This window comes from Anguilla anguilla, chromosome 9 (genome assembly GCF_013347855.1).
Source record: "Anguilla anguilla isolate fAngAng1 chromosome 9, fAngAng1.pri, whole genome shotgun sequence".
NCBI lineage: Eukaryota > Metazoa > Chordata > Actinopteri > Anguilliformes > Anguillidae > Anguilla > Anguilla anguilla.
Genome location: NC_049209.1, coordinates 29,236,622 through 29,458,991, shown reverse-complemented (window position 1 = coordinate 29,458,991; position 222,370 = coordinate 29,236,622). Strand labels below are relative to the sequence as shown.

General features: G+C 40.2%; 10 protein-coding genes across 25 annotated transcripts; 6 read left to right on the top strand and 4 right to left on the bottom strand.

Moving 5' to 3' along the window:
• Nucleotides 1-1,552: 1,552 nt before the first annotated feature.
• Nucleotides 1,553-2,909, top strand: LOC118236401 (protein ANTAGONIST OF LIKE HETEROCHROMATIN PROTEIN 1-like). Its single transcript, XM_035434755.1, has 2 exons — nucleotides 1,553-1,701; nucleotides 1,795-2,909. Exons 1-2 carry the CDS (start codon nucleotides 1,657-1,659, stop codon nucleotides 2,677-2,679), a joined length of 930 nt encoding a protein of 309 aa, XP_035290646.1. The 5' UTR covers nucleotides 1,553-1,656; the 3' UTR covers nucleotides 2,680-2,909.
• A 3,595-nt stretch (nucleotides 2,910-6,504) lies between these two features.
• On the bottom strand, nucleotides 6,505-92,420 carry LOC118235712 (zinc finger and BTB domain-containing protein 20-like). 8 transcript variants are annotated; one of them, XM_035433365.1, is made up of 6 exons: nucleotides 55,285-55,387; nucleotides 49,178-49,301; nucleotides 48,844-48,921; nucleotides 44,281-44,439; nucleotides 34,144-35,694; nucleotides 9,436-28,276 (listed from the first exon to the last, which is right to left on the bottom strand). In XM_035433365.1, exons 5-6 carry the CDS (start codon nucleotides 35,672-35,674, stop codon nucleotides 27,735-27,737), a joined length of 2,073 nt encoding a protein of 690 aa, XP_035289256.1. In that variant the 5' UTR covers nucleotides 35,675-35,694; nucleotides 44,281-44,439; nucleotides 48,844-48,921; nucleotides 49,178-49,301; nucleotides 55,285-55,387; the 3' UTR covers nucleotides 9,436-27,734. The 8 variants fall into 8 exon arrangements, with proteins under 8 accessions (XP_035289259.1, XP_035289258.1, XP_035289256.1 ...); XM_035433366.1 differs by lacking the exon at nucleotides 48,844-48,921 and adding an exon at nucleotides 44,595-44,681; XM_035433368.1 differs by lacking the exons at nucleotides 9,436-28,276; nucleotides 44,281-44,439; nucleotides 48,844-48,921; nucleotides 55,285-55,387 and adding exons at nucleotides 6,505-7,195; nucleotides 7,570-7,623; nucleotides 91,796-92,420.
• Nucleotides 92,421-99,127: 6,707 nt separating this feature from the next.
• Nucleotides 99,128-105,476, bottom strand: bud13 (BUD13 homolog). The gene is made up of 11 exons (XM_035431673.1): nucleotides 105,292-105,476; nucleotides 105,036-105,129; nucleotides 104,398-104,482; nucleotides 104,244-104,292; nucleotides 103,325-103,599; nucleotides 102,689-102,939; nucleotides 102,274-102,382; nucleotides 101,493-101,631; nucleotides 100,987-101,177; nucleotides 100,520-100,601; nucleotides 99,128-100,213 (listed from the first exon to the last, which is right to left on the bottom strand). The coding sequence occupies exons 1-11, from the start codon at nucleotides 105,459-105,461 to the stop codon at nucleotides 100,120-100,122; spliced, it is 1,539 nt and encodes a 512-aa protein (XP_035287564.1). The 5' UTR covers nucleotides 105,462-105,476; the 3' UTR covers nucleotides 99,128-100,119.
• Nucleotides 105,477-113,390: 7,914 nt separating this feature from the next.
• On the top strand, nucleotides 113,391-132,826 carry LOC118234948 (myotonin-protein kinase-like). Of its 2 annotated transcripts, XM_035431837.1 has the most exons (15): nucleotides 113,392-114,560; nucleotides 121,605-121,696; nucleotides 123,439-123,522; nucleotides 123,874-123,969; nucleotides 124,572-124,720; nucleotides 125,224-125,317; nucleotides 125,652-125,849; nucleotides 126,497-126,745; nucleotides 127,170-127,249; nucleotides 127,955-128,051; nucleotides 128,132-128,280; nucleotides 128,664-128,761; nucleotides 130,027-130,088; nucleotides 130,746-130,820; nucleotides 131,083-132,826. In XM_035431837.1, exons 1-15 carry the CDS (start codon nucleotides 114,401-114,403, stop codon nucleotides 131,182-131,184), a joined length of 1,785 nt encoding a protein of 594 aa, XP_035287728.1. In that variant the 5' UTR covers nucleotides 113,392-114,400; the 3' UTR covers nucleotides 131,185-132,826. The 2 variants fall into 2 exon arrangements, with proteins under 2 accessions (XP_035287729.1, XP_035287728.1); XM_035431838.1 differs by lacking the exon at nucleotides 130,027-130,088 and having other exon boundaries at nucleotides 113,391-114,560.
• Nucleotides 132,827-133,867: 1,041 nt separating this feature from the next.
• Nucleotides 133,868-139,608, top strand: LOC118235192 (sphingolipid delta(4)-desaturase/C4-monooxygenase DES2-like). 3 transcript variants are annotated; one of them, XM_035432330.1, is made up of 3 exons: nucleotides 133,868-134,132; nucleotides 136,784-137,422; nucleotides 139,211-139,608. In XM_035432330.1, the coding sequence occupies exons 1-3, from the start codon at nucleotides 134,073-134,075 to the stop codon at nucleotides 139,349-139,351; spliced, it is 840 nt and encodes a 279-aa protein (XP_035288221.1). In that variant the 5' UTR covers nucleotides 133,868-134,072; the 3' UTR covers nucleotides 139,352-139,608. The 3 variants fall into 3 exon arrangements, with proteins under 3 accessions (XP_035288221.1, XP_035288219.1, XP_035288220.1); XM_035432328.1 differs by having other exon boundaries at nucleotides 133,871-134,132; nucleotides 136,680-137,422; XM_035432329.1 differs by lacking the exon at nucleotides 133,868-134,132 and adding an exon at nucleotides 134,812-134,845 and having other exon boundaries at nucleotides 136,680-137,422.
• Nucleotides 139,609-139,617: 9 nt separating this feature from the next.
• Nucleotides 139,618-143,804, bottom strand: zgc:171929 (uncharacterized protein LOC100124596 homolog). Its single transcript, XM_035433731.1, has 4 exons — nucleotides 143,705-143,804; nucleotides 142,596-142,742; nucleotides 141,346-141,561; nucleotides 139,618-141,157 (listed from the first exon to the last, which is right to left on the bottom strand). Exons 1-4 carry the CDS (start codon nucleotides 143,802-143,804, stop codon nucleotides 140,814-140,816), a joined length of 807 nt encoding a protein of 268 aa, XP_035289622.1. The 3' UTR covers nucleotides 139,618-140,813.
• An 8,826-nt stretch (nucleotides 143,805-152,630) lies between these two features.
• LOC118236138 (vasodilator-stimulated phosphoprotein-like) lies at nucleotides 152,631-173,964 on the top strand. 4 transcript variants are annotated; one of them, XM_035434233.1, is made up of 14 exons: nucleotides 152,631-152,761; nucleotides 153,412-153,467; nucleotides 163,542-163,713; nucleotides 165,294-165,474; nucleotides 167,235-167,298; nucleotides 167,601-167,907; nucleotides 168,889-169,016; nucleotides 169,481-169,529; nucleotides 169,919-169,952; nucleotides 170,221-170,263; nucleotides 170,553-170,630; nucleotides 171,795-171,864; nucleotides 172,143-172,200; nucleotides 172,480-173,964. In XM_035434233.1, the coding sequence occupies exons 2-14, from the start codon at nucleotides 153,463-153,465 to the stop codon at nucleotides 172,512-172,514; spliced, it is 1,224 nt and encodes a 407-aa protein (XP_035290124.1). In that variant the 5' UTR covers nucleotides 152,631-152,761; nucleotides 153,412-153,462; the 3' UTR covers nucleotides 172,515-173,964. The 4 variants fall into 4 exon arrangements, with proteins under 4 accessions (XP_035290124.1, XP_035290128.1, XP_035290125.1 ...); XM_035434234.1 differs by lacking the exon at nucleotides 152,631-152,761 and adding an exon at nucleotides 152,994-153,292; XM_035434236.1 differs by lacking the exon at nucleotides 152,631-152,761 and adding an exon at nucleotides 153,004-153,142.
• A 1,526-nt stretch (nucleotides 173,965-175,490) lies between these two features.
• LOC118236468 (RAC-beta serine/threonine-protein kinase-like) lies at nucleotides 175,491-190,560 on the top strand. 2 transcript variants are annotated; one of them, XM_035434896.1, is made up of 15 exons: nucleotides 175,491-175,901; nucleotides 178,085-179,047; nucleotides 179,432-179,621; nucleotides 180,054-180,182; nucleotides 181,492-181,603; nucleotides 182,570-182,720; nucleotides 184,374-184,505; nucleotides 184,921-184,986; nucleotides 185,530-185,598; nucleotides 185,888-186,010; nucleotides 186,374-186,502; nucleotides 187,021-187,235; nucleotides 187,626-187,713; nucleotides 189,228-189,330; nucleotides 189,774-190,560. In XM_035434896.1, the coding sequence occupies exons 3-15, from the start codon at nucleotides 179,576-179,578 to the stop codon at nucleotides 189,851-189,853; spliced, it is 1,443 nt and encodes a 480-aa protein (XP_035290787.1). In that variant the 5' UTR covers nucleotides 175,491-175,901; nucleotides 178,085-179,047; nucleotides 179,432-179,575; the 3' UTR covers nucleotides 189,854-190,560. The 2 variants fall into 2 exon arrangements, with proteins under 2 accessions (XP_035290787.1, XP_035290786.1); XM_035434895.1 differs by lacking the exon at nucleotides 178,085-179,047.
• Nucleotides 190,561-194,489: 3,929 nt separating this feature from the next.
• On the bottom strand, nucleotides 194,490-200,753 carry si:ch211-266i6.3 (cytoskeleton-associated protein 2). Of its 2 annotated transcripts, none has more exons than XM_035431587.1 (7): nucleotides 200,542-200,753; nucleotides 198,917-199,029; nucleotides 197,919-198,802; nucleotides 197,377-197,743; nucleotides 196,908-196,968; nucleotides 196,417-196,690; nucleotides 194,490-195,747 (listed from the first exon to the last, which is right to left on the bottom strand). In XM_035431587.1, the coding sequence occupies exons 1-7, from the start codon at nucleotides 200,570-200,572 to the stop codon at nucleotides 195,465-195,467; spliced, it is 2,013 nt and encodes a 670-aa protein (XP_035287478.1). In that variant the 5' UTR covers nucleotides 200,573-200,753; the 3' UTR covers nucleotides 194,490-195,464. The 2 variants fall into 2 exon arrangements, with proteins under 2 accessions (XP_035287478.1, XP_035287479.1); XM_035431588.1 differs by lacking the exon at nucleotides 200,542-200,753 and adding an exon at nucleotides 199,834-200,029.
• Nucleotides 200,754-202,762: 2,009 nt separating this feature from the next.
• LOC118236608 (NHL repeat-containing protein 3-like) lies at nucleotides 202,763-210,254 on the top strand. The gene is made up of 7 exons (XM_035435104.1): nucleotides 202,763-202,956; nucleotides 203,297-203,452; nucleotides 205,819-205,969; nucleotides 206,684-206,884; nucleotides 207,210-207,301; nucleotides 207,902-208,014; nucleotides 208,695-210,254. Exons 1-7 carry the CDS (start codon nucleotides 202,873-202,875, stop codon nucleotides 208,939-208,941), a joined length of 1,044 nt encoding a protein of 347 aa, XP_035290995.1. The 5' UTR covers nucleotides 202,763-202,872; the 3' UTR covers nucleotides 208,942-210,254.
• Nucleotides 210,255-222,370: the final 12,116 nt, after the last annotated feature.

The window sequence follows — 222,370 nt, the reverse complement described above, 5'->3', positions numbered from 1 at the left end:
TATTAACTTTACAAAATTTACTCATTCATGTTTTGGACTGTAGCTATTGCCACAATAAAGACCTCATAATTTAGTTAAGAGACTGCTGCATATTTTGATAGCACTTATTTCTTTTCATGTCTGTAAGTGAATTAAAGTATGTTACCTTGATCATGTCCCACTTTCCCAAGCAGCTGTCCTAGCAGTAGATGCTGTAAATAGACTGACCACTATTTACTCTAATGCAAAATAATCAGTTTACAACAATATATATGAGGGCTGCCTGTATATCCCGCCCACTAAATGGGATTAGCAAAAAACTGGCACTTTTCACTCCAGTTTCCAGTTCACCCTGTGATGTGGTCATTATTTAATGCATGGCACACAGTAAAAAAAATTTAGAAGAAGCTTATTTGAATGTCAAAAACTAAGAATATGCTTTTCTTCAGTGGCTGCGTCACTGTAGCCGTAGCAAATAAAGGAGTTTGTGAACAATTAACTGTGAACGCGTGAGGAACTATGACACAGCCATATGCTGAAGAAAACAAGAAGAAATCCTAGGAAATCAAGGCATGTGTTTGAACTATTACACATTAAAATTTTCAGTGTTAAATTAACACTTAGTGTACATGTGCTCCCTATTGGACACCCAGTACTCTGTTAAGAGTTTAACACTGGAGATTTTACTGTGCGGGTGTAAGGATTTAGAATTATTGGTAGGGAGGAAAACACATTTATCTAACTATTATCTTTAAAAACCTGTAAAGTGCATGTTTGTGTGAGCGTGGGTTCACGTATTGACTGGGGTGTTCTTCTTGTAACTAATACAGTTGGATATAATTGTACATAATATATTCATATTTAGAAGATTATACAGTCAATTCTGTGAAATCAAGTTCCCAGCAACTGTTGCTGGTGTTTTAGTGTAGCCTGGGCATGCATTCCATGCACTGTCAGTTCACTACTGACTTGTTTGCATACATGAGTACTGCTAAAAATTGTTACCAAACAAAAGGGGGTATACATTTACTCTATAGGCCCATATCTTTAACATTATGCAGTCATTTCTGTGGAATCAGATTCCCAGCTGCTGGTGTTTGTGTGTCCTCGGCAGGAGAGGAGAGCCAGTCCCTGAGGGGAAAAGACAGCAGCAGCTCGCCTCTATGAAGAGATCATCAGGGTATGCTTTATTCCTTCTTAACACTGAGTTTGATTTATGTTTTCTTTGGAATAGAGTATCTAACTACATGTACATTCAATAGTCATGTTTCCACCCAAAGTACCCCGAACTTTTAGTCCCAGGAACTACTTTTCAAGGAACTAAAAGGTTCCTTCAGCCCATTGTTGCCTGCGTTTCCACCGTGGTCTAAAGACCCGTGAAGATTAGGCAAATTAGTCCGCTGACGTATTACGTATGCGCGCGACTATCCAACAACGATGCTATATAAAGCGACGGACAGGCACCATTATTTGTGCGACACTGCAACAACAGTAAGCATGGAGGTGATTCAAGTTGTGCTGCTGTTGATCGTGATTTACTGCTTTGCAAATGAGGTCATTGAGTCAATGCTGGAAAAAAGTCGAGCAGTAGTAGCAAAGCGGATTCAAAACGCCGGAAATGCTAGCCTTAAAGCAAGTAAACGGATTTTACGAGCTATTGCGGAGATTGATTGTGAGATGACTGAGACAGACTTGCGCTGCTGCGCACAAAGAACAAGAATGGTAAGAAGTGAATATATCAAGTAAATCACAATTGTGAATAATGTTATTGTAGACTACATCGACTTATTTTTGGCACCTTTGTGTGTGTTTCAGATATGCGAGTACAACAGAATGCGTCATGTTTTGCCATCCATTTGGGTACACAATAGAGCAACGGAGTGGTGGGAAACCGTGGTTCCAACTTTCACCGAAGCCCAGTGGATAAAGAATTTCCGGATGTCTAAGGACACATTTCTGTACCTCTGCCGTCGATTGCAACCAGAACTGGGGAGACGTGACACAGACTACCGCTATTGTGTACCCATTCAAAAAAGAATTGCCATTGCACTGTGGAAACTTGCGAGCAACTCAGAGTACAGGAGCATCTCTCATTTATTTGGAGTCAGCATTACTACGGTGTGTCACTGTGTACACGATTTCTGCTCCTCTGTTGAGAAGGTACTCATGGCAGAAGTTATTCAGTGCCCAAACAGTGAAAAGTTAAAGGAAATGGCGACATATTTTGAGCGCAGATGGGGGTTGCCACAGTGTGTCGGTGCAATTGATGGATCACACATCCCCATTCTTGGACCAGAGGAATACCACACAGAGTATTTCAGCCGCAAGGGCTGGAATTTGATCATCCTGCAGGCTGTTGTGGATGGAAGGGGTCTCTTTTGGAATGTTTTTATCGGAGCGGCAGGGAGCCTGCATGATGCCAGAGTGCTGCACTTGTCAGGGTTGTGGGGTCTAGTGGATATGGGTTTGCTACTCCCTGATGAAACAAAGAACATTTGTGGACATGATGTGGGGTACTATGTCCTTGGTGACGCAGCCTATCCTTTGAAAAGCTGGCTGATGAAACCTTTCACAGACAATGGACGACTGACACCCCAGCAACTTGTATACAACCACAAAACAAGCAGAGCCAGGGTGGTGGTTGAGAACCGCTTTCGGCAGACTGAAGTGCAGATGGAGGTGCTTGCTAAAATGAAATGACTGCAACATACACAAGGTCAAATCCATGGTGATAGCATGTTGTGTTCTGCATAACCTCTGTGAAATGAATGGTGATGAGTACAGAGAAGAATGGGGTGCCACTGCATTAAACCAGCCTGACGGGGCTCTGCCATCCACTGTACAGGCCGAGGGGCTAGACGCACGTACAGGTATAATTAAGTTTCTGAACACATTGTACTAAAGTGTCAGATTACCGGTTACAGAGCTGAAGATGCGTCACTTATTTTACGAAAGCATTTTCAATAAATATTTCAGCAGTAAGCAAAACAGTGTGCAGGATTTCTTCTAATTGTTTTCAGATTTACAAGAACAGCCACTATACACACAATTGGTTCCACAACTATTTATTTATCTGCAAAAATATGTGTGCAAAATACAAATGTGCAAGGCAAGAACATGCAAAATACACAGGTATAACAAAAACTAGGGGGGGGGGGGGGGGGGCAGTCTTTAGTCCAGTGTAGCAGTGTAGCTGTTTCTTTGGCTCAGCGACTGGGCAAGCTGGCCAAGAACAGACAGAAACCCGTCCTGAAAATCTCTCCAGAGCAGTCTGGTTTCTTCCGCCTCAGACTGGAGGAACGCCAGCTCTTGCCTCCTCATCTCTCTTTCCTTGGCCTGGTGCTCAAATAGCAGCTGCGTATACTGGTCCCGCTGCTCCTGTCCTCGCTGCAGGACGGCCCGGTTAGCGTTGTCCATGTCCCTCAGCGCGTCAAGTAAGTCTGCATCCCTTTTCCTCTTTCCTAAATTAATATAACACAGAAACACACCACAATAAATAAATACACAAGCACAGTTTGAAGTAGAAGAACATATGTTCGTAGCCAGCAATGGCATATTGTGAATTTTTTTGTAGCGTGCAGCATAATCTTTATTTTTAGCACTTTTCAAAACAAATGTTACAAAGTGCTTCACAAGGCAATAAAAACAGAACAGATTAAATAAAAGTACAGACAGTAAGAATAACTATTAAGATAGAACAGCAGTTCTATCTTACAAGGTAGATCAAGAACCAATAATAGAATATTACCGAGATGAAACAAGGTGATAAAATCAAAGAAAAAAAAATAAAAACAATATAATAAAATCCAGTAAAAACTGATAAATATTAAGACTTTAGCTTGCAGGCAAAATGCTCTATACCTCGGCGTTTGTTCGCTTCAGCAGGAGACATGGGACGAGGGCTGCTGGTGGTCGCAGGGGTAAACACACTACTCTCTGCAGCCAGCAGTTCAGTGTGCCCGCCCATTTCATCTGAAAAACACGTTGAAAAAAAAATCAACATTAGGTTTTGTATCACTGCAACGACATTAGGACGATATCATTTTGTACGATTGATTTAGTCAACCCTTGCCGTACAAACACCACGATTCTACACCATTAGCGGTTGGCGTTAGCATGTAGCTAACGTTAGCTTTTGGCTAGGGTAACAATAGTATGACATCAGTTAGCATTATAGCATTTAATATGCATCATCTGGGCCGTATGTGATTTACCTTCAGCCGACTGGTCATCCGTTTCCGTGTCTTCCACCATGGCTTCCAACAACACATAGCTTAATCATTTTGGATCCATTTCGGTAACAAGAAAGCCCAACAAATTAAAGGGGGTTGTCCTGTGTATCCAGAATATGTACCTCAAAAATATAAAAGCCAGAGAGACAATCAATTGGATTATAATTCAATTGCTAACACAATTAGGCATGTAATTTACAAATCCAGACATGCAATCTTGACAGTTTTGGGGATCAGTGTGATCAGTGGCCTCACAGCAAACCTAAAATTTTGAAAAAAGGTATTGTCCATTTACGTACAATCTGGGCAGAGCCGAGACCAAAAGAATTGAAACTGTAGTGAAAATCTGTTCATTTAAACAAATTTGTAACAGACCTAATTAACGTGGAAACACAAACCAAAACACCATGCACAGAGGACTATTTAAACATACAACCCAAACAAGCAATTACTGTAAATGTCCAAGAGAACAATAATGAACACTCAGTGGACTAACAAACTCAAACAAAAATCAATTTATAGTGCCAAATGAAGAAGCATATTACAGAAAAGAAGCTACTTTGCAGCTAAGTGATGAAATGGACATTGACACCAGTGAAAATAATTAAATTCACTCATCCCAATCAGAGTTAAGTACCCCTGACACCGATATTAGTAAAGAAACATTGAATTGTATTCTTACAGATAAAGCTATGTCGGACAAGCAAGGATTAATTAAGAATATGTTTCTTTTCTGAATCCAGCGGTTCCAACAGTCAATGTCCTTAATAAAATGTTCAGCACTCTGAATACTGAACCAAGTGATATTGCATGCGAGAACCCCTCACTTAACCTACATGTAAAATATATTTTATTAGATTTAATTTAATAATTACGTTTAAAATTAGAATTATCAATTAAATCGCCAAATTCTTTGATAGGTCAGTCTACAGAAAACTGGTGGAACCAACAAGTCAAAACAAGCTGTATATCAGGTTTTCAGATTAAATAAGTGAATTCAATAAGAAGCAGTCAATTATATTAATGAACATACAATCTTTATTGAATGCAGGCACACTACTTCTAAATTACACAACAGAAGACATACAGCAAAACATTAAACAACTAATCTAGAAATACCAGGAGAGTGAGAGAGTGAGAGAGAGAGAGAGAGAGAGACCAATCGGCCAGACCTTGCCAAAGTATCACCCACTTCCAGTATAAGCGCCACAAGGAAACCAGCTAAAAACACACAACCTAGGAACCACCACCAAAATAAAAAGAGGAAAACTCTTATTCTTCCAGGCTCTGAAACCAAACGCAACACAACAACCTTTTTCTTGTGGCAATCTTGAGTACCTTACCCAGCATGGCTTGAGGATGTTTTGCCCTGATTGGGTGATGCTGAGTTAAGGTGTAGGATAGAAGGGAAGGGGGGTCAGACTAATTTATGACAAGGACTGGCCTACCTAAAGATTGCATTCAAACTTAAAGAGGACATGGGATAGGGAAATGTTAGGCATGTAGGGTCTCCGACCCCCGATATGGTGTCCTGCGTCGTCTGGTTTGTCTCTTCGGAGGGGGTGAGACCCATAGATTGTCTGCCTAGATTAGGGTATCAGTGGATTTTATATTGCCCCGATCACATTTGCTTTGATGCTTGTGACAGGGAGGCCAGGCCACATTCTTATTCACTGATTCCCTCTCTAAGGCCAAAATCTAAACACTACATATCCTACAGCTACGTTAAACAATTTCAGTTGCACAGTTTCTCCCACCGCTAACTTTACCTTAACAATGGCTAAGTGGCCATGTGGCCTCTGATTTATTTTCAGTACCTTACCTGGCATGGATCTGTAAATGGATGCAGAGTGTATCCTGTTTGCATAGGAGTGAGATCAGAGAGAGAGATGGACAAGGTTAACTGATTTATTGGGGGAAGAACATTTTTTGACACAGTCGAACTCAGCAATTTCAAGATTCTGGGGAAGGTTGGTAAAGGGGGGGTGGGGGGTGGGGGGTGGGGTGGGGGGTGGGGGGTGGGTGGATGAGAATGATGTCAAGAAAGTACTTGGCTGGTGTCTTCATTTTCACACTCCTTGGAGGACTTCATCACAACCATCTTTGGTCTGTGGCATGGTTCTGCCGATTGACTACTTGGGGATAATGCAAATGGGAAACAATCCAAAATATTTTATGTATGGTGGGTTGAAGGTAAATGTCACCTGCTAGCTAAAAGAAAACTAGTATTCTTTATTATATATATATATATATATATATATATATATATATATATATATACATAATACCAGTTTTCCTTAATGCAATTCTTAAACAGAATTAAAACCATTGAAGCACACTTTAAGCAAAAAAATTAGACACTAGCATGCACATGTCTGCTTGTGATGAAAAAAGAATAAATCTTGCTCATAAATTAGTTAAAATTAAGGGGAAATATTAAATCTCAGATTCTGGATTTTTAATTTTTATAAGACCCCTGCTAGAAGTATTGAAATTCTCATGCTTTATACTTCATATCCAACAGTATGGTTAGAGCTGTGTTTTTTGTACAATACAACACAACTTATTTGTTTATGTATTTCATTCATAATCAGAGAGACTGTAGACTCTTTTTTTTGTCCTGTTGCAACTCAACAATTCCTTGTCCTTCCTCAACAGACACTCTTTCCCACACTTTAAACTTGCTATTCTTTCAACTGAATTAATATCCTATTCTACTACTCTGCAGACAATCTATAATGACTCATTCCTGCCCCAAGTGGGATGAAGGGAGATTTTCCTGCTGGTTGAACGTCTTGGTCCTCGGCTGTAACAACATCTGTGAAGCAGAAGGTTCTGAAGAATGGGCTGTAGGTAGCGGAGACTGGATGAGCTGGCACTTCCAATGGCATGGCTACAAAGACTCAGTCATAGACTGCAGAAGAACTTCTGGAAGTCTTTGCTTGTACCCTCTGTGTAAAGCTCATAGCTGTCCTTCAGCTCTTCTGGGGATAGGTTGATTACAATGGGGATCAGGAGCAAGTGATGCATCCTCAAGATTTACACTTAATGTAACTAATGTTCTTATGAATGTTATGAATATATTATGTGAGCAACATTCCTAGATCTGTGACCCTCTGTGTCATTGTAAAAGATGGAGCTTTTAGAACAATAACCTGTGTATGTATTAGATTTAAACATGTCGGCAAGGTCTAGAATTAGTAGTGTATGTGATGTACAGTAAAGAAATGGGTATTCATTGTGATCCACAGCTGTCTGGTTGGTCATACATCAAGATAAAAAGAAAATAAGTTTGTGTTTATGGGGTGAAGTCAGATGTGAAGTTTCGGCCACACCACTTTTAGATATGTGATCCCACCTCTGGATGTAATAGTAGACATGCATCTGCCTGGGTATAGACATTGTGATGAAGCTGCAAAAAAGGGAAAAAATGCTGAAACAAACTGCAAGATCATTTGAGTATAAATCATAGGAATTATATTAAAATTGCAATCCTTAATTTTTTCATATTAAAAAAATGCTATATGCGATACCTTTTCATGCAGGCATACTTGTACCCATGTTGATTCAATGTGCTTGCCTTCTGAAATTTATCCTCTATATGCTATTTTCCACTGGTGGTGTCAGGTGTGACAATCCTGCCAAGTATTCAAATATGATGACACATGCTCAGACACTTGCATGCTGAATGCAACAGAGCAAGCATCTAAAATCTGAAAAACATTTTTTTTTTTAAATTATGTTTGATACATTGTTCAATATTACCGTGTCAGCCAACATTGTTGGTTGCCTCTAGACAATCTTCTTAGTCTAAAATGCTATACCACCAGTTTATCACTGAAGAAAAATAAGCACTTGATGTGCTCTTAGTTAATAGCTTCATTTCAAATAGATCTCTGGCATTTGGAGTTCAAAAATGAAATTTTGTGACGAGATGCTGCCAAATTCACCAAAACTGAAAAATTAAGGATAGCCACTTAAATGTTACGCTATACATTCATCACACCACATTTAAAGTACTTTGTCCAGTTCCTAATATCACACTACAAGGTAACACACAATGCTATAATTTATACTGTAATGCTGTTGAATATTTACAAAGTGGGTAGACTAGGTCTGGGTGTCACTTATAAGGTTACTTACAAGCCAATTTTGAGGGTTGTAATATACACAAAACCAAAAACTACTTTCACTGAAAATGTAATTTAAAATTTTTTTTCATTTAAATTAAAATAATAATGATTAAAGTTGACATCAAGGTGGGTTCTATTAACAGAACAGGGGGAGCTAGGTGTAATTCCGTTCAAGGTAAATCTCACACTAGTTCTAGGAAGTATTTTCACAAATAATGAACGAATGCATGAACAGAGTAACTTACCATGGTTTATAGTAAAAAGAAAGAGCCCGGCGAGTTGATGAAGACCAGGGTTGACAGTTACTCAACACATGATAGTCTAAACGACAGCTCATTTAGGCTGAATGACCTTTTCTTGTCACCTAGCATTCCTATGAACTGATGTAGCAAATAGTGGTGCCCACCTTTTCACCTTTTTGGTTCTAATGGAAATCAGACATATTTACACTTACCTGCATTACACTGTGATCACGCTCCTCACTTAGCAGGGTATCCAAGGCGCATTGAGAAGAATAGATGCTACCTGAGGAGTATTAAATGCCTTTTTCTACAAAACTAATGTGTATGTGTACCCTAACATTCTTACTGTTGGATCAGCTGTCCTGTGTATGAAAGGTGGGGGTGGGATGTGGTGGTGATGTTAAGGGCATTGAAGAAATGATAATCTTTGGTGAATATCCGACTTGTGGAACCAGCATATCTTGACAATTGCATAGTGTTGGTGGATATGCGCTCTACTGAGCCAGTTCAGACTGTTCTTATATATTAACTCCCCATGTTTTCATGATTGGGGATTTGAACCTTTAAATAGTTGGCCATTTCTAGACTGGGCCACTCAATACCTAAATCATTATATCTACCCTACTGAAGTTATAACACCATAATACTTAAGGATTGAATTGTAGAAACCATGACTAATGGGTGTTATTACAGCAGTGGCATAAAAGTATTCAAAATTACCCTGAACCCCCTCCATCCAGGTTTTAACATAAACAGTCTTTTCCCATTTCTGAAGCACAGGTAGAGTGATTATAAAGTAGGTACAGAATTTGTAAATGCAGTGCAAAATAAACACACACAGTCATTCAATAAAGTACAGGAAAGTACTAGAGTTTTTATTCCTTCATATTCAAACTTCACAAACAGCGTGAACTTGTACAATACCTCAGAAAGTGAAAATTACAAAAAAAAAAAAAAAAGTGCTGGTAACATTTACAAAAAATCCTCCTTACTTAGCAACAATCAGTTTATTCTTCCACACAGGGTTTTTTTTTAGTCTTTTGTATTAAGGCTTAATACTTCTGTATAAAGTATATGCAAGATAAGTCTTCACAGTATTTTTTTTTTTTTGAAAAAGTCACAATAATATGTAACATAATGAAGCATTACAGCTACTTTCTTTATAATAACAAATACACATCACTGGTAAATATACGTGAAATACAGGGCAAACTGTAAATGGCAAGTAAGAATACTGTCAACTAAAATAAATTGTCTTCTAACAGGTTATTATGGGAAACATCATACCAATGTTATAACTAAGCCTGGAGGGAATAAAAATACTATGAAAGAAAACTTGGGAGATCGCCTCAAAAACTTTGGCACATCCCTTTAATTATTTTCCAAAAAATAAAGATTTATTTTTTATTTTTTACATAATATGCATGGCAGTATAGTAAACCAGGCATAATGTTGCACAACGCCAAGTACACAGTAAAGTGAAAACATGCTGTGTAGTAAGGTGCTAAATTAGATATCACACAGCCAATCTTTCAGATCAGCATGAATAAGGTGCATTTCATACACAAAGCATGTATATCTCTATGTCATTTTCCTCTTATTTATTTCCTCAAGGAAAATATTAAAAACTTAACAAAAATAACCAAAACAGACTGGCCAATAGTCTCGAGGCGACCTCATACATCATCCATAGATAATGATTTTCAATAAAAAATAAATACAAATTTAAATACTTTTTTTGTTTTCTGTGCATTAGAACTGTTCAATCAGGTTACGAATAAACAATAGTTGACTTAAAAGATTACCTTTTTCATTTTTTATGTGTTTTTTATGGACCATGTCTGCAAGTGATTGCAAAGACAAAGGGAATGGTATCAAACCGTAAAGCAACACGGAACAAAGCAGAGATATTTTCAGGGGATTTTATAAGACGCACTGATAAACAGATGAGTGCTCTAGCCCTGGGACTTACCAATTTTACACTCATGCATACCGTTAAAGTGACGTAACGTGCTTGCTTAAATACTCTACACCACAAAAGCATTTGGTTTTAGTGCAAACACAATTGGCTGGCTTCAGCTTTTCAACAATAACAAGCTCACCGAGAAAAATTACAAGGCACATACTTATGCTTCCTCTAACACATGACAGATTTAAACTGCAACACGGTCTTTCAACAACACCACAAAGCTGAGATAAAGTGATAGATACTATTGCTACTTAATTTTTTATGATTAATTATAATGAAGATAGCAATATCTATATGATTTCCTCTGTCACTCCCTCAAGCTATTTCTATACAGGTAACTATGTCCAATATATTTGTGTGGAGTGGAATTCTTTGGAAGGCTGGACTAATGTCCAAGCCAGAGAGGTGAAGAGGACTTTGCCCACAATGCCAATGTAATTATCTTCTCTTTTTTTTTTTTGGTTTTTACTCTCCATCTGTTTGTTGACTGAGTGCACAAAGAGTGTTTGGGTACAGTTCTATCTGTCAAAAACATCCCCCAGAGGAAACATTCAAAGACTCTTGTGCCCAAGACTCAGACACTGTTGATGGTTTACTTGGAATGTGCCTATTATCAAATATTTTCAAATGCATCCCAGAGGTAATATGCTTTAAATCTGTACCTTTGCTATTCAATACTTATCTATGAAAAAAATCCTTTTCAAATATCACCTTTTACACAGCATTACCTTAGTGCACAGACAGCTTTCTTCATTGTTTTTCTTGGTCGTGTTTGTTTAATTAAGTATATTGCTATTTATCCAAGAAAGAAACAAACCGACTTAGTGCAAATCTCTTTTCAGGTTGAATAAGTGGGAGTGGGCTATGCAATTAACTATAAAAGGTCACTTCAGGGTCAACCATGTTCTGGTAAAAAAAGAATGCAAAATTAATAAACTAAGTGGTTACTAATTGTTTAATTGCATTGGAGTGGTATCCCTTTGGGAGTTTTAATAATCATTTTGTTGTCATTTGAAAACTCAAAACTGTCTATTCAACAGGGAAATTTGGAAATAGCTTTGTATTGTCTTTTTATGTTGGATTTACCCCCAAAATGCACACTTTGGTTTCAAATGACCCTAACAACCAGATAGCCCACCATTTGCCAGTACACGCATAACAGCCAAAATGATTAAAATATTAAGTTGAAAATGATGAATCACGTGAAAAGCTATGTTCAAATCTATTGTTTTCTTCAATTAACTGTCTTTTAAAAATAAGATAAGTGAGACGACAAAGTGAGCTATTTCTAAACACCATCTCTTTGAGTGAGGGCGAACCTGTCAACCCTCAGGTAATGGGTGTAAAAAGGCTGAATTCCGTGCTGCTTATTCATGTATATCCTGCAGGTCGTAAATATTGGAAACACACTCACAGTCCAGTGTCTTTGACAAGTCAGAGTATAAAACGCCCTTGTATATTTAAAAAATCTCCTTGTTACGCATCTTACAACAGCAGTCATTACATTACAAATGTGTTTTTGTTTCATAACAACGATAAAAAGACAAACCAACTTAGAGCACACATGAAGAATACCAGCTGATAAAACATTACTGCAGCATATCCTGAAGGGCACAAATCTGAACAGCTCAATTTCAAACGGTCATACCTTTTGTTATTCAGTATATTTAAACCCAAAATGAAATTATGAGAAGTATTCCAATTATATTCAGACAAAAAGGAACTGTAAAAAAAAAAATCCATAGCTTTTTAAATATGTAACTAAAAGGGAATCTTTTCATAAAAATATTTAAGGTGCTAAATATCAAATGTAGATTTAAAATGACAATTCAGAAAGCAGAATCTTCATGACTATTGCGTTGTGTTAAGGGCAAAAATAGATGTGGCTAGTAAAAAAGGTATTGATTTGTCAGTTAAGCTATAGAAATCGAAATGTCTGGCAGCCAACCTGGGTGCTCACGTATCTCATGACTCTCATTCATTGGAAGCGGCAGCAATTTACGAGTGGGGGATTTTGGTAACAGTCAACATATTATATTTACCAATAAATGGCATAAGAACAATTTTAGTGCAAAAAAAAAAAATGCAACAACAATCTAAATGTAACTCTACTTCATCATAACGCCAACAATTATTTCCTTGTAAATCTAATTATAAAGTGGTTAAATTCTGCCTACAATATATGGAAAATCCCTAATCATTATTTTTTTATTTAAGGTGTACGAAAAGGAAAACAAATTCTACAGTAAACATGTTCTACCATATAAGCAGGGAATTTGGTCCTTATAATAGCAAGGTTGACACAACTACACCAAAAAGTATGTACATGTTCTAATGGTGAACTTTCTTTAGTCTGCAACATTGAAGCAGTGGAAGATTTCAGGGAAAAATAACCATGTTAATAACAAGGCAGTCAGGCACCATATTTTTGTATAGAGTGACTGGTAAATATTGTATCATGGATGCAGTTTCAGCACAATCTGGCATAATCCAAGTTTGCATTCTACACTTGGATTGGTCCAATTCAGTGAGTTCTCAGGTTTATGTTACTGTTTATTCACACCAACAATAGTTACACATCACCAACACCTGCATGACTTAATGAAATCAAATGAAGTTGTTTTAGGGAGTCTACCCAGGGAACATTTATAACATTTGTAATATGAGTTTTGAAGAAACATTCAGGAAAATGTAACAGTACACTGAAATGCAGTGTTTAATTATTGAGCGAGAAATATATTTAAGCTATCATTGTCTTAACGTGCTATTGTCCATTAACAAAGCATATTTTAATAAAATGTGCAGGACAATTAATGTGTATAGCAGGAGTATAAATGCTGAAGAGATGACATATTTAGTTGAAAAATCGAAATATGACCTTTAAAAAGAATAGGAAATATTGATGCTACATTTAAAAACATATCATAAAATGCCTATAGTCCTGTATTACAGTTGCTCAAATTCCTTTGTATTTCTGTTTAACACAAAACAAAAGATATTCTGGTCTACAACAGGTATTATAAGCATAGCTGTTAAGCCTGTGCTTATGAATATTTTCACATAGGATGTAGAAGTGTTCATTTTTTGTCCATCTAAAATACAAACATTCATGATACAAATTCAGGTACCTCTCCAATGATTTTACATATTGTACTTATTTCATTACAATTTAAATAACCAAATATAAAACACAGTATTTCTGTCTCATAATTCAAAACACATAATTTCTGTCACACATCTTTCATTTTATGATTCATAAACACTCACATAATATTTAAATATTTCAACGCTAAATTATCTCCTCCATTGTTTTGTCTGGTAATATAAACTTAAAATCTAACTACACGTAAGCATTACATCACTGCACTGGGGTTAAATATCTACATGGTCAGGCAACTGACTTCCAGATTTTTCGCTTATGTGGAAATTTTAAAAGCTTTCTTTGTTCCAGAATACAGACATGTATACACAGTGTAGCTATATAATAGGAAGTATTCTTTATGAAACAAGAAACTACATTAAGATTATAAGAATATAACCGATCATAAGAATGCTTGCATCTTTCAGAGTGTTTTTGTTTGTTTTAGTATGGCCTTGGAGACGTAAACATTTGTGAAACTAGATCTCGTTTTCCCAGCTAACCTTGTGGCCTAGTACAGCCAAAGCCACTCCTCTTCTAATCAAAGAATTGTATAATGTTCCAATAGCACAAATGAAGAATTATGTATTTGACAACACTGTTACAATGTTTTATTTCAATTTGAAATCCAAAGTGGAGCTGAAAAATAAGTTAATTTTCAGACCAGAATTAAATTAAAACTTCAAACCTCTGTCTAAAATTAATGCGATTATTTGTTAGCACCTCACTCTTAACAATGCAACAGAATCATAATGATACCAGTCAGTATGTAAGCAGACCAGTTATTGCTGGGATAAAAGTCTTTCTGGTAATTGTCACCATCTGACTAAAGATTTGTGTGTGTGTGTGTGTGTGTATGTGTGTGTGTGTGTGTGTGCGCACGCCTTGTACAATCAAGTGTAAAAAAAAGAAGTGCTTTTAAAGCAATTAAATCTCAATATTTTAGAGGAAACATCTTTAAAAAAACAAGGAATGTTTCCAAGGCATTACAGAAAACTGTTTCCTGTGTTATCTGTGCTGGTGTAGTGTATCTTCTACTTGCAAAAAAAAAAGTTAAAAAAAAAAAAAAAATCAGAAGTTAACTAGAAAAGCCAGAATAGACATGCCATATCAGACATACAGCTGTCATGTTAATAAATTATATACATTTAGTCATTTTTTTATTTTCCCATTTAACTGTGTTTGCAAATTATCAAGCTAAATTGAATTCATAGCCCATGATAGCTAGCCTCTTATACATGTCTTCATCTAGCCAGTAGTAGTCGCTTATGATCTTGAAATAGGTGGGATATAATTCTGACATTTTAAATCGATAACTTAGCAGACGATGTGGAATATATGATCCACACCACTCAGTAGCTAATTCCATGTTTCTTAATAGCCTCCCATATTGCAGCATTTGTTTATTTCATGTCACAAAGAATATTTCAATTAAAACTAAATGTAATAAAATATATGGTAACTATGAAGGCAGTACTTCTACTCAACTAGGAAATCATTTTGGATTTGGAAATCACACAAGCTTTTAGGTTTAGAAAGAAACTCCACTCAGAAAATCTGGGCATTTTCACAAACACTTAAAACAAATGTTAGGAGAGATTCATTTCTATTTACATATAATCAATATACCCCATTTTCTAGTTTAATATAAAGATTTTATGTCCTGATATAAGGAAAAGGCAAACTACCACAGGAGATGACGATAAACCAAGCCATGATAACATCACTCTGCAGAGCACATAAAAAGGCTCCATTTTTACCATTTCGGTCACACATGTATATAACATCTTGGAGCATATGTGTAACTGCAAATAGGCATCTGGTGCAAACATGACAGTCATGCTAATAATAGCCTAATAAAAACAGACTGTCTATGTTTATCGCTCTGTTTGAGTCTATTTATGCTGCAGCGTGAAGAATGAAGGCTTGACTAGGCAATCTAACCAAACTACGGCTGAAAATCTGTAGTGTTTGAACCTTTTTGGTACTATAACAAATCGATTTTGAACTGGGGGAAATGCGATCATACACCAGGTGGATTTTCAGCCACTGGAAAGGGCATGCCTGCAGTACTATGAGCTACACCATAAGTGAAGATGAACTTGACATTAGATATTTGACACACTTAGAAAACAAAATAAATTAAAATGTTGAGCCCAATGTTGAGCCCAATGCGGTTTCTGCGGTTTCTATTTTCTATTAAGAACCACTAAGTTACTGTTGTTAACTTGAACAGTGTAGAGGAGAGTAGCTTACAAATACTTTTTAATAAATTGTGATGAGTGCTGATATCTACTGTGCAATAATTGTATTGTAAAAAATTAACTACACTATTTATCTCATTCCAGCTAATTAGTATATAGTACATCTTTAAAATCTCTAACCTTGACATAATTCGGAACTTGCTCCATTTTCCATCAATTTGCCAAATAACCAATGCTAGGAGGAAAAATATTTATTTGTTTAATTTGTGATAAGGTTATTCTTTAAATCACAAGTTTGTGCAGAATTTTCTTATATGTCAAGCTTATTTGAACTCATTGATAATTGTACTCTTCCTTCTCTGTATATTGATAATCGGCAAAGATTCCGCAGCATAAATGCTCAGCAAACCACGGATTTTACGAAGTGTTTTGTAGCCATTGTAGTATCTTGATGTGCTCACCCCAGGTATTAAACACAGTAAATAAGAGATCTTCCTCTGAACAGAAGTATTTGCTTTGTAACATGATATAAAGAAAGAATCACTGAGGCGTTCTGTTATAGCTTGTTAACAAGCAAGCTACAGGTTTTGGGTTTGTTGTGTCAACACCTGGCTGTCAGTTCTTTTAGCCTTCAATAATTCATTTTATTTTATTTTTTTTCCATTACTTTATGGGGTTTGAAATTTGAAAAAAGCAAAAGAGTATTCACAGGTCAGGGTCTATCAATGGCATATGTATTGTTCAGAATAATATTTGTGCATGATCCATATGCAATATTTCAAAATTGAATCCTACAAAAAGCAAGGCAATGTGGCTGTTATAATAGTAATAGCAACTATTTTCTTAATTCCTTTGGGTTCAATTTTATTTCATTAAAACTCAAACATAACATCTAAAATTGAATGCTGACAAGAAATAAGACTATTTGGATCTTGATTTAATTTCTTAATGAGCACATGTACAACAGGCACCTGGTTTCAGTACCTTTAGCTCTTTCTCTTTTTACGAACTATGTGAAACACAAATGTAGGTATGATGGCCTAATGTGTGTGTGTGTGTGTGTGTGTGTGTGTGCGTGAGTGTATTTGTGTATGTGTGTGAGAACCAGTATAAATACCACAGGAGAAATAATAAAATAAAAAAACACTTAAGTATTTTGCAAAATCAACTGTCAAAACCAATGGCCCATAACATGTCTTTCTTGTTTTTTTTCTTCAGAATTATAGGTTTTAATTTTGTTCTAATCTATCAAAGTTGCTTCAAAACATTTTTTAAGACGATAGGATATTTTCAGTCAATAGAAAATATTTAGAAGATGACACAATAGAATTAAAATCTATATAAAAATATAACAAAATATAGCCCTGTAAAATCCAATTTCTCTCTCTATGGATCTTTTGATAGCGTACCTGTTTCCAATAGAGTGAATTTATTCACAGTTTCACAAATAACAAAGCTTGTGTGACTTGCCTAAAAAGGAAATGGCCTTTCACACATACAAATTGAATATAGAGAAGTCATGGGCTTAGCGTTTTTACCATCAACAGACTTTTACATTGTTTAGGAAAATGTGTTTCAAGGGCACTTTCACACATATTTAATTTGAGTGATTCAGAAATGCACTTTAGTTGGTTTGGAGCTATATGTGAAACCTCTGATACTGACATCATCAGACCAGAGTGTGAATAAAAATTATAACAATGAGTTATATAAAGATGGATAGCCTACTTAAAGCTGAACTTGATGCATTTGTAATTTCTGTTCAGTGAAAATTGTGTACAGTATGAAAACCAGTTTTGTTCAAATGGGAATTGGTGTTTTGCACAGAACTATAAATTTAACTATAAACTTCTTAATGCTCAAAAGTAAAATCCCTTTGACATTCTATTGGAAGCATACAAAATAGAAAAAAATGACAAAAGAAGCAGATTTCTGTCTCATGGGGACACTTTTTGCTGTTGGAACGACTAAATATCTTGTGTGAAAGATCAACATTTTTTCTCCAAGAACAAGATGTGCCCAAAGAAAAAGACAAAATACATTTTTTTCCCAAAAAAGGAGCCAAAATCAGTCAAAAAATATTTATGAAGTATACACAGATATCCTAGTTTTAGGGGGGAAGGCTCTGCAATTGATTTAACAGAATAGTAAAATGACATTGGACAATAGGCACAAGCACTATTTGCAAATAAAACATCTGAAAATTGTAGATACTGAGAAATGCATTTTCATACGTATAAACTAACAATTTGACAGTATTACATGACACAAAATAATGTCACCATGTAAATACATTATTGGGTATAAATATTTTCAAAAGGCAATATGCGTATCTCTTATTCCCTCTAGCACATCTATAGCACAATATGTCAGACATATGGAACAATGACATTGGGGACAAGGATCCAGAAATTATTGCTATGAATACGAAACTGTTTTTCTCTCCCCACACACAAGAAGCTTCATACGCACACACGCCACACACAAACACTGTAATTCCACACAAAGTGCACAATGTGTTAGCAGTTATCATTACAGTTTAGTTCTTAAATAGCATACTGTACAAGTACCACAGCCAGTTTGACAATACTATGCAGACAGGCAAATGCTTTTGCAGGCTGTGTTGTGAATCAATGTTTCAAATGTGTTTACTTGTGTCTTAGATGTTAGGCACTCACAGAAAGGACTCATCTTTAAGGTTTAAACATATTGCAAAGCAAATGTCAATTTATAAGACATTAATACCAGTCAAACAGTGTTGCTGAATAGCTGGGCATAGTTGAAGGTGTACTGTCACTAAATGTCTATTGAAAAAGAAATATTATAAACATACTGAGAGTACAGTACAGTTGTAGATAATTATGCAGGAACTGAAGTGAATTCACATAAAGAGGAAATGAAAAAAAATGACCATCTTAAAAAAACATGCAGCAGGGTATAATACAACTACTGTTTCTGGCACCTAGTATCACAACTCCTGAAGAATCATATACCTATTTATTTATTTATTTATTTATTTATTTAACAAATAGACAAGGTATTGCAGGAAAAGTGATACAAAGTACTGTTCTTTGTACATGATAGTTGTGTGTATTTGTGTGTGTGTGTGTGTGTGTGTGTGTATGATGTATGAAGGACTAGGTAAAAGCAAAACATAAAAGGAAATAAAGACTCTTAATTTAAATTGATAAAATGTGTACTATAGTTTATGTAAATATTTTTTGCTCAGTGTTTCACGAATACCAATTTATTATTGCTGTTTTTTATTTTCTTGTTTGTAGCAAGATGGTACTTTTGAGTGTAATAAGTGTTCATTTTTGACTGCAGGCCGGCAAGGCATCCACAGCTGTCGTAAATATTATTTTTTATAAGTTTTCCAAAATTTTACATTTTGAAAAGTAGCAAGGGTGTTATTGGGCCATCTTTATAGTGTGTGGCTTCCAAAACTGAAACTAAAAATACAAATGCAGATTGGCATATCAAAAAGCAACACGGTCAAACCATTTGTTGCAGCGTTGTCCTGTTTTTTCCTCTGGATGATAATTCATGAATAGGTAGCTGTCTATTCCACTATAAGCAAAGGGAATATCTATTTTTAAAGGCTAAAAATAGTTGGCTAGTTGGCTGGTTAGTAACATATGATGTTTCAATTGTCCAACAGAAGTCAGCTGTGTAATATTCCAGGCACAGCAGTGGAACAGGTGTTACACCAATAGCAGTTATTAATGCTTCTTTGTACTGAAGTGTTGTTATGATCCATGAATTTTGTCCTTACAGTGTTTGAGCACAAAACTGCTCTTGTCTCCTGTGTCTATTACGAATCTTGCAGACTTTAGTGACTAGAAGATTTACTGCTGCTATGCAGGCAACATTACAAAATACTTACATAGACCTGGAGTTTTAAATGAAATTTAAATATAGTTAAAACCTTTATGCAGTTGGATAGGGCATATTGGGAAAACTTATTTCGTTGTCCTGTAGAAAACTACTGCATTGCTATGAAGATGGTCTTTTATAATGTACAAATAGGCACTTCAAGGCACACTACTTGTCCTAAATTTGAATCACTTTCTCTCACTTTTGTTAAAGAGAGATGGATAAAAAGCTCTAGTATCATTGCCTGTAAAAATGGTCTTGCAAAACACCTGTATACATAGAAAGGACATTTACTGGATTAATTGTGAATTTATGTATTACTAAAGCAAAGCATAATGTTGAGTAGCAATAATGAATAATATGGTACTGTTCCATGTGTAGTTGTAAAAATGAAAATGATCACATTAGACTGTTTGAAAAGGATAATATATACCAGCATGATTAAAAGAAAATACAAGTCACATGTTAGAAAGAAAACGTAATTTGGAAAATTAGCAAAAATATATTCCCCCAAACATGACAATGCATTAATCACTACTAACCTATTATATCAGTTGTTTAAAAAGTCTGGGTGAGTGAAATCTTAATCGGTATATAATGGTTGTCTTGAGGCATAAGTAGTTACCTAATTTTCCCAAACTGCATGCAGTGTGTGTGTGTGTGTGTGTGTGTGCACGCAAGACTGTGTTCTCAGCAAAACAATAAATTCAGCACAAAGATCTGTTCTTGCTGGTGCTGTGGCCATTGTGCTCTAGTGCACTGTTCTGTTCATAGATACATTTAATGCAAAAAAACTTTTACTACTAAACTCAAGAGCATTTGCAGGGCACAGACCTTTATTTGTTTTGACCATATTTTTAACTTTGCACACTGTGCACGTGTTTTATATTTAATTTCCAGTTTTGCCAAAAATTCAAGTCTATTCAGTAACTTTTGACAATTACCTTCAAAGCAAAATCTACTACTGGAGCACTGCAGTGACTTTCTCAATGGCTGTTCTCCCCTTCTCACTAATGGCATGCAGAGAATGATAGCAATGAAATGTAAATGAAAACTGTGAAAGTAAAGATAAATAATAATAATGATTCAGATGCACTGCACAAATTGAGCATAATGTAATAATGTACCTATATTTTCTGTAATATCATCTGTAAATATTAACATGCATGAGAAGGTACTGTAAGGTTGGTTAAAGTATTGAGTTTCACAAGCTGAAGTAATACTATGAAAATTTACTGTAAATACGAAGAAAGTAATATATCACAGTCTAATAATGAACTTACTATAAAACATTGCTAAAAGAAATGTTTCCAAATGCAAACACAATGGTATCTCTGATAAAATACATTATGGAAACTGCAAGATGTTAGAATAGTATTGTAATGCAGACAAGCTAACAGAACAGAGTATGAATTGGATTATGTAAAGTACAGTATTTTGGCATTAATCTTAATTGCCTCAATGTTAAAAAATAAGAAACTGATTTAGTTATTTCCAGTAAATGCAATACTGGTCTGGGGAAACTATACATGCCTTACAGCTGCTAAGGCAGTTGTTTTTGCACATAACAGTTTGTGTTAAAATTCATAATAAAATTTAATAAAATTATTTAACCTATGACCTATGACACTAATGGTAATAACTCTAATGGTAACACGATTTATGTCAAATTTAATCAATAATTTTACTTTTCATTCATAAGGCTAAAGGAAAAACATCAAAACATTCATTTAAATGGAAATTGGTCTGGTGGGGAAAATGTTCAGCAGAGACTTATGAGGAATTGGGTGGAGGGGGATGCTTAGTAATAACATTTTATTTATGACCCCCTGGCAAGTTCATAGCTATATCAGTGATTTAACTCAGCAACGACGATAGGCAACAGTAAAAAAAAAAAACTACCCTAAATGCTATTTTACTTCTTTAGCCAAGAATGAATGATAACTATCATAAAATATCCTTCTATGATTTTATTATTCCTACATTTTAAAAAAATGGTATAATGCCATTCTGCAAGGCTTCATACAAACTGGCTTGTTAACAATTCTTTGTGTGCAACACTGCCAAAAATGTACAAAGACTCCTTTTATAAATTCACTACAATTGATACCAACACATCATGTGTTTTGTAAATAATTATTGATTAAAGATTATTCTGAAAAATAAGATATTATGTGCTATCTATACACAGCAAGATTTTCAGTGTTAAATAAACTCTGATTATACTCTGATAGAATACACTTAAACACATTTGGACTCTAAACACAGTTAGTGTTGAATTAACACTGCACATATATCAGTATCAATGGTATACAGCAGGTTCAAGGAAGAAATGAAGGCAGCTCCTAATGCACATTAATGTTTATATTTTGATCAGTCATATTAATTTGGAAAGCATATCTGCCAAGTTTTAAGGGAAATGGCAAGCATTAAATTAAAGCTTTTGTTTATCAAATGATGCTTAATTTAAAAAAAAAATGAAAATTACAATTTTTTTAATAACAATTTCTATCATTCAAAAACTATAACCATTAACCAGGATTAATGTCTTTTATATTGAGGCACTGGCTGCATGTTCTGTTTCAGAGAAAACCACACATTTATGCTTCTGACGTAAATAACTACAGTATTTACACACAATATAATTTGTGATTGCATTAATTTGCCAACAGTTTTGTCAATCTCTCTTAATTTTTAAGACTTTCTACCAGCAGTAACAAACTGACAGAGAAGGAAGGGGCAATTATCTTTAACCTTTTTACATAAGATATTTTTATCTGATTATTATGGCCTATGTTTTTCTTTTTGTTCCTTGCAATGCTCTATTGAGCATTTTATCTACAAATAAATGAATGTTACTACACAGGCACAATTATTTAAATTCTGAACAGCACAGGGTAAATAAACTACTTATAACACGTTTATGTCTAGTCTCTTGTATAAGTTGTTGGGCTTTTTGGCCCAGAGCACTGAGCAGCAGACACCTTAATACATTAAAACCATAGTCAAAAATCTGATCACTTGACACAATGCATGATAGCGTACTTTAAAGACCAGGGGCTGGATCCATACTGTATGAATAACCATATTTCCAAATAAGATGTATTAAATCACACGTTATAACCAGTAAATATGAAATGGTTTTCCAAGTGCCTGTTGCCGAAGTATAGTTATAATCTGCCAGGTTTTTCTCATTAACACACTTCACATCAATTGTCATTTCATATTACTGTTTGAATAAGACACAGGGCCTTTATGCAAGAACCAACAATGAGCAGAGAAAATGTGTTATAAGTTTTGAGTTACACATTACGAAATTAACTAATTGTAGCGTGCTTATGAACATAAGGACATAATAATACGTGATGATAACAGGCCAATCATCCAATCTCAGCTTGCCATTACTTAAAAACTAGACGGTATCCAGCACTGCATTAAACCCAGACTTGAACAACCCAAAGGTCTCTACCTCTACTACATGACAAGTCAAGATGTTCATTTAAGTAGCTTGTTCAAGCAACCAAAGTGTAGAAACTGGATATCAGTACAATGTAGTCTTCTTTTTCTCACACAACTTCAGCAATTGTAAAAAGGCTCTATAATAACATATTTTAAGTAGGTTAAAACTAAATATCCCCCTCCCTCCAACAAGAGGAAAAAATAAAAAATGGATATTACAGTTGAACTTAACATAAAACATTTCATTTTAGATTACTGCTCAATATTGACTCATTAATTGATTACATTAGTACTATATCTTCTTGGGCACTGATGTGAACGATTTTGAAGAAACAATTGGTTTTGATGGAATGTGGGAGGTGTACAGCATTGAGAAATGCCACCATCATATTAATGTGCTGGGAATGATTTGACTCTACCAGTACGGTTCTAGCAATCCTTATTTTGGCATCAGTAATGCATTGCAAAACCCTCTCAGCACTTGACTACGGGGATACAGAGCTGGATATTCTGCTACCGACATCGGATAGTTAAATAAAATTTTGTATTTGGATATATACAAACCAGCCCCAGGAGTCCTACTGACGACAATTATTAAAATGGCAACCAGCTCAATTACTGAAGAATTTAGTCAAACTGGAAACCCTGAATCACAAACATTGTTCAACATTGGAGAATCGGTCTGATTGTTTTCTGACTGATATGTCTAATATAAAGCCCCTAACATGTGCAATACAAAGGCCGGAGATGTGGATTTTCAAGTCCTCTAAACTGGCTAGAACACAGAGCCTCAAAATTGTAGTTTTGGACAAAGTTGTGGACATTTTCCCCTTTTCCATTTGAAGTATTTAACAGTACTCAGAAAAATAGACCAAAATACTGCCTTAACTGACAGCACCATCCAGTCAGCATTGATAACTCACAGCTCATACAGTAGCTTTCTTTAAAGGACAGCTCTTTTTTTTTGTTTGTTTTTTTCTTGGACCCATTTTTCCAAACTATTTCCAACATACTGACTGGAATTGATAATACTTTTGTCACATCTTTTTTTGTGGAGCTTTTGTCACCCCAAGGACCACTCCACTCAATGCAGTCCAATGGGGCTATGCCAACAAGCCTTGAAATGTGTTTTTAATGTGGTAATAATGCTCATTTTCAATTTTTACATTGTAGAAACATTTCCTCACTTGTACTGTGGCAGACTGTATTCATGCGCACGGGCGAAGTGTTGGTAGAGTTGTTCATTACATTTGCCTACCGCATTGTTGAACATGGCTGAATTTCTATTGTTATGTCTGTGTGGCCCTATTGGACTGCATTGCAAAGCAGAGTGGGTTCACAGGGTGACTGAAAACAAGAAAGACATGACAAAATGATTATCATTACCGACCTGCATGGTGGGAGAATCATAAAAATGGGTCCAAGTCGAAAACAAACGGCTATCCTTTTTAGTAGCCATAGGAATTCAGAATTACTCTGAATAACTAAAAAAATAAAAAAGCAACCATTTTTCAAATGTGAGCCATTCTCTTATTATTTCAAAAGGAACACTCACTTATAGGTTTTCAGATGAATTGGAATAAAATGGCTATTAAAAATATTTTCTAAAGGAGAAGGCGATGAAGACTACGTACTATACTGTAGAAACTGCTGTATTCATTCAGTACCTGCATTGTGTATTGCAAAGGAAGCCCAACAGTTCAGGTGTCACAACTTGACTTGGGACAAGTACAAATGGATCATGTCAAAAACACACAGATTTTTCAGATATCTAAGTATGCAAAAAATGAAAGAAAGACATGTACCAGAAGAAAAGCCTACCATAAACCATTAAAATCAGCAGCTATGCCCAAGCACACTACAAGGATTTTTTTTGCTTTTCTTTTCATTTGTTTGGTATGAATGCTTCTATATGAAAAACAACATTTGTCCTACTTTGTGCACTGAAATAACTGCCGTTTGAAGGACATGACTTTAAAAAAAAAAAAAGAATGACAGTGGAAAGAACCTCACACAATGGTTCGGATTTAAATAAATGCTTGCACAAACACTGCACAAGTCAATACATATATAGCAAGATATGATAAAAGCTAAGAAACATTGAATTACATTATAAAAAACAAAACTAGTCTAACACAAAGTGAACTCTAAACCTTAATAGATAAAAAAAAAAAAAACATTCTCTAAAACTATAATAACTCTGGTAACAGTAGTGCACTTATTGGTTTAAGCAGTGCAACATATATGCAAGAAAACAATGCAGTCCTCTTCTCAAGCTTTAAGGAAAGACATTTCCTTTATAAAGATAACCATATAATAAATTGTCTTAAGTATTATGTGCAAAATAGCACTATTTTAGTGTTCAACCTTGGCCTTCATTCAGTCTAATAGCAATGTGCAATATAGTTTGTCCTAATCTTTGAATAATCAAATGAAGTTTTAGCTACCTTTACATTGCTAATGCAACATATTTGTGATTTCTGTAACTTATGTATTCATGATGTTGCACGCAATACTGGGAAATAGAACTCGGTTCTTCATTTACACACACCATAATATACACAGACATACACAAACACTCACATACAAATGCACTTGCACGCATATACAGCGACTGTGGTTCACATATGTTTGCAGATGAAGAAACAAGTTGTACTTTCCTGTATTGTCCACAATCACATGTACACAGAAGTTGTATACATACATATATATGTACACATACATATATGTACACACAATGGCGAGACTGAACATGGGCCTTAGTCTACTACTAATATATTACAGAAGTGATGGGGAGTCAGGTTTCATGAACCCCTAATCGGCGGAGCTATAAGCTGCCAATCACTGATTTCCTTGAACAAATCTATTGTTTATTCTCTCTGCAGCAAACAATTCGTTCAAACCAGTGAATCACTGACAGCAAAATGGTTGCATGAAATCTCACTGTGCCCATCACTATTTTAGACTGTATCCAATGAGGGAACACCCCACTGAACGTGGTCTATTGGGTTTTGCTATATGCTACAACCGATGTCCACTACACATAAAAAAGCAAAATCTTCAGATTGCAGTTGTGTTTATCAGAACAGTTGTTTCATAGTCCCAATAATGTGCAACAAGCCAATAATATGAGACACAGAAATATAATATGTTACCTATTCAGAAATGTATCATGCACACCGGATATCTATTTTAAATTGTGGAATCAGGAATGTACAATATCCATCTGAAAGTTTGTGGTATATTGACAGCTGTGGTAATAAGTGATCTGGTAAACTTATTCTGTGGTTTAGTTTGCCTCATGAATCTCATAATGCCTGTAACTCCTAAATAGAAAAAGTCCTATTTAATCCACAAGATGGGGCTAATATATCAAAGTAGTGCATTTTTGCTGCTCAAACAGCTGAGTCATGGTCTGTCTAAAAGGAAATACATAGGAACAAGGCCATAAGAGGTTGTGACAATTGAAAATGAACACTATAATTATGTTCAAATTAAATCCACAACTGTGATATTCATTATTGGTAAGCCTTTTCAATAATTATAAAAAAGATTATTTAAAAAGGTGGAGAGAAACAGCAGCTGATAACAGTCTGAAGCAATGTGAAAAGGAGCAGCAATCAAATTAGAGGGCAGGCTATGCAGCACGTACAATTCTAATGCTGCCAAAATTGGAAACTTTAAAGGCAAAAACTAAAAGGATCGGTTATTTCAAAAGGAGTCTTCTACACTGTTTAAGCTCACATTTTCTAAGTGGAAGAGGTCAAATTGCCTTAACAGTCTCCTAAGATAATAGTGGCAGTGTACGCAAATTTGAAAAAAAAAAACCCTTTACTATTTTACTTTGTTGCTCAAATACTGCTGGAAACACAAATGCCTATTTCATAAGCTTTACCCACTTGTAGGAAGTCATAATCGCTATTTTGAAATTTTATGAACAACAACAGCTGCATTGTAATCACGATAATAAACAATTATCTAAAGTTTCACATGAATAACTCTCATCTTCCTATCCAATATAAAAAGGCAAACTTGTGACCATCATTACTCTTTTAGAATGAAACAAAAGCTCAAAGATACTTTATCCTTTTTGAAAGAGGCCATTACACCACAGTAATCTTGGACTCTTACATTGTCCAAAACGGTACATATGGGAAAAATCTACATTTTATAAATGTATATATGTTGTGTGCGTATGCTTGTGTGTATGTTTTTTTCTTTTCTTTTCTAGAGACAGTAGGCCTTTTGGTAGTGTTCAACATATAAATCAGTATTTGAGGAAAGCATACATTTAGAGGCCTGTAGTGAAGATCCAGCCAGTGGACCATTGTCTAACTACATAGCCTTAAGGCCACCATCATATTTTTCTTTAAGAATACCAAAAGAGAATACCATCCTGTATGGGAAACTTAATGTGCCAGTGTCTATACTCATTACTCTTCATGCCCCCAAAAAAGAAAAAAAAATTTTTAGTGCCATTTTTCTTTTCTTTTTGTTGTACTTATCCATCCGAGACATGCATACGCATGTGGTCGTTGAAGTGCTGAATTTGGTCGAACTTGGCCGGGCAGACAGAACACACGTAGGTGGTCCCCTCCTGGCAGCCTGCTTCAGTGGCCACGCCCACTCCCATGCCAATTCCAGCCCCGCCCCCTGCTCCGGCTCCACTGCTCGCAGGCATCGCCAGGGCAACCGTTCCTACTCCAGGTTCAGGAACAGCCATGGGCACTGGGATGGACACCGGGCCTCCTGACCCTCCACCAGTGACAACTGTAACCCCAGTGCCACTTGAACTGTGCAGGGCCATGTGTCTCTCCAGCAGGGTCTTGTGGGAAAACTTCTTCTTGCAGACGTAGCACTCGTAAGACTTCTCCCCGCGGTGCAGGCGCATGTGGACGTTTAGCGAGCTCTTCTGGGTGAAACGCTTGTTGCAGATGCTGCACTGGTACGCACGTACCCCTGTGTGTGTCACCATGTGTTTTATAAGGTAATCCTTCAGGGAAAAAGAACGCCAGCAGATGCTGCACTGGTGTGGTTTCTCACCTAAACATGCACAGAAGTCAAACATATTAGCAGAACAGAGACACGTTAACAGTGGACACATGTCCTCAACAACAGGGTTACAAAACCCTTGTCCTGATGGACGCACAGGGTTTCCAACTCATTTGAAGCCATGAGTGGTTTCATTTCAAATCATGAGTTATTAAACTGGCTCAATCTAAATGTGTGCGGTAAAATCTACAGACACTCCATTCACTGTTGAATGGAACTCCCAATGCTGGTCACTTTCTTCATTCAAAGACTGATTGGTGAACTTGCAAGAGCTTGACTCACGAGGACTGGAGTTTCCCTGATGCAGAGTATTCAAGTTCCAGCATGCATATGCACTCCTCACAATTATTCTTCCATATTGCCATTGCCATTTGTAGTTATAAGCTCTCGAGGTGTGAAATAACTTGACTGCATTGACCTATACATTAAAGGATATACCAGCCATTTCCATTATCAGATCATTTCAGGTTCACTCTGAAATACTATCAGTTGCATATGCTGTAATCTGTGGAGGAAAATATGGCAACTACACTAGGCTGACCAGACTTTTCCCGGACATTCTTCTTTTTGGGACCAAAAATATCCATCCAGGCACCATTTATAAATTCCTAAAAATGTCTGGCTCGTTCCATAGATCCTATGTAAACAAATAGCCTAGTATTATGTTCATAATGCCCACCTGCCACTGTCCTTTGTTTAAAATCCAATATACAGACACACACATACACACACACACACGTACACACATACACACACACACAAGTGCATATACATGGCACAATAATGAGAGTTCTCCAGTGTATTATGTAAAACCCTCCACATCGCATCAGGGCTGCATCACCATGTTGTGGTTTATTTTGAGTTTCATAAATGAATCATATAAAAGCTGTGATGAACTGATGTGTTAAACATAAACAGTGCAAAAATGGCAAGTAAAATCTCATGCCACACTTTTTCAAGTTTATGGTTTAAAGTAACAAGTATTACAAGTAACCTCAAGAAACTTTAATGCAGATTTAATGGCATAGTTATGTCTGCAGAGGTAGTATGCGTGTACATTGCCTGATTGTTACTATCTAGGAGGATATTAGGAGGTGTTTAGGAGAAGGTAACTGTAGCATTCATGTCATTTTCTAAAATACATTTTAGTTGCTTCAGCTAGTTTTCCAAATGTGCAGCACTGCTAGGCTCGTAGATAGCAGCGTTTTGGTTCAAACTCATTTTATTATGAAATGGCTTGTGGTTAATATATTGTTCTTTCTGCAATATGTTGTCATTTGTTCAATGTAAATCTAATATCAGCAGTTTGCAATAAGAGATCAGCTTTCAGACAAGAAGGGATAGAAAAACGATGCACTCTTCCTGTATCAAGAACAAGGCCATCCTACAGTAAGGGAATTCCTGCTAGGTTCATCATTGTATAGTTAAGCTGGCAGTATACTCAGTAAGAAGAAAGAACTTCAGGATTGAGAACCACCGGCGAACATGTCCACGAACACCGTTTTCGGTATACTCAGTGAGAACACCGCACCATTTAATGTCACTCCATGCCACTGGGGCGTGAATAATTACAAATGATTATGAGGCCACTATTAACCGGGGCTGGAATCTCGCAGACCTCCGTCTCGCAGCTACGCCATGGATGTATAAAGAGAAGGGCTACGCGAGATCACAACACAAAACAAAAAGTTTAAAGTGTTTAAAGTGGCTTTAGTTTATCTAGCTATGCAAAAGAAGAAAAAAAGGCGAAGGAGATGGTACGTCCGCCCTCTAAATCAGAGTAGGATGGAGAATGTAGAGTTTTGTTTGTACATTCGGCAAATGCGGAGGTTAGACAAGGGGGTCCACTTCTCTTATTTCTACATGCGGGAACTCAGAAATCCCATCTCTACAGAAGAGAGATTGGCGTTGACTCTCCATACATTAGCATGTGAAGTCTGCCCTCTGAACACTCAACCGTGACGTAACCAACCATGCGATATTTGAACCAATAGCTGAGAGGGGGAGGTCGGAGAACAAGAAAGACATTTTCTAAAAGTTCTCTCTGGAGACCGTCACACACTGCACCGTGAGAACACACAACACCGTGTCTTTTTGTTCTTCAGTTGTTCTCATTGTCTTTTCGCTCAAAAAGTTATACTTCTTACAAAGTATACTGCCTACTTTATGGTAGTTAAGCTAATTTTGTTTGTGATAGCATTTAGTTGTGGGACATATCCCTTGTTAAATTACACTGTATGAAACAGTAGGCATCTGACATTACAAAACAATAACTTATCCTAAGCCCTTATCCTATTCTTATCCTAAGAAACTTACATCAGTGGAGATCATCTGTGTTAGTCTCAAAGATACAAATGTATGATATCACCACAAAGGCACAGAAATGTCATTTATAATCAATATGTGTGAAGTTAACCAAGCAAACCAAAAATTAGTATTCTTAAGAATATACTAATATGTCACTATACACAACCTACACAGTGACACCTCCAATTATCAAAAAAGAAATACAGAAAGAATTAAAGAGGATGGATAAAGAGAATCGGGGAGCCATGGTTTAGTCTGAAAAGGCAGGTATTCAGTCTGCCTCAAAAGATGGGCAGCGTTTTAACAATTTTTACAGCAGGGGAATGCTCAGTCCACCATCAGGGGGCAAGAACAGTGGCCAGGCACCCAGAGGTAGCAGAATAGATAAATCAGGCTGGTGTGTAGGGTCCGATGATCTTTCAAAGATATAATGGAGCAGTTCCTTTAGATGCCCAATTGGCTAACACCACTTGATGCTAACATACATTACCTCTCTGCTTAACATCGCAATGCCAGACAGTGGCCACTGTCCAGAAGTAAGTGGAGGGGAAACCAGCTAGCTAACCATTTAATCAGCGCTGACAAGCTAGAACGGACAATCAGCTTCAGGTTGTTCATTGATGGCTAGTCCAGCTCCCAATAAAGCAGCTCCTACTCAGGTGCAGTTTCAGTTAAATTGAAAATAACACTTGAGTGCTCGCCAGTGAAAAAGAGATAAAATGGGGCAGGGTGAAGTCGGTGCTAGTTAAAAAATACAATTCACTCCATTAGTGCGAGAGCGGCTGCAACTCAATGTCCAAAGCACACTGTGAACAGGTAAATTTGAATGGGCAAGATGCATGATCTAAGCGACTTTGACCACGGTATGATTGTGGGTGCCAGACGTGGTGGTTCCAGCATCTCAGAAACAGCCTCCCTACTGTCTATTGTCTCGCTACTGTCTCTAGAGTTGACATCGTGCGATGAACAAAAAATCATCCAGTGCCTGAAAACACCTTGTTAATGAGAGGTCAGAGGAGAATGGGCATACTTGTTCAAGCTAAGAAAAAGGCCACAGGTGCTCAAATAACAGCTGTCTACAACAGTAGTGTGCAGAAGAGCATCTCTGAACGCACAACACGTTGACCTTTGACATGGATGAGCTGCAGCAGCAGGAGACCACACCGGGTTCCACACATGTCTGCTAAGAACAGGAAGATGAGGCTAAAGTAGCCAAGCGATCACCAAAACTGGACACAACTGAAGACTGGAAAATCGACGCCTGGTCTGACAAATTTTGATTCCTACTGCGACATCAAATCAAATCAATTTTATTTGTAGAGTGCTTTTGACAGAAAACTGTCACAAAGACACTTTACAGAGTGGCAGTAAAGAGCAAAAACTAACCAAGCAAGAGCAAAAACAAGATATGACATGCAGATGTTACGGTCAGAATTTGACGTAAAAAACCTGAAACCATGGATCCATCCTGCCTCGTGTTATAACATATATAATTCAATTATAACACAAAACATAACATAAAAAACATAACATATTTCACCTTGATTGTTAATAATGAATATGTCGCTGGATTTCCAACTTCGGCCTATTGTAAATGTATGGCCAAAAATGCACTGTTGCCACACAAACATTTTAAACACAAATTAACTATTTCATTCAAATCATTATATAATTTGGCAGCTATCACATAGCAATGCCACTCTTTTGTAAATATGTTCAATATTAAAGACAATCCCTTTGCATTCCTGGTGCATTTAAACCAGTCTTGCCAGTGTGCATTAATTTTCTCCCTCATTTTCCATTTCTGTGTCCTTGTTTTTGAGAAGCTGAGAGTGTAGACTGGTGCATATTTAGTGGCTCAGTGCCATTACACACAATATTGACAATAACTGCGGTATTGTGTGTATGTAAACATGGTCATTTTACGCACATCAAATAAATAACTGCCCAGCTCTCACTAGAACAAGCATTCCCTTTAAATTGCCATGCCATAATACAATGTATATGTATAACAGCCTCTGTATAATAAATTATCATTACATTTCATGACACCTGAACAATCTAGCTGTGGCATACCGCTGACCATCTACCTCAGGTTTACGTTCTAAACATTTTTTCAATCAAAACACTATATTTGAAGTTTATTACAACTATTAAATAATATGATTTTCTATGAAACTAGCAGAAAGACATCAATTAAGCTCTTCCTAAAGTAGGCTGAAGTACTTTAACTGGCGAAGATTAGTTTAAGAACATCAAGAAAGACTTTTCTAATAACACCCAAAACCAAAATGACTATGGGTATGAAAAGGGGTATCTATAATAATTCAACATTTTCTAAAAGAAAAAGAATACGTCAAAATGCAGTAAGAGATTCAATAAAAATAAGAGTGTAAGGAGCTATTCCAGGGAACTCTGAGCTTGAAGAAGTTCTAGGAAAAGAATGTCTCTTTCAGATCTTGGAATGACTCAAGGCCATGCTCATCAAAGAAATCATTCATGGCCTGAAAATTCTTACCAGGGCAAAAACATGTTTGGAATTCGTTAATAAATGACTGTTGCGCCAGATGGGCAAAATATTATGAATATCATTGACTTGAAGATTGCCTGTTTCCAAATTTCTAATTATATAGTCATGCCAGAAGATTGTGTACTTCATTTTATACCAGAGAAAGGGATGCCTTGAATCCTTTTTATCAAGTTTCTAGGGCAAGCCAACAGACCAAAAAACTTTGATGTAAGGAATCTCAAATGAAATTCGATTTTCCATTAGGCAATATTAGGAAAGCAGTATCACAGAGAAATGAAAACTTACAAACAGAAAAACTGCAGATTGTACTCAAAACTTTCTACCAGGTTGAGATCCATATAGTGAAATCCTTGATATTCTCAATAGTGAATGAAGAAGTATCTTATAACTAGAACACTATCAGCTAGCTAATGCTAGCTAGCTTGTATTTACTGTTGCAAATTTAAGCAAACTGACACTAAATATGTTTAGCATATAATTTTTCTCCCTTGAATAAACTTTTATCCATCTAGATCTAAAAATGATTTCTGTATGACACAGCTAACTGCTGCTCAGACAGCTTGCTGCCTAGGAATCGTGAAAATTTTACACCTGGCTTCCGCTAGCAACACAATTTTGGTTAACACGTCAAAAAATGTATATTGGACCTATACTTTTATTATCAAAGTATAATTACACAGTTCAAAATGAAACTCAAATAAATGCTTAAAATAAAACTTTTGAATGGGATACAAATAGTTTGACTACAAATAGTTTTGTTTCAAAAAAATATGGTGGTAATGGTATGATATAGAGCATATATGTCCTCAAAACGAGCCTTGGTTTTCTTTTCTCCCAATTAATTAACTGAACAATTAGCGCTACTGATTGTCCGGACAGCCTTCACAACTGACTCCCAAGTAAAGGGAGGGTGGAAAACCAGCAGTTCTCAGCCCTCGAGGGCCGTGATTTGAGTAATGAGTGTACAGAGTGTGGTGCTTTGCAACACTGTATATGTAGCTGGAGACGCATTTTTACTCACCAGTGTGCACGAACATGTGTTTCACGTAGTTCTGTTTGGCAGTAAAGGTTTTGCTGCACAGCGTGCACTCGTAGGGCTTCTTCTCACCCGGTCCCATGCCCCCGGTGGTCTGCTGCTGGGCCGAAGGCTGCTGGGCTGACAGCTGGTTGGTGAAGGAAGGCATGCTGGGAGGTGGAACGGCCAAAAACTGCGGTTGCTGGGTCCCCATAGACTGCGGTAGACTGAACAGGAAGGGCTTGTTGCTGCTAGCGGATTGTGTGGCAAAGAGGGTGGGCAAGTAGGTGTTTCCAGCAGTGCCCATGACCTGTGTGTTGCTGGTCAGAGTGAGGGGCATCCTCAGGTTGCTGGTGAGTGCATCTGGCTGACGCAGGTAGAGATGGGCACTGGATATTGAAGGCGATACAATGTGGTTTGCTGGGGGTTGTGACATGCTAAGATCATCTGTACTCTGGGATGTGGCTCTGTCCTCAGCATCGGTCATCTGTTCAGGAGAGGAATCATTGACTTCTATCTGTAACGGGGGTTCATCGCCCTGCATCCCCTCTCCACTCCCTTCCCGCCCGAATCCCACCAGGTACTGGTGCTCTACAGAGTCAGGCTCAGTACCGATGGACGAGCTCACGCCCGAGTCGAAGCTCTCTCCCTTGGGCTCACTCTCCGTACCCTCAGCCTGATCCGTGTCCTCTGCGCATTCCTCAAACTCGCTGCGCTCCTGGTTGTAGCAGCCGTAGTCGTAGTCTTCCGCTTCCTGCTTTATCTGCATCCCGCCCGTCTGAATGCGCACGGGCCGGGGCTGTTTTCGGCAATGAGTCGTCTCTTGGGCGCCGAGAAAGTGCTCCAACTCCTGCGTCCGTTCGTGAATGCGAGTGATCCACGTGGGGTCTTGCTGGTCTTTTTGTACAGAGAGGGCCGAGTCGAAGCCGCCCACGATTGCGCCTCCGTAGTAGGAGCGTTCCCTGGTGCCGTTCTGCAGCGAGAGATTGGAGCAGGAATAAAGCGATGTGTACACGCGCTCCAAGCTCTGCTGCGAGGACGGCTGCATGTAGCCAGACTCTGCATCGCTGCTGGGGCCGGAGGTCCCCGACTCCGGGGTACCTCGAGGCGTGTCCTGCCCAGAGTCCCCAGGAATAAAAGGCAAGCCTCCGGCCCCGCCCAGTCCCACGTTCTGTGAGACGATTCGAGTGCATTCGTCGATCACGGTCTTGATCTGCAGGATGCTGGCGGCTGTGAGGATCTGCAGAGCTTCGGACTGGGACACCCGCAGCACTCCGCTGTACATGAAGTCGATCAGCTTCTGAATGGACTGCACCGAGACCACTGAGGGGATCTCAATGTCACTGTAGCCCAGGAGCAGCTTGTCCTGGAAGAAGGGGCTCCCGGCAGCCAGCACGCAGCGGTGGGCTCGAAGCATGCTTCCATGGATCCGAACAGTCACGTCACAGAAGTGCCCGCGGTTGCGCTGCTCATTGAGGGTCTCAAGTACAGAATTGCTGAAGTTGTGGAGATTGATGTTGTGAATGCGCTCGGTCATCCCCTTGCAACTGATGTAACCTGCCACAAAGACCAAAAAGAAAAAAAGGAGACATTCATTCATTGGAAAAACTGTATTGAGAAGTACATTTCACCAAATTACCTGGGAATGGCAGATCAATTTAACTTCAGAACTTTGCATGTGACTGTATTAAAACCCTACAGCTAATTAAATAATGAAGACACTCTACATTCAAGGAGTTGAAATTAAATTTTCTGAATCTTATAAAACAGTACTATACATTCTAGTACTTATTTCTTTACTACAATAACTGGAATAAGGTTATGTAAGTTCAGTTACAATTGCACACTTTAAATAATAATCTCGAAGATTTTCATTAAAATAAATGTCTATTAAGTCACTATCTATCGCCGAATTAGGTAACACAATGGTGATTGAGCTTATTATTATATTCATTTATATTATTATTATTATAATAATTTATGATTAAAGAACTGGGTGTCTGTGGCGACATTCCCGGGAAACAATCACAAGTGGCGCATAGTTAGTAACGCGTTTTCCATCACCCATCAGTGGTTGGTCCGCCAGAGAGGGTAGGCGGAGCTAACGCAACTGGCTCGCTCTTCAACTCACTTGTGAGCCGCGTACTGTTTTTTCCGGTGTCTGCTAGCATTACAATAACAGAGAAAGGGAGGGGGGGCGGGGGGTTAAGAAACCCTAAAAAGTTTTTGTATAACATGAGAGGTCATATTATTTGTTGATGTAGATTTCGTATTACATCTGATGACAAAGTAACGTTACTAAATTACATAGCTATTTGCACAGCTAACGTTAGCTACCGGACCACGTCAAGAAAGGCAATATTAGTTTAGACAACGTTGCGCACAGTATCTCTCATATCAGGTAACGTTGCGTTAGCTAGCTAGCTAATGTAATTAACACAATATAATGTCAGCTAACGCTACCGACCGGTACCAACCTCGCAAACCGTAAAACCAAGGCCAGTTCAGATCAATGATTCGCAATGAGACTGGATGCAATTTGCAAAATTCCAAGATGTCTGATTGTAAATGTTCTAAAACTGCACGGCGATTTGACAAGGTGGGTCTTTTGAGACCCCAGGCAAGGGCTTCAGACGCTCTGCAACTAACCAGTTCACACCGCTGCAATTTTCTCTGAAACATTCTAAAACTGTTTCGTCTCGTTGTGAATCATTGATCTTAACTGGCCTTAACGTTACCGCTATTTACATTGCCATCAAGTTCATCAATATATTATAATGATCGGAATAAAGCCGGGGTATAGGTGGAGCAGATACACTGCCGAGCCGGGTCTGATTTCTGTGTAAAGATGTCAAGCCGGAGAAAACTAAATAAAAGAATATGGCAGTATGGATTAGCATTGTTATTATTTTATTACGCTTCCTCGTATGTTCCTTCAGCCTTGATGCCCTTTTTTGATGAAATATCCTTCGTTTTTGTTTCATTCTTCTTGTTCTGATTGCTAATTTAACACCCAGCTCAGCTTTATCCTCGAACAGTTTAGTTAGCAAAACCAGAAACACCAGGGGTAACATTTTGCAAGGCAGTTGTTTCAAAAATATTACACAACAATCATTCACGAAAAAGACTGTTTATTGCGCACGAGATACATAACTGCACGAGACACAGTGAATCCCGCAAATTCTGTAAAGATGTTCATGCCTGGCAAAAGGTGGATAAAGAACGTCTGTAGAAACTGATCATCACTAATTCTACCCCAGGTCTGCTACAGCATTTTAACCTGGCTCGGCAGTGTAAAGACAGCTTAAGTTAGCCTAATGTTAGACAATGAATGAGTATGTACATAACGTTACTTTTATAACAACCATTTTTTATTCAGTAAATAGTAAGTGTTATAGTTGGCGTGGCCCAGGTGCCAACTGACTGACATCACACAGGCGACACTGGTTGGATCCGGTTGGATCTATGGGAAGTGAGGTCCAAAAACACACCTGCAATTACTGTTTCTTGCCATTGGTACCGCCAAAGAGAACGAAACAGAAATCTTTGAGATTGTAACTTTAATGTGTAACAGTACTGTAACATACATTGGTATTTGTGGGTCTCAAAATATCATATTTGGCAGAACTAAAACTTTGGAGCTGCTAAGCTAACACTGGCCAGCTAAATAAATATAGTACCCACTTTGAAGATTTATCCTTGTTTAAGTTGCCTTACCCCAAAAGTCAGTAGGTCATTGCCCGAAAATATAATAGCATGTAGTGGCATATTTTTATGAGTTCTTTTTCAGAACATACAATACTGGTTGTACTGTACATTTTTCCTTGCCCCTGTATATTATTATCAATTCAAACCAAAAAGCTATCAATGTATGAGATGATTTGTGCTTGAGCCCCATCTTCCAGCTGTTGTGTGGATTCACTTCTAGGTAGTGGTGGGTTTTGGTATTTCTTCTGCTTAGTAGGGAGATGTAACATGCTCTCTGTTTGATAGATTAGTGCACGCTGGTGCACGCACAAACACTTGTACCTAAAACAGATCCATTCAGCTCCAAACCAAAAATAATTACATTGCATATTCATTAATATATTTAATCTAAATATGTGAGTTGTCCTGACTGAAATGATCACAAGGAGAACACTACTTTGATTTAAAATACTTGGTAGAGCAGAGTGATACATAAGAAGCCGCTGCCAGCCTGCCAAGATTAGAATAAAATGCAGTTCTATTTTTCTTTGACTTGCATGCATGCAAATTTTACAACTGAAAATGACAAGAAGTGCTCTCAGCAAAAAAGTCTTTTACAGCTAAATTAACATAGACGTATTTGCTTTATAACTTTTTCATATCTTATTTATTTTTATCGCATTGGTGCATCAGTTATTTAAACAATTGAACTTTACTTAATTAGGGACAGGCATATGTTCTGAAAAGACGAGGACTGCTGGAGTGCTATACAATACCAAAATCAATTACTGGAAAATAAATGCAAGTGAATTATCAGCTGTAATTTCATTATTTATTTGCAGCTTCAGCAGCCTGTTTATGGGGAATAATACTGGCTTTGAGAATCCTTGCCCCGCTGTTCGCATTTCAGCAGCAGTTGAGACGCCGCAATTGTGGAATTGTAGAGTCACACTATTGGTGTCATCAAGTTAAGTCCCACTCGATTCTAGGGTATTATTTGTCAGAATCTGAATCAAAATGATGGCAGCGTGAATAGGGACTATAATAGAATGTCATATTCACATAGTTTTTAATTCAATAAAGCATCTTGAACACTATTTGAATTGAGTGGGGTTTTTTTCTCATGAATTATTATTCTGGGATGTGGCAAAGGCACCACAGTAAGTAGGCTACAGCCTATGTTTTCCTGAAAATGATGACTTCTATGTAGGCCATCAGCTGCATGTACTTACTACTATGGGGCCAGAATGTGTGTACACGCCCCCGCAGACACACACACAAAACTGCAACTAACTCATTTATGCAGTAATACTACTTAGCTCTCATAATTAACTGTATTGCAACATTCAACACACTCTTATTGAGATCTGCAGATAATTCCAGAATAAATTTAATAACTGTGCAACTCTGACTATTTCTAGACCAGATAAAGGCTTTATGCAATAAACACAGAGGAATGGTACCTTACCTAAGCACTTGAAAGGTGGATATTTTGGTTTTACAAAACTGCATATCTGACTGTGTCCCTTTTTCAAAGTCAAGATAATTGCTGAACAAAACTAGTTTCCTTGTCCTAGTGATTGGACCATGGAGACATTTCTCTATTTATACACCATAAACATTTTCAGTTTGGACTATTTCCCATAGATGAGGGAAAACACAAACCCACTTGCTAGTTCTGTTTTAATGGGACAACTTTTCCAAATTAATGCACAAGCTCATTATAAACAACTAATAAAGGCTGTTAAAATCAACAACACCATGCTACAAGTGTTAATAAAGGCTGCTACTTATTAGTGAGCTACCTACAAGCAATACAAGAGTAAAATGAGTGTCATTGGCAGTCACGTTAGGTGTGCTATTACTGGTCTGTGCAAAATTAACAGGTGTAAAACTTTATGGTCACGTTCTTCCTTAAATCTATACAATGGAAAGACTGTATATTGATCTTAAATTGGATTCGTATATTGGAAACAACAAAATGTAAAATAACACTGAATATACAAGTAAGCATGATAGGCTCTATGGTGATCATGAGGTCCCATTTGAAATATGGGCTTGGCAGATAGCTAACATTCTGCAGTTGCCATGTAGCATGTAGAATCAAGGAGCCTCACAGTTCAAAGTTAGGAGGTTAAATTGGTTGGTCATGATTCAGTTTATATATCTGACTAAATGTGTGTTACATTCGATTTACAGGAAAAATAAGACTGAAGATCTTGAATAGATTTATGCCCCAGATTTACAGCCTATGGACAGACGAAGGCAATATGGTAGAAACCACACCTAGTCACTTCAGAGCAGTGCAAAAGAAGGGGGGGAGGACGTTACTTCAGAGCAGATGGGACTGAATAACTTGCTTGTGACCGTGCATGACTTCCTCAGATTATGCATGATTTTGATTAGCTGGGTGGCTTTAGGCGAGTAGCAGAAAACGTGAATGCACTGTAAAAAAAAATTAAAAATTCACGTGGCAGATTTGTTTGAACAGATCATTTTGGTGAATGGCGGCTGAAATAGCCGAACAGATTAAACACGCCATCAGCTGCAGTCCCACAAATGCCTGCAGTGTGCTCCCCAGTGTAGCATCGCACCAATGCTGTATTTACAGAGTTGCCGAGGTTGTGAGTGTGAAAATAGAAACTATTGGAGAAACTGGCTTCCCTGTAAGGTCTACATTTGGGGACAGCTATTCATGGACAGCAGTGAAGTAAAAAGAAGTCTTGAAAACAACATGGCAGAGAAACCAGGAGAGAGGCAAAGGCGGCACAGAACCGACATTTCCTTCTGCCACTCTCGGAAATATCCAGAATTATATATTCATTCATGGAGGGGAGGGTAACAGTAACACACATTTCGTGGAAATGAATGGCTAGATATACTTTTCATTAGATTATTTGGTGTTTGTCTGTTAATGCTATTCTTAGGCAAACAATACATTGTGAATTTGTTTCAGTCTGAGTGAAGCCTTTGGTACTGAATTCTGTGGAACTGTAACAAATATTATGACTTCAATTCAGTAGAAAAACACTGCTACCCTGTCACTTTAAGAAACCTTAAAAGGCCATATACCATATGGAAGAAACCGTAGATAGGAGACAAATAGCTTTGCAATATGTTGGTGGGTGGGACTTCGGATTGACATATTGTTACATAATGACCTCAAACTATGCATGCAGATGGCTGGAGCTTAAATGATTACATTTAATTTGATACACGTCTTTGTCCTATTTTGGGCTGGGATTATTTGAATAGTTTTTTTCCCATTGTTCTTTTGTTGTTGTTGCCTTTGTTTTTCATTTATTCTTTTATTTCCATCCTTATTTGCTTGCATTATATCCTACAGCTTGAATGCACAAGGCCTTAACTTTTATTTAAAATTTTAAGGTTAAAATTCCTGGAGTACCTTAGAAGTAAAAATGTACACATCGCTTTCTTTCAAAATGTACATATCGCTTTCACATCTTTGACAATATAATGTTCAGAGATTCTAGAATAAATATTTATTATTTCATTTTCAAGTGCACTTAATAAGTCTAAAGATGTCCTTATCATTGTAAAAAAATTAATTTTGGTTGGTTTGGTTTGGTTGGATGAGACTTAGTGGGAATGTTCTGTTGTTACTGCCATAATAAATTCAACTAAGCTTTTTCTCTCATCCATTTACGCCCCCAACTCCTTGGACTGCACATTTTTCAATCAAGGCAAATTATCACTTTTGGGTTTAACTGATTGTGCAGTAATTGTAGGAGGAGACTGTTGTTGACCCTCTAATGGATTTTAGTAACCTGTTGCCTACTAGATGTTGTGCCCCCTCTAGCTATATTAAGTCTTTTTTAACATTTTTTCATTAAACATTTCACATTCTTCTCCTCCAGCCAAATTTGTTATTCTAGGATAGACTATTTTTCCATTGTAAAACACAATCTTTAATTAACAATACATTAATTCATCTTTTATTGTAAAAACATACAGTAATAAAAAATAAAAATCTGGGAGGGTGTCAATTGGGCGCCATGAAATGATTTCTAGTGGGTAATTTTTGATTTATGGGGGACGTATCAATGGTGTAATGGCAAGCCCTAGATCAAACATTGATATACAGTCAGGTCCATAAATATGTTGACATTGACAAAGTTATTGTTATTTTAGCTGTCTACCACAGCATATTGGAGGTGAAATTAAATAATGAATATGAGCTCAACGACCTTCAGCTTTAATTTGAAGGCATTTACATCCAAATCGGGTGAAAGGTGTAGGAATTACAGCACTTTTTATATGTGGTCCCCCCCTTTTTTAAGGGACCAAAGTTAATTGGACAATTGGCTGCTCAGCTGTTCCATGACCAGGTATGTGTTATTCCCTAATTATTTAATTTACAAGTAAGCAGATAAAAGGTCTAGAATTGATTTCAAGTGTGTCATTTTCATTTGGAATCTGTTGCTGTTAACTCTCCATATGAAGTCCAAAGAGCCGTCATTGTCAGTGAAGCAAGCCATCATTAGGCTGAAAAAAAAAACCATCAGAGAGGTAGCAAAAACATTAGGTGTTGCCAAATCAACTATTTGGTACATTCTTAAAAAGAAAGAACGCACTGGTGAGCTCAGGAACACCAAAAGGCTCGGAAGCCCACAGAAAACAACTGTGGTGGATGACAGAAGAATATTTTCCCTGGTGAAGAAAAACCCCTTCACAACAGTTGGCCAGATCAAGAACACCCTCCAGGAGGTACACGTATCTGTATCAAAGTCAACAATCAAGGGAAGACTTCACCAGAGTAAATACAGAGGGTTTACCACAAGATGTAAACCATTGGTAAGCCTCAAAAACAGGGAGACCAGATTAGAGTTTGCCAAAAAACATCTTATAAAGCCTGTACAGTTCTGGAACAGCATCCTATGGACAGATGAGACAAAGGTCAACTTGTACCAGAATGATGGGAAGAGAAGAGTATGGAGAAGGGAAGGAACTGCACATTATCCAAAGCATACCAACTCATCTGTGAAGCATGGTGGAGGTAGTGTTATGGCGTGGGCATGCATGGCTGCCACTGGAACTGGTTGCCTTGTATTTATTGATGATGTGACTGCTGACAAAAGCAGCAGGATGAATTCTGAAGTGTATAGGGCTATATTATCTGCTCAGATTCAGTAAAATGCTTCAAAACTCATTGGACGGTGCTTCACAGTGCAGATGGACAATGACCCGAAGCATACTGCGAAAGCAACCAAAGACTTTTTTAAGGCAAAGAAGTGGAATGTTCTGCAATGGCCAAGTCAATCACCTGACCTGAATCCAACTGAGCATGCATTTCACTTGCTGAAGGCAAAACTGAAGGCAAAACGCCCCAAGAACAAGCAGGAACTGAAGATAGCTGCAGTAGAGGCCTGGCAGAGCATCACCAGGGAAGAAACCCAGCGTCTGGTGATGAGTATGGGTTCAAGACTTCAGGCAGTCATTGACTGCAAAGGATTTGCAACCAAGTATTAAAAATGACAATTTAATTTATGATTATGTTATTTTGTCCAATTACTTTTGAGCCCCTAAAATAGGGGGAGGGGGCTTTGTATAAAAATTTTGTTATTCCTACATTGTTCATACAATATTTTTGACAAAACCCTTAAATTAAAGCTGAAAGTCTATACTTAAATCGCATCTTGATTGTTTCATTTCAAATCCATTGTGCTGGCGTACAGAGTCAACATGATGAAAATTGTGTCACAGTCCAAATACTTATGGACCTGACTGTAACTCCAGAGTCATTGCTTGTGTTGTGAGATTTGGTATCAGAAAACTGTAATATAAAATGTAATCTCTTTGTTCCTCGAAAAGAATGAGCATTGTTTAAGATGCAAGGCAAAACAGGCAAGCAACTCTGAATCAGTTCACTGCAAATATCAAATATCTAGGGCATAAGCAGTTGGTTTCATGTACAGTTTGTTGAGAGCTTTGCAGAGAGGGATATTCTGTTTGGTGTTTCCTCTGTTTTAGCAGTTACCTGTACGTGGTAAAAGTTTATAAAGCAGTTTTGACTGCAGCACTGCTTGTTTGAAAGATTACCATCCAAATATTTATTTATCAATCCACAGGCCATGGATTGGGGGCCTAACAATGACATTAAACTAAAATTTTTGCTGAACTGTATCCACTACTTCCTGGTTAAAATATGAATGGCTTCTAAACAGAACAATGGTGAGTATAGTTCATATTAATGCTTTATTTATTATTCATATTTTAGGTTTTAGCACATTTTTAGCACATACATTTTTAAGATCAAGATTGTAACAAGGTTAAAAGTAGTTATTTTAACCTTGTAAGACTTTGCAGTAAGTATAGCTGATGTTTTTGAAGCACAGCGATTTTCACTACACGGTTGCAGCAGTAAGCCTCTACACAGAACCACAGCAATGTATATTTATACAGAAATATGAAGTCAGGTGGCAATGGCATACTTACGGTCAGGTAAGGTATGGGTTTGTAAGGCTGGTGATACAGTTCTGGGAAAGCTAATAGGTGATGGTGGTAATGGACCAGCTTTGTCTGAAAAAATTGGCCATGGTGAAAAATCTCCTTCTTCTCTGTAGATACCAAATGTCTTTCATCAGCTGGTTTCCTCTGGAACATAAAAGCATGTGACTGATTACAACAAAGCCTTTATTATGTAGTTTATGGGTGTCTCAAAACAGGTTCAAACTAATTACTGCCAACAATTCTGCACAATGATAAAAAAGTGTGATTACATTCAGATACAATAATCTTAGAAGAGACACCTTTAATTATACCAGACGTATTGTTGACTGTACTTGTGCAAGCAGTCGCATTCCTGTGGCGTTATTGGCTGTTCGTGTTGTATTTCTCTGTATGCAAGAGACATAAAATTGTAGGTTGAGGAAAACGGATGTAACAGGATGTGGTAGATGACACACATGCTTGCTTGTCACCTTGTTATTCTCAGGTCATGAATTATCAAGATTATCTTTCTGTGTTACACAGAACACTGAACTTCAATTTGGTTGAATTGTATGTGCCCTTAATCAGTACTAGAATGTTAGAAATAGATTTAATTTAATTGTGTCTACACATATTTTTTGTTTCAGGGAATGGAGCTGAGGTGGTATGGACTGGTAGGAATAATAGTCTGGATCTTTTTGGCTAAAGACTATTCCAAGGATGGTCTATTTTTGCTTTACCGTCTGCTCTTCTATCTGGCCACAAATTTGTTTGGCAATATGTTATTAGAGACTAAATGAGGAGTTGGATGGAGAGGGAGGGTTGAGATGATTTTCAGTGTTTTGGTTTTTATCTTTTGCATTCAGTAAGGCATATATGTATTTGTCCTGCCTCAACAATTATTTAAAGTATATACTTTATGTACCAAATATGAGGATGAATTTTGAAAAGTAAGCCAATGAAGAGATTGAACAGTAAGAGATTTGGGCATACCTAAAACCCATCCTGGATATGGTTAATGCCCAGTTTCCTGATGTGCACAATCTGTATTTCATGGTGGAGTTGAAGGTACACTAAAGAGGATAGGTGATACCTTGGTCTGCCAGTGGAGACATATCCCTGATGCAGAATCATTTTTAGGGAATTGAAGGAATCAGGAACAGTGGTGAAACTGTTCTACCAAGTTGTCAGCAAAACTCATGGCATTATCAGGCACGGGTACATAAGTTGTTTCTGCCAATCAGGTGAAGGTATGTGGGATTATCCATGTTATGGGCTTCAAGAAGTCACCCTTGAAACAGTTGAGGCAGTTTCCCTGAATGACCTGGATCCTGCAGCTCCTAATCAACCAGAAGTCATTCGATCTCATCACAGTCAATGGTGCATTGTGAAATGCAATGAATATCCATACCCTGGCATAATACTGGTGGTTCAGAGAACAACATCAAGGTAAAGTATATGCACAGATGTTAAAATGTTCTTTGCCTAATGCCAGAACCAATTCAAGTGAACAAAAGATTAGTTCAGATCAACCAAAAGATCTGGAGGCACCTAGAAAACTACTTACAAATTGTGAATAAGAAAAACCAGAGAGATTGTTGACATTATACCAACTCTGAGCTGTAACTTTGTATCTTTTGTCAGGTGGTATCCCATGTGGCATGGAATTGGTATGCCCATTGGATTTGGGCATTTGTATCAACATACCTGTCAGAATGATGAGTTTTTAGTAATTGGTTGTTCTTAAATATTCAGTGGCCATGTTTTTATCAGTCAAATCTGATAAATTAGTTCTTAATGTTGGATGTATTCAGTGTTTGATTTGCATGTGTTTGTTGTTGACTGTGTTGTGCTATGAAGAACACATTTTCATGATGGACTCCCTGTTCTGTCCCAACTTTTGATGCAGATTATTTCTTTTTGAAATAAAAAGAACACTCAGACTACATTTTTAACTCAACATGTGTTACAAGTCTGTGATTAATGTGGTCACAGGATTTTAATAGGATAAGGATTAAGAGTCCGCTCCTAATATTTTAGTGCTTAATGTTTAATTCACTGTCACATCTTTATCTTCTTAATCCTTTTTTCATGACACTGAGACTCTGTATTTCAAATAGCAGAAGAAAGCATACATTTAAAATTCATTCAGGGGAATAAAATAATAAAATGAGGATGTATGAAATAATATTGTGTGATCTCATTGGAGTTGTACTTTGTCATTGGTGTTACGGGATGAATTTTGAGTCCCAGCATTACAAATGTCAACCTTTTTATTTTTATTTTTATTGGTGTTTAATGCACTAAATAGTTTTTGCTCAAAAGTAAACATTTTAAGGATCTAATTATTCAATTTTTATGTCTCGGTCTCAATTATTGTTAATTTTACAGTTAATAACATAATGGTACTAACAGAAAAGTGCCTCACAACTGAACATTATACATTCGTAATTAACAAACAATTCCATCATAACCTATCAATCATAATGACATTAACTTTTTTCCATTTGTATTCTTTGTGCAAACTACATTCTTGATAGACTGAATTGTCATGTAAAGTATTCATGACACCTCTGACGGAAAAGGTCACTCATGCATTTTGAAATTGAATACCTTAAAATATAAAAAAACTCCTCATTTATGAGGATTACTACTGCAAAAATTGTAATTCTTATTTGGTAGAAGCTTTTTTTTTTGAAAGAGAATTCAAATTCGGAACATTTCCTAAATCAGAAAGCAGTGCTGCTGATTTACAAGAATTCCTAGGTGATTCTTTTCTGACTTTTCTGTCACAAAGGAATGAAGATTCTTTCTGTAGCAGTGCCAACACTGATATTCCCACTACAAAAATACCAGGACAAACATTTTTCTCAGAGGCACATGAGACCAGAACATCATAGAAATATTTTGATTGTACAATAATTCATTTAAATATGGAATATTATTGGTGCAGTTCAACTCTCGTTTTAACGCAAAGTTATATAACTATGAATGCTAGCTAGTTAATTTAGGGGGAATGTTACGTAAAATTGGTCTAAATACAATTTAAACCAGTTTAAACTAGTTTTAGGACAAATTGAAAATTATATCAGAAATGTGATAATGAACTTGATCGTATGGACTAAAAAATAAAACTTCTATTCAAACTGTTATATCACAAAGAGAAATTCTATTGAAATAGAAAATAATCAAAATGAGCGGGATGGGACATAGACCTGGAGAAGTTTCGCCAGATACATGAGGGCAAAACTGTGAAACACTTTGAAAGTGAAGAAAAGGGTCTTTTAGTTGATAGGGAGCCAATGAGGACAGGTATGATGTGTTCATGGGAATTGTTATGAGTGGCAATACAGAAAGCAGTGTCTTGGACTAGTTGAAGTTTGTTGGGAAGTTTGGTAGGAATGCCAGAGGGAACAGCACTAGTGTTCCAACCTGGAGGTGACATGGGGGTCGATGATGATTTCAGTTTGAGTGGGACAGTGCAATCAGAAGAATCTCAGTTTTATTACTATTCAGTAATAAGAGATCTGCCTGGTGACATGTGGGTCAGTTGGGGGGAAGAAAAGAAAGAGTTGAGTGCCAACAGCATACCATGATATGACTACCTAAGAGCAGAGATGACAGGGCCTTGAGATCTAGTGTAGAGAGAGAAGAAAAGCGGACCAAGAATAGACCTTCGGGAGGCCCATGTGGAGATACTGCGAGATGTTAAAAAGGCACCACCCCAGGCAACTTGGAAGGAACAACTTGTTAGAGAGATTGTATACCAAACCAGGGCCATGCCACGGATCCCCACCGCAGCAAGGGAAGACAGGAGAATCTGATGTTGAAGACTGATCAACATTGTTGAAGACCAGAGAGAGGTCAAGGAGTATGAGGACAGAGGAGAGGGAGGCTGCTCTAGCAGAGTGAAATGCCTCGCTGATTGAAAGGAGCACTGTCTCTGAGTGGTTAGGTCCGAACCTCGATTGATGTCAGTCCAGCAAGTTATTATCTGAGAGGAAAGTAGAGAGTTGGTAAGAGACAGCTCATTGAAGAGCTTTAACCAATGAGAGAAGAGCAACAGGGCTGTAGTTAATGACCGCAAAGGGGTCAAGAATAGGTTTCTTCAATAGGGGGGTGACATGAGCTAACTTGAAGGAGGAGGGAAAACATCCAGTAGATAAAGAGGAGTTCACCAGGGAGATGATGAATGGGATGGTGTAAGGACATTCATTCACCAGGCCAAAAGCAGAAAAAAGCCCCAACTCAGTTTAAAAGTTACCCAATCGCTAGTATAAAACTCCACAAAAGATCCCCAATGGAGGAGAGTGGATATTCGCCTCCAAGGGAAAAGTCGATGTCACAGCAACAGCAGCCAGAAGGCAGAAGAAAATGCATATCATAAATCATAAATTCTGCTTTTACAGGACTTAATCTTCACCTTGCAACAATTTAACTCACGCTAACTAGCCTAGTCTGCTTATGTGAAAACATCTCGTAACCTAGATTTACACCCCTCTAGACATCTAACTTTTGTCTAGATTCTGGTTTCTGCTTACTGGGGAACTAGATTACTTTAGAACTCACTGCATGCAGATGTGACCCTGTTTATGAGCGCCTTCTTGACTTTCGGGTTTGAATCACCACCTCCTCCAGTACACCCACCTTCAATGGAAACCATAGGGAAATTACCCCCTCTGAATCTGACTTTCACAGCTTTCACACAGCTTAAAGCACTATTCAAACTCAGGCCCTGCTGGTCCTCAATGTCTTCACTAAAGACACTGAGGACCACCAGTATTGATTGTACATTTATCCTGAATAAAATATGGGCATCCCTCTTCCAGGAAGAATATCTAATACACTCCTGAGTTAAGCAATACAAGAGCTATAGGATGAGAGGACCTCTTGCCACACTCACCATTCCAAGAGCATGGAAGCTTTTCTCCACACTGCATTTCCTTGCTTCTGGCTCATTCCAGTTTACAGTCACGTCTGCAGATGGATTCTCACAGTCTGCATTTTCCAGTGTGATGTCTCTTGATCTGAAATCAAAATAATCAAGTTTTTCAATATTGGTAGAAATAATGAAAGGAGTATGTTGTTGCTTTTGCATATTTTCTTTTTGTAAATTCCAAGATAATTTACTTTCATATGAATATTTATGTAATTTTTGCATGTTATAAGTGCCATTTCATGTGACAAAATCAAATGATGTACCTGGAATGAATATTTCCAATAGGGAAGGAATATTTTGTTCATGAAATCAAATAAATCTAAATCGCATCGACAAAATTCAATTTTGTATGTAACAATATTTTAATTAATTTTATATATTTTATTTAACACACAAAGTTCATTTGGCCCATTTTGTGGTTAGAAGAAGGGAACAACACCCTGGATGGACAGTTGATGGGTAAAACAGAATGTAGGCTATGCCACAAATTCAACAATAGAAACTTCCCACACGTCATGTAATTAGTAGTATTAGTGAAAGCAAAGGCAATATCTTTTCTCTACCATTGACAGATTACTTAATCCAGCTCTGGTATTTTATTTTGGTGGTGATTTTGTTCTGCGTGTAAGGAGTCTACAGCATTTTTTCAAGAATAAATTTCAACAATAAAATATAATACAACACTGTAGCAACACAGGTACTGTAGAAACAACACTGTCCAGAGTTAGTCATGTGAAACTGCTATGAATTATTTTAAACAGCTTTGTCAGAATTTATACCACTCACAATGAAATGCAGTGACTTTCAAGAGGTTAGCACTATTCTCTAATGTAGACATTTCACATACTGGCTCTTGTGTTACATTAATGCACCAAAGCTAGAACATTGCCAGGATTTTTCTTATTGTGGAATAGTATCCTTTTATTGTACATAAGGAAGACTATGGGGTTCTAGTGCCTTCATGGGCATGGAAAGTACTAATCCAAATTTACCGTGTGCTAATATGTGCTAGATGAATGTAAAATGTCCCTTTGACTAATTATAAATAGCAACATTTTTTCTGTATGATTACATATTTAGGTGTGTGTACCAAAGCATATGTTATAATGTTTTTTGCATTATGTCATTTGTTCCTATACTAACATTTCTCATGGAGCTCTGGTGAAAAAATCTAATTTTTAATCTAATTACTTTATAATAGACAAAAAGCATTTTCAGAGAGGTTTTGGATATGTTTTTGGACCCCTAGACATCCACCTCCCTATACTAATGAAACGACAGTAACTCCCAATTGAAAAGGATGCAAAAGTAAGTCTTGTGACTCAAAACTGTTGATTTGTAGAGAAATATATTATTTTACGATTTACAGAAATGCACAGTTTAGCCTTTTGTATAGATCTGGAGACACTAAGGGACACCAAGGTACACAGCTTACATTTTGCTTTATAGTCCTTTAGTAGTTCTGTGTATCACCCTCAGAATTAGCACACTCGTGGTCAATAAGTTAATGATCCAGGAAATGTATAATTTTAGTTTGGCCTATTTTAAGTTGGTGACTCTCAGTATTTCACTGAAAACTAAAGGAGAACTTGCAGTTATTGCATTATTGGCTGGATTTATTTTTGTATTTGTGGCACTTCATGTATGCCTAAATTATGAAAATAATCTAAACCAAATGGGACAAGGGTGTTGCTTCATTTAAGCCATTTTACGAGTCCCTGTGATGCATATGGACAAGTCTTCGGCCACACTGAAACATTCTAATTAAAGCCATTTATCTAAGCAGTAAGTGTTTACTCATTGGGGGAAAAACACTACATAACATTGAAGTAAACACAAAGAAATGCAACTAGAATTAAAAGTAACAAAGACTTCTTGTGTTTTTTTAAACAATCAGTATTTTGTGTGGCCTCCTTTGACTGCAAATATGAAGTGATTTTCTTTGGTAGACTGCCGTGTCATTTTTCGTTGTGTCAAGTAGTTTTCAAGCCAGTCTAATCCTGTGAGACATCCACTCCAAGTAGGTCTTAATCATGTTTGCAAAGTGTTTGGGTCGTTTTCATGCTGATAGTTGAAGTTATTGCCAATCAGTCATTTTCCAGAAGGTACAGCATTATGAATCAAGATCTGTTTATATTTCTCAGCATTCATAATTACATTGACTTTGACCAAATACCCTACACCATTGGCTTGAATACATCCCCAGACCATGACAAATCTTCTTCTGACATACCGGTGTCTTTGTATACCAAAAATGTAAAATTTGGATTCATCCCTCAATAAGGCTTTCTACCACTGGTTGTCGCCGCATGCTTTATAGTCTATCGCTTGCTGCATCCTCTTATGCTCATTTCCTCTTTAGACAAGAATGGTTTCTTAACATGGCCAACAAGACCATTTTTTGTGAGACTTCTTCCCACGGCTGAAGCATGTACTTCGGTGCCAGATGACTCTGCCAGATGCTGAGTAAGCACTTCAGTGGATTTCATTCTCTCCCTCAAGGAAGTGGCCTTTAAGTACTGTTCATGAGATGCAGACAGCTTAATTGGGCCTTCCACTGCGACTTCGGTCTTAAACTTGCCCAATTTCTTCAAACTTCTCCATGACAGCTTGAACACCACATCATGAAAATCTGAGATCTGCAGATGTAGCAATGTTGAAGCAATGTTATCATTTTGTGTCTGTCAAACTGTGTTAGCTTAGCTATTTAAAAACCACCCCTTAAGGCACCCCAGGTATTTTATGGTTTTGTTAAATTCTACCACCACCTAATCAGGTTCAGTTAATCAAGACCTCATTCAGCTGATTCAGGTGTGCTGCTGGTAGAATTTAAGTACATGAAATTGCTATGCTGCCTTGAGGAGAGATTTGGTTTGAGACCCAAACCTGTGTTCTTGCGTTCTGTGATCTAGCCATCTCACAAGCTAAAATTTTGTAAAACAAGAAATTATTTTCTTTTTATTGAATCAATGTTTATTTGTTTTATCTTTTCTTGAGAATATGCTATCAAGAGAGATATAGCGGAAGGACCGAGCTGTTGTTGTTAAGCACGGAAAGTCTCCATTCTAAAAGGTAAAAACCCATTGAAAAATAAGCAACCAAATGGAGAATCTTCATGCATATTACAGCACAGATTGAGCAAGAAAACATATTCTGAGTGAAGATGTTGTTTTAATTGTGTTACAATCTAGAGGGAAAAACAAAATTACATTGTTTCTAAAAGGTCATGCTGTGAACATGAGTTTAGTGTGATTTCATCAGCTTCTGCTCAGGCCAGTAGAGCCCATTTGCCTATGATGAAACCATACCCCTCCAGTTTGTGTTTATGCCAAGTGCTACGAAAAAAAATTCTGGATCGCCTGCAAGGTGCCCTGAGCCTCTGGTAACCATGGAGACCAGGCAAGTCATCAAGGGAAAGAAAAGCAGATTTACATTTTAGCAGTTCAGAACCAAAATGATTTAACTGCACGAACTAACCAAAAATACTTAAAATCATACATCGTACTATACTTAAATGCTTTTCAATGTTAAATGATTATTTTTCCAAGTTTCACACTTTCCAGGTTATCCACAAAAATCTCAAAAGACTACTGTGAATTTAGGCACAGAATCTGAAGCACTTAGCCAATTTAAGAGCATATACAACTCAGTCAAAAATTCTGTACTGCCCTTTTGGCGACAATGGCAGTACAAATGTGCTTGGGAGCTAGTGAAATTGCTAATGTTGCCCATCTCAAACCAAATATTTTGTCTCCACCCAGTTTTGTAGTTTCATGGTCTGCAATGAAGGCATTTGCATCTACATGGGTCAGGTGGTACAATACATTTTCAATTTGCATACATTTACGAGGTACTCTTTTCCAAAATTTACACAGATTATATTCTTAAATTGAAACCATGTATACAGCAGAAGCAATTCAAGTACCTTTCTCAAGGGCATAATGGCAGTGCCTCCACTGGGAAATGAACCTGCAACCTTGGAGCTGCAAGTCCAGTTCCTTAACCAGTATGCTACATATGATACATTGCCACCCAAACAAGTGCATATATGAAAGGATTTTTAATTAAATTGTCCCATTTTAAAATCTCAATAAGAGAAATGACACTTTTGAAATATATGTTTTATACCCAGTGACTAAACCAATGTAAATTTGGTTCTTGTTTTGTGTTTCGGTGTTCTTCACCATCTCTATTTGCTTTTTTCCCCTTTAGTTTCTTACAGTAAGACAAAGATGAAAAATTATTACAAATCAGTTGAAAACAGTATCAATATATTGCATGAAAAACGTTTCTTTTCTTTTTTTTACAGAAACTTGATTTATGTTCTCAATGTCTTCATTATAGTAGAGTTACATAAAGCACATTTTTATCACAAAAAATGAATGACACTTTCATTGTTAAATTTGATCTAGCAGAGGTAAATGGCAACCAGTAACCATACTGCTTATATTGTTTGGAATTGAGAATATATAATGAGAATTTCTGGCATAAATTTATTTCTGTTTTGCTTTTAAATCGCAGGAATGTCCTGGGCATATTTGGTACACGCTAACAGTTTCACAGGTGCTACTATGTAAACAGAACACAAGAGTTAACAGATCACAGCACCAGCAAATATAGTGGGTGGTGTATAAAGCAGGATTTGGAACTAATTTTTTGAAAACTTGCACGAAACAATTTAATGGCATTTACATAAATAGTTCAAGATGAAATCAACCGGAAATGTATTGGCTTTGTGATTTTCAAGCACTTTCAAAGATTAATTTTTTCAAAAGTCCCAGTCCCCTTCTCTGCAATGCCCTGAAGTTTTACTGTTGTTTTTGTTTTTGGTGAAAAAAACGAGTGCACACACCCAGTAACTTCAGGAGGTGTTGACTGATGCCAGTCAGATTTGAAATAAGGAGAAAGCCACACACTCTTTTTGCACCGATATACCGTTTATCTGCCGACATTTCTGCACGCAGAGCCTTTGCCACGTTCGTCTGTTGTTTCTGGTAACAGAACCAGAGCTTTTTATGGTAGGAGCATGACACTGTTCAGGTACAAAGACTGAAAGAACAAATGACGTTTTGAACAAACTGATCATTTCTACAAATACTGCTATAAAATGTTTTGATAGACAGTTGTGCTTGACCATCATAAGGAATGTTTTTGGTGGTCTTTACAATCCCCTCTGGTTTTAAACAATTCCTCAAATAAAAATGCTTTATCTTAGGTGGCGTTTCAGTGTAAAAATGGACGGAATGGCATCTGCCGCAGTCACTGTGAAAGAGTTGATTTCTCTAGTAAGCTCCTCAGAAGGTGCAAGTAGAGTCAACACGTTTTACCTTTAACATGGGTTACCTTTATAAGATTATGTTGAAAATCCAGATCCTGAACATGTTGCACTTGCTAATTATTCATTCATCATATAAAAGTATGTTGTTGAGCCTCTTCACATTGATAGCTGACTATATTTATTTGAACCGGAATCCCCAGACGAAGAGATAAATTAAATTTGTGTGCACACAAAATAGTCTGAGACGTGAGGTCCTTTTTGAGGCTCATGGGGTGTTACTGACACTTCATCCCTAATTTTGCCTGCATTGCAGTGCTCCTCCAATGCAGCAAAGATGCTTGGACTGAGGAGTGAGAGATGGCATTTTCCATCTGGCCTTGGATGACATTCACCAGCATCCCCCAGCATAGGCAATACCATGCCATTTTCTATTTTACATGTTAACAATTCATACACAATTCATGTTACCATTTTGCCATAGACCGCATGAGTTTCAGGAGTGCACACCTGATTCATGGCTGAGAACTTGAAAATGACAACAACCACAAAACCTACATCTGAATCAAAACAGGAAGCATTTGAAGAAATTGCCTTACCAACAGTTAAACATGGGGTGCATCTATTATGCTTTGAGGCTATGTGGCAGCCAGTGGCACAGGAAATATTACGTCAGTGGCAGAACAGATTCAACTAAATAGAAACAAAGTCGAGAAACTCATGTCCCAGAGATAGTGAAGAAATTGAATCTGAAACGAGGTTGGATATTTCAACAAGACAATGATCCAAAACATACCTCAAAATCAACCACTTAAAAGAATGAAGGTTTTGGAATGGCCTTCACAGACCTGTTGCATCCCAGATGATGTCAGCCAGACAGAGGAGCCAGCACAAGCAACTGATGATGACAAGCGGTTTTATTTCATGTGAACATGGGAGCAACATCACTACACTGACTCAGTGAATAAACATTCCTTTATACATTTAATGTGGTTCATGTAACCGTTTGATAAGGAGGTTACGCCATAGATAAAACTGCTGGGAATGATGACTAAGCATATGTTCATACCTAGAACATATGTATTAGTTATACAAGCTCTGGCCTTCTTATCTATATGTTACACATTTCAAAAGCATAAACATTCAACACTGTAGCAAAACACACTCAAAAAACTTACTGTATAACTAATTGCATACTTACTATTACTAGTCAGTCCATATTCATGTGTGTACTGCACATATAAAATACAAAATAATATTTATGTTATAACCTAAGAAATGGAGGAATATCAGCAAGCAACAGGAAGGTATTTAATGATCTAGTCCCTTCCCAGTTTTTATATTTAAACTTATATATTGTGAGCATTTGGTTTGTTTAAAATAATTTTAATTTGAACAGAGAGAAACAAACATTAGTAAGTTAAAAGTTTTTCAGAATAAAACCTATTTCTACTGGTAACAGTAGAACTACCCTTTAGAATTTTATTAGTGTACTATATATTAATAATGCCGCAGGTACTAGTGGCATGTGTTGAATTATGATTAAGAAGTTCAACTTTTTATTTGAAATCATACAGTATGGCACATGTACTGTAACATGTGCCTGGTTGAAATGGTGAACCATTACAGTACCTCTGCTTCCTGTTGATTAGACTGGACATAGTAAACCCTGGACCACACTAGAGTGAAAGGTTCTCTCTCTCTCTCTCTCTCTCTCACACACACACACACACACGCACAAATGACATTAAAGCAAAGAAAGTCATAAGTCAAGGATCTTGTGTCAACATTTACTAGAATGTTACTATATAATTTAACTTAGTTCATTCTAGTTTTATATTACTCCTAGGATAGCACACCCTGAAGATCCAGTATTTTCTTTTAAGTTAACTATCTAGGAACAAAGCAACAACCCCAGTATGTATTTATCTGATTAAAGATTGACAATATTCTAAAAAATTATGGCAGCTACTGTAATAGGAAACCAAATTGGCAAGGAGGTATTTTGTTGTCTGTTCATACCTGTATCATACCTCTCCAAATCAACAACCTCTCTTGCATGGGTCCAAATACAGGTCTGTTGTTAGCAAAACAGCTTGCTTAAAGTAAATGAAACCATTTATAAAACCACAAAAGCTGTAGTACTCGAAATACAAATATACACCTTTGTGTCTTTAAGCCATGGCAGATTACAACATTAGGCCATATCAAAAACAAACACAAGTGGAGTTCACAATGTTGATGTACCAACAGTCTAAAAATCTGAAAACAAAACAACACTCCAATTATGGTAACTGACCAGCCAGAATCAACCCCTGGTGTCAAACATACCATGAAAACAAATTCTCATTGGTATTAACCTCTGGTTGCCATATTGACATACTGCGAAGATCTAGTGTTCACAGAGATATTGTGCCAGATTTATCTGGAGGGTTTGTCTGAATTGCATATGCCCAAACAGCCTAAGCATGCATTTGACCGAATCCATCTGAGAGTCTTTCACCCTGGTGCAGTGTGTTTTCGAGAAAACACACATGCATGGCCAGTTGGCCACACATTTAACCTTTTTGACCTTTTGCAAAAAATGAAATATCGCTTGAAATAAAAGGATGTTTGTGCTCAGGATCACCTGTATAGTCCATCTGGTGTACAGACCTCTATCCATGTAAATAAATAATTTGGCTATTTCTATTTTACCGCTCCCGACAATGTTATCCCTTTAAAATTAAAAGCCTACTGCTATATCCAAGTCCTGGCTGAATGATGATATGTGTAGCATTAAGATGGAATGTAAAACAGCTAAACATAATGGAAAGTGTTCATGAGAATACAAAGATATTTTAATAACTTTCAACAATGTTGTCAAAGATGCAAGAGTGAAGAACTTTTCCAAACTTAAACCTGAGTTCTATTCAACACAAATTATTGTCTTATAAACCTCTCCAATGGTAATACTGAGTCATATCCTGTGGATTGTAAAGTTTCAGTCATTATTTAGCAATAAGATTTATAACATCAGAGTTTAGCTTTCTGCATGGAGTACTATAATCATAAGAATACTTCTGTGTTAAATGCTTTTGAGCTCAAATCATCTGATGATCTCGTAGAGTCAGTTTCTTACATGAAAACTTTGACATATCTCTTCCTATTAGTTTGCTAATGAAAGTGATGAAACTTGCCCAGACCTTCAAGCATTCATAGAGTGTCTATAGTCACAGGTCTGTTCCGCATTATAATCTGCAGTGGTTCAGCCTAGTCCTCAGAATACAAAGATTTTGGTCCAACGAATTTAATTAACTACAGACCCATTTCAAAACTTCAATTTCTTTCCAAAATTTTTGTCAGGTTTTTGTTCTTCACATAATGCAGATTTGGTCCATTGATCATACAATTTTAATTGAAAGACTTCTCCAGTTAATTACTGGTCCCAGGTGTATGACTAAGCAAAATAATCTAATTTTGGCTCTCCTCCAGGAACTTCTTTGTTATTTTATACCTGGAACTGAGATTTCAGTAGGGTACAAGAAAGTTAGTCCAGCGCAACTACTATATCTAAATATATCTATGATTAGGCCATTCCTGTCTGTGATTGATACTGAGGTCATAGATGCTTTTCATTCTTCTCAGCTTGATAATTGCAATTATCTGTACACATGTATGAGCCAAAATGCATTATATTGTCTGTAGTCAGATAAAAATTTGGTTGCTAGTAACACACTGGCCTCCAGTTTTAAAAAATTAATAAAATTGTACCAATTACTTTTAAGGCCAGGCTTGGTCAGTTCCCAGAATACACTGCCCATCTCTTGAAGGCATACATCCAACCATGCTCCCTTAGAACCTTAACAAAAGAACCTTTTGTTTGTCCCAGCCACAGAAAACAAAACAGGATCCAATTTTATCTTCCAGATTTCATCAGGGTCTCTGACTCTGTATCTTCTTTCAAAAAACACATTTTAAACTTGCTTTCAAATATATCTAACCATTTTGGTTCTCACCATATCATATGTAGTTATATTAATTTTAGCTGCATAATAATAATAATAGCAGGAAGCAGCAATTCCCTGGTCTAAACATAAAAAACCAGTCATTGGAACTGACTGCATAATCTTAATATAAACATCAAACTTAGAAATAATGTATAACAATTCTATCAGAAAGCAAGAGCCATTGCATATCTTTGCTCAATGATATCATTGCTTAGATCTAATTATTTCCTGACATCATACTATAGCTGAGATCAACTCACAACATTTGGATCAAGGTTTAACACTGTTCATCGCAGGGCAAGCTCTTTAGATACCAGAATACGTAGCTAAAGTATGTTGACAACCATGTGTGGAAGAGTCACATCTACCAATGATTCTATTTCAAATGAATTAAAATGTTTTAAAGACTCTGTGGAGCAAACAGCCAATAACGAATAAATCTATGCAATAATATTGCAGACTGGGACACTCGAAACTCATTTCTCATTAAAGAGGCTGATCCTGAAAAGGTCAACAAGATAACAAGCCACATAACCAATTCTAAGGCCAAAGATATCTATAATATGAATTCAGCACTTGAGAAGGAAAATGAACAGTAGTCCAGCTATGAAATTGCCCATCTGGTTAATGTATCATTTAAAACAGGACCCTTCCTAGAGACCTGGAAAATAATGATTATCATTCCTATTTTTAAATCAGGCGAGACATGACACCCAATTATGGACCCAATGCCATTCTCCCAGTTATCTCTAATAATTTGACTGAATTTTCCCACCATTTATTACATGCTTAGTTAAAAAAGCATGTACTTTTGAAATATTTTCAACAGGGATATATGCACTCACATCTAATACAATCACATTTTAATACTGTGTGTTCCAAATGCTGGTGTTGTGTGTTTATACATGTAATTAATCAATACATTGCCAGCTTTGTAAATACACAAATGCTTCTATAAGCAGTCACCAGCCGATACTGCTACATCCTTTCATTTAAAGATTAACTCTTTGTTGTGATCATTCTTGGCATTCGTTCCATTACTTCTCCTTGTAGTAAACCAAACAAATGTCACAATGACCCACCAATAGGGTAATTGTACACTCAATTATCAGTCATGTTTAAACAGATAATTGAAAGTGAACAGTGACACCTAGAGGTTAGTTAGGAAAATGGCAAGCATTGTTGGGCTGCATGGCCTGGTCTCCTCATTATGTTATGTTTTAACGATCCAAATATGTTATGTCCCTCCAAGTCACACGGTTGTGCAAAACCACCGACATTGTAAGTCAATGACAATTACAAAATAGCTATAAAAATAGAGGATGAAAATTTGCAAAACCATATAATCAAAACCGCTTCAGACTTATCAGTGGTGATGATAGAAATAATGCCTTGTGGATTATTGAGTAATTTGATGCAACTGCTCCAAGAACAGTATCGCTATTCAAAACAGTCAGACACTTTTAATATCATCATCTGCTGGTCATTACATGGTGAAAATGATTTCTGAACAAGCTTTTTGTATATTTTGTAATTGTGACTCACCAAAATGATGGATCTATTAAATAGATACCAATAAATCTCTGACTTGCAGTAATAATATTAATAACACATGCTTCATGGTGCGGTATCCTTTTTTTGCATTTAATTTGGTTTTATATGTTTCATAGCCATATTGATAAAAATATTTTATTTGCACAATAAAATTTGTCAAATTTAGTCACTGAAAAAAACTGAAACTGATAATGAGAATTAATGTTACCTATATTTTAACTGTACTTACATACTTTATCAAGCCAAGTAATCCAAAAGCAACAAATATAGTATATATAGTGTTGGGTTTGGCTGCGTGTTTGTGGGTCTTTATATATTATCAATCATCAGAAATCACTTTTATCTATAAATTTATTTACATGCATTCCCAACAAGGTTATTATCGTAAAATGACACTAAGATGAAAAGTGGCAAGTAATGAAATCTAAGAGGTGAAAGAACATCATAAACTAAAATAAAAAAGTGAAAATGAAAAAAGTAAACTAAGCTAAAACTATGAGACCTGCTCTTAAAATTAAATAAAGTAAAACTGAAATTGAAATGAAAAGCTTGTGAAACATTTGAGGTTATTCAGATAGGCTAGTTAATGTAGTTAAAATCAATAGCAGGTTTAATATTAATGTTATTATATAAAATAATTTTATTAATAAACACTTATTAACATGAGGTCTGTAACTACTTAAAATGACTTCTAAATATGAACATCTGCGTATGCCTGTATGAATGTTTCCGAACACGCACAGATTTTGATCTTACCAATCAGGTTAGAAAAAAGAAGATGAATGCTAAAATGTTCGTAAGCATCGTTAAAGATCAAACTGGGTCATATGCATGTTTCGTGAATGAGGCCCATTCTAAACTACAAGCTGCTCTTGCAAACATCAAAACCAAGCCCTACAGTTTCAATAAACGTTTATTACTATTTCCATGTAGTAACACCCAATTAATCCAAACATTTACAAGTGTTACAATTTCAAACTTGAAACACCTTCACAAAGGATAGGCATTATAATCATCACATACTGAGTCCAATGCCTCAGATTTTCTCTTGGGCACGAATGCTTTCATCGGTGTCAATCAGGGACATTCTCATGCTTTATGGTTTCAGCAACTGTGAGGTTGTTCGCAACGTCAAGCGTTCCAGGAGTTTGGCAATAGTCACATGATTTTTTTTTTTTTTTTTTTGGACCATTTCTGAAACAAAATCACGTGACTGCCATTTCTGTAGCACGAGGCTTTGGTTCATTACTTGAAACATTCCTGCTCGAAAAGGTCAAAGCTGTTTGTTCAAAGCTGTTACATCCATTTTGAATCTAACATTACTAGTTATCAAACAGTATTTGTCTCTCAGCTCAGAACAACTTCTTACGCACGGTATGGTATTTTCACACATTCCATATAGCATTTCCACTTGGTACAAGCCGCATATTCAACAATAAAGCCAAATTTTTATTCAGATAACAAAAATCATGGACAAGAAACCAATGAGGTGGCAGCACAGTAATGTCTTTGAAAAATGTAACATTCATATTTTGAAAGGTTAATCTCCTCTGTTCAATGAGTTGGTTAAAGGAAACTGAAGCATCAGCAAAATCAGCACATAGTAAATGTTGAACAACCTCCAAAATGCAAAACCTCTTTGGACAAAGTGTTTTCTTTGCAAAAAAAAAAAAACCAACAACTGTGCACACTAGCACTAGCACACTGCCTAATTATCCAATATCAGAGTATTTTAATGTTTTAATATGACTGTAGAATCATGGACCAAACAAAGTCAACACTGTTCCTAAAATGATACCAGTACCCATTATTTTCCTTATTTATCTGTGCTCGTCTCACTCTCTTTCAGTCTCCATTATTTATCTTCATCTTTGTGTATAATTTTATTTATATAATTTTTTTTTATGTACTTTTCGACATTTGAAAAGTTCCTGAAGACAGGTGTGAGCTGGCTACAAACACTTAACAGAGCATCAGGTGATTGCTGCATATGTAAATAAATAAAAAAGCAGAGATCACAGGGCCCAAGCACCTATAGACCATGATCATATACATTCAGTGGCCAGTTTATTAGGGATACCTAGCTAGTACTAGATATGACCTCCTTTTGCCTCCACAACAACCTGAATTTTTCACAGTATGGATTCTACAAGGTGCTGGGAACTTTCCTTAGGGATTGTGGTCCACTGCTGTCTGATAGCATCACACAGTTCCTGCAGTTTTTTTTCAACCTCCCATTCCATTCCTCCCAAAAGTACTCTATCAGATTGAGATCTGGGTACTGTGCAGGCTATTGAAGTAAACTGAAATCAGTGTCATGTTCCTGGAACCAGGTTGAGATGGTGTGTGCTTTGTGGTGCATCATCTTGCTGGAAGTATGCATTTAAAATAGAGTAGACTGCCAAACAATGTTTAGGTATGCTGTGGAGTTCAAATGATGCTCAATTGATATTAAGGGGCCTAATGCATGCCATAAAAACTCCTTACACCATTACACCACCAACAACAGCACCTTTGACATATGGCAGGATGGATCTATGTATTCATGCTGCTTATGCCAAATTCAGGTGCTACCATCTGCATGTTGCAGCATAAATCAGATTTCAGACCGCATAACATTTTCCAATCCTAAACTGTCCTGTTTTGGTAAGCCCACTGCAGCCCTATCTCCCTATTCTTCGCTGACTAGAGTGGATCCCAGCATGGTCTTCTGCTACTGTTGACAAATCACTTCAAGGTTTGATGTGTTGTGCATTCAGAGTTGCCCTTCTGCACATCACTGCAAGTCTGCCATTTCTCCTCAGACCTCTTTCATGAACAAGGTGTTTTCACCTACAGAAATGTTGGTCAATGGACGTTTTTATTGCGCCATTCTCTGTAAACTCTAGTGACCGAGTGTCTGAAGATCCTAAGAGGACAGCTGTTTCTGAGATGCCGGAACTGCCACATCTAGCACAAACAATCACACCAAAATCAAAGCTGATTTGTTCACGTCTTGCCCATTTTAATGTTTGGTCAAACAACTACTAAATCTCTTCATGGTGTCTGCTTTATATATTTAGTTTCAGCCACAGGAAGAGTAGGCTATTTGCGTTTACGAGCAGGTATAAATTGACCACATTAACCATAAATGATAAAGAGGAGCATACAATAAATACACCGCATATCTATACAATAAACTTGCATCATTTGCATACAGTATTTATCCGCATGGGATTAACATGGATTTGTTTACAGTTGCCATTTTTTTTTTTTTTACAGAGGGGTCATTCCTTTGTAATTGCGATTTACACCAGTCATTTTTACAAGGCAAAGTATTCTTTTTGCATATTTTCATATAAGACAGGGCAAAAATGCATGAGAAGTTATTTAGCCAAGGCTGTAGTACTTGGTCTCAAGACCATATTTTATGGTATTAGTCTTGCTGGGAGTAATTTTTCTTGGTCTTGGAATTGGTCTTGATGGTGAAAATTTGTTTGTGGATAAATCACAGGAGACAAGAGCCAGGTGCTTGTGAAAGGACTACAGTGTATGCTATGATTGCTTATGTTTTCTGGACCAACAGCTTTGTTCACTTGCACCATTTTCATGAACCTATTAATTAACATTCCCTACCTGTAACAAGATATTGCATTTCCTCAGTTAACAACAAGGCATCTGATGCCATGTCATCACTTTATGCATTAAAGTTAGCCTATGTTTGTCAAATCTGTTGTAGAAGTTGTTAAGAGTCTCAGAAGACTGACTGCAATATTGCTTAGGCTAAAGGGCATGGTCATTCTGCTTTGTTGGTAGACATTTCCCTCTCTAAGAATTTCTCATTCCCCCCCTTGAAACAAATTTTCATCCTTCTCTTTGTATATCCTCTTCGCCTCTTTAATTTGTTTATTCAGTCTGACCTGGATCAGTTTTGACTCAACTTTGTATCCTGATTGGAATGCTTTCTTTTTCTTATTTAAAGTTATTTTGAGCTGCTTAGTAATCCAGGGCATGTTGTTTGAGAACACCTGTCTTTGATGGAAAACAGTTTAATCACAGAAATGTATACAGGCAGTCACTTCAAAACAATCTTTTAGAGTGTCACAAACATCATCATCCCAATGTAGACAACTCGCTTCCTCTATAGTTTTGTTAAATTGGATGGAATTGTGTGGATTGTATTGTCATCTGCTGTGCTTAGCGGTGTTTTTTTAATGGATTTATATCCATTTTTGATGTTATAATAGCACAAATCAGTTTTACTCCCTTTGGTAGCTTGCATGATATACTGATGGTATGATGTTAGATATGTGTAGAGTATACAACTATTCATATCACCTAAAACTAGCAATTGTGATTAACGAGATTTTGATGCCAGGTATTGCACACATGACAAAATGATATCCATTGCATTATTTTTTTGCTGGCTGAAGGTGGAACATAAACATAAACAACTATCGAAACTCATGTGGTAGATATGTAGGTCTGAATGACAAGGTGAGTAGCCCAACATCTGCACAACAATGCATCTCTCAAATGACAACAGTCCTACTCCATGTTTACTGACATATACGAGCACTCCGTCTCCATGTTTTCTTTTTTTTCCTGTAACTTCTCTCTTCCTAGTCATTAAGGATCAACCCTCCAAAAGTTCAGAGTCTTCGATGGTTTAATCCATACACGTTCCCATAAAGGAAATAATGCCAGCATCCCTGCACCCATTGTTTTTCAAAATTGGCATGAAATGCATCCAATTTATTGTGTAGCAATCTAACATTGGTGAAAGGGCTCATCCAATATTTATTGTCATTGCCTCTCACTCTGCCAAGAGCTTGGGGGTGGTCCTGGATGACCAACTGGACCTCAAGGAGCACATAAGGGCAACATCACGGTCCTGCAGATTCCTTCTGTACAACATCAGAAGGATTCGACCATACCTGATGACGCACTCCACCCAGCTGCTCGTCCAGGCTACGGTGACCTCTCGCCTTGATTAACTCTCTCCTTGCAAGCCTGCCAGCTTGTGCCATACAGCCACTACAGATGATTCAGAATGCCGCTGCCCGACTCATCTACAACCTTCCCAAATTCTCCCACGTCACTCCTCTGCTGCGATCACTCCACTGGCTACCGGTTGCTGCCAGGATCCGGTTCAAAGCCCTGACCCTTGCCTACACTGCAGCCAACAGGACAGCCCCCATCTACTTGCAGGACATGATTCGATCCTATGTCCCTGCTCGACCACTCCGCTCTGCGGAAGCAGGACGCCTTGTAACCCCTCCCACCCGACCAAAGGGATCACAGAGCTTCTCCACCCTAGCTCCCCAGTGGTGGAACAAACTCCCTGTCGCTCTCCGAACCTCCCCCTCACTACCCATCTTCCGCCGTGGCCTGAAGACTCATCTCTTCAGACTATACCTAGACTAACCACCACCACGCTGTATATAAATCCCCCCCCCCCTTTTTCATGACACTTGTTGCATGTTGGCCCATCCCAGCACTTTTTGGTAAATTGTATTTGTCCTAATACTGTAGCTTATTCTTCTGCCTAGTTGGCTTTGCAGAGGTTAGGTCTGAATAGTGTTCACTGTGTGAACTAAACTGTGTTCTTGGCTAGAAATAGCTGTACAAAATAAGTATTGTATCTTACTGAACCTGTGTTTAGTAGTTGTCTATGACCATGAAATGCACTTTTTGTACCTCGCTTTGGATAAAAGCGTCTGCCAAATAAATGCAATGTAATGTAATGTAATGTAATTGAACATGAGGGAGGGACATTTCCCTTGTTAACTGAAGTATTTTTGAAAAACTGCAACAAGCTTTTTACACAGCATGTTTTATGTGGAATTCCCAGTCATAACAATATCCACTGGTCTTCCAAAGACTTTCTGAAGAGTTTTCTGAGCACTGGAATAAGGATACCACATCCTCTTGGAAAACTGCTAATAATAATTATCCAAAAATGTGTGGCATCCATATTTTGTGCCAAACTGTTCTTAAACTTTTTACACTACAATGGATAGAACTTTGAAGGAGATTAGTTTATTTACACATAATATGCTATCTAAATTACAAGCAAAATAGACTTAAATGACAAGAAAAATAAGCTTTTCATAGGCATAGTTTTTCACCTAACTCTAAATTTTGCACTTCTTTCTCCAGTAGTGTTGATATCAAAGAATCGTGTGTAGCAAACGTTGTCAGTCCAGAGGTCAAGATAATATGCAAGGTGATATGCAATGTGAATTTCCAGTCTTCTGGGCTTTTGCCCAACTTCATCCCTTCATTTCCCATTAAAAATTGGAGACTCTACTTCAAATATAATCATACTTATGTACAAATATATAAATGAATAAATAATAATAATAATAATAATGATAATAATAACAACATGTAACTACCATTGAGCACACCATACAATACCCTCTTTGTTTTTCCCTTTTGACATCTTCCTGTTGACCACTAGGGGCCTCATGGCACTGGCTCAGTGAAGGCCCATCTACACTGCAGGCATAAGGAATGTGGCATGGCTTTGTGCATATTACGTCCAACAGGGAAATGCACCCAGTGTAATGCAGTGAAAGAGATACTCTACAAGCAAACTCTACTCTGCAAGCAAAGAAAACTTGGCGCAAAGCTGGTCCAGACTTGCCATGCCACAGTTCTGTAGTTCACCCCTGCTCTATATTTCAGCTTGATGTGCAGCACAAAGAAGTGTTTGCATAAGTTTGCTCTATTGTGCTGGATGATCTATGTTATGACCTTGTGCAAATTGAATAATTATATTGTTTTGGGTGCATCCCTTGCTTTTGCTCTTGTGCCAGTAGAGAAGAGAAGGGATTTTAATAAGCAGCTGATGAACAGTATAAAAAAACACATTTAAAAAAAGCAGTAGTGTATCAGAGGAGGGGGTGGGGTGGATTTGAACATTCAAAACAGAAATTCTGATCAAATGACGTGGCCTAGACATTAAGGGGAGGAGAGCCAACACGGTTCGCGAGATGGAAATACAGGAAGTTTAAATGGAAATAAATTATTTTTGACAGCCTTTTTGATTTCATCGATGTATAGGGAGCCCTTCTTCACAACAAGGGCTTTTGGAATACATGAGAAAATGGTCAAAGAAGTAACACAGCTGATTCTGGTAGCTGATGAAAATGCACCAATTTTGTGAATTAAGTTTACCACTAGCTGTAAATGCACTTGCCCTTCAAAGTTCGAGTCGTTACCAGGGCGATTTATCCCTTAAAAGACTTAACTGTTTAAGATGACTACACTGCTTACTAAATCATAATTATTTGACATAACTACACAGAATGCTACTGTGTGTGAGACCCCCTCATTCTGCATGTCCATGTCCATGTCCTGAGATGTTTTGAGAGTGCAGACTGCAGAACACAGTAGCTTTATTCCTGTTCATTTTAAGACCATCATACAATTGAAACAATGGATGTTTTTTTAGGTAGAAAGAATACTTATTTTCCCTGGCCCTGAAGAGGCACTTAATTGATGTGATTCTTGTTGACCTAATCATTTAACAAGGCCACAAAATAGTCTGTATGCTTAGCCAGGGGAAGCGGATTTTTTTTTTAAAATGCACCTTAATAGCCTACACCGTTTGCTGTAAATAAAAATAAAAAATAACTAAATGGCATTACTAACTTTTTCAACTACGAATATTTGTATGGAAACTCATTCCCACAAAAATAGTATCGCATATATTTTAGGGTTTGGATAAGCTGAATATTATCCTTAGAAGCGAGCTGCTATATTATTGCATGCATAATAATTAAAACGTGTTCAAATTTGAATAAAAACTGTTCAATCACTACATCTGGGTTTATCCTACATCTAATATGTAAACAAATGGGTTGAACTGTACCTCAAAGTCTATCGGATAATATTCTTACTTTCTAGTCACACACATTTCTGGATTTTTTTTATAGATCATGATACATGCATTTGTCAATAATATTGTGAATAATCTCTCTCCATAGAAACTTGTCATTTTGAACAAAATGTTCTATTTTGTTTTGAGTGTACTGGCGCCTATACAGTCAGAGGTATTCAGAAGACTACTTAGTTGATCCGTGTTACAATATACCCAGTTACAAATATTTCAAATACCGCTATTCATGGTCTGGACTTGGAATGTCACAAAGAGAGAAAGGAAAATTATAAATGTTAATTTTTTTGCCACAACAAGAGATTTATGGTCTACTCATACTTTAGAGCCTTATTTGAGTTTCACTATCCATTTCATTCTAAACTAGACGCTGCACTTATTGAAACTGGTTTATTTATAAAAATCACTGACTCAGAATTCCAGCCATTTTAGAATTTTTTGACTGTTATTGTTTTGCAGAAATGCACTTGAGTGCTGTTTAAATTTTGAAAGAGGTGTGGTATTTATTAAAATATGTTTGAAAAAGTACTTTGGCCTGGGTGATCTTTCCGTTATCATTTCACTTGTATTTTACATGTATTACTTAAATGTTATAATTTATAAGCAGTGTTTGTTAGAAAAGCAACACGAAAAAAAAATCCACAATGTTCCACATTGTGAAAAAAATGATCCACATTGTGAATCGAACTGACATTCTTTTTTTTTCATCTGAAAATACAGGCCAAAAAAAAAAAAAACAATATTGAGGATTAGCAACAAATAGAAACACAAAACCAGAACCGAATGTACACTGGTTTAATCACTGGTAATGAAATAAACCTCCCAAAAGTGTCATTCCTCTTTTACTAAAATTTTAAAACGGGTCAATTTGACCCCAACCAAACACAAGGGTTAAGTGCATCCCTATTGTATTTTTTTTTTTCACTTTATTCTGACAGGAGGTAAGCAGAGAGGGTAACAGATAATAGCCCAAAAATGCCAGGGCAGGTCAATCAAGCCCCCAGCCACATGATGGGATTCAAACGTGTTAGCAGTTTTTACACAACTCATATATTTCAATGTTGATTGGGTTTTAAATTAGCTCTTTTGTAATATAGTACAAACATTACCTTCTGCCTCATTTGTTTTTTCGGTAATACATGAAAACAAGACAAACTAGAAAGAGCTGTTAGGACAGCGAGAAAGACAATTGGCATAGATCAAATTACTGTGTCTCAGCTATAACAAAATCTAAAGCGCAAGGCAGTAAGCAAATTACTGGAAGTATTATCCAAACTACAAACCAACTATGCAAAAAGGTAGTTGGGGGTAGTAATAGACTCTTACAGCACAAAATACACACAACGAAAATATGGGAACTAGGTCATTCCTGCAGCTATAAGGTTCTGCAGTGACAATCGAATGTGTTGTTGTGTTGATGTGGTATTTTCACATTTTGTATCGTACAATGTGATTTATAAAAGGCAGGGAAACAGCAACCAAATACATACCCCAGTACCTCAAAATGGGATAATAAAGTTTCACCTGACTTGACCTTCAAGTGCTGTGGAGTTTCAAACAAAAACTGAACCACCTAACCTCAACACAGCATTTTTTTTTCAAGTGTATTAAATGAGTGGCACTTATTAAAATCTGATCTACGATTAGCTCTGCCAGCGACAGTTAATGTCAGCTGAACAACAAAAACCATCTTGGATCAGTACATATGAACAGTGTCCACTCAGCACCATCTATTAAAAAGGAGAATGTCCTCCTTTGGTCCTCCGCTCACCAAGCTACAGTCAATAGGTGATATCATTCTTAGATACTAACATTATTAGATAATAGGATACAAGCATTGAAACAATGAGGAATAAAATAGCAACAGAATGTTCTCCTTTTCAAACGAGGGCACTAAAACACAAATGTTTTTCAATCATTGTTCAGGTTTTTAGTGGAGACACTTCATGATAAATTTATATTTCAAATAACATTCAGGAGCCTATTAAAACTGACCACACAATATTAATCTAAAATAAAAAATATAACAGTAACCACACAGAACTTGAGCACACAGGAATGGAGCAGAAGAAGCAAACACGGTTAAAGGTTCAATATCCAGGCAAGAATCCTTCAGCACCACAGGCGAGCATTCTGGGCTGCACATATAAAAACACTTGTGCCTTGCCTGGTTTGGTGAAACAAAATCACAATTTTACGTGCCACCCACAATCCCCCTCTCCTCCTCAGCTAAGCAGTGTCAAAGCAATCTCAGTGCCATAAATTCAGCTGCTGGTTGAACTGAGGTGATCCTGAACCACAAATCGCAGACGCAGACTGCCGATTCCAGACTCCAACAACCCGGACCGACATTCAAACAGTAATTCCATTTTATCTGTGACACAGTGGCTGAACGGCAGCGCCTACCTGCTATGAATGCTAATCAGCCCAGGAGACGCTCTCGCCTCGCCCTTCTTCCCCTTTCTGTCTCTTTCCCCAGTCAAAAGCAGTTGGTTCCTTCCAAATTTAGTACGGCTGTGTAGTACCCCTTTCACACCCTTTTTATTAATTTTTTGTTTGTCTGCTTAATGTTTCCTTTATGAAAAACATATGGAAAAACTGCCACAGAGTGTCTCAGTGCACTGTCATTGATCTTCTTTATTCTCTCGCACTCTCTGCTGTCTGTTTCTGTGGTTCTCTTTTCAGTGTGCTGTCAATATGTCCCTAGAGGTAGAGGTCAGTTTGCCTGCTTGAAAGCAGACACAATGTTCTAGAGTCGGTGCCATTACCTACCGTTAGAACACGGACCATGGAAAAAAAAATAATAATAATGAGAGTGCGACACCAACAATAGTAAGATGGGCCAAAATTGTTTAAGTGTGTATTTTTATAAGCTATCAAGTTATCTGATAAATTTTGGCAATCCTAACCTGCATTTGAAAAATAATTACAATAATTTACAGTATAGAAGTTACTCCAACACAATCTTCACAAAATGACCTTGTTCATGCACCATACATGTGCCAGAGTCTTTATTTCAAATAAGTAAGCCCTGCTTCAAATGGACATGTACACCATTTCAAGACCCTTCATTTTAAGTTGTGTTCAGTAATTTTGGACATTGATGAAACTATTTATATAACTTGTCCACATAAAAAAGCAATTTAAAGATTTAAATTTTGATCAACCAAAGCAATATCAATGACAGAGTAAATTAAGGGTTCCATGCTGCTAAGTTAAAAATTAATATTAATATAAACTGATGCAGTAGGCTGAATAGTAAACATATACCATGACACATATTAATCTCTGAATGACAGCACATTGCCCCATTAATGCAAAGGCAGCCTGTGATTCGGTGACACTGACAATAAGAGCAATGATGTATGAGTCATACCTGACCATTTTCAACATCGTCCTCCTTCTCTTTTACTTACGGAAAAAATAATTTTCAGTCATATGGACAACACAATGAGCCTCATTTAATCCCATAAATATGTGCTTATTGAGGCACACAAATGCGTATTAATAGCTTTTTGGCATACCACACTATTGCACAACATAGCGAAATGCAGCATAGTTTAGTTTGATACCACATTATGTTCCACAAATCTTTTTTTTTATTGTTTCATTAAAAGGTAAAACCGTTTCCAAATGATTGTAATTATCAAGCAAAAATGACATTAGCAGGGGCTTAAGAACCACAACCTGTAAATGTGCCAAAGGTGCATTGGAGCTGGTCCAAAAATGAAATGAACTCGCAGCTGACTGACTGCCACTATTTATTTTTTTTCCATGTGACTGGCTTTGTGAATCGATGCCACTGAAAACATAATCCAAGTTCTGAGAATTCTCACTGTAAACATAAAAAAGTGCTTTTCTCAAATGGAGCTGGAGCCTAAAGTTGACATGCTGGAATGTAGCTTGACGTCGTTAAAATATAAAAAATATAGTTCACAATAGGCCTCAATATGCCAATTATTTCAATTAAAATGTTAAATAAGTAAATTTTCCATAATAATAAAAGTAATAATAATAATAATAATAATAATAATTCATGTATTGTAAGCAGCATTTTTAGCATATTAGAATTGCTAAAAAGCTAGTTTGGCTAACATTGCCTTTCAATGACATGAACTACGTCGTTTAATACAGTACCATTTCTGCCAACCAAATTAAGATGCACCATTTGATTCAAACTTCTTAACCAACAATTAAAAATTTGGCAACTACAACACCACTGTCCAATCCTTGGACAATTTTAACACCAGTTGAACTAGTAATTGTTATGTATAATGTAATTTATGATTTACCATTTCATATCGGCAAGTCAATCAGGCCCATAGAAAACTATGGACACAATTGGCAATTGGCTATATCAGACATTAGCCATGTCAGCACTAAGCTTGTAAGTTCTCTTGGTTTACAGAGCACAAACAACCATTAAACTAAGGCTTGCATACAGACATAATTTCAAGGTCTTACTGGAGATGTCACATCTGCTTTCAGACAGCATGAATGAACCCAAGCAGGTAAGGCTTTTCTTCCAAACCTACAAATAGCTAGCCAGCTAGCTGGCAAGCTGTGTCAATTGTTACGGGAGATAAATTAATGAAACCAGGACTCCCAGACTTCACCCCATCGTTTTTTGAGCATACAAGGAATAATCAGAGTAAGAGACCGCAAACAAAACTAGACACTAAATTGTGATATTCAGTATCTTTGCCATGACAGTGAGATACAGTAGACAACATACAGTAATTATCTAGCAACTTGTACGTATTCTGTTTTCTTATGAGTATATGCTAGCTTTCTGAATAAGACACATAGATGTAGATGTCTAGCTACAGGAGGCAAGGCTAGTCAAGTTGTTGGCCCACTGACATAACTGCAGTGAGAAAGGGTCTTAATTCCATTCCTGTGGTCATGTTTGTTGGTGTATTATGCCAATAAACTATTATAGTAATTACAGCAATTGACCTGATTAGCCATTTGAAAGCCTACTTTTCCAAATTTCAAATTAAGAGTAGTTCTGAACCACTGAAACATGTTTAGTGCCACCGCTTTCATTATGTTCATAAACAATTAAAATGGCCTATATAGCTTTGTAATGTTATAGGGCTCATTAGCTAGCTCTATATCCAGGGCCCCCTAGCGTTATGGGCAGTACCATCTGCAGACTTTGGACTCATCACAAATATACAATGTATTAAAAACATTTCCGATAAGCATGACATACGATTACACTCAGAGCCTTCAATAAACTTGTCCCAAGCCAAAACAGCCACCTTTTCCTGTCGGCACTCAGGGCAATAAAACAAAAGGAGCTCCTCAACCCCATTCACTTATTACACCACTAACAACATTGTAAACATATTTTTAATACTTAATAGAGTTATTCATATCTTTTATTCACTCATATCTTTGCATGAAAAAGATTCATATATCCTTTCAGCTTTCAGGACAGCGCCTGTGATTGCCGAACAAATCATTCAGAAAACAGTTTTAAATGTTCACTTAAGGTACTTACATTGCATTCACTTCCGATATATCCAATGCTGCATCTTTATGGTTCTTTTGTCCACATAAATGTTTTTGTAATCCAAAATGGCTTATATCGTATTCAAGCCATAGCTGTTTTCCAGCCCTGATGCCATTTTGAACTCAATCCGATGCATCTCCGCTGAGAACATGGCAGAGAAGCAAAGTGGTCTCCTTACAAGTCAAATGAGCAGGAGGACAAATTAGACAGGACTCTTAGCTTTAAAACGAAGCTTGGGAGGGGTTTGTAGGTTTAGGGCTTGTTATCTAATCAGCCAGCTCAGGAGGATGCCAAGTTTGTTTGCAGCTGAGGCCATTTAAATTGCCTGATTAAAAGTCCCAGTCATCCTTTTGAACGCAAGCTCCTTTTGTCTTGTAAAATACAGGCTCTGAACGATTATAGTTTAAAAAAAAGAAAAGGTTTTTCACTCGAGCCAAGTTATTGAAGAACCCGACAAAAAGTTAATTTTCAAGGTCAACCCTTTGACCCTTGTAGAATTTGAGGGCTTTTAGTTATATGCACGAGATGAACAGTGCACCATAATTTTGCCACTAGCTAATGTGAATTTCATGAAATAAACAACTAAGATAATAATTATAAGGCTATTTATATACCATGAATACTTCCTCACATATTTCATAAGCTTTGACACATCAACCTTGATGTATACATGAGCCCTTCGGGTACAGCCATCATCCATGTCTCTGCCACAAAGTTATAAGTCTTATGTAAGTCGTGCAAACCAGGCAAGATCTGTCTTTTTACGTGCTTGGGAATATAGGGCTAGCTACATTTTTAAGGCATGCTTAGCTAGAAACATATTTTGATTAAAACGATTTACTTGACTTTCCTCAGGCAACTTTCGAAAGCCTACAATTGAAAGGAGAAAATGCAAACATTAAAATAAAAACTGTGAACATCCATAGATAGTTATCTACAACCTAGCTAGCTAGAACAAGCTACTGAGCTACAGATGAAGCCCTGATCTTACATTTTGCCCCCAAATGTATTTTGGGTTGACAGAAATGTTTATTCCCAGAAGTAATGGATAAATTATATAAATACACACAATCTAGTGAGTTCAGTATGTAAATATTATCTATTTCGTAAGGGTCTGTACTAGCATCTAGCTAGGACCATAACTTCATTTGAAACAATATTTGATGTAAAAACAGACATTACAGTACACTCATGCTGTTGTAATCTCCTAATGTAATTGTAACATCAGATGGTCACCCAACACAACAAATAATAGGTATGAATAACTGCTGAAAAATACCACTTGCCAGCTGAAATTAACTGACATATTTTAATGGCCATAGGAACCCATGCTACCAGAAAAAATTTCTGGCTCATCCAAAATCAAAAATGAACCCATGTCCTAACCTTTCTTCAAGCTGCTTAACGCAACTGTAAACGTACAGTTTTCCTAACCCTAACCCTAGCTGAATCCTAATTTGAGCCCTAGAACCTCATTGATGCCATAGGTACCTTTGGAAACATCTGATTACTCATTTAAAATTGATGATAAATTAAGTAAATAGTTGTATAGTGACAATCCTGTTTTTTAAAATGTAAATGTAGCACCTTAAAAAATAAATTATTTTAAAAAGTAGGTTGTAACGCAAAGCTTAGCATTATGATATATATAATGTGCAAAATTATATATAATTTGTGCAACAACAAAAATTTGAAACAAATATCACTGCCTTTTCAATTCTTCCCACAGAGTTGAATCGTAATGTATTCTGAGAGGAATTAGATCTACTAATACAAACCTTAATTTAAGAGTTTGTCTGTATAACCACTAGATGGAGCAATTGTGCTGAACCTTGAAACAATTTATGTAATTGGCTATGTATAAAATACATCAAGTAGCGGGGCTTTGTACCTATTAACACAACATCTGGTGAACGTTGGCGTGCTTGATTCTGACAGTTACCTGCCGGACTGCCACACTACTTCTCACTTCTGTTTGTTCCTCATTTTAAGTGGTTTTCATCTACCATATATGAATCTACTTAATTGTATTTCATTTGTATAGAGCAGTCTATAAGTAATTCTAAATTATGTCATGTTACTCATTTTAAAACAGTTGAGCATTGGCTAATGTTATTCAAATATCAGTTTTAAACATTCCTTCTAACCTTTCTTGGGCCACTTTTTAAATTTGTACTTGTTATTGCCCTTCGCAGGTGCAAGGAGACTTCTCAGTTCCTCGATAACTGACTCGAAATCAATTAAATTTCAGGGGAACACTGACTGAAACATCTAGTTTTTTTAATCTAACCACACATCTGTCAAGAAACATTCTCTGCAACTGCATTAATGATGGACTGAAAAAAATAAAATAAAAAAACAAATTTGAGCAATTCATTCTTTACTGCTGAAAGGCACATCTCGTCTGGGATCACCTTCCGAGATTGCTAGGATGACCTTGTTTAGGACACTTAAGTTGTGGTACATCAATTCCTAGATCAAGTTTACTTGCACGTATCTCAACTTCACTCTACTTTACATGGCCATCAACAAGATGCAGAAAACTTGCATTCAACAAAGCTAGCTATCTACAACCTTCACAGCATTGTTGGATCAGTTGTGAGGCTGCATGCTTCAGGTCACCACCAACAACATGTCATTCAGTTTTATATCTAGTAGCTAGTTATTGTTTGTACCATTAACAAATGAAATGTGTGAAATTAAGGTGCTTGTAACATAAGTGATTTAATTGGGTAAAGCTGTTCTTACTCACATGGAGTAAATGGGTCCATTCGATTTCATCACTCACTTGTGCCTTCTTGGTAGAGTTTGTGGTTTAGGACCAATGAAGTTGTACCAAAATTTAATCGAAAATCAAAAAATACGCACATCCCAATTAACTGAGGCGCTGAGCAATAAGGTATATGATAAATACAAGTCAAGTTAGCAAAAATTGTGAGCTTCAACACACATTTTAAATGTGCAAAACAGACAACATTTACATCCCTTACCTACGCTTAAATCAAACAGAGCCAACTCAGCTCATGTTTTCACAGGAATACTGAGGCCATACTTGGCCTTTAAAAAGAAAAGGGGAAATTCTAATTTCCTCTGAAATAATTATAAGCTAGCTCCATCATGCTAGGTAATAAAGGGGGTACTTTTGAAAACTATCTGACCATTATTATGTCAGATTGCATTTTGCTTTCTACATGACAGGGCACATATAGGAGTTCAGCAAAGTGGGCTGGCACATGGACATCAGCTACAGAATGTGACTATAGAATGTGATATGATCCCTGGAGGCGACATAAGTGGCCATATCAAATCTCACACTGGTCATCTGGGGCCACGGTTGGAAACCTGCTGCAGACCTTAGCCCCACTAAACATATGCCTAATGCAACAGTACAACCAAATGCATGATTTAGCAGCCCAGGGAAAGGTTTATTGGGTTTATCTTTGGACCACCAGATCGTTTGTATGCAAGGCTAATAAAGCATAATATATAGGTAAATGTGGCCTCACGTTAGGGTTAAGTTCTCAAAGGTGGCATAACTTCAGCTATATACTTTGCTAATTAACCCAACGGAGTGTGATTGCTTACAAATTACATTATCATTAAATGAGACTCGTACTGAAGGCAGCAAAATAAAACTGGGTCATTATCTCATGGTGCGTAATAGTAGTAAATAATGCACACATTAAACAGTGGTGGGGAAATTGTATAGAGCTTTTCCTCATCAAGTACTGAACCTGAACCACTGGTAGTAAAAAAAGGTCTAAAGAATGAATGATCCACAACCATATTTGAGGGTAGGTGTGAGGTCCTTTTTTCATGTATGCATCCATTACATTACATTACATTTATTTGGCCGACGCTTTAACCAAAGTGACGTACAATAAATGCATCACTCTTTCGAGGCAAATCATGTCAATGGTGTATATGGCCAAAAAATGAAATTATTGACCATAACACCTAGTTCCAGTGATACTTCCATTGGTGTTCAGATCCTTAAATTTGGTGCTTGTTCTCAGTTAGGGCTTTCATCGTGCTTCCCTTTCTTCCAAAGAGCCATCTGGTATGGAGGAAGCACTTTATGGTGGATTCTGAAACCTGGTGATCCCAAGATGCAACTAAACTCTATAGTTTTTGAACTGTAATACTGTTATTCTTTGCCTCTTTCACCATCTTCCTCACTGTGCAAGAAGAGAACATGCAATTGTGTTGTCCTCCTGGCACCTATGCAACTGTTGAGGTTTGAAACATTTTCATTCTTTCTCTAACAATGCTTAGCGGCGTGTTTCATCCTTAATGTGCTCTTTGTGTACGCCTTACCTGACAACCATGTCTCTTTTGATCTGACAGTTCTTTTGCTTATCCCATGGTGATCGATGACAAAGGCATTTTTCATGTGTGTAACCTCATACTTTACACCCCACAGAAGGTGATGGAAGGTCACAATACAGCTTCTTTAGTCCGAAATTTACTTGAATAAGTAGGCATATTTATTTTTATTGCATATTTAACTTTGATTTTATTTATACAAATATTTTGGGGTGCCAATGAATTGCTATACAGTATGTTTTTGAAAAAAAATAGTCTTATACTCAATGTAACAAGAATAATTTTACCAGAATAAAGTAAAAAAGTATATGATTTCCCTATTTCTTTGAGCATAAAATATAGACCTTTGGTGCCAATAATTCTAGACCTGACTGTATATAATATAGTCCCTATATATAATATGTCCCATTTACAATCAATAAGTGCAGCAAGTTTAAAGTTTGCCAGACAAACTAACAATTATTACTGTATACAAAATGAATACCAGTATATAACCAATATTGCTGTATACAGCTAGTCCTAAAACATTATTATACCAAAAGCAAATTGAAAAAGAAGGAAAGTGAACAGAAACCAGAAATATTATAAAAATTCTATTATCAAGCATCTCACTATAAGCAGTACAAGCAGTTGTTTAGGGCCCCAAGGCCACCAGGGGGCCCCTGTGAGTAAGGTTTTAAAAATGTATACATTTTTTTTATCTATTTTCAAATACAATTTAATAAATAAATAATAATGTGTATTCAAATAGTAACAGAATTAGGGCTGCAACAAATATTCCATAAATTCAAAATATTCAAAAATAAAAATTGTTTGAAAGAGAGAAGAACATTCAAATGGCCCTATTTCCCTTTGACATCATAGTGTAAACAGTTGTATTGTAGGATCGATATGGGGTAATGGTGAGAGAAATGACAGCTGTCAGATTAAGAGAAAGTGTCACCTTTAAGGGAGCATAAGAGTGCTTTTTATTATTATTATTTTCTCCCGTTCGTCAGACCACAAGAAGACTGACGGCTCGTCAACATCATGGGTTAATTGCAGTGTGCCTTAAACTTTTAGCTGCTTATTAACATTGGTTCACAAAGCACCATACTAACCCAGGATATGCTGCGTATTAAACTTAGGAAGGTCTTGATCGCAGCATGCAACTGGAGTGCTGATCCCCAGAAGGTCTCCTGCCAGTCTTGAAGTTCACAGTTTTATGTTTATGCCATTGTGTGAGTTGAATTCAGAGTCATTTAAAGGTGTCTGCACCAGTTCTGTTTTTAGGCGCAGCAAAAGCAGGCAATGGAAATGTTTTGATATTTGATGTGGGATTTTTTTTTTTTTTTTTTTTTAATTCCTGAAACATTTGCGATTGTAGTGATTACCATTACTGTACTACCCATACTGTACAAATAAGAGAATTCCTCAGATTCCTTTCAAATCTATCCACTGGGCAAGGGAGAAGGATCTCTTAAGGTTGACCTTGCCATCAAGCCCCGCTCCTCCTGCAGCCTGCAGTCAGATGCCTCTCATTATTTGACCACTCTGTCACCTATCCAAATTACGCGTCACCCAGAGTGGATCCTACCAAAGAGAAGTGTCGTGATTTGTGACAGCTGTAACGGGCAGATGCTTTTGACCAAGGCAAAAAACTCAGAATGGTCGAGAGAGTGTATAAAGCATCTGAAGTATGGAAGTTCTTCACAGAAGTTTGAAGCAGTAATGTACAATGTAAATCGTGCAAATGAAATTAGCCTGGTACAACAGTACAACGTGTGTGAAACAGCATTTAAAGAGATAGCATCGCACTACTATTGCCAGTGGAAAGAACTCAGCAAGATGAGCTGATTAACATGAATGGTGTGAAAAAATAATATATCAGACCTAGCTAGTGTTAGTTTCATATCTGTCAGCAATGTTAAAAGCCACATGCTAACATCAAATATTGTTTCTGTGGTTTATGTTCTATTGCTCACAATGTATGTATTTGTGAAATGTACAACACATTTTTAAAGTGTTAATGAGAGACTAATCTTTACTGCATTGCTTAAAGAAATCTTTGGAGCCAGATTCCCAGTTTAGTTATTGTCAGCAAGTAATTTTGTATTACTTTTAGCAGGGCGTTTTATAAATCAAGCAGGATATCACTTAAGGTTCCAAAATGGTCAGAAATGGCCCTGAGCAGACATTTAGTCATCTCTATAGCAGAACCATTCCTAAGATTTCAGCAACGAATATGCAACAACTAGTGCTGAGCAACTGCCACTTTCCCATTTTGATAAAATGCAAAAGATACAGAATAAGTTTGAATAGGTGTCATTTACTATTCAAACTTTATATATTTCCATAACATAAAAACCCTAATTTAAGTCGAACTATGGCTTAGACCTAGAAAAAAGGAAATCAAATAAAATGTTATCCCTAAAAAGTAGTGTAAAATAATTTTAATCCAGGATGTTTTCATGAATGGGATGGGGGATGCTGTAGATATTTGATAGTGGATTAACTAGTCTCTCATAGTCTCTCTATCAATATGTTATTTCACAATTGGTTTATTACATTGTAAAATAATAATAATAATAATTCAATCAATCAATCATCCTTTATCTATATAGCACATTACATACACCTTAGGGCAACACAAAGTGCTTCATAAAGAATTCAAAGAACAAATACATTTTAAAAATGTATTTTTTTTTAATTGCAATTCCGTGAGGCCAAGGGAAATTCTGGGAGACTCTCACATAAACCTGAATGTTTGGCAATATATATAACTGAAGAGTACAACTCTTGGCACAAAGTCATCATTTACTTTCACACTTTCTTCTTCAACAGCACTCATTTTCCTAATTGAATGACTTCTCTCCTAATCTTAAATTACATTCCTTCCAAGTTATTCTATGGAAAAGAAGCTTTTTAGTCATTGAATTGCTTTGATTTACATACATCCCAGATATTGACAAATGTTGTGACAGCTGTCCTGTTCACCTGTTGGGATTGATTTAAATGGTCCAGTCAGTTTGCTAATGTTGGAATTCATTTATTTTAATGCATCTTTGCATCCAGTTACAGTACCAGTGGTGGTTGGAGAGCCAAATGTAGACAGGGCAGAAATTTCCCTATAAAATGATCATAAGTCTCAACCTGTTTTCATAAGTTTTTTTGCCAATGATCTCAATAAGCAATTAGCAGGTGAACACACAGATTACTTTTTCACATCATGTTATGGAGATTAAGCAATATATTGAATTTAGAAACATCAGTATTAATCACCAAGTACAGTTAATGAAAAATGATACACCACTCTGTTAACAACAGCATTAGCTTTCAGCAAAACCTGCGATAAAGGCTCTCTCACAAAACCTATGCCTGGTTTATATTACAAAATCTGTGCACTGCAGATCTCTGCCATGAATACTCCCTGAGTGTGAGCTTAGAGAGCAAAGAGCACATGTATCCACAATCTAAATAATGTTTATAAAATATTTCCTTATTGGTGCAGTGCAGTGTAATATGAAACATGCATACAGTTTTTATGCCACACCCTGACAAAGGCATAAGCTGCAATGTGTAGGTTGTTTTTCAATGCTCATTTTGCTTCCTAAAAAAGGTTTTTATATTATACTCGCACAACTGCCTGGACTTATGATTTTTATACCATGTCATTTTTTTTGTGGATCTGTAAAATTATTTTTTTGGTCTTAGATGATTTCCCCAGTCCATGAGCACCTGTGATTGTTTACTGGATTACCTGAAGCACTTCTCGTATTCTCTTTCTTGAATGAATAGTTTTACCCTCAGAAGCACTGCAGCCTTCTACTGTTGCAGACTGGCCCATGTATATTCTTTCCATCCCCACAGCTTGCTCATTTTGTTCCATCTGTTGTTCTATTGATGTTAATATCCTTTCCTGGGATATACCATCCTGTGTCTTACTGACTTTTTGTTTTGTATGCCACTTAATGGCATGACATCTTCTCTTTTCATCATCTACGATTTGTTTTGTTATGCTATTTTGTTTGTTTCCAAATTTCTCTCCTTGCTGTTGGTGTTGTATTCTTATGTTCGGTTGTGATGCTGTACCTTTGTTGACCAATTCTTCTATTTCCTGATATGATCCTCATTCATTCCAGTAGTGGTACAAATGATAAATACAGATAACCATTGAACAGCTCACTTTAAAATGTCATGTTTATTTTAATTAACAATATACAGAATACAATACAAGTCACACATGGCTTCACGGGTGTATCTGATATATCAGTGTGTTCAATTGCCTCCTTAGTACAGGTATAAGAGAGCTTTCAGCATCTAGCTTTGATTTTAGGCTTTTGATTGCCCTTGGAGTCTGCTACTGGCATGTAGGCTTACCAAAATCAGCCATTTTGAACATCATTAAGAAGAAAGTAAAAAAGCAATCGCAGAAGGCCTGGTAGGCCAAGGAAGATCTCTAAAGTTGTTGAACAAATAATTCTCTCCATAATGAAAAAAACACCCTAACAACAATCCAACAGATCAGAAACACTCTTCAGGAGGCAGGCGTGGATGTGTCAATAACTACTGTCAGCAGAGACAAATCTACCGAGGCTACACTGCAAGATGCGAACCACTAGTTAGCCGCAAATACAGGACAGCCAGGTCACAGTTTGCTAAGAAGTACCTAAGAGTTCTGGAAGAAATGTCTTGTGGACAGAGGAGACCAAGATTCACTTGTATCATAGTGATGGCAAGAGAAAAGTGTGGAGGCCAAAAAAATTGCCCAGGATCCAAAGCACTCCTCCTGTGAAACATGGTTTCATTGCCTTCATTGATGATGTTACTGCTGATCGCAGCAGCAGAATGAATTCTGAAGAGTACAGAAGCATCTTATCTGCTCAAGTTCAACCAAATGCTTCCAAACTCATTGGACAGTGCTTCATCCTACATTAAGACAATGATCCCAAACATACAGCTAAAGCAATAAAGGAATATTACAAAGTTAAAACCTGAAAATTCTTGACTAGCCATTTTCCCAATCCAAATACAACTGAGCATGCGTTTCAAATGCTGAAGAGGAAACTTAAGGCAATTAGACCCCGAAACAAGCAGGAGCTCAAGATGGCTACAGCACAGACCTGGAAGTGCATCACCAGAGATGATACTCAGCATCTGCTGACTGGTTCACAGAGTTTAAGCAGTCATTGCATGCAAAGGATATGCAACAAAGTACTAAACATGACTACTTTCATTTACATAACAGTAATATGTCCCAAACATTATAGTGCCCTGAAATGGTGGGACATGTAAAAAACGTGCTGTAAGTTCTACAAGGTGAAACCAAAGTGTAATATACCAAACATACCTTTAAATGAAAAACGGAATGTGCACTTTATCCACATGAGAACTGCTTCACTACAAATCTGCAAAATGTGGAGTACATAGCCAAACCAGGAAAAAGTATACATATGTATATATCTTTGTCCCAAACGTTATGGTGCTTACTGTATAACAAGTGGTAAAGAACAGAATCACCTCCTACATTCTCTACAATTAATCACCACATTCAATACAATCAATGCATTAAAAGTTGCTAGATGACCTGGTTCAATGTATAATGACCTTTCAGACATATTCCTCCAGTATGTTAACAACAACAGCACTCAAGAAACACTCTGTAGGCTTCAATTCAATATACACTACAGTACCATACGCTACAGTACCACACAAACTTCTTGACAACCAACGGTGTTGCCTTATATTGCTGTCTATTTTGCCAATGGCCATCCTTTTAGCTAACAGTTTGCAAATTACATACTAAATGCTGCTGACAAACCTGTCATAGCAAATGGACAGTTTTTTCTCTTTTTTTAATAAACCTGGTGTTCTATGTCGGTAGTATTTTAAGATGACCTCTTATTCTGCAGTAGCCCTTAGTTAATACTACAGTTAATCTCATTCTTCAGTAACTACATAAATGTGTTCACATCTATGCATGATGCCCCGAATAGTAAAAAATGATACTGTGGCTCATGGCTCAGAAGACATACATACACATACACAAAAACAAATTGCAACAAAACATTTTTTTCAATAAAAAAGGCATGTTATTCCCAGACACTTACATTCTGTATACATCTGTGGAAAATGTCATTTCTAAACAGGTTTTTTTTTTTTGTTGTTGTTGCTTGAAAACAGAAGACTCGATAGTCTATACAGTTGGGAATCATACAGACCATCACCTGTTCAGTGCAACTTTAGAACCAGAACCTTTAACTTTGCTTAAATTGCACATATCTACGTCATTTACTGCAATTTATGCAGTGTTAATGTATGATTTTTATTCTGCTTAAATAACTAAATATTGGTTAAGGTAAGAGGATAGGTTGCATGATGTTCAAACAGGATGATACTGACTTAGGCATTGACAGTATACACATCTAACTGATATCCTGATGTTCACAGTGCCAGTATAATAATATATGCTAACAAGCATGTGAGATTAGGGGTTTGAATCTCTTGTATGATTAATTTCAGAAGGAATTGAATCGATAGATGTCATATGCATTCTCTAAATACACCCAGTGAAAGCCACAATTGCTGCATATATAATTTGTAACTTGATAACCTGAAATCTGCAGTTGTCAGAGATTAGATATAGCCACCTTTTTATAAACTTAGATGACCATCAAAATCCCACATCATCCCCACATTTTAACAGAGCTACAGAATTTTCAGCGTTATGTTTAGAAAAGGGCTCACTTTCAATGTAATTTCACATAATCTCATACCAATATTAAATTACCCATACATTTGTGCATCCACAGTACAGACATCATTGCCCACGATGAAGGTATAAATGCATTAAGCCCAAATATCAGTATTTTGGACTGTAAAAAGTGCCAGAAATAACAGTGGCACAGGATGCTATTTTCATCCTTTTTATTTTTATAGTGCCTGCACTGCGTGGGTGTAACAGGGACTGGATCAGTCCTTTGGGAGTGTGGATTGGCTCAAATTCTGGATATAGTACTATTGTAATGTCTGAACACCAAATTCAAAGGTGCAATGATGAAACAACACTTGGCTGTCACATATTGTAATATTTGCAGATATAAAGGTAAGCATAAATAAAGGAATATTGGTAAGTATAAAAATTCAAACAGAGCACGCAGACCAAGTGGAATTACTTGTGAAACAGTTTTTGTGTCATTGGCAAATTAATTCCACATATTTCAGGATTCCATAATTCAGCCACATGACTGTAGTTCTACGGTTCTAATATTTGTACAAAACCAAGAGCTTAAAAAATGGAGTCCAGAATCCAGATACAAGATTTGGGTTTTTAAGATGTTCCTCAGCTGTCCTGTCAGGCTGATAAGCTTATGGTACTATGAGTCTGATTAGGTAGAATACCGTTCTTCTCTTCTTTTAGATATGGTGCAATAGCAGTGCACACTGGCCTCTACATGTGCCATACTTAACATTGCACGGTAATTATCTCATTTATAACCCATCTCCTTTTCTGTTCTCCTCCATGGAGCTTGTTCCACTTCTGCCACCGAGTTCACAGACAGCTCCAGCCTCAACCCTTTCCTGGTTCAAGTCCAGATGACACAAACTGAAAGCCAAGATGTATCATCTCGCTCTTTCTGACCTGCATATTAATATACACTCCTTTACCGTCTGATTTAATATCTCAGGGTTTAATCTGCCCATACACTGATTAACAGCTCCAACACATTTTCCATTACCTCCCCGTTATAATTTAGCCTAACATTAACTACTGACACAAGGTCGGTCAAGAAGGGGTGCCCCCATCCCAACCCCCCACGTAGTCAGGTTCCTCCTGAGGTTTATTCCCACCCAGGAGTTTTATCTCATTTTTTCTTCCAACTGGGGATTTTTGCAACCCGCTGCGATTTCAGGTCAGACTTTTACTATTTTTCTACAAAGAATCTTTATAATAACGCCTCTGTAAAAATCTCAATACAAAAAAAAATGTAACCAGCCATCATCAAGCTGTGGTCTAGCTATGGTCTAGCCATTTGGTCTGTATATTGTCTGGCTGGTATATGGTTTATACAGCGCATAGGGTGTAGATATGGTCTTTATTGGAATTTCAATATGTTCCGATATCAACTGTGTAACTGATAAGTTGCGAAAATATAAGGGTACATATGATCTCAAATGATGACATTTTGTACAGACACAACCACTGCAACCAAAGTGTTATCTTCAACTATGGTACTACCATGTACTGTAGTACGGTACTCACACATATTAAATTTTCAGTATTGAACTATTATTATTCAATTGTAACATGGTTGTCAACACCCAACTCCACAGACTCATCCCTGACACTCTATCCTCTAGCAAGTTTGCTGCCTTGAGAAAAGGGGGCCACCTATTCATTCTCTCCAGTCGTGCTCCAAGGGCACGCATGAGTATGGTGTGGTCATAGGCAGCTTGTCCAGAAAAATTCTGCATCTTTGGCACCACATTTGAAGAATTTTGATAGTGGTTTTGTCAAAAACTCCCATTTTTTAAATAGTATGATCAAGAAGACACCCCTTTCATCTGCTTACGGAGGAAGAATTTTTAACAAATACTCAAGATTTGGGACACAAACACTTCAGAAAAACCCTATTGATGCCGCCCTTCAAAGTATTTATAATTTCCAAAATTAATACACTACTGCACAGAAATATCTTACGGAACAGAATTACGCTTGTATTTTATATAAGCAAAGAAGGATTATAATGACAGCACTACGTTAATTGCAAAATTTTGCACATCTTTTGATATGATGTTCTATAATTATATTTAAACAGAAAAATTCAGTGTGGCATCAATGGTTCTTTTTGAAGTGTTTATCAGATAATGCAAACAACCACATTTGCTAAATGCAATATAGTATTATTAAGAAATGATGTCCACTGAAAAATGTATTTCTCCCATTTTTGCGGGTACTGGTGCATCTTTTTCTGAAGGGGTATCAAGTGGGCAACAGGGGAATCATTTTAAGTTCTCCCATTGAGTAAAACCGCTGAGGCTTCCATCATGCAGTATGTTCATTTGACAGATGGCACACTCTACTTGCTGGTAAATTGTCTGTATTTTCAAAACACGATCTGGAGTAATCACAAGGATGTCACTTCTTGAGAAGAACTGCAATGGTCCAGCTGGATGGAGAAAGCTCACTTTCATTTGGGATGTGTCACTGTTAACTTCTGGGGCACAACTAACCACCATACCCTGCAGTAATAAATCCCCTGATGCACTTGGGGATGCACATCTGAAGTGAAAGAGAACTTTTCCCATCCAGCTGGATAATCAATGACCCTTCTCATGTCCAAGAAGACTTCTTGTGATATTTTGCAGATCCTGTAACCATACAATAATGACATAGAATTCTGGGGTTTTAGCAAGCACTTTGGAATCTACTAACGCAGTCCAAGAAACATTTCGAAGGAATCCTGAAGTAGGTGGAAACCTAGAAAATGATGTGCAGTAGAAATGTAGCACACACTATTGAGCATAATTCAAAGGATGTTGCTTTGATGTTATACAATACTTCTATGAGAGCACACTTAAAGAGTATTGTGTGCACTTCTGGGCTCGACACCACAAGAACGATCTAGAAACTTGAATATGTACTAGGAAGGGCAATGAAATTGACGGTGGTATGAACTGTAAAAGATACTGATCAATCCAGGCTTAGAAAATGGAGACTTGGGGGCATTTGTTTGAGGTTTTTAAATGAATAGGGACTGAAACTGTGAACTACCAAAGATTTTTCAGGGTATGCTCTCTCAGTAGATCAAGGCTGCATTGTCGTGAATAAAATACAGGACCGTTGTAAATAGATAAAATAAATAACCCTTTACAAAAAGAGTCGTCGACGTATGGATCAGTATACCAGGACATGTAGTTCAGGCACAGGTTTAACGCAGTGATGGACACTCTCTAGTTTCTAGATGAATGGCCCGCTCTTATTGTTATTCAAAATTATTACACGTGAGAAACATATTTTTCAGTTTATATTTGTAATGAATACAAATGTCGCTACATTTGAAACATATTTTGTTGTTTGCACAATCTGATACAGCCTATCTCATATAAAATGAGCTGTAGCCAAAAAAATAGAGATCCCACTCTGGATTTTTCTGTAATTATTCAACAAAATTCAGTAGAACAAAATAAAAAAAACATGAACAAAATCAAAAATGATATACTTTTCAAAATGAACACATTACTGTATAATATAACTTACAGAGGTGATGTCATCCTCATATTTTAAAACACCCTATAAGGATACCAAAATGTTGTTGCTACAATGTATTGTCCAAAGATTAGAGGTTCTGAAACATATAGGGCCAGAAATTCCCTAAAATGGTCACATTAAAAAATGGACACATCTCAATAAAGTATTTGTGACCAAAATCTAAAATATGCATTGAAAATCTCTCCTATTTGGAAATAACAAATAAAAGAAAATGTCAAACGGAATGTCCCAAATATGAAAAATAATTACGAACAGTAATTATAGAAATGGCAATCCATTTGCATTCATAAAGCATTCCTGTTAATTTGGGAATGTTTAGTCTGTGGTATCCTACTAAAGCTAAAAAAGGATGCATCATGCAGCTGCTAAATAGGTGCATTATTTACACATTTAATGTAATTCTTAATACAAAATTCTTAACCTTCTAAATGGCAGCTCAACCAAGCGATTGATATTCTTCTAATGTGAGATTATCACATTAAAATGTATTTATCTATTTAGTTTTTTATTTGTGCAAATACAAATAATGAATAAATAAACTAAATTTGGATATGAAGTGAGGTCAACCACTTGGTTGATCAGCCAGTTAAAGAGTTACAGAAATGTACAAAAAATATTACCAAACTTGTAGGTAGTCTGAATGTCTTTATGTCTTAGAATATCCTAATTTGTCCACATTAGCATGCACACGCATCACACATTATAAAGCTAAAATGGACAACATTGGATAAAAATATAGGTCCTAAAAGCCATGACATGGTTGTTGAATGTTTCATAATATACACCATAAAAGGCTTGTTTGTAAAGTTGCGATTTTTCATCAGTATTTCTTTTTATGATTTTAATTTTTATAATCTGGTCTCATGCAGTACGTTTTCCCACCTACCAAACTGATTAATGACAGGCTGTATTAGTTCGTCTACATTGGTAATTATATCCGTTCCAGATCAGTCTAAGAAAATAATATTCTTTTCGCCAATTAAAAAAGATCTTGGAATCTGATTTTAATTCAGCCAATCGTTTCTCAGGGCAAAAACTGAGAATCAGAGGAACGCGGCTCCTGCAAAATGTCCACTACTGGCTGACAGATTTCCATGGCATTATTCCCAAGTGTATGGGAGGAAACCCCTTTAATTTTAAAAAGCTGAAAATCGACTCACTTTAGTTTTGGGGTCGTATGTAAAACAAAGTGTTAAAAATATCCACCTCTGAAATCTGAAAAATCTTACGATGTTGAGTTGACAGTGCATTGAATTCTGAAACCGGTGTTTCTCTTTAACCCCTTTTCGACATCCATGTGGAAGCCTTAACCGGCCTTTCTTATCAAATCTGTGGGAAGTGAAATGTTACTTCTCAAGGCGCGTTCTTAATGTGCATTAAAATGTCCGCTAATGTATCGCCCGCCCAATCATATGTAACAACCTATTAACCGTTCCAGGTAAAATGTTGAACAAAATTATAACCGTAACAGGTAGGCTAATCTTTGATGCCCCCTATAAAGCCTATCTGAAATGTTTCGGATATGTTTTTGTCTTGAAATATCATAACGTACTAAAATATTGGAATCAATTAATTATTTTCTTACCGTCTACAGGTGCCTTAATCTGCAATCGGAACTAGTAATAATAAATGAACGAATTCCGTTAAATGCGCCCACAAGCAAAACAACAGATCATTCCGTTCCGTGTGTGTGTGTGTGTGTGTGTGTGTGTGTTTGCGTGTGCGTGCGCGCGCGCTCGCGTGGGTGTACGTGTGTATTTATTTTTTTCTTTTCTTTTAATTTTTCTTCAACATCATAAAAAACAATGCTTATTATCAGTCAATCGTAGGCTAAATAGTGATCCCGGGATATATATATATATATATATATATATATATAGGCTACACACACTCATTGGAAAAACTCCATACACGGTCAGACCCCTGTGTGTATCATAAAAGTAGCCAAAAGTAAATCCTTTAAAATAGTTTTTGTTTTGTTTTCATAGTCTTGATTTGGCGTCTTTAAAAAAAACATTGTCCATGTGTTTATGATGCCTGTAGCTAAGGTTATATATAATATACTATAGACCCCTCTATCATGTAAAAAGTGATATTCTCGCAGTGCGCATGTAGGACGCTGCTTTTTGGAAGGCTAGCCTACTTCAATTACGCGAAATGCACATTTATAATCTGGAGGGGGAAAAAACAATTCAGAACGCAAGCAGGTAGACTATGTGAGTTACATAGGCTACATATTAGGCTACCATAATCGACCAATTTCAACACATCGAACAGCAACAATTTTATGTCCGCCTTGATGCGTAATAAATCATAATAAATCTTTTTAATCATGCGGATCTGAATCTCTTCCATATTTCGCGCCCTAAAAACGTTGGTTGTATTATTTTCCCTTGACCCATGTAACTGACCAGGCTTAATAGTTACATAAAATAGACTACCTCGACTCAACAATAGGCTGTACACAACATTTAATGTGAGGATTTGTGAAACACTTGCTCTGTGATGAAAAGAGATTCATTTCGTTAAATGTACCATATCTGCGTAGCCTACAGAGGGACCTTTACTTTCATTGCCGAACCTAAATTTAGGCAAGGTTTATTTGTTGAAGTGCTGAACTTCATATGTCAATAAAAACTGAAAGCCAAATGGCCTTTACTGTTAGACATAGGTATTAGCCGGTATTACTGGCATTTAACGATACGAATGTCGTCGTTTCGCAATTAAGTAGGCCTGTCTTTATGCAATGTACACCCCTTTCCTCGGATGAAATCAAATGACGTTATTTTCACTTTAAAACAAGGGCTATGGTGGTGAAAAATAACTAGTAACATTTTAACGTGAGCTAATATGCTTTAGGGCGTATGAATAACGTACACATTATGTACATGATGTATACTAGCAGGATTTAAGTATTGACTAAATGTTGGAAAGTTCATTCAGTCTTCTCTGAAATTGCTAACTGTAGCCTAAGTAAAATCGAGTTACAACTTCGGAGGTAATATCAGGGTAATAAACAGTTAGCAAGCGATATTACAAGTCATCGTATTCAATTGGATTTCTTCATAAACCGATATATTAATTTTGCTGAGGAAAAACGGAAGAAACACTGTGCCCTCAGTTAACCGCTTTAGGGGTAAAATTCTTTTTGACGTTTTTTTTTTTTTTTTTTTTTTGAGCCAGCCATGACTTCCTAGGGCTGGTCTACTTCTGCACTTAGCTAACAAATAATGGTCTAAATTACTACAGCATCAATAATTTAAAATAAAATTATGCGCAGAAGACTTTGACTATTTTTTCGTAGATGTAAAATAATAAAAAGAAAACATGTACCTATGTCATTTATGAGGCAAAGACACCATCCAGAAATGTGGATTCAGGTGCACGGCTTTTTATAAGATTTTGCTCACACTTTGCGGCTGAGAAGGTCAAATTCAGCACATTAGTCACATTGTTACATATAAGTTACAATACACTGCCTCAATTTAACGTAAAAAAGCACGAAGCCGAAATAATTAGGTTTCAGGAAAGGGTCTTTCTAGATTTTTACACAAGAATAGCCTACTGTTGAGCTCCCGCTACTGATCTCTACTTTTAACAAATTATAAGAGTTTCGGAAAAGTTTTTCCTTTTCTTTTTTGTGTTTCTGAGTGTGTGTGAGAGAGAGCGTGTGTGTCGGGTGGGGGGGGGAGGTGGTGATAACAGGCATTTCTGTTCTTATAAATAACATAGACGCTTCACCAATACCCGCCCCCTCCCCTTCCTTTAATAATTTCTTACCTTCTGTTCTGTTATCCTTCTCGTGCCCTCGTGGCAACTGCGATTCACAGCCTCTCCACTTTTTCCACCGGCAAGATTTTGCGTTTTTCAATATTTTCCCTTACTTTGTTTCATTTCTCACTTCCATCTTCTTTCATCTCATCAATAAACACACGCTGCAGCCAACCTTCGTACAGGACTTCAACCAGCTACTCCATGCCCGCCCATATTTCACTATTCGCTGAAGATTTTCAACAGTCACGCCTTTTCTCCGACGATTGGAACATAAAGCGGTCTGTCTAAACCTGTAGGTTGGGAAATACGCCGTTGAACATAACCGTTACCCAATCGTAACAGCGAGCTCTCACTGTGCATTAACCTGAAACAGCTTCCATTGAGGCTCCGAAGTAGAAAGCGTTCCCCAAGCAAAGTTGGTTGAGAAAATGAAACCAACATGGAGAACGGAGTGCTACAGTTTCCAAACCGATTTCTCAGCATAACCCGTGTTAACTTCAGCAGGCGGAATTTTGTAAGCGCTCGGCACGGAAATATATTGAAACAAAATATTTTCTTTACCAGGCTTTACGTCCAAATCTGCTCGGCTTGTAGGCTATGATTAAACAATTACATTTGAAACAAAACATTGATATATCGGCGAACCGCCACAACGTATGTGGGTCCGATCTCTCGCCTAAGCAGTTCATTGTTAATTAAACATGTCGATCATTTATTGTCCCTCTGCATTGGGTAGGCTCGTTGTCAGTAAATCTACGAGGATGCAATTCAGTTTTATATTGGGTAACGTCGCTGCCTGTCATTTGTAATACCAGCACGTTAGATTGCCATTCGAGTCTTTTACTTTCTACGCATTTCTATTTTCTCATTTATTTATTTTTTAAGACAACGACCCGAACTGACCTCAAACAAATAAAAAAAAAATACTGACAGTTCATTTTACCAATCAGAATGGGAAAAGTGAAGCGGGAGCGCTGTATTCTCCAATAAGTTTGTAGACCTCCGTGAATGACACAGAATTTAAACAATTGGGGATATGTTTTTGTTTTTACCCCACCTCTGTCTAGACAGTGACAGGTGTGTGTGCATGTCTGAAGTCTAGACTGAAATAATCAGCCTTAAAGCTGTAGCGAATGTTACCTCAAGGCGACTTGTACGCACATTTCTTGAAGCATAATAAATTGGAAAACCGGATTATTACGTTTAAAACCTTTATGTCGTGCCCCATTGCTTCTTTGCCTCGGTAATTGTCAAATTTGCAGTCATGTATTTTATTCAGTGACGACTTACAAACCAGACAATATATAGTCAGTGCGATTAGCCTCATAACGTTCCCTTAAACTACTATTGACTACGTCAATTCCACAATTCATTTTTAATGAATTATTAGAATCTTTGCATCCCTGATCACTAGTCACAGTTGTGTATTTTTTTGAAGTGTTGCGCAATCAGAATGCGACCACGTACGAATTATAACGTTGTAGTATAAAAATGGCCTAAATTTTTTACTGCATTTTGTCATTATGTTACGGCTAGTTTGAACATATTGTTCTTGACTACAACGAAATATGAGTGTTTTGAAATTCATGAATATTTTGTCTACCTTTTTGCAGTGCAAATACTATAATTTTTTACTACATTTATGCAGATATTATTTTATACTTATTTGCAAATTTGAGTTTGTTCATTTCCAGTCAGACAATGAAAATTATAAATAAGCGTAAATAGGCTATGTACAGTGTCTTCAATTTATTCACAACTTTAATTAAAAATTGATAAAAATACTGTTTAAACCCAAAAAGGTGCAGAGCTTGTTCTAAACAATCAAATGTGAAAAATATTCACGATACAACTGTTGGCTGAATACTCCATTCTGATTGGCTGGGGTGTTGGCTTTAGTTTTCCGTATACGCCTGGCTATGAAATGGGGCAATAGCATGTTTAATCACAGTTCCAAATGAATGTGCATCAGAGGTCTTTTAATCAGCTATCTTAATGCTTTGAAGAGTTGCTTTTTTGGAATATTTTTCCAAAATTCAAAGTCCAGAACTCCATTGCTTTTAATTACCAGTAGTGATTGTTATATCAGCATTGAAATGTTCAATTCAGAAGATTCTAATCACATTTGTGATCTTACACCTTGAAGGGTTAAATCAACAGTGTGGAAATTTGTAAGAGCTAGCTAGTGAACTGTTACAGTATCATACTTGCAACACTGTTAATGAGCTCCAAATCACATCTCATGTAAGGTGTGCACTGCACACCCGATTATTATTATTATTATTATTATTATTATTATTGTTAATAATAATAGGTTGGTCGGTCCAATCTGCTGAGTGAATTGCTTATTAAATCCAGAGATGCCTCCAATTGGCTTGTTTATGAGTCCTTGGTTGTGTTGCCAAAGGTATCCTGTAAAATCTTAGGTTTCCTTCCTTCGACTGCATGTTTTGGCACCCAACAGTATGGCAGTATGATGGGATTAAGAGGTTTGTTTAATTTAGGAGCAGCTAGCTATCTATAAATCTCATCGGCTGTTTGGAGGAATGACCTTTTTTCTAAAGTTTGTTTTGCCTATATGTGCATGTTGTTGTCATTATGTTGTTTCTAAAACGGCCTTTTGAACTCAAATGGGATGCGTTTTGTTCTGTATCTTTGAGTGTGCCTATTGGCAACCCTACCATGACCACATCTATAACTTAATCTCTGTTTTGACTAGAATTCAATAGTTAGCTAGCTAGCTATATGTGATAACAAACATGCAATGAGACTATTTTGCCCTAAAACCAAACTGAGCTTAGTATTAGGTAATGTGAGTGGCAGTGAACCTAGCATAAAGCAAGCTTGCTACCTACCAAACCCCGCTGAGAGGGACTAGAAAGGCATGTTCATTCCTAAAAGGTAGAGGGTTTTGGATATTTGCTGGAGTACTTAATACATTTCCATTGCAAAAGATGTGCATATTTTGAAACACACTTTGATTACAATTATGTTTTTTGTTGGTAAGCCATTGTATAAGCGGGATAATGATATCCAGGCTGGGCATTGTGCAGTTTGAATGCCCTTCGTGGAGTGAAATTTACTACCACTGTGTCGAGCATTCATTCTGCATAATACACAGCCCCTCGGTCATTATCCCTTACTAATGATACAATGGAATCAACCAAAAATAACACTTCCCCATCTCTCACTCTGGCATTGTGCATATGAAGGTCCTAGCGTGGAGTCCACAGTATGGTGGCCGGGAACAGACAAGCTGGTGGAAGAACTTGTCAAGCATTGTGAGACATGCCACAATTCACATTATTCTCCACCCAAGGCCCCAGTAGACCACAAAAAGATGGTCCAGGATACACATTCATTTTGTCGGCCCTCTTTCAAAGAAAAGTTTTCTTGATTGTGGTAGATTCCCATTCAAAATGACTTGAGGTATCCACTACTCACTCCATGTCCTCCACTGCTGTAGTCAGACATCTGTTTGCAAAGTATGGACAGCCTGACATCATCTGATAATGGCAGCTTTCACTTTTGTTGAGTTCCAGACGTTTGCGCAATGTAATGGAATTAGACATGTGACAACAGCACCATATCATCACTCATCCAATGACCAGGTCAGTTGCAGATATTATCCAGAATCACATGGGCAAGCACGACTTGTCAGGTTCATACAACAAAAAAAGTCTGCCTTCATCCGGATTTTGGGGCCAACATGCAGCAGAAACAGGAAGAGTCTGCTACAAGTACTAATGGTGTACCATAGAGTTCCTCTCGTCAGACACAGGTTAAATGTGAAGTTTTGCAGGAGGCTCTAAATGGGTACCAGCTGTAACTGAAGAGGTCATCGGCCCCCTGTCATACAGAGCGCAGATGCCAGATGGTCAAGTACACCAGCACCACATCAGCCAACTGCACTGTCGCATCTCAGCCAGCACTGATGAGAGACAACCTCCATTTCCTGACCCAATTACCCAGTAGCCCACCTGCGAGTGTTACATTGTCTCATCAGCCTGTTTCAGCAGAAGGCCCGACTGCTCAATGTGCCTGAGGCAATTGCATCAACTGAGAACACTTCACCAGCCACTCCCATGGCACAACCCAGTTCAGTGCAAGTCAGGTCAAGATGTCTCCACAATTATGTCAACTAGGCAGATTTGGTGTGATGGGTTACCATTGTGTCAACAACCAGGTTGTTCTGGACCTGGGTCAGCACTATAAGCAGTGCAGCATCTTGGAGTCCACCACAGGGGAGGATCACCACAGTCAGTGTGTTAATCAGCATCACATCCATCCATTATCAATACCCACTTATCATGAGCAGGGTCGTGGGGGGTGCTGGAGCCTATCATAGCATGCATTGGGCAAGAGGCAGGAATACACCCGGGACAGGCCGCCAATCTATCACAGGGCACACACACCATTCACTCACCATTCACTCGCACACTCATACGTTCTTGCTGTGAGGCGACAGTGCTACCCACTGCACCACCGTGCTGCCCACCAGCATCACATGAAAGTGATTATCCTCCCAAAATGCTGCCCCTGAAGAGCAATCATAAAACCTGCCACGCCTTGCATTCAGGGTGACTCCAGAATCCAAACCTATCATAACAGTTTCCGTTAATGTTTTTCAGTTTCATACTGATTTGCTCGAGTATCTTGACTAAAATCAGGAGAGATTCCCCACTGCAGCTGAACCTTACCTACAGAACATTTGTCGTGGTTCTTTTTGTTTAAATAAAATCTATTTGTATATCGCTTTTTTATGAAAAACAGGTCACTAAGATGCTTTACAGAGTGCCAGAAAAGAGCAAAAACAAAGCGGGAAATGGACAAAAACCAGGTCTGAACCCCAAAATAGAAAGCACAGAGGGGAGAGAAACCTTCAAACAGAGGTGAGAAAAAAACTTGATGAGAAGAAATCTCAGGAGGAACCCGGCTATAGAATGGGAGCCCGTCCTCCACTGGCTGGCCTGGTGTAAAGCAGTGGTAGAATGGATGTAACAGAAATGTGCAGCAAATAAAATGGTTTGAGCTGGTTACAGTTGAGGTTATAAATTAACTGAAGTAGTAGAAGTCCACATTCTATAGTTCAGTATTGTGGCGTTTAGAGGGGCAGGATGATACATCTGAATCTCCAGCCTGTGTCACAGCATGGGCATGAAGCAGAGGAGAAGCAGGGCTGCAGCAGTCCACGACCAAGGAGTGAGGGACAGGGCTGGAATGATCTCGTGAACTTGGAGTGAAGAAACAGGTTGGAGCGGTCTGTGAGCTCAGGGCGAGGGAGGGGCAGGAGCCCCAGGGAAAAATGTTAAAAAATTTGTTGAATGTTTGTTTTGCGAACAATATGTAAGGATTTATTGCTCAAGTCTGGTGTCACCATTAAAATATAGAACTTACATTCAGCTACCTTGCACATTCTGTCTGCATTCCCTCTGTGCCACACCCTAGCCAGTGCCACAATATTTAAAAGTAAGAATTAACATAAAAAGGCCCATGCAGTCGTACACATTTTCTATGTCTTTCAGCAAAAGGATTTTACTGGTTGGTAGATCACAATGTGCCTGAAATCCAAAGTCTTGCTAGCAAGCTTACCAGCTTGTGTCCTGGGTGGAATGCTCAATGCATTCTGATTAATCGGTTCTGGTCAGGCAACTTCAAGGCTCAGCTGGCTTCCCCCATCCCTCCCCATAGATGCCATAGCCTCATACTCACTAACGCATTGATGTGCTCATGTAAGCAGGTGCGTGCACTGATGTAGAAACATACAGACCAAATAGAAATGAAAAAAAAAGAAAATCTAATATCTTCTGTAGGGCCCAGAAAAAAGTGTGAAAAAATTAATAATTTAAAAGTACTGTCCAAAATAGTATTTGTAATAGTAATATAATTTTTCCAAGGTAAATTCACAGATTTGAATGAACTTCAATAGATAAGTGTGATTTTTAGCACCAGAGGCTTATGAGCTTAATGGAAAATGCCAATCCCTGGTCCCTGCTTGGACTTCACCATAAATTGTATAAAATATATATTTTTAAAATGGACCAAGTCATAGTGACGTCACCCACTGATGCCCCATAGGCTTGGTGAAAAGCATTTTGAAGCCCGGGAAGTGCAACTTGTTCATGCTACCATGGAGCACAAATTGGAGCCAGTGACTGCAGTAGGGAAAAGGGGGACCCTTATATGGGAATGAAGTCAGGTCATCCACTAAGCGCGTGAGATACAGTGACTCAGCAGTGACTCAAACTGTCCCTGATTCGTTCACAAATGTATTACAATCTTGCCCAAATAACACAATAACTCAACAAATCGGCTTATGGGGAGACATTAGACCAAGAAAAAACAGTTATTGTGACTACATTTTCTTCTGGGAAAAAATGATTGACCTCGTATTTTGACTGTATTGTTACCATTGACTTACAGTGAAACAAGTAGCTGAAACACCTATACTGGAGCCAACCACAGTGGCACTAGTGAGCAACATCTCTGAACAAGATCAGGAAGTGTTTCAAAAACACAGCCCGGTTTTGGCCACTTGGACTTCACTGAATCCTCTACAATTGAGAGAAAACGTCAATGTACAATAATGGGTAAGGAGTTGGTCTTGTAGCCTGAAGTTCATAGGTTCGATTCCCATGTAGGACACTGCTGTTGTACCCTTGAGCAAGGTACTTAATCTGCAATGCTTCAGTATATATCCAGCCGTGTAAATGGATGGACTGTAAATGCTATGTAAAAAGGTTTTGTGAGTCACTGGATAAGAGGGTCTGCTAAATGCCTGTAATGTAAAGAAAACAGTAGAATTCATGCATATGGTCCCATGGTCTCACACCGCCCTCTACTGTTAAGGACTAAGCCTAGCAAGTGTTTTCTTGGTACATGCATAATAAATGCATTGCAAAATAAGTATTTCATAATGGGGGGGGGGGGGGCATGCATTGACACAAATGTGACTACGTGTAAGTGGACGTCACACCAACTAAAAGTCAACTGGATGTCATCTATCATTATTTTTTGTGCCTGTTCTGTTGAAAGCTGTGCAAAATAAATTTCTACCCTGTGTATTGGGTTAACTAAGGCTATGCTCACATTAGACTGGAGTGGCCCAAACCCGTTTTCGTGTACATGCGACACAGATCCGATTTTTTCAGAGCTGTGTGAACACAAATTTTATTTTTTCATAACAGATTTGCACCACTTCCATATGTGATCCTAGAAGCGTCATCCGATCTCCACAGCAAATAATATTGGGCTGTGTTAAAAACAGCTTACTTGCCAACTACTGAGTATGAAAGTACTAAATAATAGGAAAGAAAGCAGTTTTGTACATGGCCTTGATCAATGCTTACACCGCTATTTAATTTGTTTCCACAATGGACTGTCTCACATATATTACATTTTGTTAATGTGTGTGACGGTTCTTTTATGGCAGAGTTCTGTTCACACTTAGATATCGGTCACTTAAAAGCCTGAATGTGAACAGTTAATGCAAAGACTAGATCTGAACAAAAAAAATTGATATTGAGCATTAAGGCCTGTAATGTGAACTTAGCCTAACTGCTCTATAAGGGTACAACTGATTAGCAATTGTATAACTGGTCCAGTGATTGAAACAACCCAATTCCTTCAATGACCACAAGTAGATTTGGATGGTAATGCAATTTTAAATAATCTTGGATCAGGTATCCTACATAAACTAGTGTCCCTACTCATGGGGCTAAGGACTGGACTTGATTTACACATTGAACAAAATCCTTAGCTGTCCTCAAATAACTCAGCTGATGCTTGGAAAAATAAAGAATATCACACTTCCATCACATACTTACACAAAGCATTTACTGTACTTACAAATAACAAAATAAACATTAGACTTTGCAGTTTATAAATTGTTGTGGTGAATGTGCTGATTTGCTTCAGATAAACCCTGAAACAAATACCCCTTGCTCTCCAGATCATCATCTATGGAACAAAAAACCACAAGTGACCACAAGAGGCATCAAAAAGATGAACAGTATCTACAACACAGCTAGAATTTCCACCATTTGGTCGGTTTTCCTGACATGAATTCATCAACAATGTCAAATCAGAAAACCTAAAAAAATAATAATATAGTAGTCAGTTTTTTTGATGTCTGGAAAAGCTGACAGTGCGTCTGTCCCAAAGAAATGTCCTTCGGCTTCAAACTATGAAAGGAACCAGGAATCAAATGACTTTCTGCTTGTGTTTTCAAGTGGGCTGTTGGTTCTCTACACAGGTTCTGGATGTACAGTGTTTGAGGCAGCTGGCGGTCCGGTCCGGTCAGGTCCGATCTGGTTCTGCTGGACTGGCATCTACATGTCCTCCACACTCCACTTGTAGGCCGTCTCCTGAATTGCCTTCTTATCCGCGATACGGCTGTACCTCCGCTGCTCAAACCCATTTGACCTGTGGCACAAACAGGAAGTCACAGTCTCGTTTCTTGTTTCAGGGCAGGACTGCTGACCTAGGATCAGTTTAGCTTTTCACCTCATAGTGGATATGCCTAAATGGTTCCTTGTGGGAATTATGAGGAAGTAAACAAAGTATCCACCAATCAAAGTGACTGTTCTCTTACTTGTAACCAACATATTATATGATTGGTTGAGCTCCACTTTTTTCTATAAGGTGGCATTGTAGCTGTCTTATCCCAAATTTCATTATCTATGCCATAATACAGGAAATGCATGCAATGAGTTAAGCTGAGTAACATACCTGTCCACTCCATCCCATCGATACCCAGGCATAAGGTTAAACCTGTTAGGGGGTGGAGGCGGGCCCTTGTAGCGAGGTCGTTCTGTATCAGTGGCAAATGAAACAAAACACAACGATGCATTATCATTTATGATGCTCTTACCAACAGCCACTTTCAAGAAGGTTGTGCAAAGACCAGAAGAGACACTGTTCATTGAATAAGTGATTTACACACACCTAAAACATTGCATTACATGCCATTCACTTAAAAGACAACAGGAATTACATCACTTCAAATGATCTTCTGCAGATAGATAAAAGAGTCGCTTCCGTCATATGAAAATACAGGTCACACTAATTAGGTTAAGACAGAGCCAATGAAATCGTGATCTTTTATTCGAGTTCCTCTTAAAGGGCACAGTGCAAGTCCATTCTTAATTGTTAAGACTGGCTTCGGGCCAGGGCTCTGTTTGCATTGAGAGGCTGACCTTTGACCCCCTTGCGCTGGGAGTCCTTCTCCTTCTTCTTGCGCAGCAGGCCGGCCATGGGGTCCCCATCCCTCTCCTGCTCCCTCAGCATGCGGTCCAGGTCTTCATCGTCGGCGTGCCTGGCCAGCGGCTTCTCCGCTTCCCGCAGCGCGTCCACCGCGTTCTGCTGCTGCATCTGGCCCTGCGCCAGCCTGCGGGCATTCCGCAACTTCAGCGCATTTACGTTACATTACCTCGCCCATCGTGTCATTTCTTTACCCCAAGGACATGAAAGTGGGTAATGGTAGCCAAGGCTGAGGTGAATGAGATAGTGAGCGTGAGATTTCATAAAAATCTAAAATAGGTGTAGCTACTGTATGGAATCAGTCACTCACTGGTGTGCGCGCGTGTGTGTGTGTGCGCGCGTGTGTGTAAGAGAGAGAGAGCACATATGTCTCTGTTCCTGCTAACAGTATTGTTACATTTTGACAGGCGAGCACAGGACAGGAATGGAGTGGAGTGCTCACCCTCTCCCCCACTGGGCATATTTTTCGTCCCTCTCCGCCTTCTCCCCGGCCTTCCTGCGCTGCTCCTCCCGTTCCAGGTCGATGTCCCGCCTCTTCCCCGACTTATCCCTGAACACTGTCTCTGCATTCCGGGACGCCTCTGAAAGGGAAATGTGACAAATGGATTAGAACATTAAAATAATTGGGGGTAATGGGGTACAGGGGGTCCCCAGGGTCCTAGCATAATACCCAACCAGCCTTTCTCAGCCCAGCCACCGAGCTATCACCCAGTTTAACTGGCTTAATAATCTTTCACTCTTTAGCATGTTAAGATCCTGAGGTGATCCTCAGGTGTCATGGGAGGTGTTATTTATTTAATAATATTTATTCAGCACAAGTTATACTACAGTAACCCCAGTATGGAAATTTACTTGTCATCTTGGCCATGACATAAAATGCAAGCATTACCAAAAGAGAGCAATACAAAAGGGAAAAATGTAATCCATTATAAACGTTTGACTGGATCATTGTGAACTGATTTGATAATGCCTTTTGAGGAAAATAATTTTTTAAAATTCTAAAAACCTGTATAACCTGTATGTTTAGCACCTTTCATATAATACAAGCCAAAGTCTTTTTTAGCCATAACTTAAAGTATTATATGACTTCTGAACAGTGCTAAACACTGGTTATCAGTTTGTCCCCCCCCCCCCCCCCCCAATTTACAAAAGGAGTAAGTCCAAATGTTATTAATGAGACAATAGGGGATGAAACTCAGCCCTGGAAAATGGGGCTGCTGTACCTTCCAGGGGTTGATTGTTCTTCTCTCTCCTGCGGTTCTCCTCCTGCTCCTTCCTCAAGACGTCCAGACTGACCAGGCCTGCCGCCCCTCCGGAGAGCATCCGAGGAGTCTGGGGGGGCGCACAAGCCCATTTCAAATTTACCGTCAGCTTCCGCTCATCAAAAGGGTTTGTGTGCGTCACCAATGGAAACCTGGACTACAGTCACAACTCATAGCTATAACCCATGGAAACCTTTGCCAAAATGTTTTCACTATTAAGCCTGTGTAGGAATTGAAAACAATTACCAATGATTTTTTTCAATTAACTAATTGAAATGCAGTGAATTTCCTGAATTGACTGAACTGAAATGAAACAGAGCACAACTGTGCTGGACAGCACTAGAAACGCAAGCTGTTGCTATGGGGACGTGCTAACCGTTTGCGAGGTCCTACGCGGTGGGGAGAGGTCCGAGTCTGAGCCACGCCCACGCTTCTGGGGTCGTCTCCTGGGGGGGGACAGGTCAGAATCAGAGCCCCCGCCCCGCTGAGAGCGCTTCCGTGGAGGCGAGAGGTCGGAATCCGGGGAGCGACGAGCAGAGTTTCGCGGGGGTGACAGGTCCAAGTCTGAACTGTTCCCAAAGCGACTCGATCCCACTGCATTTTGTTTCCTCCTGGAAGGGGAGGAGTCTACACAACGGAAACAATGTATTATCCAATCTGGTGCCTTATAATGTTCTTCAATTTTCTGTTTCGTTTTCATGTACATACAAAAAGTATATATATCATTTTTTGTCATTCTGGTTAAAATACAATTAATTTTATTTTTTCATTTTTAGTGTCAAGGTTTCATAACTTACCAACTAATAAGACTGGTCCAAAACCCCACAGTGACTAAACCACAATGTCATTTAATATTTTGTACCACAATACATTTTAGGGTATTTTCCCCTTCCCTGGTTATAAGACTTTTTAGATGCTGCTAAAAACAGAAAAGAAATTCTAAAACTTTGAGAAAAACTTTGGTGTTGGTTGTCTTTTTTTCAACTGAAAGCCAGGTATTCAGAATAAACACCTTTGCTTCCTTTTTTCGGCACCATGGAGCTTGCGTGGGCTCTTCGGGGAGGAGAGGGGGAGGAGGAATCATGGCGCTCTCTTTTTGGGCCCGCTTTTTGCCTCTGGGGTGAGAGGCTGGGCGGCCTTTTTCTTGCAGGCGAAAGCTCGGGTGAGTCGTGACGTTGCCTCCGTGGTGGAGAGACGTCTGGCGATTGCCTTCCCGGAGGCGAAACGTCTGAAGAGTCATCCCTCTGTCGCCATGACGACTGTTCCATTTGAGAGTCATTTCCTGAGCTGGGACACAAGATGCATTAAATGTCTGCCTTACACACTTAATGACCAAATGTAACACTGAAACACATAACAAAGCTTTTTTTTGTTATATAAACATATTTGTCTTAACATTTACATTTCTCCAGGGTATTAGCACACTAGCTTCATGCAGGGCACTTCACAGAATACCAAACTATAACTATAAAGATGTCCGTACAATGTACAGTTAAAACATTTCAAGTTCTTAAAGAAGGCACCTGCTATAGGACCAAAATACTCACTTTGATTACAAATTTCTGAAAAACTATTTTTAACACAAATCTCAAATATCCATCAAATATGCTCCCCTCATACGAAGTTTCCTTGGGACACATTTCAGAAAATTCTGAGAAGCAATTAAGGGAATTTTGCATCCAAATTCACATAGAATGCAAGTTGACCACATGTAAACAGGAACTAGGCTATACCCAGGAAGAATGAACAAAAAATATTTAAAATTCTGTATTTTCGGCCTTGTGGCTGTATTTCCATCAAAAAAACTTTTATTGTAACCCAATTAGTTAATTCAAAATCAGATATATACTACGTACAAACTACTGGATAAAAAACAGAATGCCAAGGTCCAGGTATAATGACATGGTCCAGTTAAAGGCTAAATTAACTACCTTATTGTTGAATGGGAACCTTGAAGTTCTTGAGAATCACCATCTGTGGCTGAAAAAGGGGGTGGGGGTTCATAATTAAATGACTACCAGTGTCGGAACATTACGGTGTCAACGCGAGAGCTCAAACAGTTAGGCATGCAGCGTCTTTTCTGACCTCCTAGGCGTTTCCATTTCTGGCTGTTCCTGAATTCTTCCAGTCTCTTGACCTCCTCTGGGCGCTCATCTATCACCTCAGCCACCTGTACGGGAAGCAACCGAATTCCTGACGGTCACTGCTGCTGAACTATCAATGAACATATCGATCTGTATCCTACCTGCGCAATGGCAAAGTTCACGTAAGAGCTATTTGCTGGCAACCGCTGCAATACAGAAGCAGTAGGCTCGCGTGAAGCTTACAATAGCTTCCAATTCTACTGACGGCTAACCAAATGACAAAAAATACGATTTCAGACAATAGCTCGGGAATTAAATGTAATGCATGCTAATCAGTTGGTACCTGAACAAAGCAGCGCAATAGGTAAGTTGATAAATTGGTTAACTCCCTTACTGCACAGCTAACAATGTTGGCTACCTAGCGGGGTAGCTTGTACTAGCCGCATGCACAGCAAGTCAATTAGATTAATTGACTTCGCTAAAGCGAATTAACCTCAATGTTATATAAAGAAATGAAACCGCACGTTAATCCGTATATAAACTAAATGCACCAAATATCCAGGGTTCAAATAGCGGTAGCTGGCTGTTACGACAATTCTAGCTAGTAAACATGGAGGTAAACTCGAATGAAAGGTCTACCACGGGGGCCTCTTCATCCTCCTCCTCTTGGTTCTCTTTCTCTTCTGCGTTTATTAAATGCTCCCAATGCACGTCGTCATCCACTATTTTCATCCTGTGTCAAAAACATAATTTGAAAAGACAAAGTGGTGAACATGCACTGCCAGTACAGTAGACGAAGTCAAGGTAACGTTAGCTGCAGACTGTGCTAACTCTAGATTTTCATTGTATCCAACGCTAGTTATTTTCTACTAAGAAAGCCATATGTTCTACACACCCCTTCCGGATAGGTTTGATTCGGTTCTTTTTAGTTTTCTTCTCTTTTTTGGCATCCCCATCTCCAGATAAATAACGTTTAAGGTATTCCGCTTTTGAGAGCGTCGATGCTTTCCCACTGTTACTGAAGGTAGCCATTTTTCTGCGTCCAGCGTCAAAGCACTCAGACATTAGCGTCAGACGCACATTACGGAACTCACAGTGGGACAAAAATAAGTGGAATGACTGGCACAACCACAAAACTACAATGGGTGCACCCAGGGCCCTAGATGAAGCGCATAGGACCCAGAGACTGAAGAAAAATACAGGATAGGACCCCGTTACTCAAATGACGTTCATTGTGATTTTTTTCATGTTATTTGTTCCCTGACTTATAATGTACATCTTCTTTTTTCGTTTTTTTCTCTTAATTTTGTTTCTTTTTCTTCATAACTTTAATTTACATTTCTTTCTTCATAATTTTTTAATGGAGCGTAGGCCTATCTAGGCACTGTAGAGGGTTGGAGGGGCCAGGCATTGAATCAACAGAAGCAGGGCTTGACATTAACACCCACCACCTGGGTAGATTTGGTAGTATCGTGTAACTCATAAAGTTATGCTGGATTCGGTCGGTAATGTCAACTCATAAAGTCGGGAAAATATCACGTAACCAAGTCGTATAAACTAGGGGTGCCTTTCAACCGCTTTTTCCCCCCCTCGCCTTCTTTCCTGGCATGGAAGGCCAAATTAATTCATGCAATTCACAATAACTACTCCAATGACAACAGATGAAAAATATCACAGATTCTTTACACATACTGTTTAAAAAAAATGGTGATGTTTAATAAGTTTTTGTCAAAATGTATTATTTTTTATTTTTGCGATTTAACAATATAACGATTAAAGTAAAACTATTTTTAATCATTTTGAATGCAGCTCTTCCTTCAAATTTATAATTAATAAAATGGCATGACAGTGTATAACGTATTGTTTAATTTGAACCACTTTTTCTTTCTGTACAGAAAGGTGTCTGATTACACAAAAATAAATTCATAAAAACATGATAATATGATGTAGCAATGTGCTCACATTTCAGAAAAACAATTGTGGTTTACTTAAACAATTTGCAGAGTAAACTTCTCTGTTGAATGAATCAGGTTGACATGGGACCCAAGCTTCCACGCACACTGAAAGAAATATCTCTAAATATAGCCATAAATACCATATATCATTTATAATTATATATTAGAAAGGGGCTCCTCAGTAAAACTGATATAACATTGTAAATTGCAGATTTATGAAGGTGAACAATAGTCAATGTACATGTTCAGTGTCATTTTAACAACATGAAGCATGGAAACATCAGGGTTACATTTAGATATGTGCCAGTTGATATTTAGGAATTTAATGATGAGCTTCTCAGAGTTTGTTAAAGTACACAATTTTGTACAGTATTGCTGTGAATCTATACTGTGCTCTTCTACCTCCTTACCAGAATCCTATGGCAACAATGTTGTCGTTATCACCACACTATTTTCAAGCTTTTATTAAGATTTTATGACAAATTGTCACATAGGAGTACTTAATATATGTGTTCAGTCAGATGCACACACACTGAAAAGAAGATGATTTGGTTTTGAAAAGAAAAAAAAAACCCTAGAAAACTTTTCTGTGTCTGGATGGTTCCTGTGGTCCTATGTGTTCTTCTTCGGGCCCCCACCCAAATATTCAAAAGTAGCACCCCCCCCCCCCTTCCCGCCATTTCACTGATATTAACTGAATCCTCATTGACTTGGGGAGGTTTTAGCCATATTGCTTTTGCTTGTCCATTCTTTATGGATCGTGTGATGGAGGGAAGGAATGAAGGAAAGGTGGAGTTTTCTGGTGCAGCCGGGGTGTCCTGTCCGAGGCTCAGCTCCTGAGGCAAGGGGGCATCTCCTCTGGGCTTTGGGACACAGTGGGCAGGGTCAGACGAGAGCAAGACAGTTCTGCTGTGGCTAGAGGGTTGGACTGGCGCCTCTGGGCTCCTCCCTTATTTGGACCTCTGCAAGGGGAGAGGGAGTAAAGGGCCAAAAAACAAACAAACATGAAATGAAGTGGTGCCAGAGAATATGAACAAACATTTTGAGGTAGTGTTTGATCTCTGGATGGAATACCTCATACTGTATATCAGTAACTTAAAAGGTGGACAACTACTATGATGATGTATTTCATTCATATATTGCCATTCATTTAGCCTTAATTTAACTAGGAAATCAGATTTTGAAACTGAAAATAAATACATTTTGGTCATCAATAATTCAGTGTAAATAATAATTGAAATATGTATTGCAAATGAAGCGTGGGATTCTTCAAAATAGATGCTCCTCCCTCTCCCCTTGCCTGTCAATGAGGTGGGAGGGGCTTGTGTACAGCTCCTGTAAGATGTCCTCCTCCTCATCCTGGGAGGCTGTGTCTTCTGGGCAGAAATGTTCTCCATTCTCCGGAGGACTGAGGTATGTGGGCTCCACCACAATAGAGGGGAGTGTCTCTTTTGGGTCCCCACTGGACAGAACCCCCTCTGGCCCCAGGGGCACCTCAGCTGAGCCTGGAAATATCTGATGCATTGAATGGGATTATAGGGAATGGATTTCAGCATACAGTAGAATGGGACTGTCAGTTAACTCAGAGAAACCTGAGGTCATCTGTCAATGGCACACTGCACCACCCTCCTCCCCTGTCACTTTTTCAAAAAGACCAACAACAGGCTACAGTCTCCAATTTCACATACCTCGGCAGCATCATTTCCAATGATTGCACCCAAGAGGAGAAAATAAATAATCGCCTCAAGCAAGCCTCTGCATCATTTGGAAGACTCTGAAAGAGGGTCATCCAGAAAAACCATCTCAATCTTAACAACAAATCCTAGTTTACCAGGCAGTCTGTTTCTACTCTGTGCGGGTGTGAAACACGGACCAGATTTAACCGTCACGTGAAAGCTCTGGAGGCCTTTAACATCAGATTCCTCCAAAAGATCCTCTCAAAAACTTGGCAAGACAAAATCACACATCCAGAACTCCTCAGCAGAATTGAATCCACTCTACATCAAGACCAGCTCAGATGGCTGGGACGTGTGATTTGCATGCCTGATGCTTGCCTTCCCTGCAGGGTTCTCTATGGCCAGTTACGCCGAGGTCAGCGTTCAGCTTGTGGACAAAAAGGTTTAAAGATCAAACCAAGACCATACTGAAGTTATGCAAACTCAGTCCTACAGATGTGGATAATTTTTCTGCCTGTCGTTTGCTGTGGCAGTCTCACTGCATTGAAGGGAGTGCATAGATGGGGAAAAAGTAGACACAGCATTGAAACAGCATAAAATGAGGCCTGCTTGCCAAATTACACTGTCCCCTCCAACCAGATATTCACATTCCCTGAATGCAATCGTACCATTGCATTCGAGGTGGGAATATACAGTCATCAAAAGACCCAAAAATGAAAGAGAAGATGGTCATCATTGGGATATGAAGGACAACCATAAAAGCAAGCATTTGGAGTCTCGAAATGTGGCAGCCCTATAAATTCCATTTGTGAGGGAGTACTGACACACAGCCTGCTGGGTAGTGAAGTTTTGTACCTGGAAGGCCTGCTGGTCTGATACCTCCTGGCAGGGGGTCTCCTCCGCTAAGTCCTTAGTGGTGATCACATCCATCTTACTGCAGAGACACGGACACAAGCGTTTGTACAGAGGATACAACAGACACACTGACAGTCTGGTCAATACAAACACACTTGCATTTAGGTTAGTGCAGATACACTTACAAACAGGCTGGTATCCGATACAAAGAAACACAGACAAGTAACAGATTACAATACATTCACTGACAGCATAGAATAGACACACTCACAGACAGGTGAAAATACGCACACTTGAGGGTTTTTTCCACCAGGGTGCATGCTTTAATATTTCCCATTTGGCAAAAGTCAGTTTGACACAGTGAAGGAAAAAATATCCTAGGATTGCTTTGCCTGTCCCCATAAAGCATGCATCTCTCAGACCACTATCAATGCCAGCTGTGGGCCCGCAAGCAGTTTGCGAACCAGAGCACTACAGACTGCACTCAACTGCATCGCCTCAAATGTCCACTAGCAGACTGCTGTGGTGACAGTTTACTAAATGCTGGTGGACTGATGGTTGTCTGATGGCAGGGCCACTAGTGGGAAGCTAGTGGGAATGTGTGCTGGCTAGGCACTTGCCTACACACCACAACGTAGCACAAATTAGGTCTGAAACTCAGTATATTTGATTTGTTAACTGTCTTTTGATGTGGTGTGTGTCGCCTTTGTCTCAGATACATATATTCTAACTTTTTTCGGCAGTCTCATATTGGCTGCTCTCATTGATGTGAACTGGGCTTTGAGGGCTGAAACTTAATAATGTTCAGTGTGTAGTTTACGTGGGATGCAGCCCAGTAAAGAGCCGGTAATCCACACGTATTATCCTCAACTACTGCTGCTTCACAAAGTCTTTAGTGCCTCTTTCCTTCATCCTCTGACATGGAGAACATGAACAAAGAGAACAAGAACAGTATAAACATTAAGCATGTCCGTGTGTGCTTGTATGTGCATGTTTGCAAATGTGTGTGTTCATGAGTGTGAGTGCGCGTGCTTTTTATTTTACTGTGAGGTGACGTGATATCTCTTAAACTAGGATGAGCTGGTGCGGGGGGTGGGGGGGGGGGAGTAGCTGTCCTATCCTGTAATCCCAACAGTAAGACGTTAACAAGGTAACAGGTTCACATGCAGGATGACAGGGCTGGATTCAGTCCAGGGCACAAATGAAATCATCAGCATGAGTCAACAGAGGGAGCCAAGGGTTAGTATTTCACACTGCTCTGGAGATACAGAATATATGTTAAATAAATAAATATATAAATTCATTACCATACTCAAAATATAAAATTAATAATGGCAAGCTATTGACCTCAGCATCACATCCAGACAGATGAAACAAGTCTGATTCGGACCCCAGCCAGAAAACATACAGCGCCCACTAGTTGAGCAATAGCCCAGTATTCACAATGGCTGCACAGAAGCCTAATATGCGTAGTAGCCCATGCACACTAGCCCAGTATGTGTACTAGCACACTATCTGTGCAGTAGCCCAGTATGCACAATAGCACACAAGCTGTGAACTAGCCCAGTATGTGCACTAGCCCACTAGCTGTGCCATTGTCCATAGGCTGCGCACTAGCCCAGTTTGCAGACTAGCCCACTAGCTGCACACTAGCATATTATGTGCACAACAGTCAGCCCACCGGCATTTGGAAATCAGCACCACAGCGATCCACTAGAGGACAATTGAGGTGAAGCAATCGAGATTTGCATCAGCTGTTAAAAGAATGCAAAATTGTTGGTGAACGGTCCTGATGCTAGCGAACCACCGCAGTGGCAATTTGCAAAACACTCCCAAACAGACAGCTGGCACTGATCACTGTCCATTAGGTGTTGATTTAACACTGAATATTCTGCTGTGTAGTTCCACTCTGAAAAACCACAAGACATGACACACGACTACAAAACAAATCACAAGTCAGAGCACTCAAGCCCTCATTGTAGTTGCAGATTTGCTTCTGGACACTAATTAATACTAATGATGGGTTAGCATGGGGTAATCAATGTGACATCTGAGATATGTTTTTTCTTTCAGACATCAAGTGAAAGTCCTGTAAAATCACTAGACCCTTTCCATTTTATGATTATTGACATGTATTTTGCAGTGCAATATTGAGTTTTATGCTATGTAGTGTTTTGTGCAGCTAACTCTTGGCCAGGAATCTCTTGAAAAACATTTGTATCTATTTTTACCCCCAGTCACACAGTCATGGTCTTGCGTACACCTGAGTTTCTCCTGGTGCAGAGAGTGCCCTCAAGAATCGAACACGCCCTGCTTTGGACTCACCTCCGAGTTGCAAGGCTAGCATCTCTACCAGCCTCAGGAGTCATCCGAGCGGGGTGAACAGGGGTAATGCTAGTATCTAAATGTCTCCCTGCTGGTCTTGCAGAGGGGCAGCTCATCTCCAAGGGCAATGGTATCAAACAGCCAGATTGCTATGACGAGGAGACCTAACTGTCTCCCTGAAACCAATGCCGGACTTTCCACTAAAAACTACAATCTCTTCCTCCCTGCTCTTAATCTTTGTGTCAGGGTCTCTTTCTCTCTGTATTCCTCTTCTTTTCTTAACACTGCTATTTCTTTCTCTCTTTCTACATCTCCCTCTCTTCCCTTCTATTTTGTTCTCTCCTCCTCCCCTCTCTGACTACCTCCACTTCACTCTCTCTACCCCCCTGCTTTTCAGCTCGGCTTTGGCACCATAACAGGATTAAGGTTTCCCTCAATTACAGCATCAGGGCAGGGGATTCATGTAGCTGGGAAAGTCCCTCTGTTAGCACGAACACCGGCTGTCACTGCCCTGGGTACAGATGAGGAAACGAGTGCGTGAAGGTGTGTGAGACCAGCAATTACTCACAAATACCAGTGTTAGAAACTGATGTTTATATGTCAGCTGCTTTCTGCTAAATATATTTTTTTATCTTTACATATTATAGAATAAAATGTAATTTTCCAGTTATCTGTATGTTCCAGTATGTCTGTAAATGATTCATAATTTATAAACTTATAATCTGTTGGCAAGTCACTTCAGATAAGATTGTTACAATATCCTCCCAAGACCTTGCGATTAATTTTTGTCCCCTGTAGGGGACATGAGCGTCTGAACTTAATCTCAAGAACCTCTAATTTTAAAATGCTGAAACCTACAGGGCATTCAGTAAAAGCAAAATGATTATTTAAAAAATATATACTCACCACAACTTTCATCATCGATGCCACTTCTATTATATCAAAAGGAAATACTTAGCCTTTTTTCTGCCAGGTCACAGGTGGGTATATTACGATTACTTTGCTTAATTTTCACGACATTCATTACATTTGGGCATAAGATCCCATACACCATGTTACTAATGCAAATATTCTTAATGTTGCTAATTCCAAAGGTGTTGCTCTCTCAGTTACACCTCTATAAATAATCATCCGGTGTTACAAAACGGCTCCTGGAGGGCAATGCAAACAATTCCAAAGGTTACCACTAGGTGGCAACAAAAGAGTAGGCTTCACATTTCAACAAGGAGCTACAGAAGCAGGAAAGACTCCGAAAAGAGACTAATTCTGCTCGTTCCTATCAGATAGACTGACACACAATTACTTCAACACAGCAGTCAGTTACAATGCAACAGTACAACAATGCATGTCAATGATGGTAAATGTGTGAAACCTTGTGTACAACCTTGAGATTTTTTCTTTCTGGGCCACTGAAAAGCCAGCACGCTTGCTTTGATTGAAAAGTGTGAAATCATGTGACTTGGTAATGTGCACTTGAGATTGGTCCTTTTAAATCACCTGATGTGCAAGACCTGAGGTATATGTGTACTACATACCAAAGTGTGGAGCACAGGGAGTTCAAAGAGCATGTGGCTGTGTTCCACACTGTACAACAGCACAGTCTTCACCACTGTTTAAAAACGCACAGTGGCGTACCAGCAGCGATGATGTCACACACAAAGCACTGTTGCCTGGGACCAGAACCGAGGTGGACAGAGAAAGAGCTAGCTGGCCGAGACATTGAGCACCTCATGCCGGGTCATTCAGCTGCGCTGGTCAGGTGTGCGGTGGTTTAATCCACACTGGCCTCACTGTTCAGGCACTGGCTTGGTTCTCCTGTCTCCAGTGTTGCTTGGCAGTGGTTGGAGAATTTGATCTTCCAATCCCAGCATCACTGCTCTACTGACCCTGCTGTAGACAGGGATGCCAAGAGTTAAGCCAGCTGATCTTCCAGCCTGGTGAAGCCCAACCCTCTCTTCCTTAGTAAAACATTCCTCATTCTGTAGCTGTTCCTGAAAGCATGGTGACACATGGAAAAACATGCACAGTGACACACATATATAGGGGAAAAGAAAGAGAGAGAGAGAATAGGGGTAGCTGGATGGGGGAGTGCTTATAAACAGAAGACAGAGTAGGGCGGGAGTCTGCTGGGAAAGGAAAACAGAGAAGAAAAAAGTTATGAGGACAAGAGAGAGAGAGAAAGACACGCAGAGAGAGCGAGAGCAGGTCAATGATAAACAATGAGAACCAACCCTAAGAAGGGTAAAGAGGAGAAGCAGCAAGGGGAAGAGGAAAAGACAGAAAGAGGAAAAATAGGACTGGGCAACTGAGCAAGTGAAAGTTGAAGTTGGAGGAAGAGGAGAGAGTGGTAGGGGTGGAAGAGGAAGGAGGAGTGACACACAAAGCATAGAGATGGGTAACAAGGTTTAAGCCATAAAAAACAGCAATACACTCCTGGACACTTTAAGGCATAAACACAAACTGCAAAACAGGTCTTTGATTAATATCGGTGAGAGAGACAGATAGAAAGAGATGGACGGATGGAGGTAACCGGCAGGTATGTCTCCACTCCTAACCGATGCACAGCATTTTGAGGCCAGCTGCGAGAAGCCAGTCAGCCGCAGAGAGACCAGAACAGGGAGGGAGGCTGGGAAGAGAGCAGTGCAAAAAGAGGAAGAGAGACGGGCTGGACAGGAAGGGAGAAGACAAAGGCAAACCTGAGAGCAAATAGAGAAGTGAGCGATAAAAAACACACAACACGGAGCGCTGCAATAAAAAAATCACAAGAGTGAGAGCGAGGGGGAGAGAGAGAGAGAGAGAGTGAGAGAGAGAGAGAGAGACACACACACACCAAAAAAGGACTGAAGCCAGAGCTGAAATCACAGCTGGGCTTGACAGATGCTGTAGAGACACGGGGAAAGGAAAAGCCTGGGAGAGCTACAGACAGACCAAAAGGAAGAAAGAGAGGGAGAAAAGGGGGAGGGGGGGTGCCAAAGTTGAAGCCAAAAGCTGACAGACGGAAAGAGGAGAAAAGCTCAGAAGAGGTCAGGGAGGAGAGAGCAGAGGAGATAAGCAGTGTGACATTGACTGCAAAGAGAAGCGACAGAGAGGAAGGGGAGTCTGGGAGAAGTGGGAATCCGGTAGGCCCGTGGCCACACCCTCCATGGGGACCATGGGGTACCAGGGGGGCCTGTGAATCCCTGGAAGGGGCACCATGTCTGCGGACCCTGGACCCCCAGAATCGGGCCTGATGGACCAGTTTTCAGGGCCCGTGGGCCTCCAGACACTGCTGGACCTGCTGGTGGGCGTGTACCAGGAATTTCGAGCATCGCCCCTCGCCCGGGAGAAGTATATCGCGGGATTCCTGCAGTGGGGTCAGTTATCTCTCTCTCTCTCCCTCCTTTTTATTTATTTTTTTTTACCTTCATTAAGCCATATGTCAGCGGAGAACTCAGTTCTCTTTTGTGGTCACATGACATGGGAGTCAAAGTAGGTAGGGGATGCAAGAGAGATCAGATGAGTATGTGGTCAGATGAAGATTAGACAGATAGTTCATGGTAAACATTTGACCAGGACCCCAGCATTAACACCCCCTACCTACCATGGGCTCTTTAAAGACCACACACTGTAAAATGTTTGCACAGCAGTGAATCAACTCTGATTGATTATATTTTGTTCTGATAGAGTACATTTGATCTCTATAGGGTTCATGTAACTCTTAGATTTTATTTAAAGATTTGAATGATTTTGTAATTTTACTGTGCAATGAGTCAGAACTTTAGCTTAACCTCTCATGCAAAGGATGACAGCTTCTTCTCCTTGACTATGCCTTTCTCTGATGGACTTGAAGCCTGCGCTAGAAGTATTATTTTGCACAGGGAGCTGTCAGTGGGTACAATAGGTTGCCAGGTCATGTAATAAAAGCAGAGACCCTCGGGGTGTTCAAATCCAGGTTTGACGCTGTGTGTGATACCCTGTTCCATGTGATTAAATACTATAATATGCATTCTTGGTATTTTTTTTATTTACACTTAAAGTACACTTAAGTATAAAATAGCATACTTCAGCATATTATTTTTGGGGTGGTTTGTAAGTATATGAATAGTCTTCATGGGCTGAATGGGTTATCATTATAATTTAATATTCTTATGTTTTTCTTCCTGTGTTCCTACTGTGTATGTGCGTGTGTATGTGTGTGTGTGCCTGTGTGCCTGCGTGCCTGTGCATGTGTTCCCGTGGATAGGTGACAGAGTACATAATGCATTCACCAGACTCTGGCAACAGCAGTTACCTGGTTTGATTCATTCTTCAGCACTTTCATCATTCTGGAATCTCATTTACCCGGGTTGATTCCTCTTTGGAGCTGAGAGAAATCACACTTGAGCTGAGATTCACAAGATATTTATATGCAGCATAGCAGAGGAGGAACGATGGATACAGTTTGTGTTATCCCTTCACCTCCAGGTACAATAAATCAAATCGCAGAAATGATTAGCCATGGTGTTTTATCAGTGTAAAGGCAGCAGTCAGATTTTCAGTGTGTATATTTTTATCAACTTTATTTTTTTATCAAGGTATTATTTCATTCATTGAGTGCTTTCATATCATATCTGTCCTGCTGTTCTTTTATAAATGTAATTTATAATCACAGTCTAGAACAAGGAACTCAAAGTCCAGGCCTGAGGGCATGTGCCTTCTGGTGTTCCATGCATCTCAACACTCAGTTACTGAATTTAAATCAATGATTGGCTAAAGAGTCAACACACCTTCTTTCTAAGAGCTAAATTGGCTGCAGACTGCGAAGAAGATCCAAAAACCTGCAGACACTGCAGCCCTCCAGGGTATGAGTTTGATATTCCTGAACTTGAGTATCAAGCACTGTGACAGACCTGTCACGCCTGGTATTTCATGAAGTAGGATTGCTGAATTCGTTGGACAACTGCACTGAACAACCAGGAACAGCTCTTTTTATTTCATTCCATGTGCCAGATTTGGGAGAGTTAAGGTGAAACAGGGCCCTGGTACTGAACACCCCAAAGGTCTCTGAACCTTGGTTTTGGTCCTGGTGAGCACTGTGGGATACCTTGGATGGGTAATAATGAATTTAGTGCACAGGCATGGGCAGTAGATCAGAAATAGAGAGTACGTTACATTGCATTACAGGCATTTAGCAGGCACTCTTATCCATACCATTTGCAATACGTAATTTGTATTTGTCCTAATACTGTAGCTTATTCTTCTGCCTAGTTGGCTTTGCAGAGGTTAGGTCTGAATAGTGTTCACTGTGTGAACTAAACTGCGTTCTTGGCTAGAAATAGCTGTACTAAATAAGTATTGTACCTTACTGAGCCTGTGTTTAGCAGTTGTCTATGACCATGAAATGCACTTTTTGTACGTCGCTTTGGATAAAAGCGTCTGCCAAATAAATGTAAAAATGTAATGCATCCATTTTTACAGTCAGATACAAGGCTACAACAGCAGTGTCCTGCCCAGGAATCAGTACCAGCACGTGAAAGCCAACACACTGCTGACCGTGTGATTCAGAACTATTTCTGCTGGTTTCAATCTGACAGCAGCCATGTCTGTTACTGGAATTAGAGGGCATTGCAGCACTGTGAGGGGCCCTGTCCTCTAGTGTGTGTATTTGTGTATTTGGGATTGTATATATGTGCGGATGGATGCGCATGCCTGCCTATGTGTGTGTGTGTGTGTGTGTGTATGTGTGTGTGTGTGTGTGCATGGCCCCCCCTTAGCACCGCCACTGCTTCCCCCCCCCCCAGCACCGCCACTGCCCCCCCCCCCCCCCCCTTATTGTCTTGTCAGTCTGGGGTACCCATCCTCAGCCTGCACTGTTTAATTTAATATGGTTTCAGCATAGCTATTAATGACTCATACACAAAACATAAGCATAAAAACATACACATTTAAATGTTTTTAAACACGTTTTTTTTGCCTTGTGCATGTGCATGTGGCCTGTGACGTGTGTGTGCGTGTGTGTGTGTGTGTTTCTGTGTGTGTGTTTCTGCACTGCAGCGTATATAGAAACGAAATTGTGGTGAAGCAGTGTTTTGTTCCTGCTTCCTGTTTTCTGGAGCTCTACCTTTTTTCCCTGACTCAAGCTCTGCTTATTGGATGATACTGATTTTGGATTAGAATTTTTTGAGGAGATTTAGCACCACAATGTTTTTCTGTCATGGCATTGCATCTTATTAAAATAATATTGCAAGGGTTTTATATTGAAGTTTGAACCAAGGGGGTGTGTATATATTGTTTAAATGTTTTAAAAATACGAAAAATGATTTGAGAAAAAAAATTTATCCCAATTATCTTCCAATGGGGTAACAGAAATGTACATGATAATAAGATAATAAGAAAAATCATTTTAGTGGAAAACTACAAAGTAATAAAATGAGTCTTAAAACTCTAAAGCCAGCTCTTAGTACTTATGTGACAATGTACTGAATTGTCGCATTAGTCAGCCTGTGCCCTTCCCACCAAGTATCCTGTATGTCAAGGGTGCTCTCCTGGGGTCCCGAGTGCAGTCAGGGGTGTGCTCTTAATTTAAGGGAGGCTGGGATGGTCAGTCCCAACATGGCCCTCCCGTCACGGTCAGATGAGAAACAGCTGGGGACGTGGCCAGAGTCAACACGAGCAGGAACAAACTGTGACTCTCTCCCTTTTCCAGCATTCTGAAATGACAAAAAAAAAGTCTGAATGAAAATGACATCCAAACACCGTTAGAGGACTGGACTGATCCAGGGCAGTCTTCACACACCTCTGATCCATGTCTGTGAGGAATCCGTCAAGAAATAGGGACAGAAGGAGGAAGAGGAAGAGCAGAGATGGCCTTCTCTTGGCTATGGTGACAAAGTGCGGGAGACTCCACTGTTCAGAGCTGCTGGGAGTGAATCTTGGCCCTGCACATTATCTGTGTCCCGTCCTAAAGATACACTGTGTTATTCAGCACGCTGCTAGTTTGATATCAGAACTTTCAACTCGTTACACTTCATTTCCTGAATCTGCAGACAGCAGGATTCGAAGGTCTGGACCCAGGCAAGCACACTGCAGGTGGCACTGCGTTTATACTGCATGTGTGACTGAGAAAGAGACATAACAGCTGGGGGAGAGAAAGAAGAGTATAAATGAGAAAGAGAAGGAGAGATAGAGATGAAAAATGAGATATAAATAAAAACCTTCACAGATACTGCAGAAGATATTGGACGAGACTCAGCGCACTGTAGGGGACACTGTGTCTGCAAAGAGTGAGAGAGCGAAAGAGGGAAAAGGGCATCCATTCAAATTGAATTAATTTCAGAGAATTGAATCAAGAGAGAGAGAGGAGAGGGAGATGACAAGGGAGACACTATCGGGTCTGTGCTTGTGTGTCTGCCCGAGATATTTCCATTTATGAGGCTGGCAGGCAGGCTGGCTTCAGTCCACTAGTGGGGGGTTGGGGGATAAACACAGCAAGCACAGGGGGATGGAGTCATGCATTCGCACGGAACTTTCCACTGCATCACAAAGCACGGCAATTGCCGTGATCACTCACTGTCACAGGGGTCCGTTGTCAAGACAGCCCTTACTGAAATAGAACATACTGCAATATATTGTAAAAAATAAAAAAGTTTTTTATGTATTGGTAAATGTATATATAGTATATTGAAATATCTGAAAGCAGATACATTTCTATATTTGCCAATATATTGCATGAAATATCTCGATAAAATGTTTCAACATGGTCAGTTTCTGCAGAGAGTTCTGTGGAGGTCAGCGATCTCCTGTACCTGTCACGAGGGTTGGCAATATATGTTTACATTTAGCTATTAGCATCCCCCTTATTCAGAGCAAATTACAAAGGTTCATACACAAAGATGTAGGCAATATTAGAGACAAAGTCATCATCAATGTCAAAAGTAACAAATAGGTTTGAGAATTTAATGTTTGCTGTACTTCAAATAAATTCATTTCTAAATGCATTAGTATGAATGTATTTCATATTTGATACAGGTTGCCGTTGTATTTTTGTACAGCTTATAATTCTCTGTGACCTGCAAAGAAACCTTTGCCTGATTTTTTATCATGGTTCAAATATACATTTATTTGGGAAGTATATTGAATTTTGAATCTTATTATAATCTGACCCATTTCTGCCAGTTATGGACTTGTACAGCCTTGCCATCTTACCTGGGTCACCTTCCATTGTACTCTGAGTGAAACTCAAACTCCCACAATACATAGACCCTGGTACTGTGGAGTCTAGTGGCCCACCTCTCTTGCACAGCTCCAGCTGATGACAACTTACATGCGCCTCTCTGTCCAATGGCAATCCACACTTTTCATTGGTAAGGAAGGGGGGCGAGGGTCCTGTCATTAGATATATACATTTTGTCACACAGCTCAATGCCTATTTTCCTTTTTTTATTTGGATATATGCCTTTCTCAAACTCCTGTTCTGGAGGCTGGCAGTGTCTGTAGTTTTGTTGTGGTTTCCTTTCAATCAGTAGCCAGTTTAGACTTTGGAATCAGGATGTGTGAACTCCTTAACCAATCAGTGACTTAAATTAACCACTTAAATGCTGAAAAACAGAAATACAATGTGATCCTCCGGAACCCAAGTTTTGAAATCACTGTAATGCATATACTACATTTACTGTGTTGGGGATTTTTTTTTATCATTGTGTTTACAGTTTATTATTCTATAAAAAGGCTGGAAGTAGGGCATTGATGAGGCCTGTTGCTTACTTCAATGGATTCCTAACCTGTAATCCACTCCCAGTTAGAGAACAAATAATAGAATGTTTGTTCCTTTACTCCAGAGTCCTTTCAGAACATTCCATAGTTTTTTTCTGTTTCATTCAAACCTTGGCCCAGGTAGCTGCTTGCATAGTTTGGTGATTCCATGACCTGGTACACAGAGTTATCTCTGTAACACAGTCTTAAGTAACCACATCCCAGAGTATCAATAAAACGGGGGGGTCACTCCCAGTATGGTACTTCCAGTGCCAGAAAGTGCAGTTAGTGCAGCAGTACTTGTGCAGTGCCTGTGACGCCGAGTGGGGCTGAGTGGGGCCAGCGATTTCTAGAAGCTTCTTCCCCGTTCTTTCCACCAGAACAGTTTACACTGTTGCCTTAGTCTCTCTTGCATTCCTCCCAGGCTGGGAGGGCAGGGTCTATGCGGGAGACCAGGGAAGAAGAAAAGTCAGCAGCCCTGGAATACTTGCCTTAAAAAAGTCTTAAACACTGGCAGCTATTCTTAGAAGCATCTGTTCTATTTCTGACCTGTTGCTTTCTTAAAGGAGAAATGGACTGCTTTCCCTGCTCTGTCTGGCCTCCGAACACAAGGCCATTTCAGAGTGAACAACATCAAACTTAAAACATGTACCGGTTTGTCAGAATTAAATAACCTCTTGATATGCCTTCACACTAGATGCTGGGAACATTCCAGAAAATTCAGCTACACTGTAAAAATAACCCTTCTTAATTCTGAAGGTGTGAAACCTCCTCATGTTTTGTCACTGTTTTGGTGACATCTGTTTATATTCATATTACAATTGAGTAGCTTCTTTAACAGTGCATAACTGCGAGTTCAGAACCAGCATCAATCCATCTCTGGTCTAGAATGAAATCCAGATCTATCTAAGTCAGTGGTTGTCAAACTCGGTCCTGGGGACCCCCGTTTATGCTGGTTTTTGTTCCAACCACAATCGCAATCCCAGAATTTTAACAAGCTGTTATTTTTTCTTGATTATGTGCTTTCATGTTTTAAAGCAGGGGTGCACACGGGCTCTTTTTTCACCAGAAAGGGCCAGTGTGGGTGTCGGCTTTTGTTTCAACCAAGTAGTATGGTGTGTTACTGCTTCCAATAGTTTGATATGTTCCTGTGCCACAAACATTTAACTGAATTTGGCATGCTTGAAAATGTATGACCCAAACAGAGTGGTCAGACCAATGAATCACAACCATGAGTGTCAATGCGTGTTAATTTTCACTGACATTAAACTTCCGGGCACTGTATTTCAATATATTGAGCAAAACACATTTTATTGAGATGAATCTGGAGGACTTTACTTAATGGCATATAGCCTGAAAAAGTCTAAGTATGTTTGATTCATTCTGGCTCCTTCATTACATGGGCTATCCCATGGAGTATCCTATTGAGGTAGGGTTGGAAACGATCCATTACATCCTGTATTTCAGCCAAGAACGAATGTGAGAAGGAGTGCTCATCTCAGAGTTTCTCAGGTTTCTGCTGTTCATTATTCTTATCCATTATGAGCTAGAATGTCTACCTCATATTAGATCAGCACTCTTATTCTATGATATGTTAAGACTATGGCCCAGGTCTGTGTCAGCCATTCATCAGTGTCAGTAATCACTGGCCAGACCAACCTTACTGTCTCTCTCTCCTCTTATGTCAGCGGAACCCCTGGTGAGACAGGTGAAGAAGACCCGCATCCAGAGGGAGGACTTTGACATCCTCAAAGTGATTGGCCGAGGAACTTTCAGTGAGGTGAGGGGTGGGGGGGGGCAGGGCTAAGGCCCAGTGGATTTCCTGCTGTACATGGAGGCTCTGGAGGATGTGATGAGACCGTGAGGTTTCATGAACACCACATTGGGAGGAATTACAGCTGTCAATCACTGACTTGTTTCAATCCAACAGCAGACGCTGCTCTTCACAGCAGATCAAACTATTTGTTTACATCAGTGTCTTACTGATATCTTATGACAGCTACACCTATTCCCTCATCAGTACATACAGTGACAGTTGGCTTGTATTCACACCAAGGCCCCAGAGTGAGGCTTCAGAGCACTGGTAAATGGAAGAATTCTGCCCCTAATGGCTGGACCCAGTATTACTTTAACACAATTATCCCCATTGGAATTCAATTCAATTCCAGTTCTTGATGGCAACAAATATTTGGGTAATGATGGTGAATACATGCATATCAAACCAGGTCCTGGGCCAGGCAAGCAACATGAATAATTCAGTGAAGCCTGCACACTGAAACTCAAATATATACCTTTATTCAACAAACAAACATTTAGATCCTGTATGGATCTTCATCAGGTAAAACTCTTCCCGGCTAATCAGATGGCATGTCTTATGGTATGTATATTACATTACATTACATTACATTACATTACAGGCATTTGGCAGACGCTCTTATCCAGAGCGACGTACAACAAAGTGTATAACCATAACCAGGAACAAGTATGACGAAACCCCTAGAGAGAAGTACCAGTCCAAGTACAGGGAACAACCGCATAGTTCAACCTGGACCCTGGTGGTTAAACTGATTAACACTAACAACGAGAACGGCAACAACGCAATCTATGGAAAAATAAAAATAAATAAAAATACAAGTAGTCGTTAAGACTGGCGCATCAACTAAGTCACCTATTAAACAGCTGCCTAGTTACAACCCTAAGTTTAGTCATTTACAGGGGGGGAAGGGAGGGATGGGGAGAGGTGCAGCCTGAAGAGGTGGGTCTTCAGTCGTCGTTTGAAATGGGTCACAGTCTCAGCTGTTCTGACCTCCACAGGGAGGTCATTCCACCATCGTGGGGCCAGAACAGACAGGAGACGTGTTCTGGAAGTGCAGGTGCGAAGAGGGGGAGGTGCTAGGCGTCCTGAGGTAGCAGAACGGAGGGATCTGGCTGGCATGTAGGGTTTGAATATATATATGGGGGTTGAACATTTTGTAAAGTTTTACCTGACGAAGATCCACACAGCATCGAAACATTGTTTGTTTGTTGAATAAAGGTTTATATTTGATAGAGTCAACATGCCTCTGTTCATAGAAAGAGTCATCCAGTACCACTCCAAGATTCTTAGCAGGTCAACAACGGGTCATAGATCACCTAGACTCATGTGTACACACATGTGCACAATAGCCAGTTTTATCTTGTCTTGTTTTCTTAAATTGTCACATATTATCCAAGGTTTCTGAATGAACCTTAAAAGGGCTTAGAAATATTATTTTGTCACCAAAACTTGGCCAATTTAAAAAAGGAGAAACACTATACTGTTTCCAGACCCTATTGAGTAGAAATCCACCCACCAGTATTTTGGTACACCTGTGCATTATTCTAAAATTGACAACGGACCACTTGAGTTTGAAATACTTTCTCTTCTGCGTTTCATAGTGAGTAATAGCACAGATATGACAATCATTGTCAATCATCTCTTACTACAGAACCCAATGATTTGCACATGCTCCATCCTCACAAATGCGCAATCTGCATCCGCAGGTTGCCTTGGCGCGCATGCGTAGGTCGCGGCAAGTGTATGCCTTGAAGATCATGAACAAGTGGGACATGCTGAAGCGCGGAGAGGTAAGATGCATACGAATCAAAGATGTCACAAAAACCAGCTAACACTGAAACAGATAGCAAAGAAATGATCAGCATTAAATCAACTGCGATAGAAGACATAAACTCCCCTGTCTGATTCATATAAACTCCGAGCTGAAAGTGCGAACATATGTAGAATTTATTTAGCACGTAACATTTTGATGTGGTGTTTTAATCTTGGGCTTAAAGCAAGCTAGAATGAAAGCTGTTGGAAGCCAAGCTAGAACTACAGAAACCTGGGGTGAAGGATAATCTACTGGTAAGAAAATAAAAAGTAAAAACCGTACAGAGATATGAAGGCGAGCTTACAGTCTGTGCTGTGCGTGCTTGCAGACGGCATGTTACCAGGAGGAACGGGAGGTCCTGGTGAAAGGGGATCGGCGCTGGATCACTGAACTGCACTACGCTTTCCAGGACGACAACTACCTGGTGTGTCTCCTACAAATGGATACATCCTTGATGGCCTAGTTAAGACCATGGTTTGTTAATACACTGGTCAATTTCTTACTTTTGACATTAACCTTATTAAATTCATGCTCACATTGATACAAACTGAAAGAGTGCAGAATTTACAGTGTTTTCTCATGAAGTTATGGCGATGTCTATGTCTCACGGACTTTAGGCAGTCATCAAATGCAAAGGATTTACAACTAAGTATTAAATATGATGACTTTATTTAGGATTGCGTTAATTTGTCCAATACTTTTGGTTCCCCAAAATGGGGGTACTATGTATTACATGGCTGCAATTCTGGTTCACTAGATATGGATGTAAATACCTGTAAATTCAAGCTAACAGTCTGCACTTTAACCTGATATTCATTGTTTCATTTCAGATCCAAAGTACATTGACAACAAAATAATAATACTAATAATTGTGTCACTGTCCAAATACGTACGGACTGCACTGTATATCAACATAATTAGAGGAAAGGTTGGCTCTGTTGCCATATAAGAGGGATCTGTTTTTATTTAGTGAGATTTCATCTGAATTCTGAAATTTTACATGTACGGACTTTCTTTCTGTCTCAGTACCTGGTGATGGATTACTATGTAGGGGGTGACCTGTTGACTCTGCTAAGTAAATTTGGTGATCACATTCCTGAGGACATGGCCCAGTTCTACCTGGCAGAGATGGTGATGGCCATTGAATCAGTCCACCGCCTGGGCTATGTGCACAGGTATTCCATCTCTCACAGGTACAGGCATACAAAAATACATTGTCTCATTAAGGTACATTTAAATACAGGTAAAGTTGAGCTCACAGATATACTCATACATTAGTAAACTGTCTGTCGAAGGTACATTCATACACAGGTAAGCTGTCTGTCACAGGTGCTGAATGCTTGTGTATGCTTAATTTTATTTTAAAATTAAAAACAGCACCTTACTGGTAATAAAAATGAACACGTCATAGGAAATTATTTTTAAAACTATTAACGTGTCAATATGGCAGTCACTCTTTGGGTTCATGGACTGTCGAGAGGTGAAGTTACAATGTATTGCCATATTGACATTTTGAGCACAGCCCTAACACACAGGTAAACTGTCTATCACAGGTACACTCACATGCAGGTAGAGTCTAACTAAGGTAACCAAACTGTCAGGTGTGTCTGACGGATTGTGTTCACGACACTATTCTGTGTGTGCATGCGTGCGTGCATGTGTGTGTTTGCTTTTTCAGGGACATCAAGCCAGACAACATCCTGCTCACGGCAGAGGGGCACGTGAGGCTCGGGGACTTTGGTTCCTGCCTGAGGCTGCAGGAGGACGGCATGGTGAGGGGACACAGAGAACACTAACAGAACACTGATAGACTCTGAGTGGCCATGAGTTATAGGATTTCAGTGATGTCACAGTTATGACATCACAAATAAAATCAAGATTATTTTTCAGATTATAAAAGAAACTGTGGGTGGCTGAACACGCACGACTGGAATGGATTTGTCTAGAGATTAAATTATCAGCAATGGAAGACATCAACAAGCGTTTGATTTTGCATATCACCAGACATGCAAACAACTGACAGACAAAAGACCAGTGTTTTCTGTGCTGGACCATTTGTCAGCTATGTGAAGAGTGTGCATGTGTTTGCCCTGTGTGGCCCCCCAGGTGCATTCCTCTCTGGCGGTGGGGACGCCAGACTACCTGTCGCCGGAGATTCTGCGGGCGGTGGAGGGGGGAGGGCGCTACGGCCCGGAGTGTGACTGGTGGGCCCTGGGCATCTGCGCCTTTGAGATGCTGTTTGGGACCATGCCCTTCTATGCTGAGTCCATCACCGAAACCTACGCCAAGATCATCCACTTTCAGGTGCGCCGTTCACACCTGCCCACCCTCTCTGTCCCAGGCGTGTTTCAAATGAATACATGTGAGAATCTGTCATGTGAAACACAACATTAAAGAGAGTGTGAGGTAAATGAACCATGCATATACAAAATATTGAAGTGGATATTGTTGCTCCTGTACTGAGTGAGGCACAAGCTTAATATTTATAGTTTCTCACATGAGCATACTGCATAACCTGCCTGTATTTCACACACCTGAGTATACAACAAATTGGTGTTTCCGGAACCCTTAATGCATACAGATTAATTTATCATTAATAAAGCTAGTCAGTTAGTACTATGGTTACCTGTGGCAGGAGTACTTTCAGTTCTTGGACTTTGAATCATGCATAGACCAACATGATTAGCATTATTTCATGGCTTGTGAGCTAGCTAAATTGCTTATCATTCATGCCTGTGTAACATAGTTAGCACGTTAGCTACCTGTTGCAGAAACACTTTGAGCTCTTGCACACTGAACATTTGTAATCAAGCATTGCACGCTAGTATCATCACAGTTATTATTTGTTCATAATGACATCCATGGCTTCATAACATAGCTAGTAAGGTAGCTCGCTAAGGGTTCATCCATGCCTGCATGGTGTGGTTAAGCATGATGGCTATCTGTTTCAGGAGCACTTTGAGTTCCCAGCATCGGGGCCAGATGTTTCGGCAGAGGCACGCTCCCTTATTAAGGGACTGATCTGCGAGAGGGAGGAACGTCTGGGGGCAGTGGGATTCGGGGATTTTAGGAATCACTGCTTCTTCTCCGGCTTGGAATGGGGCTCTCTGCACCACCACCCCGCCCCCTATCAGCCTGAGGTCACAAACGCCACTGACACCTCCAACTTCGACATGGTGGACGATTGCCTCAGCGAAATGGTACCGGCAGAACTGATAGATGTTTTTTTTCTTTTAATAGATAAGTAGCCCAGGCCCCAAATTATTATTTTTATTATAGACTTTCTGTTTTTTATTATAAATGCAATTTTTTATTTACTTTTTTCTGACAAAGTGTTTTCACATGTTCAGATAAGAAAGTTACATTAAAACATGGCACAGAAAATGACATAGAGAATGACAAAGCAGAATTTAGTCAGGCACCATTCCACCCATTCAGAGTCAATGCAAACACACAGAAAGCCACAATAAGACATATAACCATACACTGTCCTGTAAAGACTTCTGAACGCTTTGATGAGTGTGTGCACTGGTGCGCCTGTGTGTATGTTGCTGAGCTATGTTTGAATTGCCGTGTTTGACATTCTCACAGAACTTGACTATATGTGTGTGTTTGTCCCCGCAGGAGACACTGTGTGACGTGATGGACAGAGCACCTGTGGGGGTTCACCTGGCCTTTGTAGGCTACTCCTACACTGCCACCAGGTAACCTCACATGCATTATCATACTGTCTCCTAAACAAATCAACTGAACAGATTTATTCATTTCTGAAGTGCTTAATAAAAGGATTAAGCAAGGGTGTTATTTTTTCTTGATTACTCAGGAAATACTGATTTTCAGGCTGTAAATGTCTCTGGGAGCCACTAATATTTGGTTTAATTGCTAAACAGTTTCTCCTGCCATAATCTGTCAATGTGCAGAAACTCCTGATGTGTGTGCTTGCTAAAAACTCAAGTGCCTCTGCCTGTGGTTATAATATTTAGGTCCTGAAAATCAGTATTCTCAAATTAATCAGGCTATTGGGGCATAGCCTAAGCAAAATTAAGCGTGTTTCCTAAACAGGTATTCAGGCCTGCCATGTGTACCAGTGAATCTTGGATATTAGGAGGGGCATCCTTCTGTGACCTGAAAATTGTACATTTGCTTAGGTTAAACACACTCACTGGTGGACAAATATACTGGTGCTAGAATTTTGCTTACATTTCTAGTATCTCTGGCTCCTCTAAACAAAGTTGTGGCTTTCATTTGAAAACCTAAAAAATGACAACACTTGTTAAATCAAAAGGTTTCTATGAATTTGCATGAGGTCAACACCATGTAATACTGTTCATCCCTGAACTTGTTTTTTTAACAAGTGCATGAAACTGAAATATAAACAATTGTCTTTGTCCCTGTCACATTCCCCACAGAGAGACAGGTGCTCAAGACCGTAGTCATGACATCATGATGGAGATTGACAACCAGCGAATCAGAGGCCGTGGTAGTCTGCTGTTTCAGGAGAAACTGGTGAGGGCACTGTCTATTACCAAAAAACACGCCTACAATGCACCACTGCAAACCTTTTGAACTCTTGTGCGCTGTTACAGAGTCAGATGTGGCAGCTAACAGAGAGCCTGCCAGCTCAGCTCCCTGCATTGATGGAGCTACCCCTAGTGTTGCAGCAAGGTACTGCAGAGTTCCTGTGCACTGAGGACAACACTGACCAGAGCACAGCACACAATGAAGAACTGCCCAGGTACCAGGCTAATGTGACAGCATGTCCAGAGAACTCTGTTAACTGAAAAAGTGTGTTACTGAGCCCCCATCAATAGAATGGACAGCAAATAGAATATTACTGTTTCCATAATGATGAGACATAAGTTGAAAAATTCTATTCCGGTCTAAAATTGTCCGGTCACCTGATGGCTTCTTGATCTGAACCAGCCATTAGGAAGAATGGGTATACAATAATTCTACTCTATTGTCCAAACTTTCTTTAAATCAGTGGGTGCAGTCTCACAGAAACCTTAAGGTAATAGATAATAATAGATAAATAGATAGATCATAGTGTCTGGATATAATAACAAATATCGTCCTTGGTCAGCCCAACTATTTTTATATATTTATGTCTCCACCCAGACGGCTGCAGGAGGTGGAGAGGAGGAATGAGGAGCTGGAGAAAGAGATGGAGAGGCTGAAGGTGGAGGTACAGAGCCTACGGGTCAACAGGGAGGCAGGCGAGTATAATTTTCTCCATCCACCCAGTCACACATTCACTCACCTACTCATTCACTCGTGTACTCACTACCTCATCCTCTCAGTATTTATCATCCAGTCATGGTTCTGCCTTGTAACTCCAACTGTTTTGTTCATGTTTAGTGCATGGATAGTGCAGAATTCCCCCTTAAATAAGGTTAAAAAACTGTGTTTACACATCTCATGATTGGTTCTGGTGAGCTGTGAAACACAGAAATCCACATATCCACAGAAATATTTCATGCTTGCACTCTCCATGGTGAAAATTAGCAGAGGGAAGGCCAGTCTTGTGTTTCCAGATCAGGACTGTCAAACAGAAGTCCTGGAGGGCTGTGTATATTGGTTTGTTTGACTTTTAATCAGTAACCAATGAAAGTCTTGAGGGCTGGATTCTGACACCCATGTTCAAGATAATCCCTGCTCACAGTGAGTGTAAGACCAAAGGCAGAATACAAGAGTTTTTGCAGCTCTTAAAGTTAAAAGAATTCACACGGGCATCTGCCTGCGTGGGGGGGATATGTTGTTCAGAACACAGTGATAACTTTCATCCCAGAGTAGGCCTGGGATGATGGTACTTCATGTGTAAATTAGAAAAACTGAGGGGGCTTCTAAACTTTGGATACAAGGCTTAACTTTAGCACTATTATAATACTTAAAAAGGGTTTTTACCCATTTACAGCTAATGTGGCACATAATGTTCTGTTGTATACGTGCATAATGACACCCATCATCAGGTTTGATACGAATAAAACTCATAGGTATTGTTCCTTAAATGGTTTTGTATGCACTTTTGTAAATCACTCTGAAAATGCTAATATGCTAAAAAAAAATGACTAAATGTAATGTAAAGTTCAACTGCAGTCATTATGATGTGGACCACAGAGTGCACATACTGGAGGAGGACAGTCCTGCTTTGGCAGAGTTTTCAAGTGAGCTGGTTGGTGCTTGGCTGAAACTGAATGTGTCTCTTTCCCGAGCACTGCTCTTGCCGGCTTCTGTCCTCTCCATTTCTTTCCATTCCTGTTCATCTCAGAGGATCTAATGGTCTCTCAGTGACACAGTCATGCCTTCACTTCCCACAGTCATGCAGTTCCCTCCACCATATCTGCATGTTATCACACAGCCAGCTACACAGCCTGTCCTGCAGGAGAGCAGTTATCTGTGCAGACAGTGCACTGCGGACACTAGGCTACGCAGTCACGCATCGGGGGCTGCCCTAACCTACCTTTGTCTTCTCTGACCACAGAGCTGAGCGTCTGCCTGTCCCGCCTCTCTTTGCCTGATCACTTCCTGGATCCCACAGGGGATGTAAGCTAACTTCCCACGCACCTTTCTTTGCTCAATTTGCAGCCAATCAGGGCTCAGAGCTGCCCTGGGAGGGTGGTCTCTGTATGCAGACAGTTCTTTGTACCTAGTCAACTAACTAACAGGTTATGAGATGACTTCTCGTTATTTTTTGTTTATGCATGTCTTAACAAGCTATGTGTCGCAGAAAATAGTGTATTTGGTTTATTTCTATTAATATTGATGGTAGTGCACTTATTCAATGATTGTTCTACACAGCTAAATTCTCATTGTTAAATTAATAGTGATGGAGTACATTTTACCCATTTTGAACTCATATAAACTCAGAGTTTAGGTAACACAGAACATCATTCTGCGTTGTTCCTAAAAACAAAATCAGGTCGTATTTATGTCGTTGATCTGCTGGCAAGAAGGTGTGAAGTCAAAATGTCCATCACTGTAAGGTTTGAGATGGCTTTCTGAAACTGCTGTCATGGTATGAGGCAATGTAAAGTTTTCAATATAACTTTTGAATGGTCCACTTCCAGTGTACTTGGGTATTACAATATTTCAACCATGTAGTGTAAGAGTCTGGAGATTGTGGTGCCATTTCTCTATTCCACACTCAGCCTCGGTCTATGCACCACTACTATGCAATACTGATCGTCCATGTGTTTACAGAACTCAGTAGCGCCCCCTGCCTGCCATTACCCACTGGTCATCCCTCTGAACCGGCACCTGCTGCTGTTCCACAGGGTAGGAATATACTGGTGCATTCACTCACCTTTTGTTAAGTCATAAATTACAGTACTTCACCTCATTCTTCCCAGAAGCCAAATTCTTTTTAAAGAATTTCTATAAATTCTTATAGACAGACGCCCTATAGTCACAATCACTGATGCATGTGAATAAAATATTTTTTTTGTTCTGCTCAATGATCAAAAGGCCCAGATTAGATTGGATTTATCTATTTCTAACAGCTGAAAGCATTTCTTTGCCCGCCATCCCTCCCTGGCAGGTGCGCTGGCCGCAGGTGAGGTGTGAGGGTTATCTGCTGGTGTGTGCGGCGGGGGCGGAGCTCCAAGCCTGGAGGAGACGGTGCAGTTCTGAGCTCTCCTGATTCTGCAGGTGACAGGTGACACCCAGAGGTCGTTTTTTCCCAGGGCTGAGCGAGCAGTCTCCTCCCCTCCTTACCCCGCTCGCGTTACTCAAAATCCCCCGCTCAGCCATCAGGAGCACGGCTGGGAGATGGAGAAGACAGTGGATTGATATAGGAGCATCCGACCTCGCTGTTCTGCATCCTGACACTGAGGGCAGCAGCAGAGAAAGTGAGCAGCCTGTACATGGTCTCTCACGGTAGAGAAGGCGGGAGTTCCACAGTTCCAAACCCTGACTCTCACGTCAAAAGCAGTAGGGATGAGAGTGACATAACAAATGCCTTTCCCAAATCACCGTCTTATCAGCAATGAGCTGTCCTCTGGCAGAGCTCCAACTCTCCATTCCTACTGCAGAGGGAGGGGGTGATGACAATGAACCTGGACCTACGGGACTGCACACTGTGGTCTGAGAACCATCACCGCAGGACATGGGACTAGTAGATGCACGGAGGTCACCCAGGGTTCAAATCCTCAAGGCTGAAGATAGGACTGTGTGTTCCAGAATGGGAGCTGTAACCTGTGTGCTGAGGAGCGTGCTCCCTGCTCCCTGTGACACCGGTCCTCCCACCTTCATAAGGACTCAGCTTTGCTTTGCCTTATGAATACCATTTCTTGTATTTAGTGCTGTGTGTGTTAGATGAAGAGGACCATATCATTGGTGTCATTTAAAAAACAAACCTTATTACGCCATTTTTTGCATTTTTAAGCATGATCCATAATATAAAACTTGCATCATCAGCTATGCACTGTCAATGTTTCCTGGAGATATGACTGATGAAGTCTCTTTACAAAGCTGTGTTTGATTATAACTTCTCTAATGTAATATAGGAAGAAAACCATTTTTCTCTTTTTCTGAAAAGTTGTCTATTTGGAGAAACTATTTTTTTAAAGACGCCAATGATATCTATGCACAATTTTTAAATCACCTTAAAAAGTACACTCCTACAAAAAAGTGTCCATCAGTGTTCTGGACACTAAAATCAGGCTGACACCCAGAATTCAGTATGTCAGAGAATTATCTGAGAGGGAAGATAAACACTTGAGACAGGCAGACTGGGTTTTCAGTAGGCACAGAAAAATATGTAGCTACACCACAGACTGACTGACCATTGAAGACAAGGAAAAGCAACTTACAACGGTTCAGCAGGGAGACAGCTGAAAACAAGACCAACATATGCAGACACATGGATAGCTGAGGACTGAAATATCTGGACATTTTATGTCAAAATTTTTCTACAAAAATGAATATGCTGCCATTTATTATAAGTATGTGGACTTTAAATACAGAAGTATATAGTGCCTTCCATAATGTTGGGGATGAGGACATATTTTTTCTTGATTTGGCTTTTTACTCTGCAATTTTAGATTTGTAATTGAAAAATTCACACGTGGTTAAAGTGCAGATTCTCAGCTTTTATTAAAGGGTATTTTTATACATTTTGTTTTCACTGTGTAGAAATTACAGAATTTTTTTATATAGCCCTAAGCTTTAGTTTGGGTATTTACATCCATGTCAGGTGATCTGTATAAAAACTACAGCCCTTTTTATAGACTCCCAGATTTTAGGGGACCAAAAGTAATAAATTAACACAAATAACGTTGTCATATTTTGTACTTGGTTGCAAATCCTTTGTATTCGATGAGTGCCTGAAGTCTACAACTCATAGACCTCACCAGACGATGCTCTGCCAGGCCTGTACTACAGCTATCTTCAGTTCCTGTTTGTTTCTGGGGTGTTTTGTCTTCATTATTATCTTCAACAAGTGAGTGAGAGAGAATATCTGACCAGGGATCACAGAGACACACCACAGCATATTTCCATATAATACTTGGCACTGCATGAGATGTTTACAAGGCAAGTAATAGACATTGAAAGTAGAGTATTTGGAGAAAGGGGATGCAGAGAATGTAAGAAGGGATTTAATTCTGTGGAGTGTAGTGTATGTAACTGTGTATGTGTAAAGCATGAGGGTCCATTTAAAGTGTGCAATAATTGAGTTAGTGCATGACAGGAGCACAAGACTTCTTTTTTTTTTTTCTTTAACTTTCGGGTAACATAAAAGACATATAATATATTTTAACTTTTGTATTTTTTTGAAAGTTGGCTTATTTTAATACAGAAATATAAATATAAGAGTTTGTTCTTGATCACATGAAGTCACATTTGTTTTGGGGTAAAAACAGATATAACACAAATAAAATATTTATTGTGCAATAAGATGTATGCTGTCTTGGTTCATTTGGAAGAAGTATGTTATTGAGTTTTTCATTTTATTGATGAAACACTCCTATAGATTGACTGCTAAAGCATTATCCTCTGGTAATTTAATTCAAATGTATAAAGTTTACAGAATTTTTTTCAACATAATTTTGTGCAGACTGTAGTATTATGGTACACATGTCTTGTATCATTATTTACTTAATTATGCATCGTTGTAAAAACAAGATGTTCCTCTGGGTGTGGCCTATACTGCGTGAACATCTTAGTTTTAGTCCGGATTCACGTTGACTTTTTCTGTTTTGTTATCAAACACCCAATTGAGAAACTGTTTAGCTGACAGCGTTAAGTAGGATGCACTTTCTTTAAACCTTAAAAAACGAGGTGAGGTCAAATTGTAAATTGAGCGATTGAGTGTGAATGCTTTGGGGCGGTAGGACCTCCTTCCTCAGAAAGGCGTGTTTAGGACTCAACTGACTGTCAATCACACCGGCACTGAGCACGTCGCCTGATTATGGCTCACCCGCTGTCCGGCTCCAGTAGCCTACAGCGACTCTGCCTGGCTTTTTAAAGTGCGTTTTAACTGCTAGATAAGCCAACAAGACATAAAAATGGGAAATACGGTTGTTCGAGATGACTTTGAGTGGGTTTATACAGAGCAGCCCCACTGCAGCAGAAGAAAGCAGATTTTGGGTGAGTTTTTGTTTTAAGTTTAGCCAAAAGGTGAGGAAGGAGTAGGGTAAAGACAGGTGTTCAGCCCAGGTAATAAAAAATGTACGGCCGTTGTTTTGTGGGGATTTGATTGCCGAGCAATTAATTGCGCGACATTCTTGAACTGAACAACTTTAAGCGCAGCTGAACGTATTGTGTCGGGTTATCACAGATTCAGCTGTTGGCTCTTTTTTTGGCGTCATGTCGGTTTCAATAGCTGTCGTTTATTCTGTGAAACCAATTAAAATGTGTATATATTGGCGTATGTGCTATGTAAATAATTCATTATCTTTTTTTAAAGTCTTGGAACTGTTTAGTGGGCTATCATCAGAAGCGAAATCAGTCTCTTTTACGATAATGAATAGTTTACGCTTATGATGAAGATATCGCACAGTTGGTTCTACTTTCCAGAATGTACGCTACATCTGTTTATAATAAATAAAATAAATAAATAAATAAACAGCAGTTGTAGGACTACCATGAGAGGACATTCAAAGACCGAGCTGGTGAGCGGCTACGCGTAGAACACTAGATTCGTGTAGCCTGCTCACAGTGGCGCACTGAAATCTAAGAAATCTTGAGCGGTCGAGACTGAAACAGGTGCAGCTACCTGTCGAACAGGTCTTTCGAGTTTACCCCGCCGTATACACCACATTAAGCAGTATACAGAGAAGACATGTGGGTCTCCAAGTTAGGTGAGTTAGGCATTTTGTTTCGTGCATACTCGTGACATGTATGCATTCCTGTATTCCGTACATAAAGGTGCTTTTCATGGTTTGTCTCAATGGTATTTCCCCATTGCTGTCACTGAGGTGTGCACCCCCATTGTCACCTTCCTGTTGGGCTTTGAGTCTTGGGCTTATAAATGTTGAGCTTAAGGAATCGAGTGCGGCATTGAAGCAGTGCCCGTTAACTCTGACTGTGACATTTGCTCTAGGGTTGGGCAGATATCCGGCAACGCCGTGTACCTCTAGGTAAAAACACCGACAGTCATGTTTCAGTTCATTCGAACCCGTTAGTGCGCCGTTTTGTAGTGCAAGCATTAGCCTAATAAGCGTTCATTTAAACCAGGGGTGCCCAGTCTTATCCGAAAAGGGCCGGTGCGTGTGCGGGCTTTTGTTATAGCCCCGCACTAACACATCTGATTCTAATTGCCAAGATCTTGACTGAAGACCATGATTGATTAATTGGTGGAATCTGGTGTTGTAGTACTGGGCTAAAACCAAATCCTGCACCCACATCGGTCCTTTACTGATAAGATCAACACCCCTTATTTAACCCAGTCTTTCTTAATGCTAGAGACGGTCCTGCTGGACGCCCTGCAGTAAAAATCTATCTTGAGCTGGTCAAGGTTTTGAAACAGCTGGGGGCTAATGGTTGAGCAACCTAGCACATCTACCAGTTACCAGCTTAAACCAGCTACCTGCACTTACTGGTCTGTTTCACCAGCTATCTGCTCTTGAAGGTTAGATCAGCGTAGACCATAGACTATTTATTTGATCTGTTGATTTTGCTAAACAAATAAAAACAAACAAAAAAAAATCCCAAGCTTGTGTGTTTTCAAAAATTTGTTTTTAAAACAGAATAAGAAATGATTGACACTAAGAAGATAAATAGTTACAGAATTTTTTCTCCCATTTGAAACTGAAAAGGGAAGGAAGGAAAACTACTGTTCTGGATGAAGTGAAATTGGTTGTTGACCCACCAAGGGGCACCCATGAAAGAGTCCAGGTATAGAGCAGTCGACAGTGTTTGTTAATTAACTTCCAGTGATGTTCACATGAAATGTAGTGAGGATAAACAGAAGGAAACATCAATAAACAGTAAGCTGATGAAATGGAGAAACTGAAAATGAAATGTTTATATCAAATGAATTTCTATAAATGAACCAGAATTAACAACATTAACATAACAATCGCACTAAACAATAAATCATATTCCCAATCAGTATTCAAATCAAGCTTACATCATAAATGACACACAGTGCCATCCAGAAGACTGGGAGTGATAGAGTGAAATTAGTTTTTTTTTTTTGTTATGTACTTAAAGCAAATGAATTTGAGATCAAAAGATGAATATGAGGCAAAAGTACAGACAATCAACTTTCATTTCATGGTATTTACTTGTGTAGATGTTTTACCATTTTACAGAAACTGTAAAGCTGTTTTATGGCCCACACATGAAGCAGGAAATAACATTTTTCCTTCTGTGTTCTTGGTATCTATTGTTTGGCTTATCACATTGTGCCTATGCAACCACAGTGAATATTTTTAATATCTCTGTTATAAATCAGCACTGAGTATAAAGTTATTAACTATTTTAGTCAGACCAGTCTCTGTGCTGTGATTAGATCTAAATCCTGACTGGAATTAAATCTCTAAAATTTAGTTTAATTAAAAAAAGGCATCAATTATATTATAAATGACTTTCAAGAATCTTGCTCATGCACTGGTGCCTTACTTTTCATTCTTTCCATTTCTCCATTTTTTCAATCCTCTCCTCTCTCCCACACGTTCTTCGCCTGTACAGCGAAACACCCAGAGATCAAGTCGCTGATGGGCCCGGACCCCCAGCTGAAGTGGGTTGTGACGGCCATGGTTCTGACCCAGGTACTGTGCTGCTTCCTCGTGCAGGCTCTCAGCTGGAAGTGGCTGCTTTTCTGGGCCTACATGTTCGGCGGCTGCATAAACCACTCGCTGACCCTGGCCATCCACGACATTTCCCACAACGTCGCCTTCGGCAACAAGTCGGCCGTGCTCAACCGCCTCTTCGGCATCTTCGCCAACCTGCCCGTGGGGGTCCCGTACTCGGTCAGCTTCAAGAAGTACCACGTGGACCACCACCGCTACCTGGGCGGGGACGGCCTGGACGTGGACATCCCCACCAGGCTGGAGGCCCGGCTCTTCAGCTCGCCCGCTCGCAAGGTGCTGTGGATCATCCTGCAGCCGCTCTTCTATGCCCTGAGGCCCCTGGTGGTCAACCCCAAGCCTGTGTCCCAGCTGGAGCTGCTCAATGTCATCGTGCAGCTGATCTTTGATGCGCTGCTGGTCTGGCTCTGGGGGCCCAAGCCCCTGGTTTATCTGATTGCTGGGTCAGTCCTCTGTATGGGTCTCCACCCGGTCTCTGGCCACTTCATCGCTGAGCACTACATGTACCTGACAGGCATCGAGACGTACTCCTACTACGGACCCCTCAACTACATCACCTTTAATGTGGGCTACCACATGGAGCACCATGACTTTCCCAGCATCCCAGGGAGCCGCCTACCTGAGGTAACTGCCCCTCTTTCTTTGTGACTCTGTACTTCTTTCTGGTAGCCCAGCTAGCTGTTGCACATTGTTGCTGTTGTAATTCTCCGATTTCTTTATACTTCAGTACTAGGAACCTGTTTCTGGTAACCCAGGTAACTCCCACACTGTCACTGTGCTTGTCAACTGCCACTCTTTCGTACTCCAGTACTAGCAACCTGTTGCTGAAAACGCAGGTAACTGCCACACAGTTATGACCATTGGTAATTGGCAAGTTTAATTCCATTTCAAAGTAGCCATTTGAGAATTAATTGGCATTTAATTTATGAACTGAAATCAAAATGATGAATTGAAAAATAACTTTCAAAAAACTAAAATCTTTGTGGATTTTAATTCAATCCATTTCCTGAGGTGGCTATTGAAATGGAATTCAAAAACAACTCTGGCTACTTGTAGTCTTCTCATTATTCAGTTACCTCAGTGCTGCTAAACCCTTGCTGGTAACCTATGACATTGGAGGACTCCACAATATTGAGCAAAAATACAACCAATTGGGTGCATTCCGCTACATGAATGTATTTTTCCCTCTGGCTATCAGTTACGCACATCAGTCAAATGACAGTTAGAAAGAACAGGTTAGGAATGAGTATGGAATGGACTGACAATATGTACTGGGAGTGGAGACTAGTTTATCCAGTCACTTCTTTATTGCCATAGTTTTTCAGACAGGAGCGAGCGAGTGAGTAAGTATGTGTGAGTGTGTGTAGAGACGTTCCATTGCTCATGGGGGCCCATTTCTAAATTATATCATGAGACCCCTATCTTTTAACTGCTTCCCCACCGGCCACTTTCCTATATGGGCCTATAGAACACTGGAATTTCAACAGCACCAAGAGCTTAAACAGTAAACGCTCATTTCATGGGCTTTCTGCTAAAATTAGTGCAAGCTAGCTGTAGTATTTCAGCAAAGTTCTCGGAGGCCTGTCAGTGCTATGTTTGTATCAGAGGTTAGCCTAAAAGTGAAGTGCCTGGCTATAGGAACATCAGAATAGTGCAATGTTTAGCTATTTGATTTACTTTCTGGGAGCCGCCTAGGCTAGCTAGCTACTACAAATGAATTTAAATAGAAGTTGGCATCTGTGGTTGTCACAGAAAGGTTAGAGTTCAAGAAAGTACCCGGAGGTGTCATGATGTAGCTGTGAATGGCAAATGCATGGCTGTTTTTAGGGGACCATTAAAATTTTAATTTAATTTTTAATCTTACTTTTAACACATTCTTGTGGGATTTGAGCCCTTTGCTCGTCAGGGCCCGTTTAATTTGAAACTGTTGAAGCTGCCGTGTGTGCGTGCGTGCGTGCGTGTGTGTGTATGTATGTGTGTGTGTGTGTGTGTGTACATGTGCGTGAATGCGTGTGTGTCTGTCATCAGATACATCCACTGGCAAGCACATGCATGAACATGCACACACATGTCAGGGTGTGTCTTGATCCAAAGTTCAGCGTGTGCGCTGGTGACTGTGTGACAGTGTGTACACACTCCCCTGCTCAGCATATTTTCTGTCCTAGTCACAAACTCCCAATCAAAGACCTGTTATTTTAACACTGCCCCCTCACCTTCCCTCGTTCCACGCCCTGTTTCCTCCTCTCACTTTGCTCTTTGCCTCCGGCTGACACAGATAATGCTTTGTCTCCGGTTACTTCAAACATTATGTCAGTACGGTGTGAATACCTGAATGAATAGGTAAAGAATCAGTTTTCACCTTTCGTTTTCCGTCTCTTTCATAAACACATACCCCATTGACTCTCCGTCCAGGTAAAGAAGATGGCTCCAGAGTTCTACGACAATCTGCCCCAGCACGACTCCTGGATACGGGTACTCTGGGACTTTGTCTTCTGTGAGTCCCTGGGACCATACTCTAGGGTTAAGCGTCACTTTCCGTTGAAAAAGGAGTAAAAGATTGGGTCGTGTGTGTTTCTGTGAGGTTTTTTGTACAATCCTTGAGTCCTGCCCCTTTAATTTCACTGAATAAGGTGTTCTAATCTAAACTGGACTTTATACAAACACGTTTTAAATTTTGGTGGCTTGTCACCAAAATGAAAATTGAAAGAGGTTATACCTTTGCTTGTGAATGTCTATTTACTTAAAATTAATTATAAAAGTGTATTGAAAGTTTAATATGTGAGATCATTAAATTAACTCCCTCATTGGAATCTGACTGATTTGATTTCCTACAAAGTTCCCTATTGTATTACATAGGCTGTGTCCTCAAATGTCTCATTTTCTGTAGATTTAGAATCTAAAATTAATCCCAATTAATTTATTTCCTTTGAAAGAAAGTCTTCACTGTTTTGTATGGCTACAGTTTAATGCAAACAGTTATCTGTAATTTATTCATTTTAAATGTAGGGTTTAAAACAAAACGTAATCTGTACAAGAACATTAACATTCTATAAGGAGACACAACCATGATTAGGTCAGCCACTGCTCTGTGAATGTGCACTGAAAGACTAGCACTAGGCACAGAGGAGCAGTGTACAAAACATGCAGTTTACTTTACCTACCTGCTATTCTACACTCCGATACGGCATTATTATTAACAGTCTCAACATGTTAGAAACAATAAATGAAAGGCTAGTCATTTGGGAGACACGGGGGTGACACAAAAAGCCTCAGGTTTTTCTATTACAATAATCTTGTGTTGGTTTAAAGTGTTGGGGTCAAATTGACCCCAAACATTAAAGATGTCATTAAATTTCAACATAATAGGAAGATTAACAAAGTCACAACATTTTATTAACATTTCAAATAATAAGAGCAAAAAGACACTGGAGCATACAGTTTGACTGTTTTTCTTTCTTCAAGGTATTATGTTAGCTGTTTAGAAATGTCAGGACGTTATTACATTTGTCTATAGATGTTATTAACATAATATATACATGGGGGCACAACTCCATTCCCCAAAGGCCAGTGTGTGTCCTTGTTTCTCCTCCAATTATTCTGGCTTAAATTCTGAACCTCTGTCAGCACCAATGCTGATTCACTCCTATATTGGACCACAGTAAAAACATTTCTTCCAAGGATAACATGCAGTCTGCAGCTGTAGCTTATAGCTATAAAGACTGACAGATCAAATGGATGATGTGTCTAACTGAAGAAGAGTCAGAAATAGGTCATGAAATCCCACAAACAGATTGGCCTGTTTTGTGTATTCCTGCTTTCATTACTTTTTTAGTTTACATTTATTTAACCTGATAGTCCCATTAAGATGTACACAAAGGGAGTGTGGTCAGGAGGGTTGCTTAATAAATTCAGAAACCTACTCAATAACAGGCATCAGCCAACAGGCAAAGAATGGCAATAAATGCCAAATGTGGGCTTCAACTGTGGGTGGGGTGAAAGTTGAAGTGGTAGGGGCTCAGATTAAGTATCCTGACGTGGGATAGATTACCAGGGGCCCCAGTCTGTGTTTGGTGTGGTTTTGGACATGACTGTGGCTGTGGGCGGCGGCCTGCTCCTGGGCGTGTTTGCGATAGTACCGCCTCAGGGCGGGGCTGCCAGGGTGACACTGGCGCACGTGCAGGAAGTACTCCTCGGGGCGGGTGGAGGTGAAGCCGCAGTCCTCGCAGACGAAGATCTTGGAGCGGCGCTGGCGGTAGGCGTACTGCTGCCGCACGCCGTGGATCTTGCGCAGGTGCGACTCCAGGGAGCAGCGCTGGGTGAAAGCCTTCTCGCACAGCTCGCACCTGTACGGCCGGATACCTGCGGGACAGCCGGGCCGGAAAGGGTCACTCGCCGGGAGTGTGTGGGCGTGTTCGTTCCGCACCTGTCTCCCTGCATGTTGGCGTGCGTCTGTAGGAACCTCGCGAGTGAATTGTCTCGGGGTGTCTGTCCATCTGCCTCTGTCTGTCTGGGGAACGTGCCGCGTGTGCGTGGTGCGTCTCGCTTACCGGTGTGAGTGCGCATGTGCCTCTTGAGGTCAAACGTGTCGTTGAAGCCCTTGCCGCAGAACCTGCAGAGGTGCCTCTTCACCAGGCTGTGGCACTTGAGGTGTCGTGTTAGCATGCGCTGCAGGGGGAACACTTTGTGGCACACGGAACACTGGAAGTCCCCTGCCCCAGGAGGGGGGCGTGGCTGAGTGAGAGAGGGAGAGGGAGACTGAATGTGAAAAAAAAAAAAAAAAACTGTGGCGTCAAACCTCAGTCATGGAGGGCCACAGTGCCTGCTGGTTTTTTGTGCGTTTCAGCATTTAGGTTCTTCATATATGTCACTGATTGGCTGAATAGTCCACACACTTTGTTTCAAAGGTTGCCTTAAAAAAACCCTGCAAAAATCTGCAGTACTGCAAGGTATTGACTTTGTGGTCTTTATCAAATGGTAGGCTGGAACATATTGACCATTCTCAGGCAACAGAATTAACACACTATAATTTTTATCTAGAAAACAATGCTGGGTAAACTGCCTTCCTACCTCTGTTGTTTCCTGTGAACTACAAAGTTATCATCTATGTTCCACTAAGTGGATACATTTTTAATGTTACTAAGGTATTCACAGTTTTTGGAAAAGCTGCATCTTCTTCTTATACACCCTGGAAGTGGAGTGAGTTATAAAAAAGGTTGAGACTGGAGAGTTGAGACTAATTTTAAATGTCCTCTTTACAATACCATGACTGAAGTGTGTGTTTGTTTTTTATTGTAGCTAGCTGTAATCTGTGGGTCGCATTAATTCATCGCATGGTGTTATTGAACTGTTGTGTGTTTCTCTTTAGTAATACATTTTTCTCCTGTATTTTATTTCTGTTATCTTGGCCAGGTCTTGCTTGAGGAACATTTTATCTCAAGGGACCTCCTGATTAAAACCTGTTAAAGAAAATGAATTGTAACCCCTGGTGTACAACACAGGGGCCTTCACAAGGGTTTAAACTTCAAATTTAGGCCATTGTTAGACCGTAGTTTAAAGGTTGTAGCAGAATTTTGCAAGCCATTTAGCGTGAATGTAGCATTCAAGACAATGCATGTCAAAAATATTTTTCATCTTGGATGCACCCCAGTCTTCATGTCCCTTATAAAAAAGGAAGATACAGCATAGGCTATTCATTATTACAGAATGAGCGTTACTGCCGATAAAGTATGAAACTGTATACTGACCTTTATCCTAGGAGGTGGACAGAGTGCTGTGTCTGGGGGGTACTGGCCCTGACTGAGGTGGGGTCGGTGGGCGGTTAGCATGGAGTGCCAGGTCCGGCCTGCTTGCATCTCTGGATCTGGGGCAGGGGGCAGTACAGCAGGTTCAGGGTGGATAGGAGGGGCAGGAGGTTCAGGGCTGGGCTCTGGAGCTGGCGTAGTTTCTGAGAAAGAGCGGAACAAATAATTGTTTCAACTACAGAACCGTTATTTAATTATTTACTTATTTTTTAGGGACAGGGCTAAAAGTGTTGTTACAACATTTATCAGATACATTGCATTCAGTTTTTAAAATCTAATTGTAAAACGTTTCCCCAGGTATGCTAAGAAAATGAAGTATATTGAGACATGGCAATTCATTTCCTCTTAACCACAACTTAACCACTGAATAAATCATTTTTAAGTGCATTTTTTTCTTGCATACTTTCTTACAAATAGGGATGGAAAAAGAGTCTTCAGCAGCCCTTAGTGAGCTTGTCAAACGTTAACGCTAATGCATGTCAGATTACATGAATGGCTGAGCCAATTAATACGAAAGCTGCCATGAAATCCAGATATGGCCCTCCAGGAATGGAGTTTCCCACCCCTGATCGACTGCACAAAAATGCAATTGCAGACATGGCTTAAAAGTAATCAGAATACCATGGCTATTTATTGTCTAGGTCTATCTGAGGAGCCTTGTTCAAGTATGCAGAATGAATGCATATTCAAAGAAGACAGAAATAAAACGTTTAAAGTAGCAACTGTACTAGAACTGCTTTCAACATAAAAATATTAAATGTGACTTAATGATCAATTTATATATGGAATCTTTGTGTCTCTTTTGTGACTTTATTAATCATCGGCTGTAACCTGTACCTTCACAGTTTCATCAACAGGTAATGTACACCGTTAGCAGATTTGTATTTGGACTGCTGTAAGTGCAGATTGAACACTTTGTAACTGTAGAGTGCCGCACAATATAAAACAGTCATCGCCCTAAAATATGGCTGTAATGAATTATTAAATATTAAAGAAAAAGGTAACATTTTTATAAGCAGTATATAACCAATGAGTACAAAGCTGAAGAACTTGAGAATTTGAATCACTATGTCCTCCCCAAGCCTGGCTCTTCCTGCTGACTTACCTGTTTGGAGGTCCTCGGCACTCTCTACCTCTTCCGGATCTTTCCATCTCCATCCTCCACACAACCCCTGCTTCTTCTTCACCAGGAAGGAACGGGGCATCCTTGGTTCCTCTGCTCCTCACCTTTGTCTGCGGCACGTGTGTAGCTGTGTATGTGTGCGCTGAGCCTCGCCACTGAAGAACTGACCCCCGTGTTCTGTTGTCTCTCTCTCCGTTTAGTCGCGTTCACGTCTAAAACCAGCGGGTGTCAGTTTACCTCAGACTCCCGTATGCCACCCCCCCCCCCCCACCCCACCACCCAAAAGCTCTGTAAAGAAAATCACAGCCCTCATTTCCCTAGCTCTGCCCCGACAGGGTGCACCTGTACCTGAGCCTGCTTGATCTGCTTTAACTGGTCACCCACTGGTTTGCATGCCAGGCAGTGAGAATCTGGTCCCCCCCTGATTCAAGCAGTGCTCCCATGCAAATGGAGCCCCGGCCACGCCCGTACAGAGTACACGGTTCGAGTAACAGAGGCACACGGACAGACCCACAGCCTGAACTGCTAGTAAAATCATCCTTTCATCAGCCGTTCCAATTGTTTGGAGGGCCCCAGTCACCCAGACACGCATAAAGGCTATTCAAATGTAGAAACAAGGGCACAGCCTTTCTTTACTGTTTACCGTCTGCCTGCATCTCTCAGTGTGGAGGAGCTAACAGGTTTCAACAGCTCTCCTTCCTTTGCCTTTTCAATTTCTTTGGAGACCACAAGGGATGGCTGTTGAAGGGGAAGGATTAACAGGAAATAGGTAAGAGTAATAGTAATAGTACTAGTAATCCCTATTAATAAAGCTCTGTGGATATGCATTTTACAATACTAACCCTTTCCTGGAGACTTAAGGAATATGATACTTCACAGAGAATTAAGTTAATTCATGTAGAGTCACAACAATGCCAAGGGTTGGCAGCATTTGCCAAGGGTTGTCAACTTGCTCAAATATAGGCCACAACACATGTTGGAGTGTTGCTATTTTAAACTATTGTAATTCCACTTCTTTTACATGATAACCAAATAACAAGCCAAATTGTGTATATTATTCACAAGACTACTATCTAGTAATTAGATTTGCAGCCACCCGCTTTGTTCTCAGTGTGCATCGTAAGAATGAATTGGTGACAGGTAAAATTAGCAGATCACAGAGCAGCAAAGGATGCCCCGCTCTGTTACCAACTCGAGGAACACCCAGCCTTGTTTGTGGTGCTGCCAGGTCCATCCGGCCAGCCGGGGGTGGGGGTGGAGTGAGGGCACAGCGGTGGTGTCTAGGCAAATATTTATAGAGGTCAAATGAAGATCAGCCAGCTCTTCTCTTTTCAGTCAGATGATGCATTCACCATACAATATCACTAGTGCATGGTTTTATGGCAGGCTGGCCAATTACATCCCAGGAGGGTTAGGGTGTATTCAAATTTTTCTTTTTGCAAATTACCCTGCCTTCGTCAGCTGATCTTTGCACTCTGTTCACTAATGACAGTTCACTCATAGAATGGACCAAGCTAAAATGGCTGATATAGGGACACAAAACAGTTATCAACTCTGATTAATGAGCTTATCAATACATGTTTCTCACATTAAGCATATTATTTCTATTGTGCTAATTACATTATTCATAGCAGAAATGGGAATGAAGTCCACTAACGTATACAGCCCCCCATTGCCCACCTTTGGTTAACAGCTACGTCATGGAGCATACCGTAAACAATTTAGGAAGAAGGGAGGAGGTCGCACAGGCCATGGTAAAAAAACAGGAGCCTAATGAGGGTACTATCTGATCCTGTCTCACAGGCCTGCTGTAACTGTTTGCAAATGCATGCCTGCATCTCGCAGCAGAAACATCAACATGGTGAGTAGAACAGACATCGCAGGGAGACGTCTGGTCCCCTGGGGAGAACTGGAAAATCCCTAACACTCTTTACAGCACATGTAGTTTTCACAACAGTTTATATACATCTAGAACAATGGCTCATCTGTTTAGCATAATCCAGGTTTCCTTTTGTCCTAGACTAACTGAGAAATGTGCCTATTACAAACCAATAGATAATGACAAATAGCAAGCAGCCTAAGCATTTCAAACTGGCATTTGAACTCTCATTTTAATATGTCAATGTATGCAACAAGGGACACTGGAAGAGTGGACTATTAATTTAAATGGTCTTTTATCCCATGATCCAACAAGGGTTACACTTTTCTTTAAACATTTTTTTGCAAAACTATATATCAAAATCCCACTGATATACAATGTAAAGAGAAGAGCCTGCTGAGGTGCTCACAAAGTAAAAGTCTTCTTTGTGTGAGGGTGGAAAATTAAGTCTTTATTTAATGTGTGTATGTAAACAAGTTACAAAAGAGGGATTCCAACCTTTCAACCTTTCAATCTCAGTCAGTTGACACCAGTCAGTGTCTGCACACAGGCACAGTGCACCTGATTTGCATAGGTAGATGTGCCTGGCCAATTTTTGCCTGAGGAAACAGGCAGTGCGTTTGACTGTTAAATATTCCTCTTTTGTACTATCAACCACACCTTATGAAAAGATTATAAAGAGAAGAGGCAGTGAATGGCTCACTGAGGAAAACCGTTTATTATATCCAGTTTACAGCCTGCCCAACATGGACTGATTGAATAGATGTGATTGGATAACAAGATATACAATAATGGACATACATGTAATCATTTAAACAGAATGCAGGAAACGCTGGTTAAGTAAAATATTATTGTAATATTCTCATGAAGAGGTGTAAATAGGCTGAGACTGAACAATTTCCAAATGATATCTGAATGCATGATATCCATTTTTGGTGTAGTGAAGCTTGTAGGACATAAGAATCTTTTTTTAGATATGACTCCCAAAGAGTTGCAGAGGTTACAAGAAGCCTTGAAGTGATCATTGCGAGTGACCTCCAGCAAATCTGTTGTAGAAGACAGGGGTTTTAATACATTAGCCAGGACCCTTGATTCATGCTACAGAATCCCAAGCTACAAATGTTTGATGGAGGGTATAATTGCAGACAATTATAAAGACTGTAAATACAAGGTAAGGGGGACTTTGCAACCTGCAAACAGTGTGGTTCTCACAACAGACATGTGCAAAGTCCCAGTGCAAGAGACAAATTTGACTATGCCCTGTCATTTATTTCATTGATGTTTGGGCAAATGCAGGAGTTTGTTTCAGATACCTGTGGATTCTATGGACAGCATACAGCTGACAACATACGTTTAGAGTCAATAATAATAATAATAATAATAATAATAACAGATTAATAAGGCATAACTCAGAAGGCGGTAGTAGTTGTCACAGGCAACAGTGCAAATGTGGTTTCTGCAGGGCACAAAGTTTGAGTGGAAGCACTACCTTTGTTTCGCCCACACCTTAAACTTGGTGATAAAATATATGAAAGCTGTTCCTGAAGTTGTCCAGCTCCTGGAATAATGCAGTGGCATTGTATCCTTTCATCACCGAAGCACAAGAGCCACAGAGAAGCACAAACTCATTCAAAAGCTGCTGAAGGTGGCAAACACAAACTGATTGAGTCAGTAGAAACATGGTGGAATTTGATATTACACATGGTGGAGGGACTCTATAAGCAGAGGGAATGAGGTAACACAGCCCTCTGTCTACTTGAGAAGACTGCCCTGTGCTGAAGCAATGAAGAGCTATCCATGATCCACCTAACCACTGAGGACCCTGAGATCCTTTGAAGAGGCAACATAGGATGTTGTATTCAAAAACATGTTACTGCCCACATTACTCCAAACAATCCTTTAATGTCATTTTAAAAAATCTAGAAATTTACAGATAAATCACAGAGTAAGTTTTCCATTTTTAAATATATTTTGTTATGATTTAAGATATGCAATGCATGAAAAACTGTCCCAGCCCTGATCTCAGAGGTGTTATGGTCATTTATTTATATACATCAATGTTTTTTGAGAATATTTTCCATTTGAATAAAAAAAATAATAATAAAAGACATTTTAAATATTGTTTTACACAGTCTATAAGCTATATTAACAGACTTCAATTAAAAATGTTTTACACAAAATTTTATGTTGGTGGTGTTACAGCAATAGAAACCCGTTTAAAAAGCACAGTAGTTCTTTAAACTACTTCCTGTCTGAAAAGGCCAGAGGAAGAGAAACTATCATTGATGGCACATGGTGAGTGACACCTCAGTTACACTTACATTTGACCAAAATGTGTCACATTTGCATTACATCAGTGGTGTTACTTTTGTAAAAATTAACTTATTTTAAATTTTAAGTTTAACTTATATAGAATAATTTGTTGTTTCCATGTGTTCTGTGACTTAGTGAAACTCCGATGGCTATGGACTCCATTTTAGGAAAAAGTCAGTTTTCTGCTATTTTATCAGAAGTGTTTCTGCCTTTTGGGTAACACCACTGACATATCAGTAATAAAAAGACCAACAAATGAACTGTTGGTACACATTGGTCTTATAAAGTCCATAACCCTCTCCTGCTTTATCACTTTTGTCAGGTTTGGCCAAATTAAGTGCCGCTGAAAAGCAGCGTCATTATGGACAGCAAAGAGATGCTGATCCAGTTTTCGGGGCTGTGCATATGCAGAAATTTTATTTTTCTGATTTCTATCTGCTGTCCATCATGCCTCGCCAGAAAGGCTTCTGAAAAACAACGTAAAACTTTTTGAGGCAAGTCACAGAAAAGGAGCTCCAGATGGGACAGGTGGATCTTTATAAAGGAGTACAGACGCTTGTCAGAGGGAAAATACTTGCTAAATGCGAAGTTCTTATTTCACAAATTGAAAGATTATGCTTCATCAGTGAAAAAGTTGAATGATCACAACGATCAAGGTGACAGTGAAGATCCACCAGGTGGTGACCACCCAGTCAGGTACCCTCAAATTCAGGCACATCAGCTACCTTTGTACGGCAAGTGAAGGCATGTCCGACCGCCCATGCTGCACACTTCATGTAGTGACATTCACACACAAAAAAAATGGCTTGGCCATCAGCCTAGCAACCTTTCCATCCTCAGCTCAATAGTCCCTACTGGAGGTAATCGAAAGCCAGTACAGTGGAGAGTGGTGCATAATAAATCATGATGAGCAGCCTCATCATGGGATAATCCTTGATGTGGAGGAATACAATGTCAAAATTAATGGGAATGGGAATAACAAGTTTTTTGGTCAAGCCTCAGAAAGGACATCACCTGGTATGGAGATGAATAGCGTATTACTGAGTCACTGGCCTTGAACAAAAGATCTGTCCAGATCTAGAGTGACATTAGCAGTACATAGAGAACCACTTCAAGGATATAAGTACTGTCCATGGCTTAGCACGGATGAACTGATGAAAAGAAAGGGAAGGGCGAGAGACCACTCAAATGCACTTAGTCTCTTTAAGGGCATATGCAATTTAAATAAAATAAGGCTTTACATTAAAATATTTTTCTGCATATTTTCTATTTTATAGAAGGTGTCCCTTGGAATGTGATTGCATGGCATGTGGAAATCAGACTCAAAATGCATAATTGCCCTCAGATTCTGGATGCCAGCCGACAACAAAACCTGACACTGACCTTTAATGGGACACACTGGCAAGTAAGTTAAGAAACTGTTCAAATAAAAAGAAAACTGTTCTTTGAGCTGTCAAACCAGAATACTATTTGGTGGAAAGTTAGATGTTTTTTATATGTTGTCTTTTCTTATATTTGTACATTCGTCTTTGGACTAAAGTGGCTTACATTTTTCAATTAGTGTTGTTAAGTATCATTCTTTATCCTAAAGATCGGTAAAAACAGTGGTTTGTCTGACTTTTCTGTATTTCCACTTGCATGTGTTTACAACTTCATATAATGGAGGCTTTAGCAAAAGACTACCAGGATATTTTAGCATAATGAGCTAAATACAATAAAGTACGAGAACAAGGAAGTGCAGTAACTTCTTCCAAAGGACAATTTGGATGAAAACGAACAAAACTAGTGGGTATCAACAGAATTTCAGGTAGTTTCAGGTAAAGGGATCCTGCTTTAATTAGCTTCCTGTTGTATTTAGTATTTCTTTAACTTTGAATTATTACCTTTGCATTTGTCATAAAATTGCTGTAGGAAGACCTTTGGGTTAAAAAACCAGGTTGGCAAAATGCATAGCTTTAATTACGTCAGAGACCAGACATGCAAGTCATGTATACCTTTAAAATATGTGGGCGCCCTCTGGTGGTATTTAATAAAAATGTCCTTGAAGTATCCTCTAGAGGGCGAACTTGCATTGTGTTACATGGAACCTGAACCCCAACAGATGTTCCACATAAGTTTGCTTAAAAGAATCGTTCTCTTTCGCGGGGTTCTATTTATATGCCGCTAATGCCGTACTGCACCATCTCGTACACGCACGCACACACACACCTCCATGACATCTAGCTACAGCAAGGACCACAATGGAAATAACTCTTGTGACTTTTTTGTGTTATCCTTGATGCTCTTTTAATTGTGCATGTACGTTGGTGTTTGCAACCATGTAATTGTCCTTTTAAAGTGAACCGTCAAATAAATAAACTAAACTAAAAATAATTTGGGGGTTCTATTCTTTCAGTTAAAGTGTATGTTTTCAATTGTCCCAGACATTTCTTTGTGTGTGATGAAGGATATTTTGGAAATTTACAGGACTTTCTGATGACTTGGCAGCTTTACAATGGTCAGTATGGGGCACGCAAGGATTTGTGGTCTAAAACCAAGCATACACTTCGGACAACTCCAAAACAGCTTTTAAAGCAACATTATTCCCCCAGAGATTGTAATGTGCATGTGCATGTTACCTGATTATTCCTCTATGTTTAAAACTATGTTTAATCTTATTTTCAGTTTGAACTATTTCCTATGCTGCATGAAACTGCTGCAATCAAGAAAAGAAACACTGACACTATAAATTGATATTTTAATCAGCTTAATCCAAATGCATCTCTATCAGTCATTGTAAAGCCAGCTGGTCATCAGGAATTTTTTGAATTATCAAAAAAAAAAAAATCCTTCATTGAACATAAAAAACTGGACCACGATTGAATACACTAAAATTGAAATAATCTCAAAAACCCCAGAAAGGGAACAATCATTGAAAGACTCCAACCTAATAGTTTCCCACAGCTATGACAGACCATCATTGTTAATTTAAATTGTGAAATTCTCACTGATATTAAAAGATAGCTAGATTTTTAATGCAACCCCAATCCACATGTTAATACATACTTTTTTGCAGTAAGAGTGAAGAGTTTCAAATCATCTGTGTTTCAGGTCCTCATAAATCTATACCTAGTTTCTACAGTAAATATAATCATTCATATGACCCCATGCATGCAAATGATGATGCTACACAAGTCTTGTCCAGTTATCCCAAACATAACCTAAAATGAATTGGGATACAGGAGGGTTCTATAGGCACAACTATCATATTCCTGTGTTTGTTAAAATTGGCTACAAAATGGATATCTCTTTGAGACATTGTTCAGCAACCACCTCTTAAATCAAGCAACCCATCTATGTGCAGTCCAGTATCTTCACTGCAGATCCAAATCTCTCTCTCTCTCTCTCTCTCTCTCTGCCAGCTATGCAGGAAATAGAAACTATGAGAAAATTGCAGAACAGAAGAGTGAAAACCTCAAACTATACTGCTGACAATCCATTTCTAAGTAAGGCAAGACTGTACCGCAGAACTTGCTTTAACATTGGCTCTGAGAGTCACAGGCATTGTGTGTGTCTTAACACACACATAAAAATAACACATTCATTTGTGCTGCACCAGCTTTGTGCCATCTCTGTATTTTCTTGCATAAGTAATTATAAGATAAATGACTGAAATGCATACTATGACATGAGAACCCTGCATGTTTTGTTGTCTCACAATGTTGACAATTTGTTCGTATTGCAGTGACCAGCAGATTAAATATTAATTATGTCTGTTACGCCTAGTTTTGTGTTGCCATACATTTTTGCCAATCATTGCTTGTGACATTACCTCACACCACTCTGTAGAAAAGCACTGAAGACAGTTAGTTTGTGAACTTCCACATTCATGCTGTGTTTTCAGATTTCCGGAATGTTGGGTCACATAAAATTACACTGTTTCTGTTTAATACCCTTATCATGCACAGTGAGCAACAACAAAACAAAATGCATATTTGTGTGAGTTCACACCACAATGTTCTAACACAAGTGCTTTTATGTTGTGGATTTCATGTTTTAAACAACATATAATTTCCTTTAGTCTTACTAAAAAAGTTAAAACCACCATCACTTTAAATAAAGCTATCACTCAGCTGTACAATGATCAAGGTTCTGTCATCCCTATTAGAGAAATTAAGGAACACGGCTAGCATTTTGACATATTTGGTCAGCACAGAAACCAAGAAACTAACAAGGTCATGGTGATTACATTTTAATGCAAACAGAACTAGTGGTGTGACTTAATGGCTGCAGTTCCAGGTGCACTTCCTTGCATACCTTTTCAACCGAAGCAGTCTAGTTTTAGTCACTATTTTTCACAGCCGTGCACAGCCTTTCTGGGGGTGTATATAAAAAAGGGGACTTGCCGTAAGTAGGACTGTATAAAATAGCTTCAGCCAAAAGAGTATTTTTAACGTCTCAGAGCAGGGGGCATATGTTTCATCATATAGTATGTTGGTGTCTATCTGTGCACCTGTCAGTTTTTTAAAATATTGTAGTATTGTGACAATCCATTGAAGCATTTGCAGTAGTTTAGTAGGCCTAGTATGTACATTTTTGCATTTAATAGTACACTGCTTGTAGACAAATATTGACCTTGGTGTATACAATTACCACCCATTGTCTTTTCACAAACCTAAATGGTGTCAGTGGCAGAAATAGAGAGAGAGAGTGTGTGTGTGTGTGTAGTGACAGACAGGAAAGAATGTGGGTTTGAGTTCATTGGTGCACTTCCTTTGCTTGCTACTTTGTCTGGCGTTTCTCAGATTAACTCCTATCGTCTGAGGGTAGTGCTTCATGAAAATCCAAGTGAGAGAAAGACTGAGCAGGTGAGAGTGAACATACTTTCCAAAATTCGCACTTGTATTACGCCTATTTGTGGCCATGCATCGTTATAGTATGTCAACAGAATATTAGCCTAGTTGTAGCCTACTACAGTCTGTCATTTATAAAATAGGAAATACTTCTTATTTTGTGTTTTATTTGTGCTATTGTCCCTTTAAAGCGCCCACGCCGCTACCGCGGCGTTGTCCCTTTAAACATAGATTGGAGCTTTGGCTTTGTAGCCTACCACCGCCAGCAAAAGATTTTTTTACGAGAAGAGAGGGAGTAATGAACTCTCACAGAGCAGACACTACTGAAAGTCAAGAGACCAAAGAAAGCATCTTGGTGCTCACGGCCAACGATCAAAGCGTGAAAAAATATTATAGGTATTTAGAATAAGACAGAAAATGGAGGAAGCGCTTCGCTAAATGGTGTTTAGCGGGAGATGAGCCGGGGATACTGATTGGAACTGACAAGCTTACTCCACTAGCCTACTGTAACGATAGTGCTGTGCTCTTAAACAGGAAATCTACAAGGTGTGATTTTCGCTCTCTCCGTGGTTAATATCCCCCAAACGCGGCGAGCTGGTACATGTGCGTACAATCAAAATCATCATCATTTTGTCATTTATTTTGTTTTCCACCTTCGGCCTCAGATCTGACACCGAAAATACTGCGAGGGAGAGGATCCGCGCTCTCGCCAAACAATGAGGTATGGGGTCGCTCCAAATATGACTGTGAGTGGCTAACGTTCTGTGAACTCTGCTCACAAGCTTTGTATCGGAAATTTATTTAGTTTGACGTGTTAGCTATTTTTGCTGGATCGTAAAAACCGATAACTTACTGTCGGCTACTCTTCAATGTATTGCGAAATTATTTACTCAGTACTTAGCGATAACGTTACAGTGTGATACATCTTGTTGGTCAGCTAGCGGGCTAACCGTTGGCTACCTTCAGGTACACATGTGTAACGTTAACGTTATTCTAATTCCGGTCAACATGACTCTAGCGTACAGTCGTTGCAAAGCTGCAGTCTGATGATGTCCGTGCATTTCAATACAAAGCTAACGGTCTTGCTTATGTCATGTACATGTTTCTGTGTGACTTTCTAGGCCAACTTTCCAAAAGAATGTAACCGCGCTATCAAAGAAGGGTAGACGAAAACACGATTTAAACAGGCTCTGACACTTCTCGTCTCAGCCATAATACGCTAGCCTAGCTACAGTACATCGCACAGCTAGCTAGCTAGATAGCTCACTACTTATGTCGGGAAGATCGTCGTCATCCTAGCTGAACTGTCATCTACCCATGAATATAGCAGTAGGATATTTTAATTTGAAATTAATGTCTGGCCGAGTTTGAAATGTTGATGCCGGTGCTTGGACCAATCATCGAACATGTTGAGTCACTCATCGGATTAGAATGATGTTTGAATTTTATTCTTTTTTTAAAAACGTCCCGTGTCCTGATTTAACTCCAAGCAGGATTCTTTTTTTAGATGCATAAACTTATATGATCAGGTTCAGTCAGCAAAGCATTTTGAAAAAGCTTTAGGAAAGTAGGCCTGCGCTTTTGAGAGGAAGTGTTTTTTTTTTTTTTTTTTTGCGAACACTTTACCACTAGCTATAATCTGAGGATAAGGAAGTTGGTCAGGTGAACACAGCAGTACGAACAAGATGCGTTTTAAAGCTTGTTTTGTTACACGTATATCTATCTTTTGGCAATATGACATGTTGCGCTGTGGTTTGTAAAGGACAGCACGGAATTTAGCCTTCCATACTTCATTATATATTTTTTTTGTTACTTTATATATATACTCTATATAGGCAATGTGGAAAAAGTTGTTACGGATGGGATCACAGTGCCATGATCCCATCTGTAACCCACAAAATGAGGATCTCAAAATGAGTATTATACCTTACTGGCCTGTGTTTTGTAGTTGTTCCAATGACATTTGGTATGCATTTATTGTACGTCGCTTTGGATTGAAGCGTCTGCCAAATAAATGCAATGTAATGTAATGCAGTGGGTGCAATGCCGTGGCTCTGTATCAAATCCCTGCTTGCACGGGGATCTGTACTTGGGTTGTTAGACCACCGCCCTGTGTACTGCGCCAGACTGTCTCCCCACTGTGCTTGCTAATTGGAGACTGTCCCATGTTAGGTCTGTGTGATCTTGCACAGTATGATGTTGTTAAATGGTTAAGCGATAGAGAAACAGTAACCCAAGACACAGGTAACAAACAGGCTGCCAACTGTCAGTGTGCGCATTATTGCTTGGGACAATGATGTTTATTCTCATTTATTTCTCAAGGAAACTGTAGGAGGAAGTTGGTCTTGGGACTGTAATGTTGACAGTTGCAAAATATGTGAAATGGATTACCAAATAAACGAACCTTATGCAAAGCCTGTTTTTCCCTCAAACCCCCCGCCCCTCAAATGGCAACTCGGTGAAGACTTCTCTTGCAGTGACCCTCAACCCTGGACCTGTAGAGCTGCTGGATCTGCTTTTTCAATCATAACATTTGTTGTCTATGCCAATTTCCTGTGTGAAATGGGAAAACCGAAGGAGAGTTAGGAGAACCACCTTTCAACAAGAGCGCATATGCATGCAATAGAACATCTATGTTCAGAATGAGCAACGCAGAGGTCTGGTGCTCACAATGGGCTGCAGCAGTGTGGATAATATTTCCAGCTGCACTTGCAGTTGAATAGAAGAAAGTAATGACTTATTGGTTACTTTCTTCCATTCAACTCCCGAGTGTATCTGAAATTTTTATTCAGAATGATATCAGTCCTATAGCCGTCTTTTGGCTGAAAATTCAAATACCCGACAGTTGAGGAATCACAGCCACACTGTGTGGTCTGAGCTCTGTTTCTCCTGTATTTTTTTTGCACTACTCTTTGATCAGGTTTCATGCCTGCTCTGCTAGTGCTAAATTAGTTGCTTTGGTCTGGCGTTTGACGTGGTTACATTTAAAGCCTTTTTTTCGGTCTCACAAAATGATTGCGATTGTGTTTGTTATTAGGACATTTGTGTGGTATGCAGGTCATAGGATTATGTGGGTCTGAATTAGCTGAATTTTAGGATAAAACAAAAACCAGCAGATTCTTCGGCTCTCTAGGACAGTGGTGTCAAACTCGTTGCCATGGAGGGCCGTGTGTATGCAGGTTTTCATTCCAACCAATTAATGCTGCCTTAATTGAGTCCAATTACTCATTCAGCCATATGCGTTTAACTGCATTGAAGCACAGAATATAAGAAAATTTTTATTTAGACAATGCGGGTCACCATAGACGTCGGGTCACCATTGTGCACAAACCTGCATCCCTAATTCAGCAAATAATTTAACTAATTATATAATCAAGATCTGAGGCTGGAATGAAAACCTGCATACACACGGCCCTCCATGGCAACAAGTTTGACACCACTGCTCTAGGACCATGATTGTAGACCGCTTTGAGAATCGGTGGCCAAACCTTTGCCTGTTCGGTAAAGAACACTGACCCTGAATGGTGCATTCGGCTCATCTTCATCGCTGGGAGATTGCATAAAGACGTCGTTTCAGTCAGGCCTCGCAAAATTGAAACCTTACTTTAAGTCTCATTTCGCTGCCATTTCCCCCTGTGGTCACAGTCTGCAATCGAGGTGAGAACAGCTGAGGACTTGGCTCCTGTCTGCATAAGAAAAAGTTTTTTTTTATAATTTTTTTTTAATAATAATAAAAACAGAGTGGACAGTCAGAAGTACATAAATCACCAAAATGAGTCTATTGAGACAAGGACATCAGAACAGTCTTCTCTTTTCAGTGGCATTGTAGCTGGAAATATTGTACTTTTAGCATTCCATAGTGCTGTTTGCTGTCGCTTCACCTTTTGATTATTATCATTTTTATACTCCAGCCAAATTCAGCAACCCAAACGTGGGCATCCATGTGGGTTTCATCAAGCTCTTTCCAATTATAGTTATATATCTGCCGTTCTTATAGGTTGGTCATTACCAGGGAAATCTACTCTGACGCTGGAATGAACTGTTCAAATGCAGATTTCTAATCTTGGACACGGGTCACAGTGAATCTGGTGTGGCCCGGAACTATTTTGATAGCACTGGCAACACTTGAGTCTTCCCTCACCTTCATGTGGTGACCATGAAACCATGAAAGGTTTTCAATTTTTGGAGATGACAAAATTGGTGGCTCTGAACGGGGTTCATCCTCAAGGGATTTATGTTTTTCAGAGGAGGATACATCATCATCAGGATCCTCCTGAATATTTTCTTAAGTTTCTAACACATCCTCCTCTACATCACGTCCATTGTCCAGCACCTGCAAAAGAGCCACACTGACAGTAGGCCTAGTGTCTGCAGCAGAATCACACACAAAGGCATCCTTTTTATCTGTTTGCCCCTCCCACGCTTTGTGTGAATTATCGGAATTTTAACTGGTGTTACTTTTGTAAATGTAGTTCCACCAAGAACTGTGAGAAACTTCCCATTTTAGGGCATGAGGTACAGGAATGTTTGTGAAGTTTAAAAACTGTGAGAAAGTTTCAACAGAATCACCCTCTTAAAAAAAAAAAACTGATAAAAAAATAAAAAGGTTGTAACTTCTCTAAGTTTTATTCGCCTACACAGCCAAACATAATATGGATGGTTACATAGAATGGCAGGTTGTGTGTTGTTTTTTTGTTTTGTTTTGTTTGAAGGTGCAGTCTCTTTAACTGCAGGTTAAGTGCTGAAAACTAGGCCTCTATTTTTCAAGGTTGAGCAAACAGTTCCTAAAAAAACCTTTTAACATCTCTGTCGTCTGAGAAGTAGTATACTGCAGCGCTCTGCTGACACACTTCTGCAGACACAGAGAATGGTGTCCAGATGGCGAAGACACTATAAAAAAAGACAAATCAGTAGAAAAATACTATCACTAGTGCTTGTAGAAGGTAGAAAGTCTTTTCAGTTTCACATAGACTGCAGAGCCTTATTCAGCTGAGAAGGCTATAATGGACCCAGGAGAAACCAACATGTAGGTGTCTGTTCTGAAGAGTTGTCTGTGTGTGGTTGTGTATGTGTGTGATTGTGCGTTAGAGTGTGAGAGATGGGGAGAGTGGCCATTCATGCAGGTGTGTGTGTGTGTGTGTGTGTGTGTGTGTGAGAGAGTGTATGTGTGTGTGTGTGTGTGTGTGTGTGTGTGTGTGTGAGTGCGTGCGTATGAGTGTGTGTGTGTGTGTGTGAGTGCGTGTGTGTGTGTGTGTGAGTGCGTGTGTGTGAGTGCGTGTGTATGAGTGTGTGTGTGTGTGTGTGTGTGTAGAGAGAGTGAAAGGAGAGAGTGTAAGTGAAAGAGAGCATGCAAGAGGCGCAAGGGGATCGAGTAACATATCCTGGAGCCACTTCCTCTTTCCCATTGATTGGAGTGGAGTAACTTCTAGTCATATTTCCCAGCCCCCACCCACAGGTCACTAATGCGCATTTGTAACCTTTTTATCGTTCTGACGATTGTTACCGCACATCTGTAAAATTGAGAGGGCCTGGTTCCCTTCCACCTTCCACCAAAGCACATGCTCACTCACCACCTTCCGCTATTGTAGTTCACCATTTAGAACTTCCTGTTGGCTGTCTCTCTTGTTACAGCGCTTGATGCCCTGGTCCAGCCCTAATGACCTGTACACTTCTCCCTGCCCCGTTTACACTTGTCTTTTTATGTGACGAATATTGACGATCTTGGCCGATCTGATATATTTTGTGTCAGTATTGGTATGGAGCTGGGTCCATTTGTAATTAAAAAAAAAAAAAAGCATTATTTTGTTTATGCTCATATCTGGTTTGGGTAGGATGATGATGAGTGTCAGTGTTAGCGCTGAGCGCTGAGTGTTTGTGTTGCCATAGATGAGTGTTGAAGTGGGATGTCAGTGAATATGTCTTGCTCTGTTTCTGAAGCTTAGAACTTGCTGTCAGGTGGATTTAAGCTGAGCCTGGAACTGCAGAACGACGTGGGTGCGCCATGCGTGCAACATGGCGGAGCATTCTCCTCCTACTCTCAGAACAATCATTTGCGCTGCAAATCTGTCAGCGACATTCAACTCCGATGGAGTACATTTTATTCAGAGAGCACATTTTATTCCTTTTGGACTGTTCTAAACTCTGTTGACGGTAGGCATTTTGCTGTGTGTGCTGTTCTCGGGCATTCAGATGTCTGCTCTGTTCCAGTGTGTTTCTCTGCATTGGTGCCAGTCTGTGCCAGTAGATATGACCCCAAATGAATGCTGGGAGGAGCTGTAGGCCGAGACCTGTTTGAATGCAATGTTTTTGTTTTTTTTGGACTTTGTTGACATTGCTATCGTGTCTTGTGCTTTATACCGTATGCTGGATTGTGTTCATTCTCTCAGTGAAGTTGTTTGAGGAAGTGGAGCTCCCTTATCTCTCGCATCGTGAATTGCAGAAGCTTTTTCCCGGGTGAGGAAGTGTCACCGTGTCATGTACTCACACAAAAACTTACTGTACACACATCCATCTTTCAGGTATTGCACAGCATGATGGCTAACCTGATATGCCTTAGTAAAATGTACAGCTTTATAAATGGGCTACATGTAAAAAAAAAAAAAAAAAAAAAAAATTTTAATTTATGTGAGCTATGTAAGTTGCCTGAATAAAGAGTAGCCAGTTATTCAGTGGCTACTTTAAGCAATTAAATGAATGGCTCAATATAAATGTATGCGTGTAATGTAAAATGATATGCGGATGCACAGAGCCGGGGTTTCTTACACGCATGCAGACAGGAGAATAAATCTGTGCTAAGTGTCACAGAAAGTGGCGCATCTGCAACGGAGCTGGCTGTGGAGAGAGAGCCAGTATGAGGCGTTCAGAAAGCACCCGGGTTTAGCGGCGTTATAACGGCGCACTGAGGCAGCCACGTCTCGCGGACAGCTGTGCTTACTTCCTGCCTGAGTGAAAGTGAAGCTCGCTTCTCTCGCGCACGCATACACGAGCATGCACACGCATGCACACGCACACGCTACGACGGAGCACAAGGCACACGCTTTATGACACAATAGCTTCTCATTATGTGCCAACAGCTAGAGAATTGCTTGGAGCATGCCTGGGTAAGGAAACAATGGAGCTCATAATCTGCTGTGTGGACGTCTCGCACGCACACCAGTATATCTGGGCCTGAAACCTGTGCTGCACCTGGGCCTGAAACCTGTGCTGAAACGAGGTCCGCTGGGCCCAGATACTGAACGTTTGCAACCTCACGCAGGCTTATGCCAGCATCTCTGAGCCTGTGCACTGGCAGCACACCACTGCTTCCGTTGACCAATGAGGAGCTGAGACGCTGGGTTACCACAGGCTTCATTTGCTCTTTCAAGATAAAACAGTAGGTTTAACCCAGGTCTGTCTGTGGCTTTATCTAGTTCTCTGCTTAAAAACCTCTGCTACACTGGGTTATTGAGAAGTTAGACGCTTTGCAGTTACCAGTCTCTCTTCACAACATTGCAGAATCAAGACAGCAAAATGCATTTTACAGAAGTGGAAATAAATGAATGTTTATCTCTATTTCAAAGAAAACACAACTTTGCATGGTAGGGCTTTTAATTCCGCAATAAGTAATCAAAATGATACAACACAATAACACAACTGAGAAAAGTATTTTTTATGTTCTTTCAAGCATTGAATATATTTAGAAGTTAGCAGGTGCTATGTCTAGAACTTCCAGTTAATCATTTAAATAGGCTTTCAAATGCAAAACAACAGTAACAACCACGCCCTTGTGGCAAGACGTGTGGCCGTCTGTAGGGTAGTAATTTCCCCAAGCAATTGCAGAAGTGTTGTTCTTAACCATGAAATAAATAAATATAACACATAGCAAAGAGCATTTGCATTGCATGCCAAATTGTCCCCGATTTGTAAATGTGATGCATTTAAAGTTCATGCTAAGCCTTCACCGTATGGATATACTGTATATTTCTTCTATTGGCTTAAACGTCCTTTTCCTGTGTCATATGAGCTATTCACAGTCGCTGCAGTTTGACTTTAGGAGGGCTGTGTCCTTAGCAAACATCCTTCATAACAGACACCATCCAGATATCATTTGTCACGTGCTAGCCTAACTTTGTTGAATGTGTGCACTAATAAGGCACGCTTAAGCATCTGAACATGATACCCAAAATAACATCGATAGCAGTTCAATTTTAATTCATTTGAAGGTGCTGAAAATGCTAACATATCTACCAAGTGTGTGTGAGTGTGTGCACGTGTGTGCGTGCATGCGTGCGTGCGTGCGTGCGTGCGTGCGTGCGTGCGTGCGTGCGGGCGGGCGGGCGGGCGTGTGTGCGTGCGTGCATATGCGTGTGTGTGTGTGTCTGTCTGTGTATAGCTAAGTGTGGTTTGGGGTGGGGATACTCAAAAGGCAAAGGTCGCTGATGCATAGCATGTTGACACACTCATTCCTTGTGCCAGACTTTTGTCTCTGGTCCGGAGAAATGTTTTAAGTTGGTCATAATCTTGATTTTCCTCTAGGAGTAGTAGTAATGTTTTTTTATGTTTAATTCATGATTAGTTTGCAATGGAGGTAGAGGTGGGAGGGGAAGTTGTTTTCTTTGAGCTAGTGATATGCATGCCAACTATTAGAGCTACCCATGCTGACTCATGGGCTATTGCAGATAACAGTGCCTAGTAAATAATGAATGTCTGCTTGAGCGCACATCGGAAATATAAATGCGTCTGCCTCGTGAATAGTGATGCCAAGATACGATTTTTATTGTTCACTGATCCAAATGCCTTGTGTGAAATCTGACACTGCTCGTCTTCTCAAGATTCTGAGCTCTGATTGGCCATTTCCTTTGTAACTACCTGTAACATATTGTTTGAGTGGCGGTTGAGTTCTACGATTGTAGCAAACCGTAACGTTATTATTTGGTCTTCTTTCGCAGTCTTTTAGCAGTATACTTTATGAGCCGGAAAGCAACAGTGCCTGAGTCACATTGTCTGCTTCTTCTATTTGCTCGTACTTGCTTATGCTTCTCTGAGCAAACAAGCCGTCGGTTAAATAAATCATGTATCAGCCCTGTACCTCTGTCTGTCCAGAAGGGTCCCATTTCAATGTCAATTGTGTGTTCCTGCCACAGCCCTTCAAACAGGAAGTGGCCAGTGGTTCACAGGAAGTCGGAGATTATACCACATCTTGCACCGAAAGGGAGGTGAGGAAAGGCGGGAACGCTTTTTCGTGTGCAGGCTGCCGTGGGCTTGCACCGTCACTTCTCGCCCGTGCCGTTAGTAAGGTGTGACCAGCTGGGTAACAGTGTTTCTGTTTCAGTCAGGGTCGAGCCGCCTGTCCCCTTCAATTCAGGAAGTACCATATTAAAAGTTCAACCTCTCGAATTAGAAAAACAACAGATGTCCATACTGTACTATTGATGATAAGAAAAGAATTGTAATTTAAATGTATTCCCTAAGTTTACTGAAATTAAAATGCGATGGACATCTTAACCCTGGTTTGAACTGGGTGCTTAGTCCTGTAAATTGTCTGTTTGGTTGCTTGGCTCTGCGAATTGGTCGCAATGAAAGTCCTGGACCACTCTTTGAACTGTGGTTTCCCTGTCACAAAGGTTGAAAGGTATTTGGCTGCGTAAAACAAAAATCATTAACCGAGACATATTGCTGAATTTAGCTGCCCATTGAGGTATTAGCCACTTAGCACACTAGCTAATTAAGAACCACTTGCTTGTTAGCTAGCTAGCTAGCTGCATCACCCTTCATCATCTGAATATTAATAGCACTGACAGTAGCTAGGTAGCTAGCCCTAACTAGCAGAGTTGGCTGATATCAGCCCACGCATACAGTCTATGCATCAGCCCAGCCGTGTTGTGTACTTGTCGGTAAACCGTTAGTAATCACCCTCTCTGTGCTCCCACCGGCTGTACAGACCACACACTTTGGTACGACCGGGAATTCTGTTTTTAATTGTGATAATTGTGATTTTTCCCCCGGATGTTGGAGGCCGTCTGACAGCTTGGCCCCCCAGGGCTTGAGCATTAATATGGGGCAGACACCCCCATAATGGCCCCAATGCCCCTCCTTCGTCCACCATGCTGGGAGTGCCTCACTGCACTCTCACACCGCCCCCTGGGGTGTGGTAACGCCCCTGTTGAGAAACACTAATTTAAAAGATACCAGCTGGCTGTCTTCCGTTATCTGTTTTCCATCTTTGCTACTGTTACCAGTTAGCTGAAATAATAGAGTGGAATTTACTCAGAGCAGAAACAACACTCAGTTAGCTGAGTGTCACTAAAGTTCATCCATTTTGGGAACATTACATTTACAGTACATTACATTACAGGCATTTAGCAGATGCTCTTATCCAGAGCGACATACAACAAGTGCATCAGTTCAAGGTGCAGAGGTGCAGAAAAAACACACTAGAGTGAAGTAAAGATCGTAGTGCCAGAAGTGACCACATAGATCAGGACTCCAACCCTGTAGGGTAGCCTGTTCAGCAGGTTACCCTACAGAACTTCTGTTCTTAATTATTTAAATAGCTCTGTGTTTTTTTTAAACCTGACAAGTCATGAGCTACAGCAGCTGAGTGTGGAAGCTTTTTCTGTGTTTTGACATAAGGGCAAGCCAGCAGTCTGTTTATTCACACATTTTGAAAATTCTGCTAGTATAATGTTTTGGAACAGAACCTAGCACACACATTAGCCCTCTAGGAAGGGACTTTCCAGTATTTCAGATACAGTGTTTGACTCAAGACTGGTGAGATGTAACTGCCCTCTCCCTGCCTCTCTCTCTCTCCCCTCAGTGAGTCAAGCATCTGCCAGGCTCGTGCCACGGTGATGATCTACGACGATGCAAACAAGAAGTGGGTCCCGGCTGGCACGGGCACCCAGACCTTCAGCAGGGTGCAGATCTACCACAACCCCTCCAGCAACGCTTTCAGAGTGGTGGGGCGCAAGCTGCAGGCAGACCAGCAGGTAGGGCTGTATGAGGAGGACTGTGCACGCTCAGTACGCTCTGTGCACGCACTTAGTACACTCTGTGCACATACTGTACGCTCTGTGCACACACTCAGCACACTCTGTGAACTCTCTGGGTTCGCACTGTGCACACACTCAGTACACTCTGTGAACCCTCTGGGTACATGCTGCGCATCCTCTGGGTATGCTTTCTGTATACTCTGTGCACCCTCTGGGTACATGCATGCATCACTCTGGACATGCTCTGTGCACACTCTCTGGGCCCTGGGCTGTGCCAGCCACCTGTACTCATGCTGAACTGGTGTCGCACACTAGGATTTGTGTGAAGTGATGTTCTGGTATGAGATGTGGATGGGTTACAGTGGGAAGATGGTGGTGGTAACATTATGCTGAGGGTGTGTCTGTGTTAGTGTGTGCTTCCAGAATGCACCCTGCTTTCATCCTGCTCTCACCCTGCTCCCAAAATGCACCCTGCTTTCATCCTGTTCTCAACTTGCTCCCAGAATGCACTCTGCTTTCATCCTGTTCTCCTCCTACTCCCAGAATGCACCCTGCTTTCATCCTGTTCTCAACCTGCTCCCAGAATGCACCCTGCTTTCATCCTGCTCTCCCCCTACTCCCAGAATGCACCCTGCTCTCATCTTGCTCTCCCCCTGCTCCCAGAATGCACCCTGCTTTCATCCTGATCCCAGAATGCACCCTGCTTTCATCCTGCTCCCAGAATGGACCCAGGGCTCACCCTGATCACAGAATGCACTGTGTTCTCTAGTTCCCTATTGTGCACATCCTGTAATATTCTCAAAGAGAAGTTAATCAAATTTCCCTGAGGTTTACATCCTTACAAAGTAACTGCCAATGTTTTTTGTTGTTCCACTCATCTCTCTATTTCTTCTGAGTATTAAACTGGAAAAGGAAATCATGTTCACATTCTTGCATTCAGTTTTCTGTGTTTTTTATGTTTTGAGCTCTGTCAGCCTCTCTTTCTCTCCTCTTTGTGGCTGGGGTCGTGAGAGTAGTTTGGTATCAGCGTGTATTCGCCAGCTGAGGTTGTCAGCTCGTCTCTTGGCTTTGCAGGCATAGTTACGGTTTCTCCCTCATTCTCTGGAATGCGGGGCTATAAAACAAATAAGAAACAGTTGTGCCCTCAGCGCTAACGCTACCACACAACTGGAGATGTTCCTGCAAGTGTGTCTGCAGCACCCCCCTCTGGATTTAAATGGCATTGCACTCATCTTTGGCAGAATCTCAGTGATTTTGCCGTGTGTGCATGCGTTGCATTTGTCCGTGAACTCCAGTATTTTGAATGAATATATAAAGTGGATTAAGATGTACACATTTCTGGTATGATTTGACTTGACAAAGTGCCAAATTCAAATAATTTCAACGGATGCCTCATCATTAATTTCTTAGAAGAGTTTTTTCTTAGAAGAGTTCCTGAAAGTTGCTATGTCACTCACTGATTCTAGTTCCACTAGTCCTAATCCCATACCACCCCTGGCATGCCCATCAAATCGGGGCAAACATATCTCAAAGGCTGTGGCAGAACGTTGCGGTACCATTTCTCTGTACTCACGCAGGTGGTGATAAACTGTCCAATCGTGAAGGGGCTGAAGTACAACCAGGCCACGCCCAGCTTCCACCAATGGAGGGACGCGCGGCAGGTGTGGGGGCTCAACTTCGGCAGTAAGGAAGACGCGGCGCTCTTCGCCAACGGAATGATGCACGCCCTGGAGGTGCTGAGTGCCATGGCAGACACGGGTAGGCTGCCTCTAACACCACCCTAACAGCACTCTAACACCATCCCCCACTGCAGGGCTCTACGGCAGGGCTCTACTGCAGGGCTCTACGACAGGGCTCTACTGCAGGGCTCTACGGCAGGGCTCTACGGCAGGGCTCTACTGCAGGGCTCTACTGCAGGGCTCTACGGCAGTGCTCTACGGCAGGGCTCTACGGCAGGGCTCTACGGCAGGGCTCTACGGCAGGGCTCTACGGCAGGGCTCTACGACAGAGCTCTACTGCAGGGCTCTACTGCAGGGCTCTACTCCAGGGCTCTACTGCAGGGCTCTACGGTAAGCCCTGCTGCCAGGGATTACTGGTGCTCCTGATCTGGAGAATCTAGGAGCACGCTACAGACTGGAGGAGCTCAAACTGCACATGCAATTTATAATTTTTTTTTCTTATGACAGAAACACATTCAAAATTGCCAATGATAAGAGTTAGAATGTTATAATCTACAAAAGGTTTGTCCTTTGCAATTTGCAATAAAGTATACTGCATTTATATAGCGCTTTTATCCAAAGCGCTTTACAATTGATGCCTCTCATTCACCCTTTCACACACACACTCACACACCAATGGTGAAAGGCTGCCATGCAAGGTACCAATCAGCTCGTTGGGAGCAATTAGGGGTTAGGTGTCTTGCTCAGGGACACTTCGACATGCCCAGGGCGGGGGATTGAACCGGCAACCCTCCGACTGCCAGACAACCACTCTTACCTCCTGAGGTATGTCGCCCCCAATACCGTATGCAGTGCTGAAGTATTCAGTGCATGGCAGGGGGTTCCAAAACTTCTTCATCCAATCACTAAAAAAGATTTCCTCCTCACGTGTGCCAGTGTTTGTTTTCTTTTATGGGGGTGTACTCGTTCTTGTTCCACCAGACGAAAATAACTTTTAATGTTCTTAATTTCCAGAAAACTAGCTTAAGCTACTGTGAGCGGCAGCGCAGTAACGTTAGATGAGTTGTAAAAGCTTTGACATGCACACTCAAGAGTGACTTTTAGGTCATGCCTCATTAATGCAGCGATGAGTTTGAGTCTTTCACTGGCACGCACCCGAATGAGCTCATATTTATTTTGTGGCTCATCATGCTGTGTAAATAGTCCACGCAAGTTAATAAACTGAACATCCAGGGTTATGTACAGCAGTGCAGTGCAGGTCCAAATCTCCTCTTGAACCAGTGCCCCTGAATTTCAAGTGTAATTAGCTTTTTTTTAAAGTAGGAGAAAATACTCACACCGTAGAACCCACTGTCACACGGGAACCTATACCAACCTCTGACACTCTTACACTGTCACACACAGAGGTATATGCCACTCTTCACTGTCTATGGATGTTCACACTGTGATCACACTGGGTTAAGAGTGTCTGCAAATTGGATAGGCCGTAGGTCAGGGACCTGGCCTTGCAGCCAGAGAGTTTGACTCCTGTATTTGAGTTGGAAGCTGCCATTATACCTTTGATAAACAGACTGCCACAGCTACTTCATTTTTCATTCACCATGAGAACCAGTACACACCAGGAGACACATGCATATAGATACATGCACACAGTCACACACGCATGCACACAGGCTCACATGCACGCACATCATATGCACTCACATACACAGACACACCTTTGTGCGCGCATACATAAACACACACGCACGTGCACCATTTTGTTAAGATGCAGACGTCACACAGAAACTCTCCCTGTTTGGGAAGACATATGTAGTGAAAGTTATTCTGTTCCTTTAGGCTCCACCCTCCCCCGACCTGTGCAGAATGGACCCTCCCAAGAGGAACTGGAGCAGCAAAGGAGGTACTTTGAGGGGTGCGGGACATACAACAGTGGTTGTAAAACTAAACTCAATTCTAAAACTCAAGACTATAGGTTCTCCAGATGGAACCCTGTAATTATAAGCTGTCGATTGGCTGTAATGTCTTTTGTTAGCCATAACTGTGTCCTGAACTGGAAGCTGCTGAAATGGCTACGTTATGCCTCGGTGCAAAGAGCATTATCAAAATTACAATGATTGGAATTGAACACGCTCGTGAGAGTGACTGAGTGACTGAGTGAGTGAATTAATGAACAGGTCTTCATTTTGCCCTCCCTTTGTCCAGGTTTGAGCAGCAGGAAAGAGAGCGTCTGGAGAGGGAGAGACAGGCGGCGGCTCCGCCCACCCCCCCAGCAGCCCTGCCCGCAGCCCCGCCTGCACCTCCAGGGGGCCCACCTCCCCCACCGGGGCCCCCTCCTCCTCCCTCGGGACCTCCGCCCCCACCTGGCCCCCCACCTCCACCCGGGAGTGGACCCCCACCTGCCCCGCCCCTTCCCTCATCTGGCGGTGGAGGAGGGGGAGGAGGCGGGAGCGGGGGAGATGGGGGTTTGGCTGCAGCCCTTTCTGGTGCCAAACTACGCAGGGTGCCCAAGGTGAGAGAAGCCCTCCTGTGCTGTGCCATTCAAGAATGCAGCCAGCTTTCACTTTACACGAGTTGTGTAGAATAGTCACAGTGTTCACCTAGTGTGAATACAGTGGCTTCAAGAGCTGTCTAAAAATGTCCTTATTCAGTCTTCCAGCAGTGGGGTTTAAATGTCTTGAAAAAACTCTGATACAATGATAAGTCCAACTAGTGGCTAGTCAAAGTTAAAAATACCAATGTGTTTCAGCTCAAGGCTGAGCCCTTATCAGGTTACAAATGTGGACTTCCTTCCTGTTAAAATGACTCACCTAACCAGTGTAAAAAAAAAAAGTGACATGTACAGAAATAAAGCAATACATAGCAACGATCACTGTAACCAAGTTGCATTGGCTATTTCTTATCCATCACATAAATAACATGTCAACATTTAATAAAGTTATGCATTTAAATAACATTCTGTAAAATGCATATAGAGGAGCCCCTAATACACCAAAACCACAACTTGCAAAAAACCTCCTCATTGAGATCAGGGTAGGTAGTAGTTCTAGGGAACTCTATCCAGTAAGTCTTTCACTGTAAGATGCACTTTAAGCTACCCCCCCCCCCGTCCCCCCCGTCCCCTCCTGTTTTTAGGGATTACCCCAATGACCAGGACTCTCAATGTGTGAGGGCTGTGATGCCCACAGTTTTGCAATGATGTGTCAAGATAGGATTTTGCGTCCTAATTGCATATTTTTGTACAGCCTGTCTTTATGTCACACATACTGTGTGTTGAGGACATGGTTTTTGGTTTTATTAATGCTTTATATACTATAGTAGGTATGTCATGATTATGCATGTTTTATACATGGCTCCAGTTAAACAAAATAATTTATTGCTCCAAACCGAACACCATTTAATGCACGAATAATGACAAACCAGTTTTTACAATATGATAAGTGAACCATACCCCAGTGATCCATCACAAAGCGGTTGTGTTCGTCCCCTGCAGGAGGATGGTGGTGGTGCAGGCCCAGCAGCCAAGGCCGAGAGCAACGCCAGCAGTGGCGGAGGAGGTGGTGGTGGAGGTGGTGGGGGCGGGGGCCTGATGGGAGAAATGAGCGCCATCCTCGCAAGGCGGTTAGTACCTTCCCCGCTTACTGGGTTCACTGTAGGTGCGGGGCTGTTTACTGGAGCTTTGGGGAAAAATGTAATTTGAAAATCTGAATTTTTTTAATTTGTGAAAACTGCAAGTTGGTACCCTGTGGTTCTCCAGGATCAGGACTGGGGAGCCCTGCACTGGTCCATTTAGATCAGACCTGGGTCAAATACGTATTTGTTTTGGATTCAAATACTTTTCGCTGCTCTGTTGATCTTGCCTGGTGTAATTGAGCCTGCCAATATAACCAGAAGGCAGGGTTTGCAATTTTTGAGTGTATGTCATTGGTTCTAATACACCAGACAAGATCAGTAAAGCGTAGAAAAGTATTTGAATCCAAATCAAATATGTATTTGATCCAGGTCTGATTTAGATGTATGTAAAGGTTCTTTAAAAATTGTGTACAGTCTCGTATGGTAACTTACCTGTCTCTCTACCCGTCCAGGAGGAAAGTTACCGATAAGAAACCTGAAAAGAGTGACGAGCCAAATAATGTAAGCCCCTTCTCTTCTCCTTCATTACAGATAGAGCTACACATTTGGTCATTTAGTCTGGAGTGACAGTATACTGAGCTGTGCTTGTCCATTAGGTAGGGCACCAGTGTATACAATGATAAGGGAACTAAACTTTAAACTCCAAAGCTCCAGGTATGATTTCCGGGTGGGGCAGTGCCTTTGTACCCTTGAGTGAGGTACTGAACCTGCATCGATTCTGTAAATATCCAGCTCTATAAATGCATTGTATGTTAAAAAAAAAAAAAAAGTGAACCGTGTAAATCGCTCTGAATGACTGCATGCGCTGAACGCCTACATTTAAATGCATTTGATTGTAGACAAGCACAGTTGAACATTACTGTGTGGTTCTCTCTCTCGTGTGTTTGCAGGGGGATTCATTGTCTTCAGGTGCAAAGTCAGCTGGTGAGTGAAGTGGGCAATGGGGGGTTCGTGCCGACCCTGGCCTAGCTTCAGTACCGTTAAATGTGCTCCCTCAGGCTGAATGTCTAATCCAGTCGTTCTTCTGTGATTAACTGATTAACGATGACCAGTCTTGCTTTGTTTGTACAGTCTCTTTGTTTTTACCTTATCTCTGTCCTTTAACTGAGCTTCTCAATTATTTGGATGATCCTGTAATATTTCTGTACACCCCCCCCCCCCCCCCCCTTTCCCCCTAATCTTTTTGTGTCAGAACTCCCCCGGAAACCTTGGGAGAAATCTGCGACCATGCCCAGGTCAGTGTCTACCTCTTCAGTCCCGCTCTCCTTGTATCTGCCTCTGTGCCTCTCTCTCTCTCTCTCTCTGTCTCTCTCTCTCTCTCTGTTCACATTATCTCTGTATATCTGTTTCTATCTTTCTCTCTCTTCATTTTATCTCTCTCTGTCTCTCTCTCTCTTCCCCCTGCATGTCTCTTCCTCTCTTGTTCTGTCCATCTCTCTCCTCTTGTCTCTGCATCTTTCTCTCTTCCTCCCTTGTGTGAACGAGTCCCAAAGTTAAGAGAAGGTGTGTGCATGTCTCGAGCAGGACTAACGCCAGCCCCAGCAGGGCTCAGGATCCCTCCCCTCCCACCCACTCTTCCCCAACTTTGGCCCCAGCATCCAGGTACTGAACCCCCACCCCACCCCAGTCCTGGGCCTGCCTGTCAGTGTGCAGCGCCGCCCACTGAGCCTGAATCTGTATGCAGTCCCGCCCATTGAGCTTTTGTCTGTCTGCAGCCCCGCCCACTGGGCCCGCCTCTGTGTCTGGTGCCCACCATCTGGACCTGCCTCTGCTCACTCTGCCCGAGCCTAACTGCAGAACCATTGTAGCCATCCTCATGGCGTTTAGCATTCTTGTTCTGAAGATCCCTCCCTGTGATATTTATGAAGGCCCTTCCAAAGCTCATAGTGCAGGGGTGTTGGACTCCATTTATGGAGAGCCGTACTGTCTGCTAGTTAATTGGTGTGTTTCAGAAATTAAGTGATAGCATTCATTCATTCATTGATTGGCTAAAGAATAAACACACCCTTTTTCAATGACCTGAGTTGGTTGCTGATTGACAGGAAACCACAAAAATCTCCAGGTACTGCAGCTCTCCAGGGAGTTTGACACCTCAGTTTGTCATAGTGCTTCTACTGCACTGTGCACTTAAATGTCTGCACTCCTGTGCCTTGGATCAAACTGTACAGCTGCCTCCAATGGAAACGGTTATTGAGCTGTGTGAGTGCATCTCTCTGTGGAGAAGTATGGGTTATTTCTCACTGCTGCAGTGCTTAATGTGTCTGCTGCAGCTCACCGTCTCTCCACCATCTCCTCATCCAGTGCTGTGTATCTTTAAGCACTTCAGTCATAGAATTAGGCTATTCTTTTAGCCTCTGGACCTGCTGGACCAGGGGTTTTGCGCTCTTTCACTGGCGGTTGCTTGACCCGGGATTGGTGCCTTTGGCTCGAATGAGTGAGTGTGAGACGGTGAACAGGGGTTTACCTGGGGATGACACTGAGGAAAGAATGAATGGTTTTTTCTGGTAGCTTAGATGTGGCCAAGTTGCCCCACAGCAGGAGGGAGAGCAGAGAGCTTTATGTGTGCTTACTGGGCATCCGGGGGGTGCTTGGGGTGTTGCTATGGCAGCGGCAGTTGGCAGATGCAGTCGCCATGGTAACGGCAATGCAACAGCCTCGGTGACGGCTGATAATTGTGGGCAGCTTGTTTTGACTATGTGTTTTGAGTTCCCCAGCCTTTCCTCTTCCTCCTATTTCACCTCACTTCTGCCTTCCTCTGGTTTACAGGGTAAAGCAAGCGGGAGGCAGTAAAGACACAGGAAGCAACGAGGAGTCAGAAATGGAGAGAATCAAACAGGTCAGTTTTCTGACAGTTCCTCCACCAGCACCACAACCTCCAGTTCAGTACCTGAACTACTGTACATGCTGTCAAAAACCTAATTATAATCATTTTACTTTGTACTGCCAGCTGAATTCTCTACAAAGGCATTGTTAGTCAGCTCCTCTACACGTGTTACAGTTCATTTTGAGCTCCTGAAAAGGTGCTCAGGTCTTTGTCCTTGGAAAATGGCATTGTCTCTGAACAAAGCTGGGACAAACAGGCTGACCCCAGTCCCCTTTTCCGTCTGTGCTTAGGACATCCTGGAGGAAGTCCGCAAAGAGCTTCAGAAAGTCAAAGAGGAAATTATTGGAGGTGAGTCCCCAAACGCCCCAATTCCCAGTGTCCCCATTGGTGTCTTTCTTTCAGACTTTTCTGCAGCCCCCATTTTATGTAAGCTAAAAAAATGGTAGATAGGTGGCTAGATAATTAGTTTGTTAATTAGTTCATTACTCAAGAGGTCACAGTACAAATCATTTTATAGATTGAATTCTAATAATCTTTGTATAATCTTTATATATAATCTTTAATTAAAAAATCTTTATGATTAAGTCCAGCTTGCGCTCTCTCACATTCTCTCTCTCTCTATGAAAGCATTCCTGCAGGAGCTGCAGAAGAGGGACACATAGTCCCGCAGGTCGGACAGGAGCTACGCCACTGCAGAGGGACGGGCCTCGTCACGGCCCAAACCCCCCCCTCCAGAATGCCACGTCCAATGTCCCCGCCCCTCGACTCTCTTGCGCTCTACGACACGCACACGCGTACGCACGCATTCGACCCGGGGAACTCCTCCACTGAGAGCGTGTGCCCCTTGCTTCCCTTCCCTCGCACACGGCCACAGATTCAGATCTACTTACGCTTCTCTGACAAACCTCTCTGTCTGTCCTTCCATTCTGTCCCCACCCCACCCCACCCCACCCCACCACCAACACAGCCTTATCTGTAAGATTATAATATTCAGGGAATATCGCAAATGACAAAGATGAAGATGCTTAAGTGCACTATGTACGGTTACATATAATTCCATCTCTTCCCGCCTGGCTGGTAGAACTGCAGCTGGACTCTTCTGAAAATAAACTAGTTTTTATATTTGTATATCTGAGGACAGCAGTCGGGAAAGAGAAGGAACAATCTGTCTGTAATGGTTTCAGGGCTGGTAGACGGGACATTTGAAATGTCTCTTGCATCCCTGACCTTGACAGAGCTTGCCCAGTCCCAGGTGCAGACCTTTCACTCACGCCAATGCTGCATTTACCTCAGGGATGAGCAGGATCAGTGCGCCGCGGACGCTAATGCCGCAGGGCGCGGCTACAGGATCAGCAACACTGGCCAACTTAAGAGCGCTTTCTCAGCGGCTTGCCTGACGATGAACCTTCTCATTATGCTCTCAAGCCTGTTCTCATTAAAGCCAGGAAGGCAATAAGGGGGGAAACAAGGCTCTGTTACAGAGGCCAGGACCATAACCTGTACAAGAAACCGAGGTTATTGTAAAGGAGATGAATGTTCAAACATAGATTAGTACACTCTAGAATGGAGAGGGAGACAGAGAGGGAACACCGAAGAGAGAGAGGTTTGTATGGAAGCGTATCGCTTGATGTGACTGCCAAACGCAGATAATCTGTTTCTTGTGTGTACTTTCTGTGGGTAAGCTGTCTGTACAGCTGTGGATCAGCTGAGTATGGCTCCCTGCTACTCATGTTGTGCCCCACCCCCCACCAGACTTGACTGAAACTTGTATCTCTTGACTGAGACTCGTATCTTACACAGAGAGCTGTGCTTTTATTTTCTTCAGTTCATTCTTCTATGTGAGGCCTGTTTTACACATGTATATTAAAATATAGAAAAGAAAAAAACATTTGGGTATAAATATATGTTTTTTAGGGTAATTAAAACAAAAATGAGATGCTATTTCTATTTTGATTGAAATCCCTGATGCGGTTTAATGTATTTTGATTTTGTTATTGATCCAATTTTTTCTCGTTAGAGCCTTTTTGAGCTGAAAATTTGTCTAAAGGAAACAGTGCAATAACACCCAATTAGAATTGCCTTCATTGAGAAATACAGCTGCTTCTTGTATGATTTTGGAGTTGCCTTTTTCTTGGAATATTACCTGAAGTCACTTATCACTTGTACTGAATATGTTTACAAATTATTAGAATATGTATATGGATGTGTAGTTTTATTTTGTAACAAGATAATATATGCTTTAGGTTTAGTCTCTGAGAAAGCACTTCTAACCACATACACAGTCACTGTGTTCAGGCCCAGCCCATTGGATCTATCTCATAAAAAACTGGTTGTTTCTCTAGTGATATCGGTCAAATACTATGGGTAAAGGTGCACTGTCCCAAACCAAGTTTGAACCAGCTGTGTGGACATAACATTCTGATTACATATCAGCACTGCTTCACACTGCCCAAAAAGGTAAATGCTGGACTAATGGCTGCTGCACGTAGGACACGCCTTTGTGATGAGACGGTGTAAATGTTGCTAAAATCATTCTGAAATCGCCATCATGAGGGATGGATCTGAGATGGAAACGTTACAGTGTAAACAAAAGGAGTCCTGTTCCGTATGTCGTTCTTCCTTCCAATTGTAATTGAAAAACTGAGAGAAAGAGGGAACTGCAATAGCCATTTCCTCATCTGTCGTAAAACTCTGGGAGCAGAAAATAACTGCTATTAAATTTTTCAAAAGGTAATCAAAAAAAAAAAAACAAGGCAAAGGAGCAGCAAGGGTCAATGTTTCCTGGGCTCAACACAGTGACAACCTGTACTCAGGTATGCAAAGCATCTTAAATTGTCTTCTGGTGCCGTTGAGGGATTATAGGACAGAGCCATTTTATAAATCTGAAAATGTAACCGGAAAAAAATATCCCAGCAATTTCACGATGGCCTGTCTGACTGGTCTGATCGTAGTCTGTCAATCTTCAAGACAGAGTGTAACTTGAATTCCAGTAAAAATATTTTGAAAATAAAAAAAATATATATTTCTTTTAGTGCACTTAGAAACATACGTAACTGAAATTTACAGTAAGTTATTTGTAATAGTTGGCTAAGTTTAAAAAGGATGGCGAGTGCTTCAACATAAATTCCTGTTGGATTGCACATCAAATAATTATCGCTGTACATGCTTCGGTGACATTCTAAATGTATTTTCTTGCCTTAGACCACGAACCCCGATTGGAAACTTAAATTTCGCTAAATACCAAAAATATCCTTTATTGCACACAGAAACGGTCTAAATGTAATGTGGAAACTAAAATAACTTTTTTAAAGCGCACTACATAAGCTTGCGGAATATAAAAATGTATCTGTGCCGCTACCGAGAGGAAGAAGCGATGCGAAGAGTCACAACTTGGTGGACTTTTTGCCCTCGAGTTCCTCTTTTTGGGAGTGTGAGACATCTTTTCATGAATTATTCATTAGCAATTTCTACGTCGTCAATAAAATATTCTGATACGACAATATGTTGTGGATACCCGGCCTATGTTGGGATCCATAGCCTTGCAAACTAGCATGTCCACCTTGTTGTATAGTGCAACATCTTTGGCCACAATCAAATCCAGAGTGTCTACAATTATTACGTCATTTCCGTCTGGGGCTCCTGCGGAGTTCCTTTTTGAATGTTAGGCATTGAACTGGGCCTGCTCATCATACTAACTGCAATGGTGACACGGGAGAGGGGAGTGAAGGAGTAGTTCAAGAGAGGCGAAAACAATTATAGCATCTATACAGGAAAAAACTCTACATTGTTGTCGGACATCTTATTTGAGAATCAGCAGAACCACAGTTAAAAGGGAGACGGGAGTAATTAACCGATTGGCGAGCAAGATATATACTATATGCAAACACACGGCAGTGGACAGAAAAACAGGCACAGCGGGCACTTGCTTGTTGTCTTTTTGGGACTGTTCGATCACTGCAGGGTTCAGTATACCAGTTTGGAGAACAAAATAACGACCAACGCCTACTGAGTGTGTAGCAGAGCTCAGTGGATTCCCTAGGATCCCAAAGGTAAGGGGCGCCTTGAACTGTGGCCGCAGAATTTCGTTAGTGAAATTGGCACGCTAGCTGGCTAACGTTAGCTACGTTGCGCGAGGAAAGTGACTGCGGATCCTTGGTGCTGTTATTTATTGTCGTGTGTGGAAATGTGTGCGTATTAACCTTTGAATTACCGTGGATTTAGAGTAGGATGTTGAGGAAGAACGAGTGCATTCAGTTTATTTTTAAATGATAGCTAATCTATGACAAGAGATTTACCACTAGTTAACTAGCTATATTATTGATGGTGTTAAAAAGGGGGAGGTAGCGCAAGCAGGCAGTATTTTAGGCGAACATTTGAAGGCTAACGCTAGCTTGTTGCTACTGCTTGTTAACTTTGAGTAGACTAAAGACTAGTTTATTTATACTAGTTAGTTTCGTGCTCGTGTTTATATTTTAGTACGCAAACCCAATGTCTATCCTCCCCCTCCCCCACCGGCCCGGGTTCTCTCAAATAACAACAGTAACCTTTGGCATAGGTGCGATTATCGACCTGGGTCACTGTTCTCTGCGAATGCGCAGTCCGTTCATTAGTTAACGTTAGAGCTAGCATGCTACGTGCATGGCTAACTCCAAAGTAAGTACAAAAAAGCTCCAAACTAAGAACGTTAGCTAGCTGACGTTAGCGAATGCATTCACTGTTGCACGCTATGCATTAACGTTTGCTAACTTATATTGCAAGCCATTTTTATTCATCGTTGTATTCGTTGGTGCTAGCCGTGCACCTTTACTTAATGACTTTAGTTATCCAACTAACGTCAATATAGCAGTATAGCTAGCTAACAAAGTTGCAAAACAAACATCCATCCAGTTCATTAGGTTGCTAACGTCAGTGAACTCGATGCCCTGAAGTAAACACGTGTTTGCTTAGACTGAAAAGCAGTGTTATGTAACAACAGGTAGCTAATAGCCATTAGACTAATTAGGACGTCAACCATGTTTAAAGAACCCCGCGTACTAACAAATTGACTGATTTTAACTCCAATTGTGTAGCTACTTAGTGATCGCTTCATGAATTCATTCAGTTAGGGGTGACCAACCATATATTTGCAAGTATATATCCGTGATATCACAGGTTAATATGTTATTCCAAGTCTAAGTAATTGCCCTTTTTAGTTTGTAGATTCCGTCCGAATGCATAATTACAAACTCTGTAAACAGCTTGATCGTGTAAGACCAGAGACACGGTTCTTTCACGCCGTCCCTGCATCTCGGCTTGGTGTTTTTAAAACATTCCTGTACCATTCAATTATGACAATAAAACTCAATGTTAGAAGTTGAATGTTTATTCACCGCAATGTCTTTGCAGCTGCCGTAGCTCATAGCTATTTCATCCTGTTTATCTTGCAGCCCCAATCCAGTCAGTCAACATACTGGTTACTACAAAACCACACTGATATTCTGTCTGACAATTACTAATTTATTTGACAGCTAGACATTACAATACATTAATTCAGCAGAATAATCTTGTCTTGCTGTATAGGAGAACAACTAGGTGTGCACCTGATTCATTTGAGCAATAATGTCATACGCAGCTAGCCGCTTTCGCAGACCAGTGAGAAAACATGCAATATTGCTATACCATATTTCAAGTTAACTGTTCTTGATTAGTATAGCTGTCTGTGTGCATCCAAATACACCATCCATAACCGTCATTAGCTAGCTAGTTTTCAAGGTGGGTACGGATAGATAGTAACATTGTGCCTTATGGGCTGCATTGGTGCTTGTGTAGTTCCACATAGTAGCCCTAACAACACAGAGGGAGTAGACAAAACAATTATTTGTTCATCTCAAAGGCATACATATCCTAGTTATAAGGATTAGCTCAGTGTCTCTTGGATGTGCACAGTGTCATGCTTCACCAAATCAGAAGATTAGAAGATCTGTCTGTATCACTCCCTAGCTATGTGCCATTACTGTATGTGTAAGTACATCCACATTTTGGCTTTTGTCAGCTTCTCTTATCCAGAGAGACTTGCACTGCTTAAATTCTTTTTCTTTTTTTCATGGAATCCATTTATACAGCTGGAAATATACTGAAGCTGTGCAGGTTTAGTACCTTTCTCAGGGGTACGATGGCAGTGCCCCACCTGTGAATCGACCCTATCGTGGTGTTTTTATGTCAGAGAGAGAGAGTGTGTTCTTCGTTTTTGCAGTTGTGCAACGGCCAGGCTGATCATAAGGTGCGGATTTAGCCTGGTATAATCCAGTGCCCCAAGCATCGGAGTGGCCTGGGCTGGCGGGACCCGGTTGGGCACTCCCTCCTCCTGACCCCGGGGACGAGATGGTGCACTCAGGGAACGAGAACGGCCACAGGGAAGCACACTGGACATTTCACATAGAAATGGGGAATGGCCTAAGAATGTGGGATAGGGAAGACTGCAGTGACTACGGGGGAAGAGGCAGGGGAGCATGTTACATTCGTATAGCACTGAGGCTGACTGGACTGGCATCTACACCTAGCCAGTGTGAAATGTATATATGCAGCTGAACAGGAGATCAAAGCTACTGCTGAGAACTTCTTCATTTGTCTGTTGTTCAAAACTGTCATTAAAAAAATCCTTTCTTATAATGATCAGCATTTGCTAAAATACAATTGTTTTTACTTGATCCAACCATTTAAAATGTGTATGCTTATGAATGATATCTAAACAACTCATTGAAGTTGAATGGTTCGCAGTGCACAGCCTATTTCTGCTCAGTTCCCTGTCAGAGAAGCTCAGAAAAGCAGTAGTGTGCTACCTCAGCGGTTTGAGCAGTGGAAGTTATATTGGTGTTAATTTGACTGATGTCAAAACAGCATGTTCCTATGTCGACGCGTTCAGATGCCATTGGGGTCAGCTGATCTTTTGCTGGACTTGAACCTGTTGCAGCCCTGTTGGTACCAAGCCTTTTGCAAAGCTGAAGGCAAATCTCAGGGAGAGCGCAGCCTCAGACGCCCCGAAAAGATCCTGCTAACAACCCCTGAACCTCTCCGCCCCCTTTTTGTCCCACCAGGGCAGATTGCTGGTTATAACTGCCTTTTGTGATGGTCCTGCCCCTGCCTCTTCATGTTCTTTCAATGAGTCTGCTTGTAGCTGCTGAACAGCTGAAAATGCCATTCTCATATTGCCTCCTCTGTAGGTGTTTCCCATCAATCAGGATTCTGCCTAAACACATAAAAAACTAAACTCAAACCCTGGGGTGGCCAACCCTGATCCTGGGGAGCCGCATGGTCTGCAGGTTCTTGTTTAAACCTAAAATACAGCAGGTACTTAGACTAAAGAAATCAGGTGAGGGGAGTTAACTGTGTGGTCGACTGCTTTAATTGATCAATGTGCTGAGTAAAAACAAAAACCAACAGACCCTGCAGCACTCCAGGACCTGGGTTGGCCACCCCTGCCCTAGCCACTGTCATCAGCTTTACGTGCTGTGCATGCGTGCATGTGCGTCTCAACACTTATGCAGTTACCTGTAACAGCTGTTGTTTTTCTCTTTCTCTCACCCCCCCCCCCCTACTCCAGGTGTTGTCAGGTATTGTCAGCTGTGTCTGCCACCTGACCCTCCCCTCTCCTCGCCCCTTGCTTCACAGCTGCTCCGCCTCCCTCCTCCCATAGCCCCTCCCCTCCCCCTCCCCTTCCCCGACCCCTACGACTTCCCGCCCCAGCATGAACGAGGTCAGCGTCGTCAGAGAGGGATGGCTCCACAAGAGGGGTGAGGATGGAATCGCCTGTTTGTGCGACCTGGCTTTTAGGGTTGTGCTTGGTGTTCTCTGGAATGATCACTATGTATCCTGGGATGGGATTGCTCTACTTCTGAATGCCAAAAGATTTCTTAACTTTGAACATTTTCAGTTTTCAGTTAATTGTTTTTTTTTAGTTTTTGAAATTGGTACTCTTTTCATCAGTATCCCAGGGCACTGTGCAGTTAAAAGCAGGTAGCAGAAAGCACAGGCCAGGCACAAATGCATCAACTCTATAAAGTTGAAAATAAATTTTTTCCATTGGTTTTGGGGGGGAAAAAAACCAAGAAACGCATCTCATTTCTACTCTTAAAACCATCACAACAGCAGTGAGTGAATGTGAGTGTGTTTGAGTGCATCTGTCTTATGAAAAGGCCTTATTAACCCCAGTGTTCCTGTTGTAGGTGAATACATTAAGACCTGGAGGCCTCGTTACTTCATCCTGAAGAGCGATGGCTCCTTCATCGGCTACAAAGAGAAGCCGGAGACATCCGACCTCAGCCTGCCTCCTCTTAACAATTTCTCCGTGGCAGGTCAGTCCATCTGTGGCAGTCAGGGGCTCAGCTAATGGCTGGTCTGCGCACATATTTAATCCTCATGTTTCTACTTAAATTTATTGTGATGGTAATCTCATTTTGGTGTAGCGTGATTTGTTTTTGGAAGTTATCGTTTCCACACGTGGCAAATTTGCAATTGTGATACACTTCTCATCAGGTGTTTCACCACTTCACATCATAGACAATGAATTTGCAGTGAACCGCGGGCGCTTGAAGGAGGGAAACTAGGAAATAACTCTTGAGATGATTTTTAAAATGAGAACATTGTTTACATGCCAAATGACTGCTGTTTGCTTGCGTTCTAATGAAACTCCTCTGAAATTTCTCCTAATCACCTCAAGCTCTTGCCCTCATATGTTCAAATCTCTCAAACGGACAGTCTGATCACTGCATGATTGACTGTTCCATCTTAGGGTACCTCCAAAATGTTGTGATATTAAAGTCCTTTAAAGTCCATTACCGGACCTGTACAAGGGCTTTCGATACAGCTGGCTACACCCTTTTAATTAAGCGATTAAGGCATGTTGGCTTAGGGCAGGGATTTCAAACACAAATCCTGGAGGACTGCTGTCTACTGCTGCTAAATTAGCTGCTGCCTGAAAGAAATCACAAAAACCAGCAGAGACTGCAGCCCTCCATTACTGGAGACCCCTGAGCCCCCTTAGGGTCTGCAGCATCAAACTGATTTTCCACTTACCTATCTCGCATAACTGAATGTGTGTATATAGATGGACTTGGGTCCCTACAGATGGGGGTCCCTCAAGGCTTCACCCTTGGTCCAACATTATTTATTATTTATAAACATTATTTATTATTTATTATATTGTTATCAACAGTCCCGCTTAAGCTTTACATAATTCCAATTATAATATCCACTTGTGTGCAGATGGCATCATTTTTAGACACCGTAATGTGCATTGATTTTCTTTACTGTGCATGTTAGCTGTGTGTATTTGCAAGTCACCATTTTTTCTTTTTCCTTTTTTTTTCTTTGCTGGTGGTAAAACAAGGTCTTAATACATTTGTATGAATGTGTTGTAGTGGGTTTGAAATACTGTGGTTTCCTTTGGGAGGACATTCGTACATGTATAGACTGTTGATTCTAAAATTGTAAACAAAAACAAAAATAGCAGATTAGAGTGAGGATGCAGATGTACTGTACATACACTTTTCATATTAGGGGGGGGCAGAGTTTTTCCCAGCCATGTTCAGTAGTAATCTGTGTGTATCTTTGGAGCTCTGTCTTGCTCATTATCCCGCTCTGGGTGTTTGTGTCCCACCTCAGAGTGCCAGCTAATGAAGACAGAGCGACCGAGGCCCAACACCTTTGTCATCCGCTGCCTGCAGTGGACCACCGTCATCGAGCGCACCTTCCACGTGGAGAGCAATGAGGAGAGGTGGGCAGGGATGAGCCAGAGCTGCACATGCTTAAATGCCCGTACTTCTTATGTAATCCAGGTTGTTCACAGGTCTGTAGGGTTGCCACCTGCAAATCAACCTGAACTTGATTGTAGTTTACAGCTCAACCTGTTGAGTTTATTATTTATATTTATTTATATTATTAGTTGATACTGATTTAATAATTGTATTTTTATTTTATTTTTTTTGCAACAAGATGTATTTTATTTTATTTTAGGGCATTTGCCCTACTTTATTACTTTATTTAATTTTTATTAAGAACGATGAGCTGAGTTAGCTATTTGTTAGTAGAAGAAAAATATACTGGGTGCTCTCTGGTAAACCAGAGTATGCGAAAAAATATATATAATAGGTGCTCTTAGAACATAGGGAACAAACGGATTAAGAATAATAAATCCAAAAAGAACTAAAAAGCGTTCTAGGTACTCATATAGTAATCCAATGAGGAGAGCAGGAAAAAGGTAAAGTTAAAAAGCATTTATTATAATGGCTAAATGATCTCTACCTTGTTTTTCCATTGGATACACTGTCTACATAGGTAAGGCCTCACCTGTTTGCCACATATGCCCTGATGAATATCGGTTCTCGATCGAAATATGTTGGCTTTTTAGTTTATTTAGCCATTATAATAAATGCTTTTTAACTTTACCCTTTTCCTGCTCTCCTCATTGGATTACTATATGAGTGCCTAGAATGCTCTTTAGTTCTTTTTGGACTTATTTTTCTTTTGGCTATTTGTTAATTTACCCTGAGTCCTCTGGCTTGCATATTCAGAAATATTCTGCCAAACACTAGTGGCCTCCAGAGACATTTAGAATCTGAACATCAGAATTTACTGATGGGAAAAAAAGCCACACATCCATACAGCTGGGTGTTGGCTGGGTCTTCCGTACTCCTGTCCCCGAGAGTCTGAGCTTCTCTCTCTCTCCTGACCTCTCTCTCAGGGAGGAGTGGATGCGGGCGATCCAGGCGGTGACGAATGGCCTGAAGACACGGGAGGAGGAGGAGCCCATGGACATTAAGTTCGGCTCGCCCAGCGACTGCAGCGGCATGGAGGAGATGGAGGTGGCCATGTCCAAGTCTCGCTCCAAAGTGGTCAGTGCCCTTTGACCTCCCTTTCTCTGTTGGCCTGCTTCCTCTGAGTCGCTGTGATTACTTAAAGGGGCGGTTCACCCAAAAATGAAATGAAGGTATGTTTCAACTTATGTAACCATTGAGAGTTTCACTGGGATTCGATGAGTTTTCTATATATCCACTGCAGCTCACCTGTTACAATTGATACAACAATGTCTTAAAACGATGTTGGGACTGCGCCACAGAATACTGGCTTGCTTTGGTTGGGGTGTTTGTGTGGATATACAGTCAGTTAGCTTTCTTCAGTAGAAAGTAGTTTTTGATGAAACCGTGCACTAAATGGTCTGTGCATGTTCGGGAGTAACCGTGTCATATATTTGCCAAGAGACGTTGCTGTTGAGTTTTTTATGTTAATTTTGACGCGTTAAACACCCCAAAAACCGTATCAGGTTGAGCTGCAGCAGATATCTATTAAACTCGTCAAATCTCAGTGAAACTATCTGGATGGATAGCTGGCATGACACTGGGTAAGTGGAAACATAACTTTATTTAATTTTTGGGTGAACTGCCCCTTTAAATAATTTTGGTTGCCTCCCAAAAAGTGGTTTGGCTTGTACTGCTTTTGCCAGGTTTATACTGGCGAGGTATAAGCCTGGCAAGCAAGGATAGTGTAACTTGGATGCAAGTATGCACGTTTTTACCGTAGTGCCAAAAGAAGCAATTTTCATCATCTTGTTAATCAAAATCAAAATGCAACTGATATAACTGACATATTAAGAAAATACTCACAGAGAACACTCATATTACCAGCGAATGCCCCATACTGGTCCTTGTATGGAGAATGAGTGATAAATGTACAACAACCTGATGGCAGACCATGGATTTAGGAATTGACAATATTGGAAATTAAGGTAGAATGTTTGCTTTCCAGGAAGGAATTTATGTTCCAATTTTGCTCACGCAATCACACAATGCAGATACAGTATGTTCTTTGTGCAATGTCTCATGCACATGCAAGAATTGTTGTGAGGGTAGATTCAGTAAGGTATTTATTAAAGAAATTGTGACAGATGCGAGTGGTCTTACGTAAGACTGATATAACATTTTGTGAGCTTTATCGTGTTGCTGCTAATGTTCACAATAGAGCCGTGGTGAAGGATTTCTTTAATTTTACTGGGTCCTGACCCGACAAACTGGAGGAAAGTCTTACTCAGAAAATTGACTCTGTCTCCTGTTCACCCGTGACCGACCTGACGTGGAAAAATGCCGGAACATTTGCCGGTTAAGATGCGTGTGCGAAAGGACTTTTTATTGCTTTGGACGGCCATTGACAAATTCCTTTTCTTTGGCTTGGGCCCTGAGGAGGCTGGTGGCTCTGCGGGAGCAGGTTGTTTGCTCGCTCTGTGTCACTGTGCTCGTACCACTGAACATTCGCTCCACCGAGATGGAGAGGCTTCAGCACGTGCCGAAATGTATCACTCTCACTGATGGCCTTCTCTTTTTAAGCATTTACGCTCTAACGGCTATTCAAAATACAAATTCAGGAGACAGAAACGCAAGTTTTGCTTGCTGACTCATTCTCTGGTAGATGCAGATTTATGATGGTCACTTACATTGATTGAGATATTTGATTGATTGAAAAATGTGCATACTCTTTCCCCCCCTCCCCCCTAGACGATGAGCGACTTTGACTACCTGAAGCTCCTGGGGAAGGGCACCTTTGGAAAGGTGATCCTGGTGAAGGAGAAGGCCACGGGGATGTACTACGCCATGAAGATCCTGCGCAAGGAGGTCATCATTGCAAAGGTATGGATGCGCCATGTTCTGTGATATGCCGAAATGACAGGCTGAAACCTGGGTGTTATGGCAGAGTTTGTTTATATGGTTCATGTTTTATTATAGGTGTACATTAGCACATGTAAAATCTCCAGTCAGGCAGGAGTCTCAAACTCCGGTCCTGGAGTGCTCAGACTTCTGCAGGTTTAGGCCTTGGGAACACGGTATGCGGACCCTTGAGCCAATCGGTGATTTAAATTTAGCGCTTAAGTGTGGAAACGTGTCCAAAGTCAGCAGACGCTGCTCTCCAGGACCTGAGTCTGCGGTCCTATATGAGGTCCAGTTGTGCTCGGATGAAGCCAGCTGTCACCCGCTAAAGCTGGTTGGCTCGTTTTTTGATATCTGACCTCTGACCTTCTCTGTGACCGCGTGTGGTTCTCCACAGGACGAGGTGGCCCATACAGTGACAGAAAGCAGGGTCCTGCAGAACACCAGGCACCCCTTCCTCACGGTGAGCCCCTATTCCACCACCACCCTACCGCCCTATCTTTGTCTACCTTTCCCTTAGGTTTAGATATTAATCTGTGATTTATTTTACAAAATGAGTTCCTTCAGCACAGATAATACACACAACACTAGAGGCAATATAAATTATACATACCACATGCTGCACACACACTTCAAACAACGCATTGTGGGATATTAAAATGAATTTTAAGACTCTTCTTACTATAACGGCTTACAAATGTTGTAATAAGGTATATTCCTGCTATACAAAGTGTAATCTTAATATGTCATGGCATAAGAGAAGAGAATTCTTATATATAACTGCTGTAATCATCTGTGTTTGATGAACCTGCCTTGTCAAAGGTATAGTTCCCTGATGCTTGTTGGAATAAAGCATTATATATGGCGATCATCTCTCCGACCTGATAATTGCTTTTCCACGACAGAACATAAAGCTCTATAAATTCACTGTTGTACATTTTTCACTCTTGTAATGACAAGGGTATTGGTGATGATGGTGATTTTATTTTGTCTCTTGCATATACAGACACTAAAACATGCTTTTCAAACGCATGATCGGCTGTGCTTTGTGATGGAATACGCCAATGGAGGAGAGGTAAGTGCTGCAGAACTCAAATTCCCATAGTCACTCACATGCACATACACACACACACACACACACACACACCCATACATGGTTTCCTGATTGAAAACCCTCATCTCGCTCCAAATTTTCCCCTCTCCTTCTCTCTCTTGCTGGCTTTCCCTCTTCCCCCTTCTCTCCTTCAATCTCTTCTCTTTCCCTTCTGTTCCATCTCACGCTCTTGCTCTCACACCCTCCCTCTCTCCATCTCTCCCCTCCTGCTCTCGCTCCCTTTCTTTTTCCGCCACCTCTCTTTCCCCAGCTGTTTTTCCACCTTTCCCGGGAGCGTGTGTTCACGGAGGACCGGGCCCGTTTCTATGGCGCCGAGATCGTGTCGGCATTGGAGTACCTGCACTCGCGGGACGTGGTGTACAGGGATCTGAAGGTGCTAAATTCTTCTGTTGCTCTGCACGAGCATGCATAGGAATGCATAAGCATATGAAAGAGGACATAAGCAAACATAAGCATGCATTGGAATGCATAAGCATATGAAAGAAGACATACGTAAGCATAAGAATACATAAGCATACACAGGAATACATAGCAACAAGAATGCAGTTCCATTCATGGAGGGCTGGTGTATATGAAAGTTTTCGTTTGCACAAATTCTCCTGTTCCATATGGCTGTGTACACCAATGGCTGTTTATTTGTACTTTATCCCTCAGTACAATGATTGTGATGACAACAGCTGTCATTAATGAGCATATAAATCATTAAATGAATAATCTCTCTCTCACTCTCTCTCAGCTGGAGAACCTCATGCTGGATAAAGACGGCCATATTAAGATCACAGATTTCGGCCTGTGTAAAGAGGGCATCACTGATGGTGCCACCATGAAGACCTTCTGTGGCACACCTGAGTACCTGGCACCTGAGGTACAGTTACAGAGCAAACACATTAGGAAGAGAGGTCACATTGGGGTAAAAAGGGGTTTCGAAGTAAAGGGCTTTTCAGGAAGAATCTGAACCAGGGGGGAGGATGTGCAGTTGCTACTGGATGGAAGGAGTTCAGTTGGTGCTGGTGGGAAGGTGTTCATTTGGTACTGGATGGAAGGTGTTCATTTGGTGCTTTATGGAAGGTGTTCATTTGGTGCTGGATGGAAGGTGTTCATTTGGTGCTGGATGGAAGGTGTTCATTTGGTGCTGGATGGAAGGTGTTCATTTGTTGCTGGTGGGAAGGTGTACAATAGCTGCTGGATGGAAGGTGTTCAGTAGCTGCTGGAGGGAAGGTGTACAGTAGCTGCTGGAGGGAAGATGTTCAGTAGGTGTGGATTGGAGTTTGGAGTTAAAACTGCAGGCACTATTGCCCTCCAGGACTGGAGTTTGTTGTCCCTGTCTGCATCTTTACCCCTGGCCCTGTTAAACATCCTCACGCCTCGCTCTCTCTGTCGCAGGTGCTGGAGGATAACGACTATGGGCGGGCGGTGGACTGGTGGGGGCTGGGCGTGGTCATGTACGAGATGATGTGCGGCCGGCTGCCCTTCTACAACCAGGACCACGAGCGGCTGTTCGAGCTCATCCTGATGGAGGAGATCCGCTTCCCCCGAAACCTGTCCCCGGAGGCCAAGGCCCTGCTGGCCGGCCTGCTCAAGAAGGACCCCAAGCAGAGGTGAGAGAGAATGCGCTGGATCTCGCTCGCCCGCACTCCCTGCTGGTGGTGTTCAGGAGCTGTGCTCTGTTTCTCTTATCCAGAGAAACTTACCCACGTGGGAAAACATCAATATTAGTCTCAGGAATAAAGTGTGATATCATAAAAAAACTACAGAACTGCATTAATAATCAACAAGTGATATGTTAGCACTGATCGATTGTAACAACAGAAATTGCCATGGGACAGATGAACTAACAGCGCTGTACACAAAGCATTATCCCCAAAAGGAAAAGCAAAGAATGAACGACAGGATGTGTGAAGGGGTCAGGGGAGCCATGGTCCAGTCTGCAGTGGGGGGGGGAGGATTTAGGGTTTGCAGACGGTGACCCGTGTGTCCTCCTCCTGCAGGCTCGGAGGGGGTCCTGACGATGCCAAAGACGTGATGACACACAAGTTCTTCACCGCCATCAACTGGCAGGATGTTCTGCAGAGAAAGGTGAGGAACGCAGGGTGGACCGGGCTGGTGGTGTTGCTTCATAGTGCTGCTATAGTCATAAAAAATATTTTATTGCAATATACGTCTAATATATTCCATTGCTGTAAGCCCTCACTGTGTCCATAAAGTTGAGCAGATGAGCACAGGTGTGTGAAGGAGAAAGCGCTCAAGGTGCTGTTCTTCCTTACTGTTCCTTAGTTTTACAGCTATTGTCAGAACTGACTTGAGCTTACATTAAGGAAAATATATATTTGAATTGTTGCGTCCAGATTCCTTGTAAATCAGCAGGAGTCTTTCATTCATTCATATAGTTTATTGCAAGTTAACATAGTACCACTTCAACTCGTTACAAGCAAGTTGATGTAACTGATGTACCTCATACAGAGATTATAGCTATTGCCAATTTCCAACTCCTGTCCCTAGTTAGGCTTTTAATAAGAAAAAAGAAATACAAAAACATACAATTATACAACATTATTTAAAGAAGAAAAAAAATCAAATCATGAAGTAATTAAACATGCATACAGCTCTGATTTTGCTTCAGCCAGCCTTTAACATTTTTATTTAAAACTTTAATATCTTGAGTTAAGTTTATCTCAGTTGGCAGCATGTTCCACAATTGAGAGCCCTTTATGGAAAAAGCTGACTGCCCAAAGGAGGTCTTATGGCGTGCGATTTTACAATTGCCACTTGCTGTGCCCCTGGCGATCCTACTACTATTTTGCCTGCTTATTAACTTGCATAAAATATCTGGTGCTAAGTTTTGTAAACATTTATAAATCAATTTAACGTACAAAAATTTTAAGAAATTATCAAAACTGAGCAAATTATACTGCTTCAGTATGTGACAGTGATGCCATTTCATGGGTTTTTTATCCATTATTTTTAAGGCTTGGTTATACTAAGATGCAATAGGCTTAATTGTAGCCAAAGATGCTTGGCTCCACTCTAACACAATAAGACGTGTGAAAAAGTCATTGCATGCATATACAGCTGTGCTGCTTTAATTGGTATATGGTGTCTAATTAGTTTGAAGTAATTTAGATTGCTTTTTACTGTCTTTGAAATCTTTTTGACGTGTTTGTCAAATTTGAGTTTGGGGTCTAGAACTATACCTAAAAATTTGAATTCATTCATCTCATTTTCCTCTCCCTGTATTGTTACTCTGAGTTTTTCTGATTGTAGTGTTTTTTTGATGGAAAAGCACATGGAGACTGTCTTTTTCAGGTTCAGAGTGAGCTTATTGCGGTAAAGCCGCTGATATACCCCATTCATATATGAAGATAATATCTCAGTTGCCTCACTTGATGTCTTAGCTGATGCATATATGACTGTATCGTCTGCATAAAGCTGACAACCAGCCCCTGGACAACTTTCAGACAGGTCGTTGATGTAAAGGCTGAAGATCAACGGGCCCAGGATTGAGCCTTGAGGAGAGAGGAGTTGTGGGACATGGAGTTTTCAGGCCGCGTTGGCGTCATGCTGTCTGACCCGTCTGTCTTTCCCTCCTCCAGCTGATCCCGCCCTTCAAGCCCCAGGTGACCTCAGAGACGGACACGCGCTACTTTGATGACGAGTTCACAGCACAGACCATCACCGTCACGCCGCCAGACAAGTGTGAGTGCGCACGCATACGTACATACTTGCAGCCACGAGCCACCCCCGCTGCGGCCATTTTTAAACTAGCCTTGGTTGTCAAGCTGTCCAGGAACGAAAGATTTAAGTGAATATTTTCGTGTTTCAGAGCTCTTTCATTTAGCTTCATAGTTTAGAAGCTGTTCTTCGTTTTATTTTATGTATACCTGACTGTTTGCCTGCCTTTCTCTATTTTATTTATTTATTTATTTTCACAATCCATGCACTATAACATAAAATTGAATTTGGGTTGTCAATTGCATACAGGCTTTTAAATTTTTGTGGGCAGTAACTAGTGAGCCAGGCACTGCAGGTGGCTCTGCTTGAGTTTTTTGGACTGCGTGTTTCTGTACGGGTGTGTGTATGGGCATGTGTGTGAGCGTTAGTGACGAGCCAGGCGGCTCTGCTGTGTCCTTGTGTTACAGATGACAGCCTGGACTGTGAGGACCCGGATCAGAGGACACACTTCCCCCAGTTCTCCTACTCCGCCAGCATACGGGAGTGACGCTGTCTCTCACAAAGCACTCTTGTACACTCGCACTCACACCAAGACACAAAAGCAGGGCAAACAGGGCAGACACAGACGGAAGCAGAACCCGCAGGCCGACAGACAGCCAACCTCATCCGGGAGCGAAGTGCCTTGACTGGCAGCTGTCACTCTGCTCTGCCCCGCCCACAGTCCCGCCCACAGACCCAGCTTTCACACTACACCCACAGCACACATAGGAGCCATAGCACTTGAACACACACGCCTACACTCGTCCTCCCAGAGACTGCAGGAGGAAAAACCCTTCTTTAAAGCAAAAAAAAAAAACTTTAATTCTTGTTTTTAACAAAAAAAAAGAAAGAAATGAAAAAAAGTATTTTTAAATTGTTTTTCCCTCTGATTGTTATGGTTTTAAAAGCCATATTTCTGCAATTTTTATAAGTGCTCTTTCTGGAAATAGCTGTTACCAATAGTATTGATCTGTTGTGAATGACAGGTTGAGAGAAAAGGGAGGGGCTAGAAGAACGAGAGGGGGAACATGGTGGCCATTTCTCTTCCCACTGTGTGTGCGTGCGTGTGTGTGTGAAAGAGCGCAAGTGTGTGCTTGTGTGTGTGTTTCATATACTCTATGTGTGTAAGAACAAGAGTATGTATGCGTGCGTCTGTTTTTGATTTTGTCCATCGGTTAATCTTGAGGGGGACACGGCCACACAGATGTGTGTAGTTCGCTTTATTGGAGGGGAAAAAAAGTCCTTTAAATTTGCTGGGAGCTTTGTGCTAGGAATCATCTTGTTGAATTGTTTCTGTGTTTGCCCACAGACAGCAAAGTGGTCAGTTAACATACAGTGCCTTCTGAAAGTATTCAGACCCATTCTCTTTTTCCACATTTTGTTACGTTACAGCCTTATAAAATGGATTAAATCAATCTACACACAATACCCCATAATGACAAAGCAAAAACAGGTTTTTAGAATTTTGTATTAAAAATAAAAAACAAATCACATTTACATAAGTATTCAGACCCTTTACTCAGTACTTAGTTGAGGCACCTTTGGCAGCGATTACAGCTTCGAGTCTTCTTGGGTATGACACTACAAGCTTGGCACACCTGTATTTGGGGTATTTCTCCCATTCTTCTCTGCAGATCCTCTCAAGCTCTGTCAAGTTGGATGGTGAGTGTTGCTGCACAGCTATTTTTCGGTCTCCAGAGATTTTCGATCGGGTTCAAGTCAGTACTCTGGCTGGGCCACTCAAGGACATTCACATACTTGTCCCAAAGCCACTCCTGCGTTGTCTTGGCTGTGTGCTTAGGCTCAGTGTCCTGTTGGAAGGTGAACCTTTGCCCCAGTCTGAGGTCCTGAGCGCGCTGGCGCAGGTTTTCATCGAGGATTTCTCTGTACATTGCTCCGTTCATCTTTCCCTCGATCCTGACTAGTCTCCCAGCTCCTGCTGCTGAAAAACATCCCCACAGCATGATGCTGCCACCACCATGCTTCACCGTAGGGATGGTAATGGCAAGGTGATGAGCGGTGCCTGGTTTCCTCCAGACGTGACACTTGGCATTGTGGCCAAAGAGTTCAATCTTGGTTTCATCAGACCAGATAATCTTGTTTCTCATGGTCTGAGAGTCCTTTAGGTGACTTTTGGTGAACTCCAAGCAGACTGTCATGTGCCTTTTACTGAGTGGCTTCCTTCTGGCCTGATTGGTGGAGTGCTGCAGAGATGGTTGTCCTTCTGGAAGGTTCTCCCATCTCCACAGAGGAACTCTGGAGCTCTGTCAGAGTGGCCATTGGGTTCTTGGTCACCTCCCAGACCAAGGCCCCTCTCCCCCAATTGCTCAGTTTGGCCGGGTGGCCAGTTCTAGGAAGAGTCCTGGTGGTTCCAAACTTCTTCCATTTAAGAATGATGAAGGTCACTGTGTTCTTCAATGCTGCAAAATTTTTTGTACCCTTCCCCAGCTCTACCTCGACACAGTCCTGTCTCTGAGGTCTACGGACAATTCCTTCGACTTCATGGCTTGGTTTTTTCTCTGACATGCACTTTCAACTTTGGGACCTTATATAGACAGGTGTGTGCCTTTCCAAATCATGTTCAATCAATTGAATTTACCACAGGTGAACTCCAATCAAGTTGTAGAAACATCTCAAGTGTGATCAATGGAAACAGGATGCACCTGAGCTCAATTTTGAGTGTCATAGCAAAGGGTCTGAATACTTATGTAATTGTGATATTTCTGTTTTTTATTTTTAATAAATTTGCAGATATTTCTAAAAACCTGTTTTCGCTTTGTCATTATGGGGTATTGTGTGTAGATTGATGAGAATAAAAATTAATTTAATCCGTTTTATAGTAAGGCTGTAACGTAACAAAATGTGGAAAAAGTGAAGGGGTCTGAATACTTTCCGAAGGCACTGTACTTTACTTGGTGTCCAGCTTCAGTGAAATAATGCGATGAGATCACAGATGTTACTTTTATAATGATCATCAACATCATGACTCAATGGTGGAATGTTCTATGAAATCATGTTTTCACTACACATTTGGCTACGAAGGTGTGAAAGTTGTTTAATCTTTCTTTGACGCACCTCTGGGCGTGGTCACTGACGTGTAGTTTTTATTTTTAAAATTTTTGCCTTTTGAAAATGGGCAGAAATCTTAATGAACATTCTAATATTTTTTTCATAATTTTGTTTTGTTTTGATTGTCTTGTTTCCTCCCCCCCGTTCCACACCCCCCGCCTGCCTGAACTCGTCTCCTCCTCCCATTGAAACTTTGGATGAAAAGATTTAGACTCATTTAAAAAATATATAGAATATATTAAAACCATATTTTTTGTTTTGAGTTTTTATTTTTATGTCATCCCTGTGTTATCATTTATTTCACATTTGGTTGCATCAGTACGTATGTGAGACTGTGTGTAAGCGTGTGTGTGTTTACAGACGGGGAGGAGAGAATGTGTGTCAGGTGATGGAGGTGTTATGTGACACAGCCCATGGGAATGGGCAAAAATGTCTGGAAGAAAAGAGGAAAACTGCACGTGTCTGGCAGACATGCGCAAGAACATAAAATGGGAACCTTTGTGTCATCTCAGGAATATGCCGGAACATTTTCCCCCTGTCCTGTTACCACAGCAATTCGGGTGCGGCAAAAGTGGGAACGGGGCGCCTCTGACCTTCAGCCACCTTGTGCAGCAGGTTCCTGCCCGAGCTCAGTCCTTGGACCTCTCTGGGAATGCAGAATCACCATACGGTGCGACTGAGAAATATTATGTGTCAGTTTCTAGAACGGCCACCAGGTGGTGCCAAACCCATCGTGAAAGGAGCTCATGCCTTGATCTTTGGCTGTCTTCAGTTCTTCTGTCACCAAACTCTGGATGAGAAGAACACTTGACAGAAAAACCATGAAGCAAATCAATTTCTTAGTGTAGTGTGAATACAAAATGGATTGAAGCAGATCTGCTTTTTCTTATAGCTTTATCATATAGAATTGTTTTATGTGACATTCAGCCATTACAATTTCTCCCTGTACTTTATTTTATTTTATTTTATTTTTTTTTTGGGGGGGGGGGGGGGGGGTGGTCATCATCGAGGGAGTACTTGTGGAAGATGCTTGCAAGCATTAAGTTTTACTGTAGCTGGTATCTTTCCTGTAACATGGCAAATGTAGACATTGCTATTATGGGGATGATTTACCAAGTAAAAATATTCATAGACTGGTTTGTGTGTGGTTACTTTTAAAATGGTCTCATTGTTCTACATATTCTTCATGATTTTCCTCAGCCACATTTACTTAATTGGAGTGTTATTCTGTGGATAGATGATGCGTGTGCTTCTCAGCTTAACGTTAGGTACCAAACCAACAAATTCAAATAGGAGTTGAAATAACTTTTTTAAAGGAGTAGCAAGTTAGCGCATATAAAAAACGTGCACACAATTTTGCATAGTTGTTTGTCTGATGTAATGAAATATGTGAACATGCTACAAAACAATTTCAGTTTGTTGTGACCAATGAACTGGGTGTTACGGCTGCTTGTTCATTTTAACAGCTGACTGCTCAATGTGATTTCGAAGCAAAAGAAGTTGAATTTGAATCGATGGTGATGGGAAGTCACCTGAATTTGCACAGGGGCGTTGAACCTGTCAAAATCGCAAGTAGCTCAGACAAATACTCTGCACAGCATAGGAAAGTGATAAACGAACAAGAAACTGGTTAGCTTGAAGGCCAGTCATTCAAATAATTTGGACAAGCTTTAATATTTGAACCATTGTCATGTAGAGTCAAATTCATATTGCCGCAATGTACTGACCACAGCTTAACCAAATAGGCAAATCTAGGACTGCTAACGGTCTCATTCCTGAGGCAACATCCTGTGAGTCACTCATTTGAATTTCATTATTTCCATCGTGGTATGAAAATAATGAAGCACAAATGAGTGACTCCATCTTAGCACAAGCGTGTATAATCACCAGCCACTTCATTAGGTACACCTGCTCATTAACGCAAATAACGTTTGATAACTTTTTTCATTAAACCATTAAAGTTTTGTTCCCTCAGGATCCCTTTATCTAATATTAAATCTAAAGCCTAATCACAGTTTAAAAAGACAATTAGAAACCAACATGCAAAACATTTACAATAAAACCTCACAAAAGTAGAAGCTGGGTTGAACATTTTATTAGTACAAATGTAGCTTACTGCTGACAGGTTCACCGATAATCTTTTTAAGTGTCTCTCATATGCAGCACTGAATGCACTTACATGCAAACTGGAAATATTTTGCACTTCCAGACATCCTTCAACAGAAGAGGGGGACTACCCTTCACTTTACATACACACATCTCCAAACATTAAAATAGTATGGCTTAGCTTACACAAGTTAAAATACATTGTGAAAAAGAAAATGGCAAAAACACAACTTCAACAGTAAAGAACTGAAAAGAACACAGGCGAGCAGGAGGCAAGATCACAGTGGAAAACAAAAAAGATGCATCAGAGAAAATTTATAACGCACAAAATGTAACATTTTATGTACTTTCAAAAGGTAGTGCCATCCCCCATCAGGCCAACGCCATTTTGCAAGTAACAAGTCATGGATTCCGTCAATCAGACAATAAAACAAGATGTATGCGGTTAGTGAATATAAACATCATCTTGATGGACCAACCTACATTTAAAATCCTGCATGTTAATGACAAAAATTCAGCTCGAGGGCAATTTTTAAAAAAGCATTCCACTCATGGGTTCTACAAATATTTTGTGGTTTGATTGCTTATTCAAATAATAATATTACTATAGTAGTGGTGGTTAGTTGTCCAGATAATGGCTGACACACAATTATGTCAGCGTAAAGCAATGAGAGAATAGTGTTGGAGTATTATAGTTCATGAATTAGTGGGAAAGACAAAACACACACAAGGTCACGGAGCACGAATGCTGACAAGATCCAATTTGCACACTATGCTGTAGTTATGCTTTATTATTATTATTATTATTATTATTATTATTAATGAATGAATTAATAAACATTTTATGAAAGTGCCACTTTTTTTTCATGCATAACGTCTTCACCCCTTGGTAACATCACTTTTAGAAGCCCGCACACACGCACACACGCACACGCACACACGCTTCAGAACCTCCCCTGGCCCTCTGGCTGGTCGGGCAGGTCCTCCAGCAGGGCGGGGTTCTTCCTGTAGATGTAGGCGTTGGGGTCGTCATCCAGCCGGACGAGTTCGGCCAGCGAGGCCACGCAGGGGTCGTGGTCCGCCAGCATCCCCGGCAGCCGGCCGGACTCGCGCTGGATCCGGACCGAGCGCCGCACTGGCGTCAGGAACTTCAGGTCTTTGATGGCGCTTCTACGCTTCCCCCCGCTGCCCGACGCCGCCGCCTCGCTCTGGATCCGCTGCTTCATGCTGCGCGGCAGAGAGAAGACAGGAGAGAAAGAGGGACAGAGGAATGGAAAAACGGATTGAGAAAACAGCTAAAACGGTAGAGTCCCTGAGGCAGTCGGTTTTATTGCACGTGTATTGGAGTTTGAGTGTTTGCATATGAATATCCCATAAAAAAAAGACGCAATGTGCAAAGATGGGCAGTTAAAAATCCTTTGCACAGGATGCCTTTACCTTTGGGTTCTCTCATAAACCTCCTTCCTTCTACAAAATGTAAAAATGGTTTCCCCATGACCATATGATTTTTAAGACCCACTCATTTTGGCCAAAACTTGCAGGTAACACGAATACTGCTTAGTAAAAACATTTATAACTTACAATGGAATTCACATGATGACATTACTGTGTCCTGCTGGATAGCAACTTCTTACCAAGTTAATTTATTTACACACAAAGTAACGGCCCACGCAGTTTTTCCCGCAGTGCTTACCGACATACATAGATGCGTTGTTTGAATATGTACACAGGGGACTTAACATCAAAAGCAGCCTGCCCATGCCCACACTGCCAATTCCAGTTATGAAAGACAGTCAAAGAAACAGGGCAGAGCTCCTTCTGGAATGGGTTTATAAAAACTTCAGAATGTTCCAGCAGGCCGGTATAACCCTTTCACTGAACACCTGTCAGTCTCACCTCTGCAGGTAGGGCGTGGTCTTCACGCTGTACCTCACCACCGACGCTCCCTCCGGTGCGGTTTCACTCTGATCCTCCTCATCGTCGTCCATCTCATCCGCGCACTCCATTTTCACGCTTTTCTTCACCGAGCTCTTTCCTTCGGCCTTCACTTCCTCTGTTCCATGCATCTCGCTTTCCAAATCGGCTTCCTCTTTACTCGTCTCTGCCAGCGTATCCATCTGGTTATCCATCTCCAAAATCCTTCCTTCACCATCTCCTTGGACCTGTGCATCTTAAAAAGCAACAACATTTTAAGGCATTAGCAAGCAAGTGGTAATCCAGTCGCACAAGTCTCCAAAATGGTCTTATTTTAATGAAAATCCTCAAATCTAAAATGCCCTCAAACGCATTCCAAAAACTTGGTTTGCTTTTTACACATTTTTATCCAAACTAATCCATCAATAGGTTGTTACTCGGAGTTAAGTCCTGAGGCAAACACTAAAGCTTACCGTTCTCGCTGGATGAGGGAACCTGCATGGCTTCCATGGCACTGCAAAGATTAACAACCACCTGAAGAGAAGAGACAGCCTCGATTACCATAAGGCTGGCATGGCCAAGCCTTTGAGCTTTTTGGGCCAAACAACAATCTTGGCAATGACCTGTGGGCCAAAGTAACCACAACTCCCAGATCAAACCTTTATCGTTTTTCAGCATTATGTACGTTTCAAAGTGTATCTGCACCATACAGAACAGACTTGCACAATCAGTTATAGATGCATGAACATAACCTCAGACAATGATCACCATTTTCACCAGTGTATTAACATGGGGATGGTGGGAAGGGGAGAAAAAAACAACACATCTAAATTAGCTTAATGGGGCTGGCATTTGAGTCACACCCCCAAAGGACCCCTTCCCTACCATAAAGCCTCATTAGAAGTTTACTGCTAAAATAAGATTACAAGAAATTGCTCTTACGTCAGCCATTCTGATTTCTGGATCCACTGGCAGGTCCATTTCTGAGTTCTCCAGCAAGTCCAGGGTAGTGTTCATAATGTCTGAGCTGGAAAAGGGAGCAGTCTCAGGTGCTCCTTTAGGGTCAGATTCAGGCTTCGCATCTGCTTCAGGGCTGGATTCGGGCTGTTGTACCAGGGGAATTTCCGGATCGGAATCCCGTTGAGTGACGGGTTCCGTTTCTGGATTGTCTCCGGCCTCGGTGACTGCTTCAGGTTTTGGTAATGATTCAGAAGGAGCTGCTCTTGAAACGGTCTGTGGCAGAGCCGATGCAATCGGTGGCCTTTTCAGAGTTTTTCCCTTGGATGCAAGCCACTCGGCCAGCTTTGCCCTAAAGAAGTGTGACAAAAAGTGACACGTTACACAAAAAAACATTAATTAATGACTGAAAAATACATAATTTAAGCCTTATTCCAACACTTCAAGAATTGATAACAACATAGATGTACATTTGTTTCCCCATTCATACAAAATAAAAAACAAAATGGTTGTTAAAATTCACTCACTTCCTTTCATCCGCAGTCTCTATAGCCATCCTGTACTGGCTCAAAGAGCGGCTAGCTGGAGGTTTAGGGGCTTTGTTGTCAGTTGCTGCCACCACCAGCTTTGCCTTGGATTCGCTGACCTGCGGCATCTCCTTCTTCTTTGCGGTTACAGTGGACCTGCTGGAGCCAGGATGGGCTGCGGCTTCAGGCCCTGAAGTCTGTCTGGCTGGAGGAGCCATCACGCGGCTTTTGGCCAGCTTCCCAGGAGCGGACTGCAGCCGAGCCCTTGAGTTGGTTACTCTGGGAGCGGTAGTGCTCGGTGCCGGTTTGGCCGCAGGTGCGGGCGCGTTACTGGACACGCTCTTGGACCTGGAGTTCTGAGCTGCAGACGCCTTCAACGTGGAAAGCCTGGGTACTACAGCGGGCGTTTTCCCTCTCATTCCAATCGCAGCCTGGGGCTTACTGCTGCCTTTCGGCTGAGACTGCTTCGTCATGGCAGCCGTGGGCTCCGCCTCTCCGCTGCCCCCTGTCGGCTTCCTGAAAGAGTTGACTTTGGACTGGATAACCCTGCCTTTGTAAGCACCAAGGAGGGGTTTGGGTGGCACGGAGGCTGGGGGCTTAGCCACCTCCGCCGCTAGCTTCCTCTGCTGGAGAGCGTGCTGGGATAGAAAGGCCTGGCTGAGAGTCTGGCGCCTCTTCACAGCATCCCCTTTACCTGAAGGTTGCGTCTTCGCCTCCTGCACAGTCTGGGTCGTGGGCTTCTTCAGCTCTTCTCCCAAATTCTCACCATTTTTATCATTTTTGGATCTCAGAGGGGCAGTTGAGCCCGCCGTTGTTTTTTTGTGCACTTTCTTTGTCACAGACACGCTGTGCCCGCTTGCCGGTTTTGTGTTCTCTTTGTTGTTCTGTGTGACAACAGAAAAGTATGAGAATAACTTCAATAATAAATAGGCCTGAATAAATAAATTAAATATTTAAATTTAAGGGAAACTAGTCAAGGAACAAAGCAAACTACTTACCCTTTTAGTTCCCACAGCCATTTGAATTACAGGGTCGATTGCTTTGTTTTCAATATCTAAAGGAATAGTTTTCTTTTTGGCTGCATGGGACTCCATGTTTTTATGCCTTGGCTCTATAGGAGGAGGATCAAGTAGGTTAAAACTTCTGTTTACCTGATGCCACAATAGCTCAGCCAAATGATTGAAAATGAAACATTTAAATGCTTTAAGTTAATGGTTATTTGTAGCCAATGAATAGATCTGCACACATTGTTGTCTCTGCACATACACTTGCTTATAAGGCTACTTATAAGCAAACGCAATGGTTCCCAAATTGGGTCATGGGAATCCACTCACCATTGTATGCTGTTTTTGTTCCACCCACAACTGCAATCCCAGAATTATAACCAGATGTTCATTTTTCTAAATTAGGTGCTGTTCATGTTTGTAGGGATTATTTACCCTCTTAAGCCACAAGATATGCATGCCATAAAGTGCCATGTTCACATTGTTTGCAGTATAGCTCAATAAGCACAATTACATAAAAAGAGGTAACAAAATTATTAACTAATCAAAATAAAAGGGGAAATAATCCATTTAAGAATGAAAAGCACCAAATTAAGAAAAATTAACATCTTATTAAAATCCTGGCATCGTAATTATGGGCGGAATAAAAATAGTCATACAGAGGTCCCGCAGGATCTAGTTTGGGAACCACTGAACTAACGTAACAATGTAAAGTACTCTGTAGGGAAGGGAAGTCGGGAACATATAAGAAATTTTGTAGTCTAGCTTATTGGGAACATCGCACAGCTGGCAACGCCTAGCTAGCAAAAGTTCGCCATAATAACATTACCGTTGTATTACATCATTGTTTTTGTCGCGAGATCCGGAAATTACGTTAACATTAAGTTATCCAGCTAACGTCAGCTACTTACTTTCTTGCTCTGTAAAACGCACCCGATTTACCAATAAATAAATGCCAAAAACATAACTTGCTAGACTATGTGACAACGGTAACCTGCGAATACGGATCTAAGTTAGCTTGCTAGTTAGTTAAATAGATTGCGATACATTAGCCAGGTTAATTAACTATGGTCAATAAAACAATCACCGCGTGACAGAAATCACACGAAAATAAACATTAGTTAGCTATCGATAGACTAGCTAGTATAACTAGATTGTGTTAGCTATCGCAAATATCTAATGTTAAATTAATTAGACATAGCGAAGACAGCAAACGAATGAATTTATTAGCTACTCTAGCTATTCTACCCAAACCAATAAGCAAGCACGCAGCCGCTTTGAAACGAGCTAGCAACTAGACTACTGCCGTCTGGGATCAACTAAGTTAGCTTACTAGCTTACGTCTGGATAACCCTTTCTTCAATCACAACAAAAGCTAGACAACATTGTCTGTGTAGCGAGTCTTATCCGCTAGCCACCTTCCATTCGCCAACTAGTCTGATATTATGACTGTTACAACTTGATAACCGTTTTCAAAGCAGAGAAGTAGCAATGTCATGGGTAGGTAAATTAAAGTTAGTTAGCGAATGTTAATTCGATCTGAGCAAACGCTGGCTAGCCACCTTTTATCGCCAATACAGGCTATCTGTCGTTAGCTAGATAACGTTTCGTAACTTTACCTGTGGTGCTGCAAGAAACTTCAGAAGACATGTCTGTACGGTAACGTCAGTTCGTGGCACGGCTGTTTCCCAAATAATCATCAAAAGCATCTACACTCAGTAGGCTATATCAAACCGTTTCCTAGCTAGGTCACAAGGACACGTTTTTCAAAAAACAGCCTTTGACTTTGGCGCTAGAGACTCTTCGTCAATCCCAATTGGCTCTGTCTGTTCCCGATGAACTCGAATGAGCCAATAGGAATGTCGCCCTGAAGAACACATCGCTCAAAACTGACTACAGCCTTTTTTTGGCTACTGCAGCTGTAACAGCAAAGAGGCGTGAATCCCGAGGCGAAATTTCGAACCAAAATAGCATTCTTGACTTTCCCGTTTCAACGTTTTGACTGTTTGCCTTCTGTGTGGTTGTGGTGGGCAATGCTGTATGTATGTTTGAGGTTAGTGGTAACTTGGCTGCCAATTTGCGCTTTAGTCCTGGCAAAGCTCTTGTAGGATCTAAACGGCTGTAGAGTGTGTATATCCTCCTTGGATTACTGCCATAGACTGTATAAAATTACTGCCTTGGATCACTGTGTCTCGGCTCAGTACCTCGTTGACCTTTTTTTTGAAATAACACCAATGAAGAGCAGTTGAAGCCACTCCCAGTTTTTACGAGAAGTAGTCAATGCAGTGCACGCTGTGATCAATTGGTAGATCAGTTTTTGCTTCAGTAAAACCTGTATTGGCAGCTGTATGCATTGTGAAGGCAATTTCCATCTCTACAATTTGGACATGCTTTTCAAGGTCCACACTGTTATTGGAAGTGGAAGTAGGCCTAATTATTTTATTTTAGTGACTAAAGGGATATTTTCCCAAAAAATCCATAGTGGTCAAAATACTCCAATTCCCCATTTAATCTACTATGGTTTCTTTCAGTAATAATACAATACAATATATTATCACTGCAAACAAGTATTCCTCTGAAAGGGTGTGAGAGTACAGTCCTCTTAACAACCACTTCTGTCATGGCCCATATAAAGTCTACATCAATTCTGATTTTCCTATATGTGAGAAATGGATAAGGCTTGAGCTGTATGCCCTATACATGAGCTTTTTGCTACCATCGCCAAGTGATTTGTGGCAGGAAAATGCAGACATGCTGTATGGGAAATACTGAAGAAGATAGCTGATGTTGTTGAAAGAGGTGTGATTGCAAGGTCAGAGAAGGCTGATTTAACAGCGAAACACTGTCTGGTGTACATGGATTAATTTAAATTCAGATTACCTACTAGTGCATGAAGATATTTTAGAGGAATATAGGGGCTTAGAGAGCAGAAATGAGACATTTGTAAGTAAAGTGACTGTGGACATAACCATGTTTGAACTTACTAATGCCATCAATAAGGCAGAAGACTAATCCTCAGGTCAGGATTTACGATGCTATGAGATGTTCAAACATGTCTCAATGGACCCACTAACACTTGTGTTAAAGGCGTTTATGAAGATATGGGCTGAGGGCTATATCCCAAGTGTACGTGTGGAAAGAAGCACTATTTATCTCAGCTACTAAGCCTGGACATAACCCAACTGATTCCTGTAGCTGTATGCCTAATGCACTGACCTCTATGGAATGGATGAGTGAAGGGAAGCTGGCACATTTTTTGTAGAGTAGAGAGCTATTGGAACCATGCCGTAATGGCTTCCAGAAAGGAAGGTCAACAATGTTGATGCATTAGTGAGACTTGATAAGGATGGATTTTAAAAAGACACAGGCTATGAAGGAGGTCTTGATAGTGGTCTTCTATGTACTGCATATTTTCTTCACCATGTCATTCTTACAGAATGAGAATGTTGTGTTCAATATACAGGAAGGGTTTAATTATTAGGTTAAATCTAATTGAGACCAGTGGTTCTTTTATGCGACTCAGGGCTCAAAAGGAGTCACAGGTCCCTGAAAGGTGATCTTGACAGTTTTTGTTTGTTTTTTTGCATAATATCCTAAAATTTTGTTCACCCCAAGTCCTTACTTCAAACGATAATACTGTCAGTTAACTTATACCTATAGTAAATATGGGTTACCTAAGGATGTTTTCTCTTTTTTTTTACAATCCACGAACGATTTATATAAACATTTTAAGTGAAAAAAATCGAGATATGCAAAATCCTGTTGTTACCCCACTACTAATTTAAAATTTTCATAATGAAACACCAGAGAGCGCTGTTTTTCGTTTTGCGTGTCCTTGGGTGTCACGTGATAAAAATAGGAAGTGCAGTGACAGTGACAGTCTTCTGAGATATTATTGTTACTGTGCGTGCTGGCAGTAGCACGGAATTGAAACCATTCAAGTTTCCTTCATGAAAAGAAAAGGTTTCATCGCAGTTACGATGGGTATATTATTTTTACTAATGGCGGTGTTGTATAGCACTATCGGTTCTCAGGTGAGTTGTGTTCTACATTAATTGCAACGAGATCCGCGTTCTAGCCGGATCTAAGAACATATAATGTTACAAGCTATCTTATTGTCTATGGGGGACAATTTCTCCATTGTGCTGATCACGAGAATGTATAAAACGTAGCGATACACGAAGCATTCCTGCTTGATTATAAAACAGCAACAAGCCAGCTAGCTCCGGTAGACTGAAAATGTGTATTTACTCTGTACAGGAAGAAAAAACTTCAAATTGAGATAACGATATAGGCCTAGCATTGTGGATTGTGTCACAAAACCTGTGTGGGACAAATTCATTGTCTGTGCAATATCCTTCTTTTTTCTTCCAGCTGTCTGACGCTTCTGGGCTTAAAACAGATTATCGCTTGTTGGGAAGAACGCTGTACAAACTTGATATATCCTGGCCCAAGTACACGGAGCATTTCACGGGCGATGTGTTCGGGGTCGCTGTAAATCAGCTGGCTGGTTTGGTGTATGTAGCACAGGTAAGCTGGCTGGTAGTGTGTGTTTGCAAGACGTACTGTAAAATGAAGATACAGCAGGTGAAGGTGTGGAATGCATTGACTTCCATTTTAGTTTGTGTAAATAAGTTAATCAAGTAAAACAAATCACACATACAGACACGTAACACCAATATTATGCCAGGGAAACAGGAGAGAAGTCACAGGAGAGAAAATAGGTTACAAAACAACAGCTCAATCCCAAATTAATCTCCAATTTTTATGCATAACTAGCTACAGTATGCATAACTTCACAATTTTTCAGAAGCCAATTAGAATCAAAATATTATTTTAAATCTTTTTTGAATGAGAAAGAGAGGTTTGGAATGACAAAATGTACATTTATTTATATAATACTTAGCTAAAAGAAAAATAAGATTTATTACAAAAAAATACCATAATCGAAGAAGCTAAAGCGGACATTATTAAAAGTAAAGGAGAAATCAGTATATGCAACAGTCAGACCGTAACTTCACAGTGTAGGTACCATACCAAAATAAATGCTAAGCAGCTTCTGGGCTATCGATACTAAAATAACAGCATGTGTTGCTATCATTTCTAAGTGTTTTAATCATTCCTAAGTTTTTTTAAAGAGCACATTTATCTGGATAAAATCTATGTATCAATTTCTAATATATATATAACACTTTATTGATTATAAAACCATTCCAGTATGAAATTACATATAGCACAGAAACTATTTCCATTTGGAAAGCTTTAATATTTCTGTTTTGTTTTTTTCCAATTAGAGGAGAAGCATTGTTTACCTACAGCAGATTCACAAGGATCTAATAGGAGATTAGGCGGTACAGAATGTGCGCTCTTGAACAGCATAAGAACTCATGCAAGGATTGCATCAGCCACGATAGCAAAGTCTTTCTGAGTTACAGGAATTCCAAATGAAAAAGTTGCACAACAAAAAGAATATAATTTTTAAACAAATAATTTAAAAAAAAAGATTTGTGTTTATATAAAATATTCTTATTGTTCCAAGTCTAAGAGGACTTCCATTTTAGTTAGACAACAAACACTAGGAAGCATCTGCATCATGACTGCGTTGTTATTTTTTTCAATCAATAAGACGGTCACCATGCACTTTTTATAGACAGCACTCTGTGATGTTTGACTTAAGTCGTAACATTTTCTCCCTTATTCAACTATACAGTAACAGCACATTGTCTCGTGCCCTTCTATGAGTGGCTGAATAAATTGGCTGTAGATAATATTATGTCACTTATTTCAGTAATATGTGAAGTCACTGTTAAAAAATATTTTAATTGCTTTGGCTAAGTTAATCTAATTCATTCTGCTGGTTTCTAGTTTTAAATTATCCCTAACAAGGAAATTCCCTTCCTGGATGTCTGAAATACCAGAAGAAACATTTAGCTTTGTTAAATTTCTTCTTAGCCTTCTTTGCATTCACTGAGCTTTATGAAGATGTATTCAATAATAATTTTGTTGTGGCGGGTTCAAATCCACACAACCTTATGTACAAGTACACATTGACCAAGGACTAGGTTTTTTATCATTTGATACCAGAAAGAAGCCAGCAGGTCTAGGTTTAAGTACAACAATGAAGAAGCCAACACAAAACTTTCTGGCTTTCAGGGATATCACAGAGCAATCAGGCATTCAGGCACATCATGGTCTCCTACAGATACTGCACAGGAAGTGTCTCAGTGATTTTCCAGTTAGAGCACAAAAGGGTGCATGAAAACAGTAATGGAAGTTAGAGTCTGTTGAATCAAACTCCCAAATAATAGTTTATTTTATTACCTTCCTAATTCTTAAAGTGCATATACATTCACAATATGAATGGGGTCAGGATGGAAAATGTATTTTACTACAAATCGAAAAAACATAAAAAAATATATTGTCAAAATGGAGGTATACTGTAGGTTGTAGGTTTCTTTGCAGGCAGCAAGAGGTATAAACCATGAAACAAGCAAACCCAAATAAAATACACGGAAGTACTATTTGTTTTAAAATGATTCATGTTTAGTTGAAGGGAATGGACATAACCTCCTCCAGAGAATGAGATATTAAACTTGGGTCCTAACTCAATGTGGTCGTGAAAAATTCCATCATACATACCACAAAGAGAAGGGGTTCCCAGCATGCTGAAAAAAATTCTCAAACTGGTTTTCTCACCCTGACCACCTAATCATACCCCAGTATATTTGGCAAAATAATTTCCCTTCTCTCCATGTAAGATAATGTAAGATGAACATTTCCACTTCACTGCAAAGAGCTCTTGAGATCCTGAGATGAAAAATGCTGTATGCAGCAATTATTATTATTATTATTATTATTAGATGTGTTCATATTGATGGCCTGTTTTTCTGTCACAGCGGGGAGACAACATTCCCAAAGTGCTGGTGTTCACCACAGACGGAGACTTCATCCAGGCCTGGAACACCACCACCCTGGAGATGCCTCACGGGATCTTTCTGGCCAATGCCTCCAAGAGCCCGTCCGTGTGGATTACAGACGTGGGGAACGGTGAGTGCGGGAGGTGCCCTGAACCGGGCGGTGATGCTTAGAGAACCGCTGCGTGACTGGGGTGCCGAGTCCGCTGACCCCTTTAAGAACGCATCATGCACAGTTCCGACGTTCCAGAAAAGTTGACAGTTACATTTTGTTTTCCAAAAGGTTGCTGCAAGAAAATTGTTGTGAGTGATTAGCCTCTAAAGCAAAACAGTCTCATGAGGATTCACAGAGAAACTGAACCACTGACTGAACCTCTTCTGTCTTCATGCAGGTCTAGCTCTTCGTTTGTTGTGAGTTCTGATCGCGTTGGTATTCAAATGTAATGATTTGTGCTCAGTTTGATGTGATTATGTCACTTTGATTAATAAGTACACAAGTACAGTTGTTCCTGAGTCAGTGTCTGTCCATTGTTTGATTTCACCAGCTGTTTGACCGTCATCTTGATCATGTCGTAATATACAGAAATGAAATTCATTATCAGGATATCGCAATATATTATTAAAAAATCACTGATGAAAAATATATGTGTTATATATTCAGTAGATCCACATATATAAGGAATTGTTGCTCTTTATCATTTTTCTGCTTGGTTTTTATTGCCAAATGTATTGTAGCTGTAAAAACATCACTGGAACACAGTAAGTCTGCCCCCTAATCAGATTTGAGGTGGAATGTTACACTGTGTTGCTGTGGGTGATGGTGAGGTCATTTTCCCCTGTGACACAGGGCCGTATGGACACACCATAAAGCAGTATTCCCCCTCTGGGAAGCTGCTGCGGGTGCTGGGCTCGGCGGGTAAGGCCGGCTCCGGGATCAACCCCCTGCAGTTCGACCAGCCGGCCGAGATCTTCGTCCACAGCTCCGGGGAGATCTACATCGTCGACGGCGACGGCGGCATGAACAACAGACTCGTTAAGCTGTCCAAAGGTACGAGTGCGTGAAAGCTACTCGCAGCTGTGCTAACAGTCTGTTCTTAGTTTAGCATGCTTTTAGCCTCTTCAGTACAGCATCTTCATCCCTGACCCAGGTGGACTGCTGCATCTGCTGCATAATTTTCCGGGACAATCCACTGGGCTTGCTTGACTCACTTCATCATGCACTTGCACATTGAAGTGCATGTGCAAATGAATATTTCATATCCATGTATTTGAAATGACTAACCAACCTGTACTTATGGGACATCTTAAGCAGACCCTCTGTCCTTGCTGTGTGTGATGTGTGCACCCTCTGGTTGACAGCCCTCTCTGTGCAGACCTGCAGGTGCTCTGGATGCATGGGGAGAAGGGGTCCGGCATGGCACAGTTCTACATCCCTCACAGCGTAGCCGTGGATAACTACCAGAGGGTAAGTCTGCACAGATCAGGAATATGTGAAGCAGAGCTTGTGCCTCCATGGTGACGGTCTGCACTTGTTCCATATAGCCCAGTTCTGATTTTTTAAAAAGATCTTAGAAGTTTGCTGAGGACAGACTATCCATTCCATGTCTTCATTTTCATAAGTTATGAGTTGTTCGTGCGGAGCCCCATACTCTTTAAACTCCGGACTCAAGATTTGACTTTTTGATTCTGAGACCACAACAGCCCTTAGCAGATTTTCCAAAACTCAGTAATTCACACTGAACAAAACGTCCATAAATGTTCTTAAACCATGTAATCTGCTGCTGTTTTTATAAGACTGCAGTTATCGAGCACCACTGGTGTCTGTGGTGGAAAAATGCTCTCCGTCTGGGTGTTTCCAAAGGAAGAATGTGTGATTTACTGATTGTTGATTGAAAAGTCCCTTCCTGGGGGCCTCCAGTGGCGTAGCCCATAGAGTGCTTTCCGCATGCTCATTGCTAGTTCTTCCTGTCTTTCTACACTATCCTGTCTAATAAAGCTGAATAAAAGCCCACCCCCCCCCCCAAAAAAAACAAAGTCCCTTCCTGCATGTGCTGTGGGTCCCCAGGTGTGGGTGGCCGACCGGGGGAACAAGCGGATCCAGGTGTTCAACTCGGTGACAGGTGACTGGCTGGGGTCCTGGGGCAGCTGTTTCACAGAGGACGCCCCATATTCTGTCAGGTGGGGAAATATAGTCACGCGATACACAAGTAATCATTCTAAATAACTGAGAAGTAGATGTTTTGGAATGCTCATTGTTCGTACCACAGTGAGGAGCGTAGATCTTACGCATTGGGCTGACATCTGTATAGATACAGAGTGGGCTTATATTTGTAAAAAAAGATTCCATTATATTACAGACATTTAGCAGACACTCTAATCCAGAGCAATTTACACAACCTTTTTTTACATAGCATTTACATTGTATCCAGTTATATAGCAGGATATATACTGAAGCAATGCAGGTTAAGTACCTTCCTCAAGGGTACAACAGCAGTGTCTTACCGGGGAATTGAACCTGAGACCTTTAAGACCAACTCCTTGCCCATTATACTACATTGCCGGCCCTTTACACTCCTTTAAAAGATTGCACTCCTTTAAAAGTGGTAATATCATATTATGAAACAGGATTAGCTAGTTCTGGTTAGAATGAAAATGGAGACGGAAATAAACCCTTTTGTCTGTGCTCGGTGCAAATGTTCTCAGCCTTGCCTTTGTATGCGATGAATACTGAGGTCAGCTGCATCTCTAATCACAGAATTACATTGTATTCTCATCTTTATATCTGCTGTTTTTTTTTTTTTACCTCTCTCCGTCTCTCTCTCCCCTTCCCCCTCTCCCTTTCTTTATTCCCCCCATAGACTGACGCCGGACCAGAAGTACTTTGTGGTGGTGCAACTGAACACCAATCAGATCACTCTGCTGGAAGCCCCGCCCGTGGGTGCGATTGGACAGTGCAAGGTGGTCAGTGTCATCCAGCTGGCTGAGGACATCAAGCCCCACCTGGTGGACCTGGACTTGAAAACGGGGGCTCTGTACGTGGCTGAGATTGGGGCTCAGCAGGCCCAGAAGTTCACCCCATTCACCCTGGGCGGCGGTAATCTGTAACTGGACTTTTTGGGGATTGGGGGTGGGGGAAGGGTACTTCTAGACCGGTGGAGTTCCTCTCTAAAATAATAAAGCTTTCGGCTCTTCACGGGCACTCTACCTCCACATGGGGCTCAAAAATCACAATGAAAAAAGAGACGCTTACATAGCAGACGATTCCATCTTGATTACTTATTACTTATTATTTTTCGAGACATACAAGACATACACAATCATACAGTGACATCACGATCATCGTGTCCTTCTTTCATCCCTTTTATCCCTTTTATTTGTCCTGGTGCACTTTATCATATCTAAAGTACTGACAGAGTACATCATGGAGCCTGTGGACAGACCTATGAGATTCACCAGGGGAAAAGGTTAAAATGGCTTGAGATGCCATAGAATGTACCATGGAATGAGTGATTGAGTTTCCAGCCTAGAAATGAAGGTTCAAAAGCCTGAATTTCCAATGGGCAATTCCTCCTGTCAGTCTTACTTGAATAGCACAGTCAGACAGAGGTGTTTCTGCTGTTCAGATTTTGGTTTGAATGGTGTTGATTGGTGAAAGAAATTGCTGCTGTCTAGATTCTAGGTTTCGAACGTCACTGGGTCGTCAGGCTGGTAAGTCTCACCTTGTGTGTGCAGTGCATCTGTCTGTATATTATGCCTATATATGTGACACAGAGTCTGGAAGATCTGTACTTGGTACAGGACTAATGTGCTTCAGTGTACTGTGGGTGGAATGCGAGTGTGTATTTTAGAAATACAAGATTGGTCAAAAAGTTGAAGAAATTTTAATTATTTTATTTTGAAATTATTTGGCCTCAAATATATTTAAAATGTTTGGTGTTTGGATGGTGCTGTTTTTATTCTCAGTAATATCTCAGTATCTATGTCTTATCATATCTATGGTTTAAATGGAATATGACACTTGACTGCATGTAAGTTCGGTGTCCTTTTTAAATGACTCTTAGTCATCATTGAATAGTAGTTGTTGTGAAAAGTTTATAATTATTTTGTTGACTAGTACAGATGTAGCCTAGTTGATAATACATCCTTCCTAATATGTGTATATATTGTAAATGATAAAGCCATATGAATTAATGAGCTGTAGCTATTTCTACTGTGATTGTGCTGAAATTTCCTCTTGATGTGTCTGATCTGAAATAGGTGTGCTCATCTTTGTTTTTTCTATAAATTATACACATGCACAAATGATTTTGTATTGGATTTGTAATGATCCTGAGAGTTTCTGAAAATGCCTTCTTTCATTGTCATCCCTTATAATGTGCGACTGTCATTCTTTAACTATATTAAATAATGAAAGGGAAGTGTGTGCAGTTCTGTTTTTGCCACTAGGTGGCAACAATGACATGGAATAACTTCCCAACGCCCAATGGAACGCCTGTGTCTTGTCATGACAATGATTCATTTAAAAACTCAACAAAATATTTATGGGTCAGGCTGTTTAACTGCCGGGTTATGGCAATTTAAGAGTGCTGCAAGTTTCTTCTTTTTAGGCAGTTTTTGAACTGAAATATTCTGACAGCGTGGCTTGTGAACCTGTTTTCAAGCCTGCACTGCAAATTCCATGCAGTGTTCTAGAAAGAGGGACTGCACTTACGGAAATTCAATCAGCTGCAATACATTGTAAATATGTGGACTGCGTTTGAAACTATAATGATATATCATCATGTATTTCACATGTATCATTAACATTTCCAAAAGAGGAAATGCTGTACACAGTGCACGAGTAGGGTTACCGCTAGCCTCAAGGTTGTGAGATGAGTTCACCCCCATGTCGCAGAGATCCAGAGATGGGATTGCCGAAAAAGGTCTCCTGTAGCCGATGTGCAGGGGGATTTCCTCACCAGAGAAAACCGGTTCAGCCGAGACAGGAAGCTGTTGTGCTATGACACCTCTCCCAAAACCACAGCCTGATACAGGCGCAGGCTGTCACGTCCTAGTCTTTTTTCAGATTTTATAAAAATGTGGACAGAGCAATTATACACTGTGTGTGTGTGTGTGTGTATGTATATGTTTGTATGTATTTATATATATATATATATATATATATATATATATATATACGCACAGTATATACACTGCTCAATTATGTAGGTATGAACTAATGCATATAGGGAAGTGTAATGATTATTACTTGTTTAATACAAGTGCAAATTATTGATTCATTTTTGTTTTATGTTGATATGACATTTATGAAATATTACATTTATTATGCCAAGAAGACACATTGCATAAATTGTCAAACTCTGTTTATAAATGCAGTGTTTCCATAATTTATGCCAGTTACCATGTAAAGAATTGAAAGAATGAAATATCTAACAAATATCGAAATATCTAACAAAAAGAATGGAGAATGTACATGGTCAATCTTTCCAGTTGGTTATAATTTTATTAGACTTGTGAATAGCAAGCTGTTAAAGCAAACCCCAAAATGATTTTTGTCAGTGTTTCCCCTATGCATGAAGGGCTTTCTGTTGTATAATGGCAAAAAAATAAATTGGAATAATCAGTGAGTAGTTTTGATGGTTTCATGGTTTGTAATTTAATATGCGTTCTAGAGGAAGAGGGCTTTTTCTGTAACAGGCATTGCCTATTAATGGAGGTGTGAGCAAGCCTCTAATTGTACAAAAAAATGGAGTGTGTTACCTGTTGTGTAACTGGAATCTGCACTGCTTCTCTCCCAGACCAAGTTACATAAACGGTGCATACTTAGGAATGAAGATAATGCTTAACAAGTGAGCAGAATGCAGATGATCAGAATGCAGATGCATTATTGATGTGATTTGGTGTGTGAATTAAGATTTAATATGATGGAAAGAGATCTGAAACATCACGCTCGCTTTGGAAGGAAATTCAAATGATTCAAGCAGCCAATAGCAATTAATCACCAGGATCTGAAAACTGTCCTTTCGTAAAGTATGCAGCAGTGGTTCTTACCGAATTTTACTTTTTTTTTTCTTATTGCAATTAAATACAGAAGTACCATGAGATCTATAGTAAGACTACCACCATTCCATTCCTAACTCATAATTCTCTGTATTTTAATCAGCTAGCATGCGAGTGATGTATTACAGAAGATATATGCAAACAGAAATTTACATATCCAATTAGCGTGACCCACTTCTTTCCTTGGCATCTCTAACACTGCAGCCACTTTTAAGCCTTATGTGTGGTTTGTGAAATACTGCCACACCTCTATTTGGTATTTTAGTGCATTGATTTTATATGTCTTACTCAATCTTTACTCTCTGTTTGCATCCTAATGCTTACCTGTTATCTCATCCTGACAGATTACAGAGAAACCAAAGGTAGACATTGTCACCTACTGCTGTAGTTCATTTAACCCCCACCCTCCACACACACATTCAGTGTTTAACTGATAATAACATATGATGTTCACATGTGCACATGCATGCAAACATACACATTTACAGTAAGAATGGTGAGGGTAAGGATACATTTGACACTCTTGCCTGAAAGCAGGCTATCGACTAATAAATTGATCAAAGCCCACTCGCGTACACACACACACACACACTCATTATAACCGCCTATCCCCCATTGTTCCTCTATAAGTTGACTGTAAGTGGAAACGAAATTAGATCACACTGACTCAGAACAACCATGGTCTAAATACACTGAGGACATTGTGTGCCAGACCACAGAGGGCTGACGGTAGAGTATGTCCTTTTTCTCATGAGTGCATAGCTAGCCATGCACTGCACTGCAGATTCACGGAAACAAGGACTGGCTAAACACTATAGACTGGTCATAATGGCAATACAATGTTTTCCCAAAGAAACAACATTCCAGAATGACAAGCTAATTGGAATAATTGGCATTTTTTCAGTCTAGATTCATATATGTAGATGTACATATTTGGGTAATATAATGGATAGAAATACCAAGAATCATTTTACAACTTCATACGGTCTTAAAACTGTAAAAATATAGATGTCATGCCATCTTAATAAGTAAATCCACCTCTTTTACCCCTATTTTATTTTTATTTTTAAAAGAAAAGTTCCATACAATGTTAATTTTATGCAAATTTATGCTGCTGCTGCCACAGGAATTAGTTTGTGCCGGCTTGGCATCGATTGAACAATGTTACTACAGGGGTGCAGAAGGTGGGCCAATCTGTTTCGGGGTTTCATGCAAGCTTCTGTATTTTAGTTAATTAACCTAATCATTTATCTGAACCAACATTTCAACAGGTCATGAGCCGCAGCAGCAAACTCCACGTGAGCTTGGTGGAAACGCTTTACTGCGGTTTGATACCAGCACTGGTGTATACAACTTTGGAACAAAGCAGCGCACACACTGGGTCCTGTCTTACTGTGATCTACCACACCCCTGCTATTAACCAGCTAATGTACCGGGGTATACTCCTCTCTCTCCTGTTCTTAATCTGCAAGGTTCCATCAAGATCACATATCTACCTCGTCAGCTTGTCCTGCTTAACACAAGAGACTTCCTAATTCCCTGATCAGCGCAGAGACCCAGTGCATCTTCAGATATGTTTAAAAACTGATAAGACTTCACACTCTTAGCATCTTCTCCTGTGAGCTCACCTATATTTCTAAGGTAGACAAAGAAGATTTTTTTTCAGCGCATCTGTGGCTGCTAGGAGAGCAGAGGCTTGGTAGGAATGTTTTATGTTTTTTCTTACTTTGAGAGGTCTTTTTTTTCTCTCCGTGAAAAATGTTTAATTAGAAAATAGATTATATTGTGATCAGGATAATTGTTTTGATATGAATACCTTCACCCTAGACCAGGGGTTCCCAGTCCTAGTCCTGCAGCTGCAGGGTCTGCTGTGTCTCAGACCATCACTGGTAATAATAATATATTTTATTTATAAAGCACTACAAGGAAAACAGCATATACAGCCGGCATTCAGTTAACTTCCCTCACCTAAATTCTTAGGTCTAAAATGTTCACTTGGGTCTAAATGTTCCAGCCAAACTTTTGAGTTTATGTTTTTGAACCGGTATTTAAGTGCTTTCGCATTTGTCTTCCTTTGATTTGTTCTTGAAGTCTTCATTTTCAGCAAGCAGCTTAATGTTGGTGACGCTGTGTCCATACATGCATTTCTTAGTGTGCATTCATGTCCTTGTCTTCTCCTAATCAGAGTGATTAAAAAGCATGTAGGCTATATATACAGTATGCATTTCAACCCTAATGTGGCCTTAGATAACATGTAATTTTTAGTGTGTAATTCAGAACAATTAACAGTTCATTGCATTGAGAATGGCAAATATGGCTGGAATGGAGACCAGCATGCATGGAAGGACCACAGGACTGAGTGCATGAACCTCTGCCTAAGAGTGAATCATTCAGAATTGGCAGCTTGTTATATTTACAAAATTGTGGTTGGAACCACAAGTAGCATTCACAGGGAGGACCCAGAATCAAATATGAGAATGCCTGCCCAGATTTCTTTGTCTGTTGAAAGTGGATCATATCACTCCAGCTCTCAGATCTTTACACTGGCTTCCTGTCTGTCAAAGAAATGATTTCAAAATACTACTGTTGGTTTATAAAGCACTGAATGGTTTAGGGCCAAAATACATTTCTGATCTTCTGCTACGTTATGAACCATCCAGACCTCTCAGATCATCTGGGACAGGTCTGCTTTCTGTCCCCAGATTCAAAACTAAACATGGAGAAGCAGTGTTCAGTTTTTATGCACCACATATCTGGAACAAACTCCCAGAAATCTGCAGGTCTGCTGCAACTCTCAGATTCTTTTAAATCAAGGCTGAAGACTTTTCAGTTTGCCCCTGCCTTTCACTAAACCAAATTTGCGGCTTTTGATTCATTTCTTGTACTGCACTGTAACTTTTATTACTTGATTTTATGCATTCTATGTATTCTATTTTCATCTTTATTTTTATCTTATTTTTATCAAGTAGGGTTTTAATTTCAACTCTTTAATAATGTCCTTTTATAATGTGTTTCTTTTGCACTTTGTCTTAATGCTTTTAATGTTTTATGTAAAGCACTTTGAATTGCCTTGTTGTTGAAATGTGCTATACCAATAAACTTACCTTGCCTTGTTGCTGAAATGCCAGGGTTTCAATATGCTTTACCCGTTGTGTGTTTGAATTTATGTACATTATTTATATGGAATATGCAAAGCACTGAGCATATTTTTTTCCTTTTGACAGCTGTGTCAAAAAAGTATTATTGCATGGTAACATTTTTAGACTGGGCCATTAACTGTGTGGTAAATATACCAATATGTGTTATACAATGCCCTGATTTCTCTGTGCAGATCTACCATGTCTCTGTTTGATGTGTGTTGTTTGTCTCTTGCATCTTGGAAAAAAAGTCAAAGACAAACTGTAACAAAAAAATAACATCATTTGGAACTAAAAAGATTGGAGGAGGAGTTTGTTCTTATTTGAGCATCCAAGTTTTTGATAATTCAACCCTGGGGAATTTCAGACAGCTGTCTTCAGGGGCTGAAGCCATTGAATAATTAATGTGGGCCTGAAAAGAGGTCTTTTGTTAGATCTGAATCTGACAACGAGAAAAGGATGTTTGAGCTCCAAATCTTCTTACCTTCGTCCCAGACAAGAGAACAAACTTCCCCGCATAAATTAAACTTTCAGGGCCTCAATAAGCAAATCTGCTCGTAAAACAAATGTTTCAAAAAAGGAAACTTGAACTGCATCAGAGTTATTTATTTATTTGTTTGTTTATTTATTTATTTATTTCAGTTTCAGGCATTATATTACTTCTGCTCACAGATAAATTTGCCCTTTGAAACGTATCTCTCTAAGCAGACCTAATCTGAGGTTCTAATCTTGCGTGGTGATAGATACACTTCCCGTCTTCAGCGGGCGAACAGGCAGTGTTTACCGCCAGAGCCCCTGGGGTTGTCAGTGCTGTGGATTGAAGGTACAGGCAGGAGCAGAACTCAAAGCCGAGATGAGGCGTCGATAAAAAAAAAAAGAGCAGCGGGGGATTCGTGCCGCTGGCGGCAGGCCTGCCTCTCGCGCCCGCCTTCCTCAGAACGCCGTTCAAAGGAGACGATCCGGGACGAGGCTCAGGCAGATCAGAGCCGCTGAGCTGGAGATCACTGCTTCTTTTTTTAACGCTTTCTTTTTATTATATCGGTTTCATCATTTGGTAGCATACCTCACAGTTCTATTGCGTTTTCTTTTCTAATTGAAACTTTTTTTCCACACACCAACCAACATGATCATAATGACATATAAAGGAAAATAAAGAAAATTTGAACACATCAAGACAGAAAAGCAGAAAAAAGAAAACATTAAGAAAGAAATAAAGAAGTGTACACATATAGCTGTGGCTCTGTGCTTTGTTAAACCCCTAATGTTTCACAGATTGGTTATGGTACCTCATGCCACACTTGTATATTATGGGCAACAAGCAATCTGATTAATAGAAACAGGACAGTCATCTTGTCAGGTGTTCAGAAGAAGGAGGTAAGGATGGAGAGGAAAGGGGGTTTGGCATGCACTAATGAATTTCAGAGGGAATTTTAGGACCTCCCAATATGTTCCCAAACTCTGGACAGAACTCAAGGCCCACCTGTACTTCATGCTTTCCTTTTTAATGTTGTTTCTCACAAAAGAAACATGCAGAGTAAAATTACACGACCATCCCCCATCCAATATCTTCCTGAGAACTGTCAGAAAAACGGTTGAAGTGTTATAATTTTTTGACATAATACCAGTGTCTTGGATGAAGAACATATTTTGCAGTGAAAATTTTTTTTTGAAAAATATAATTTATTTTATTTTTTATTGAATGTCCCTTGTAGTGTAGGTTTCAACATAGTAGAATATATGGTTCATGAGAGCAGTATAGGTTAAATGTCAACCATATATTGCATCACTACATTACTGAGTGCAATGTTTATTTATTTTTAAATAAGGCATGCAGATTGGAATTTGACTAAATAGCTTTTTTGAGATCAGTTAGATTCATTTGTCACTCATGGCTTGTCGTGACACGCTTGGGAGATGGTTTACCAGCGCTCTGCATTTTTTAGTTCCCACCTGACTGTTCGAAAGCAACAAGAACATTTAACCCTGTTGGATCTCGATTGATAAGCAAAGTAACACAGTGAAGCACAGAAAACATCCAATACTATCTTTTTTTTTTTTTTTTTTTTAATTAAAAGTCAGTGAAATAGTAGCTGAGCTGCGCAATTAACTGCACTGGAAGACTGCACTGATTGCAGCTGGTACAAGCAATCCGTTATTGGGCGATATGGTCAGGGAGAGCCTGCTGACTAAAGCCCCTCACCCATTGCTTGAAGCCACATCCAATTTGTCACCTAATCATTCCCTGTATCTGATTCACTACAAAATCCTTTGCATGGCCTCCCCACATTGATTCTCCAGGTGTTCATTGTAAAAGTGAATTTTTCATAATACATAATACATAATCTCTCAGCGGGACTCCTGGCTCCTGTCAGTGCTGGCATGGTCCACATTCCTTTATGGTCTATAGAATGCACTGCTACCCTAACAAGGGGTCTAGCTGTCTGCCCACCCAGAAGGCCATCAGCAGCACATATTTCTGTACGCACAACATTTGGAGGGCTGCTTGATGACACCCGTGGTCACCAATCCCATAGGCACAGTTGTCATGCTGTTACTGTATTCGTTTTTTACAGAGCAATTTTCCCACAAGCAAGTGAGAAAACATTTGGCTGCAAAATAACATTATGGACAGGTTTTGTACAGGTTGTATATGGGACAGGGGAATCTAGCCCACATTAAACACATCCCTTACATTATACGCACACTGAGAGATCCCTCTTGCAGCCCACCACCTTTATAGCGAAAAAGGACATAGCATATGGACACTACAGTACACAGAATGGGTTGCATTGCAAACATGACATGAAATGGTCACCTAAAGCAACAGCAATTATATACATCATATACACTACATTTCCAAAAGTATGTGGACACCCCTTCTAATTAGGTTTTGGTTATTTCAGTCACACACATTGCTAACAGGTGCATAAAATCAAGCACATCGCCATGCAATCTCTATTGACAAACACTGGTAGTAGAATGGGTTGTACTCAGTGATGCCATCTTTCCAACAAGTCAGTTTCAAAGTTGAAAAAGCCTCGTGAGGAAAGACATAAAGACATTTAAGCTCACATATATTTATTTTGAACTAATGCACACAAAACAATGTGCAAGGGAACTGTTCACACGGAGGTACGGTTGGCCAACATATAAGGGAGACATCTGTTTCTCTGCCTGTGGATGAGATCACATCCTGTCCTGAGTTCCTTGTAACCCAGCAATCCCCAGGCATGGAATTGAACACAGTTCCTTCTGTACTCATATGGACACAGGCAAGAGAGTCTACAAGGAATCAAATCACAATGCATGGCTTCATTAATGTGTATGTTTTGTGTATTCATGGTAGGGTATTGTATTTTGCTTAAATAATGGTGCATCACTGTTTAGAGTAAATTACTTATTCTCATTTGTAAAAGTGTTCAGTTTGCAGGGTAAAAGTGTTGCATATTTACATTGCCTGATAAGACTGGCTCGCCTTACCTCAGAAAGTTCACTGCCAACATCTACCTTCACCAGAAGCTGTTATCAGTAGGACTTCACCATATGTGGCATCGATTTTCTGTTCGTTTCAATACGGTCGGAGCACAGTACCGATTTCAGCTTTCTTCCTTAATGAAGGGTTCAGTCCGTTTAGAGTTTGCTGTTGTATTAAGGTCTCTGGCTCTCTAGCCAGTGCTTCAGAAGACAGCAAGTCGGAGAACAAGTCGTTGACTCTCCCCATGAACATCCCCATAATATTCCATCAAGGCGGGTACTACTGTCAATCGGATGACATCCATTTCACACATACTCTGACAAGGCCATGCTTGGGTTTGCCCTGTGATTAATCGAAAAATCTGTTGTGCCGTATGTTAACTTTTGTCTTACCACGAGCCATGGCAGGAGACCAGTACACATACACTCAACAACCTCCCATTAGATACCGATTAAACTACGCGCTGCATGAAATTTTTTTATCACATCCCAGGAAAACCGTTTCAAAAAACCTTGGCCCGAAATGTGTCATAGTGTCTCGGGCAATTCGGCTGGACGAAATAACTGTTGTGATACCGAATAAAATAAAAGATGAGAGTGCGAGCCTGGTGCATTACATTATAGGCATTTAGCTGACGCTCTTATCCAGAGCGACTTACAACAGTGTAACCAAACTCAGGATCAAGTCCACTTAAGTCCATTGCACAAAATGCAGATAAAAAGCCTTTACTATGGTAGCATACATTAAGGAGAAACAAGATAGTCTGAACCAAAATTATATTTTTTTTTTTTTTTTTTTTTTTTTTTTTTTAAATAGTTATGGGAGGGGGTTTAGGGAAGAGGAGAGAGGTACACAGAGAAGAGGTGCGTCTTGAGTTTCCGTTTGAAGGTGCTCAGACACTCTGCTGTTCTGACCTCCACTGGAAGATCGTTCCACCATCGTGGGGCCAGAACTGCAAAGAGTCGAGACCTTGTTGCTGCTCGTGTTGGGGGAGGAATCAGCCGCCCTGTAGTAGCCGATCGGAGCGATCTGGCCGGCTTGTAGGGTCTGATCATCTTCTGCAGATAACCAGGAGCTGACCCCTTGACTGCTTGGAAAGCAAGCACCAGTGTCTTAAACCGGATGCGAGCTTGCACTGGTAGCCAGTGGAGGGAGATGAGGAGGGGAGTGACGTGGGAGTCACGAGGGAGGTTGTAAACCAGACGTGCTGCAGCATTCTGGATGAGCTGAAGGGGTCTGGTGGCTGATGCTGGGAGGCCAGCCAGGAGGGAGTTGCAGTAGTCCAGACGTGACAGTATCATGGCCTGGACCAGGAGCTGTGTGGAATAATTGGTGAGGAGTGGTCTTATTCTGCGGATATTGTACAGGATGAACCTGCACGACCGGGTGGTTGCCGCGATATTCTCAGAGAGTGCCAGCCTGTTGTCCAGCACAACTCCAAGATTTCGGGCACTCTGCGAAGGGTGTAGGGGAGTGTCTCCTAAAGAAATGGGCAGATGAGAAGTGGGAGAGGTAAGAGAAGGAATATGGAGAAGTTCCGTTTTGCTTGTGTTGAGCTTGAGCTGGTGTTTGGTCATCCAGCTCTGGATGTCACTCAGGCAGGCGGATATGCGATCGGAGACCTGAGTGTCTGTGGGAGAGAAAGAGTAGAAAAGTTGAATATCATCTGCATAGAGATGATATGACATGCCATGGGCGGCAATAACAGGGCCAAGGGACCTAGTATACAGAGAAAAGAGGAGGGGACCAAGGACAGAGCCCTGAGGGACCCCAGTTGTGAGGGGACGAGGAGCTGATACTGCACCGGCCCAGGCAACCTGGAAGGAGCGGCCGGAGAGATAGGACGCAATCCAGTTGAGGGCTGGTCCGCAAATTCCCAATTCTGTCAGGGAAGACAGAAGTGTAGGATGGTCAACGGTGTCGAAGGCAGCTGAGAGGTCAAGAAGAATTAGGACAGATGAACGGGATGCTGCGTGTGCTGCGTGGAGAGACTCAGTGACGGAGAGCAGGGCAGTCTCCGTCGAGTGACCGGGTCTGAAACCAGACTGCTGAGGGTCTTGGAGGTTATGCTTAGAAAGAAAAGAGGAAAGTTGGTTAGACGCAGCACGTTCGAGAGTTTTAGATAGGAATGGAAGAAGGGATACCGGTCTGTAGTTCTGGGTGAGGCAGGGGTCCAGTGTTGGTTTCTTCAGAATGGGGGTGATGTGGGCTCTTTTGAAAGATGACGGGAAGGTGCCAGAAGTCAGGGAGGAGTTAATCAGGTGGGCGATGAAGGGGATGATCTCTGGTGAGATCAGCTGGAGGAGGGTAGAGGGGAGGGGATCAAGGGCACAGGTGGTGGGACGGTGGGAGAGCAAGAGTTGGGAGACATCAGGGAGAGAGAGTGGGGAGAAGGTGGAGAATGTGGGGAGGGTCATAGAGGGGATGGGGGGAGGGAAGGGTGGGGAGTCGGGAGGGTCAAGGGAGCTGCGGATGAGTGTGACCTTTGCTTCGAAGAAGGCTGCGAAGTCTTCAGCAGTAAGGGAGGTCTGAGTTGGAGGTGAGGGTTTACTGAGGAGAGAGGAGAAAATTGAAAACAGTTGCCTGGGGTTAGCAATAGATTTGTGTATTTTAGAGTGGTAGTATGTTGCCTTGGCAGTGGCAACTGCTGAGGAGAAGGAGTTCAGTAGGGACTGGTAGGCAGAGAGGTCCGTTGGCATTCTAGACTTCTTCCAGTTCCGCTCTGCTGCACGCAGGGCAGTCCTGGAAGATCGCAGAACGTCAGTCAGCCACGGGCATGGAGGAGATGGGCGTGTGGGCCTGGAGACAAGAGGACAGAGGGTATTAATGGCAGTGGAGAGTTAAACATAGGAAGGGAGAGCCATCATACAGACAGAAAAATGAGGTGGAGAGGTTCAGACACAAAGCTCCATAGGTTTAATGTCCTGGTTTTAAAAAGTTTGTTCATGCGAATTACTATATAGACCTACTATCACACACCGCCAACCTGTGATTTGTAATGCATAAAATAGGCCTATATATAAATACACTCATATCCTTAATAGAGTGCACTAGTAGGGGAGAGCGGGGTATGTTGTCACACTTTTCACTCTTTCTTACATTGACTGGGCACAATACATAACAATGGTATAAATGTCATACCAAATGAAACAAAGAAGTCTTGGGTACATATTTTGTATTCATTACATTTTCATATCTTATTTCAGTACAAAGTTGTAGACAGTTAAAAACAGTGTGCACACTTGTGACAACTTGCCCCATCAGCGGGTAAGTTGTCACACTATGTCGGGTAAATTGTCACATTGGATTATCAACAAATAAAAACACAACTACTTAATTGTGAATTGTGAATATTGATTTTTTAAATTTCAAATTCAAAACCAAATTCAACATTATTAACCACTGTTGTTTCTACTTCTTCTGTGGGAACCTTCTGACAATACCGGGTCAGAGTACGGTAATTTATGCCAAAATCCCTCGCTGTACTCCTGATTGATTTCTTTTGCAACTTCACCTGCCTCACTGTCTTTAACATTATATCAGGTGGTGTGTTGCCATTCTCTGTCTTTCTTTCATAATTTCTAACCATCTTTCTTCCTTCCTTCCTTCCTTCTGAAGTTTCTCTCTCTGGGGATTAATAAAGTTTATCTATTCTATTATTCTATTCCTTCCTTCCTTCCTTCAACTCATTCTTTCTTTCCTTCTTTCTTTCAAAATATCACAATATCACAGTGTTTTTTGAGAATGTTCTATGTGCCTATTTATATTGGGGTAAGTTGTCACATGTGACAACTTGCCCCAAAGTCATTGAGACAACTTGCCCCAAACTGACATGTGTGCTAATGTTGGCTAAATCTCAAGG

Coding starts and splice junctions, on each gene's coding strand:
- LOC118236401 (XM_035434755.1), top strand. CDS start 1,657: ATGACTGAGACAGACTTGCGCTGCTGCGCACAAAGAACAAGAATG. Junction 1,702..1,794: donor GCGCACAAAGAACAAGAATG/GTAAGAAGTGAA, acceptor TGTGTGTTTCAG/ATATGCGAGTACAACAGAAT.
- LOC118235712 (XM_035433361.1), bottom strand. CDS start 49,214: ATGCAGTGTGGAGAAAAGCTTCCATGCTCTTGGAATG. Junction 35,695..49,177: donor GCTTCCATGCTCTTGGAATG/GTGAGTGTGGCA, acceptor TCTTTGTGGCAG/GTTACATCAGTTGCAAGGGG. Junction 28,277..34,143: donor ACACATGTTCGTGCACACTG/GTGAGTAAAAAT, acceptor GTGCATGTTTAG/GTGAGAAACCACACCAGTGC.
- bud13 (XM_035431673.1), bottom strand. CDS start 105,461: ATGTCTGAGTGCTTTGACGCTGGACGCAGAAAAATGGCTACCTTCAGT. Junction 102,940..103,324: donor GCCGAAAAAAGGAAGCAAAG/GTGTTTATTCTG, acceptor TCCGTTGTGTAG/ACTCCTCCCCTTCCAGGAGG. Junction 100,214..100,519: donor CGATGGGATGGAGTGGACAG/GTATGTTACTCA, acceptor TTTGTGCCACAG/GTCAAATGGGTTTGAGCAGC.
- LOC118234948 (XM_035431837.1), top strand. CDS start 114,401: ATGTCTGCGGACCCTGGACCCCCAGAATCGGGCCTGATGGACCAGTTT. Junction 114,561..121,604: donor CGCGGGATTCCTGCAGTGGG/GTCAGTTATCTC, acceptor CTCTTATGTCAG/CGGAACCCCTGGTGAGACAG. Junction 128,281..128,663: donor CACAATGAAGAACTGCCCAG/GTACCAGGCTAA, acceptor GTCTCCACCCAG/ACGGCTGCAGGAGGTGGAGA.
- LOC118235192 (XM_035432328.1), top strand. CDS start 134,051: ATGGGAAATACGGTTGTTCGAGATGACTTTGAGTGGGTTTATACAGAG. Junction 134,133..136,679: donor CAGAAGAAAGCAGATTTTGG/GTGAGTTTTTGT, acceptor TCGCCTGTACAG/CGAAACACCCAGAGATCAAG. Junction 137,423..139,210: donor CAGGGAGCCGCCTACCTGAG/GTAACTGCCCCT, acceptor CTCTCCGTCCAG/GTAAAGAAGATGGCTCCAGA.
- zgc:171929 (XM_035433731.1), bottom strand. CDS start 143,804: ATGCCCCGTTCCTTCCTGGTGAAGAAGAAGCAGGGGTTGTGTGGAGGA. Junction 142,743..143,704: donor TGCCGAGGACCTCCAAACAG/GTAAGTCAGCAG, acceptor GCTCTTTCTCAG/AAACTACGCCAGCTCCAGAG. Junction 141,158..141,345: donor GCACATGCGCACTCACACCG/GTAAGCGAGACG, acceptor GCTGTCCCGCAG/GTATCCGGCCGTACAGGTGC.
- LOC118236138 (XM_035434233.1), top strand. Junction 167,908..168,888: donor AACTACGCAGGGTGCCCAAG/GTGAGAGAAGCC, acceptor CGTCCCCTGCAG/GAGGATGGTGGTGGTGCAGG. Junction 169,530..169,918: donor AGAGTGACGAGCCAAATAAT/GTAAGCCCCTTC, acceptor GTGTGTTTGCAG/GGGGATTCATTGTCTTCAGG.
- LOC118236468 (XM_035434895.1), top strand. CDS start 179,576: ATGAACGAGGTCAGCGTCGTCAGAGAGGGATGGCTCCACAAGAGGG. Junction 179,622..180,053: donor GGGATGGCTCCACAAGAGGG/GTGAGGATGGAA, acceptor TTCCTGTTGTAG/GTGAATACATTAAGACCTGG. Junction 189,331..189,773: donor CGTCACGCCGCCAGACAAGT/GTGAGTGCGCAC, acceptor CTTGTGTTACAG/ATGACAGCCTGGACTGTGAG.
- si:ch211-266i6.3 (XM_035431587.1), bottom strand. CDS start 200,572: ATGTCTTCTGAAGTTTCTTGCAGCACCACAG. Junction 199,030..200,541: donor AGTTTCTTGCAGCACCACAG/GTAAAGTTACGA, acceptor CTCCTCCTATAG/AGCCAAGGCATAAAAACATG. Junction 198,803..198,916: donor TGGCTGTGGGAACTAAAAGG/GTAAGTAGTTTG, acceptor GTTGTCACACAG/AACAACAAAGAGAACACAAA.
- LOC118236608 (XM_035435104.1), top strand. CDS start 202,873: ATGAAAAGAAAAGGTTTCATCGCAGTTACGATGGGTATATTATTTTTA. Junction 202,957..203,296: donor ATAGCACTATCGGTTCTCAG/GTGAGTTGTGTT, acceptor TTTTTCTTCCAG/CTGTCTGACGCTTCTGGGCT. Junction 205,970..206,683: donor GATTACAGACGTGGGGAACG/GTGAGTGCGGGA, acceptor CCTGTGACACAG/GGCCGTATGGACACACCATA.